At 38.6% G+C, this 288,358-nt stretch overlaps 18 protein-coding genes across 26 annotated transcripts in view; 14 read left to right on the forward strand and 4 right to left on the reverse strand.

Annotated features, from left to right (window-relative positions):
• Nucleotides 1–533: 533 nt before the first annotated feature.
• skib (v-ski avian sarcoma viral oncogene homolog b) lies at nt 534–48,597 on the forward strand. Its single transcript, XM_033966200.2, has 7 exons — nt 534–1,826; nt 43,148–43,261; nt 43,951–44,051; nt 44,133–44,380; nt 44,836–45,110; nt 45,495–45,725; nt 46,315–48,597. The coding sequence occupies exons 1-7, from the start codon at nt 933–935 to the stop codon at nt 46,567–46,569; spliced, it is 2,118 nt and encodes a 705-aa protein (XP_033822091.1). The 5' UTR covers nt 534–932; the 3' UTR covers nt 46,570–48,597.
• A 3,788-nt stretch (nt 48,598–52,385) lies between these two features.
• plch2b (phospholipase C, eta 2b) lies at nt 52,386–64,609 on the forward strand. The gene is made up of 20 exons (XM_033967265.2): nt 52,386–52,909; nt 54,227–54,373; nt 54,858–55,100; nt 55,562–55,692; nt 57,308–57,478; nt 57,555–57,648; nt 57,744–57,947; nt 59,061–59,181; nt 59,694–59,865; nt 60,457–60,570; nt 60,660–60,743; nt 60,962–61,059; nt 61,280–61,368; nt 61,446–61,631; nt 62,559–62,666; nt 62,754–62,878; nt 62,945–63,029; nt 63,107–63,253; nt 63,319–63,398; nt 63,546–64,609. The coding sequence occupies exons 1-20, from the start codon at nt 52,579–52,581 to the stop codon at nt 64,569–64,571; spliced, it is 3,756 nt and encodes a 1,251-aa protein (XP_033823156.2). The 5' UTR covers nt 52,386–52,578; the 3' UTR covers nt 64,572–64,609.
• Nucleotides 64,610–65,361: 752 nt separating this feature from the next.
• si:dkey-183j2.10 (probable glutamate receptor) lies at nt 65,362–71,346 on the reverse strand. The gene is made up of 10 exons (XM_033967378.2): nt 71,259–71,346; nt 71,090–71,163; nt 69,710–69,741; nt 69,447–69,626; nt 68,532–68,755; nt 68,346–68,440; nt 67,891–68,108; nt 67,192–67,411; nt 65,891–66,138; nt 65,362–65,480 (listed from the first exon to the last, which is right to left on the reverse strand). Exons 2-10 carry the CDS (start codon nt 71,148–71,150, stop codon nt 65,379–65,381), a joined length of 1,380 nt encoding a protein of 459 aa, XP_033823269.1. The 5' UTR covers nt 71,151–71,163; nt 71,259–71,346; the 3' UTR covers nt 65,362–65,378.
• Nucleotides 71,347–71,972: 626 nt separating this feature from the next.
• brpf3a (bromodomain and PHD finger containing, 3a) lies at nt 71,973–81,934 on the forward strand. 3 transcript variants are annotated; one of them, XM_033967375.2, is made up of 13 exons: nt 71,973–72,313; nt 73,220–74,708; nt 75,277–75,433; nt 75,957–76,088; nt 77,139–77,267; nt 77,364–77,676; nt 78,572–78,865; nt 79,231–79,752; nt 79,829–79,883; nt 79,966–80,048; nt 80,123–80,217; nt 80,338–80,492; nt 80,577–81,934. In XM_033967375.2, the coding sequence occupies exons 2-13, from the start codon at nt 73,285–73,287 to the stop codon at nt 80,758–80,760; spliced, it is 3,543 nt and encodes a 1,180-aa protein (XP_033823266.1). In that variant the 5' UTR covers nt 71,973–72,313; nt 73,220–73,284; the 3' UTR covers nt 80,761–81,934. The 3 variants fall into 3 exon arrangements, with proteins under 3 accessions (XP_033823266.1, XP_033823267.1, XP_033823268.1); XM_033967376.2 differs by having other exon boundaries at nt 71,985–72,313; nt 79,234–79,752; XM_033967377.2 differs by having other exon boundaries at nt 71,985–72,313; nt 77,394–77,676.
• Nucleotides 81,935–83,291: 1,357 nt separating this feature from the next.
• Nucleotides 83,292–88,502, reverse strand: mon1bb (MON1 secretory trafficking family member Bb). Its single transcript, XM_033966357.2, has 6 exons — nt 88,344–88,502; nt 87,710–87,796; nt 87,082–87,633; nt 85,704–86,496; nt 85,170–85,317; nt 83,292–84,356 (listed from the first exon to the last, which is right to left on the reverse strand). Exons 2-6 carry the CDS (start codon nt 87,777–87,779, stop codon nt 84,129–84,131), a joined length of 1,791 nt encoding a protein of 596 aa, XP_033822248.1. The 5' UTR covers nt 87,780–87,796; nt 88,344–88,502; the 3' UTR covers nt 83,292–84,128.
• A 409-nt stretch (nt 88,503–88,911) lies between these two features.
• Nucleotides 88,912–89,653, forward strand: tcta (T cell leukemia translocation altered). Its single transcript, XM_033967192.2, has 3 exons — nt 88,912–89,266; nt 89,387–89,438; nt 89,582–89,653. The coding sequence occupies exons 1-3, from the start codon at nt 89,056–89,058 to the stop codon at nt 89,622–89,624; spliced, it is 306 nt and encodes a 101-aa protein (XP_033823083.1). The 5' UTR covers nt 88,912–89,055; the 3' UTR covers nt 89,625–89,653.
• Nucleotides 89,654–89,978: 325 nt separating this feature from the next.
• Nucleotides 89,979–93,254, reverse strand: glyctk (glycerate kinase). Of its 4 annotated transcripts, none has more exons than XM_055221877.1 (6): nt 93,215–93,254; nt 92,931–92,990; nt 91,461–91,845; nt 91,242–91,393; nt 90,992–91,167; nt 89,979–90,921 (listed from the first exon to the last, which is right to left on the reverse strand). In XM_055221877.1, exons 3-6 carry the CDS (start codon nt 91,814–91,816, stop codon nt 90,034–90,036), a joined length of 1,572 nt encoding a protein of 523 aa, XP_055077852.1. In that variant the 5' UTR covers nt 91,817–91,845; nt 92,931–92,990; nt 93,215–93,254; the 3' UTR covers nt 89,979–90,033. The 4 variants fall into 4 exon arrangements, with proteins under 4 accessions (XP_055077852.1, XP_033823078.1, XP_055077854.1 ...); XM_033967187.2 differs by having other exon boundaries at nt 92,931–92,993; nt 93,215–93,237; XM_055221879.1 differs by lacking the exons at nt 92,931–92,990; nt 93,215–93,254 and having other exon boundaries at nt 91,461–91,587; nt 91,670–91,766.
• A 31-nt stretch (nt 93,255–93,285) lies between these two features.
• On the forward strand, nt 93,286–97,051 carry wdr82 (WD repeat domain 82). The gene is made up of 9 exons (XM_033967190.2): nt 93,286–93,670; nt 93,912–94,009; nt 94,537–94,603; nt 94,678–94,777; nt 94,917–95,033; nt 95,306–95,461; nt 95,541–95,610; nt 96,634–96,776; nt 96,864–97,051. Exons 1-9 carry the CDS (start codon nt 93,510–93,512, stop codon nt 96,891–96,893), a joined length of 942 nt encoding a protein of 313 aa, XP_033823081.1. The 5' UTR covers nt 93,286–93,509; the 3' UTR covers nt 96,894–97,051.
• Nucleotides 97,052–98,380: 1,329 nt separating this feature from the next.
• On the forward strand, nt 98,381–111,050 carry LOC117371488 (twinfilin-2). Of its 2 annotated transcripts, XM_033967188.2 has the most exons (9): nt 98,382–98,720; nt 102,994–103,172; nt 104,287–104,382; nt 105,792–105,896; nt 105,985–105,999; nt 106,767–106,889; nt 108,364–108,514; nt 108,606–108,727; nt 109,694–111,050. In XM_033967188.2, the coding sequence occupies exons 1-9, from the start codon at nt 98,624–98,626 to the stop codon at nt 109,859–109,861; spliced, it is 1,056 nt and encodes a 351-aa protein (XP_033823079.1). In that variant the 5' UTR covers nt 98,382–98,623; the 3' UTR covers nt 109,862–111,050. The 2 variants fall into 2 exon arrangements, with proteins under 2 accessions (XP_055077583.1, XP_033823079.1); XM_055221608.1 differs by lacking the exon at nt 105,985–105,999 and having other exon boundaries at nt 98,381–98,720.
• Nucleotides 111,051–116,383: 5,333 nt separating this feature from the next.
• On the forward strand, nt 116,384–118,070 carry LOC117371492 (cytokine-inducible SH2-containing protein-like). Its single transcript, XM_033967191.2, has 3 exons — nt 116,384–116,466; nt 116,886–117,049; nt 117,206–118,070. The coding sequence occupies exons 1-3, from the start codon at nt 116,447–116,449 to the stop codon at nt 117,688–117,690; spliced, it is 669 nt and encodes a 222-aa protein (XP_033823082.1). The 5' UTR covers nt 116,384–116,446; the 3' UTR covers nt 117,691–118,070.
• On the reverse strand, nt 117,780–128,701 carry hemk1 (HemK methyltransferase family member 1). Its single transcript, XM_033967189.2, has 11 exons — nt 128,431–128,701; nt 127,607–127,780; nt 126,643–126,734; nt 126,103–126,196; nt 125,205–125,321; nt 124,452–124,516; nt 124,310–124,359; nt 123,693–123,798; nt 121,216–121,311; nt 120,176–120,286; nt 117,780–118,943 (listed from the first exon to the last, which is right to left on the reverse strand). The coding sequence occupies exons 1-11, from the start codon at nt 128,491–128,493 to the stop codon at nt 118,886–118,888; spliced, it is 1,026 nt and encodes a 341-aa protein (XP_033823080.1). The 5' UTR covers nt 128,494–128,701; the 3' UTR covers nt 117,780–118,885.
• A 260-nt stretch (nt 128,702–128,961) lies between these two features.
• nprl2 (NPR2 like, GATOR1 complex subunit) lies at nt 128,962–135,992 on the forward strand. Its single transcript, XM_033967152.2, has 11 exons — nt 128,962–129,349; nt 131,102–131,193; nt 131,267–131,435; nt 131,924–132,032; nt 132,332–132,468; nt 132,563–132,660; nt 133,105–133,141; nt 133,470–133,563; nt 133,640–133,757; nt 134,683–134,825; nt 134,901–135,992. Exons 1-11 carry the CDS (start codon nt 129,272–129,274, stop codon nt 134,966–134,968), a joined length of 1,143 nt encoding a protein of 380 aa, XP_033823043.1. The 5' UTR covers nt 128,962–129,271; the 3' UTR covers nt 134,969–135,992.
• A 742-nt stretch (nt 135,993–136,734) lies between these two features.
• zmynd10 (zinc finger, MYND-type containing 10) lies at nt 136,735–141,909 on the forward strand. The gene is made up of 12 exons (XM_055222002.1): nt 136,735–136,823; nt 137,078–137,186; nt 137,250–137,366; nt 137,457–137,510; nt 137,591–137,743; nt 138,591–138,679; nt 138,791–138,885; nt 139,311–139,483; nt 140,803–140,928; nt 141,395–141,516; nt 141,614–141,739; nt 141,804–141,909. Exons 1-12 carry the CDS (start codon nt 136,735–136,737, stop codon nt 141,907–141,909), a joined length of 1,359 nt encoding a protein of 452 aa, XP_055077977.1.
• Nucleotides 141,910–142,488: 579 nt separating this feature from the next.
• LOC117370961 (ras association domain-containing protein 1-like) lies at nt 142,489–155,588 on the forward strand. 2 transcript variants are annotated; one of them, XM_033966516.2, is made up of 7 exons: nt 142,489–142,812; nt 143,648–143,995; nt 146,266–146,390; nt 152,353–152,457; nt 152,905–153,178; nt 153,270–153,385; nt 154,326–155,588. In XM_033966516.2, the coding sequence occupies exons 2-7, from the start codon at nt 143,677–143,679 to the stop codon at nt 154,470–154,472; spliced, it is 1,086 nt and encodes a 361-aa protein (XP_033822407.1). In that variant the 5' UTR covers nt 142,489–142,812; nt 143,648–143,676; the 3' UTR covers nt 154,473–155,588. The 2 variants fall into 2 exon arrangements, with proteins under 2 accessions (XP_033822407.1, XP_033822408.1); XM_033966517.2 differs by lacking the exons at nt 142,489–142,812; nt 143,648–143,995; nt 146,266–146,390 and adding an exon at nt 149,408–149,970.
• Nucleotides 155,589–156,185: 597 nt separating this feature from the next.
• tusc2a (tumor suppressor 2, mitochondrial calcium regulator a) lies at nt 156,186–159,435 on the forward strand. Of its 2 annotated transcripts, none has more exons than XM_033966465.2 (4): nt 156,186–156,265; nt 157,113–157,365; nt 157,911–158,031; nt 158,121–159,435. In XM_033966465.2, exons 2-4 carry the CDS (start codon nt 157,229–157,231, stop codon nt 158,184–158,186), a joined length of 324 nt encoding a protein of 107 aa, XP_033822356.1. In that variant the 5' UTR covers nt 156,186–156,265; nt 157,113–157,228; the 3' UTR covers nt 158,187–159,435. The 2 variants fall into 2 exon arrangements, with proteins under 2 accessions (XP_033822356.1, XP_033822357.1); XM_033966466.2 differs by having other exon boundaries at nt 156,188–156,265; nt 157,129–157,365.
• A 6,493-nt stretch (nt 159,436–165,928) lies between these two features.
• On the forward strand, nt 165,929–172,679 carry hyal2a (hyaluronidase 2a). Its single transcript, XM_033966705.2, has 4 exons — nt 165,929–166,210; nt 166,505–167,461; nt 169,754–169,843; nt 171,509–172,679. The coding sequence occupies exons 2-4, from the start codon at nt 166,535–166,537 to the stop codon at nt 171,899–171,901; spliced, it is 1,410 nt and encodes a 469-aa protein (XP_033822596.1). The 5' UTR covers nt 165,929–166,210; nt 166,505–166,534; the 3' UTR covers nt 171,902–172,679.
• Nucleotides 172,680–174,526: 1,847 nt separating this feature from the next.
• hyal1 (hyaluronidase 1) lies at nt 174,527–181,406 on the forward strand. Its single transcript, XM_033967052.2, has 5 exons — nt 174,527–174,595; nt 176,828–177,083; nt 177,413–178,061; nt 178,573–178,662; nt 179,837–181,406. Exons 2-5 carry the CDS (start codon nt 176,830–176,832, stop codon nt 180,155–180,157), a joined length of 1,314 nt encoding a protein of 437 aa, XP_033822943.1. The 5' UTR covers nt 174,527–174,595; nt 176,828–176,829; the 3' UTR covers nt 180,158–181,406.
• A 74,648-nt stretch (nt 181,407–256,054) lies between these two features.
• The window catches only part of cacna2d2a (calcium channel, voltage-dependent, alpha 2/delta subunit 2a), a 207,441-nt gene continuing 175,137 nt past the window's right edge, over nt 256,055–288,358 (forward strand). The window contains exons 1-2 of the mRNA XM_055221612.1: nt 256,055–256,450; nt 261,492–261,573. Coding sequence (XP_055077587.1) covers nt 256,335–256,450; nt 261,492–261,573 — 198 coding nt within the window. The 5' untranslated portion in view covers nt 256,055–256,334. The remainder of the gene's footprint in view (nt 256,451–261,491; nt 261,574–288,358) is intronic.

Consider the following 288,358-nt stretch of genomic DNA (forward strand, 5'->3'; position numbering starts at 1 on the left):
AACTTTACGCGCACTCGGTGAAGTTAGATTTCTTTCCTTCAGTTGACTTTGAATAACTCTGAGTTTGCCACAAACTCACATTATGATTAACAGTGAGTCAAATCTAATTATCATTGTCGGAGGTTGTTGGATTGAATTACAGCAGCATTAGATAGACTGATAACACGTTTATGTTGTATTTTTTTTTTTTTTCTGAATATGTTTAGTTAAATTACATAAATCATCTCGTTATGACCGAACATATCGTGACAGTATCTCGGTCATTGTCCTACGGTAAACGCTCAGAGTTTGGTTGTGGTTTAAACTTTTCTCGAAGTCTCGACTCGTGCTTAAACAACTTCTGGGAAGCCTGTACAAACGCAGAGAGTTGCTATTTTCTGTGTTTTAGTAGGCTAAGGCTAGTCTGTATTTTCTTTAGCTCCACCCTTCGCTCGCTTCGGATGGATTTAGCTTTTTTAATGTGCAGCTGCCATGGAGCAGAGGGAGGAGCAGCTCGCGCAGGGAAGAGCCAGCCCGGGGAGTCAGTCACATTCCTGGCTGGGATTCAATGACTGAACCAGACACAAACAAACAGGGAGAGAGAGAGGCTCACACACTGAGTGGGAGACAGACCGAGCCAGACGGCGCAGATAAGCCGTATTTCAGGCGCACTTTGGAGTGCGTAAAACCACACACAACCCGGTGATTGAGCTTTGGACAAGGCGACTTTGGGAACAGCAGTTGTCGACTTTATTTTCTTTCGCGAACAAGAACAGCTCTGACTCTGGGAGCCTTCCGTTTTCTGAATGGACGCGCTGGGAAGCTTCTCCAGTGACATGGAAATGTGCGTTATTGAGCGTGTGGCCGGATGCTGAGGACGACCGATCCGATCAGTCAATTTCAGCCTTCGTTTTGACTTTTCAACTCTAGTTCTTCGAGCTAGCGAAACAAACATGGAGGCCGCCAGCTTCCAGCCTCATCCCGGACTTCAACAAACTCTGCAGCAGTTCCACCTGAGCTCCATGCGCTCCTTGGGCGGACCGGCCGCCTTCTCTGCGCGCTGGAACCAGGACGCTCTCTACAAGAAAGACGGAAAACCCGCCGAACTGGTGCTCGCTCTGCCCGCGCAGACACCCCCGGTGATGTCCGGGCCACTTTTCATCCCGTCCGACCGCTCCACAGAGCGCTGCGAGACGGTGCTAGAGCGCGAGCCCATCTCGTGCTTTGTGGTCGGCGGAGAGAAGCGCCTGTGTCTCCCGCAGATCCTCAACAGCGTCCTGAGAGACTTCTCCCTGCAGCAAATCAACTCTGTGTGCGACGACCTGCACATCTACTGCTCCCGCTGCACCGCTGACCAACTGGAGATCCTCAAAGTGGTGGGCATCCTGCCCTTCTCCGCTCCGTCCTGCGGGCTCATCACGCAGACGGACGCGGAGCGCCTTTGCAACGCGCTCATCTACGGCGGCTCGTACCCGCCGCACTGCAACAAGGAGCTGGGCTCTCTAGAGCTGGAGCGGACCGAGAAGAGCTTCAAAGTGTACCACGAGTGTTTCGGCCGCTGCAAAGGACTTTTTGTACCGGAGCTGTACAGCGGGCCGAGCGCCGCCTGTATCCAGTGCTTGGACTGCAGACTCATGTTCCCGCCTCACAAGTTTGTGGTTCATAGCCACAAGCGGCTGGAGAACCGGACAGTGCACTGGGGCTTCGACTCGGCCAACTGGCGGGCCTATGTGCTCCTGGACCTGGACTACACCGACAAGGAGGAGAAGAGCCACCTGGAGCAGCTGCTCAAAGAGTTAAAGGGAAGATATGATCTGAGTGGCAAACTGTCCAATAAATCGTGCAGAGTAAGTGAGCTCTCTTAACCTGTATTACCTATCAGTCATTGTCTGTGAGCGCTGTTTGTTTGTGCTGTGGATATTTCACCAGCCCCGGGCTTCTGCTACAGGATCCACATTCATTATCTCTCATTTCAGTGCACTTCCCTCTCATTAGCCGCGCCACAGTCTGAGGGATGGAGTTTGTATGTCTTGCCAGTGTTTTTATTTACATTAGGCGCTCCCAGTGTCATAATGCTAATCATATGCCCTGGCTCTGCTCCTGTCACACTCTCACACTCACCCCATATCTGTCTATCCTCTCTGAGTTCCCATCAGCCCCTGCCCCCCGGGGTTACCCAAGGGCATCGGTCCCATGATAAATGAATCCTGATGATATGTTTTATTGGTGTGTGAGCATGGAGGGGGCAGGGACTCAAGGTGGGACTCTGGATAAGCTTTAATGAGGTTTGGGATATGGAAATAGATGTTGGGATGGGATGGGATGGGATGTGCGGTGGGACATGGAAACAAGGAATAACTATTTTGACTACTGCAATATACTTTGTGATATTTTACCACAGGCTACTACACAATCAGACATATCCTTAAAACATTCATCTGCTTTGATCTCCATATAGTCTAATAAGTAATTGCTACTTCTTAGTGCTGAGAGTATTAATTAAGAAAGATTAAACCAGCAATAAAACATTGGTATGAAGATTCAATTAATTGTTTAATAGTTACAGTCAGTATTTTGACTAATTATAGCTATAACCTGAACACTTTTTCCACTGGGACTCACTGGGTCATTGGTTCAGACAGTGCAAGACCATAACATCATTGCAGCGTATCAAATTACTCGTGATTCGAATGTTGCTCTAGTTGGTATTGCCATAACTTCTTGTTCCACTGTGCTGCTCTGGTTTGGTATGTGCAAATGAAATGTGGCTTGGGATGTTTGTGGGTTGTGATGCGTTGGCTGTGGGGGGTGTCAGCAGTCCCGGGACACTCAGTTGGGTCGGAGAGGTTTGGAAATGGACAAAGGGACAGAGGCGACGGTGGCTGTTCCTCCGTCACACAGCAGCTGGTGTGTGGGACTCTGCTAATGACTGGACAAGTCATCTGTGCTGGAGCAGTCTGGGCTGGTGACGTGAGAGAGGAGCGCTCCAACACAAGGAACCAAAACGCTCCGGATATGGGATAATAGGAAGTAGGGCTGCCAAAAAATTGATTCACAGATGCTATTCAATACTAAAGTTATTATCAAGACAAGATAATCATATGAAAACACTATTGGACTTTTTATATTTTTGTATGGTATTGCGCTATATCAGAACTAGTACCTGTCTACATAGTACTTCAACAGTTAATCAGAATAATTATAAATGTATTTTGATAATCGTAATCATTAACTGGACAGTATAGACTCTAAACAACATGCTATAGAACCTTTTTATCACTAATAAAATATCAAAAGTCCAATTTTGCTTTCGAAATGCCAAAAAAGAATAAACTATTTATGATTTTTCATCATTAATACACACACCAAAGTCGCCATATTCCAGCCTTTATTTGGTTAAAAATGTATTTAAAAATCTCAATGTACAATATGAATTCTTATTTGCCTCGTCAACTGATTGAAAAAATAATTGCTAATCAGTCGTTTGCTGCAGTCGAACATTCTATTGTTTCAAAAAGAGTGTTATTAAAGTCTACATCGGCTATCGGGCTTTTCCGTCTGTATCAAAATCAACACCAAGAGGCAGATATTGGGTATAATAAGGCTGTATTAGAAGAAACTATATGTACAATGTCATATTTTAGCATAAGTTGTATATTGGTAAACTGTATATACTACTATATACACACATACGAACAAAATCGAGCCCAAATGTTGAGTGAGAGAGTAAGAAAAGAGGAAGATGGAGATAAACATGGATACACAGGCAGCATTAGGAAAAGGAAGAGTGAAAGAAGGAATTTGAGATTAGATTATATGAAAGATAAGGAAGGAGGATTTAAACAGGGAGCAATGTGGAAGCAATATGATGGAGAGGTAAGAAAAAGAAATATATTAAGGTTAGGTAAGAAAGCATTGGAAAAAAATCAAGGTCAGTCCGAGAAGGAAGAATGTGAAGGTGGTGTGTAGGAGCGCTGAACAAGGGAACAATGAAAAAGTACAAAAGAAACAGGGAATTCTTGTAAAGAAAGCAAAGATATTAATCCAGATAAAAACAAAGATTATAAAAAAGGCAAAAAATGACAGGTGTATAATGTATGGGCGTAAAAACAGGAAGGACAAACAGGTCCTGAACTTCAGTTATACAGACAGATGAGGTGCAGCAGATCTATGTAGAAACGCCTTGAATTCTGATTTATATTCTTGCTTATGGATGGACTTATGATTTATCTCATATTTCCCTGAACCAAACACACCTGTAGCCAATTTCTGCAGCCAGGAGGTCTCCATGTATCACCAAAGTTATATATCTCCCATATACTTCATAGAGTCTGACAGTCCTCGGAGCGTTTGTAATCTTCACTGGGGCAGCCGGGAGGGGAGGGGCCAGTGCGTTGCTTGGTTCACTGTCAGTTGTGTCCCAGTTAGCAGACAGGCCATGGTCCTCTCTGGGGGATAGGCACACCAGCACACTCCCCCCATACATCAGGTTGACAGGGCAGGCTGCTCAAACGGCCTGGGACAGTACAGTGGTGGTGGTGGCTGGACCCTTGAAATGAAAACTCAATGTTATCAGCGTGCCTCAGCCTGGCAATGATGTCACTGTGTGTTGTTAATAAGAGACAGCACTGTCATCTGTCTAGACTCCTATCTCGCAATGGCACTGGACAGAAGGGGCAGAAATGTGCTTCGACGGGCATTATAATGGGCAGCTTGTCATTGATATATTGTGTCTTTGGGAGCTTTCAATTAGTTGAATTAATAATGCGGAAGAGAATTATTTCATTTAGCAACAAATTCTTTTAATCTGGTGTCAGTCTCAAGTCTTGTGGTAAGAAGTGAATATGTAAACAAATAAACAATTTTCTATTTAGTAAAAAAAACAAAAGCTTTGGCTAATCACATGCTTACTTACAAAATAATATGTTTTCCAGTTATGGGGGATCCTATTGGTTGTCAGTTTACACGACTTGACAACATAGAATTACTCCTGGGGAATAATTGTGACAATTGCTATTCCTGCACAAGTAAAACATATCTTTATACTCAGAGTTTTAGTTTATCAAAAAAAAAAAAAAAATAGATTTCAAGGTACTGAATACACAAATGCTTCAAGACAAAGTAGCACAATGTGAGCACAAAAGAACATGTTGCTAAGGTGACATGTTGATTTTGCAAACAAAAAATGATAAGATATGATTCTGATCTTGCACATGATAAATTCTAATGACATGAAGTTAGCTCTGAACTATAAATGGGTCAAATTGTGACTTTTGATGGTAAAGTGTTTCATATGGGCTAAACAATAAGGTGCAGGATGTTGTTGTGGGGGTTGGGTCCATGATGAAGGCAGGGGTGATGCCGCTTTTCTTCATCTTTGCTCTATCGTTTTTGTTGTTTAAAGTTTGAAAATGGTCAAAAGCTGGATTTAGTCTCAACATGGGAACTCTGTGAAGTATTGTGTCTGCTCCTCATCACGTCCAGGCGCTTGGTCATCCGGGCTTTATCCCAAATGTGCAGCCAGGGCAGATTGCAAGAAAGCAGGCTGCAGACTCTCATTCAGAAGATGCGTGGTCTGTGAGCCAGGCCTTGACACGTATTGTCAACGGGCCGCGACCTTTGACCCTCACCCAAAGACACTGACCCTCGCCTCCGCCCTCCCCCTTTTCACTGCGGCCAATTGCACACCCTGCTGTCCCGACTGACCACTCACCAGATGGCTGTCTGATAAAGGGATGCAGGGATATACACAGATAACAGACAAACCAGAAATGAGGTTGGATTAAAATGGAAGCAGTCTCTGGTCATGTCTGCACAAATGAAACTTGGGAATATTTACTTTTTTAAGTTATTGAGAGTAATTGCATTTTTTTTTACATAGTGACATGGTGGTTTTGTCTATTACTTGATTAGGGTTTTGGCCCAATTCAACATCACTGATTCACTGATTCTTTATAGTTTTTAAGTTCATAGTTAGGCTCATTCTGAATTTATATGCAGACACTTTATACTGTTCTTTAGAGTGTCTTGGAAGTCTACGACCAGCAGCCAATATGAGCATCCTTTACTGAAACGTGCAAACAACTATCACAAATAAAAATCTACCTGTATTAAAATGTCAAATTTACAACGGAAATTCCCATAGGCTACTTTTTCCGTTGCACAAAATACCCAACAAAGCGGATTGTACATTTGCAAAAGCATGTTTTTCTTTCCAATCCCAAGTCAAATAGTTGTTAGCATTAGCAGCAAAGCAGTGTGATCTATCATCTGACTGAGTGAGCACGGCGCAGGAGGACAGCCTGGACCCTCTTAATGGGATGGTTATTAAAGCCATTCAGCTGAAGCCAATTTATGCCATTTCTCGTCCCCATTGTTCTGTTCACTCTATGAAATTAGCCTCAAATCTGCAGCAGACCAATCAACTGTGTGCTCAAGAGTAGAAAGTGTTTAGTTACAACTGAACACAAAAATATGTCAAATGTTCCCTCTCCTGTGTGTCCTCATACAGTACTTAATAATAACAATTTGTATGTGGAAATGTCAGCACTGGACCATGAATAAACATATTTAGAAGCAGCTGTGTTTTTAAGTGGGGAGCTAGCCCTATATTCACTCCCCATTCCTCGGAATTAGACATTTCACAGTCAAAAAAAAACAACAACATTTACCCCAAACTACAATCTATTTCTGGGCATTTCAACTTGACCATTGCGCAAAAGGCGACTATAATCATCCAGTTATTATCACACAATCACGCTATAACCATCAGTGCCATCAGAATCAGAATGTTTCAGTGAATTTGAACTAAATTCACAGACCTAGAATGTGCTTTGCTGATTAGTTCCAACATAAAACAATAATAATAATAGGAAATATAAATTATGATAAAATTTAAAAAGCCATGCAAACACTTTGACTGAATATAAGTACCAAATATACAAGTCTACCATTCTAATATCGTAAATTTTATGCAAGTTCAAAGTAGAAAAACACCAATTTACAATAAAAACTGACATCTCAGTGCCATATTGCCCTCTTCCTTGTCTGTGCACGTATATTTGGGGCAGATATACAAGCGTGTTTGCATGTAAACAGCCCAGTGTAATGACTGCATCAGCTGCGTGGGCCAGATTAAAATGAGCTCACTGGCGGCTCATTTCCATCCCCATCTGTCTGCTGACCTCTGGGACGTCCCGGGAGCTGACAGGGCCACCTCTCCGGGCTGCACCACGGGGCCTGTCTGCTCAGCACTGACCCAGCCAACACTAGCCCAACCCACCCACATGTCTGCACAGAACACAGGAGTTCAATTCAACGCTTGCTGGGTTTTAAGTTCACTGCTTATGGGTTTTCAAGTTTTAACTCTTCAAATTGATAGATTATCTCTTTCACCATCCACAAACGCATCATGACCTACATACTGACTGCGTTTTGATTGAGCAAAACAGCAAAAGTACACGAATATGACATTGCTTCAGAGCTATGTAGAACTTATTCCAGCTTGTCGGCATAACATGCACGCAAAATATTTAGTTTGACACATAACTAGATGGATTTTATCTTTTTCGTGCTCAGTAAAATATCTTGTAGCATTGGTTGGTTCCTGTTTCTTATTTGGGACAGGAGTATTGAAAAAAATAACACTTTTTTGAATATGCAGAGATTTTACAACATAATTATGCCAATCGAACTAGATTATACAGACAATGTAGTACAAATATTTGACTGCCATAAGCCCTTAGCTTTTTGTCATATGCAACATTTTGAAGACTTTTCCCATTCAAATGATGTCATATTTTGTTTTAAATGTTTAATTACTACCGCAACGGCCGCATTTTTCATCATTCTGAAACCCATGGATATTAACATTATCGATATGGAACCTAAATATCATCAAGCTATTTCTGACAAATGAACTCAATCACAAAATGCTATTAGCTGATTTAATGCCCCTCTCCGAATCCTTTCCCCAAAATTGGCTCACGTCCCTCAGGAGAGTCATTGGTCAACCCTGCCCCCTAACCCCAGCAGTCAAGTCCCCCCTGACTGACCACCACCCCCCAAAAAGATGCAGCCACCTCCGGACAAAGCGAGGTCCAAATTATACCCAGGGTGGGAGGGGTCTGGCTTATAGTGTCAAGGCAAAAGGGGGTTGTCGAGATGTCCCATGGGTCCTCAGTCCTTACAGCGATGACCCCGTGTTAAAAGGGTGTCAGCTGGGTTTGTGTCGCGGGTGATGGGCGCTCGCGACCTGCCGCCTCTTTTGTTTGACGGAGGCTGTGAAGTGCGGCAAGTTTCTTTGTCTTTTTTGGGACTGTGCGTTGCCGAAATAAGTCCGTAACCTCCTGCCAATCCCGGGGCGCGATATCAGAGTGTGTGAGTTTGCCGTGTCATTGGTTTCCTGGTTGTAGGCCCAAAGACAGATTGGAGCCTGGAGTGGTGTCTGCATGTCTGATGGAGCCAGAGCTGGGCCTAAATTCAATAGACTTTATAGACAGACATAATGAGATAATATCATTGTGGATGTACCAAAGGACGTGGTTCAAATTAATGGTGTAGAGTTAATGTTTCTATTAAAGATAATGCTTCGTGAATTCACTGTGAGGAATTTTGAATATGTATGCTCATCAGTGTAGAGAATTCAATGTACAAAATCTGTAGTTTTATAATGTATGGACTCATAAAATTTAGCATTTAACAAAACTGCTCATTAGCTTTTGGAAGTTAAAAAAAATGTCAAAAAACGTCTCAGAATTTGTTCAGCGTGTTCGTAAATTTTAGGTTAGCATGATATCACACTTAAAATTATTATATTCTCAATAATGTGTTAGAGCGACGCCTGGAGTGAACTGTAGATGTGCGTAAATAAGAAGATAAGATATTAAACAGAAGTTATTTGGAATGGGTCTTATAAGTGTTCGGAAATTAGTCAATAGCCGCATTACATAAAACACTCCCTTTATGTATGATGACAAAATCTGATTAACCACCCATTGTCATTTCTAGGTTTTATTTCCTTCATACATCATTTTATCTGTAATTTATTCCTATTTTAGCCTGACCCTGGCTGACAAAGCGTTGTGTGATTTTTGGTCTTGTATAAGTCATAAGTGATAAGGCAGATTATGGGAGCTGATGGGAGGTGATGAGCGCTCTGGCGTTGTGGTCGGGGCAGGTCGGCTGTCGCTGGGTTGGCTTGTGTAGCAGCAGATGCCTTGTATTGGGTTAGTGCTATTCCACAATCATCATCAGTTCCTCCTCGATCACCTCCTCATTTGGGTCTCTGTGATTAAGAGTCAGGCCCATCTGGTTCACATGCAGCCACTGCATACAGGAAATCCTGGAGTCTGTATCCGCTGTGGGCAGAGAGGCCATAAGCTGCAGCAGCGCCGTAATCCTACACAAGAATGTAAAGAGACCATAGAAAAACAGTCTGTGTCTGTACCAACTGTTAAAATAGGACGCAAATACGCTTCTACGGCTGTGCAATGAACACAATTTGAGTCTAATTGTGTTTGAATCGTGTTTGAATTGCTTGCAGATCAGGATTTCAAAAAGTCTGTTGTTTGGAGGATACTAAGTAAGAATAATAAGAGTGTCTCTCATGTCTCTGTTCATAAACCTTATTATTAAAAGCAAATTAATTTGTTTATTTTCAACAAGACAAAATACATTTAAAAAATACTGAGCAATCAATTTGAAGAACAAAAACACAACATTATTTCTTTGGGCTCCATATTATCAAGCCCTATAGAATTTACAGCGAAATAAATACTGGATTTTCTTTGGACAAAAGGGAAGCAAACAATAGCCTAAAAAACATTGTGAAATAATGTTTTGCTGCTTTATAGAAATAGCATTTACCACCAAACAAGAAGATCTAAAATATAGTCACACAATCGGTCTGAGGCCTAAGCAGATACAGGTCTATGCTTTAAGTTATTCAAATGTACTCAGACGATTTCTCATTCTTCACAACAGTCGCTTGATTACACTATACTCCACACACTGCTACGACTTATAAAAAAGTACGTCCAAGACTAAAACTACTGTGCAACACTGTGTACCACTGTACATCTCAAAGATTTCAAAGCCCATTCAAAGGGCCTCCTCACAATTTATAACCAGTCCCTCTGGAATTTTCTAATTAGAGCATGAATAAGATATCTTAGGGGGAAATGTATTATATGAACAATGCAATCAAGCCAACAGTGTTTCTGGTGAGACCTCCATAGAAAAACAAAACAAGAACGCTGTAGTAATTAATCTGTCAAAAATACTCTGAGCTACTCTCAAAGATGGCTGACTCTCACTATGAAAAATAACGAGACATTGAAAGTCTAATTTAAGATTATTATTATTTTTGTAATGTAAATTTAACCAAATTCATCATCTTGAATAGATAGAACTGAATTGTTCCGCAGCTTCGAGTTTAAAACCTTTTAGTCACGTATATAAATGAATGCCGTTTGACAATACCAAACATATTGCACAAACTTGTCAACTTTAGAATTGTATTATTATTATTAATCGGTGTAATTTTTATCATTGTTCAGCTGTTGTTTTCTTTTGTCTTGTCTCTCTTTCTTCAGTATAGTACAGTAGGATATCTGTACAGACTTTTCTCTTATTATTGTACATGTTTAACCCTGTAGATTTAACAGTTTTATTAGTCAGTTCAATGTTTTTCTAGCAGGACTACAAGATATTTTGCAATCAAATCAAAACTGCAATTTGATTAGTTAAGCAATTCTGATTTTTCTGAAATGTTAAAGCTCCTGGGCATGTTGTGAACTTTGAACAGAATCCTACTATTAAACCATAAATCACTAATTGAATTGTAATCGCAACGACTGTCCGAAGATAATTTCACAAAATAGTTCAGCCCTACTTTCTCGCTTCATTTTTTTTTTTTTTACGGCATGAGATAATTTTAAAGTCTCTCGTCCTCTGCCTGGCGGTTCTTTGCAGCTGAACTGTTAGACCACATTGGCTCTGGTGCTAATGGTGCTCCAGCCACAGCATACAGTGCCCTGCTGGTGCCATATGACAGACCGGCATGCTGCTCTCGCCTCCAGTCCGCCCACGACCACCTCCGGAGCGATCAGGGGCACTAGCTAACACGCTAACGCCGCTAACGCCAAACACGCGTTTTCAGACTAAATCCGGGTCCAAGACAAATCCGTCGCCTCCTGTTATGATGAATTGCATTCCACAATTATAGATGCTTGTAAAAATGATTAGTTGAAATGAGATGAAAGGGGTGTAGTCCAGCCGTGGTCGAACTTTCACACCACCGTTAGAAGTATGCAGCATTCCAAGTAGCATCACAGCTTAAACTGCAGCTATAGGGCTAATCTACCAGGACAGTGTACACATCAAGACAGTACAAAGTAAAAATGGCAAAATAGTAACTAAAAACAACAATGGAAACATCGAATTGGCATTAAACAATCGAACCATGACTCTAAACTTGCAGTAGTTAAATCTTCTGTATTGTTTTTTGTCTCCAATACAATTTCAACTATCAGCAATTAGGAATTTTAGGTAGTAGCTTCTAATAAAGTTTATACAGAATAATTGAATTTATCTGTTGCGTTTTTCAAAGTCTCGTAGATCACAATCTTCACCAGTATCAGTAATACGTGTGAAAAAGAGGTTGCCAAGTGGCTGAACTGTAAAAAGAAGAAATGTTTTACGGATTTATGTGGCTGGCTTGGTCTTTGGGATATGCATAATTTATTTTGGGATTAGCACGGTTTAGATTAACTTTTTTGAATTCACTCGCCCGAGTTCATGAGACGGTGAAGAAGAGACAAGCTTCAAACGCAGAATTGACTTTTTGTCTCTGTCTTTTATTTAGTGGATGCGTGGGCAAGTGCCGCAACTACTGGAAATGAAATAAATACAAATATTTTTCATAGGTAAGAAAACTGTAAATGTTTGTAATGTTTGATGATTTTAAGAATTTAGATTTTCTTATAAATTTCCTCTTAATTTTTAGAAAAGTATGTGGATATAGACCATGAGTTAGGTCGGGGTTTCAGGATTTTTTGAGGTATGGCTGAAAAACTTCATTCACCAAATGAACGGATTATTACTTTGAGTCGAATCAACAACATAACGAGATATAATTTTCCGGCTTGCTGGATAGAGCATTTATCCATGAACTAGACAATTGTCCAACTTTCCGCCTTGTCTGGGCAGTAGATTTTAACCACTGAGAGCTTTGGGCGTCTTTTGTCGATGTTTTTTCAAGATGTTTGGGGTAGCGTGGGCAGGTACCTAAACATTTGGAGGCCACGCTGAAAAAGCCGGTCGGAGTGTGCGCCGAAACTCCAGGCTGTGATTGGAGGGCCGCGGTGGTTGCTAAGCAGAGCTCTTCTTCCTGTGCTAAATCAGAACTCTTGGTGGGCTCAAAGAAAACGCCAGAACAGACAGGCTTGACACACACATTTGTATGGGGCTCTCATGCAGTCCTTATCTATTCACTGGTGGCCATAGTCTCAGAGCTGCATGTTGTGGCGAGAGGAGCGGTTCTCAAACTGCGGTCCCAGAACTAGTTGTGATACGCACAGGCTTCTCACTGTAGGAACTGACTGTGCGGAGTTGGAAATCGGCAAGTATACCTTCGAATTAGTCTTGGCCGAGTATTTCCAGTTGTACTCCACCCTATTGTACTATTTTGTGATGGCAATAGTTCATAAACGAGTAAATGATTGATTGTGACGCGATCCCCGTCTTGAGCTTGCTTATATGAAATTCTGTTGCACAACTGTTGGTCCAGCTTTAGTTCTAACCAGGTCAGATCCTGTTGTGGATTTGGTGTGGTTTTCTATTAGTTTAGCCCTGTTTTCTCCAAATTTGTCTTAGTTTAGTCTCGCTTTAGTGCTGGTGCAATCTGCCTTCAACCATGTTATAGTTCTAGTCTCATCCTTAATTAGCAATGCATTTTTCTGTGTTAATCCCTCGCTTTAGGGTTACTCCTAATTTAGCCTCATTTTAGTCTGGCATATACCATTTTCAGACATATGAGCGTTTTTGCACACCACTCAACTCCACCACTTCTCTGTCATTTGTAACTCTCTTCACATCTTGCCCACTGCTATTATTCCACTTTTTGGCAAGCCCTTTCTAGCCCATAGTTAGTGATGGTACAGTATGCGCTGGCACACAGAAGCTCTCCTCCACTGAGATGTCCTAGAGCACTCCCCAGTCACGATGCAGTATACTTAGATCTCCACCTCCACTGTGAGCACACAGACTGGCCTACATACACCACACACTCCACTCTGCTGCCAGGGCTGCCAGGGCTCAGGCTCATTTAAACACATGAAGAACACTGGTAACAGGCCTTCAACAGACTATAATACACGCTGTCATCTGGAATATAGAAATTACTTTGAATTTTGTGTCTTTTTTAGTCTGAAAATGTCATTTAGCAATAGGAATATACTGTAAATGTATCTGTTTTTTTATCTATTGAGCTTTGATCTATTGACGGCTTTTCAAATATGAACATGACTGACAGTTTATCAATTTATAGCAGGTGTTTAATGATCTGGAATTTGGGGGAAAATCTTTAAGGTGCAAGAAGTAGGAGTCGTTTTTTGGGGAGTGGTTTTAGCAGAAGAAAATGCTTGTATAGCTTAAATAGCAAATAAAAAACTATAATTTCGAGTTGGAAATTTAACCATTGATTTATATGTATTTTTATTATACAATGCAGTTCACACATTAGTCTCTGAACTCAATGCAAACACACATCACTATTATACATTGCTAATCAAACTATACATTAAAGGCATAACTCAGTTGAATCAAGACTAATAGTGAAATTGCCTTGGCATCCAAACTAAATATTTAATTGTTTGTACTGAGCATCAAATGCACAAGAACCTTTTTTATTCCACTGTCGTCTAGTACAGCATAATACACTCTGAACCTGGTGAACTATAGAAATGCAGACCAAGTAACATTTAGGATTTTCTATAACTAAGTATTTTTTATGTTTTTGATTTTTGTCTCATATTTTGTGTGATAATCAAAATCTGTGCTCAAGAACAGTTTGTACATTTAGTAGCTCTTTCTTGAATTAAAAAAACAAACTCTATAATTGAAAATAAATCTGTATTTTTTTCATTTTGGACCCCATCTGGAGTGAATGCAATTTGCCAACACAATTTGAACTCACATGAGGCTGTAGATATTTTGTCAAGATGACCTAATACCTACCCCGTCTATCATCTTTTTATACTAGAGTGGGGCGCACATTTTGCTCCTATTTTTGTAACAATAATATTGCTATTATGTGCTGCTCCTGCTCTGATCTGATCTGGAATGGGACTTTTACATTTATACATGCAAGTAGCACAAAATCCATTTAGACCATCATTTCAGTTTATTCCGTGGATTTAAAAGAACATGTTTTGAAATCTTATTGCAGTACTAGTCTCCAAATTGAACTGAGTTGTTTATAAAATACTTTTTAAAAACACTATTTCTTTAGTAGAAAATCTCACACTTTCCAGTTATCAGTTTAAGCTTCTTTATTTTTTTTAGTGTGCAAGGGTCATAGCTTTGGGTTGTAGCCGAACAATTATTCTTATTGAAAAAAAATAGCCCAGTCCCCTCTTGTGCTCTCAGAGGGCTCTCTCGACATGGTTCCTTGCGGAGACAGAGCAATGCAGCATTGTCAGCGAGGCACCCGTATCAAATGGATTCAACACAGCTGTCCTCGCACACTGTCTATTGCAGCAAGTTATTTATTCAGAGTTACAGTCACTCCAGGAACTGTCATGGCCACTCTATGCATGCTGCACACAGCATCATCTGGGCAGGTTAGGGGCCCTCTCCCCCCTGGGCTTTGCTACGGTATAGATTATTTAGTCTAATTCAAAAGTTCGCTGTTGGAAATTGAGAAATTGTTGGCATATAGTTTGATTTTTCATTGTTTAATTGGACAGCTCTGCTAAAAATTCTAGTATTAACAGTATTTCAGTTCTTTTGTAAGTCCAATAAAGCTAAATTGAGCATGTAAAGATTCATACATAATCGAACCACTTCAACCTGTGTCTTAAAACAACAAGCAGTGTGTCTTTTTTGCGCATTTTTGGCAAATATTAGATAGGGAAATAGGGATAGGGATCCACAAACGGGAGAAATTTAACATGTGCGCTATCAAACTACATGTAAAAATGTTTTTGTTCACATTTAGGTCGACAAACAACCAAGAATTAGGGTCTAACCTTTGACCAAGAATACAAATGAACACCACATTATCACCAAAATCTAGTGAAGCTATGAAAACGCAATGGAAAAATTCATGTTAGAGGATGTAATAGTATCTTGAACATAGCCCACCACAGCACAGAGTGGTGGGTTTGCTCCCTGCCCCACCCTGCTCTTCATGCTACTCTCGCTGTATCTCTAGAACTGTCTGCACATTTGAAGATACTTGTCTCGATGGACCATAGTAAATTTATGCATTTTCCATACCATTGTGTCCCCTTGGCCCTTTATGCAGGTGTCTTATATTGACAAAGGTGAATCCTGCTATCCGCTTCCCTGGTAGCGTTGTGGAGCATCTGCCATTATTTGCAGCCAGTCAACAAGTGCAGACAGAGACAGCCATAGCTTGAAATAGAGCAGGCCCTCCATTTGTCCGATAATGAGCAGGCTATTATAAGTGCTCTTGTGTCTTCGGTATTGTATGGTGGCTGTCAGGTGAAGATTTCAGCTTGCACATCTTAAAAAACAGAAAGCTGCTTTGGAGATTATCATTAAAAACTGTGTTATCGCACCTTCTTGGCCACCCAAACCCCGTAATCTTCCACAAAGTTTTACTCAAAGGTCTTGACCTCTATGCGGTTGGGTCGTAGATGAGCAGTGACGCATAGCCTTATGACACTTACATGACAGCTTGTGTGGAGAATCTGTCCATAGCAGTAAACAAATACATATTTTAGGGACAATTGATTCACTCATAACCTTGTATTTGTCAAATGTGTGCAGAGAAAGATGGTAATGTGACTGGGCCATCTGTCCAAACCTGGATGTCCATTCAAACTGTTTTTTTTTTCTTTTCCACGCAAAAAAAAAAAGCTTAAGGCCTGTCATTCTTGTTAGATGTTCAACTGGCTGAGTTGTTGTAGTCATACTGTACATCTGAATACAAACAAACAGACTCTAGTGTTCAACCAATTAACAAACAGGACACAGTAGAAACATGCAAAAATAAATACAGAATGCATATATTGTTTGAGAGCACAGTTCTAGGCTCATAAGGCAAAATAAAGCATCATCTCACAATGGAACAGAATCTCCAAAGAAAAATGCATGTGGTCCCAACACAACTTGAAATATTCGGCATCTGCACAATGTTAGGTTTAAGTTTAATGCCAGTGGAACATTCCAGGCAAAGCAATAACATCTCCATGGAGACAAGAAAGTAGCATGTCCGCCAGCAACAAAAGTTTTGGCCTCAATGCAATCTCTCATTTATAGCCATTGCGGTTTTAGAATTGACTAAAATAACTCTTAATAAATATTTTTGGTGTAAAGAAAGCAATCACAAATCTAAATCTGCTCCAAAATTCAATTTAGGCCTTTAACTCTCCTCAGTGGCACACGCAAAATCTAAAACGCTTCGATTGTCTTTTCTTTGAAGGGACCTGACACCAGACCCGCTCCTTTAAGACAGTCAATGGGTCATGCACTGTCCCGGTTGCATCTGTCCCATGTGGAATGTATGAATTATTCCAGAGGTAATCGTGAGCCCATTGTAGGTGCACTCATCTTCACAAAGATGCTCATCGCTGCATGTCCATATTTAATTCAGGGCTTTCAGGGACCCCACTGTACACAGCCGTCCTGGGATAAAGAGCAGCTCCACAGAGATTAGCCGCTCTATCATCAACACAGCACTCTCATTTTTGGCTCTTTGTTGTGGCTGTGCCGGCTGGGCTGCATGAGGGACACATTTGGAGGAAGTGGCTTTGTGTGCATGGCAGGTGCAGTGGAATGACAGGGGGCATTCTGCGACGTACTGAGATCGCCTTTTTCTACAAAGATTCTGCAGACAAGAATTCAGCTTGGAGATCTTCGATGTATGGGCTGCACAAAATATGTACAAACGTTGCATTGCGACTGTACTCCTTTTGTGCAAGATGCTACTTATGGGCATGAGATGTTTTGTGAATGGTTTAGTTTCATTTAAAATAGGGGTTGCTTACTGTAAAAAGGGTCAATTACTGCATCATAACAAATAAGGCATTGCAGCTTCTTTCTAAGCATTGCGGTGATGGTTACAGTAGCTGGGTTTTGTCAAAGTTCAGCATGTAGAAATACTACTGTAATGTCTTTTCTTAGAAGTCCCAAGACTAACTTCCCATCTTAAGTAAAAAAATAAATCAAAAGTACTTATTTTAAACTGGTGGGCTGAAACCAAGAGGCCTATACAAAGGCGCAAAATCATATGTGGATTTGATGCAATCAAATCTTATGGGAAAATGTAGATCCCAAAAACAGACGGGTTGAGATAAATTTCTAACTCCAGTGTACAGCTGTACAATTGAAATCTTCCCTCTATTATTAGCAGCCTTTAACACAGTTTTGGACATTAGCCAAAAGCAGCAATGTAGCATCCCCACTGAATTAAACAGCAATACAATGGATGCTAGCTTTTACTATGTGGAATGAAACATCACATGCCGTATTTTCTTTGAGCAAATTCACCATCTCATATTTCATTACAGTATTTCATCACACCATGCAGCTCTGTTTTTAAGAATGCATTGCTTCATAGGTGACCCCAGTTTTATTTCTGCGCCAAATATCCTGAGTGAATTTGACACTACGTTAAGCAGCATGTTAGCTTGTTGCGCGCGGCTCTGTGGTGTTTTTCAGTATGGACGGCTGGACGTGCCACTGAGAAAGACCAGGATCCTCTCGAACCCTCAATCACAAGCCTCCTCCGGGGTTAGCAGTAAATTCTTCAGGCCAATGCTTTTCCCTCCTCTCTCCCACTTTTTCTTCTCGCTCAACATCTGGAGAACAGCGCTCGCACCCCTGTCATCTTTTTACTGCGTTGAGGTCATTTCCACCCGATCCCTAAGTGGAAACATATGAAGTAGAGGGTTTGGGTCTGTAATGGGGTGGGGCTGGCATGGACAGACTCCCAAACACATACACAACATTTTTTTAATACAGTTAATACTTGCCAAGTGAATGTTAAAAGCGTCATATGTCAAAATTAAAGTAGTTTTGGATGTTTTACCCAGATGTGTATGTCATGGCGTCATTCAAAAACAGTGGAATTTGAGATATTGGCTTATTGTAACTGAAGGTTTGAAATGCATGTTAGCGTTTTACGTTTGATTGTAATTTAAGCGGACAATTTCGGTAATGTACGGTATACACACATTGCATCAATTCCTTGCATCTGTTGGATAGTGGACTATAAAATGGATTCACAAAGGTTCTCCCCCAGTAACTTCATTCTGATACCCATGGATAGCAATGAGCATTTTCTTGTAAATCCTATTAGAATTTTTTTTTTTTTAAGCTCGTTTTTACTACAATTGTATCTTACCGTTTTTATTCATGTTCTGTACTGTTCTACAAGATAACAACTAATTCAATTTTGTGTATTCTCTGTTTTAGAAGTAGACATCTTGCAAAACCAGGCCTGAATTTACAGCGCTCTGAAATTGCAAAAAGGCGCGAGCATTGTTTGGCCTTACACAAGTGCGTAATGAAAACCAACTCTCGAAAGATGTGTTTTTTCCTTTCTGTCTTTCCAAGTTTATTTTTGCACTCCTTCACTCTTCTCGCTCTGCCCCTCGTAATCGCGTTAGTTGAAGTGGTAGACTCTGGCACATGTTGTGGATAAAAAGGGTGTGGCTTCAAATTAAACTGGGATTCTCCATTTGCAGTAATAATGTGGATTTCCTCAATTATGTGCAAGTCTTTCCAAACGCCTCGCACCAACCACGCACACCGTTCTGTTCTCGGCAAAACTTTAGCTTGTGTCATCGGCAAATAGTCAGCACTGCCATCTGACACACAACACTTGGTATCCTGACAATGAATTATTATTAGTTTGAATACATAAATATTTCCAATACTTTATATGGGCATTTCCACTCAAAGGGCCCACTTGAGTTTTATTAGACATGAGCACATTTTGGATGGCTTAAGTGGTTAAAGTTGTAATGTTCCTCTTTAACAACTCACAGCGCTGCCTGCTTATGTTTCAAGGAAAAAGAACATAGAGACCAATTCATCACGTTGAAAAATAACACATCAAACTAAATCTACAATACATTTCCACGTTTAATGAGTTATAGTTCTTGCTAGTTATCCCTTAATTAAATTACACATTGTTGGTGTTAGTCGTTAACAACATGAATCTGGGACAGTGGACAGTTAAGTACACACTAAAACGCATTGCCAATATTTATGTCAATAGCAAAGTTTTTTCCCTATTGGAGCTCTGGAAAAGTCATTTTTTATTATTGGTTCTTTCACAACATTGACTTTTGCATCTTACCATGATACGCTTCGTTAATTATGTTTACTTTGTTCAAATAATGTGCTCGTTGTACACAGGGATTTGCATTTTTATTTTGCTTAACGGTACAGTATGTAACTTTCTTGAGTTGGCACATCACCTGGAAGATTTCATACTTAAAACCACACTTTTATTCCGTACTGTGGAAGATCGTAGCCAAAGGAACAACATTTCAGTGGCGTGTCCATGAGGACCTCCTCCAGGCGAAGTAAGAGTCAGGTGTGTGGAGATGCAAGCCCGTCACAGTAAGGTTGCATGTTTTTCAGTACAATAAACACAACCAAATAGCATAAAACAAGCAACTTTAGCTAAAAGGTTACATACTGTGGTTTTAAGTTTTGCATGGTCTTCGTCAAACAAACATCTATTAAGTTGGACCTGTCCCAAAAACTGAGCTTGTCACATATTTTGACTGGATTAAAATTTTATCAAGGCAAAATAAAAAAAAAAAAACAATCAGTGACTGTCTATATCTTCCCAAAACATCACACTGCATTATATAATTTATCCATCCATACAAACTTTTCTTTTAGCTTTTTACAGTCTCCCAAAGTGTCTCCGAGCAAATTCCAGTGACACTGTGGTTTCCATTTTGTGGTAGACCGGTCTGCAGTGCTAAAAGGGGCGGGTGCTCTGGTGTACTGTCCGCATGTGCCTGGAACATACATACAGACACTATGCAAGTCTATATAGGGGGCAGCTGCATGGATTTTCACTGTCCAACTCTATCATAGCAGACTGCAGCAACTCGTTATTGAGGGCACCACACTCTATGTCCTCATTACCTCTGCAGTAAAGCTCCAGCTCTTTGTTCTCTCTCTCTCTGTCTCTCTCTCCGTCTCTTGGCTTGAAACTAGAGAATATCTGCAGAAGTGCTGATGCTGCAACTTAGCTCCGGCTGCCCACAACTTATGCTGCACAGGAGAAAACATTACACAGACAACCGCTAGCACTACCGCTACTACCACCCGCCAACCCCCCACCCGCCACTCTTTTAGCGCGCCCCTCTCATCGTCTACATATTTCCACAAAGGGGACGCTCCACTTTTGATTCATCATCATCTGGAGTACAGTACTTGGATGTGGCTTCGCTTTGGTGCACTTCCTACTATAGACTATTAGCTGCAGATGCTAGTTCTGGTAGTTCTGGGCTTAGGCAAGAGACGCTTTGTAATTGGCAAAACTTGCAAGGCTCAATAAAAACACAAATGCATGGCAATATCTTAGTTTTTAAAAGCATATTTAACGATTAGGCGACTGAATTACTACTCAGTGCCATTTGACAAAAATTAAGTTGGTCAGACGTGTAAGAAAAGTTGATATAGAAACTAATAACTATTGTTTTATCCTTTGACCCCAATTTGTTGAAAATAATGTAACTAAAAGCCAAACATAAAAACACACATGGCACCAGCTAAATTAATGCAAGTAACAGCAATTAAATGTAAACTCAACCTTGTATATCATGACAAAATGTGCAATTACTATTACAACTGCAATTTTTTAAAACTTATTTCCTATTTATTGCTATAATTTGCAGCTGTGACTTGTCCATCTAGGGCCACCATACATTTAATTTATTCCCACACCAGCTCCGGTGGCCATTACTACTTGTTACTAAGTCTGGATAAACATTCTAACTCTCTATTATGTGAACAGTGTTAGTATTGTTAGTGCGACGGCCTAATCACCACATGCCCCCACGGCCTGTACAGTCCACACAGGCATTAAACAGCAGCAGTGGCAGTGGCAGAACGGATCGGCTGGAGGGACAGTAAACTTTTATCACGCTAATAACCCGCTAGTCCCTGCTACCTAATGACTTAGACAGTCACACCAGAGGTTAGCTAGGGGTCAGGTTGAATTGCAGGACATAAATGGCAAGATCCTAGGCTGAAAGAACAAATAAAGGAAAGGAAAAAGGAAAAGGGGGGTCTGAGTATATAGAGGTGGTAGAAATTATTGTTATTGGGCGAGCATATAATCGCTTGAATTGATTTGCAGTAAAAGGAGACCATTGATTGGACTGCTCTTTTATAATGAGGCAGACTATGTGCATTTACCCCACGGTTCCCACAAGACTCCACGCGCAGCAGGACCCCAAAGGGCACAACTCCTACACACGCGACACAGACGTTAGCTAGTGCTCACTAGCTCTGTTTTCTAGATCAAAGATCTGTTAATTTGTGGTGAGGAGAAGGGTTTAACCAGCAAATAGGTGTAGTAGCATCGATACAGCGTGGTCATGTTCATAAATAAATTTAAGATTTCAGGATGTTGACGGTAATTTGAGATCATGTATAGTCATTTTTATGTACTGTGCTTTTGTATCAAAGTATAATTACTTGAGAAATACTACTTTTAACTTTAAGTAATACAAAATTTACCACGTAGACAAAAGCTAAAGTTATTTTGGTTACATTGGAGTCATTTGTTGAAGATGGAGCATGGGTCAGACAAAACAAAACAAAAGATATTTAGTGTTTATTTATTTATGTGAAAAGGGACATTGCACATTAATCAACATCAAACAACACAAATGTCCTAAAAGTGAATATAAGTAAAAATAGTGTCTCTTTAATGACATATTGAGGCATAAATAATTTGATATCCCAAGATATAGTGGACACAAAGTGTACCCAGAGTGGACTCAGGGCTTGTTTTGGGTGCTGCCTGAGCTGGGACAGTGTAGTGAACCGCAGACTGTGGTGGGACCAGGGACAGACGGCCATGTTTGTTTTTGCTTCTCTGTTTCTCAGGAGAAGTGCAAGCTCTGCCAAAGTCCTGCGCTCAGACCCAAAGCACGCAAATGAGAGCCCCAAATCCTCCCCTATTAAACAGTAATGTACCAGGGTGTAGCTGCTTCACAGGGTCTGCAGTGGAGAGATATACGCACAATATTAGGTACACTTGTTGTAAACCACAAGTTAAGCATCAGGATACATTGAATATGACAAGCTGAAGTTATAGCTAAACACAAGTAGGAAAACTGACAAACTTTTTTGACAGGGATTACCACAGCGGCTGGTGATCTGGCAGATTTTTTGCACTGCCACTCCCATAGAACAGTACTGAATTGTTTTTCTTAGTGTAGTCTCCATAGAGATAGACAAGTGTCTGTCAATCTGCCGTGTTCAAACTCACATCTTTCACTTTTTTTTATTCATTCAGATGCTCAATTTGAACTTAGGCAGGCCCTCTCTTAAACATAGCATTTAATTATTAGCCGCCTACATTTAGACTCATTGGAACAGGTGTAGGTAATAATATGACCTCTCTGTCCACACTGCTGTTTCCCCTCTCGTTTCCGTCTTGTAAAAGTGCTCTTTGGGAGATGAGATTGACTTTGATTGTCTTGGTGGCAGGATGTTTGCGCGTTTTGTTCCAGGACCCTTTTCATAAATAGCAGTTTTTATGTTTGCTGAGGTCAACTGGTTTTTACTAGACCAGAGAGGCAAGTCCAGAGGCCTACCCCGCCATCTGGCAGCCATAAAAAGGGGAAGCCGGAGCTCTTTAGTGGGGGTTTATTGGATGGTGGGGCGCGACGTTGAGAGACAGGGAGGTTGGTGGACTTTGCTTGCCCCCGTAGCTGAAATGCTTCCTCCGCTGTTCTGAATGACAGGTCAGAAGTTCATTGCCTTTTTTCATCCCGCATCTGCCTTGTAAGGTGAGGGAGGTGACGGCTAGTTCAGGCCACGGGGTCAAAGGAGAGGGCGAAGGCTGCTCTCACAAATGAAGATAAGGGTGTATAGATAGATACGACACAGTTAAGTTTACAATTGATTTACTGATTAGAGTTGAACTGTTCACACAAGACATTTTGAAGGTCAGGTGGAGTGGCTGGGGTAGGACTGGGATAAAGGGGTCCCAAAAATTTAGAAATGAAAGAAGCACTCAAATCACAGTATTGAGTAATATATGTACATATAATTAATAAATGCATTAATATTTAATCATTTTGAAGAACTATCAATAGAAACTATCGATAGACCTACACTTCAAAACATTTTAATGGAGCATAAGGACTAGATGTTGAGTGAATGCACAAGTGAGTGGATGAACTTAAAGTAGTTCAATAATTCAGATAATTATTCTACGACTACTACTACTACTACTACATTCAGTTGTGAAGGAAGTGTGCCACAAACCAAGCTGTACTGACCTTTAGCACTCAATGTAAAAAGACTATATGGCAGACAGCAGACTTCCCACCATTGATTTACTGATTAGATGAGTCTGTGGTGTCCCTGGAGCCGTTTTGAAGATCAGAGAGAGAGGGCCTTGCAGATGGTGCCGAGTTGTGGCTGTGTAAACACTTATGATTCAATGGCTTGGTGTTGTTTGGGTATGTGTCACCATCTCCAAGCTCCCCACTCACCGCACAGCAATGAGCATTAAGTTGTTTTTTGAGAGACCAGAAAACCAGTCCGTCTTTTGAGTCTTCGGGTGTCAGGAGGCTCCATTTTGTTTGTGAATCACATTTGCGTGGGAATAGCAGTGCCGCTAAGCCGTGAAAATACCGAATTCAGAGCACAGCGAAGCCATGAATGCACTCCGGAGAGTCAAAGATATGTTGAGTTGGATGTCTTTCCCAGCGTTCAGAGCCTGGCCTGTCCATCTGAAATTAGATGCTCAGCTTATAGGTTTTCCAGAATGGGGTTATCATCGTTGCAGAGGCCTGGGCTGCTCTGCTGACTCTGGCAGTGATACCTCCCATAGAGATTTCATCTTTTGTTATGCTGCAGACTTGATATCTTAACCCTTTAGATGCTGCTAGTTAGTATACAGCACTGTTTGTTTAGGATGGAAAATGTATGGAAAAAGATCAAATGAAAAATAATGTATACACGGGTGGATAAAATATTGAATTTAAATTGCTATGGTTATGAATAAATATGAATTGTTATAAATATTGGACTTACAACAAACAAAAGTCCAGCATGTTGCCCGTCTGCGACCCAAAGCAGTGGATACAGCCTCCGGCTCTCAAAAGACTAAATGGGTTGAGTTGTGACCTACATCCATGTATTATTCAGGGAAATGCTGAATGCTGAAACCCAAATAGTTGTATTAATTTTGAAATGGAAGGGATATTGTTAGAAATAATGCAAGCAAACCTAATAATTTAGTTTTCTTTTTTTATAACAAAAAAAAGCATTAATCCTTGTTGGGTTTTTGTTTGTTTTTCACACAAAATTGTATCAGCGCTAATAAAACGTTCTGCAACAAGACTATCATTATAATATAACATAGGTTGGTTGGATTTTTGGACGCTTCTTCAAACTCATGGGTTTCAAAGGGATAATTTTAAACATAATATTACTTATTTTAATGGGAAAAAGTCCTTAAAAATGGCACAGAAACTATGAATAAGCGCTGATCAGTGGAAGACTGCTTGAGTGCTCATTGACTTGCTTAAGTGTAGAAGCAGATATATTTGACTAATTGACTATAATACACCATAGAATCTATTAAAGACCATTTTACCCATAGTGGGGAATAATTAGCAGAATATTTGAGCTTTTCCTTTGCGCTGGATCAGTAGCCCCTCGCCACTCTGGCTGTGGCTGGTGTATGAAGGGAGGAAAAGTGCTGACAGCTGAAGAATGAGAGTGTGTTTGGCAGGCACGCCCTTGTAGGTTTCTGTGTCACTCAGCTCTATTAAATTTTTAATCGTTTCCTCGCTGTGGTATAGGGCTCGCCAGTCACACACACAGAGTCAGACCAGTTAACATGGCTTTTTACGCACATCCCAGCATCCATTTACCTCAGCCGCCGACGCCATTTTACACAACCTTTGACTTTTTACTGATGCAAATAAAGAAGATGTTAAACTAAAGTGACAGGGAGGAAGGCTATACCAGTTCAAAAGCAGTGACTGAACCAAGACTCAGCTCAAACTATACCAAGTTTAAACCTAATCTAAGCTATACAGAACCTAAACTTGAATTAAAGCCAAGATTAACCTACGCTAAATAACGACAAAACAAGTCCTAAACTTAGGGGTTGGTGAATGCATTAGTTGAGGTTGAAGTAGTAGTAGAGTAGTAGAGAGGTTGAAGTATCACATAAAGTGCAGACATATCACTTTACACTCCTAAGTTTATAACAAAATGAATCAGCTCTTGTTGTAGCATTTTGATACTGTATATTCAAATTTTGCTTATCGTTAAATATTTTGATCATCTTTTCACCTCTACCTAAACTTGAACTAAAACGGTAGCTTCAAAAAAGGCTAAACCATGAAAAGATCTCAACCAATATGCAGATTTATGGATATAAACTGAAAGCGCAGTTAACGAGCATTTCACTGGAGTTGAACTAGGTCCAAATCAGGCCTAAACCAAGACTATCCCAGATCTAAAGCAGGACCAACCCAGGCCAAGACCAAAGTAGTATATGAAAACCCAGTGCCATGTGTCTCTCTCACACTTGGGCAGACACCACAGTACAGGGTCAAGTTACACTCCAGGCCATTTCTAAAGCCAGCACAGTGGTGGCTCTGTTATTTCCAAGCCCTTATTATTAACTTCATATTGGAGCGCATCCAGAAATTATCATTACAATGCTTTTAAATACAGAACCCAAGCCAAGAGAGGTGATTGTACTTGACGAAGTTTAGTGAAAGCATCAAAGGCACCTTCAAAAGACAGCCGCAGTGAAAGAATCCAGCACCCAGATTCACTGAGAGCCTCTTGCATAGTTGGTCTTGTTCATCCACTTCCATACTGCACCAGGCCTTAAAGGGGCAGGACATGTTTTTCTCTAATACATAGGAGAGAATGCATATTGTAATGAATGATTAGTGAGGTGTTACATCATAAAGTTATATTGTTATAGTACATTTTGATGGTTGCGCTTGCACGCAATTGAAATTGTTATATTAAAACAGCGTATAACAGTATGTCGTCTTTAAAACTTGCACAAAAAGGACAAAAAAATCAAATACGGAAACCACTACTGTAGAACTGGCTTTATCCTCTTTAAAATGGATAAATGTGTCATTGGACTGACACAATATTTAAATTGTAATACACAAGTCTGGACCTGAACTCAGACCGATATATTTCGATATTTCTTTAAATCTCAAAATCTTGTATAAGCTAAAGATAAGATAATTTGGCCATTATAGCCTCAAGTTCAACTGATTGAAGAGTTAGTGTTTGGTGATTAGCCCTGACTTCAGATTCACTGCAGTGATTCAGGGGATAGAAATGTGGCGTGTGTCCCTTTAAGAGCGTTGGCCTGTCTGCAGAATGCATCAGTCCTGTGGAGCAGACACAGGCCAGCAGGAGGGGGAGGAGCCGGGCCCAGCAGAGGGAGGGTTGAGCACTGCAGGGAACAGCCGCAGTCTGGGCTTCCAGCCTCCTGGCTAGACTGCTGAAAGTTATTATTGAGTTCCTGTGTAGGGCCTCCCCTCCCTGTGGCAGCCTGTGCACTCACAGGCAGACAGCGCTGAGGGCGGAGAGGGGAGAGGCTGGCAGCACACGTGCCCCTGCGCCCTGACCTAGGACCTCAGCACAGCTGGATCATGGGATTCAGCATGTATTACAGTAGAATTATATATGAATGATGTGATTGCAGCACAGAAGTAAATTGAAAGTCATGACATATTGTGTTTCAATCAGCATTTTCTGTATTGATCTTATCTGGACTAGGTCAAGGTGTTTAGTTCAAGTCAAGTGCTAAATCTGTCGATGAAAGAATGAATGAAAAAATATTTAAAACGACAACTTACTTTTTTTTTTCTTTTTTCTAAATTATGCAACCATAGCAAAAAGAAATAAAATTTAATTGGTGAAATATCAAAACCTACAAATAATTAGAAAATAAATTTTGCAGCACAACATTTATCACTTCATCACTTGAACGTGTCTGTCCTGAACATCTCCAGTTTGCTTACAGTAGGACAGAACAGCTGAAGGCCCACACACATACTGTATGTTGCATGAAATATTACATAAAAGTCTGTCTCATGCAGCAGTGGTGGTGGAGTCCGCTGAAGCTAAAACCACCAGGGATTAGAGCAGCAGGCAGGCACAAGCCTAGGGAGGGAACTATGCAATTGTGACTTTCTGCCACTCGGCAAAATCCTCCAAACGTACAAAGTGTGGACCCAAAAGATAACCCTGTGTTTCTCAAACTGTGGTACTGGTGTTGTTACAAACGTTATTAGAGAGGTCCTTAAGTTTGGTTTGACCTTGGTTTTAAATGATATAGTTTGTGTTTAGTGTTGTTTTAGTCCTTCTGCCTGGTTATTTTAGTGGGTATACCTGGTTTTGTCCTTAGTCCTTCAGTTGATGACACTTTTTTTGATTTTGGTCAGGATTTTAATTCTTATCATAAAAACTATTACTACTTCTACTATAACAACATTTTTTTTTCCAAGAACATCATCATTTCTATAGGTTTTGAAATTGTTGCAGACTGTGCCACCCAAAGTTATCTGAAGGAGACTGCAGTTCCTCCTCCCACCTGTCCTTTGATCAGACTCATGGTTTGGCACGACAGCAGAGGATTTACAGTAGTTTACAGCTTTCTTCTCCGTGATCCGCCAATCTCCTTGTCTTGACTGGTTAAGACCATCGCTATAGGCTAATGCAGTGCAGGTCTGCTAAACTGTGACATTAAGCGCTGTGCACTAGAGTTAGCTTCAGGCCTGTTAGCTAAAGCGGCACCCTTTGAATTTTACAAGAATTTCACAAGAGCCTCCTCTGCAAACACACTACGAGCCCAAATATATTTCACTAGGCATTGTGCTGCTACTCAATCCAGTTCATGCAAGTCTAGCAATAACATCAATTGACTATAGATTTTTGTGGTTATTAGTTCTTAGATGGAAAGATAGGCCTCTTAAGATCCTATAGCCCTCATAAATATTATTTTGACACTGCGCTTTGAAAGTATGTTTAAAATACATCAGAATTAAAACTAGTTAAAACACTTAACTGTCTTCGGAAAAATTTCATGGTGGGCTATTGTATTACTCTTGCTAAGTCTGTTTTTACATATTTCTGTGACATCATGGTTGTAAATTTTTAAAGGGTACATTTTTGTTATACGATATCCTTCTATTTTTCTAACATGCAAAGTGTCACTGAACTACCATAATGTCTAAAAAAGATCTTTTAGTTACTTTTCTAAGGCTGACCACATTGTTGGAACCAGGGACCAAAGCATTACCAAAGTATTATGGCACCTCTTTCCTTCATTTGGTAATGGAAACTGCATTTTACTGCCCTAGCCCTCACTGTACCAGTCAGTCTAAGCAGATCTGCAAAGCAGCGGTTCAATAGTGAACTCTCCATGACTGCGACCGAACCACAGCCGCCACCTGAGGCCATTGTCCGTGCATACCTCCAGCCATACGTATGTCGCACATGTGCAATGATTACTCCATCTATGTGTCTCCCTGTATGATCATTACCATCACTTTTAACAGCTCTCCTGGACCAGTGCTTGGCGAAGGGGGAAAACCCTGGCAGAAAAAGCGCTATTTTGTGGATCTCTGTTTGTTGAGTCAGACCTTACTTGGGCTCCAGTGTTGTGCCGTTGCCATAGAGAAAAACATAGACTCTTGTGCAATAAAATCATCCAGGAAAAAAAGACATTTCCAAGAATTTTTCGGAGCCCAGAAACAGACGCCAAATTGCTGAATTCACGAGGTGCTGCAGTCCGCCCCTCACTGGCCTCCATTTTGGTATTTGGTTTTTATAGGAAGCTGCAAGACGCAAGCACTCTCACCTAATTACTTCTGAAGGCAGGGCCAGGACTGAACAAGGGGAAAATTAGGCAAACCAGGACTAAATCAGGACTGATTGCAGGACTGAAGCAACAATAAACTTGGACTAAACCATAAACCAGGACTCAACATGATCTTGTGAGTCTCATTCTTTTCACACCAAGTACCACCAAGTAAATAATTGGTTTTCCAAATACCAGATCTAAACCAGGATTTAACCAAGTCTGACTCACAATCAGCCCATGACTAAACTAGGCTTAGCTTAGTGCTATATAGGACTGTAGTTCTTGGGCCGGTCCAGATCAAGACAAAAGCCAAACAAAAAGAAACAGGAATATGCCAATTCTAAGCCTAGACTACACCAAGACTGCAATTTACTGTAGTCTGCCCCTCTCTGGCCTCCATTTAGTTTTTTATAGAAAGCTGTGGAGCCCTCTTGCCTAATTACTTGTGTAAGCAGATATGTTTTTGCTATGAACGGCGGAGGAACCAGAACCAGTGTTTAAGGCTGGAATGTGTGATCCTAGCAGCGGATGTTGTGGGTGTTTTATCCCCTATTTCCCTTACAGACAATTCCTCCAACAAGTGGGAACAAGTGAACCGCCATTTGATCTCTGTCAAATATTACTGTATACACTGGAGTGACTGTGCGGGCCCCCAGCTTCAGAACAGAAGGCACTTGCATGAGTGGAAAATGTCTGGGGGTTAAGAGTTAGAGCAATGGTGCTATTAGTTTTGGTAATGTTTGTAAATGCAGTCACAGTTATAGTTATTTGAAATCCTTAGTAGTTGGGGTAGTGGTGGAAGGACTGTACTTGTATGGAAGGTAACCCATCCTTCAATGCTGCTGTCAGGAGCAGTGGGCGACCACAGGGCCCAGGGACCCATCTCCAGATTTTGAACTAGGCTTGGTTAAGAGTACCTAGGGGGCCCGTTAACCTATTACACATGCTTTAGGCCCTTTATAGTACTTTGGTATTTTAGCAGTGATGCAGTAGTAGTCTAGAAGTTGCGCAAGTAAAAGTTGTAATGATATTTTAGTGGGACTTTAGTCAGGAGTTAATGCCGTTCCAACACTATAAATACAAACTTTTTTCATTACTGATATAAGATTTTTCAGACATTTACAAGAGTCTATTTCAAGTTGCAGTACGTCTGTTCAATGACCATTGAACTTCTTGAGTCATTTTTGAAAACCAGTTACTCTCTCCCATTTCTATTTTCACTGTTATGTTAAGGCTGCTTGTTTTATGTGAAGGTTTTCATTGCCACTCAACTCTCTAAATGTGGACATACTGAAGTCTTTAAAAAGTAACTTATATAACTGCAATTTCTGGTAAAGAAACCCAAACATCTGCATCTCAAAATAGTTCAGACATGGAGGTCCCAGTCATTCAGCTTGGCAAAAAAACAGATAAAGCATTTCCTGGTAGCGTATCTACTTTTATCCAATCCAAAGAGAGAACCCAATGTTAGCAAAAAGAGCTAGTTTGTTTCTATTGGTTTTGTAGTGCAAAAATAGAAACAGCTTCAACTGTTTCCTCATCCAAACTGTACGTAACCTTGGAACATAGACACAATTGGAAAGAAATACATTAGCCTGTTTAAGTTAAATAAAACAGTGTGTACTAGCAACCATTTTCTCCATAAATACCACAGTATTACAGACAAGTTGATATAAAAGTACTCAACAAAAATAAAACAATTTAAACTTGACTTAAGAATAAGTTTTATGGCCATTATTAATAAACAAAATTCACAAACTATTAACTAGCTTTGGTGTTACAGTCCAACATTAAACAAAGAAAAATAATATAAAGTATGATAATATATTAAATAAAAATAAGGTAATGCATAAAATAAAATATACTCCTACCTCCGTTAACTACCATTACTGCAATCACTGGCCCCAAATCTGTGATGATCTCAGCACCTTCTAAACATAACAATAAACTTTGAATCCATTTGAAAATTTGAAAGGTTCTTTTTAACAAAATCAATATGTATTAAAAATAGAAAAACACAAGCAGTTACTTTGCATTTACATCGATCACACAGTGTAGAGCAAGTTGCAATGTCCCTTAAGCAGGTTGTAACAGAAAGTCACTGAACTGCTTCCCTGGTGGTTGAAGTTCAAAGCTAATCAAAGTGAAAGTTGCAAATCTAAGGTCCACATTGAGCGCAGTATTTCATGTGTTAAATTGCCTCAGAGACAAGAGCGGCGCGGCACAGATTATCCCCTCTCCAACCTGCTGACCACGGAGGCAGCAGCGTCTCAACTGAATGGTGTCTATAAATTTCAACAGGATTTATTACTCCAGCATCAGCTAATTAGATCCCAGGTCGTTCTCAGGACTTGGGAAATACTGGTCAAGTGACATCACAGGGACTGGACTAGCAGTGAGAGCTGACCCCACCGTAACCCCAGGCTCTCACAGCTTTTATGGCCCCCAAGCCCTCTGCCACCCAAACCCCCTCACACCTCTTAACCTCAGCCATTCATCCCATTTCCATCTTTCCAAATAAACCTGCCACCTGCCCTGCCCCGACCAGGGCTGCCAAGGAGAGGGCACACGGTCATGGGGCTTAGCTGAGAGAAGTGACTGGTATATTTGCAACTAAGTTCATTGACATCCCACTAAACCGTAGGGGGATGGAGGCTGAGCTTTGTTTGTTTGAGAAACATCTCATTTCTAATGTTGGTCATTTTTTCATTTATTTTGAATGTGCTCATTTCAAATAATATGGCAAATATAATTTCAAGTAATCATATAATTGCTTTTGGTTCAGTTATTCAGTTGTAATACTATTAACTTTGTAAGCTCAAACAATCAATCCATCTACACTTAAAGAGGCACAACTGGCCATAAAACATATTTAACAGCACATAACCACATGACAAGTGTAAATGCATACGTTATTTTAATAGGTTTTCTTTATTTTGTCCAATGTTTTATACATTTTGCTTATAGTCACATTGAGCTCTGTCCAATCCTTCAGACATTGAAAGTCTAGACCCTGACTGCTGAGCCCATAGTAACTTGTTGCGATGACCCCCCCCCCCCACCACCACCACCATCCCCTCTCCCCTTTCAACTCCCCTTCCCCCTCTCTGCTTCCTCTATCTCTCTCCCCTCTCTCTGACCTGCTCCTGTCCTGTGGCTTACTAACCGTATCCTGCCCTTAGTGAGTGCGGTACCTGGTACAGCTACTGATATAATGGTCTGTGTATTTGGAGCTGTTACTGTTTGGGTTGCTCGGAGGTTATCCGGTGACATTTTAATCGTCTTTCTGCCTTCTTTGCCCTGGTATTAGTAATAATCTGTGGGATTAAAACCGGTCGGTCACATACTGCTCGGAGTGTCTTGTTGTAGCGGCAGCGGGGAGCGAGGCTAGCAGACAGAACAGCGACTAAAAGCTCACCACAGATGTACACATGTTGTTGAGACTAGCCAACCTCGGTAGTTTACATTTTCAGTATTATGCAGGAAGGAAAGAACTGGCCCCTAAATGAAATACACACAGATTTATTTGAAATTACACGACACCAATACAAAAACAAATGCTCTCTCAGTTTAAAAAAAGAAGTGAAACGGGCAAGAATGAAGAAAAAATGTTAAAAGTCAAGTTTTAAATATTATGTTAACCTTTTTCTTTTTAAATTAGAATAAATCGTGCCATCCTATTATTAGTGACTCAGAGGACTATACAACTAACATTCAATTAAGATTTAACAAAACATTTACGTTATTATAAAAGCAAATTAATCATACTGCATATAACAATTAGCAACAATTTCTTTTCTGTATTAAATTATTACCAGTTTCTAAACGTGGTATTATATTTACAGGGATTTTTTCACAGACCAGGATGTTACTTATACCTGCCAATTTTCTTCATCAGAAAATGTTAGTTACCATAAACAGACTAAGGCCCAGACTAAATCTTCAGTATTACAAGCAATCACTTCTCACCTTGTAAACGATGACACATAGCAAAGATAAGCGCTCAGACAGTTTAAACACTGAGTTGAAGAGAGTGGTGCATGGGGGTCAGAGCAATGCCAGGAGATTAAGCTTGCACGGCAGAAACGGGCCTGGCACTGCTGCACACAAAGATCAGGTTCTGTCAAGGCACACACGCAAAACATAGGCGGAAATACTGTGCAAAGTAAATTTAGAGCGGGAATATTAAGGATTTACTATTGTGTGGTCATGCAATGTGCAGGATTAAAGCAAGAAATTGAAATTTGGAATGAAAAAACTGCTGACTTCATGATTTGATACACAGTCATGTTATGTTTCTAGGTAAAATGCATTGACTTTAAATCATTTCCTGGAAACTGACCCTAACCTTAACCATAATTACTACTCTAAATTAACAAATATCTTAACTTGAATCTCAAGAAATGATCTACGAATGAACAATTAACCTTTTGGGGATCTGACAGTCAGTCCACACAGTATGCCTTCTATGACAGTGTACTTTTACTGCTCTGGGAGGGCATCAGAGGTTATACAAAATGTGTATCACTGCAGAAGAGGCAGTAGATTTGCTTTTGTGACCGATTGTGCCCACACATTAACTTAGGTAAAACATTTAATTGACTCTGCTTTGGTTTTTCTATCGACAGTTATAAATAAAAAAAAATTAAGTTAGATGACAACTCTGAACAGAAGTGCATCCACGCTTCAATCATTTTAACATTAGTTTGCTTTGCACCAGATTACGTGAAAGGGTAATCAAAAATACCTACTAAATGTTTTTCTTAGCTTTGCACAATGAGCCGTTTTGTTTTGGCCAACGCTAAAGGCTGTAGCAAAAATCTTTAGCAGCTCTTGTTTTATTCATTCCTCAAAGTTGTGTGAGAATGTCTCGAGTTCGAATTAATTTTTCCCTGTAAGCGCTAAATTAAATTTCACGATCCCGGGGTCAAGCAGAGTCTGTGTTTCCTCCGCTTCTCCTCCTCTTCTTCCTCATCCTGCCTTCTCTGCCTTGACCTTCCTCCCCTGCAGCTCTGTGCTCGGCTCCAGCTGCTGCGGTGGTACAACTGTGCTAAATGTGAACACAAGCAGAAGGCCATTGTGTGTCGCTTTGCAGATAAAACAGTGATCAAGCAGTTTCAATTGTCTTTAAAATACCAAAATAAGACTCTTAAGGTGTTTCAATTGTCTGTTCGGCTAAAAATGCAACAAGCTATATGCTAAAAACAAGCTACTCGAGCATGTCTCTTTCTTTCTTAAGATACGTAGCGGTGGGCGATTGATAAAAATGAATATCTTTTTTTTTGGCTTATCCCAGTGTTGATAGTCAGACGATATTATGGTAGTCCATCAAAGTAGTGTTAAAATGTGCCTTGGTTGAGGTTCAAGTACCAAAAAACTGCACTATATGTGTACTGTAAAGTTACTATTTTGAATATTAGACTGCAACTTTGATTTATTTTTATTTTATTGGTTTGCAGACTTTTAAAATATTCTTATTATAAACAGTATACTCTATTTTGCATACCTCTTAAGCAAATTGCGATATAACCAGTTTTTCCATATATCTCACACCTCTAAAGCCGCATTTCTACTGTAAGGTTACTCCAATAACTTTAATAAACTCTAATCGATAGTCTACTGCAGATAAGTCAGTTCAGTAGATATGGAAAGTCTGCAAAATAATTTCAAGTTACTTTTTAAATTTAGATGTTACATGCACTAATTGTAAGTAAAATATAGATTCACATTTTTTATTACTACTATTAAGGTTCATAACAATCACTCACACATAAATGCTTTTGAACTTTGAGGTTGTGGGTGACTGGGACTTATCACAGTTACAGTACTACGGCCCTTCAGTGGGGTACAGTACAGTCTACAGTGGGTTGAGGCGGGACAAGCTCTCCAGCACAAGTGTCGCTATGCCAGTCTATAAATACGACAGGGGCACCGAGCACGTTTCATATCCTAAGATAACTCAGACCATACCATACATGCCCTTTGTAATGACGACTAATCCGTGCTCCTATCTCTTACATGTCTTCTGGCTCAGGGTCGGAACAATGTGGAAGCTCTTTTTACATGAGATGAAGGAAGCTCTGATTTTGGACACCAGTGTCAACAGCCAGTGTGCTCTCTGTGAGAAAATCTGGCAAGCCTGTTGTTATGGTTGCTGTGTTTGGACCTGAAAAGGAATTCTTTTTTTTTTTTTTTTAAATGCAATAGTAACAGTAATCTTCGTCTTTGTTTGCTGCCACCGCTGAGATGCGTCGCTCACCCACATGCAGGTGTCCTCTGTGTATTCAAAAGATCATGATTAAGAAACATGGCATGAGAGAAAAGAATGATTAGGATTTGTCATAAGCTGTGTTTCTAAAAACTCCCACACTCTCACATATTAGAGCCAAAAACCGTACAACCTACAACTAATTCACCAATACACATTATAGCTAATATTTTTGTATTTAAACTAAATCTATGTTTACGTTAGCTAAGGTACAGCTACATGTGTTTATTTATTATATTTTTGACAAAACCAGACTAAAAAATGCCTTATATATGGCTATGAAGTGTTGATCACAAAAACAAAGAGAGAGATCAAACAAAGCATGAATATAATCAACGTTTTTTTAGAGTCTGGGCATTTTGCATTTGCCCATAACGTCATGTTGTGCATTACCAATCATCAAAATCCCCATCATAACTTCTGTTTAACATTTTTCATTTATTTTAACATTAAGGTTAGGGTTTTATTTGGTTCATAAAAAGGCAATTTCCAATCCTCTCCAAATGGCATGCAAACGCTTTATGTGTCAACCAACTAAAGCTGCCAGGAGTTTTTCCACCTTAGTAACGGCGGCTCAAGTTGAGTCCACCTTATGAAATCTCAATCCCAAAGACAATTAGGACAATCCAATAAGCTCCAGTGTAATACGCACCTTCTGCCCATGCCTGCCGCTCTCCGTGTACACCTACACCGCTGTGGCTAACTTGGGCTAAATAAACAGTAGATACTCCCCGACTAACAGGACAAGCGACTGGAGTAAACTGATATATTAAGTCTAGCATTAGACGAGAGGAAATTGGAGATTGAGTGGGACAAGTTTGGAGGGATATTCCAAGAGGGGACGAGTAATTTCCCTCCTCAGCTGTTATAAGAGGTGACCACAAGCCTTTATAAATGTCTAGAGAAGTTGATGTAGTGAGAATTGATAGCAAAGTGCAAAGATCGCGTTACAAAAACTAGGATGCCCCCACATCCAAATTTGGGATCCCAAGTAGTGACTGGTGCCAGCTGGCGTGCCCTTGAGTGAGACAGTGAGACAAAGTGCATGTCAATCTATGGATTACAAGCCGGGTTTAGGAAAAAAGGAGTTTGAAATCTGAAACTGTTGTCTTTTCTTTACTATCATGTCATATTGCATGTCAGTTGGCCCGAAGAGGAGGTTCATCTGGGGAAACAGTTCAGATGAGATGATGCCATGTTTTTTATTTGGAGATAATTTCATTTGATATATTTTTTTTTTACTGTAAAGCTGCAACAGATGGCAGCGGTTGTCATTTTAAGTCTTTATTGTTTGACAAAAGCTAGATATGGCTGTGTATCTGTATTATTTGATTCATCTGTATACATATATCAATAAATCACTTTTTTTTTTTTTTTGTAATATGCCAACAGATTTCTTTTGATTTCATGACTTTTTTTATTAGACAGGGCAGTAATCAACGTAAAATAGAGCTACAGAGAGACATTCAGCAGTTGGGAATCGATAACTGTCTCATCTTTGTGTTATTGTAAAAAAAAACCTTTCTAATTCTTATATTTTCATCCTGCAAGCCAGTGCACTCTCTTGCAATTTCCATGCCTGATGAATGAAGAGCGAGGGCATCTAGTTTACTACAGTCTCTGCCAAATTGATATGTAAATCGTAGCAAGCTGTGGTAGTTTTTTTGTTTTTGGAGCAATCAATGGATAGGAAACTTTCCCCAATTTTAAACCTGGATTAGTTTATACTTCTACCCACACCCTAACCCACACTTAAAAAAATATTAGTTAACATCAAAGCAGCTGGCAAATTAACAACAGTCTTTTAAAACAGGTTCTTTGTCTTTACTATGGCTGCCAAAAGTATGTCAGAGACTCAGCAGACCAGCCAAGTTCACCTGCAAACCTGTCATTAGTAATAATAGGTCTAAATGTGCCCAGCAAACATATAACCTAATAATATTAATAACACTTGATAGACAGCTGCATGTTTGTTGCCACTGTTACTATGGACCGTGCTACACAAATGAACAGCTCTGACGTCAAATTACAACATTGAAAGCATGTCTAAGGAGTTGAGTTTAAAGACATTTGGAAAAAGGCTTGGAAGAAGTACTTAATTTTCAGGATGCAAAGTACTAGTTTTGGTTTAGCATTGGTCTTGATATCCATATAATTATATCCACTTCGTCTTATTAAAAACAATATGGACTTCGAACACATCAAAGAACTTTTAAAACTTACCACTCGGTTCATAAAATAAACATTATTTAGTCTTGCTTTAAGAAGACAGTATAGTCCTGATTTACTTGCGCAAATTCAACCCCAGTCAATACAAAAATACTGCTCATTATGTTGCATTGAAATACCAGTCTGGTTATTATCACGCTCCAGTTAGCACAATATCGACAACTTATTCTTTCAAGCAGGTCAGGCTGTGTGCTACTGTGAATAAATATTGATATGTTTTTGATTTGCTTGGCACTTTTCTGTGATCTGCCGTGCCTGCGAACAGTTGTGGGTTTCTGTTATTACCATACCATTAATTTTTACAAAATAATGCAAGTCTATTCCTGCCTACGTTTGCTGTTAGGCCTTGTCTAGCCTACAGGTTTGCTTTGAAACACTCCCCTCATTACTGCGCCTCAAAGAACTATCATACAATGGCTGGGTTGAAAAGGGCAATGCCTGAATGGAAGGCCTTAAAGTAGGAGGTTGTACTTGGCCTTCGAGTATACATTCCTTCGGCTCACTGCTTCCTCTGTGGTCCCTGGCCCGTACCGCCTACCCCCCTCTCCCCTCCTCTCCAAGTCCTCTCCAAGTCCTCTCTCCACCCCCCCTCCCACTCACGACTCGCAGTTCCCACAGGGGACGGGGCCAAAGCAAGCAAACTCCTCTGAGGAAGTCTTGAAGGGAGAGAGAGAAAAGAGAGAAAGAGAGGAGGAAGAAGGCTGTGCTATTGCCAAATGTGGTAGCCGAAATGTACTCAAGTAAAAGTATTAGTACTTCGAAATAGCATTAATCAAGTAAGGAAGCAATTTGGTGGGAGAAAAAAATATGCTGTGTTTTAGTGTTCATGTACAAAACAATTTCCACATTTCTGGAATAGTTGTCAAAATTGTGTACAGATTTATGCATAAATCTCAAGTTACGTTTCTCTCAGCTTCATTCGGTATTGTAGATATATGTACTGTATATATCTATGTGACATATGTGAGTCTATCAAAAGCACTATCCAGCTTTGCCCATGCATATCCCAGTACAGTCGGACGTGCAGTTGGGCCTATTTGGAGAAGGGAGGGCCGGAGTGGTTAAGGGGGCTGGTGTTATGTCTCGCAGAGGCCTATGCTATGTCTATGAGGCTGCGACTCCCTCTGCTCTCCTGCCTATGAGGTCAGTGTCAGATTTAGCCAGCAGGTCCCTTGTGGTGTCTGCCTGGGAGTGTCTGTTTTTTTCTTGACTTGCTATTATGTCTAGCAAGCGTAGCCTTCCTGGAGCTCGCGAAAACCTCAGGGTAGAAATAGTCACCAGACAAGAACACATCCTCTATTGTTGAAAGGGCAAAACAACAGTAATTAAGGAGGCTGATTACTGGTTTAGTCATAGCGTAATGCAGAATTTATGTTGGTTAATGCGGGTTTGAACTTGGATTAGATAGTCATTACTCGTTTAGTTGGTTAGATCAGCTTATAAAGATATGGTTAACTCATAGTTTGCACTACATTTCTGGGTTAGTATTGTCTTAAAACTGGTTTAGTGCTGATTTAAACCTGGTATAATTTTAGTTTTCCTGATCTTAGACCTGGGTTAATATTCTTGTAAATCGTTTATCACTAATACAATTGCCACTAGATATATTTACATGGCCTTTAAAATCAGATAACTGGAGAACTGATTATTGGCACGATTACATCCAGATGACAAAATAGATAATACTTACCTATTGTAATCAGGTTACTCACATCAGATTGTAATATGTACATGTCCTATATGTATGCAATGTGTCCACTTTTAATCCTTAAATTCTGTGTTAGGCTTAATTTTAGTCCTGGTTTAGCCGAGCCTTCTCAGAGTGGTGAAAAACCTCAGGCTATAGAAATAGTCACCAGACAAGCACACATCACATCCTTATTGTTGCCTGGGAACACTACAGGCCGTAATTACAGCGTCTGATTACAACAGAAGCCAACCACAGTCCATAGCAGTCAGTCAGAGGGGTCAATGTCAGCAGGAGGAGGTTAAAAGACTTAACCTACAATAGTGAAACTCCCGCTGTGCCCCCTGTCTGCCGCAGCGCTGTAGTAATGCGGTTTCTGGTTAGACAGGTACAGGAGACATGAGAGGAGTGTCCAGACAAGTGTCACGGATACCTAAGCCTTCAGAAACTAGAGCCGCTAACACAATAGAGGCGGCTATCTGCACTTACATAATGGGTATTGTAGTCATGCAGTTGGGTGTAATATAGGCCAATAAAGTAGATCCGGAGAAGAACAAGGTGCACAAGCAGTTATTCCCATCCAAAACAAACATGATCAAAATGACTGTGAGGTGAATAATATTGTGAAATAATAATAATACTATTTACACAACTCATTAAAGTAGGATTGGTAGTCTTTGATGAATAAGTTATACAAATATTGCCCAATAATTGAGGTCTGTATATAGATCTGAAAACTTGTCTAAACTAGGAACACAGTAACCTTTGCGTGTTGCCTATTGCTTATCTGGCACTAATTGCAACATTTATTACCCAGTACATAATTATATATTATTTACATACTGAAATATGGCTATTGTTCTCCATCAGGGTACAGGTTGAATCAGCAGATATGCAGCACTCATATGTTGCCTGTCACTATAATCATTTTGGTCATGGCTGCCAAAAAATTAAATGACACGCAACATATGTGTCAAGATCAAAATGTTTTTACTTTTATATCATATTTTTTCATTATTAATCAGAAAAGTGACAGACCTTGTGTCCATCCAAAACCTGAATACATAGAGAAATGACAGTAAGAGTGTGATATTCTATGCGTGGATCCCAATTCAAATCAAAATGGGAGGAAAATCTTTCTTTTATTGCAACAAGAGAAAACGAAGATAGTTTAGGTCGTGGTTTCATTTTACCGTTTAGTTGACCGTACCCACTAGTCGTGCAGTGGAGGTATGTTGCCACCCTCGCACACGGTCCCACACACAAATGTCTCCTCCGCCCCCCTCCGTCCCACACGTGGTCCACACATATGCGGCGAGCGTCTGGCCTCTCAGCACAGCCGCGAGACGTGATTCATTACAGAGCAGTCTTTCTTCTCACTTTATACTAAATGAGCTCCGTCGTTAATTCCCATCTTGAGGTGATTACAGCAAGCGCTTATTAAGCAAAGGTGTAGCCAAAACTTGCACTTAAGTGAGAGTATCTTCAAAATAGCATGTATCGGTATAAAAATGTTGTTGTCAATCTCAAGTAAAGTAAAAATATGCAAGATCTGACAGACATGTCTATTCTAAACCACACAAAATGAGAACAAGAAAAATTATAAATGGACTTTCTATCAGCACAGAAATGTTTAAATCAGTCAAGCCAAGTATTAAGTAGTACTACCTAGTATTGCTACGTAAAATTACACACAAGTTCAAGTTAGCATGTTGGAATGGAGGAGCTCATTGTTGTGCAGTGCATTCAGGCAAATGTAGTAAATGTTAATACAATTTTACGACTACGGCCAAACCCAAGCGGAGCATTTTCCATTGAGCACTAAAGGTACAGTAGACACATAGTAATCATTTGAATTGTACACACAGACAGAGAGCAGATCTGGGAGTGTTTGCCATTTCCCAGAGGCGAAATGTCATAGTAGTGAGTAAGTGAGCGGCAGACAGGTCCGTGCCGGTCGGCGAGCTCTCCTAGGTAAACAATATCCTGTGTCTGACAAGTGCAAACCTGAGGGAGGGTTGAGGAGGTGAGCTGTCCTACCACACATGCACTTACCCATGGGACAAAGGTGTGTTTCAAAGGGATACCGCTGCTTTGAAAAAAAAATGTTGCAAGTTGACAAGACATGGGAAAGAAAGTGAAGGTGAAAAGTTTGCATTTAAAAGTTTTGTGTTGTTTTGTGTGTTTGTTTGTTTTTTTGCCAATCTTAATATTAAAGGCATAATATTTAAAAGCATTAAATCCCCATGAATGTGGTATGTGAGTGAGTGATTGGTCATGGCAGAAACTGGCAGCCTCACAAGCAACAGTCTACCCCGGGGCAGCTGTGGCCATAATAGTAGCTTGATATAATAGATTATGGAATGACCGAATAATGCTGTGCAAAATTGTAAATCAACATTCAGCACCTGTATATAACTAATGTATTATTATAATTAATTAAGTGTGTTTTTTCAAAATGCAGTAGTCTGCCATGAGTCTACATTTGAGTGCAATATTGAACAAAACAGTTAACATAAGCCAACAGAACCATGAACAACACAATGTCTTGAGAATCTCTTTGCCCGCTGTTCTGTTCTTTGCTCGCACACAGACAGTGGTATAATCCTTATGCTGTATCATCAGCAATGATAACAAGCCAGTGTACAACCAGCCAATGGAAGCAATAACTTTATCACCCTTTTTATAAGTATAAGACTGACCGAAGAAAAAATACACACAGAATTTAAAAAAAGAAAAGAAAATACAAATAAGTAAATGTAAAGGTGTAATCTTATACCAGTTAAAGATTAAAAAAAAAAGATTAAAGATGAAATAATCTCCCCTTAAGTGTTGTCCTCTAGCTTGTACTTTACCATAGCATTAACTACATGTAGCACTTGACATAGAAAATCTAACCTGCCTTTAAATATTTCACTACGGTGTATCGTGGATTAACATACTACTCTTTGAAGCACTTGTTCAGATCAAGTGTCTTGTCAGATCCGAGTGCTATATTACTTGACTACAATCTCCCTGTCTGTCTGGCCCTGTCTGTGCATTGCAATATTTCTGTGGTTGGGCCCAGTCGATGTGCTCCACCTGACGGCGCCTCCTCTGGCTGCCAGGGAGCAATGTAGCCCGCCTGGCTGCCATCCAGACCGGCTACAATGTCTGCTTAGCTCAAAGCCAGACTCAAAATGCACACACCACTCACATGTTAGCCTGGCTCAAAAATCTTACAAAGCTTACAAAGATAGCTGCCTTTTTTTTCTCCACCGCCTTTGTCTGCTCAACAGATACACTCACTTGCTTTCTGTTCATTGCACAAGCTAACAAGACAATTTATTTCACACAAATCACATAGTGCCCATTCAAGGGTAGGGGAATGAAAAGTCAGCATTGAATTTATACTACATAAAAACATCAGCCGACAAAACAATATGAAATCATTTAAATTTGAAGATAAAGTCAAACGTTTAGACACAAAATTACAAAAAGTATAAATGAACTGCACAACCTTACTCACATCATGACCAATGCATGATTAATACTACTGGAGGTATTTTAGTTTGGGCTCCTGAAATATCCACAGCGCCTCTCATCTCCTGTACGTGACATAACATCCTTATATCACTGGACCAATGATTAACCACCTATTTCTTTCTCTGATCCTCCACAGTCTCCCAGCCCCATCCCGGCAAAGAGGTCCAAACTCGACAAGTTACTCTCCTCTTCGGCTGAAAAAGACCGTAAACCCGAGTGGCTCCAGTCTCTGTCGAAGTCTGCTCATAAGGTTAGTTGTGAGTGCGGTGAAGATGTTGTCAGTGTGAAACAGGATTTGACTTTAAGCGTAAAGGTCAAAGGGGTGACGCAAAGGCTGCTGTCGTCTTGAATCATCACACTGGCGTCTCTGTGTGACCTCTGCTGCGGAAGTGCTCCTACAGTGCTGTTGTTATGGTCACTGTGCTTAATGTATGCATTATAACTACTGTTTTAGAAAGAATGGGGGTGTATTTATTGTAACATGAATGATCTGCAGTCACGTGGCATCATATGGCTTTATTATTAATGGTGTTGGTCAAAACTAAAGTGTAATTTTTAAATAATAGCAGTTTCTTGTGGTATTATAATAGATATGCTGTTGTAAAATTGTTTAGGGAAGGTCAAACTTTGTCCTATTTTTGTATTTTTTTCAGTACCAATACTTTTTAAACAGAGTATCTAGTTTCGATACTAGTTTTAAATCCCAAAATATGTCTTATCAGAATATAATTTGGTCTATAGCTGTTTGTAAAATGATAGAAAACTGGTATTTACTTATAGTTTGTTTTTGTTTATTTTACTTGAATTTATGTATAGATGCTTGTTCTACTCATAAGATGTACTGCTGTATGTGTGTGATTTATAACAGGCACGTTGTTAGCTTTTGGGTAATGCAGGTTTTGACATTGACATTGTTCTGTTGTTTTCTTTGCTCTGCAGGATCTTAAACAGGTCCAACTGAAACAGAGACCTTCTGCTTTCCGGCCCTGGTCTCCCAAAGCAGTGGAAAAAGAGAAACCACCCATTCAGAAAGAAGAGAAGTAAGTGAAGCAAAAACACATGCACTTTTACTTTGCAAACTGTTACAAATATTAACAGCAACTCACTTTGGTCTAATCTAGGCCCTACTCCAGAAATGAGGAGAACGGAGCAGTACCCAACATGGCTCCTATGGCCCCTCCAGTCCATCCCAGAGACAGCCATGCTCCAGGCAGGGGGCCCAATGCCATTTCCAAGCCCCCACACGAGCTGCAAAATGGGGATGCCAAACCCAAGCTCAAACCAGCACCAGCCTCCAGTTTGAATAACAACAACAGAGCAGAAGACATGGACACAGACGGAGAGATAGACGTGGACGACTGCAATGAGCGTGAGTACAGCAGCAGCCATTTTGAAAGAAATCTACATAGAACATGGAAAAGGTGCAGAGAAGCTTGTGGAAAAATGTTGGAAGAGCTGGAAAAATATGAGGCAGGGGGATTCCAGTACAACTGCACCATCAGCTGGTCAAAGCAGGAACTACAGGGGGTTTAGTATTGATTTCCATTCAAATTACACACAGTATTAACTGCAAATTTATTGTATGTTGTTTAACTCTTTAGTGTTGATAATACAATTTACTTAGTTCAGATATTTTAAATAAGAAAACAGACTAATCTCGCTGGCAAGTAAATATGTAATGTTGCCGCGATTGAAAACTATCAGCGAATAAAAAAAAAAAGTTATTATTTTATTTTTTGAGTTGGTTCTGACTTTTTTGATTTAGGATGCCATACAGTGGAGTGAAATGCACTAAATGAAAATATATTTTGCCTTCTTCTCTAGACCCAGTCACCTCTTCGTCTCTCCCCTCTCCTCCGTCGGCCTGCAGCAGTGTGTCCCAGACCATGACCCCCCAAACCACCCCTCGGTCCCAGGACGGTCCCGTGTGGTTACCGGGGAGCATCAGTCCGGAAATGGACAGTTTGAGACAGATGCTTTACGGAGGTCTGGAAACCAAAGAGTCCAGAGAAAAACTTCTCCAGGAGATTGTCCGAATGAGGGTGAAGCAGGAGGAGAAGCTAGCTGCCGCGGTGCAGGCAAAACGCAGCCTACAGCAGGTGTGGTACTGGATAATAGTAGTAATTTCAGCTAATAAAAAATATCCAGATATTTGATGGTGTTAGCTAAATATTAATAATAAAAAATAACTAACTTGATTGTTGAACGCACACATACAGCAGTCGCACAGTAATTTGAAAGTAAATATATAAGTACCTATGTTTTAAAATCACTTAGAAATTTCACATTGAACTTGAATTGAAATATATTGTTTTTTCAGCACTAATTTCATCACTTTAAAATGAGTTTGTTCCCCCTCTGGTTTACATGTGTTTTATTTAATTTGCTAAAAGAAGAAATCAAAGTTGTACCTACCTGTAAACAAAACACAACATTTTTACAAACTCTTTTTACAAACAGACTATGCTTCATGTCCATTACAGGAACTGGAGTTTGTGCGAGTGGCTAAAAAGGGTCGTCTTCGCGAGGCCATTGAAGCCAAGCGTAATCTGCGTAAAGAGATCGAGCGTCTGCGTGTGGACTGGGACAGAAAAATGAGAGAGGCGGAGGAGTCGTGTGGGCGCCTCAGACGAGAGCTGGAGCAGGAGAGGCAGCTCCGAGTGTGTGACAAAGGTTGCGAGGCCGAACGGATGAGGGTCAAGTACTCCACTCAGGTGAGAAAGAGAGAGGGAAATACTGTTTAACCAACTCTTTACTTGTCTCAACTCGGGCTGGGAGATATGGTAAAAAAATAAAATAAAAATATTACGTTACTTTCTCTTTGATTGATCACATTTGATTATTGATTATTATTTTTATATGGATTTGGAAACTAAACAGAAAGACTTAAATAAACCTTAGCCCAAACAAGAAATTAATGTTTCCCAGTATTTAACAAACACAAAAAAGTGTTTACTGACCTGTTGATTAATAATACAAAATAATACAACAGGTAAAAAAATATATAATTGCACAGCCCTAGTCTCAATTAACCCGCCATCGTTCAACAGGTCCAACCCAAAAATGCATTTTAATTTACTTTTTGACACACAAACATATTGAAATACATGTAATTCTTGCGTTGGTTTAAAAGTTCCTATTTCAAAGTGCTCATAGACTTGTTTAAAATGTGCACTGTAAAATTAAACTCAACATAAATGACAAATCTCATTCCAAAACTGGTCAGAAAAAAATGCAGTTTGATTTTTTTCCCCGCCACTACTACAATAACATCTCTTTTTATTCTTCCCTGTGGTGCTGTAGATCAAGGACCTGCATATGCAACTGCAACAGGCCGAAGCCGATCGCGAGCAGCTGAGGCAGGAGCTGCAGCAGGAGAGAGAGGCGCGTCAGAGTTTGGAGAGTGTGGTCAAAGAGCTACAGAGCCAACTCTCCCTGCAAATCAAAAACACCATCCACCACAACATCAACAACAACAATATCAACAACTGTTCCTCTCCAGATGCTAAAGAGGCCGCCAGGGAGGCTCAGAGCTCACAGAACACCTGCAAATCCTAATACTTCACAATCATTCATTTACAGACTCGAATCCAACGAGATTTACCAAGGACTGCGCTGCATCTTTCTCTGTAAGGAATAAAAGATCAGCTAAATAAATGCAACGTTTGGTAGAGAAGCAGACTGTCATATATAATATAAAATGATACAAATGGATATTATTATGACGCTATATAGGTTTTATAAACTGGAATGCATGATTTCTGAGCATGATGTTACTGAACTTTTTCACATCTAACTCCATTACAAAACCCTGTCCAAGGACTCTGTTTTATTATTTCGGTATAATATAAGCTATTTTTAAAAATGTGCAAATACAGCCACATAACACTACTTGAAAATGAAGGGAAGAAGAAACCAAGTCAACCATGATGAAATGTTTTTGGTGCCACAACAATGAACTGGTACACACCACTGGAAACCAGAGACACCAGTTTGCCACTATTTACTTTTAATAACCGCTTGCTTTTTATAATTGCGTTGAGGATGGACGTATTAAGAATTATCGCTTGCACCATTATTCCACAAAAGGCAAGAGAAGACATTCATATTGTATGCATGTATACCAGCTAGTACTTTTTGTATTGTATCAACCTGAAGTATTGGAGTTTGTAGTGGGCTGCGTTCAAGTCCACCACCGTTTTATGCTTTTAGGTATTTTAACGGAAGTGTTACTTTTTAATATTCTTCTTATGCAATTTTATTTTGTGGTTTGTTTCCCAGTTATTTGCAACCAAATGTTACATGTATGAATAGCAATTATTCCCACCCACAGATTTGTCAAGCCTTAGCCCGGTCAGCCATCCTAATAACGTTTATCAAATGGGTTAACTGTTGCTTGTATTTGATTGTTAGTTTCTTGAAGGCCATTAGCAAGATTTCTAGAGATTTGTTGACTTTTATAAACAATTAGATAGAGACATGTCAGGGCAAAGTAAGAGTGAAGAAAACAGTTTATGGATGAAGTTTACTAAAGATTGTGAGGATGTATCTTTGACCCTATTTCAGTTCACCTAAGGTCTAAAAGCACTTCACGGCCTATGCAAACATTTTGTATGCTCCCTTGACTTAGGCAGAGGGACAAAAAACGTGACTGGTGACTGGTACAATGACGATAAATGAATGTAATGTCCAACTAATTGGGGAAGATACAAGATGGCTGGCCAGACTACAGATGCCCTTAAAAAAGACAAAAAACAAAAATCTTTTGTTGCAATGTGGTACTTCTGATTTTGTAACGAGTATTGTAAGATAATTTATATACTATAATATAATTGCTGCCTATCAACAGAAAGCATTCATTTTTAGTCACTGGTTGTAGAGCTCTTAAATCAACAAATGCTGTTTATAAGAACAACATTTCTACATACTATATAAAAAATATGGATATATTTTTGTACTTAAAAAAGAAAAAGGAATTGCACTTTTTAACAAAAACAAAACCTTGCATAGCGCATTGTAAAACTGTTACATTTTCAAACCACACAGACTTTGAATTTGAACACACTTCCTCTCCTGTAAATACAATGTAAATAAGATTCTTGTCAATATGTTTGCTTGCTCCAAAACTGATTATTATTTTTCGCTTTTTACTTGAAACCAAAAAGAAGAGAGTATATTAGGATTTGCAATCACAGGGCATTCGGCAAAGTGGATGGTTGCTGAATGTGCAGAAGAGAAAAGAAATGTTACCACACCACCAATGTAATATTATACAATTCCCCTATTGGTTTATTTGAGAATATGTATGTATTATTTGCTGCGTATGGAGTATATCTGTAAGACCACAGACCAAAATCATTCAGAGGTGCACCCACGGCTGGTTTAGGTGCTGTCCTATTAACTTCTATGTCTTACCATTATAAAAAACCCTCATTCAGTATTTGTTGGGTACAGTGTAATAGCAATATTCATATTGATAGATGATGCTGTTGTAGTTTTGGTTTGGAAGTGGGATTTCACTTGACTCTTGTTTCAATGTTTTCTTTTACCTTCAGAAAACTTGTATACTGCCCATTAAAAGTTTATTCAATGCTACAGTGTTGTTTGACTCGGTCTTTTTGGTGTAACAAATCGAAATGCCAACTCTTTGCAACATTTTTTTCCCTCTCAGCTTTCAAGGACAACTCAACAAATTATTGAATGAAAGTAGTTCAAGTACAAATACTCCATCTCTAAAGACACAAGAAAGTTGAAGCAGTGTGAGCAGATCTACTACCCTCACTCTGGACTCTCTTTCTCCTTAAAGGGGGATACCAGTATTGGCTCTGTTGTACTACCAGTGTGTTATATTAATTAACCCTGAAGAAATAATCATAAATAATAAATAATCATCAATAAACATGCATGAAAGAAATAGTGAGTAAAATATCCAACATGACTGCCAGTTGAAAATAGTATCATTTACACCAAACTAGGGACAATATGAAAATTTAGACTCGTGACTAACGATATCATCACGATAATTTTTGCTGAAAATGAAATTAACAATGAATGATTAATAAATGTGTCAATTATATAAGCCTTGACTATAAAAAACACATTAACCAACCTGAGAAAGCCCCAGGAAAAGGATATGATAAAGGATATGCATCACAGCCATCAACTGTGCAAAATGCTATTTAGCTAGTGCTAACCTAGGGATAGCAAAGACGACACAAACATACCATTATTCATACAAATACAAACTAACACAAACTACCTTCCAAAGTTCATTTCACATGGTGTGTTACTTACGATGGATATTTTCGGCTCAAGTTTGTCAAACACTGCAGGAGGGTTTTCTCGTAAATGTGCGTGTAAGTTGCTCATGTTTGCTCTCAGAGCAGCAACTTTTTTTCCCTTGTTGGTCTTGTTTTTCAAAGCCATTATAATTCCACACATCAAACTTCAACTTCTTGAATGGAGGATATAAATGTGTGGCGTCATCCGGATCCAGATCCACTGCCCACGAGCCATGAGGGTGACTGACGGTGAAGAATCATCCCCAAATCAGAAAAGGCACAGAACCTAACAAGTTTCATTGCTACGATAGAGGACCCCCCTTGTACTGAAACTGGAAACATGAGGCAGTCTGGTGCCGTAAGGCGATTATAATCGTGTGCGATGATCATGATTATTAAAAAATGGCACAAACGATTAATTGCAAACCTTTTTGACCACGATACGCGATATTATCACATATCGTCCCATCCCTACAACAAACTATCTTCTGATCTTGGTATATCATTAAAGGCCGTAGACACATAGCTCTAGTGCCTATTACACAAAGAGTAAAATTAGCTTTGGTGCTAGAAAAGTGATTAAGTAACATAAACCAAAGAATAATTCATAAGAGGTTATTAGTAAACCATTCAAAGCAGTTTTATGACGCTCATAAAGTGACAGTTGATCAGGTTTATCGGGCCGACACCTTCGGGTGACACACACATAAATCTAACTAATTAGTGTCATCCTCTCCCTAAATATGCTTTACTGACAGCACAAAGTAAACACAGTGTAAATATAGACAGTAACAGTAGACCGCAGAGCTCAGTGACAAATGTGTGTGAAAACATTTTACTGCTAAGTTTTTAAACAGAAGCATTCTCATAATACTGACATGTGTGACAGAAAACTGACTTGTGTCATAAGGGCTAAACAAGACCTGAACCCAGCAAGCGCAAAAAAGGTGGCGCAGAAGGTTCAACATTCACCCCCCAACTAAATGACGACCAGTTCAAGCCTCCTCTAAGCACACATTATACACAACACATGGCACACTACAGTCACAAATGGAGACAGCTATTGCAAAAAGAAGAGCAACAAAATCTGTCAAATCAACCCAACCCTGTGACACAACCTCAGTTAACTTGTCTCACCCAGAGCAAACCCCTTAAACCATAGCACCTTATTACAATGTGCCCATTCAGTGCTGCAGCAGTTTGTCAACACCCCCTGGAGGTCCAATACTAACAAGACAATTTGATTAGGGTTGTTTATGTTTAAAAGAATATTGCAATAAACCACAAAACTTGTTACTTTATTTTTGGGAACATTTTGACAAGATTTGTCCATGCCATCTTATAAGATACAGTATATATGATCAAAGTTAAAATATCATGGTGCCTGGTGGTCTAGGGGAAGCTCATAATGTATATTTTATTTTTACAATGATAGATTATTATAGAAAGAAACAAATACAAAACCCATTCTGTTGGCATAATCTTAATTTTTTTTATTTTAATTAATGGTAAAATTATAAAAACAAGTTGTACACCAGGCCTATGTGTTAACCCAAAGCCAATGGTACTACACAAGACTGGACTAGTATAAATACACACTTCAAACAGAAGCAGTAGTACTTGTATGAGCACTGTAGTAATGTGAAATAATATTGTTTAATAAAGTAAATTTAAGCCTCCTGTGTTTAGAAAAATACTTAAGTAGCTTCTAGTTTCTGTTTTGACAACTCCGTTTCTGTATAACAGCTTGTAAAGTTCAGTCATTCCTCCTCCTGGACACGGCTGTTAGACTCTGACAGACGGGGAACATAGTTGTAAAGTTACATCATGGCGCATTCTGCCTCTGTGCACCTGGAAACGATGTTGTGACATTTTTGGCAACAATCCTAACCATAATCACAGTCTAATAGCACACCTGCTTTCCCCCTGAACCATTATTATCATTATTCCTCCACTCCTCGTAAATAACCAAAAATCCAACAGCCTAATCAGGAAACATGCTTCCCCTGTAGAGCAATAACTCGTTTAATATAATGTGACTTTTACATAGAAAAACATACTTACTGAAGGGGCTCGTAAGAAGTAACAAACTCACTTTTTTCAACTTCAAATCTTGGTACAGTCTTCAAAAAGTATGCAACCTTGACCTAACTATCCATGGTTATTATTTTTATTTCTTATAACAAAAAAAGGACTTTATTTTTTCTTTCAGTGCTGGGTGTGGTTGGGTTTATTTTCACATTTTATAACGTTTTGGTGTTGTGTAAGAATTATTACTCTTTCTGCAATGAGAAAACATGTCAAGGTAAATTAAGTGATGCAGAAATATCTCAATTGTTGAAATAGCTCACGACCACCTCTGGGAACAGCCTTGATTTGGTAAGATAATGGCAGCTTTGATGGTTATGTATTGGTTAAGTATTTCAGAAGAAGATATTTAATATTTTGGTGCATTTCATTTTTACTCAACCCTTTAAATCTGTTATTTATCTTTCTATTTGCCCTGACTTGTAGGTCTGAAGCACTTCCCATATTCAGGGTGGAACACTACTGGCTTGGCTGTGTTCTGCTTCCAATTTTTCCTAATAATAAATCAGTTTGAGACAGCCTGTAGTAAATATTTTATCACATTTGAAAAAATATAGTCCTATATGTGTAATATGGAAAACCCAATAGCATAAATTATAAAGCGCCTATATTGCACATCACAGCTTTCTTTCATTGGTATTCATGCACCCTGTCTTTGATTTTGTGTCATGCGCAGTAACCACCTCTAGAGGGCCTCACAGCACACAGTTGTGGTCATTAGGGTTGCAGCTACACCTTGTGCTCACAGAAAGTATTGTCAAGACTACCAGTACTACATATAGAAATAAGAAAATACACTGTTTATCAAAAAATAAATAAATAAATAAATAAATAAAATACTTTGCTTTCTTCTGTCTATTCTGTAAAAATAACCTGTTGTATATGATGTATTGTCTCCAGTCCCACTCCACTTCAGAGGCTTACAGGTTGCGTGTAAAATCCCTCCATGAAAGCAAGCCTCACCACAGGATTACTGCCTCAAAGAGACTTAAGGAATGACACATGTTGCACACTTACTACCTGCAAACGTCAGGATAAAATGGACAACACACTATATTTTGTGGGATTATTTTGAAATATGAAGTTGTAATGGACAAAAGAAGATGAAATGATGAGATTGCAGATGGATTTTCTAAACAAGGAAAACATAAGAGAGGGAAAAGGCGACTTAGTGAATGCTAGTAGTTGCTTTGCTTAAATGAACAACTTGGGAATGAGCGACGCAGCTGCAGCTATGGCTCCACTCTCTCCAGGCCTGAGTGGGAGCTCACAACCTCCAACATCTCCAAAGAAATCTCCAATTCAGTGTCTTGGATCTTTATCCCCGGGAATGCTGTCACCTGCTATGGTTAGAGCAAACTCCAGTGATGAAGCAAAGCCATCTTCAAGTGTTGTCAACTCACCCACTCATTCAATCATGAGCTCCCCAAAACTCTGGCATAAGAAGTCCATCTGCAGACTGGCAGAGGAGTTCTTCTGGATCGGAGGGAGTGTGGTGGCACAGCCTAAATGGAGACTGGGGCAGATAAGTGAGTGAAGTCATTTGATACATAAATGATACTGCATATTTACAGGTACCGGTGCGTGTGTTTGCATTTCCTTGTTTTTAAATATGCATTGTCCCTTTAATAAATCAATACAAATACACACATGAAGTACACAGGCTTATTGTTACTTACTTCAAAATATCTTCATATTATGATCTGAAAGAGTTATTCAAGTTGAAGTATCTGGAGGAATGAACACAGCTTATTACCAATTCATCAAAAAGATAAAGCAAATGTATAAAATATAATTCCATCCTACAAAGAATGTAGACATTTTGAAAATCTTCAGCACAGTGTAAACACAAGTATAGACTTTGGCTGCAACTAGTTTTTCAATTTGAGATTTATAATATTTACAAATAAAGTGTACTGATGAACATCGCAAATCCTTTATTCTTTTTGACATTTTGATTTACTAATGTTGCTGTCTTTGTATCAAAGGTCTTCTAGCATGTCTTATTATTTTAATAATTCAATAGGAAATTATTCCAATTAACTGTTGCAGCTCTAGTATCAACACAGATACAGAAACTCAAAATTGAATCTGATATTTAAATATCACACATAGAATTGTGTGCATCAATAAACATTTGGTAACTCCTAAAGGTACATGTTCCAAAAAGCACCTGTAACAGAGTAAATGTAACATGCTCGACATATTAGCTCTATAACAGTGTTTTGAAAACATTACGTTGCTGTGGAAGCCCTTGGCCCTGACACAAAGTGAAGCCAGCAGCAGATAATGGGCATATGGACAGCAGACAATCCCATGGGATTAGCCTCAATGATGTTCAGGGGTGCGTCACGTCCATCTTAGCTGTAGATTATAAACAAAGGTTAACTTCACACAGGAGACAAAACAAAATGTAGCAAATTCACAGTAAACCATTACATTTACAGTCTGAATATGCAGTTTAGTCAACACTCCAAATATTAGTTTGACTAGTATCGTACTGTTCAAGGTGATCTTTACTGTCAGGTCAGGACCTTAAACTCTAAATAATATTTTTCAAAATAACTGGTCTCTTAGATTTCATTCTCTTTTTTTTGGCATTTTTCTATTAATTCAATACAAAGTTTAACTCAGTTTCTGTTTCGAAATGTTACTTACCCTGAAACAGTGGCGAGTCTGTTGGGGGTTTTTGCCAATGATTTCATTTCAGGAGGATGATTTTGGTTAATAAATAACATTAGAATAATAATAACAATATAATATTTTTAGGCATTTGTTGATACTTGCTGTAAACTAAACTTTCATGAAAATCATAATGAAGTTGTTTTGTGTTTGTTTCTTTAAAGTTGAGAGATGTATGTGCACCATGCAGACAGGGACACAGATGAACAAACTGAAGGGGAAGAAGAAGGGGCTGGTTCGCTTCTTTTACCTGGACGAGCACAAGTCCTGTATCCGCTGGAGACCGTCACGGAAACAGGACAAAGCCAAGAGTGAGAGCCTGAATACAATCATGAATACAGTAATTCAGTATTTTTTATAATAAAGCAGTTGGTCCATAAAGTCTAAATGACATTATTTAACAGTGAGAAATCAACAACAGCACACACATGTAGTAGTTAAGTTTAGTTATATTAATTGGAATATCTGAAAGTGCATATTGAAAACAGTATGTCTTTTAGTCACAGCTTTTGGTAAAATGTAAAATTCACAGCTTTGAGCATCAGGTCTGTTCGCACTCACTGTATGAAATATTAATGACCTTGTCAACAGAGGACAAACTGCATCCTAGTTTACAAACATTTAGGGAATTTACTTGTGATTTTTAAAAATATTTTTTAATAAACAAGAAACATGTCCTAGCATGAGACATTTTTGTAGTTTTCTGTTGCATTTTCATTCATGAGCAGCTTTGAATCCAATAAGAAAGGTATATTTGCATGAAAACAGACTTCATTTACTGACATTCTGTTGCAGTAACTATTGACTCCATCCATGAAGTCCGTGAGGGGAAGAAGTCTGAGATGTTCCGCAGATACGCAGACAACCGCTTTGACCCCAACTGCTGTTTCAGTATTTACTTTGGGGCTCGGGTCAAGTCCTTGGACCTGGTGACCACTAATGCAGAACAGGCCCGGACCTGGATTCATGGACTCAAGTACCTCATGGCCGGGATCAGTGATGAGGACAGTCTGGCCCGCAGGCAGCGGACACGAGACCAATATCTTTTTATTAACTACTTGATAACAAACTGGACAATATCGTCTGAGTGCCATTGTCGCCATAAAGACTTTTGATGGTGCTTAGAAGTCTCATAACTGATATTTCTAGTCTTTAATTACAAGTTGACCAGGTTTTGTCCTAATTTATGTGGCCTGGGTGTGACCTGATTAAGGTTTAGAGTTTCCCATAGGTTTGGTGACTATGGTGGGATAAATATTCAGATTTTATTACAAGTTAATATAATAACTTCTATATGAGCTTAAAGTATCACTTGTATTAGTATTGTTCAGAGTGTTTTTAGACTCCATTGTCACCTCTGTTGATGGGAAACACTAGTCTGTTTACTGTTTAGTAATGATTTAGACTGATATTAAACACGTTTAATCAAATATTTTCTGTAGTGCTAAGTTCAGGTAAAGGAAATCTTCCCTTTATGGTTGAACCTTAACTCCAGCTCAAATGGCTGCAGCAGACTTTCTCAGAGGCCGATAAAAATGGTGATGGGACTCTGAGTATTGGAGAAGTTCACCAGCTGCTCCACAAACTCAATGTTAATCTACCAAGGCAGAAAGTCAAGGAGATGTTTCAGGTGAGGCGTCCTACACAGATAATACAGACCTTTAAGTATGCAGTAGATCATATGGTTTTAAAATCATCTGTCATGGTGGAGCTTTAGTTCAAACTGAGGTACAGACTGGATAATTTGACTGTAACTGACATGGCATTTTTTATGGATGAAAATCCAGATCTACTAAATTAAATTATAGATTTTTATCCTTGCAGCACACAACAGAAATATTAACTGTGTTGTTGTTATGTTGTTTGTGCTATTGCTGCAAGCCATCTACTTCTAACATTTGCGTTTGCTTTACATAACTTTTATAATAATATATCATTATGATTCAGTAGCCACCAGCACAACCCAATGCAATCTTTGAATACGTCTAGATAAATAGACCGGGCAGCAGTGTGGAGCCACACGTAGAAGACTAAATAAAGTAACACAATGTAACACACCTTAGAATGAGCGCGATGCCCCCACTGCCCACTACAATCTCAATAATTACTGTTATGACAGGAAGGGCACCCAGCTCAAAAATCTGCCAAGTCCCACTAGTTCACAAAATCACATGTTACCCGCCATTGGCACTATTTCACTCAAGAGAATGTAAATGTAGTAGCTCCCTGTAAAGCCAAGCAAAGCAAACAAAATAAAATTGCTACAGTAAGACAAAGTAAGAGGGAGAGCGAGCCAAATAACATTATGCAACACTGCAGATGATTTACTATGGCAACCCAAGTAGAGAGGAAAGAAGATTCTCATGGATGATACTAGTAATAAGGCCGCACATAGACACACATCCCCAGGACTAACGCTGGACAAAGCGCCAATGGACAAATATGCAGTGTGCAGTTTTTTGGCAGTGCAGCAGTAGAGTCCTGCAGGAGCGAGCAGCCCCCACTGAGCAGACCAGATGGCCTCAGTTTAAGCTGCAATAGTGCATTAGTTTGGTGTCTCCGTCCTCTCGTCCAAAATGTGGCTTTTGGGAGGGATCATGAAAAACACTTTGGCCGACCAGTTTTCACAATATGCTCCAAAAGTGAAAAACATATGTAGGATATTGTGTTCCAATGGAATGGAACAACGATATGAATATAAAGGGAGGCAAAGAATTCAGGGGAACTGGACATAAAAATAATACAAATGGCTTTGGCTTTACAAAGGACTAAGCCAGCACATTTAGTTGAGTTACTACCACTGCAACTGAGTAAATCTACTCCTCCATTAAGCGCATACTGTTATGACTGGGTGTGCTTTATTACATGCCAGGTTAACTGCTTAAGAAGTGGTTACATAAATGTACCCACATGTCTTTTATCTGTTTGTTTATACACACTGAACATGTACAATTTATTCACAGCCCTTAGATTTTTTTTTGTTGGATAAAATGGAGCTTCACTCTAGACTGAACCATAAATACAGACTCAATTTAGATTTGTACTGTAATGATTAATTTTTGCTCTAGTAAGTTTTAGGCTGACATAAACACAATAAAATATTTTCCGTAAAAAGTTAAATTATCACTGCAATGGAAATCTTACTTTTGTTGACCTAAAATACAAAATGTCAAATAAAATTTTTTTAAAAATTGATTTATTGTAGATACTGATATTTACTATACTGTACTACTCTCTTTTCACAGGAAGCAGATACAGATGAAAACCAGGGATCTCTGGGCTTTGAAGAGTTCTGTTCATTTTATAAAATGATTTCAACGAGACGAGATCTTTACCTCATCATGATCTCATACAGCAACCAGAAAGAAGTCATGGATTTACAGGATCTGGCACGCTTTTTGGAGGTTGAACAGAAGGTACGGTCATACTGTACATTTTGGTTTAAATAGGCCATTTTTGTGAAAATCATAAATAATTGCAATTTCTCTTTAGATGCGCGGTCTAGCAAGAGAACATCTCATCGACATTGTGCACAAATTTGAGCCTTGTCCTGAAAATCTGCAGCGTTTAGTCCTGGGTATTGATGGTAATTCTATATTATGATCCCTTTAAGAAATTGTAAGAAATTGTGAGCTTTTAAAATGTACTATTCTTCTACTATTTTTCTACTGTTTTTCTAAGGTTTTACAAACTACATGCGCAGTCCAGCAGGGGACATCTTTAACCCCGAGCACAATCAGGTGAACCAGGACATGAGCCAGCCTCTGAATAACTATTACATCGCCACATCTCACAACACGTACCTGACTGGAGACCAACTGTTGTCCCAGTCCAGAGTGGAGATGTACTCCTATGTGCTGCAGGACGGGTGCCGCTGTGTGGAGGGTGAGGCACAAGTTGTACAAGTCTGGGTTAGCTCTTTTAGACAGTATAGACATGCTAAAGAAATACAAGTAGATTTATACATTATCCAGAGGTGAATCACATGTAGATTGACTAATATGTTTGAGGATGCAGGTTTACCTATAGGAGCACTATGCAATTTTGCCTGGAATGTTTAATAGTGTGTTATTAACCTCATTTGCATGTAGACAAGCAGGAGACACCACCAAGTCAGATCTGTCTGTAAGGATTAAATTACAGTTTTTTCCAGACTATCTGTCGCTCCAAAGTATAAATCAGACCAGCGGAAAAATAATAAATGCATAATAATGACGAAAAAAATATATATAAGTCACATTTTTGGGGGAAAATCAAGAACAGATATTTTATCTTTAAAGGCAAATTATAATAATAACAATAAAATAGAGAACAACAGGCTGAATAGCAGTACAGCACGCTTACGTAACACATTTACAGGTATATTTATTCAGCTACATGAAGCATAGACAGAACTGAACATGTCTGGTATGTTTATGTAAGATATTAACAGTTAATCAGATAACAAAAGCATAAAAAACAAGCTAACAAGTTTACTCTGGATCTCACTCCCTTCTGCTTCCTTTTGGCTGTCATACTGGTACAAGTCTAGTGTGTCCTCGCGCTCCCTTCACTGTGACAATAACAAAGATGTGTAATTATATATTTTAATAATTTCACATATGAGTCACATCTGAGTATAAGTCGCACCCCCAGACAAACTATGAAGAAAAGTGCGACTTATAGACTGGAAAATATGGTAAACCAAATGGAAACTGTAATTTGGCTTGTTGGAAATACTCACAAAGACGTTAGTTAGAATGTCATGAGGTAAACAACTAATCTCATCTCATGGGATCTTATGTATAAAACTGCCGTCCTGACCCAGTGGTATAATCAGCCAGATGTAATTTTTGCTTTTGTTTACTAGGCAACATCCGGTCTGTCTTGAGTATTACTGCTCCTCTAAGATAGATCAGTTTTAATAGATCCAACATCTGTCAGAAATGTGTTAAATGCCAAAATTGTTCAGTCGTAGCTGGTGTAGTAACTTACTTTTTTGACTTCTTGTGCTGCCAGTGGACTGCTGGGATGGTCCTGATGGAGAGCCCATTATACACCATGGTTACACTCTGACATCCAAGATTCTCTTCAGAGATGTGATAGAAACAATCAATAAATATGCCTTCACTAAATCACCGTGAGTACATCAATATGTCTAAGACTCAAATTTGCAGTTTTAAGTTGAGCAGAACTTGTGAGAAAATCCCATAACATATTTTGGCATTGCCTCATCTTTCCAATAGTGCATTTATTTCCTTTTTTCGCACACATAAGGAATATATTAGTCATAGAATTTCAGCTGCCAAGAAAAAAACGGTTTATAATTTATAATGTTATGAGAATGTATTTTCTGGTATTAAGCATGTGGACCACGGGGGAGCATGTCTTATCACTCCAAAAGTACCACAATAATTGGTATATTCTTTGTTAATGTGAATGTGGTTTACATTTCTAGCTAAACTAAACTGTTTGAATCACAAATGAAGAGAGAATACTGTTGCTATACTTCCTTTCATAGTTATTTCAAACTCAATTAACTGCAAACAAAATAATAATGATAATTAAAAAAAACCTAAGTAGCTTATTCATCATATTAAACATTTTTACTTTTATTACCTTTACCTGACCTTTTCTCCTTCTCCTTCCCAGGTTCCCGGTGATCTTGTCCATAGAGAACCACTGCACTGTGCCTCAGCAGAAGAAAATGGCGGAGTATCTGAAAGAGGTGCTCCAGGAAAAACTGGACCTGTCCTGCATCAATGCTCCAGAGTTTAGGAAGCTACCGTCCCCCGAGCTGCTCAAAGGGAAAGTCCTCGTCAAGGTTTGAGTGATTGGGATTATTTCGAGTTTGTGACAGATGATATGACTTTCACCTTTAGTTTGCAATAGCCTGGTCAACAGATTGGTGGCATGATTAATACAAGTAGGGCCTAGGCTAAACCTTATCAATATTTAGATGAACCAGAAGTGCACACCAGAACAAATGAAATGCAAATAAAAGTACTTATAATTTACTAACATGCAAACTGCACAGTAGCTAGAGTATAACTTGAAGAGTAGATCCATTGACTAATATATTTGCAGATGAACTTTTCTTGTGCATGGTCGGCTACTCGCTTGTCTCATTGCTCTGCCTGCCCTGGAATGTTTTACAGTATGGCTTTACGCATATCTGTTTACATGGAGACAAGCAGGTGACCCCAGGCCAAGTTACAGGTCAGATCTGTGGGGAGAGTATGTCGTAGCTCACAGTAAGAGTACACGCTTAAAGCCATACTGTAGAACATTATACCAAAGAAATCATATATTCATAAAGACAAGCAGGTGGTGCAGCTTCCACCTGAAAAGTTGCATAGTACACCTTTAAAATTAGAGTATACAGGTCTAACTGCACCAACCATTTGTTTTTTAGGGTAAAAAGCTGCCGGCTAACCTTGACCCTAATGCAGAGGAGGGAGATGTGTCAGATGAAGACACTGAAAACGAGGACATTGAGGAGGAATCAGATGAAGACGACGATCCTCAGGTGAATCCTTTTATCACTTTATTTAATTTATTTAGAGTCGTGACACGATTGATGATGATTGAAATAATGGGGTGAATCTAATTTAACAGGACGGGAACAGTGCAGCGTCTGCCAACCAGCCCAAAAAGACAAAACGCTTTGGAAGGTCGATTATGAGGAGTTTCAAACGAAAGGTCATTTTAAATATTTCTTTTGTGTATATTACCTGTAGGCTTTCTATGCAGGTAACATGGCACATTTGGATTTGAATGAATGGTTTGTAGAATATATTCAGAAAGTGCCTTGTTGTGATTTGGCAGCACAGATCCCGCTTAAGGCCCACAGTAGCTGAGAGTAGGTCCATTATTCCTCTATCTGAATAACTGATGAGTATAATGGGTTTGTGTTTTAGAGAAAAAAGAGAGTGCGCCCCAAAAACAGATCGGTGTCAGATGGAGAGTCGGACTACGGCGGCAGCAGAGACAGAGCGCAGATCGTCTACCATCCAAAGTGAGTAAAGATCAAACTAATGACAAACACTCAGGAAAGAGGTGAATCTAGTGGAAAGATTTTCTGCATTTACATAAAAAAATAACAATAATGCAATAACTTTCATGATTTTGCTTATATATTTTGTAGGAGAATAGTGTATGTGTGTGTTTTCTGCCCACAATACAAAATGCATTACTTTCCTGCAATATCGTTTGTCATTTGCCATCTTTTCTTGCAGGAAAAGAAAAACTATGCGGCTGTCCCGAGCTCTGTCTGACCTGGTCAAATACACTAAATCAGTCCGAGTGCATGATATAGAAACACAAGGTAATTAAGTTTGTATCATTATTTTATACGCTTTATCACAATTGACTTTGAATCACACTTATTCATTTGTCCCTTAGCGTATACAAACAGTTGGCAGGTCTCTTCTCTGAATGAAACAGTTATGAACCAGATCTTGCAGCTAAAGCCCGGGGACTTAGTGCGTTTTAACCAGAGGCAGCTCCTCAGAGTCTACCCCTCCAACTACAGAGTGGACTCCAGCAACTTCAACCCTCAGCCGTACTGGAACACAGGCTGCCACATGGGTAAGGCGAACCAGACGACATTTTACCACTCAAAATATGCATTGTTTTTTGTTTTGTTTTTTTAAAGTATCACTATGGAACAATCCTAGTTTTTTTTTTTTTTTCACATTCTGAAACCCATTTATAGTAACGTACAAACTTCAACCACTATTGCGCTTATTAATTCCTGAAAACTATGTAGTAACTATGGATATGATTATTATTGTGTTGATTCAGTAGTTATTATATCAGTCTCCTCCTGGACAGTTGTTAATAGGACACTGAGCTGAATATTGATTTGAAACATAAATCGCAAATATCATAACACATGTCCCCGCTATATATAAGCCTGTCACGATAAATACTATATTGACTTATATAATAACTGGAACAATATATTTTGGTGTAATTTATTTATTTATTTATTTTTTGTAATAATGAGATTTGGGATATTTTAGTTTTAATACAATTGTGCTGTAAAGGGCTGAATAAGTGACTTCTATGGCTAATTTTTTACCAATAACTGTCCATTATATATTACAGCTTATGTCTTTTAATGTTACTGTCTATTAAAAATGGTTTACTGACATTATATTACATTATTATTATTATTATTATAGTGTCAATGTCTTAAAGTAGTTTCAATATTATCATCTATCGCAGTATACGTCTGTGCCCCTATGTCGTGCTTCAAAATTTGTTATCGTGACAGATCTAACTTTATAATTGTATATGTATAGGCTGTTCCAAATATGTCTTTTTTCAATCAAGGAGGCCCATATAAGTCTAAAATAACAGTGTTCAAAAGGATTCTAGGATCAGAACAAGCACGTGTGACAATAATATTTTTTTCTACATTAACTCCAGTCTCACAGTGTGTTGGTACAGACAATATAGTCAACCACACATTTCCTTTTTGATTTGTGAACTTGAATGTGAATCTTTCAGTTGCGATGAATTACCAGACTGATGGTCGAATGCTTGAACTGAACCGAGCCAAGTTTGCCACTAACGGGAACAGTGGATACGTTCTGAGGCCCAAGTGCTTAAATAAAGGTGTGTGTTTTGTAGTGTGTTATAACCACCTCATGTATCATATTGTATATCATGCTACATAGGGAATATTTGTTATTTTCTCTATAGGTGCCTTTAATCCCATGCTAGATGATCCTCTGCCAGGATACAGAAAAACCCAGTTAGTTCTGAAAATTATTAGTGGACAGCAACTTCCAAAACCAAAAGATTCGATGTTGGGAGACAGAGGAGAGGTAGGTTTTTATTATAATGTTTAAATACTCACTGAAATAAATCTTACATTTGTTTTTCCCCTATAGATTATTGATCCATTTGTCGAGGTGGAAATTATTGGTCTACCTATAGACTGTAAAAAGCAGCAAACAAGAGTAGTGGATGACAATGGTAAAGTATTAATACATCTGCAAAGTTCATAATATTTTGTCCAATTTATGTTATATGCTTAAAATTCTGTTATCCAGGCTTCAACCCAATGTGGGAGGAGACTCTTGTGTTCAACATTAAAATGCCTCAAATAGCACTGGTGCGTTTTGAAGTCTGGGACCATGATCCGATTGGACGGGACTTTATCGGGCAAAGGACTATAGCTTTAAGGAGCATGCTGCCAGGTACACAAACATCTTATTAACTGCAGTATTCATGTCATAGATTAACTGATTTTAATGTGAAACAGGTTATCGGCATGTGTACCTGGAAGGCATGGCGGAATCCTCCATCTTCGTTCATGTGGCCATCATTGACGCCACTGGAAAGGTAAGAAAATACTAAACTTTTTATGTATTTAATTAAGTGGGAGTACATCATTTAGATATTATTTAACCAAGTATTATTTTGTCTAACCAAATTCCCACCAACTGCCAACAATTTGTAGCATGTAACTGTAGGATTTTTATCTGACAGGCCAAATCCACCAACGCCGTTCAAGTGGCCAAGAAGCACATCCAGAAGGCAGCTCAGAAGCACTTAAAAGGACAACCACGGCAGGCGTCTTTGGACTTCTCCATCCAGTCTTCAGAAGATGGTCGTCCATTTTTTCGTAGAGATCTGGACTCGTTTTCTCAGGACAGTAAAAACGGGGATGTATTTCCCTTTGTCTCCGGCCCTACGGCTATGGCACCTATCCACAAGGGGGCGATGAGCGAGCCAGTGCGGCGCGCCAATAGAGTCAAAATCCAAGAGCCTCCCAAGAAACCGAAGAGGGGGATTTTGACACGAATGGCTTCTATTGAGTCTCCTCCTTTGACCCCTGCACCCTTCGTTTCACCGGTCAGTTTTGACATTGTGTCCCAAGATTATTCTGACAGCTCTGCGGCTGAGAGTAACAGCAACACTTTTGTGCAAGTAGAGCCAGAACCTGCGCCTCTCCCTGATTTCGTAGAAGAAGAAGAAATTCAAACTTGTGAATTTGTGCAACCTGAAATATTGGAAGATTCATCACAAGAACTTGAGGAAAACAATGAAACAGACGCGCAAACTGACACGGCCCCCGAGCGTCAGTCTCTCCCTCGTCACATTTCGCGACCTCTCATCCCGCCCCCATCTCCCCCCCGAATTCGTCGAATGTTAGAAACCCCAGTCACCCCAAGACCCTCCTCACCAATAAGGACCAAACACCGCTCGCAAAGCTGCCCATCAAAAAGGTTATCTTCCCAAACGCCAATGATAAACAGGAAGACTAGTTTCCAGAAAACACCAGAACGTTTTAGTAGTCAGGTGAGGCCAATCCCCAATGGAGTGTGTCTGTCTGAAAGTTCCTCCATTAGCAGTAGCAGCACGGACAGTCTGGAGTTTGTGGCTTCAAGTGTCCCAGTCGGAGCGGGACAAGATGACGGCACTTTGCAACGAGAAATGAAGGTACTTTTTGAGCAGAAGATGAGAGAAATTCGCTGCAAGTCACCTCTGATTTTTGAAGATGAGTCAGGATAGTTATAGGCAAATCATTTTTAAAGATGCTGCCAACTGAATTTTGGAGGATTTAGTTTGCATTTCTATTTGCAGACTAAACCCAGAACTAAACCTAGACTTTTTTTTTTTGTCCTGATTTGGTGGTCGGGGTCTAGTTAAGTTTAATTTAATCAAATATGACTGTTCAAATATGCACTGAGGACAAAGTCATAAAAAAATCCTGGTTTGAAATATTTAGGTTTTTATTATTATTATTATTATTATTATTATTATTATTATTATTATTATTATTATTATTATTATTATTATTATATTTGGTATTTCCCTCACTGATCAACAAAACAGGTATTGATTTAGTCCCAGTTAAGTCTCAGATTTGATGCGGTGGATGTCCAAGTGTGAACGCCGCCTTAATTATTACACGAAGACCAAAGCAAGTCTACGTTAGGACTCTACAGGGGTCAAACCAGGATCTAGAAGTGTGGATGCAGCCTCCATTTTGCAGTAGTACGTAAAGAATGAGATAGTATTAAGAGATTGTTTAAATAATACAGCCAGCAATGTGCTAGTGAAAAGATACATGGCACTTTTATTGACCTGCTACGTTGTTTACATGCATCACTGTTGTATACTTTGCTGAGAATGTTTACAGAAGCAAATTCATTTATGTCATTGCCAATTGTACATAAAATACCAGAGAATATGCACTACAAGTAGAAAATAATACAATGTAGTAATGAACTATTTTAAGCCGCACATGTAAATGTCTGTAAATATTTTGTTAGTAAAAAATTCCAGTCATGTTATAAAAAAAATTGCCATTGGATTTTATGGTTGGTCCTTCTTGTTATCACTTGTTTCCTGTGGTATCGCTTTGTGGGGCATGAAGCGCAGACTTAGCTGTTCAACCAGCACGGAGCAACAAGATTTCTATACGGGAAAGATATAAAATCATGTGAATTCCATCCTATTGAAATTTGTTTAGTTAGAACACGTTTAAGATTGGCATATTAAGACAAGATAATCCTTTATTGTCTCCCATGATTTATTGCATCTGTCTGCTTCATTGTGAAAATGTAAAGCATTCTGGGTTGGGAGGCTAGTTACTATTGCTGTATTTGTTAATAGTATCAGCATTTATAATAGTTTTGTTACACAGCTCATCAATTATCACTTTATGGATAATTATTAACACAAGAATAAGAAAGATAATTACCTTTTAATTCTTAACACTAATACTTGATACTGTAACATCCCTAACAAATGTGTTATGATAATATTTCCAAACTCAAAAATGGACTTTAAATGCATAATATGACAGTGTGTACTACATTCTGTACCTTCTGCTCTGATGCTCTGGTTCGGCTGTGTGCGGTGAGCTCCAGGAGGGCCAGCAGGAGCCCCAGTCCCAAGCCCAGAGACAGGAGCAGGAACAGCCCCCTGAGGCCCTGCAGAGGTCCCTGTGTGGTCCCGGTCTGGTCCTGGTCCAAGCAATGACTGGGCCACCACTTACTGCGCAGGTAAGCCAGCTCCCCCGCTTCACTCAGCTCCAGGATCGCCACGCTCAAGTTCTTTAAGAGAGGGAAGCCTGGAAAAGAGTTTAGTCACACTTTATAATAACTGCACCAATTTGCCTGAAGAAGCGTGAAGAAAAAAATTAATAAAGAGTTTATTAGTTAGTAAGTACTTAATTAAGGTTTTAGGAGTTACTGCTAAGCCTGAATCATTCTGCATAACTATTTGTTGTGAATCAAACATTTTTCATGCTTTATTAAGGCTAACTAGGCTAAGTGTTAGCAAGGGTTCATTACATTGTTATCACATCATTAAGCTGTGTCTATTTGGCTTGACCATTGGCTCCGTTAAAGATTTAGTTCCACAAAAGAAAATACTGATCCATACAGCAGTTTAGCAGTAAGGCAGTCAAACTGAAACTTGATTGTCCAATGGCCTTCTTACAGTGCTCCATCACTCTAGTTATTCAGTAGGGGAGATATTTTGTTTTAGAAATCACTAATATCTTTATCCTATAATCACTGTCACTGAATTAGCTAAACAAAAATCAAGATTTATAGATTATCAATGCCTAGAAATTGCTGGTCCCAGCATTTTAAAGTTGCCAAGTTGCTTTTTGTTTGCACATTTTCTATTAATCATGATCCTACAGTTTAATTTCCTGGTTGGAGATTCTAATCTAAAATTATTTGGCATTATGGTATAACAGCAGCACAATGCAAGAGACATTTCAGCTCAATATAAACCTCTTCTACTTTCACTGAAAATAGTTATTTTCCACAGCGGATCACAGCAGCACAAAACAGAACCTTCAGAGGGTCGACCCTGGATCCACCAGTTTGAAGGAGATGGAGCTACAGCCAGAGTGAAAATCTGGAGATTTCGCTTCAAACCGCGTCCCGTACCGTGCTGTATAGATACGGCGTACATATGTCATATAAATATGTATTTTTCTTTTATAAAGAAACATTTTATGGAACTAAATTATTCCCTGGTTGTAAGAAAGAAGGACTGGAGTGGGCAGAGTTGTGTTTTAGTTTTAATTTTTCCTCGAGTGACGCAGAAAAGAGGGAGGCCCTGTCTGTATGAATGGTCATGTATGTTAGCAGAGAAATGTATATACTACCAATCGGTGCTGCGAAACTGTATCCTCTCATCCCGATGACCTCATGACTCCGGACCAGTTCACAGTGATGAGCCGCAGCCATATCCAGAGACACGGACTCTCCGATGAAGGCGTAGTTTCCCTCTTTGGCTCTGCGCACCCCCTCATCCATCGAAGACACAAAACTCTTCCTCCTCTCCATGTGCTCATAGATCCTCCGATACACCATGTTATTGGAATTCTGCAACAAAAACAATGGATGCTTGAAAAATGAAATACAGTGATCAGACATTGCATTACATTCGTTCAGTAAATTTTAATTAAGGAGAAAATGCAGACAAGTGCAAATGTTTTTCTTATTGTAACAACCAAAGTACTAATCTCACATTACTGAAGTACAGGAACTAGGGCCTTTTGTGCAGTATTTCATATGATAATAGAGACTGGTATGTTTCTACGCTGTCCTGACTGCAAATCACCATGAGCTGCCTCGATGAATGAAAGGCGCTATACGAATGACCTTGCACATGCACTTGTTTATATCGTAAGTATGGCTACAAAAGGACGCAGTGACAGCACAAGTCATGGGAAATGAAAACCAGTCTGCATGGACATATCCACTGAAAAAGAATATACAGTAGATCAAAAAAAGAGGATATTTATGATGGCTCTGAGACAAATGCCAGAATACTTGGTGCTGTACTAAATATGTGAACTCACCTTGAAGAATGCAAGAGTAGAAGACCCCGCCAGGCACCCATACTCCATCTTTTCCTGATTGGCCAGATCGTCAAACCCTTTCACTGTTAAAGACGAGGATTGTGCAGCGTTTGAGGAGCTCAGGTTTGTAAAATAATGGGCCAAAAGGAACAGAGTGAATATCCACCAACAGGAACTGACCACACGACCAGAGAGAGACTTTGGATGAGGACCAGCCCCTATGTGACAAAAGAGACGCATCAAGTATATAGTTATAGTATGGCTAGTATGTTTTTAATTGATGACATAATATTTGAAACCTTTCACCATTAGTTCTGATATATTTTGTATGGGTGTATATGAGACAAATAACATAATGTCACTTTCCAGCTAATTTCATATGCAATTGGGGTTAAATAAATGTCTTTAAATTCTGCGACTAGTTTAAAGAAGAGATGTTACATGCTTTTTTGTACCTTGTAATGTCAAACCTCCAACTGTATACCACAAACTGTGCACAACACTGAACCTGTTCTGATCACTCTCAGGAGCCCATTCACATGGACTCAACCTGCAAATTACACCAATGTAATATTAGTACTGCAACAAGATATGAGGTTCTTTAAAAAGTCTAAGATGTCTGTAAGTAGTATGTTTCTGACCGTGCAATTAAAAACATGCAGGCTGCAGTTCCCAGATAAGCCACTAGTAGGCCGACCCAGGTCTGAGTGTTAAATGGGGCGAGGAAGGTGAACGATCCCTGGTTTTCCGAGCTGTCTCTGCGGAGAAGGATGCTGATTCCCGTCTGCATGAACGGTTTTGTCATCCCCACAGCCTTCTCTCGAGCTGCTGTCACAGTGAGAGGCGCTACGGCCAAGTCTGCCTCCTACAACAAAGAATAAAAGAAACATGATGAAAAATAATGCTCAGTTTTCATGTATTAATTCAAAAGATATAAAATTTTGTTCTAAATTGGTAATCGCTATGGCAACGGTCCTAATCTTCCATCATTCTGAAACCTATATGGATTGCACATTTTCATATTCAAAGTGCTTTACATTTCATTTATCATTCATTACCCATATATCATTCACCACATTTATAGGTGTGCGTCTTGCTCATGGACACAACAACAGTATATTCTAGTTGGAGCAGGGATCTAACCACTAATTTTTGGGTTTATGGGCGAGCGCTCAACCACTTTTGACACCATCCCATGCTTTATCAGTTTACTTTAGAGTGTTAATCGTTCTATCTGTGTTTATTTTTTATTTATTTTTTTATATAAATCAATACCACTACTAATCCCACCAGACGACTGTTTGCACATCAGTATACTGTGTTTGTTGTTGTTAATGTATGTGACACTTGGTTGCTATGCCGACAGGTTCATGTGAAGGTTGTATTGGTCAGTTACTGGTCGGTTTGGAGACTGGCTCTGATGAATTGAATCTACTGTTGTTTTGCTCTTGTTTTGGCCTGGGTTATGGCCTACAGTAGCCTTTGTGTTTAGAAAATAAACAACCAGAAGAAATTTGGCACGCTTCCTTACAACAGAGCGTTTTTAAAAGCCTCACCCCTTGGATGACCTCTCCGATCATCCCCTTCCAGCGCCCGCTCTCGTCCACTTTGCCGTACAAGCCGTCTTTCACCAGGTGCACTTTGTATCTGAATCCCACTTTTTTGGCCACTTCAAAAAGCAGGTCCATGCAGAAGCCTTCAAAATCTGAGCCTTTCGATATGGTGAACGGTTCTTGCTGTCAATAAAGAAAATCAAAGCAGAGCACATGTGTATGCTACGTGTTTTAATGCCAGTGTTACTTGTTTCATTATAATATACCTTTATTGTGGTGATTCTCAGCTCTGTTCCCACTGAAAGACAGAAAAAAGTATGTTAAAGGTGCATTATGGAACTTTGGTGTAGCCGCTTGTCACAGTAAAATCTATCTATCCCCATGGAGACAAGCAGGTGACATCTGGCCTAGTTACAGGCCAGATCTGTGGAGAGGTGGCCCCCGCGCTCACAAGAAAACACACTTTTCTGAGCAACAAACACACCTGTAATTAAATAAATGATGCAAGATATTCAAGTTTAATGCCATACAGTGGAACATTCCAGGCAGACAAGCAATCAGCAGATCATCTACTCAAAAAAGTGGAGCATCTGCCAACTGCAAGTAAGTGAATATGGCTCCTTTTTTCAGTTGGACCTTGAAAATGAGATACTACATCTGAAATGGAACTTATTAATAAATCACAATAAATAAAATAAAGTCATATTTGTTAACTTTAGTTATTGAGTAATTGCATTAAACCAACTGAAAAAGAAAAACACTTATCATATGTCACTGGACCACTTCATAAAAATTTGAGTATTTTGTCAACTCAAAGCCAAATCTCTATTCCTTGTACTAGTTATACTCACCAGTGGCCCAACTCTACCGACTCCTGATTTAACTTTTTCTCTATTATTTCAAACAGCTTGCGTCATGGCACATTTTCAAAGATACATTTTAATTCAAAGCTGTGCTACTGTGAGACGGGGCCAGTGAGAATCCAGCAAAAAAACATAATATGGTCCAAATCCGGGTCTGGATCTCCAGGGGTGAGTTTTGACAACCACCACATCCTCCTTTTCAAAAACCCTGCAACACTGGATCTTTGTTTGCTTTAAGACATGATTTATTACCATTTTGACTGGCTTATTTCCTATTTGGATTTGTAGGTTGGAAAGGAAGCAGCGCTAGCCTTTGATAATGAATAAATTTGACAGTTTTTTATTTGTGAGACTTGAAAAAAATTGATCAAATCCAGCAGTGAAAACCCAAGAAACTACTGCCTAAGTAAATGTTCAAGTACCAAGCCATATTGTTACGAAATATGAATGCTTGAGTAAGATTTTTATTTTTTTTCCGGACATATTACCTAACCAACAGTCTCCAGTCTGTTCTAAAGAAAACAAGACAACAGTCCTCTGTCACCACATAAGCAAATCAAAATATTACTTTATATATTATCTTTTACATGGGGAAAGATTCTCACAGAAAAAGAAAATATAAAACAGAAAAATTAAGAAGGAATTATTTACCTTAAAACCTATGAATGTAACCAACTCTGAACCTTTTTCTGAACTCGAGGTGTTGCTGAATTAAATTGCAATAGGCTTGTGGTACATTTTACAAACTGAACCAAAATAGTCCTATAGAAAAGAGCATCTTACCTGCGTGACATATTCTTGTGTCAAACATAAAGGCCAAAACAAGCACAACAAAGCTTAACATCCTGAACTGTATCCTGAAAAAAAAAAGAAAAACAATCTAGCTTTAGGTTACACTACTATTAAATTAGCTGAGTGGAGATACAAAGACTGTGACAAAAGTATGTAGGACCTGTGGTGTTGAGTCGTGCCAGTGGTGCTGAAGGTTCTGCTGGTTGAGTGGCTCTCAGCTGTGATCCAGAGACAGTTATGATCATTCAAATGTTCAGAGACACAACATGGGATTGTGGGAGGAGACAGGGGAGACATGTCTTTAGTGGGAGTGACCCCAAATTTCAGAGCTGGGAGAAAAAGAACATTTTCCAATATGAGGAAATGAGAGCCTAAGTTGCTATGATGGATATGCAAGATAAAAAGCCACAGTAGAGGTTTCATCATGAATCTGAAGAGCCTCCTGGGAGTCGCCTTTCTTATCCAAGTGCAAATTAACAATTTCATGATGATGACTGTCTACAAAAGCTAAAAAACTATTTGTGAAAAGCCAATCGCCAAGGTTAATTTGGCCTAAAACGTCTAAAAACAAATAGGCTTTTGGCCAATAAAGCCAAATATAACAGGCTATTTTACCCTATTACACTGACACGCCTGATAATCTGTGTGTTTATAAGCCTGTCTGTTTAAAGTGGCCTAAAGCAGGTGCACAGGTGAATATGCACGAGGCACTGGCGCGCTTTTGGCCCACTTGTTTATCTCTCACGCTTTGGCAGCAGCGCAGAGCCTCTGGTTTAATGCACAGACTCGGGTTTGAGCTCTGACCAATCAAAGATCGGTGCGCGTTGTGCGCGAGGTAAAGTGACGGCCTATGACTGGCTGTGTGCTTTTTTCCAAAGGGGCGTATTTTCAAGCCATCTTGACTGAATATTTAGCCTCATCCAGGGCGCATTAATTTTATATCTTCGTGATTTCAACATTTTTGTAATAATAACCGATACTGTTGTGAAGGTCCATCCCTGAGCCATGGACCCGTGCGCAGCTGTCGTGTCTCACTGCGCTCTGGGCGGAAAACTGCAGGGCTGAAGATGACACTGTCGCTCCTGAATTACCGGCTAGCTAAGCTAACATGAGCATGTCCGCCTCGGCTGAGGTCTGCTGTGGTCTGTCAGCGGCTCTCATTTAGCCTGCTGCTTATTGTACGTGACACCTCTCCGCGGGGGAGCGCCGCACGAGGTAATGTCTCTGGTGTTTTCACCGTTTGTGTCGGTCGCAGATATTCAGTGGTTTTGTTACACGACTTCTGTGTCCTATCCGACCGAAACCTTATCACATCAGCAGCTTCTGCAGCCTCTGAATTTGAGCCAAAGCCGAGGCGTTGCGCACTGTAATGTCGAGCTCGTGTTTTTGCGTGCAGTGCATTTAGACACGCAGGACCAGCGCAGACCGTGCGGCCGTGCACTGACGGCTGCTGCCGTGCATAATTGGGATCCTAATCAACGTGCAATACAAATGTTGTCTCCGCTGTTCTTCGCATAAAATGGCTGACAGATGTTAGATACTCGGGTTGGTATTTAGCGCAGCGCAACCAAACTATGTCGAGCAATGTAGAAAAAAATCGATGGAGACACTTTCTGATTGGACCGTCCTGTTACGGGCTCTGATTTAGACCAATGGTGTAACAACACAGGAACAAGGCTGTAACTCACGGCTTGTGCAAAGAGTACTTGAGGTAACATCATTTGTTTTTAGTTCAACAGTGTGACTGTTCCATACTTCAGTCAACACACTGACAAAATGAACAAGTCTACTGAAAAACTCATAAACACTGTTGTATTTTATACAGGGCCACACAGGAACTGAATACATCTGGGGTTATTTATTTTATAATGACAACATGACAATATAACATAGATTTAAATAATGGTTTTGCATTAGTACTCTAAATTATCCAAAATTGGATTAAAAAATCCATTTGTAATATGATACAAAATATTTTTTAAACCTAGGCTACCTCTACAAGGTCACACAATACGTGTGTAAGCCACAAAACATCTTCAATGTGTTAAAAGTGAAGTAAACATTAGTTATTATCATTCATCTGACGTTGACCTAATAATTTACTTGTGTTCTGTTTTGAAGGAATCTGGTGTATGTCCCACACATACACGGAGGCGGGAATGTGAGACGCCCACAGGAGCGCCATCATGGGCCGGGGTCGAGGTCGCGGCAGAGGTCGAGGCCGGGGCAGCTCTGGCACCCAAAGACCGGCCTCCCCTTACAAACTGCAGCTCTCTCCGTCCCGAGAGACACTCACCTACGCACAGGCTCAGAAGATCGTGGAAGTCGACCTGGAGGGAAGAATCCACCGCATCAACATATCTGACCTGCTCCCCATTATAACAGACGATGAGATGACAGCACAGGATATTATAGAGTGCAACAGTAACAAGGAAAACAGTGAGGAAAAGACCCAAAGCAGAACGAGGTCTAGTCGAAAAGTCGCGAATAACAAAAACAAAAAGAGCGGGAAGAATCAACAACGGTCACATCAGCAGAGTGGAAACACAAACTCCACACAGCACCATTCGCCTTTGCCTGAACCGAAATTTCGCTTGTTGAAATCAGTGAGCCTGTCCGAAGCACCATCTCTGCCATCGGCTTATTATCGCTTCATAGACAAAACAGGGGAGGAACAGGACAATGTAGCAGAGTACGATATGGATGAAGAGGATTTAGCCTGGTTAGAAATGGTTAACCAAAAACGAGTACGGGACGGTGTAGCCTCAGTACCTCCGGACACTTTCGAACTCCTTATTGATCGATTGGAAAGGGAGTCCATATTAGAATCCCGCAGTCAAGCTTTGGCCCAGTGTGCTGTCGACGAGGATGCCTTTTGCTGTGTTTGCCTGGATGACGAATGCCTAAATAGCAACGTCATTTTGTTTTGCGATATCTGTAATTTAGCTGTTCATCAGGAGTGCTATGGCGTACCCTATGTCCCAGAGGGTCAGTGGTTATGTCGCTGCTGCTTGCAATCCCCCTCCCGTCCTGTAGACTGCGTCCTCTGTCCCAATCGAGGAGGTGCCTTCAAGCAAACAAGTGATGGCCGCTGGGCTCATGTAGTTTGTGCCATATGGATACCAGAAGTCTGCTTTGCAAATACTGTGTTTTTGGAGCCAGTTGAAGGGATAAAGAACATTCCCCCTGCCCGATGGAAGCTAACGTGCTATCTCTGTAAGCAGAAGGGTAGGGGCGCGTCAATACAGTGCCACAAAGCTAACTGCTATAGAGCTTTCCACGTAACATGCGCTCAGAAAGCCGGTTTATTCATGAAGATAGATCCAGTCAGAGAAACAGGGGTAAACGGAACAACTTTCTCAGTAAAAAAGACTGCGTTCTGTGAGCACCATTCTCCGGTTGGGGAGAGGCGGGATGGGTCAGGAGATGAGTCTGTCGAGGGCAGGCTGGTGGGAGGGCGGGGCAACCGGGGTCAAAGGTCGTACACCCAGAGCCCGCCTTCGCCACAAAATAAAAAAGGTACGAAAGGGCAGAAGAAGAAGGGGACCAGAGGAGGGTCGCGGCGGTCCAATGTGCCTCTGCTGCTCGTGCCTCAGATACCTTCTCACAGGTAAAAAATTAAAGAAAGGTTTATTATTATTATTATTACCATTGTCATTTTCTATAATATGATGCCTCAATAGAATCTGCATTTCTGTATCAGTTAAATAAAAAATTCATAGGAAAATCCACAGGCTGTATATTGCATTTATATCGTAGCGTCCATTAGTCCATTAGTCCATTACATTTTATCCGACCACACCACAAATTCATATTGACAGTAAGGGTGGGCGATATGACAAAAGTAAAACATATAGCATAATTTACATAATTTTATCACATTTCATGCACATTTAGTATTGTTATATTGCTTTTAATAGATAACTAAATCCATCTGCTGCTTCTGAAAGTTCACGTTTCACTGTGATTGGTTAAACAGGTTGTCACTCAGCACCTGACAGAGGCTGGCCTAATTATCAATAAACATTTTCCTTGACTCAATTTCAGTTAAAACCCTAGGCCCTGAAAATGTTGTACAGTAATTCAATCTAAAACCCAGTATGTCATATTGTGGTACGCATTATATGGCAGCCAAACTAACTTATTAACCATAACCCATTGCTCTTTACATTTTACAGGCTGAATAAAATCTGCACAGGAGTAAACGTCCAGAGGAAAAACCAGTTCATGCAGAGACTTCATAACTACTGGTTACTGAAACGACAGTCTAGAAATGGGATGCCTTTAATACGACGCCTACACTCCCATATGCAAACCCACAAAACCACTGAGCAGGTAACCCTTTATGAGCCTAAGCATGATAAATCTACATGTTTAGAAATTAGCTGCAATGTCTCAGCCAATGTAATTATGGGAGATTTGCAGTTTTTTACAGAAATAACCAAACGTAAGATCCACAAATTCAACCTTATCATCACATGTTGGCGAAATGTTATGGCTTCAAGTCCTTTCAAATGACAACAATCATGTCTTTGGGGTTGAATAATAGAACTACTTTCTGAAGCTATAAAAAAAAATCCCCTTTGCTTACTTATTCTGAAAAATATGACACTGAACCATCTTTTGTTTTATGTGGATAGGCCTGGTAATTACAGAGATATTAACCATAAACCAGGATAACAAATCTGCAATGTGACAGTTAAAAAGCTAATTCTACTATAAAACTCTGACCTATCCTTCAGCTCAATTTTAAACCATAGGGATTTTAGAAAGCAACCTATTAAAAAGCTTTCTAGCGGCAATGAAAAACATCAGTTCCCTCTTAATGTTTTGAGTGTCTGTGGTTTATGTCTAACAGAAGGAGCCTGATGAGAAGCTGTGCGCGGCAAGGGAGGAGCTGAGATACTGGCAGAAACTGAGGCAGGACCTGGAGAGAGCCCGGCTTCTGATCGAGCTCATCCGAAAGAGAGAGAGGCTAAAGAGGGAACAGGTGGGTGAATGCTCGGGATGTCAAAAGTATTGAGAAATCAGATACTAATCGATATTAAAACTGGTATATATCTAACCATTCCTGAATAGCTTTAGACTGATCTTGACCTATCAGTAGACGAGTATAAACCCATGGACCACTATTGAGAATAAGTGGACTGATGGATTACACAGATGTAAGGCCACATGGTAATATAAAAGAAGGTACTATGATTTAATGCTGAAAATGACATTCTATTGTCTAAAGAAAGTGTTTTTTATTATCATCATGGTATCGGAATTGGTATTGAGTATCGAGTCTATTCCTCAACATTGAAATCAAGTTTGAAATTTTAGTATCGTGACAACATTAGTGCGTGCAACACTCAAAATCATTCTCTCTAACAGAATTACTAGGGATGCAACAATGAGGCCTGTCGCGATAACACATTTTGAAGTGCCGTATATTGCTACAGAAATATATTACAATAAACTATAATATTGAAAGTACTTTATGCCACAGACATAGTGATCCTAATAACACATAATCTTAGTAAACCCATTTCTTATTGTATATCATTAAAAAACATGATCTGCAGAATTATACACTTTGATTGTAGCCTTTTAGTCATCAACTTATGTGAATCTTATCATACAATAAAAAAAGAAGAGTTACACAAAACATTGTTCCAGGTATAATGTATTGAATGATAAACCAATATAATGATTATTGTGACAGACCTAGACACAACAGTCGATGTGATATTGAATAGTTCAACACAGGCCTCAGAGTGCAGTACTCGTGTGCATCAATAAACACTCCACTTCAATGTGTTAAGCATTACAGATACAGGAAGAAATTTTATTTTATCAAATGTTATCGCTATTGTTAATTAACATAAAAATAATAGAGAAATGTTATGATTAGACTTATTGTAATTATAATGTGTTTTGGGTTGTGGTGTGTTTTAATTGTGGTCTGTCTTTTAACTAACTGCTCTACAAAGAAGTTCAGAACATAGAAGAAATAAATTATATAAACATTATAATATATTTCTTTAATTCTCCATAGATGAAAATCCAACAGGCTGCTCTTGAGCTAAAGCTAACTCCAGCATTGGTGCTCCTTCGAACAACTTTGGACCAACTACAGGAGAAGGACACAAGTAAAATATTCTCACAACCCGTCAATCTTTCAGAGGTTGGTTAAGACATTTTCTATACATGCCTATCTATATTTTAGAAATACTTTGGCTACTTAACGATAAGCTAAGATAATTTTCTATGATTAATTGAGGTCCCAGATTACTTGGAGTTTGTTTCCCAGCCCATGGATTTAGCCACAATGAGATCCAAGCTAGAGGCCCACGGCTACACGACCATCTCAGAACTGCAGAAGGACTTTGAACTCATGATCGCCAACTGCCTCAAGTACAACTCTAAAGACACCATGTTTCATAAGACGGCGTTACAGATGAAAGACGTAGGGGGCGCTATCTTCAGACAAGCCCAAAGACAGTTCCAGAGCATTGGATTGGACCCCAGCACTGGGATGCATCTACCAGAAGAAACCAACAAACATGGCTTCTACAACTGCACATGGGATGATGGTAAGAGTTCACATCATCCCATTTTAAAATTATTAAAATGTTTTGTTCACATCAAAAACACCTGTCAATTACTCTTAATTTTTGTGATTATTTTTGCTGTTGTGTTTGAAATAGGACTGTAATGGTTTAGTAAATAAATCGGCCAATGGTGTTTCAGTCAACCAGATTTTTTTTGTCAACTAATGACTTTATTAGGATAATAAGGATTTAACAGCTGGAATGAGAAACTATGGAGTGAGTTAGCTGAAGATTTGTGAGCGAGTGCACAGTTCCATCTGCCTTTTAACTTATGAAAATGCTGTTTACTAAAACTTCTTTATACACTTTGCTTGTATTAATTCTTTGTAAATGCAGTGTTTGCATGAGATAGTAATAATTTTTTTACCGGCTCCACGACACGTCCTCTTTTAGATATGTTAAGATAAGATAGACCTTTGCAAGAGAAAACAAATATTTGAATAAAACACACACCAACACGTTTTGGCCCAGTGTAACAAGGAAGTCAGTTTTTGTCATTGAGAATAATGTGTAGCAGAATTTTGTGTGTTAAATATTTCCAAAAGCCAGAGCTGTTTTCCCATGCAAAGAACCACCCTATCTCCCATTGAGCACCTGTTTTCCATGGACACATGCAGCACTCTGTATCCTTTTTATTCTTCATAAAACAGACCTTGCTTTGTTTCACGCCGATTAGTACCGATTAGTACCGATTAGTGCTAAGAGCCAGTACTATCAGCAAGTTAGTTTTTCCCAACCCATTGTCTTGCATTGGTTTGATTGATACAGTGTTATTTTTAAGCATTTGTCCCTTTGTACTATTAAAAGAGAACCAGTAACATAGAGTCTTGTACATTTTCATCAGAGAGTGAATGCTAATCTGTTTCTGTTGGTTTAGTTGACTCGTTGCTGGATCCAGAGAACAGACTGCACCTAACGACAGAGGAGCAACTGAAAGCTTTACTGGATAAATTAGACATGGTAACGTCGATGAAAACCAGCGGCGGTCGAACCAAACGTATTCGGTTACTGCGCAGAGAGATCAACTCGCTCAGACAGAAGATGAGCCACCAGCACGCAGTCAACGGGAACGACAAAAAAGAGGAAGACGGCGAGGAGGAGGAGCAAGTGAAGGAACGAGGAAGGAGGAAGAAGAAGGAACGAACTGAGGAGAAGGATATTACAAACACAGGTAATTTATATTAGTTAGATCACAGATATATTGTAGTTGTATATAGTTGTTTTATGTACATACATTGATCTGAATTTGTCAAAGAGTTTTTTTTTTCAGTTAAATTAATTCATTTGGTTGGAAATTCTGATTACAGTAACTGAAGTTTGTATTAACACTGGTTAGAGGTGGGAGATACATTGAAAATGGAAATGAAAAATGCCCCCTATAGGTATTAAATATTATTGGCCTATAGAATTTTGTGATGTAATTTTAAGCCCAGCAATATGTCCAAGGCATTTAGCAGTGTGTAAAAATATGTGCAAAAAATAAAAAGTCTTTTCCTGCTAAATAATTTTGTACTTTTTGTTTTGTCTTCTGTGTAGTAGATGACGTCCCTCCAGTACTTGAACTCACTTGCCCTGTGTCATCCCCTCTACCCGGAGATGCCCCTCTTGAGCCCCCTGACCTCAGCATCGTTTCTGGGGGTCGGAGGTCACCTGGCCGCTCCTACAAACGGCAGAGATCGTCCCGTAGTGGCAGCAAGAGTCAAGGAGAGGATGAGGCAGAGGTAGCCGAAACGCGATCGTCCCAACAAGAGGCAGAGCATGAAGCCACGCCCCTGGGTACCCCTCCATCTCTGCCTGTGGTCGGAGTAGGGCGGCGAACATCTGTGCTCTTTAAAAAGGCCAAAAATGGAGTGCGAATGGTGAAAAACAAGAAAGAATGTGAGGCCAAAACAAATGGACTAGATAGTGCTCCTGTCAGCCCCAAGTCTCCAGGTGTGACCAACGTGATCTTACCCCCTACCCCATCCCCCACTCCACCCTCTCCATCACACCACCTGAGGTCGAGAGCACAGAGCTTGTACAATGAAGCAGAAAAACCTCCAATACTCAATAAAGAAGGTGTGAGAATAAATCACTTAACACATAATATTGGTCAGCTATCGTCTTTGAGTAATTCTACTGATGTTTTTATTAGATCTGACCAATGGGAAGCACACCTTGACTGATGCTGAAGATGATGAAGAGCAAGAGTGAGTTTTTTCTGAAAAACTGATGTTTATTCTATAATTGTAAGTAAGCATTTACATGAACTCTTATCTGTGGATGTTGCAGCTGCAGTCCTCCTCCAAAACGCAGTCGGGGAAAGCCAGCTCTGGCTAAAGTTCCTGAGAGTGAAAATGGAGAGATCTCTACTAGTAGGTATCATACTATTTAGTATGTATTTAAAAGGACAAACATTTGAACATTTGCCACATTGTCACTTTCACAGGCAGTTCTTCACTGTCAGAGGACACTTATACGGAGCTGACACCTCTGGACTTAGTTTGGGCCAAAACCAGAGGGTATCCTTCATATCCAGCAATGGTGAGAACTGGCTTGATATGGGCTGTACATTTTGCATGTGTTGCAGTTGACATGAAGGAAAAAGAGTGTTGTGGCCTTTTTCTCAGGGCAGTAATTCACTGACATGAGTTTTTGTTGCAGATTGTTGACCCAGACATGCCCCAGGAAGGGCTGCTCCACAATGGGATCCCTATTCCCGTGCCTCCTGTGGAGGTGCTCAAACTTGGAGAGGGCCGAGAGACGGAAGGAGAGGAAAGGCTCTTCCTGGTGCTGTTCTTTGACGCCAAAAGGACGTGGTGAGTTCAGACAGACAGACTTAATCAGGCTGAAACATTGCATCATGGCGGCCCTTTGTCTAAAAGCTTCATGGTGATTTTCAGGCAGTGGCTCCCGCGAAACAAGCTGGTCCCACTCGGGGCGGACGGCACACTGGACAAACTGAGATTAATGGAGGGAAAGAAGCCCAGTGTTCGTAAATCTGTCCACACAGCCTACGACCGCGCCATGAAGCATCTGAACCACGTGAGAGAAAATCTCAACTTCACTCCCTCCAATTTTATATGACTTCAGTTTGTATCAGACTCTTGGGGAATTTTTCCAAATGGTGATTATGAAATATAACTTTTGATGGTTTTATATAGAAAAGGATTGCCTTATTTGAGAAGATTTTATTGAATTGAAGCTTGATGACATTGTCATGAAATGATTTGTCCATTGTGTTATGTCCCACATGTCTTAATACCACTGTTTTAGTGTTTGTTTTTTTAGGCACGGGAGGGTTGACTGTAAATATCTAAATGTCATTGTCTGAATCCAAATGTATTTATATTGTGTTGGCCATTGAACTGTCTCCTTGTGTCAAGGAATGCATCGGGACATGTCATTCATGAATGCATGTCATATCTGGACAGTGTAAGATTTTTGGCTCTTAATATTTATTATAGTCAAACAAAAAGCCACTGATGACTGTGACTTGTCTTAATGTTATCCTCCTATTCTATGGCTTTCTACAAATATTTTTCCAAGTATTTTAGAGAATTTTCAACAGTCATAAATCAGATGATCTACTTTTGAAGACTAAAATATCTCATTGCTTTTGGCTACATATCAGTCCAGGTATGACATGGAGAAGGTCTGTATTGTTTTTCCATATTGTGAAACTGTATCCTAGACTCTTGGTGCAGCTACAGTTTGTGGTTAGTGTGATGTTAAGCCACTAGAAAAACGCTTATTACTTTGTTTCTGTCTCTCACTGAAAACAGTTTGTGCAAATTTGAGAAGAAGCACAATCTGTTAAAACTGTATTCTCTAGGGCCATATCCGAGTGGCAGTGACGTGTTTATATAATATACATAAATGTAAAAAGTCAATGTAGTAAAAGGTGCATGTGTATAGTTTTGTAAATATGTAAATGTATGTTTTTATCCACCTATGAAATAATTTAAGGAATGCAAATCAAATTTAGATTTTAATTTATGATTTGTGGCAGTTAAAGAGTGTTATTTAAAAGATATTGAGAAGATTTATGTACAACACTAAAGTAGACCTTTGTAATAGTGGAGCTGTACACATCATTATGTGAGATCAGACTGGAGCACTGCAGGCCAAAGTGACCAAACTCACAACTGTATTGACTTGTTTTTGGGTGTTTTAAGGAGATTTTGATCTTGCCATAAGTAAATCAAGATCTATAAATCGACCAAGGAGATTTTTCTCCCAAAGAATAAATTCTGTTTGAACCTGAAGTGTGTGTTCTGTTCAGTACTCAAGTAAAAGTGCAATTACATAGGTAACCCACATATTCTTTGCTCGTGCTCTTATGTATGCTTTTATAGGTTTAGAATGGAGCAGAGACACTGCTGAGACAGCCGTGCACGGGAACAATTGAGAGGGATGTGGCTGTGGACCCAACCCGCAGACCTCTACCAGGAGAACCCTCATGTGCCTTACTTCCATCCACATGTCCCTAAACGTAAACAAAAAGCATTCATGCCAAAACACCATTAAAGACCATTGTTTCCTGCTCATTGTTTTCAACATAACATTATGAAAGTTAAAGTTGTTTTGTGGTTGGTTTACACTACAGACAAGCCCAAACCCTTTTCCTAACCTTAACCATTACAGATTTGTGTCACAGGGCCAACGGCAACACATGGTAGGCAAAAACACGTTCAAAACCTGTTTTAAACCAGTGGTGCCATTTGTTGCTTTCAGCACTGATGACCTGATGACCCTGGCATTGTTCCAGTCCATGATTTGGTTTTGTCTCTTGCAATTGTCAGATTTGACTGATTTCAGGTTTTCCTGCTCTGCTTGCTCTTTTATTGCCTTTATTTGTCTGTAGGCCGTTGCTTTTTTCACTCTTTTTGAAGAGAATAAGAGTGTGAAAAAGAAATGGCCACTGCTGGATCAGAGAGGCCATTGAGACTCAAAAACAAAGAGCATAAATCGTGACAAGGGAGTGTACACCTTATCACACAGGGGATGCAGTCCTAGAGAAGTCGTCATAGTATGGTGCATAAGCTTCCCCTACTGTGTGGCAAAACAAAGTAAAGCCTACAAGACATGTCACTACACCATCATGTGACGCTTCTGAGGAAGGCTACAGGAAGTAGGAGAAACATGTAAAGCAGGTAAACAAATGCTCCTGTCTTACAAAAAGAATCAGTAATTCTAAGTTTAAAAACACTGAAGACAGAATGAAGCTTTACCAAAGAATTGGGAGTTGAGCTGTACAGAGTAACTTCTCTGTTTTTAAATGTAACTAATTACACATCAATTAGTACAGGTTTAAAAAAAAACCTACCCAATTACAATAATGTGAGTATTTGTAATTAGTTATTTTCCACCCCTTGTTTTGTTTATAATAACCCTATTGCAAAGTCTAACTTGTATTTTAGTTTGTGGTTATTCATCTAAATCAACAAGCAGAAAGTACTGATCTTATGGAAGATAAAAGTCTACTTCTTACTGTGGCATAGGATTTCAAACCAGATCTACAACAAAAACATGCCCAGTCATGAAAGTCTGGCTGGGTGGTGCTTGTTCACAAGCAAAAACAAAAATAAAATGACAGATTATTCAGGAGGACAAATGAGGATTTCTGCAACAAGGATTTTTTTTATTCATACTTTAGACATATCCTTAATACTTAAGTTTCTTCATATCAGATCTTATAGACAATCTTTGCAAAACTAGTTTCCAAAAGCTATGACTTTATATGCTACAAGTCATATGACAATTGTACTTTGTATTTGCTCTATGAAGTGATATTACTTTACTTTGACAAAAACATTGACCACATGTAGCCGACTTGATTTTCTCCCATTTTTAACCCACTTTGTGAACCCACCCAGTCTATCCAGGATGTGAACTCTGAGAATAAGCGATGAGCAAACCATGTTGTTCAAATATTGAGCAATTGAATGTAAGCACATGACACATGCCTGCTCTGGCACTTCCAGTTGTTTTCCCGGATATGCCAAACGAAGAAACACTTTATAAAGTCCTGGGGCACTAGTAGCTTGTCCACAGATTCCAAATAATGGACAAAAGACAGGGATAATGGACAACAGTGGTTCTGCCTCATCTAAACTTATTTTTTATAGTTTTTTCACAAAGAAACAATGAATTGCATCAAAAGTCCTAAATCTTTTTATACATTCATCATTTGTAAGAAAATGTCTAGTTGCAGTATTAAAACATTATAAAAAGCTTTAAATATTATTGTGATGTCTCTACCACAATTCAATTTAAAACAAACTATTTACTTGCAGTTCTACTTTTGCCTGACCATTTTAAATTGAAAGCCATGATAGTTTAGCATGCCTTCAAATTACATTACAACACTAGATACTTTGTTTCTTAAATAGTTAAAATTAGTGTTGGATTGCTGTCATCTGCAAAGTCCACTGGGCATCAAAATAAGACTTTCATAGGAGAGATAGGAAGCCATTGTCTGTGGAGTCTTGCTGGTCTGATTTGCTGCTTCGAGAGCTCTTGCTAGGGTTGGGAGTGGTTGAGTATTTTGGGGGGTACCGAATGAAGAGGCGGTCCTCCTCTTTTTTGATCCACCGTAAAAGTTTAGTGATTGCAGTAATGGCACAGGCCTTGGTCACCAGAGGACTGAAGCAGGTATACAGCTCAAATTTACTTGTGACCTAAAGAAGAAAAAGAAAAGGTATTATTTGTATTATTTGAAGAACACACAAAACCAGGCATTTACTGGCAAGGCAATACAAAACTTTCACAGGTTAAGATATATCTTTTTAGAGTAATTGGAGCTTGCCTAAAAAGTAATTAATGCCCCTAAAATCAAACTGACACATTTTCATTAATATATAGGAGCTTCATTATTCCTTGTTCCTAATTTAGTTAATTGTTTTAGTACTATTAATATATGGTAGAAAATATGACACCTAAATAGATCAAGGTTTAGAAACTATTTACAGTTGAACTTATTTTAGTCACTTTAATTTTCCAACATATTAAAGCTGAAGTACCTATTTTTTTCTTATAAATGTATAAATTCCTCCAGAAGTGTATTGTAAAAGCAGAACTTTATGCTAAAAAGTTGACAAGTAGATGCGATCTTCATCTAATTTTAAATCATTTCATTTATTGTAACTTGAGCCAGGGGATGAGAGCTGAGCTGACCAAGGGTGGTTCAACCTGCTTCACTTTTCTGTCTGAAAAAGCTGTTCTAAAACTATGCTAACAGTCATATTTAGCCAAGAGTTTTGCGAGAGCTAGGGACTAGTTTGATTTAAATACATACTAAATTCATCCCAACTTGAGCCTCTTTTAGAGCTTATAAAATGGCTTATAAAACTGAATACTTAAATAATCACAGAACTACATGGAGTTTTTTCATAAAAATTGAAGTGAACTGCCACATCTTAAAATACTAGTGCCATTCCTGGTCTTCAGCCAACAAGAACCTCATTCAGATCAGTTCAGGGGAGACTGCATACCCAGGCGAGCATGGTCTCCTTCTCTGCCACATGGTAAATGAGTTTGAGGGGTCTTGAGGTGCTATGGATGCGGCTGTGCATGTATCGGTAAAGGTCTAGCAGCCTAGTCTTCTCCTCTTCACTGCTGTATGGGGCCTCCATCTCTGGGCTGAAACAAACAAGAGAAGCAGGATTAAAAACATAAGTCAACTCTGAAGTCATTTTGAACAACTACTTCAGTAACTTGTTTTTCAGCACTAGTTAGGATAAACTTAACTTGAGTTCTTATCTCATTCCCAAATTTTTGTCTGACCCAAAAAAGAAAAACAAAACTGATGTACATTTTTCATGCTGGGGTTTCTGTTTAGTGGAAGGAAAGGACCTGACAGCTGGTGATGGCCCAGTGAAGATAAAATTACATTAGAAGTGTTTGGAAGGGCTTGGAAGTTACATAGATTTAAAGATTCCAGATTTAACAATACACACTAAATCTGACATTTTGGATATGTTACTGCATTTTTGCCATCTGCAGTAAAAGTACAAACATAAACTTACCTGGTGAACTGAGAGAGCTGGCGGTAGTTGTCTGGCACGTCAAAGGGCTTGTACATGAAGTGTCTGAGGTCTGAAACTCCCACCTGGCTCACGCTGTAGGACTGTGCTTTGTCTATGAGGCTCAGTGAGTTCTGAGCCGTCATGGCCTCCTCGATCTTCCTCTTACACTCTGCTACAGCATAGAAAGCTTCCTTGTCTGTCGAGAGCAGCAATAGGCAAACAGTGCATTCGGGAGGGTCCAGGTAGGAAATATATGCATAAAAATAACAGTCAGGGTTAAATAATGGGAGGCAGATTGGAGTCCATATTTCTCCAGCCTGGAAAGCAGAAGATGCCCCAATTAGATTTAACAAAAGGTGGACATCAGCTGGCTCTAGTCTGGCATCTTCAATCACAGTTTTTTCTTGGACAATAGTTAGCAACTGGTTCTTTGCGATGAGAATGGAGAAGACGAGGTTAGATGTGATAGCTTTCTGCAAGATCTGGCTTAAGGAGTCCCTGAGAGAGGCAGCGAGGGGCAAACAGTGCACCGCTCCAAGCAAAAAACTGGGGTCCGAGTCCACTAAATTGAGAAGACCGTCCAGGATCTTCTCAGAACCAGCCAAGAGTCTCCGGAGGTCGTAGTTCTTCTTGTGCTCAAAAATGCGTGAGATGCTGGCCTGGGTGAGCATGCTGATGATCTGATAGTAGACGTACATGAGTTCCCCGCGAAGCTGTTGTTCAGACTGACGAGTGCAAGAAACACAGACGAGAACTAATGGACCCTTTTGCAGGAATACCACAGTGTGCTCATCTGAAATGGCCAAAAACAAACATAATGGGTTAAATGTGATGCATTATTCACACAGTAGATGTTTATTTTTTAAATAGGTATAGATTATATTATGTGTTTTATAGACCTATATAATAAAAGACTGGAAATATTGAAAAGTGAGATGAACAACCGTACTAGTGGTAATTCAAATACAGGGTAATTTGATAGGAGGAAAAATATGTTTTATTTATTGACAGGAATCCCTTTTAACAATCTAATCCAAGAAACTCCAGATTATTGTAGTAGAGTAAGTAATAAACCTAAATACTTAGGTGGTTATAATAAACATACAAAGTGGATTATTTAACCAATGTCATGGCTTAGAATCCATTTTTTTAATTCCACCCAAAGAAAAGTAGATCTGTTCTTAATGCCAGGTTTCAAGAACATCATCACAACTCAAATAAACAAATAAACATGCGTGAGGAAGCAATTATGCTTTCATACATTTCTGTAAATATTTTTCAGTCATGAAAAATTATCACGAATAAATCAGAAATGCAAGGCTATCTTTTACACAGTATTACTAAGATGAATAATTAGTATGCAGCACGAGGCTCTTACCTGAATAGACAGAGCGAATGATGTTGTCACTGGTTTGCACAAAAGACACCAAGGCCATCATGACTCCCATTGTGGACGAGAGCGCCTCTTCACTTCCATACCGAGAGTAGATTGGTTTCCCCGCCTCGCTCAACACAAAAACATGCTTCCTGTGCTGTCTCCAGCTCTCTGCAGTCACGTCCTCTTCTCTGTGAGACATATAGGCTGGCATGTCCTGGGTCCCTGCTTCCAAAAGGGGAGACGATCGACCTTTCACCCCTAAACCCTGCTCTTCAAGCTTCGCCTTGGCCAGCATCGTGACAACAAATTCCCCAGAGTCGCTTTGGCTATTGTCCGTAGCAGCATCCTCAGTGTTTGATATGCTATCAGTTTCTGTATTCGTTACCTGGTCTGAGCTTGGTTTTGCTTCAGTTTGAGGCTCTTCTGTTGTAATACTTGATGTGTCTGAATCCACAGCACCCTCCATGTTGAGCCCATTGCTGTCTCTTTTCTCCACTGGCTCAGGAAACATGTGATTTCCCAAAAGGGATAGGGATGTTGCCAAGTTTTGAGCTAAAAATGAAGAAAATTGAATTACAAAAGGGAAAAAAACAGGCATGTGAATTAAATTAAAGGGATATGAATCTACCTGAGTCACTTGCAGAAGGCTGCACATTGATGGTTAAGCCCTCTTCTTCTTGGTGACTGTCTCCCTCCATGCTACCATCCCAGTCACCTTAATAAACAAAACAATAAAACACCACTTTACAATGTTAAAATAAAGGAAAAAAAAAGTATTTTAGTAGTTGTGGATTCAAACCCTAAGTCAATACGGATTTAACTTTAAGTAATGAATAGCAGCACTTATACTGGGCCAGTGGTAAGATCACATGATGAGGGGAAAACTGGTTTCCAAAGGACAATAACCCCGATATCAAACGAACTAAGGAATTTTAAACACGTCAGCAGCATAACAGCAGACAGGTTAAAAGCATTAGACAAGGGGAGAGGATGGTAGTTATAGTTGTTGGATAAGCACGCATGACTAATTAGTTTGCTGTGTTGAGATGCTAAAGCCAAATCACGATTATTCATTTTTAGATTTAGACAACATCACTTAATACATGGTCAAAAATGGAGATACTACTTGCAAATGTTGTTAATCGAGTTGTTAGCACAGTCTGCTAGCGAGCGTAACGCATACAGATCAATTTCACGGCCCGAACTGAATAGTGAAGGAGCCATTTGAGATAAATATAAACATAATATGGGATTAAACTTACGCTTCTTCTGTCGTCGAAAGGTTGGAGGGGGGGGACTCAATATTCTGTATTCATTTGCAGCTTTGTAGAGAGCAAAATCCAAGACGAGAAGAATGTAAAACAGAAAACAAATTTTGCCTGACCGCAACAGCAGCGGCAGCAGACATCCGGAATCTCTGATGACACAGTGGATCAGCCAATCAGAATCGCTGACGATCTCATTAAGTCCCGCCCCCAAAGGTCTACTAACCAAAACATTTACCCTTGCACATTTTACACTAAAATTATAATGTTAATAAAACATGTGAGGCAGATATGCATTGCATTGGTTTATAACTATACCAATAGTATCTTAATATATACAAATAAAATTATATTTTGTTGTAATATAAATAAAACGTGTCTTCTTATTAGGAAAATTTAAATGATTACATATTTAGTATAATTTATTAAAGAAAATGATTGACCAATAGCCAATCTTTTAATCTTTAGTGAAAAAGAAAACAAGAATGCGAACAAAAATTTAAAAATATATTTTTTTTTAAGAAAAAAGGGGACACGGACGTAGTTTTTAATTGTTGACGTCATATCCGGCTTCCTGATCCGCGACCGTGCGTAAAACATCCATGGCCAAAACACAGCAGAGATGATGGATAAACTCCGTGAAATGCCATCGCTACCGTCTCTAACATAGATCAGACTGCAAGATTAGGGCTAAAAACGTAAACCAGCTATGGACGATACGTGGGATTTTGAGTTTCTGTCGCGAATAGCAGACAGCTGTTTATCCTTTCTCTCTGAGTTTGTGGAGGACTGGCTTGCTAACGACATGCGAGTATCTATATTTAAAATTCTTCTTAGCTGGCTAATATTTAGCCTGATTGCTATCCATTTTGCTTGGAAAGTATACGGGAATACAGTAAACGACATGTATTACCGACAGGGTAAGTTTGTGTCTTGTTTCAGACTATAGTACTACGAAAGCTAGCTGATTATGAATGTTGTGCTTTCTGTGTAACTGCAGTAGACTATATTTATTGACGTGTAATATGCTCACTCAACAGGAACCGGCCAGAATGGAGGTACACCTGACACAGCCTCTCACCTGGGTGGATGGTAGGTGTCTGAATAGTCTATTGTTTGTTTCATAAAAAGCCAGTATTGTGCTTGTAGTGCACAAAACAGTTACATAAGGGGTGAAAGGACTGCATTTGTTTTTATGTAATATCTAAATTTATGCTCACCATTTCATCTTTTAGGGACAGTGCTGCTGGGGATACACCGAAAGATCATCGGGATTAAGAGGACAATAAATTAAACTTGTTGTTTATTAGGCAACCATTGTCATCGATTCCGAGGCTGATGAAGCATACAATTCCAAATGGACTTTGATTTTTTTATGCAGGAATATAATTTCTGTACATTCCAAACTGGACAAATCTGGATCTGTAAAGCTTGTTGGAAAACATTACAAAAATGTTCAAATAAAAGTTATTGTATTATAAATTCTGTTCATTACGATGATTAGGATTTTATTTTTGTCAAAATACATTGCATACAAAAATACAGCATGTCTCCAATATGCAACATCTCATAATATATACAATTCTGACATAATTGTATCAGTGTTTATTTTACATTGAATATGAATGTTACACATCATAGGCTGTGATTCCAATACAGTATAGTGAGTTGAAATGTCAGTTGTTTATTAAATGTTAATAGGAGGTGATGGAATAAGTAGCACATGTACATCCATTACATTGGTACAAGTTAGACCTGGCACTAGTAAGCGCTGTCCAGATGACAGTTTAGAGAAGAAAGTGAAAGAATCATTGTTGTCAAGGAAGCCGTTTATGTCCAGCCCCTGTGTTGTAGCCTCTTCACATAAACCTGCATCAGTTACTGCTCCTGCTGCTTCTGTTGGTCCATCCTGTCCATCAGTCCCACCACTCAAAAATACCGGGCCTTTTGGTGGGAGATCCATGCCTTGTAACTCCACTGCCACTCGCAATGCCAACTCCTGGTTACGCCCTCCTTTTCCTTTGCCTTTTAGTTCTACTGTGGGTTCACCTCCAGCTAAAAGACACGTGGCCCCCCATCCTTCTGATCTACTCTCATCCAAAACCTTCATCGTACGACATAAATCCCAGGTCTCAACTCCAACATCAGGGCCTAGTCGTAGCAATTCTGCAGCTATCTCTGGAGGAGGCTCTTTTTGCGAGCAAGCAAACTGAGCTAGCAGACCGTAAAGACGAGAGACAAGTTTCACATCCCCACTCACTCCTAGAAACAGGACAACAGGGCGAAATCCTAACTCTCTAGCCCGCCGCCCAGCCGAGGTGAGGGCGATGCTGTTTGAACCAATCACAGCATTGATAACACATGCTTCTTGTGCACCTTCTAATTGTTTCTTATCCCATCTAGGGCCCGGTTTCCCAAGAACCTCCTTTACTGAGACTGGTACAGAGTCTAACAAATTATAACGTTCAAGAACTGACAAGACTTCTTCGTGCCATATTTCTGTCTGAACTGTTGGGCCACTGGCTATCAAATCTAGCGGATCACCAATTACATCAGATAATATAAGAGCCACCACCTGCATAGAGAATAACTCATCAGTTTGGTACACAAAAGCTATGTATTTAGATTATATTTTTAATTGTTACCTGGGCTGGGTGAGCAAAATGAGCAAGTCCTCCGCCTTTTAAAAGAGAAAGGGCCCGCCGCACAGTGTTCAGTTCTTGTATAGTGGCTCCAGCGCCTGCCAGTCTTCGAGTAACGTCCAGTTTCTCTTGCAAGGAAATTGGCGGAACGGGTGAAGGCAAAAGAGCAGAACCGCCGCCTATGTAGTGATGATATTGACAAGTATAATTTTGACATTAAAATGGTAGTAGGTATATAAGAATTTAAGAATACCTGATATAAGTACGAGCAGCAGGTCCTTCTCTGTTAGTCCCGAAGCAAGTTCCTTGATCTTTTCAGCAGCTTTTTGGGCATCCCCATCTGGCAAATTGTGTTTGGCTCCTTCAATGATTTCAATACTACTGTTTTCTTTTAATAATAGATGGCTGTTACAGGAGAAAGAACATTTAATATAGTATGCACGGATTAAAAAAAAAGTATTAATGGACTTACTTTTTCCCATGTTGTCGTAGACTCTCCTGGATGCCATGAGGTACACTTATGACTCCTTTGACTAAATGATCAGACAAAATCCTCTCTGCCTCAGCAGCCATTCCCAACACAGCTTTTCCAAAACCAACTAAGTGCAGATTATTTTTCAGTCTTAGTTTGTGTCCATCAATAGTAATTACATCTTCTTCACGCTCTATACTCTGGCGCACCACAGTGTCTGGTTGCACAGCCCTCACAGCTGTTGCAAACACCTCTCGTGCTCTAGAGTCCAGTGACATTTTAGAGAATAGAGGTTTTCTCCTTTCAACAAGAGCAAGTAGTGGCTTTGGCCGGAAAAAAGACAGAACACGCGCCATCAGAGTTACTAAGTCTGAGCTGGAACTGCCTAGGAAAATTAAGACAATACAATTATAACAATATATTAACTGATTTCACTTTTGTTGTCAATGTATTCAATTTATATTTTGAAATAAAGAAAAAACTACAAACATATAATTGTTTAAATGTTAATGAAATATTTCAAGTAACAAATACACATTCAAAGACCATTTCAAAATTGCACAACCTTACACCAAAGTGAAGTCTTTTTCAATGGGATTCAATATTATGTAAATAGAAGATTTACAGTGTGCATATACAGCCAGTTCTACAGCCTACCTGCGAAGACTGAAAAAAGAAAATGGAAACTAACACTGTGTCCAGCACCACAGCAGTGAGGGCAAAAATCTGACCAGAGATTCACTAGAGCTGTGTACGGTGTGTGTAATCATTGACTCAGATAGGCTAAAGGACTAGAGGTAGGTTTGTGCAATATAAAGTGCAATGTACACTGCCTGGCCAAAAAAAAGTTGCCACCAAAAAAAAAGGTCACACCCTCTAATATTTGGTCGGACAGCCTTTAGCTTTGATTACGGCACACATTCTCTGTGGTATTGTTTCAATTTCACTTCTGCAATATCACAAGATTTATTTCCATCCAGTGCTGCATTAATTTTTCACCAAGATGTTGCATTGATGCTGGTCGAGTCTGACGCTGCACAAAGCTTCTCCAGCACATCCCAAAGATTCTCAATGGGGTTAAGGTCTGAACTCTGTGGTGGACAATCAATGTGTGAAAATGACGTCTCATGCTCCTGAACCACTCTGTCACAATTTGAGCCCGATGAATCCTGGCATTATCATCTTGGAATATGCCAACAGGGAAGAAAAAAATCCATTGATGGAATAACCTGGTCATTCAGTATATTCAGGCGTCTGCTGACCTCAGGTGGCGACTTTTTTTGGCCAGGCACTGTACATGAATGTTTCGCGTTTGCACATAACACATCGCAATTAATAGTATCAAATCTATCAAGTAGGTTAATTATTAAGTTGGTCTGATACAGATAGATCTTGTTATGTTATATCAAATGTGTTATACAACAAATAATACTTTCGGGTCGAGTTTTGTTAAGACAAACATAGACCTACCTGTAAACCCAAAAGCACCATTCGTGACTTCTTCACTTCTTCTTTACACATGATCCGGGTCTGCTGGGGTAAAACACAGATCAACAAAATACTAAAACACACACAATAAAGAAAGTTCTATGTTTCAAAATAGACAAAACACTTTATTGAATATTGCCATCGAACTTGGTTAGTAGAAACATTACTCGGGTTTTTCCTATACCAGAATTGTAGAAGACAAATTCAATTCTGTATGTGCTGTTCTAAAAATAAATCTCGTATTCAGAAGTGAAATGAATCCTTACTTCTTGCGCTCGTGACTTCCATGTAAACAAACCAAGTCTCGCGATATATCTCCAGCTCTCACGTTGTTTGGGAGCGACGTAGACGCGCGTCGCCTCTTGGTGGAGAAGGCGGTACTTTCTCGAAAAACCGTGGACAAGAAGTAGTAAAAGCGGGGTTTTCAGTGTTTTTTAAGTTATAAGTCGGACAAACTACCGTTATTCATAATCTTAGTTCACATATCACGACATAAAAACCTTAATTACCCTCCATAAACGCGTTTTATTAGCATTTGCCTCAGCTACAACAGAGGCCAACATGAAGCTGACGGACAATGTGCTGCGGAGTTTCAGGGTTGCTAAAGTGTTCCGAGAAAACTCAGACAAAATTAACTGTTTTGATTTTAGTTCAAACGGTGAAACTATTATATCCAGTAGCGACGATGATTCTCTAGTGCTGTACGACTGCCAAGAGGGAAAGTAAGACTTGCCTTTGACCTTTTCTCCTTTTGATTATATTATTAGCTTGTGGATGCTAACTAGCTAGGCCGTGCTAACTGCGTATGTCTACCAGGAATGAATGAAATGCTATCGGATCTTTATGTTTTGCCTTAATTTTACCTTCTATAAGCATGTTTTCAGACCACTGAGCGGCCCTGTGAGTTGAAATCCTAATTTGTCTCCTCTCTTTTGTTTTCCCATGCAATCTCCATAATGGCAGACCCAAGAGGACACTTTACAGTAAAAAATACGGGGTTGATCTCATCAGGTACACCCATGCAGCTAACACAGTGGTCTACAGCTCTAACAAAATTGATGGTGAGTTTATTTTTTTAATTTCTGTTTTTAAAAACTATTACTTGGTTCTGTTTTGATTAGAGGGTGTGGTCGTGGACAATATAGCCTATGTACCATGGGTTTGCCACTCCTTAAAGGTGTAAAGTCCACTAACATCTTAAACAATGCCACGTTCTCCTCTGTCGAAAGCTTCAAAATGAGGCCATTCTCAAAATCTGGAGACTCATTGTGTTTTATAGTGTGCTGGATACGTTTGTGTGCCTTTTGTGGTCTATCGATTTGTGCTGCTACAATGTGGAAGACCTTTTTATTCCACTGATTATGAACTTGCACTGAAGAGCTCTCTTTGGGCTGAGGTAGTTGTTTGTACAGTTTGGTGGGTCTGTGATTCTGCCCCATACAGGAGCTAACTGTACAAGTGACTGCCTTGCTCACGGATGAGTGCAATCGTCTAACTGTTTCATCTATGTTAAAAATGTAATAAAGTATTTTTGTGCTTCATAATTGTGTATAATGAGTGAGTTACATTTTGATTTGTTTTTTTGAAGATACAATCCGATACCTGTCGCTTCATGATAACAAATACATAAGATATTTTCCTGGGCATAATAAAAGGTGAGGATTGTTTCAAACTTTATATTAAAGCTGTTTTTGACATTGCATTTGCTGACACATTTTCTTATTTCTAGAGTAACGTCCTTGTCCATGTCTCCTGTGGATGACACGTTTATATCCGGTTCATTAGATAAAACTATTAGACTATGGGATCTGCGATCACCAAATTGTCAAGTAAGCAATTTTATTATAATTTAATGGATCATATTTCTTGTGATAAAGCAAACTAATTCATTGCAATGAAATCTGTATCAATAATTTGGATACAGGTGACACACTAACTCCTTGACCATATTTGCATTTCTTTTCTTAGGGCTTGATGCATCTACAGGGCAAGCCGGTCTGTTCCTTTGACCCAGAGGGCCTAATTTTTGCAGCAGGAATAAATTCAGAAATGGTGAAACTTTATGACCTTCGCTCATTTGACAAGGTACATTTTTCACTTTTCAGATGTTTGTTAAAAATCATAGTAATCATTGTAACTATATTCAACTCAACCAGCGGTCAAATATGTTACCAATTAGTTATTATTGTAACTTGAGCAGTATCCCTGTGCCTTTAAGAATATCAGGCTGTGAGACTGACCCTGGTTCAGTCAGTTTCTGATTGTAAATTGCCCCAGAATGTATTTTGCAACACAGATATTGCTTAATACACGATTTCTCAATGTGTGTAAGCTACATTCTGCATTATTTGTTTCAGGGTCCATTTGCTACTTTTAAACTTCAATATGAGCGAACATGTGAGTGGACCGGACTTAAGTTCAGTAATGATGGGAAACTAATTCTTCTCTCCACAAACGGAGGAGCCCTGCGCATCCTTGATGCTTTCAAGGGCGCTGTACTACATTCATTTGGGGTAAGGAGATTTTTTTTTTGTGTGCTTTCATTACACAGGCATCCAAGTTTATTTGTGTCTTTTATATATCTACCTGTAGGGCTACAACAATGGTAAAGGTGTAACACTGGAAGCATCCTTCACTCCGGATTCACAGTTTGTTATGATAGGTAAGTGGACACTGCTTTGTGCTTGTTATAGAGTCTTGTCTATGAAGAAATCTAGACAAATGCACATTTAGGCCTGTCACAATAAATACTAATACTAATTGGAGAGTTCAATCTATGGTAGATGGAACAGTTATTTTTGGGAGTCAGTATTTATTGTGGGAGCTTTTTCAGAATCAGTTTTATTGCCATTGTCAGTGACAAAATTCAAACTGGGAACATGCTTCAGTGTTATGGTGCGGTATTAGAATGATGAAAGAATAATAATATAAACTATGATAAAATAAAAAATAAGGTCATGCATTAAAGTGAGGTACTAGTGGGAAAATTTTAGTTATTTTCCTGTACTGTAAGATTTGAGCTGTGGAAGGTTGAGTTATGAACTTCTATGACTCATAGATACAAATTATCTAAGCATTCTGTAACTTAATTTATTGCAGGTTTTTTTTATTTTTTTATTAATATTGCACATTTGGATTTTATTTTTGGATAATTCAATTGGTTTTGTTTCAATATTATCATTTATATCTTCTGTATTTACTTAAGCAATATATTCTACTTCAAATTTGTTATCGTGGCAGGCGTATGCACTGCAGCCTTAAAACATGCTCTCCCTGATTGGTCAAACTGTAACGTCAGCTTTATGAACTAAAACCAAAAGTAAACATACATGTTATTGTGCATTTATTTTCGTTTTTTAAAATTCTAATTATGAATAAATCATGAATACAAGTAGAAGAATACAAGTAGAATCTATACTGTTTATTTTATATTTTATGTATATTTTGATGTTGACATTATGCTCAGAAATGGGGCTCAAATCAAAGGTGTTACTGTATATGGTACAATACTTAACATCCATACTTGAATCTATTGCATCAAGTAGATTTGATTTCAGAGTGATTGTTTGAATAAGATCAGGTATGGGAAACACTGGAAATTGAACACAAGCAATAATGCTGATTATTTGTAAGAAAGTGTTTTATAATGTCCAGTTGATTGAAATATATGTTTTGTTTTTTCAAGGTTCAGAGGATGGAAAGATCCATGTGTGGAACGCAGAGAGTGGGATGAAGGTGGCTCTTTTAGACGGGAAGCATACGGGACCCATCACCTGTTTGCAGTTCAACCCAAAGTTCATGACGTTTGCAAGCGCCTGCTCCAACATGGTGAGAATTAGAAACATGCAGGATAGTGAGTTTTATCATACACTAAACATGGGTAGATAATAATTTTAATATTTGTTTTATTTCTAGGCATTTTGGCTCCCAACCATTGATGACTAAGGACTGAGATGTTCATAAAGGCCTGATATGACCGAGTGTGACCAGAAGGAGGCAGTGTGGCAAATGTTTAATTATGTAAATATGTTAGTTCAAAATACTTTTTCATGTTGGTTGTTTTTTATATTTTTATTTAACATTAAATGTCTTTGTAAATAGTTGGGCATTTTGTGTCTCTTTTTATATACAGTAGTTATATTCTTAATATAGTATCACCTAATTGCCTCTACCTTTGTGAGGCCAGGCTTTATTTACAGCCTTGGGTTCCAGCTTTGAAATTTATCTGCACAAGTTGCAAAATATAGGTTATGAAAATGTTTGAGTTGACATTAGGTACTGTAATTAATCCTCTCAAAAACAAGTTACACAATGAGTTGAAATAGCGAGAAACTACAAGGGACAGGATACGCTGACAATTGTCTTTAGATTAATATAAATTAAAAATGTTTGAATTTAAAAATTCCAGTGATGTCTTTGTATGGTACTTTTGACCCATTTAGTTGCTATTTTGGCCTTCAGTTCCTGTACATGTGACAAGTGTGTGTAAACACTTTGACCTTGAAGTTGTTGTGAGGAGGATTTATCTTTTTAGTGACCACACGTGAGCCGGATGATTGAGTGTTGTCTATAAATATTTTGTTGCATTAGTTAGTGATAATCAGGGGAAACAATCTGAGCAGTTGAGCACTAGTTGTAGCAGTGAGATAAATTTGTATTGATGAGGAGTCATTTTTAAATCATAGGTTATACTGGGTTGAGGTTGCTACATATGGCATAAAATGATGATATATTATTTTTAGTGACACCGAAGTCATCATCTTAGATGTTGGCTATAAAAAATAGCCTTGTGTTATCGGGAGAGTTTTCCTACTGAGTCACAGGGAAATAGACAAAATGAAAATGGTTACATACCATAAAGTAAATTACAAAGTTAGTTCACTCAAAACACATTTCTTGGTGTCAATACATAAATTACATATTTTCTAATATACCTATTATATAGGCCTATACCAATTGAATGTCAAAGTTAACTTTAAACCTTTTTAACCTTGTTTATAGATGTCAAAAGGGATAATTGGAAAATGGAAAAACAAATTCAACCACTGACGTCTTTGGCAATAGGGCCTACATAACTGTTTATTTTGGTCAAGAGTGATTTCCAAACAGTCCTTCTGATGATGAAAAGTCTTAATGGATGTACCAAAAACCAATGTGAAGTCTATATTATTACTGTTATAGATGATACTAAAATCACAATGAAATAATCCAGACAAAATCAAACCATGAACTCCTTTCTGGGGACAATATAGAGCACCTGACATTGTTACATTGCTCCTTTTGAAGCCTGTCCCCTCCTCTTCTCGTGCATGGGACCTGTTGTTATGGGATGGGGGGTTGTGGGGGGTTGTGGGGGGTTTACAGCCCCCGTACCCATGGCTGGACAGTCAGAGAGGGCTAATTTTGGTGGAGGTGATCAAGTTGCCTCTCAGGGCATATGATCCTGTCCCAGTTACTTGCATGATGTCCCTTCTGGAAGTGTCATACAGTTCTAGAGAGAGCAAGCAGACTGAACAACCTACTTCCTCCTAGCCACAACTTTACAGTTTAAGATTTTAACTTTCTATTTGGGACTTTACTGTTGATTTTTTGTTTGGATTAGATATTGCGATTATTTTTCTTTCATATTTTTGTATTAGTTGTTTTGTGGGGGAGGAACGAACCACAGTCCCACCATGTTCCTTGCGCTGGTGGTGACGCCAGAACTGAGGGAGTTCCTGGCCCGGGCTAGAGGGGGAGCAGTGCGCCTCATCAAAGTCTGCATCCAGGATGGTGAGTCAGAGCCAGAACATAAATGTTGGATTTATGTGCTTTTCGGGGACATTCATTTCCTAGAGAGTGATCCTAACCTTAATCATAGTCCTATTTGCCTAACCCAACCTATGCCCAAACTTAAATGATGTTGTTGATCTAATATTAAAGTATTTGTGTCATTGGGGACCTAATTTAGGCCCTCATGATGTGAGTGTGTACAGAGTTTAGTCCCCACAATGTGATAAATAAAAGGAGAAATGTCTGTGTTGCAATTCACAGCTGTGTTCACACTTGTCCTTGGTTTGTCTCAGTTTAGTCTGGGTCTAGCGCTGGTTTTGTCCTGATCTAGTGCCAGTTTGTGGTTTGTGTGCAAGTGTGAACGCACCCTTTTCAACACATTCAAAGTGACGTTAAATACAAGTCATCTACCACAAGAGATCCCAAATCTTTCAGACAGGGACCCAACCCTTAACTCACAATACAAAAAAAAATAAGGTTGATCGCTGCAGAACATTGGGATGGTTAAAATCTTAACACGTTTCTATATAATGTGATCAAAATTAATGTTTAAGCTTGAGATAAGTGTACAACCCCAGATAACTCAGCCTGGTTTGGTATATGACTAAAAGACACATTACAAAATAAACCCAGAACTAAACAAAGATTAACAACTTAAAGGTACAAAACTAAAGCACTAAACTGGCTCTAATTTCAACTTGATCAGACCCACTTAAGTCATTGTACGTCATTTTAAGTATTGGAAGAGATCACAGTTGAGCGCTAGTGCAATCACGATGAATGAATTGTTTAAAATAAATATAAACAGAAATCATATTGTGTGCACTGAGTTTTCCAAAAGAGGTTGCGTGAAACAGGACAGTTGATATCAAACCAATGCCAAAATCTTAGACAAAACACTGCACTTTCACAGAGAGATTAATTGCCGTGATGACTGCTTTAGTACCAGGTCAATTACCGTATGACCTCTTTGTTAGTCACAGTCAGATACACCTCGAGCGTAGTTGTTTATTAGCTTGAGTTGAGAATCTTCGAGGAAATCAAGGTAGAGTGAGATGTGTGTCACTGCTCCTAGAAGCGGTCAGTAAGCCAGTGTCACTTTTTTAGAGAGATGACTGATGCTTCAATGGTTGTTTACATCCGGCTATGGGACTCTGACCTGATCCATATGAGTCACTATATGATTAACGACTTAACCTTTCCGGTCAGTACATAGTGAGGGCATCTGCTCTCATCGTGTTAAATATTCAAGCTGGAATTTCGATGGATGTTATGCCAGGCGTGCTGGGACAGAGCCGGACTGTCCCATAGCGGTAGAGGCGCAGGCTTTGATGATGGTGACATGTGACGTGACAAGATTGAGGGCTGCTTTTCAGTGTCAAGATGAAACGTGAACCAGTGTTGATTTCATCACCGCAGTGGTCTCTCAGTTTACTGTCTCTATCTTCTCAGAGTATTGTGGGCCTGTCCCAGCGGTCTGCAGAACTTTAACAAGCCAAGCCGGAAAATGGAGAGATGGCTTTATAAATACTGCTATAATGTACATGTATAGGGTCAGGACCTCAAAGTGAAGAATGTTGTTGAATGAGGTGGAACACAGAGGGACAGACTCGGGCAATTTAAGTTCATAGATAATAACTGGGTTCATATGTATTTAAGGCTTTATCATACATTAACACAGAGATTGGAATAGCAAAAGGTCTCTATATATAACAACCCAAAAAGCCAGTACACACAAAGAGTTTTGATTTCATTACAAGAAAAAATATGATCATGTTTTCTTTGCAAATCTCATTTCTCAGTTTGACATTTTCTAAATAAGTGGGGTCTGAATGACAGTGCAGGACAACCAAAAGAGAGTTAATACTGCTCTTAATTAACTCAAGTTTAAAGACTGGACTTGGTAAAGGCCAAAATAAACTATATAAACTAGGTCGTAACCAAGACTAGACCTATAGGTAAATCAGGTCAAAAGATTATATCAGGTTAAAGAACAACGAAGTGGTTGAATCCAAAGATAAACCAGGTCTAAACCAGGTCTAAACCGGGTCTAAACCAGGTCTAAATCAGGTCTAAACCGGGTCTAAACCAGGTCTAAACCAGGTCTAAACCGGGTCTAAACCAGGTCTAAATCAGGTCTAAACCAGGTCTAAATCAGGTCTAAACCAGGTCTAAACCAGGTCTAAACCAGGTCTAAACCAGGTCTAAATCAGGTCTAAACCGGGTCTAAACCGGGTCTAAACCAGGTCTAAACCAGGTCTATACCAGAGTTAAAATGAGACTAAACCAGGACTAAGAAGTGATTAAACCAAGAACGAAAAATATGTTAAACAAAACTAAACCAGGACTAAAATGTTTGTAACCCGGTATAAACCAAGACTACACCAGGTTCCTACCAGGTTAGAACAGGAAAAACAAGACTAAAGGTCTAAATCAGGTTCAAATCTGGCCCAAACCAGGTGTAAGCTCAGATGGGTGGCCAATATTTGATGCAGTTATAGCTATTAGGAACAAAACTTGAACTGCAATAAACAGCTTATTGGCACCTATTCTTAAAACAACATTAACTTAACATTAAGAACTGACAATAACCACTTGATTCAAACACAGAGGGTCATAACTTGTATTGAAAAGAATAGCCAGTGGAAAATATGGCATGAGTGAGCTGGTAGAGGAGGAATGTGTCAGAGCCCAGAATAGCAGCAGCCCCGAGAGGTACTGGGAAATCCCCCGGCCCTACAAGGACACTGGGGGCTTTGTGCAATATTTGTCCAAAAACATGTCCGCGTAATTATGTTGATGTTTCCATTTTCCCATAAGTCCAAGATTATTTTTCTGGTAAGGTTAAACCACTCTTTAGGAAAATGAGAGGCAGCAAACACAGGAGTGATGATGTAAAGGCGGCACTGCTAATTTTATGAGAAACAAAAATTAAATCAAATAAACACCGTGCTGTTTACCCATTAATAAAATATGACAGAATATCTATTTTTTATTTTGGCAAGAAAATATATCTCGAATTATTTAGTTAACTATGTAATTTATGATATAAGAATTCTGCTGTTCTATGCACATATTTATTTTATTATCAGAATACAAATACTACAATAAGGTTATAGAATCAAATATCAGTTTTTTTTGCTTCAGGGGTTTCAAGCTACAGCAACTGTCCTCTATGGTCGTAGCAATTAAACAATTTAAATCAAAATATTATGTCTTTTGAATGGGGAAAGGTCCTCTAGGTCCTTCAAATCAGGAAGGAATTGTTTGTCTCATGAATAAGAACTTAATATATACTCAGTGATCATTTTACATTAATCTTAGTACTAAAAAGCTAATCAAATTTAAGCTATATATTTTGTATTTGTAATGTCATGTTATGTGTAAAGCAAACATTTTTATATTAACTGCTTTTGAGTTTCTTTTTCTTTAAAAAACTACTGTAAACAAGTATTGCACAAGCTTAACTTAACTATTATGAATTTTAGTTAGTCCTCTCCTGAAGTGTTAAATTAGGTCACACTTGTATTGAGAGTATCACCGTGTTGTCCCTGTGCAGTTTACAATGACACATAAACCCCGAGCTCCAGCTGAGAGGCTGAATCTGCTGTACAGGCAGTACTTATGTAGGACACTCATATTTGCCCAGAGCCTGCAAAGGGTATTTAGCACTTAGGTTTATATGGAGTATAGTCGATAGCATTGTACAATATGTGAAAATGCAATATTTAAACTAAAATGCTTAGTCAAATGTGTCAAAATCAATCAATCTTACCCAATACAAGTCACAACCTATTTTCATGATTTTGTTAGGCACCATTTTGAGGACTTATTACCATTAAAGATTTGCTATTTTGCTTAATTTCTTGTCACTGTGAAACCCATGGATAAGCATAATAAATTATTCACTGCAAATGTTAAAATTCACACAATCTGACTATAAACTTGGCCTCTCATTCACTCAAACTCTACATATAAGAAGAAGACAAAATACGTTTTCTAAGCATAATATCTCACCCTCTAATTAATTATCCTCGGCATCATCACCATTGTCCAGACCCCATAGAAAGACATCTCCTAATGTCATCTAACCTATCCATGGACTATTGCAATGGGTCTGAATGTCAATATGCTGTTCACTAAAGCGTTTTTCACATTCTCTTCTGCTGTCTCCCATAAAAATGTCCCATAAAAGCAAATTATATTACATCGCTTTTCTCTTCTGATGAAATTCTGTTGTACTTGATGCTGATTTGGTCCTGTCTGATTTCAGAGCAGCTTGTCCTGGGGGCTTACAGAGAGCCAGAGCAGAGCTGGGACCAGGACTATGACCACTTCCTGCTCCCCCTCCTTGACAACCAAGAACCCAGCTACTTCCTGTATCGCCTTGACTCCCAAAATGCACTGGGCTACGAGTGGATCTTTATCTCCTGGTCCCCGGATCAATCTCCAGTATGACTCAAAGGATAATAGTTCAGCAACATTACATTAATTACACTCTGCTTAATGCAATTCAAATATAACGCCATGTATAAGGCAGATTCCTTACAATCAGGAAACAGAAATGAAATATTCCATGAAAAATTAAAATTACTTTTCCTTAACAGTTTGGGTAAACAAAATAAATAAATTGCAAAACTCACCAATTATGTTATTATCTGTTTCAACAATTACACAGTGAGAGCTCTATTAAAAATTATTACTATTATTATTATCTCATTAAAAATAATTTGTCCCACTAGGCAAGAGATCAAATAATAAGCAGAAATAAAATAAATAAATTGTACCATGGCCAGTATAATTTCAAATCTGCTGTGTAATGAAAACACTGGCTGCAGTTAAATGTACAGTCAAAATCAGATTATTTACAGATTTCTGGAGATATAAGGTTCTAAAAAAAAAAAAATGGAAACCGCAAAGTCATCTAATTTCTTTCTGATCCCTGTCCCTCTGATTACTCACATCAGATTTTGCAATTTGCATCTGAAACATAGTCACTGTTTAGGCTACATTTCTCTTTCTTCTCTGAATATTAAACCTTGCTTCACTCTATTTGGTCCTGTATTATGGGATGACTAACTATGTTTACATTCACACGAAAACCCTGATCATTATCTGATTTCTGGTAATTAAAATGATTCCGATGTGAGTAATCTGATCTCTTTTTGAATGTCCACACCTGTGCAGGTTTTCACTTGGAAAATTATGTAAATAAAAAAGGGCTAATGTCACAAAGTTAAAAATGAAGGAGACTGAAAGAGTCATTTAAACAGCATACAATCGTTACTCATTTGTGCATATAAACACACAAAAATCAGAGCTAATTATTGGGTTATCTGATTATTATAGTGTAGTGTCTTATAGAGTATTTTTTACCGGCCATGTAAGTGTGCCCCATGTTAGAGAAACATCTTTCAGGGTGTGTTTTCTATATTTATAGTATCAGTATCAGTAGTATCAGCTACTTCGAATTTCAGTTCAATTCATTCTTTTCATGTTCTCCTCATTATTAGCTGCCAGAGTCTGTGCAGTTTCCACAACACAGTTCTTGCTCTGGTGTTTACAGGTCAAACAGAAGATGCTCTACGCTGCCACCCGTGCCACCGTCAAGAAGGAGTTTGGTGGAGGCCACGTGAAATACGAGCTTTTTGGTACAGCCGAGGTACAAGCACTTTCACACGTACTTTTACACCTGTTCATGATAAATCAGGACTAAACTAAACCAGAGCTAAACCAGGACTAAATCAGGACCAAACCAGCACAAAACCTGGATTAAACTAGGACTGAACCAGGATTTAAACTAGGACTAAATCAGGACCAAACCACCACTAACCCAGAACTAAACCAGGACTAAAACAGAACCAAATGAGCACTTAACCTGAACTAAACCAGAGCTAAACAAGGACTAAACCAGCACTAAACCAGGCCTAAACCAGAGCTAAACACGGACTAAAGAAGGATTAAACAAGGACTAAACCAGAGCTAAACTAGGACTAAACCAGCACTAAACCAGGACTAAACCAGAGCTAAACAACAGAGACTAAAGCAGGACTAAACCAAAACCAACCCAGCACTAAACCAGGGCTAAACCAGGGCTAAACCAGAGCTAAACAAGGACTAAACCAGCACTAAACCAGAGCTAAACAAGGACTAAAGCAGGATTAAACCAGGACTAAACCAGAGCTAAACAGAGACTAAAGCAGGACTAAACCAAAACCAAACCAGCACTAAACCAGGGCTAAACCAGGGTTAAATCAGTACCAAACCAGCACTAAACCTGAACTAAACCAGAGCTAAACAAGGAATAAACCAGGGCTAAACCAGGGCTAAACCAGGGCTAAACCAGAAGTAAACTAGGAATCAAGAGAAATAGACTAAGTGCCTCCATTAATCAACTAAATGTGGAAATGACATGGCACTGGCAAAAGCTCAGGATCTTGCGTAAGAACAACTATGCATGCGAAGAAGCACCAATAAACAGGATCCTCATAATTGAAAAGGCAGATTTAACTGTTCAGTCACTCCCAAAACTCCAGCTAACATTTCACACCTCAGCCACTGTGATGTTATACACATCAACCCTTTGATAGATATATATAGATAAAAAAAAACATAATAAAGTAATTATTTTCAAAAAATCATAGATTAAGACACCACTGAATGTTTGACAGAAACACTAGATAAAGCCCCCGCCTAAACTAGGTCTAACCAGTATAGACTATAAGACTATAGACCAGTAATATAGGACTAAACCAGGACTAAACCAGAGCCCAAACCAACACAAACCAAACAATACTGGTCTAAACCAGGAAAGTAAGGCCTAAACTAATGAGAACTTGAACCAACACAACTCACATCAGGCCAGTTTACAAAACTCCTCCAGTAGTAAGAATGACAGTATTTTTCAGCACCCTGCATTCTATAAAACACCTGAATAAAAGCTGGAGACAAGCAAGTGGCAGAACCCAAAACCAGGTCTAAACCAGGTCTAAAATGGGTATCAACACAAAGTACTTTAGTTAACCCATGCTTATGCTTGTATAAAGGTGCTCTTGTTTTTCTCACTTTCAGGAGGATGTGTGCTTGCTCGGATACCAGCACCATGTGATGTCATGCTCTGGTCCTGCTCCTCTCACCGTGGCCGAACAGGAACTGCAGAGGATCAAAATCACAGAGGTCAGGGGTCATGGCTGCTTTAAGCCTTTGCCCATAGTTACTGTACTGCTCATCCAGTTTAATCTCTTATGTGTTTTGTATTTTTCAGGGCAGAGTTAAACAGGTATGTTGAGCTAAGAGCGTCTTTATTCTTGTATTTTCAGTTATTACTGTTTGGGCTTGAGTGTGACTTGAGCCTCTCCGAGCAACTACAGGTCTACGTAAAAATGAGAAATTGTGTAGTTAAACACATATTTTGAGCAGATGCAATGCGTGCAGACCAACCAAACCAACCAAAACCGCTTTTGAAATAGTTCAGTCAGTTCAAATAGTTCAGCTTTATTCAAGCAGAAGTAAACAGTAAAGACACTCACTCAAAATGAATGAGCCTATTTATGAGCCTATTTAAATATATTATGTCACTTTGTCCAACACATTAGTAAAATGTCAATGAACATTTCAAATATATCATCTTAAAATCTAAATTATTATTTAGTTTAATCTAAACATAAAATTGTGTTTTTTCAATAGAATATACAGAATCAGAATATACAGTATAAACATAAATGTATAAAAAGCACAATATTTAAAAAGTAGTATAACTAAAATATGATTCATTTACATGCATCATCTTCCAATGGTGTAAAGTTATGGATTGTTTTGCTCCAGAGTAATTTTTCCACGAATGTTGTTAACATGTTATATTTTGCTTTCATGTTAAAACTTTCCTGACCTTTACACTTTGCTGTGTTGCGTTTGGTCACATATGTGTGTGGTGTACTTTTATGTTGCATGTACAAACTTCTACTCCATTTGGACATTGTGTTCTTGAATTCAATGAAATGTCCAGTCCACTCTGAATGCTCTGTGTCTCCTTACTGCCCTCTGTAGGTGAAAGCAGAGATCAGCATGGACATAAAGCAAACACTTCAGGGCTTGGCTTTTCCTCTGCAGGAGTCTGCAAAGAGGGCACTGCACCTTCTGTCACTAAAACGTGTGAATTACATACAGCTGGTGAGTCTGCTATTGTTCAGCTTCCTGGAACATTTGGTCTTTCCAAGTAGTATTTATCAGGAAGTTAATCTGCACTAATCCAAATGCCAAATCTAAATCAAGGGATAAAATAACGATTAACCTAGAAAAATGTCTTAAAAGAAATGACAAGAGTGGTGAAATTGACCTAATCCAGATCTAACATGAACAAATACAAAAAACATCTTATTTTTACAAATACATGAGATTTAGCCCTTGTCTGTTGGATCACATCACATTTCTCTAGTTCACCAATGCTTCTTTCAAAATTCCTAAATCATTCCAAAATGTCATATAAATACTAATGAAAAATGTGATACTCAGCACCAATTGACGTCAGCATGATATCAACACAAAATAACAGTTTATAACACTACCATGTGTTACACTAGTTACACTGAATATTCAAAAACTACAAGAATGGTCTAATCTTGTCCTATTGATCTGATTTTCGGTATCAATACTTGTTCAAATGACTAGACTCGATACTAGTCTTAATTTAGTATTGATTTGTATCTGTATTTGTATATTTTTATACCAGTCTACACAAAAAATATGTGGTTTTCTAAGATATTCCCTGAATCTGTGGTTTAGTAATGATGTGGCCTTTGTTCCACCCTCTCAAACTCTAAAATCTGCTTCTAAGAAAATGTTGCTCTCTTATCCAGTTCATGTACTGAGAATGTGGTTTCAGCATTTCATATTATTCACCCATTAAACAGGAGGTTGGTGTATACTGCCCTTGGGCAAAACACAACACCTGCTCTGTCTCCTGTACTTATGACTAAATGTGTGAGGGAGTGCACTCAACACACTGTGGGGATTGAAGTTCCCTTTGCTATTAGATAAATAGCATGACCTAAAGTTAAATTATGATAAACTTTAGATTGAAGGTGCTCTATGGAATTTTTCTGGGAGAGAGTCTGCCATGGAGATGTTATTGCTTCGCCTTGAATTTTTCACAGTATGGCTTTCAACTCATCGGTTTTGTGTTTTTATTGCAAAAAAAAAAACCTAGATTGAAAGGTGCAGGTCTGGCCTCTCCACAGTTCTGACCTGTAACTTGGCCTTGTGGTGCCAGATGCAGGTGTATGCCAAATAACATCCCCATGGAGACGAACAGGTAGCTGGCCCTCCACGTGAAAGGTTATATAGTGGATCTTTCACGTTAGGATACAGGTTAAGAAATAGTGCAAATAGTACTTATGGTTATGACAACAATGTAAGTCCTAAAGTCCTTAAGATGTGAATGTAAGTCTATGCAAATATCCACAGCCTGAAAACTCAATGAATGCGTTTATGTGAATATGTGAGACAATAGATGGAAATTACCCGCAGCAATCCAGCGTGTTTACTTTGCCTTTTCAATTCTTCAATTCTGTTAACTTGTCAGGGATTCGAGGAATGTGATCTCTGTTTTTCTAGGAATTAATATTGGGGTTTTTTTCCACTCCAGCGGTTGGACATAGAGAAGGAGACAATCGAACTGGTGCACTCCAATCCAACAGAAATCCGAGACCTGCCCCGAAGAGTTCCTAAAGACACTCCCAGATATCACTTCTTCCTTTACAAACACTGCCACGAAGGAGACCAACTAGAGTCCATCGGTACGTAGGCAAACCTATTCCATGAATTACGGATTAAACAAATCATACAATGAGAGGCCTCTGTTAACAGTTCATATCCTCTTTCCTGCAGTGTTTATTTACTCAATGCCCGGGTACAGCTGCAGCATCAAAGAGCGCATGCTGTATTCAAGCTGCAAAAGCCGGCTACTGGAAGATGTGGAGAAAGACTATCATTTGGAAATAGCAAAAAAGGTATAAAAATATACTTAAAGAAACAGTGAAATTTGTACCTGTTGTATTCTCACTTTTCACCACTAGATGCTGTCTACGTTATTCTGTCTGATCGTGTGCCAGATTCACCATCTGCCCTTTACTGGTGAAAAAATAAATAAATTACTGATAGTAGCTTTAAGTCAATAATAATGCAATGTGGGTAGAAGACAGTGTAGAACTTCAATAGCAGCAATGTAACTTGTAATTATCAAACAACTTGCAAAAGTATTATTTTCTTGAGATTAATGTTTCTTCTGCTCATTGCAATAAAGTCTCAACCACAAGACTTTGTACTAAACTAAACTTCAACCATATCTACAAGTAATATTTAGGGACCATAAGTATAGCAAAATAACGACGAGAAGGGCATTAGAATAGAACAGTAGTAGTTTGGTGTTTGCGTTTTGTTTTTGTTTTCCACCATCTTGTTGCACCAATTGGCACTAGTCTGAACAGAACAAGCACTAAATATGAGACTACAGTATTATACTTGTTATCTTTGTCTTATTACCTATAATGTTTTCTTTACTTTTTCTAGCCAAACCATAATTCACTTCTCCCTGTTGCAGTACTGGTTCAAACCTCAACTATATTTACTAGTACTACATATGCCAGATTGGGAACCATATGCCAGATTAACAATAGCGAATAACTTTAACTTTTCCATAACCTTCCATAACCTTTTCTTCAGTTGCATTAAAGTGTGATAACTACTGATTCAACCCAATACGAGTTTGTGTAAAAAGCCTCAACTAAATCAACTAGTGCTACAATGTTTGTGGACTATAGGTGTACTTGAAAAACAACATGAGTATGATCAATCAAATATGAACAATGTGAAACTAAATCCTCACACATATTACCTTTGCCTTAACCTTTTTCTTGACAAACCACATTTCACGTCTTCCTGTTGTTGAGTCACACTGTGCCTGTTTGAACTTGCAGCTGGAGATCGATGATGGTGATGAGCTGACAGAGGAGTTCCTGTACGACGAGGTCCATCCAAAACAGCACGCCCATAAACAGGCCTTCGCCAAACCGCGAGGTCCTGCGGGCAAACGGGGCCATAAACGCCTCATCAGGGGGACGGGAGATACTATTCAGAACAGTTAGAGGCAGAATGAACCTGCTCAGATGGGCTGTGTTCATGTCACAGACGAGGAGTGTGTAAAAATCCCTAATGGTGTAGAAATGTGAATACCACTTTATAATAACACCTGAATTAGCCCGAATGAAGCACGAACATAGACTTAATAATTCATGATGAACAAATACTCTATTGAGAATGATTCATGCTTAGTAACTAGTTAATTAAGGGGTTAAGGTTTTAAAAAAGTCTGAAAGTACCAGATTTCTTCCTGTATTTGAGGAAAATGTGTCTTGCTCCAGTACAGATATCGCGGATAAGCAGCTCTTGAGGTCAAAATAAGGCTGCTGCTGCTCGCTGTCTGCATCTAATTATAAAATATTTCATTGTCCAATAATAAGGAATAAGGAATTTGCATGCTAGTTGTTGTTAGCTCTCAGTATAAGTCCACTCTGTTCTCTGAAAGTTGTGAAAAGCTCTTATAAACTCATCGCGGTGAGTAATTTGGATGCTCAGATTGCGTAAGGTAAGTGAGAAATAACTTCTGCAAACTGTTTAAAATCAACTAGTTCTGTTTTTAACATTTAAAAAAAATATCTGTAGTATCAGGTACAGTGCCTTTAATAAATGCATGATTCATAAATGAAGTCTTTGTTCATGCTTTATCCTGGTTATTCAAAGTTCAAAGGAGACTTTGAACTTTGTGCCAGTTTTAAGTTTTGCCAATAAGCCTCTCTGTTGAAAAAATAAGCATAAATCAGATCAAAACATCCTATTATTGATAGCAGTTTATTTATTTACAAAACTGTAACTGTCCTCACCTCATCTCTATTGAAAACTATGGGCTCTTTAGAAAACTGTCACATGAACACAGCCTGTTAGTCTCTTGGCCCAGCGCTAACCCCAAACCTTGAGTTGATTTGATTTCCTCGTTGTACAGACCACAGCAAAGACTTGAAATATGGCATAATGTTATTGTTCAATTACTGTCATCTTTTTTCTGTTATCTCAAATCATAGTGCTTCATTTCATCTAATGTTTTCATCTAAGAATATGACAGAGTGTGAAAAAGCTGCTGTTTTATTCATGTGTTTGCACTGACTTGTTGCAAAGACAATTGTATTCATTTCATGTTTTGAGTCAAAGTTTTTTATTAATATTTGTAAAAAACTGAAAAATGAAATGACAAATAAACTTATTTTTACTGTGGTATTACAGTGTTTGTCGCTTGTTTTTAAATGACAATAAAAATCTAACAAAATATTATCATTTGTAAATGTGATAAGATTAAAGCCCCGTCCACTTTGGTCTTTGCCTTTTTCTTTGTGGTGGTTAAATGAAAATCCCTTTCATTTCAATTGAGAATTTGGGAAAAGCTTTGCCACTAAAATATGATATAAAGTAGGTTCATTTCTGTAAAATGCTTATGTGCAACAAGTCAACACTGCACTGATTCTCTGGGAGGCTTTAAATGGGCAGCCCCTTTGCAAAATAACTCAGCTTGAATATTCACTACGGCGCCCACGGCAACGGCCAGAATAACGTGAATACAACCTTCTCGAAGGAGATGTTATTGTTTTGCCAGGAATGTAACATGCATTAAACCTCTCTATCTTCATGGACACAACAAGGTGACATCATCAAGCCAAGTTACAGGTCAGATCTGTGGAGAGAAGAGCACAATCAGTAACAATAAATACTAAATAAATATATTTTGTAATGCCATATGGTGCAACACTCCAGGTAAAGAAATAATATCTCCATGGAGAAAAGCAAGTGACAGACCCCCCACAAATAGGGAAAGTTACACAGTACACCTTTAAATGTTGTTCAAAGTATAATCACCTCAAGTGAGATGTTATCTTGTTATTGTTTTATTATTGTTCCTATTGTTCTTAGACATGATTGTATAATTAATATGATAAATATGTAACATGTCTCAGTTCAGACATATGAACAACAGGTTAGAAAATAGTTTAGATCATTTTTTAAAGTAAAAGAAAAATTAAATCTGTCAAATGTTCAGTTCAGAAGAAGCAGCAAAATGTCTCTCCAAAAACTTTTTGTTCATTTTTAACAGGTTTGAATTTTTCTTTACTCTGGATCATACCTGAACGACTGAGGGATTACACACACACACACACACACCCCCGTGCACACACACACACACACACCCACACACACACACACACACACAATGAACAATATTTAAGTTACATGGAGATAATTAGAGTAAGAAGTAAGATTATTTTCAAAGAGAATAATGAATGCATCCTATATAATTTTTATATAATACATTTTGTACATCTCACAGTGTCACTACTATAATTGGATCTCATGTTCCAGCCAGTCTTATTCCTTTTGTGAAATTCCTAGAGAGTTCACAAAGTCTAAAAGACAATGCATTCATTCATTCAGTTGGTTCGCTGAGTGTGTGGAACCACCCACACTGAAATAACTCACAATGGACTTGTTAATAGACAACTTGACATTTTATGAGTTTGCAAATCATTACTTGAGTGAGTAACCTAAGTGTCATCTATCTTGGTCAATCTAACCTAAATCATTCTGAAAACATAAAGTAATAAGATTGAGGAATTTCAATCGAATGAGTTTCCTAGATGAGGATTTAGTTTCTAGGAAGATTCTGCGAAAGCGTCAATGCAATGAACAGAACATCAGGGGTCAAGGAAGCGGCGCCAACACCACTCCTGCTATCACAAGTATTTATTCAATTACTACCTCTATATCAAGTACTGCTAATGCTACTTAAATCAGATTTGTGAGTTCAATCATGAGTTTATAGGATTAGAAGCAGCATTGTTTAATCAGGGGTTGAAGTCTAATCAAATTGACACAGATGCCAAAGATAAACTTCATTTATAAAGCAACCGACTTTCTGCAACCATAAACATAATTTCAAGTTTGATTACCAAAATTACCACAGTTATTAATGGATTTTGTTTCATCTTTATATTTACAGACAAATTAGGGATTTTTGCTAGTTCAAAAGATACCATTTTTATTAATAGTAAATTACTAGAGCAACAGCCCCTTTGGATTACAACTGCTTCTACTGCTACCATACAAAAACTCTATATATTTATACTAATTTTATTTTACTACAAATTACAGATTTTGGGTGAATATAGAAAGAAAAGGCATGTGTAGTAATAAATCGTATATTGTATTGTTGTGACACTGGTACTACTAATCTATAACTGCTACAACATACTGAAATTGAAATAATTCTATATAGTACTACAGATCTACATAATGAGTTTACACTTGCAAAGAAAGCTATAATAAGGTTAATCCAAGTTATTCTTTAGTTTTCTGTGTGCAATCTTCCCCAAATCATGTGAGTATATGCAGCTGTTTTCTAGGTAATCCCTCAAAATCCCACCAAGTTTGAACTACACCACGGGTGAGATACTGGAAAAGTCAAATCGTTCATAGTAGTCAACTTGATGTACTTTTACTGTGTTTCATTCTTGGTAGACGCTCACTCTTCTTTGTACTCAGGTCATAAGAAGAAGAAAAAAAAACAGGATAAACTATACACGCCCAACAAAAGCCACAGTCTGGAAAACATATTTAACATTCATATCCTGAAGAAAATCATGTGAATGTATTTATTTAGCCACTTTAAGATGGTGTCAAATATTGTAGTTACATTATAGAGCATAGTTGGACTGAACAATATGATCAAAATCGAAATTGCAATTTGAATAAGTGTAAGTATCAAAGCACAAAGGATGCAATTATTTAAATAACAGAATGTTCTTTGCACACAACAAACTGCTAAATCGGTTTAAACATAAAATTGCAAACACTATAAACCTCTACAAACATGCTCTGAAATGCATGGGCTTCTTACATTAGTTTAGAAGTTCATATTTCATATTTCAAAATGTTAATGCTACTGTTTAGATTGTGCACTTTGAACTTAATTCAGAATTTAAAACATATTTCTAATCACTATCGTAATACTATTAAATAAATCACAATTTTACTACCTTTAACCAAAATTGTTCCTACTGTATAGTTAAAAACACTCATGGATTTCTTACTTAATACTTAGACTTAATAACAACTCCTATTACTCTCGCAGCTTTTGGGCTACTGCTGCATTTCTGCACAAAATAGTTCTGATTGTTACAACCACTGCTGCTTGTGATGTCTACGTTTACTTGCCATGTCTCACAAAAGGTTTTCTTGACCCTTCTGCTGTTAAAGTTCTGACTCAAAATTTGGCAAAAGCAAATATTTAAAAACCAATAGAGAGCATTTTCATGAAAAATATTTTGCTTTGGAGTGCAAATGCATCCTCCGTACTTTCACGCCTGCCAGTTTTAATCTACTCAGCTAAATGAAAACACTAGATAATTGTGGGTGTAAACTTTTCCTCCACTGAAATACATTGGTTCATCAACAACATTCAGGCTAGATAAAGTCCACAAGACTTCTTAGAAAAGAAGCTGATTGAGGGATTTCTAGGAAAAACATGGAGACTGAGCTAGTTGGGATCAGCGTGCTCTCGTGAATATGGTCATGAAACGTACGGCATGACTCAGTTTGTGTAAAAGTGGGTTAAGTCTTTTATCTTCTCTTATAGTTTAAGTATTGCTTAAAGGAAGTTGGACAAAAAAACTTCTTCCTTGTAATCAGTTTACAGTCTTGCATATGGTCCCATGATGTGAACATTTTGTAATTCACTAATCCCCTGCTGTATTACTCCCTGTGTTTATTGTATTTAAGCGATCACAAGTGCTTTTATTGCAATACCTTTTCTTGAGAAAATTTTACTGCTGCTTACATTGAATTTTCCATTAAAATACCTTAAAATATGTATTTAAAAAACATCCTACTACCATCCTAGTATCGCCTTTGCCTTTATTATGCATACTCCACACTTGCCCAATATAGGCCAAACATTATTGCCGTACAAAATGAGCTTAGGTATTATGGTGCTATAAAATGAGGGACTGCCTAACAATAAATCACTGAATAAAAAAAATAGCTTGTTAAAATTGTAGGAAAAGTTATTGCACAGGCTTCAATTATAATAGGTCAAGTAAAGAATGCAAAAAAAAAAGCCTAGGGCCCCTCAGAAGACAAAAACAAACCCAGCCTGACTTCTCAGTGGTATTCAAAACCAGACCTATAGGCTATAAATAGGACATTAATATGGTACACTGAAAACTGTTGCAGCTTAATCTTATTACATAAGACACTCAATAAGCCAAGAATAGTATTCAAATGCCTTTATACAGCGCATGTGGTTAAGATTGTTTTCTAGACTATTTGTTTATTATTAGGCTTTAAAAACAGGAAAGAATAAGTAGATGAATAGCCAAGTGAAACCTCATAACCGCGCCATGAGTAAGATATAATAAACTCTAAGGCCTAATAATTATCTCTCCAGTTTGGTAAGCATTTATGCCTACTAGAAACTAGTGATCCGTCTCCTCTCTATATCCTACTTTGCACTCTAGGTAAGATTGAGAGATAGTAGGCAAAGTGTTTCATTTTCAAAGCGCAGTGATTGAAGTTTATCAGCAAATCAGTTTTACAATGAGCAAGAGTATGCGACCGGAGATTATTTCAATAACAAACAGCATAGTAATCTCAGCGTTTGAAAAGCACGCTTTTCTGTTAGACTGTCACAATAACAAGTTGTTTTCTGAAGTATAATTATAATACTCCGGGAAAAACTCTCGCCGCGTGTCCATCCACCGCTAGAATCGAGGGAAATCTGCTTCACTGGAAAGAGCCATGTGCATTCCTATTATCTTTAATGTCGAGGCGGTGAGTTCCCAGAATGAAGGCTGTGTCACGGCTGCGCAGCGGTGGGCGGAGTCAACGCGACCGTGGTTCCTGGAAAGCGGATAGAGAGAAGCAGACGCAGCGCGATTCCAGGGAGCGCGCGGCACTTCGGCGGAACAGACGGAGAGCGGCCGCCGGGTAGTAACAGCACCAACGGGGGCGAAATACTCACAAACACACCGTAACATTCACACAGACACCGGGGCAAAAGACACCACAAACGCAGCGCTCCCAAGAGGCATTTATAGTTGTTAAAATATTGCCAGAACCGCACATTGAGCGAAGCGCGAGCGGAAAAGCGGCGCGCGCTGAAAGCTCATTGGTGGTTTGACGGTGCCGCGGTGACGTCAGGCCCTCAGCGCTGGAGGAGTTCTCAGAATAGACTTCTAGGAAATGGTAAATGTTAAAAGCTGAGTCTATACACAGCGTCCTTCACACATTTGGAGCTTATTCCCGTGACAAGACACTCCAAGCCGCGGCCACGGACGCACAAACGATAAGGTTGAATTATTTCGCTGAATGTTTGTTAAGCTTAAAAGCCGTACTCCGTGTTCTTTATATTGGAGAGGAGAACGCTCACGGACCTGTTTATTTCCGCGTCCCGAGACCTATAGAGCAACTCCTATGAACGCACAGCGATCCACTTCATTTTTACACACATTATTTTAAAAGAAGAAACATTTTCGATATTTCTGTACTTTTTTTTTTTTTTTTCCCCCCACAAGAGGAAACATTACAGAAAGGATTCAAGCCAAGTAGGACTCTAAGGATAACGCCATAGTATGATTCTTTGTGTGCCTGGGTAAGTCCACTTCTTTTGTTACATTTGCTTTGTGTACTTTTCTATAAAGCCAGACCATGATATTCAAAAGGAACTCAGTATATGCCTATGTATAATGAGCATTTAATCCCAAATAGTACAGGCACTTATGGGTGTAACCTTGATCACTGACAAACTCCTAATTATAAAATTAATTGCCAAGGAAACACCAATGATTATCCAGTTCCTCATTTTATATAAATAGTACAACAGTGGACACTGTAAACATTGACATTTCTTATCCTGGTTCAATGAGTTCAAACACTAGATGGCCTTATTTGTGAATGAGAAAAAAACACCCCCCCCCCCCCCCCCCCCCCAAATTGGATTTACATGGATCTTCCGAGGTATCAAAATGTCTCTATACTTCTTGTTAAGGTCTTATATGTTTTGTGTCGTAGCCCTCGAGCTCTCCTGCCTGCTACTGCATCTCCTGAGGGTCTGCTGGGCATGCGGACAGAGAATGTACAATCGAACTCTTGCCTCCAAAATACCCCTCTTTTCTGGGACCCTGCGAAAGACCTGCAGACAATCGCCAGTAACTTCTGCTATCTAGAAAATTCAGGTACTTTTACAACACTGCCCCACTGATAGGCACTTCTAGAGATGTGTTCATTGTTTGTGTTAAAGGGGAATTCTGATTAATCATTAATTGTAGTAATTTAGTAGTTGAGCTTGGCCAGTAGTCTGTGTCCATCTAACGGAGTGTATGTTTTTACAGGATGGTACTGGGGTGCGGTAACAGCAGCACAGGCACACGCAGCACTACAGGAGGCCTCAGAAGGAGCATTTTTGATTCGGGACAGCGCTCACCCCATGTACATGCTTACACTATCAGTCCGGACAGTGCGGGGTCCTACCAGTATACGAATCCAATACAAAGGATCACGATTTCTCCTGGACTCTAGCTCACCGGCTCGCCCTAGTCTCTCCACGTTCCCAAATATTCCCAGTTTGGTACAACACTACATGGGACCAGAAAAGCACGATGAGGAGAAGAAAGAGGAGGACAATACGAATTCAAAGAGCATTCAAGACTCTTCAATTGTATTAAAACTGAAACGTGCAGTGTACAAACCTCAAGGACTACCATCACTGCAGCACCTAACACGTTTGGTCATAAACAGGCACACGGACTGCCCCGAATCGCTACCACTCCCCGGGCCCCTTCTGCGCTACGTACAGGACTATCCTTTCAAGGTATGAGAAATGCCCCCCACTCTGCATTCAAGTACTTAAATCTCAGCCACTTTCAAAGCAAACTGTGATAATGGGGATTTTATTGTTCTTGTTAATAATAATAAAGATACTGCAGCATTTGACATCACAGTACTGGACACAGGGTCCCCTTATTTATGTGAAGCACTCTTAAACAGAAACTACTCACCCCCTCAGTACTGTAAAGTAATTATTTGTGAGACTTTGAATACATCTTGTTTTATGGATGTGGAAAATGCCTGCTTTACAAACATCAAACCAACAAACTCACTGAGATGTCCTTTTTGACATTTTTTTTCTTGGTAAATATTTGATTTTTCTACTTTTTACATGTGTACATTTTATATTAAAATAATTCATTGAGTCCATTGTTGTGGCCAGTCTTTCCTTTTTCATTGGAAATCTTGTGTGTACATAACAGCATAACGCAATGCTTAGTGAGAAGTCCAGTGAAGCATTGGAATTAGTTTGATCTTGTGACTTTGTGCTAGGATGCAAATGCAGAAGTTACATTTCTTGGTAAAACTGCACTGTTAGAAGGAAAATTCAGTTTGGAAATACCTTATGCTTCTGAGTAAAGCTGTAATATCTTACAATTATTCATACCTTGTCAAATAATATACATGCTTTGTTAAAATTTCTGTATTTTTAATTTCTTCTACGCAAAGAAAGCAGGCAGGTGAATTTTGATGATTATGTAAATGATTATGTAAATGCTCCTAAAAAAAAGTGTTTTTATTTAACACTTTTATGCTATTAGGGAAACTGGATACAGATTTTGGTAGTTTTGCTTGCTAATATGAATTACTTGTATGTAAGTCAGCGAGGGGACAAGCAGAGGGGTGGATCGCGGTCTCCATTGGATTCACAGAACTGGTGAATGGTTCCTGGGAGGAGGGTGAGATTCGGAGAGCGCAGGCTTCTAAGAAAAGCCCTGATAATTACCTTCAGCTTTGAGCCTGTGTCTGAGCCATCCTGCACACGCTTTCATTTGCAACCACAGTACACAGATATTTCCAGATTAAACTGTTTTCAAATCACAATAATAATTTAATCTCACAAACAGGGAAATGCGTGGTGATCAGATGCAGTGAAAGTGCATGTGTGTGGTGGGGGAAGGAGAGTTTAAAGCTGAGACGACCTGGGCTAAAGCCAACGTAATAGGATCTTCAGTTACTCAGTCTCAATCTTGCTTGTGGGTCTTGTTTGTCTCCTGTTTCTGAAGGATGCAAAATCTAGCTCTACAAAATGAAATGAAAAAAACAATAATTAAAATAGGCAGTTTGTGATGCGGCAAGTTGAAAACAGCTGTTATGACAATTGCATCATGATGAATTTGATATTACAGAGCCAAATAGTGGTAAGAGTGTACAGTGTTGCTAAATGAATAATGGTGAAATCCTGGTTAAATCCTGGTTAAATCCTGGTTTAGTCCTGGATTAGCCCTGGTGTAGTCCTGGTTTAGTACTATATTGGTTCTGGTTTAGTTCTGGATTAATCCTCCTCTGGTCTAAAGGTTAAGCCCTAATTTCGTAACGCTGTAATTTAAAGTTGTGCACATTATTGTTATGTTTAAACAACAAATATCACCAGATTTTAAAATTGCATAGTGCTCAGAAGTGTAATCATTGGATCAAAAAGGGTAAGTAATTAAGTCCTGGCTTAAGCCTAGTTTATTGGAAATGGAAATTTAAACATTTTCCAAGAAGGCAAAAAGTTTTAACATGTAACAAGGTAGTTCTGGTTTAGATCCAGTTATTATTCATGGGTTTCAGCTTCATGATCTATGCAACATGTTGAGGACTTTTTCCATTCAAAAGTTTTAATATTTAGTTTTAAATTTTTAATCACTACGGTAACTGTCCAAATTTTCCATTGCTCTGAAACCCATGGATAGTCCTAGTTTAGACCTATGGCTAATTCTGAAAAAGTCCTGGTTAAGGTTTAGTTTATTCAAAATGGAAAAGCAAAATGTTTTCAGAGGTGGCAAGAAGGTGAGTTTTAAAATATTGTTTTAATAAGACACCATGAAGCCATTTGTTAGTTCTGGTTAGGGGTTGGCAATATTAGCAAAAACTAATATCCTGATGAGCATAATAATATAATAATGATATTCAAATGATATTATGCCAATCCATAAATGTGTTAAAACATGTCTTTAGTCTCAGCTCAGTTTAAAGTTACAAAGTTTCTCTTATTGCAAACTTAAACTTAAAACGATATACTTAATATTCAAAGTGTGCATATATTTTCAAAACAACATTAGTATTATCTAATTTTGATAATCTTCCCACCTGTAGTTCTGGTTTAGACCTAGTTTAGTCATATTTTTAATTCTGTTGTAGACCTGAGTTTACCTGTTTTAACATAAGATGGTGCATAAAACTGTTACTTACTACAATTACTTGATGTGTGTGACAAATTTAAAATAGTACAGTTACATCATGACATTAACATTTGTGAGAGTACAAACCTGTTGTTGAAATCTTGTTTAGTCTCGACATAACAAAGCGCCTGAAGGTGAGACTCCACCCACTGTTGGATAAGAGGAGGTTGTCTTGGATCCACCTCCAAATACACACGGCTGTAGGTGACAAGAAACATAAAATGCATCAGCGATATCAGTGTCAAAGCTACAGCATCTCCTGGGTTTTATCAAAGAGTCAATACTGTTAAGATGAAATGCCAAGATATACCAGGGTAGGGCTGAATGAACCATTTGGGAAAAAATATCTAATTGAGATTGTGATTAGATTTGCGATTTATGTAATAAATGATTCTGTTCAAGGTTCACATTTAAACGCGCTCCGAAAAAGTGACAAAAAGATTGAAATATGAACTGACAAACTAATAACAATCATATTTCAAATGTTTGTTGAGATCTAAACTACAGGGTTAGCAGTTTTTAAGAAGAATCAGACAGGATATTTTTTGTTTTTATTTTTGGGACTTCAAAAATTGCAGCCTTTGCCTTGAAGTTTTGATTATCACGCAATGAATGAAAATGACGTCCTAGTGCAGAATTATCACTTACATTGTACTTAATAAATAATAATAATAATAATAATAATACAAAATTAAAAGTATATTTTAACATGGGAATTTTTTGATATAATGATACTGGGATGGAGCAATAGGCTATGCTGAAGTAAAACATTCAAATGTAGAAATGTAGGAAGGGAATTTTGTATTGGTTTAAAGTGAAAGATTTTACCATTATCCAGGCTTTATATCTGCATTGGTTTAGTCCTTGGATAGTGAAGATTTTGGTGACCTTTAAAGACAGTTCCTGGAAAGCCAAATAATTTCTGAGGCAGAGCATTATGTAAAGGTCAAATAATTGGAACTAGAGCAAAAAAAAAAACTTAAAAAGCAACTTAATGCATGTTTGCCAGTACACGCTGTTCTTGTGAAGAGGCGATTACAAATTAAACCCAGGTGGGACTGTTGGTGTGCGCTTGTTACGTGTTTAGGGGCAGCTGGGGGAGTGATTTTTCTTTCTTTTTTTCTTACCCGTGGTTTAGGAGAATCTGTGAAGCTAAAATCAAGACTTGTTTGATCACTGTGAGTCCGTCTGCTCCTCCGTCTAAAGCAGCAGGGTCCTCGAAACTAATGCATTCACACAAGACATGAATAACAGCCTGGAAACATGATACACACATGTGCGCACTGTGTACATTTAAATTTAACATGGACACACTCCCTAAGTACACCATGTTACTGCCAAGTTACCTAGTGTACTTTTCTAAAATCGGGCAGGAAAATATGTGATTAAAATCAATTTACTCATTAAATAATATAAAACAAAATCTTCTATCTTTTGCATGGTGAAAAGTACTCAAAATGAATGGACTTTTGCTAATTTAAAAGATATAATATTTTGTTTTGTTTAATTATTAATTGCTACGGCAACAGACCTAGTTTTCCTGCAACTCTGAAACTCATGAATAGTTTTTTACTCAATGATAATCGTATGATATCAAAGTATCTTATTGACTTACTTAATTCTTACTATAAGTATTACCTTTTAACAATAGTTACTGAGGAAGTGAGCTAATATATTGTAAAGTCATTTTACTTGTGGATCAGTTACTTTTAGAGCCCAATACTGTACTCACACACTTCGAGTTTGATCCTGGTTTAGTACTGATGTGGTTAGGTCCTGTCCTAGTCTTGGTTTAGTTCTGGTCTAGTCCAGGTTTTGTTTAGAGTTAGTTGAAATTATGATGTGGTGTATGAATACAACATGATATAAAGACAGTGAAAAAAAATGTGAAAAATGAAAACTTCTATTAGAGCTATAAAAACTAAATAGAGAACAGCATGTCACAACAAAATACTGACACTGTATGGAATCTAGTGTTGAGACTCCTAAATATCTGTATATAACAGATAGCCTGACCAATATAAATGTGTATTTCCTTTTCAATGTAGCTTTTTATGTAAGCCTTTTCAATGTAAAAAGACGGACCAAGAAAACATTGAGGGAACATAATAATGAAGCTCAGATACTTTTTCAAGGTCCTCATACAAAATATTTTACCATTTATATGAATAATATGCTTTTTATGTATCAATCTCAAAGTGACTGCATTTCAGACATAAAGATGTGGTTGGGGCAGAATTTCCTTCACTTAAATGAGGATAAAACAGAATACATTTTTTTTTTGGTTTAGATTTTGGTCAGTTAAAGTAAAAAAATCATCTGTAAGGAACTTCAGGTCATTTTTGACAACAATTTTAGATTTGATAAACAGATTGATAGTGTGGTGAGATCAAGTTTTATTAATTGCGTTTTTATTGAAAGTCCTGAAATCACACTGACCTTGAAAAGACTGGTCACGCTTTTATCAGTTCAAGAATAGATTACTTTAATGCACGTTACGTCGGTGTCTCCCAGTTTGCCCTCAGTCACCTCCAACTCGTGCAGAATGCTGGAGCTCGCTTTTTAACCCACACACCCAGACGTCAGCACATCACCTCAGCCCTTTTATCAGTCCATTAGCTTACAGTTTCTTTTGGAATTGATTTTAAAATTGTGTTTTTAAAGCTCTTAATGGCCTTCCTCCTCCTTATTTGACTGAACAGCTGTCTGTTCTAAACTCAAACAGGGCCTTAAGGTCAACCAACCAACTTCTGCTGGAAGTTCCCAGAGCCAGCCTCAAACACTGGGGTGAGTGGGCTTTCTCTATTGCCGGCCTAAGACTCTGGAACAAACTTCCCCCTGATATGCCACTATCACAGACTTTGGCCTATTTAAGCCCACGCTCAAAACGTATCTGTTCAGACTGGCTTTTAATACTCAGTAATGCAGTGACACTTTGCAGTTGTTAAAATGTTTCATGTTTTTATACTGTTGGTTTTATTGGAAAGCATTTTGGTCACCTTGAGTGTTGTAAAGTGCTCTATAAATCTATAAACTGAGTGATTGGTTGATTGATTATTGGCTGAATTAATTTTCTAAATGTTTCCTGAAAAATACAATTTATAATCACAAAGAAATACATATTTTAACTTAAAAGGCATAACATAATATTTTGGAAAGAATAATTTGTCTTTGCCAATCTACTGTCTATTCTTCAAAAAGTTTAAGAAGCGTTTGAAGATGCATGTGCTATATAACGTTTCTGCTGGTCTCCTAAAAATATCACCATGGGGATGAGAAGGTGCCGGATCGCACACCTGAAAAGTTATGTAGTGCTCCTTTAAATACAAAACAACACACTGCTACTACTACTACTACTGTCATATCAAGTTTTGTTTTAACTTTTTTACAATTGTACCGTTTGCATTCATTTCTACCTTTATAATCACCACTGCAATTGTATATCTTCTAGTTAAAACTTTTGACCACATTGATAAAATAATTTTAAGTATTTTAAGTATCATTTTCTCAAAGCAAGCACACATAAACCAACCAAAGTAACTTGATAGTAACAGGTTTAAAGTAATGTTACATTCCATAGACAATAGACCTGGAAATGGCTCACCTTAGTACTTCAGGCTGGAGTGACAACATGTCTTCTGTATACAGGTACGGAGGGTTACTGACCACAGCTGAAACTCCACTACAACTGTTCAATATGGTCTCTGCATCTGATGATAAAATACATACAACAATATTTACACTGTTTTTATACAGTTGGACACATTTGAACACTTAAAATCTACTCTTACTGTTCACACACTCACACATTCAGTATATGCAGTGGTGTTGTCATAATACTAAAATTTGGACAAATAATCTTATATAGCTCTAGACTATTCAAAAATATTCAGGAAAAGTATTTGCGTGCTTTCTTCCTGTATTAATGCTTGAAATGAGTATGTAGTTTCAGTGCTGGTTGTAGTATAAATTTGTAATTGTATAGATTTTTTTGACAATCATAGTATGTCACAGGTAAAGCATCTTGCCCAATAACACAAAGGCACAATACACTAGTGTAAATGAATATATAACCACCAAAGTTTTGCACCTTTACAATGCACTTTGCACATTTGGAAATATTATAACAGTAAAAATATATATAATGACTTTTTTATGAAGTTTGCAGTGTACAACCATACACTGCATAAAACTGCATAAAATTTTTTTGGTTATTGTTACCTTTTAAAATATCCAAATGATAAAGTTGTAACCTGTCTTCAACTCCCAAACTGTAAAATAAAGACAATATGCAAATAACTTAAAATACATCATTTTCTAAAACCTAAGATACAATATTTTAAATATATATATTTTAATGTACCTTAGAGCGTTTTCTTTGGTTAAATGTACTGCATCCTCACTTTGGTCCAAGGCCACTGCTCTGAGCTACAAACAGTTTTAACATATGTAGAAAATATAAAAGGCAATCTAAAAAAATATAATGAAGCTGTAGTAAATACAATACATTGTACACCAATGTAAAGATTAAAGGTGAATATAGTTGGACGTGTAGTTATTTGAGCATGTAATAGTAAAAAATAGTAATATATGTAGAAGTTGTTCAAAATATTTCATAAACATTACTATTCTGTTTTCAGAGCTTTTAACCATGTTATAGACTCCTCTACCCTCTCAAAGTTGTATTTGGAGTAATTCATGCATGCTTGAGCAATCTTTAATCACTTATTTTCAAGACGCCATATTGACAATCAACCGCATTTTCACAGTTGAGCTGAACTATGAGGAAACAAATGGACATTTATCAAATCCACAGGAGAGCACTTAGAAACTTAAGTGCACTGACCTATGGGAGTGACTCATTCTTTTATAAAGCCTGGTTTTTCATATATGCACGAACATCCTTATACTAACATATATATATATATATATATATATATATATATATATATATATATATATATATATATATATATATATATATATATATATATATATATATATATATATATATATATATATATATATATATATATATATATATATATATATACCTTCAATGTTCTTGAAATATTTAAGTTTACAAAGAAATGCCGTTTATAAATCTTTCTCTCACCTGTGGAAAACTCTTTAATAGGCTTAAAGAGATTGCACCAGAGCCACAGCCCACTTCTAAGATGCTCAAGCTCCCACTTTCCTTCTGGAGGTCTGAGAGAACAATGTCAACTAACTCCTGCAAAAAACACAAACAGAATAAGTGTCAGATCAGATACAGAGAACCTATATTTATCAGAGAATTTGTGGGTTTCAGATGACACAACATCACACATCACATCACAACATTCTATAGACCAATGTAATCTAATACAAAGGGAGGCAGCTAAAATTAATATTTTTAAAATGTTGATGTTTGTCAAGCATCTATCAGATCAAGTAGATATTTCACTTTTGGGTGTATCAACTATAGGCTTTAAATCTCATGCAGAGGTATTTTGTTTGGGCCAACCAGCTGCCTAAAGAATATGCTAAAAACATTATTTGAACGATTTAGTTCGAGGACAGTACTGTCCAAAGCATAACTCAACTGCTCTTTTCCAGTTTGTAGTAAAACAAGTTTGTAGATGATGTTACAGATTATATCATTTGTGAAAAATAATACAAATTGGTCCTTAAATTTCAGTCCAAAAATTTTGGCAGATCATATCATCCATGGGAATTCTCTGGATACATAATTGGTATCTGCCAGAACATAAACCACATTGGTTGATCTAATAAAAATAATCCAAAATATGCAATATAAATCAAATAATTAAATTCATACTTTGAATATAATAAAGATACAAGATTGAACAGAATAATAAGCACAAACTAAAATACAGCCTAAAAAAAAACTATACTACAAAGATCTGTACAATAAGCGGTGCTTGTGTGTGATTGATGGTTTTGTTCCTGTCAGGTGAGCGGTTATGAGCGTGTGAAGCTTATTACACATAAACAAGGTGGTCAAAACTCACCTCAGTTTCAGGTCTGGGTATAAATACAGGTGGTCTCATCTTCAGAGTGAGGTCTCTAAAGTCCCATTCCTCTATCACGTACTGCACCGGCATCCTACACAACACAAAGTTAAACACAGAAAAGAAAACAGATTCACTTTTTAAAGGAAAAAAGCTGCATTGTGTAACTTTTCTGATGGGTCTTACACTACCTACCCTTCTCCATGGAAATTGTTGAATTGTTATTGTTTTTCTTTGGAATGTTCCACAGAATAAAGAACTATTTATTGCATGCATTACAGTTCAGGTGTTTTACTGGTAAAAAGTGAAAAACATGCATCCCTATTTTGACCGCAGTTGTCTCCACAGATCTGACCTTTAACTTGGCCTGGTGGAGTCATTTTCTTGTTTCAGAATAACATGACCAGAAATGTTTAATAATTGTTACTTGAATGATTACTGTATCACCCACACATTATACATATATATTATACACATAGATTATACCACCAAAGGCTAATTATGAAATATTGGTCATCAAATTTCATATAAATAAATTACCTCTTAAGCCGTTTGGCACAGAGCTTCCATATCTGTAGTGTCTTTTCAGGGCACAGAGGCTCGGACAGCGTCTCGGCTTTGACACTTTCAAACTAGGATCAATGAATCATATAAAAATGACATTAGGGAGCAACATATTGTACTACAGACACATATGTGAGCATGTACTCTCTATTTATGAGTTCACTAAATAAGTAACATTATTGTGGTTTGTAAGTGCATGTTTAAATGGCCAGCAGATGTCTTCACTCTCCACCATATTGATTCATACTGTAAAAGTATGAATGTGGACGTATCGAACTGAGGATGTCACAACGTAGAACTTAGAAGGCCACATGGAAGAGTAACTGCTGATTGTACATTTTTCACTAAAATGGAGCCTAAATTGAAATCATACAATCATACATATACAAACTGACAACAGATGCACCAATCTAGCTACCAAAATCAAAATTTTATGTAACTGCTCAGCAATAATTTCAACCACTACAGGAGCAAAGATCTTGAAATGAGGTAAAATAAGATAGTCTTTATTTGACCCACAATGGGGAAATTATTAATATTTCCTTAAAAAGATTTAAAATATGACAAAACTGATCTAAATTTGTAAAAAAAATATATATATAGATATTTTAAGTGAAACTGTTATTTATTCTTTTTAAAACTACAGAAACGGTTTGTATAAATAGCAGTCCAAACAATCTGGGACTGGGCCAACCAACAAATAGTCTTATTACATAAATAAATAGGGCTAACCAGTATATCAGTCCATATCCTGGAAGAGATGCCACACCAGCAAATCTATCTGGATCATCACTAATACCAATATTCAATATTGGCATTCATGAATGTTGGATTTTTTAATTGAAAAATATTTATTAAAAAAAGGTTTGTAAATAAAACAATGTAACAAAACCTTAACTGTGCTGTAATCTGTGTGTATACAGTAAATGGTGGTACTTACTGTCTTGGCCCCAAGCACATGGGCGGTTATGTAGCGACTCGACAGGTCCGGTTCACTCACACCTTTCTCCTGGAAAAGTTGACTCCAGGAATGTGCTGCCTGCAGAGCTGTTATTCTCTGCACAGGAAGAGCCAGACCACTGCAGCCACGCACAGCATACACCACCCAGATCAACTGTAATGATTTATTAAGGGATGACAGAGTCTATTTCATCTTATGCAATGTGTATGTATTAATTTATTATTTTTATAATAACAATAATAATAATAATAATAATAATAATAATAATAATAATAATAATAATAATGATAGTTGCTGTTGTTGTTGTTATTATTATTATTATTATTACTTATTGACAGATAACATTCAAACTAACCTGACCTACAGCATGGAAACAAAAACAGAACCATTGGTCATTCCAAGAAAACCATAAAGTACACGGTATTGAGGTCGGAAAAAGTTATCTTATCGGCTCAAATTAGTATGTGTGTAGGGAACAGTAGCCAATGGGAGCAGAAGAATCATGGCCACATTGAATATATAGTCTACAACAAAACTACCAAAATAATATCCTGGGCACTTTTTCTTTGTACTAGTGGGAAATATTTGGTTCATTTTATGTACCATGATGAGATCTGAGCTGTAGAAGGTTGAATTATGAACTCCTTTTGCTTCATTATAGATACAGTCTAACTAATAGAAGTAGGGTACAATAACACAACATAAGGTTATTAGGGACCTTGCAGCAACACTCAGATAAGCTAATAAATTGGCAAATGTTGCTGTTTAATTAGCTTTAAATTAAATAAATTCACGTATATTACCTGTGATTTATTATTCATGCATCCCATAAACGAGAACACTTCATTGAGGGCTCTCCTCCACATGGTAGGCTAATATTTCTGAGATAGCGTTAAAACTAAACAGTCCGCATTCATTTCAGTTTTACTTTTGAATTACGTGATAGTTACAATCTTTCTCCTCTTCGGATAGAGATTTGTATTTCACCAGAAATTCATATTTTTAAGTATTTTGTAGGCTCAAGTTCATATCACGGAACTTGCATGTCCTCCCTCCCTCTCTGGTGTTTTTGTCACGTGACCTAGTCCGCATGCGCAATCGGTCGCAAAGGAAACGGTGCTGCTGTTAAAAGCATAGGAAATTTCTTATCTAAAAACAATAATACAATGATTACAAAATGTAACTGTATATTGATTAAAAAAATAGTACATAGATAGTTAAATATTTAGTAACTATTTTGATAAATGGAAAACAACATAGGCGACTGAGATTTTGTATTTTTTCAGCAACCCTTACGACCGCATGTGTCTATCCTTTACAACAAACACTAAACGCATCGTTGTTGTTCATCTTTGGTGGTGCATGTTTTGAGGAGTTGTTGTGAAGTTTTCTACAACGGAAAGAGACGGACAGTATAAATAGTCGCACCCTTGTCGAGTATATTTTCTACTAATTTTAAATTTTTAGCACGGCATAAAGCTTTCAGATTCTTGCAATAGATCCAGATCTATTAGGCGACTTTAGCTAGCTTCCTGTTTAGCTGTAAATTCTGAGACCTGAAAGTGATGGTCATGTCATGCATTTTGACTGCACTCAGCTGCTTTTTATAAATCCTTGTTTTAGATTTTTGATTCACCGGTGATAATGGGGCTGAATACTCGCATAGAGTGCATATTCTTTAGTGAATTTCACCCAACACTGGGACCAAAGATCACTTATCAGGTAAGTTAAGATTATGTGGTTATGTTAATAAGTAAAATCATAGAATAAATCATTATTCTACACGTCATCCTTATATGATTTTAATCATACATCCAGCTATTTGTCAGCAAGTGTTTTCCCACTTCTCAGTAGTTAATGAATATAATGAATAGTTAATATTTATTGAGAACATGCATTCACTCCCACCATCCTACCAAAGGATTACAGTATATGCAAATCAAATCAATATAAATAATAATAATAGTGGTAAAAAGTTAGAGGCATTACTGCTACTTGGATGTATAAAGATTGTGCAAAATTGTCCTTTTGGCCTTCATCAGGGCAAACTCCAGATGGCTGTCCCAGAGCAGATTTAAAGCCATAGGTGCAGGTCACATGATTAAAGTGGGCTGGACACAGTCACCTGCTGCATGATGGAACATGTAGGATGAATCAAGTTTAGGTCAGTTCTTAACATGACATTTAAATCATACATACATACATACATACATACATACATACATACATACATACATACATACATACATACATACATACATACATACATACATGTTCATATTAGTGTAAATAAACAAGTACAGAATAGAAAAAAATACAAAGTGCTAGGGATGTATAATTTTCTAGGGGACAAATCTTAGAAAACATTTATGAAAATATGGTATGTAAATAAAGTAGACATTTCATTTTTAATTATTTACATAAATTTAAAGCATGTAGTTTTAGAAGAAGGGGAGGTAATCTAACTCTTCATTAAGGCCTTGAGTATAGGGCCGGTAAGACTGTCTCTAAAGAAGTTTTTTTTTTCGGTTGTTTCTTGAATATGTTCTATCCCACATATTTTTAGGCTTGTACAACTGCCATGGTTGGCTTCTTTATAGTGCATGGCCATGGGATACAGCGGGTTATAGGTCCTTAGAGCTTGTTTGTGTTCAGCTAATCTGTTTTTTACTTTGCGTTTTGTTCGGCCCACATAAAAACGACCACATGGACATTCAAGTTGGTATAGCACATAAGTGGTAATGATTTTTCTGATATTAAAACTCTGACCTGATGTAATGTCCATGAAAGAATTAGTCTGCTGTACATATTCACAATAGGTACAGTTACCACATCTGTAGCAGGCAGCCTTAGTGTCCAGGCATGTCTTTTGTTTCAGTGGAGGGAAATGGCTGTTGACCAATTTGTTGCCAAATTAAATATTTATAAAGGCACTGATGGAGATTTACACTGTACAATTTTCAAAAAATTAACTGCATCATTAACTGCAACACCAACTTATTTGGTATACTGACTTGACTGTCCATTTGTTCATTTTTATGTGGAACATTATACATCTCTAGTACTTTTTTTTTCCTATAGTTGTTATATATGACTTAAATGCCATATTAGTTCATATTACTGGACTAAACTTGACTGATCCTACATGTTCCATCATGCACCAGGTGACTGTGTCCAGCCCACTTTAATCATGTGACCTACACCTATGACTTTAAATCTGCTCTGGGACAGCCATCTGGAGTTTGCTCTGATGAAGGCCAAAGGGCTGAAACACGTTGGCATGATTTTAATAATAACAGTAGTTCTATTATTGTATCTTTCTGGTACATATTACATGTACATACATTTGATAAAGAAAATTGTAATAATTATCATGTCACTACAGTTTACTTGATGTATTTTTCATACTCCATTTTTGTTTTGTTTTTATTTTTATTTTCACCATTAATTTGTTGTTTTTATGCTTTTTCTCAGGTTCCAGAGGAGTACATTTCTCGTGAACTGTTTGACACAGTCCAGGTTTACATTATCACCAAACCAGAGCTGCAAAACAAACTAATAACAGTGTATGTGATCTGAACATTTATGCATTATTTTAAATTGATTACAACAACATTCAATGTATATGTTTTGTTACAGTACTGCAATGGGGAAGAAGCTGATTGGATGTCCTGTGTGCATTGAGCATAAAAAGTATAGCAGAAATGCTCTCCTGTTTAATCTTGGCCTCGTTTGTGACGCTCAGACCAACACATGTCCACTAGAGCCTATTGTTAAGAAACTGTCTGGCTACCTCACTACACTTGAGGTAACATATTATCTATTATCTATTATTTCAAGAATACATATATACATACATATATATATATATATACACATATATACATACATATATATATACATATATACATACATATATACATACATATTTATATATACATATATGTATGTATGTATATTAAAACTGCGTAACGCTCGGCTCCAAATTGTTTAATGTGCCTATACCAGGCCTACAAACTGGAACCTGTGAGTCTGAAAAGTCCTTCCAGTCTCTGTAAATGTGTCAACTATCAGTTATTTCAGTGTTTTAAATTCAGCTAGTCTTTACATTCTACTCACAGCAGTTGTGCATTTGTTTGTGCATTGCTGTGGTGATGTCATGGTGATGGCTGCAGAGCACTGATATATGTGATTTAACTGTTGCTGTAACACTTGTGCTTTATGCACTATTAACAGTGAGCCATAGGAATTCTCACTGATCGTAGTATCAAAAATAATTTCTTGTCTCTCTTGCAGCTTGAAAGTGGCTTTATATCTAATGAAGAAAGCAAACAGAAATTATTGCCCATTATGTCTACTTTGTTAGAAGAACTGAATGCTACGGGTGCCTGCACACTCCCTATTGGTAAAGTATATTATTAATTCAAAGTAATTTAAAAATCTATTCACGATTTGCTAAATAGTCACTAGCATATCCTATTTCCCTTATCCTCTGGTAATGCTCTAGTAAAAACTTTATGACCACAGTTACTTTTGTATGCTACAGTATTATTCAAGCAATAGAAATGCATCTTTGGCATCACAAGAAAATAATCTAAATTTGATTTACATAATGCGAACCAAAGTTATATCATTTTACTTGTACATCGTTTCTGACCACATTAGAGCATTTGTACAAATTGCTGTTATATGTTGTATTTCTAGACACATCCAATACTATACATCTGAAAGAAATTCAGCCAAGGAAAGATCCAGCCATAGTCCAAGAATATGATGTCCCTGTTTTCAGTCAGTGCAAGGACCACTTCATCAAATCTCAATGGGACCTCACCACTCAACAGGTGAGGCCATATTCAGTGTACTTAGTGTTTATACTGTAGAACATATTGTATCACATAAAAAGCTGCAATTGTGTGTCTGTGTTTTTTTCTTTAGATCTTGCCCTATATTGATGGATTCAGACACATTCAAAAAATCTCAGCAGAGGCAGATGTGGAGCTCAATCTTGTTCGAATTGCTGTGCAGAATCTACTGTAAGTTTGTTAAAGATACACTGTGTAACTTTTCTGGAGGAGGGTTTGCCACTTGCTTCTCCCAAAGGAGATGTTATTGCTTTGTCTGGAATGTTGTACAGTATTCCATTAAATTTGTGTGTCTCCTTGGAAGCAAGGAGATGACAACACTAAGTGACTATCAGATCTGTGAAGAGGCGACACCACTCACACTAAAACTGTTTTTGAAGGTATTTGTGAGCAATTAAATGACGGTAATTGAATAAATGCAGCATAGATAAGTTTAATGCCATACTGTGTGACATTCCAGGCCAGGCATCCCCATGGAGACAAGCAGGTGACGGACCCTCCCTAGAAATGTTACATAGTGTACCTTTAAGCATACATAGATAATATGTTTTTTTATTTTGTATTATGTTTTTTGGGCACAGATGATGTTCTAATGTAATGCATCTTTTCTTATAGGTATTATGATATTGTGACCCTGGTATCAATATTTCAGGTAACACAACACATTTGTTAAAACAGGGGTTGGCGAACGTTTTACTGTATCGGCCTGAATACAAAGGAATAACCCAAATCTAAATCCAAGATTAAAACCTGGATTTTTGTGTATAACTGGATATTAATGAGCAGGATCAAAACAATGATTTAACATTATTCTTATTTAATATTGCTTATTTGTACTGTTAAAAAGAGTCAGGTCACTGCATACTACCTTTGCACCTGATAGACATATCACATTTGACAATTGGCTCTGCACAACAGAAAATTATTTATGTTAGTACCTTTCGTTTATATGTGCATCTATTGTCCTATGTCCACAACAGTACAGCAACGTCTACTGCACTACTCCAAAAGTACAAAGCCTTATGGATGACAAGTCTATCCAGGAGGAGTGCCTCAATTATGTCACTAAAGCGGGTAAATGCAGTTCATTCTCATTTTGGCCTTGAGTTTTGATGTACTTTTCCATTAGTCACTGTTGTTTTGATTTCAGGTCAGAAGCAAGCGAGCCTCAGAGATGTTTTCCAGCTCTACTGTGGTCTGAGTCCAGGAACTACGGTCCGCGACCTTTGTTCTCGATACTCACTACAACTTCAAAGAGTGGACGAGAGGTTAGTATTCACTGGACTAAAGTGTTCTGACTTAAGTGCTCTATACATAGGTTGATATGAAAAAGGTAACTAAATAACTTAGTTTTTTTTTTAAGTGCAACATGTAACTTTTCAGGGCCACTTGCTTTTCATCATGCAGATAATATGGCTTTGCCTGGAAATGTTCTACAGTATCAAGCTTATCTACGTCTATGGAGATATGTAGGTTGGCCAACAGGCCAATTTACAAATCATATCTGTAAGGAGGAGAGCCCACTCACCATATGAACTAAAGTATGAACTACCGTAATTGAATAAACATTGTAGGCTAAGAAATAATATTTCCAATATATATCTGCCTTGTAGCATTGCTCTTTATAGCTACAACTTCTAAAGTAGTGTAACTCGGTGTCTTTTTTTTTGTCTGAGCCAAATGTAACCATAAGAAACAAAAAAAGATCATGTTCTAATTGTGTGCAACGTTGTGGGTAATTTTATCTTGTGAGAGCTTGTGGCATGAGATCTTGTCCCATTCCTAATGTCAACTCGAAACTTTTAACCTGCTGTAAAAGATGCACTTGATCAGAACCAACACTACAAGTAAAATATGGACCAAAACAGATGTAAACAGGACAAAAGCAGCCAACCAGAATTTACCCATAAATAAATAATATTTAACTCATAATGCACAAAAGTAAGCCTAAACATGTTGAGACCAAATCAAAAGCAGATCTAAATCTGGTCTAAATCAGTTTTTATCCAACAGGAAAAATGTGTCAAATTAAATACCTGAACAAAATAGATCTTCAATTTCCTTTCAGTGGAAATGAAAGACATCTGCCTTCTAGACTTAACAATTCCTGAAAAACCTACTTAACTATTTCTAGAAAGTCAAACTGTTTAAACTTTTATGATCCACATCTGGCTCACATCTGGTGCGTTTCAGGAAGCTGATCCAGTTCGGTCTCATGAAATGTCTAATACGGAGGCTGCAGAAGTATCCCGTCAAGGTTATCCGCGATGAGAAAAGCAGGCCTCCTCGTCTCTTCACCGGTTGCCATAGTTACGATGAGATCTGTTGCAAAACGGGTAAATTTGTAAAGCTCTTTGGTTGGGTAACAATTGTATATGGACAAAACACTTATGTCTCCCTCCATTTCACAGGAATAAGTTACCAGGAATTGGATGAACGCTTGGAAAATGACCCTAACATTGTTGTGTGCTGGAAGTAATTTGAAAACGCAATGAAAAAGTTTGATTCATTTACCTATGGACAATGGAAGTGAATATACATGGAAAAACAACATGGACGACTTTTCATTACAACTTATACAACTAACAGCTTTAACATTATGACTAAGGGACAGGGAAGACATTACCACAGCTTTTCATCATGATGCGGACAATAAGTAAACATTAAAAGCTGACAATGTGAAGTAGGGATGGGCGATATGCCAAAAAAAATTTAAAAAAATGGGATATAACTGTTTCAAGTTTTCACTGAGCTACATCACAATTAATCTAAAATAAACTTTGTATCATTTTTATTGCGTTGACTAACTAAAGTCATCTGCTTCTGAAAGTTCACAGGTCTTTGCACTTGGTTTTATCCAGTTGTTGCTCACTCAGAGTATTGCTAAAGGTGAGAAAAAGTGTAGCATTCTCTCAGGAATTAAATCACAATTTGATTTTCATCACCATATCACCCAAACTTAATGTGCAGCTACAAAAATGGGCAAGTGTAAGTAGTAAAAAGGTACGAGTAAAGTAAAAGGTGATGACTATATAACAAGTTCAGAGCATCTCCAAAACTCCAGCTCTTGTTCGGGGTTTCCAGTCTATCCTATCTGTCAACAATACTAATTCAAACCAGAAATGTGAAAGTGATGTGTGTGTGTGTGTGTGTGTGTATAATGCAATCCCTGGTGATATAAACCCCTTAACCCCTGACAAATTTCACTGTGACAATCCTTTCCTTTCTTGACTGCAACGTGTGTCTGAAAATGGCAAGTGTGGTGATCTTTACAAACATCTAATCAGAGTGGTTATCTAACGAAATGATGTAACTTTTTGGGGGTAATTGAGGTGGCGCATTTGAGGATGCAGTAAAAAAAACAATACCTTGATAAAGAGACTATATTCCCTGTTTTCCTTGAAGCATTGTGTATTTATTGTGTTTGTTTTTGCATAGCACATACACTGAAATGTCTATTACCAATCCATGGAAAAACAAAATACATCAAATCTGTGTTTTGTAAAGAAAGTGTGGATCTAATTCTTTGAAGCGTTCGGTGTCACTGTGATAGACAATGGGGGGGGGGGGGGCCTCTTTATGTACTGACTTACAGCCTATAGCTAATAAAAATCATGCTTTTACAATTATTACATAACCATGGAGGCTTTTTACACTTATACTGACATCTAGGTAATTGAAAAAGTGGCCAATTTGCCATTAAAAAACATATCTGGTTGATGACTTCTGTAGAAAGAAACAAAAATACTGATATCACATGTAAAGCCAATATCAATTTAGGATTTTTAACCCACCTTGCAAGAATGGGCTCGTTGCAAATGCATGCTACACTCAGCTTGGTAGAAATAGATGTTTAGTAAGCAAAACAACAGCAAAAAAACAACAACCCAAAAAGTACACCTTCAAAATTGGAACTGAAAAAACTAGACTAAAAGACGAAAATAATAACACTGAAATACAACATGTTCGGTTCAAAGAGGCTTAAGTACATTGTTCCATTATGTACACATTTTTGGGGGTTTGGGGCTTTGCTTGTATGCGCAGTTGCTGCCCCACACTGGTCAAACACAGGTACTGCAGTTGTGTACTGTCGCCATGGTAACAGGAGCAGGACGGCGCCATGGTAACGGATAGAACTACGGCTAAACTAGAACACGGCTAACGCTAACTTTAATAGAGCAAAATTAGCTTCATTTTCTTTTTACTGTTCAAATACTATTTCGTTTTGTTGCGTCTTAAAACAAAATGGACACGAGTGTTATTTTACCAGTGGAAGCAGAGGGTTTTATTCAGAGTTTGACGACTTTTAGCCTAAAAGACGTGGGTTCTGCTGGGTAAGAGACATAACTTTATTGTTTACTAGCTAGAAAAATACATGGGGCTACACTGTATTTTTGTGAAGTAACATTACTCTGGATTTGTAAATGTTTTTCAGTGATATATGATTTAAAAGTGTGGGGGAAATAGGTTAATTTGGTCAACTTTGGGATACAGTTCATCTCAGTTCTGTTACCTTGTTATATTATTTTGATTATAATTTGCAGATTTGTATTCTGGTATTTCATGCTCTCTTCTCTGATGTTTGCAGGTGGTTCAAACAGCATGAGTATATTGAGAAACTGAACATGCAGGCCATCGTAAGTGCTACTGCCATGCACGATGAATTTGTGAAAGAGCTTCTGGTGTCCCTTAGAAAGGTAATGGCAACTATACTATACTATTGCATTGTAGGACAGTTGTTAGAGCACTTTTCTTTCTAGATTCCAGTCCTCGTTCATGAGATGATTCTGATTGAGGTCTGGAAACACAAGGTTTTCCCTATTTTATGTCAACTTCAAGACTTCAAGCCCCAAAACACATTTCAGCTTTACATAGTGGTAAGAAAGTAGTTAATCGAATCAAACATTTGCTATGAAAACTGGTTTTACGTCCAATGCCCTGCTGATCTTATTCTTTAACATTTTTAGATTCGTCATGAGGCCACCATCATAAACCTACTTGAAACGATAATGTTCCATAAGGTTTGGCCATTGTATAAAAAAAAAAAACCCAAAACACTCAGATAGTAAATGCATATCTAACATTCTGCCTTTGTATGTAGGACTCATGTGAAGCAGCTGACGACTCTGTTTTGGACCTAGTGGATTACTGCCATCGTAAACTCACTCTGCTCGTCAGTAAAGTGACCAGGGAGGGGGACGCGATGCACGAACAACTCAGCAATGTGAATACAGTTGACGCTTCCTCTCTAGAGGTATGACATTATATGAATTTGTATTATTTATTTTAGGAGTATATAAAGAGGTTATTTCCAAACCCACAACAAACTTTCACTTTTTCACATTAAAGCACTTTTAAACCCACAGGTCAGTTAATATGTACTCCCAAACCCATTGAATGGCAAGTTTATTTGTACAGCACAATTCATACACAAAGTTATTAAGTGTTTTACAGAATAAGAAAGACATTAAAATCACAATACAACAAATCAAGACATAAATAATCACAAATAATCATCATAAAATTAACATTAAAGGAGAAAAGTGCAGAATAAAAGCCTTTCAGTCATGCACAGCACACACAAAGTGGCCATAACTGTAAGTAAGATTATCGTTCCTTACACGTGCTCTCATGTGGGGTCCACCACCTGCTTGTCTCCATGGAGATGGCGTTGCTTTGCCTGGAATATATGGTATTAAACAAATCCATCTCCATGGAAACATTCTCAGGTCAAGTAACAGTTCAGATATGTGGAGAGAAATCATAATGTAATTGAATAAATACAAGATAAATACATTTAATGCCATACTGTGGAACATTCTAGGCAAAACATCTGGCAACAAGCAGGTAGCAGATGCTCATAAGAAATGTTGTGTTGTGCACCTTTAATAAGTCAAATAAGAAACTTACAGATGTTTATTACTGGAAAAAAATATTATAAGCCATTCCTTAAACAGTGACTATAAAACCGTAACTACTCATTCCCATAATTTAGGACAGCATTAAACCAGACTGTTCTGCTTACCGAAAACACAGTATTCATGAAATACAATATAGTCACATAGAGATGGATAAAACCATTATGTACTTTCTCTCGGCAGGAGTTACAAAATCAAAATGTTGCTCTGGAGTTGGACATTTCACTAAAGGCTCTCTCAGTCCTGCGTTACATCACTGATCACACAGACAGGTGCGCAAATCCATTGTTATATCATTGGTTGTATAACGTCTTACATGCAGTACAGGAAAATGAGAAAAAGCCTTTAATTGAACAGTTTTTTCCCCTCTTTTCTTTCTGCAGTATTAGTGTTATTAACCGGTTGCTCTGCACCCACAACATCCCCTGTGTCTTGGTTCAGCTAATCAACTGCTGTCCTTGGAGCCGTTGTAAAGCAGGTATATCACAAAAAAAACTCCAATTCTGTGCCTTTTTGAAAATCTGTGTAGCTTAGACTGGTTATATATATTCTTAACTTTAGTTATGTTAAAATGTCAGATGCAGGGTAAGGTCCAATGTTAAGCTTTTTGAGAATCTGTTTTTTTAAAAAGATACTAGGCACTTTCAACTGACTAGATTAATCTATTATCTTAACAATTATGAACCACTTTTTGATGATAACTCATACTTTATTTTCTGGAAGAGAAGATTTTGAACTTTGTGCTACTGTTTGTACGTGTATACTACAGGATTAAACCATGAAAAATAATTTTAGTCACTTGAACAACAAGTTCTAACATTGATTTCTGATGTGGCCTTAATCAATGGTAGAACAACATTATATGAACATAACTATCGCTATTTGCTGTGTCTCTTGCTGCAGGTCAGGTTGAAAAGTACATGAATGGCAAATGGCAGAAGGTTCCGGATGAGGATCGGTTGAAGATCACTAAACTGGATGCCCAGGCCTGGATCGCCTTGTACAATCTTCTCCTCAATGAAAACTGCCAACAGAAATATGATTTCAACAACTACAACAAAAACCAGCTTCTGAAGGTTTGTCAAAATCAAACCAAAAGAGTCAAAGAGCCACTGCAGCAATGTCTGTGATCGTTTCTGTGGTAGACCAGACTATTAACTTTAATATTTGATTTGGTATTGAAAAGATTTTAGAGTTACATTTGCCCTTGACAAATGAAATCCAAAGACTCTTCACAGAGAGCCTGACCCCTATTGACTCAAGTTTGATTTTCCGAATTCAGAGTTCATAAATGAAAGCCGAAAGTCTTTCACTGTAAATAATGTATAGAGTCTTTAGAAGAACACACCGTGAATCATGAAATAAAACCTGCTCCCTATCTGTAAAAAAATGGATACAATACTGATAAAACTGTGCAAATGGGAGGCGTTTTCAAATCAAACTGACCACGTTTTTACTGTTTGAATAAGTGGATATGTGGCTAAAACAAAAGCATTAAAGCTGCTTTACCCAACGTTTCCTTTTTCAGCAGTAGTGTCGAAATCAGACCACTGTGTGATGTCCACATGTAACTGTAAAACTTTCTATCATTTACAAACTCATAAAAAGAGTTGTGTTATGTTTGATGCTTTGGCTGTGTGTTTACCCTGCTTATTGTCTGAAAAAGTCTCTTTAAACTTATACATGTGAATACAACAATGTGCCAAAGGGTTTGTGAAAGCTATGAACTATTAACTACTTTACCTACTTCCTCTTTCCACGGTTTGGTAATCAGCTTTAACCATCACATTAATTATTATATATTTGAATTCTGTTTTCTAATTTATACACGATTAGCCAAAGCAACACACGCTTTAATCTTATAGTTTGTTTACAGCTGCTACTATATATAATAGATCGCTCCGACCAGCAGGTGTGTTGCATGCCTTCCTCCATTTGAACAGAAGCTTGTATTTACACTGGGCAGTTGCTCAGGAAGTGTTTCAGTACCAGATCTTTGTCCTATAGGAGCAAATCAGATCCTCTCACTTTGTTATGACAGGGAATCAGCCACAGGTTGTTTTGAAAGAGACGTTTCCTTCAATTATCCCGTGCTTTCTCGTCCTGTTCCTGTGTCTTTGATTATACAACCAGGTCTACCAACTGCCCTATTCTGTTCATATGCAGAGGTGAGAAAACTAGCCTAAAATTGTAGTAACAATCATATACTTTCAAAATAAATCCTCTATCTTGTGTAAACTTAAGTGGGAGGAGAAACCAAAACTTTAGAGTACTGTTACACTGTCAAATATAATACGTATGTTGGTCTAAAAGTATGAGGTCTGCTGAATAAATATGTGCAGTCGGGAAACTCTGTGTTGTTTGGTGAATTTAATCATGTTTATTTGTTTTCCAGTTGAGGAGTTTCCTGACTGAAGTTGTGATTGACCAGCTCCCTGCCCTGGTGGATCTGCACAGGTTTTTGGCTCATCTCGCTGTCACTGACCCCGCCCCTCCAAAAAAGGGACTCATACTGGAGCAGGTGACACAATAATAATCATTAGTCTTGTGTAGTGCTATTCTGACTTATCTATTCACCCTGATAAAACCTAGTGTTGTTACAAATCATGATGAAATTTCAAACTCCATTTTGAGGAAATCTCATAAATTCTTCCTTAATTTGTTTTATAGGTTTCTGCATTTTATCATGTGGTTTTATACTGGTTCTCATATTCACGTTCCTGTTTCATGCCATGTCTTTTTCCCATTCAAAAGATACAATATTTAGTTTTAAATTGTAAATTGCTATGACGACCGTCCTAATTTTTCATCATTCTGAAACCCATGGATGTATAGATAATACAAAAACTATTCAGACACGATCCAACTTTGTCTAATTTTTTGTATTTGCGTATACATTTTTTGACAATCCTACAACAGAACCTCTGACTCCCACCAATCCCTATACTCTATACATATTTCTATTCTAATTGTTTCATCATTAACAGATACCATTCATGTGGAACCATATTGTGACTGAGAACAAGGGGAAATACAAAGCAATCGCCAAGTATCAAGTAAAAGAAACCTTTAATCCTTCAGACAGTGACCTGAGGCAACAGGCTCAGAGGTAATGTTAAAAATGTATGCTATTTCAGTCATTTGATAAAACATACAGTACCTTTCCTTCCCCTGTACTTGATAAGTCTTTGTTTGCTCTGAAATAGTTTGGCTCAGACATACAACCTGGAGGTGATGGAACATTTACTACCAGAGAAACCCAAGTGTGGATCCTGCGGAAGAGAAGCTACGAAAAGATGCTCCCGGTGTCAAGGAGAGTGGTACTGCAACAGGTGAGCGCAACGGTACATAACAAGCAAAGGAAATGGAATTAAAATGTTGGTTTTTTTTATACAGGGAGTGTCAAGTGAAGCATTGGCCCAAGCACAAGAAAAGCTGCCAGCTGATTGTTGAGAGCACTGAGAAAATTCAAAAGGACTTGCTAAAAGACTGGACCAATTGAGAACCTCTTAAAGGTCCCATATTACACTTTTGTCAGATCTATGTAAAAATGTTGTTTCCTCGTCACAAACAGACCTGGAGTTGTGTTTTATTTGATTCACACAAGTTTAACGCACAAACCTGCACATTTAGGCTGTGTATTTCTCTCAAACTGTAAACAATGTGTTCTACTTTGTAATATGTCAATACAGGAAGTGCGTGTTTTAAACTCCATACACCTTCACTAGAATCATTTCAGCCCTGTATATTACAATCTCCAGTTCACTAAAGGTAAAAGATGTAGCTTGCCTGGTCTTGGCCTTGTCACCTGCTCGTTCCCATGGAGATGAACATGTTTAATGCCATACTGTGAACACTTCAGGCAGAGCACTTCTTTCCTGGATAAGCTGATCAATTGTTGTTATTCTATGGAAGTTTTTGACTGAGTTTTAGATGTGTTCATTGTAAGCTGAAGCTGTGTGAGTTTGGATACAGGTTGTATAGAGTTTCTTATTGTGTGTGTGTGTGGTTTTTGGGGGTGGGGGCCTCACGCCTCCTCAGCTGCTCCAGGCTGAAGACAGCGTCCCTCCGTGTGAGAAGCAGAGTACTCCGGATGTCAGAAGCCTCATCTGATCACACTCCACTTTTATCATGATCCGCTTCCTCCTCTAACCAAAAATACGGCAAAATTACGCACTACTCCAGCCTTGATCATGATTATATTGAAAATCTGAGCGTGTGTTTGTACTTTGGTTGACTTTTTGTTACTTTTTGCTGACTTTGAAGTTGCCCAATCTCCAAAGATGTAACGGTGGAGCTTCACTGTATCCACCGCGATCTGCATGGACTGGAAACAAGCAATCTTTTTCAGATGGAAGATTTGCCGTGTTTTAGCTGATAACGGGATACTTTCATCTCTCTTTTGGTAAGCATGTTTGTACTTTTCAACTTTTAAGTTTTTCCTCTAAAAGTGAACTTTCCCCGTTGCTTGGAGACCGTGCGTAAAAGGCTGACGTCTCCATTGCGCGTCCGACACAAGCTCCATTGTAAAAAAGCCACGCGTACAGCTTCTTTTTAAATGCAAAACACTATCTACCAAAGGTTTTGTTGGAAAAAAGTAAACGGGGCATGCAAAACGGGTTTGTATAACAGTTATATAATCAGGGTTCTGTCATCCCCGGGTCTGTACGTAGGATATAAATCAAAGTTGTCAAGAAATGTATTAGGCACACTGTGTTCTTGTGTGTTTGGAAGTGAGCTGTCTGGTTTTATAGTAAACATCTTATAAATGGAAGATGACACTCATAATGCAACACACAAGTCTCACAATATCCTATTAGGCTGCCAGCAGAAAGAAAGTAGGTTTCTTTTTAGCATCATATAAAGCTATAGGCCTGCTCCTGTTTAGCTACAATACACCTTTTGAATCCAGTATGGTAGAAATGTTTTGTCCCAGTTGCTTCATCCACTTGCACAACAAAGATGCACGTCTATAATTCATAATAATGTTCTAATATTGTGCACAACCACTGTACATCTTTGCAGACCACTACTCTCTACAATACTCAATGCTACACTGCTATACCATGCTGGCAGAAGAAATACACTGTCAACCTTTTGGCTAGTTGGTATAAATCTGTACCAACTTAGCTGCTATACTGCCACCCTCAGACCATTTTGTTAATAAACCAACTTACCTGACTATCCAAGAGAATGCACAGGTATCCCTACTCACCTTAATATTACCCCTGTCATTTTAGAGAATGGCTGACCGTCCAGTCCTCTGACCATGTCCGTGAGCGAGTTGATTGAGCTCAGAGACCTGGTACCGACCCGGGATGGCATTGAGCTGACGGGGTCCCGCTCCCCGTGCTCCCCTCCACGCCTGGAGAGGACCAATGCTTTGAGGATCAGTGCGGGGAAAGTACCAGAGCTGCTGAGTCGGGTGGGCATCATCAGGGTCCTGAGCAGCCGCAGCGACCCCCAGCCACCCGAGGAGAGGGGGGAGGGCCACAACTTTCAACCATGCAGCCATACTCAGCCCACCTGGTGTGACCTGTGCGGAGACTTCATCTGGGGACTGTACAAGCAGAGTCTGCGCTGTGTTAGTGAGTAGAACTGATTAAAGACGCACTATAGAACTTTTGTGATAGGGAGGAGGCTACTTGCTTTTGTTGATGTTGTATCTTGTACTCATACTTGTACTAATACGCAATATGTAGTATGTTCTCATTTTGTCTGGAGGGAGTTTCCACATAACAAACTGCTTGGTGCTCCAGACCAAGATGATGGATTCAAATGTGGAGATTGACACTTGTTCTTCTGTCAAATCCATAAAATAAAGTAAAAAGTATCAGTTTAGAAAATGTGTAACATGTATGTGCACTTGACATGTTCTCAAAAGCATAGTTATCATTGTATTAACCAGACAGTGAGTGCAAGTGTTTTTTGTTTTGTTTTTTTTATTACCAGGAATCTATACACAATATACAAGTGAAACACACTTTTGCCACACCATAGCTTTAAACTTTGGTGTGGGAAAGTTTGGTTCATTATAATTTTGCACATTTCATATAAAAAATCTAACACAAAGTGGTTTACAGTCATTAAAAAACAATCCCACATTTCTTTCCGCCCGACCACCCTACCCCCACAACCGCCCAATCCCACACAAACAACCAAACAACCCACACACAGACTGTCACATGCACAGCACACACACTCACATGCTAACATGCTACAATACATGAGGCTGTTACAGACGAACCAGTTGAGTTAGCACGATCAGAGGAGCCATCGACACAGAGATCCTAAAGTGATAGTTCAAGCTAAAAGTACGCCTAAAATAAGTCAATATAATAAATTATATACAATAAACATAATTACATTGTTCTTCAAAGTGAAATCCAAAGTGTTTAAAATAAGTTAATAATTAAGTTAAGATCAACATATTCTGCTTTTTAAAATAGTTTTTGTTTGGTAATTAGATAAACATTTGGAAGCCACTCAGGTCTGGTCATAATCAATTTACAAATCACATTCACACTGTAAAACACCTTGGAAATGCAAAAAAAAAAAAGAAAATCTAAATCAAAAGTGTCATCCTCCTGGGACCTGGTGTCACATATGTGGACAACACATTTTGGGTTGTCTCGGCCACAATGCAAATTTTTAACACCAGCATACAAGAACAGCAACAATGTAAAAATGTTCAATCATTATTCAAATGTTTTATCAAAAATGATTAAAACGTAGAACGAATGTCCTCATATGTGGACAGAAACTACATAATGTAAAAAGATCATTCTTTGTTTTTATACTCATCAGGTCCAATCAGCCCAAATAACAAAGAGAAATTAATAAGGCCATGCAAGAGCTCGGGTCTCATTCTCAAAATAAAAAACATTAAAAACAGTTCAAATGAATTATTTTTCTATGCATTACGAGGCAGTAATAATGTATTTCTTGTGGAGCGCGGAAGTTTTGCTAACTCTTATGTTTTGTCTCTTGTGGTTGAATCATAAGCGTCATTGAACGTACCGACCTTGAACTTCCTTTGCATCAACCCAAAACCACTATAAGTGAGAAATCTCCAAGCAAATATGCAGTGCAAAACCACTGTGTAAAGTGTAGACCTACTCAAAATGTATGTACAGTCTAAATGAGAGGTTATCCATAGTGTAAAATAGGGAAGTACACTACAGAGATAACAGTATGTTTTGCCATTGCGATAACAGTATTATGAATGTGTACACTTCAACATATACAGTGATTTCAGTACACCACTTATCCCCATTGGTCGGATTAAGTTTAGGCTTCTTCACATTGAGGATTTTTATGACCTCTTTAAATGCTTGTTTTTGAGGATGGAAGGAAGTAAACATAACATAACTCAACACAAAAACTAAATAGACCAGAGAAGAATACATGTCATAAAAACATTACTGGATTTGAGAAGATTATTGGCTACAGTGGTATTTTAAGTGGTATTTTCACTTGAGTGCAGTGACCCTGGTTGAACAGAAGAGGACATCATGTACATAGAGCACATTTTAAAGGTTTTAAAGGTGTACTTTGTATTGCTTTGCCTGAAATATGGATCACAGGTAGAATAGTTATTGCTGGGGTAATAACTATATGGAATCCAGAATAAATAAACAAAGAAATGTTGAACAGTACGACATTAATTCAGGCATAGGTGTTTGTAAATTACTTTGAAAAACCTGGATTCTTGGTGTAAATGGGGTCACCTTTCCACAGTTCTAACCTGTAACTTGGCCTGGTGGTGTTACATGCTTGATAGATACAATCAACGCCATAATGTAACTTTTAACACGTTTTTTTTTTTTTTTTTTTGCCTCGTCTTTCTTTCCTACAGATTGTAAATTCACTTGCCACTACCGCTGCCAGCCCCTCATTCAGCTGGACTGCATCTGGGACCAGGGCACTCTCTCTGAAAACACACACGTCGTCGAGCACACAATAGAGACTGACACAAATGTGGTAAGGACCTTCCTCTATGTGTCTATTCTGTTGTTCTTTTATTTACATTAGCAACTGTTTGGATGACTGGGTAACATGTGTTTGGTCAGCTGCACTTTATAAAATATGTTAAGGTATGTGGAGAAATGGGGAACCCTTTTAGCCACACCTAGTTCCACTTTTGTAAACTGCAGCTGCTTCATGAAAACAGCTATGAAACAAAACTGGATCATAAACTGGAGCTATAAATGGAGGAGATAGAGTATAGACTTGTTCTTTCCTGACGCTAGGTTGACATATGTTTCATTTGCACTGGAACTGGAATTTATTTTAAGATGCACTGTGTAACTTTCTGGGTGGAGGGTCTGTCACCTGCTTGTTTCCATGGAGATGTTACTTATTTGCCTAAAAGAGTAACCATGGACTCAAGTAGGTAACACCAGCAGACCAGTTTAAAGTTATGATATGTGTGCAGAGGTGGGCACACGGTAGCAATGAATGATTTTAATTTTTTTTTTTTTTTTTTTTTTTTAAGTAATAAAGTTATTTCATTTAATGCCATACTGTGGAGCATTCCAGTCAAAGCTAAAACATCCCCATCTGAACAAACACGTTATGGACTCACAAAAGTTACATAGTGCACCTTAATTATGTGATTGGTAAATTATATACATTTGTTTTCCTAAATACAGCAGAAGGTGACACTGAGGCCACATTTGTTTTGATAGGGGAAAGTACATTGGCTGCATTGACCTTATCTTCTACTTCATGAATCAGTCAAACAGTAAAAGTATAGCTGTTATATTGGCACAATGGATAGTGTAACATTGAGGTAAACTGCTATCTTCTATTATAATTTGAAAGTAACATATAGTCCAGCCAAAGCTTTTTTTATTATGATGACATTGATGATATTGAGTCTTTATCATCTGCTTCATGGACTTAAAGAGGAAGTCCATGCCCGACCTATTTTTCCTCAGTCCTTTGCGGTTATGACTGTGTATCATCATGTAAACACGTTATCATCAGCCTTGAATAGGACATACCAACCTCTTAAACCGCTTTATATCACGAGAATAAGATAAAGCCACTGTCACGGTAACATTTAACCACAAAGAAAACCCCAAGGTCTCAATCACGTAACAGCTGAAAAGATGTAGAAAAGACAATCTATTCTAGACATATTCTTTGTATTTCAAGTTCTCATTCAAAGCGCATCCAAAAGAGGCGATATTATGGTTTTTAAAGGACATTTGTCTATTGAATAAGCTTTACAAAAATAAAATAATGATGCTAATGTGGTTGCTTCTGTGGAAACGATGACGTAAATATAGACACTGGCCATGTTTAAATGCACACCAAAATCTCATTATAATCTGATTTCTAGACCTTTAAGATGATCTAAATGACATGCAAACTGCAAATTCTTATGTGAGTATTCAGAGGGAAAGAAATTAGATTAACTTCCTGTTTACATGTGATTTTAATAGGTTTATAACTCCAAAAAGCTGACAATAATTTGATTTTGAGTGCACCACAGCCAATGTTAAATTTGACTATAATTGCTAAACAGGATTACAAAGTTGAGGTTTGTTTATTTACAATACAAGTAAAAATGGTTTAGTTTCACTTTTTTTTTTTTTTAAATAAATACCGGTACTTGTCTGTTGCTACATTCTTTGGAGCCGCGTCCCCTTGACTTATAGCATAGCCACACCTTCTGTCTCTTTGGTGCTAAAACTGTCTCCAAACATGACCTCCAGACTTCAAGTGTTTGTGTGAAAAGGAGAGTCCAAAGAAAGCCTTCTGCGGGGAGGCCTCCTGACATCCTGTGAAGCACGTGTCAAAATGGCTTACAGTCTGTGATGGTGGACAGGAAGGGAGGGAGGGATGGAGGGATGGAGGGATGGGGGGGCAGTTTAGGGGTTGTTTTAGACTTAGACAAACTTGTATTGTATTGATCCACAAGAGAACATTCTTGAACACAGTGGCTCACACATTACAGTCTAATAAAGAGCAAAAATGTAATGGTAATGAAATTTAAAATAATTAGATTAAATTAACTAAATAATTGCAAAAATATGTGTCAATAAGGTTCAAATATACAGATTTTGCATAAGCGCAACAAAATATAGCCAGTATTAAATATATCTAGGCTCTACAAGACGCAAAGAGACACAGTGTGCAGATGAAATGGTGACTTGGCTTTGAAGATTTTTTATAGGCATAGTCCAAAATGGAAAATGTTCACTCATGGCAATGCTAAAAAGGAATAATCATATTAATAAGGAGAAACTGTGTTGGTAAATTACGGGATTGATTAAGTTTAACATAGAAAAGCATGAAAATCCATCTCAATATCAATAAGATTTGTATATGAGTACCACATATCGGTAGCCAACGTGGAGTTAGAAAAAGAGGTAATAGATAACTTTTTCCATCAAGAAGGAACATTTTGTATTTATTTTAGTATCTATCTTGCAAAGCGTTGATTTATTCAAAGAATCAGCCAAAACAGAAAGTGAAACAGATGAAACCAAATGACTTTATAATATTCAAACAGAAGTCTCAGAAAATGAGATCATGTGGTGACTCTCAAATTATATATTTTTTTAAAGTCTAAGGGGAAGTTTGAAAATTGTTTCGATGAGACCTTTACATCATGATACTGACAGGTGAAACATACAACTGCAAAATGCCTATACTTTTGTAATGGATGTTTTCAAACTTTTGTGCTCCTTTGTTGTTCTTTGGCTGTTGCAGATTTATTCTAAACTGACTGTGTGTTTTAGTCTTGCCTTAGATCTTGAGGTCTGGCAAACGGGGAGTTAAATCCTTATCTATTCTTTGCACTACAGCCTTGAGAAACAGTTTACCCTCACGTGCTGTTTATGGCTCGTATGTGTAACCAATCTGCCTTCATCATCTGATCGACTGTACAACACATGTGAGGAGGGGTCCCTGCATCTATAATAGCACCATGGGAGCGCAGTAGGGGGCTGCAAAGAGGGGGCAGACGGAAGTGAAGTCATTGGTATTTCCGTTTGGCGTCCAATGGCGACCGGTTATGCTGGTTTTGTGTATTTTCTAAAGTTCCAACTCAACGGTCTGGGTGGAGCTTGGGAGATGCGAGGGAAGCCGTGGCTCTGAAGGGCGGGGGTCGGGTGACATCCTGTTTCACACAGTTTGTATAGTCAGTTGAAACGTGGCCGGTGAGAAAAAAACAAGATTGCGTGTGTTTAGCCGCCGCTTTTGATTAAGTTTTATTGCGAGACATTGTTGCCAAGTGCGCGTTTTGATCAGCCACACCTGGTTTAGTTCATTTCCGAGTGAGTAGCACGTGTATTTATCTCGTTTTAGCACAGATCAGCAAGAGAAGGTTTGGTTTCAGACTTTTTGACTAGTAATACGCTTAAATATTAGGGAAAAGATGGCAAAAAGTGAGGATAAAACCCCTTCTTTCGAGATGACTTGGGGAAGCTCCACCAGCAGCGGTTATTGCAGCGACGAAGAGTCCGACTCGGAGTTCGAGCAATACTTTACCGCCCGGACATCTTTCTTCCCCAAAACCAAGAAACCCGAAAATGTCGTTGTAAAGAAGGTGAGAAGCAATATCAAATAAGACTGTGCAAAATGTTTTAAAAGCAAATCCAAAATAACGGGAAGTGTAAGAAGGAACTAGAATGGTTGCGCGGTACCGCCAGCTTTTACGCATGGCGAAATCAGGGCGTATTTCTTTACAAAACCCCAAACTGACAAAAATCTATATTAAATAAAAAAGGTAGGGGGTAAAAAGTCTTTATATATAGGCCAAATCTGTAATATTGTACTACAGCGTAATGGGATGTTATGTTTTGGTTGCGTATTGCCACCATCTTTACGCACAGATTAAAGACTTGTCTATATAGGGCTTATTTGCTTTACGCCCAATTTACTCACGTGGTACAATGGTATGTGCTCAAGGGGGTACCAAACTGGTTGTCAGAGCTTAGTTTTGTTGGTTTAAGGCATTAATCTAGGCCTAAAGAGGAAGTTTGCAAACACGAGGATCATTTCTGTCTGTGGAGTTGTTCTTCCAGATATAGGGTTAGGGTAAAACAAATAAACTTGTTTTAGTTAATGACTGATGTTAAATAAGATTACTAACTACTGTGTTAAGATGGAAGGATCAATAATTGTGTGAAACGATATTTAAAATGCAGAGGAGTGCACCCAAAATAACCTCATGGTGTGAACATCCCTATTATGATTTTAGATGACGTAGGCTCCCATCTCAAGTTTCATTCTTTACACCCACTAATGTTTCCCTCGTCTGGGAGCCTTTGCATCAAATGAGTCATGGGATTTGAGCAATTTCTTCAGAACTAATTACTGTATTTCCCCTGTAGGTGTTGTCCTGCTTGTGCAATATCAAAACAGTTGCGGTCGTCTCAAACGTTTTGGAGACATGGCACACCCTCGTGAACATGCTAAGGCACAGATGGCATTTATGTTAATTGCCAAACCTAAAAAGCTCAGGCCTATTGATTTATTTGACTTGCCTGATAGGGGCGCTTAAAACAATCTGCAGCTTTGCATTTTAGCTCTCAACTCCCGATACTGCTGATGACCCAGATGGCATTTATAGTTTTGAATCCCATCTCCCTCTTAGGGCCATCACAGAAAATTATCTTCTTCGCATCCAATTTGTATCATGAATTGGCACAAGATTTACACCAGATGCCCGACCAGATTATAATCTTTTTTTATTCATCCAGGCTTGGGACTTGCACTTAAATGTACACTTTGTCTTTGACTTCCTGACTGCTAGTGGCAGAAATTGGTTACTTTATTCCCATCTAGTAATGGCTCCAAATTCTCTTAATAGTATTTTCTGAAAATGTCAGTAGTTTTCAATAACTAAAACCAGATTCCCTTCAAAATTCAACCTTCCTCATTTATACAGGCTTATGCAACTTGTCATAGGTTGCGGTTAGCGTCATGAAATTCTGTGGCTACTTTATTTTTGTTCCAACTAAACTTTGTAGTATAAGAGGAATGCCATTGGTGAGTACATACAGGAAAAGCCTAATTGGCGTAACGGTCCTACAGATGCTGCAGGCCAAATGTGCATGACTGAAGTGTGACTGGGCAGCTGACTGCACAGGATGTCTGTATGCAACAAGGGAGGGCATTGTCTACCCACCACTTGTGTGAGCCAGTGAAGAGGGAGGCTATTTTTACATGAATACAGAGTTGGGGAATGCAGCGTTGCGACGTTGGTTTGGGCTGGTATAAACAGCTGCAAGTTTTCAGTGTCCCTCTGTCTCTCTAGCTCTCTCTTTCCCTCCCTCCCTCCCTTTTTTCACCCTCTCTCCTTTCCTCCCTCTTTAGAGTGAGGGATAAGGGCAGGGGATAAGGGAGAGCTGACATCATTGTTTAGGCCTGCGCAACACTCACAGGAAGTTAGATGGCTGATGCAACAAGTCCTTAAAAAGTCCCTTAGCATAACATTTGTAAGACCAAAAGTAAAAGTAAAGAAGTCCAAAGATTATTATTATTATTTTTTTTTAGATCTCCACTCTTAAAGTTACACGTTACATTGGAGATATTCAGTGTTTTGCAACTTCCTGTTTATTAGCAGCATTTTGAGGACATTTCACCTTTCAAAACATAGCTCATTTATTGAATGGTTAATTACAAGACAATGTTGTTGTTTTTTTTTTTTTTTATCACTCTGCAACCCATGGATAGGTACAAAATGTCACAATCTTAAATTAAGTAAATTATAAGTTATGACAAAAGGCTTGACAGACCTAATAGCTCTCACTATTTAGACTATTAATTGTGCATTTGAAATCTTTTGGCCAAACAAGTGAAACCTTTGGCTCATTTTATCAAACAACTTCATTCTAATATCTTATTCCGTCTTCTCTGGTCAGTGTGGAGAGTGAAACAACACTGACCTCTGGTGGTTTAAACATGAAACTTCTTTCTTTTACAGGATGAACAAACTGAATGGGCAAAGCAGGAGTTGACGACTCCAGACATTCAGCAAAAAGTGAAGGAATACAACGCACAGATCAACAGCAATTTATTCATGAATGTGGTGAGTCTTGAACTACATTACACAATTTCCATTTTGTTCTAATGGTATGTAACGTATGTAATTTATTTAAAATTTCACAGACATGACCCATCTCTGCCCCCAGATATGGGTTAAACAAAGCAAATGCTCAACTCAAATTGCTTTTATTGATAACAAATGAAATACTGATTTATTCTTTCTTTTAAAAAAACACTGGATATGATGGCCAAGTTGTAGTAATTTTCATTTGGCATTTTAGTTCTGAAGACAGATTATCCAATCAGAAAATAGTCCTTTTTTAAATTTGTATTTATAATACAATTTTGTTTAGAATATGTACAAGAAATTGTACATATTCTAAATTGTACATAAAAACACTAATCTTAATAATCTTTTATTTTGTTTAACTTTTGTGTTTATTGTGAAATTTGCTTCATTCTTTAATCTTGTCTTTTATTTTATTTTCAGAATAAGGATGGCTCTTATACGGGTTTCATAAAAGTGCAGTTCAAATTGGCGCGTCCTGTTTCAGTTCCTCCTCCAAAGAAAGAGACTGGGAGGAAGTCGGCAGGGGTGAAGCGCCGCACCTCTTTTTATCTGCCCAAAGACGCCTCCAAGCACCTGCACATCAGTTCCCGCACCACGGCCCGCGAGGTCATCGAGGCCCTGCTCAAGAAGTTTACCGTGGTCGACAATCCAGGGAAGTTTGCTCTGTTTGAGCGAAGTGAACGCCATGATCAAGGTATTTGAATTTGCACTATTAGTCAGGCTTTCAAATGATATCTATATGAAGGTAAATGTTTATATTAATTATGTTTTTGTTATTCCTATAGTTTATCTCCGTAAGCTGTCTGATGATGAGCGACCTCTGCGCTTGCGCCTTGGTGCTGGACCCAATGAAAAGCTGCTGAGTTTTGTCTTGAAGGAAAATGAAACTGGAGAAGTCAATGTAAGCGCCTTAGTGTTTAAATAGAACCAAATTACATTACAGTTTCTGCCTGTTTGTTGTTATAGACTTTATGAAATTGAGAAAAATAATTTATTTAGTTAGCTCATATTACCATTACTTCGCTGTTTAAGGTCTGACTGAGTGTAGGGTCAGACCACCCGCCTTGCAGTGGAAATGCATCGACAGCATTTATCCACATTTGGTCTGTCTGTGTAAGCATCTGAGCAGCACTAGAATAAACTGATGGCTATTTTCATCTGAAAATGATTTGATGCCGTTGACAAATGGTTTAGACCACCCACTGAAAAAATATGACCCAATCAGTTATCCTAACCTATTTATAAAAAATATTATGAAGCCTATTCATGAGTTTCAGATGACATCACAACATTCAGGTCAATACTATTAATACAAATGGGGAACAGCTAAATTAATATAGTTAAATTCACCCTCTAGAATCTGAAACCCACCAATACAAAACCCTTAAGATCAGAATGACAAGTTTTCAAATATGTATATAATGTACATCATCCAGAACAGTTTAAGATGGTAACGGCTCACGTCTGATCCAAGAGGGTTCAACTAGTCCAAAAAACCCCCAAAAATCTGGTTTAATCAAAAATGCAAGTGTTGCTCATTTCTCTGTTTGGATGCATTTATTTGATCAGGAGCAAAAAACTTTAGCCTCATAAAAACAAAAAAGTGTCAGGTTTTAGCAAAAATACTAGTTTCCACCTGCAGTCCTTGGACAGGATGATGTCTCAAATTGCATTCGCATTATAAAACTGTATAAAACTGTAAGCTGATTGAGCAGTTCATTCAATAACACAATCCGTCATACATCTCATTTAAAACATTCCCACTTAAAGTAACAGTATAGTATTCTCATCATAACCAAATCTAACCTCTCCCTTTGCCCCCCCCCCCCCCCCTCTCTCAGTGGCACGCCTTCTCGATGCCAGAGCTGAAGAACTTCCTGCGTATTCTTCAGCGCGAGGAAGAGGAGCACGTGAAGCAGATCGTGCAGCGTTACGCACTGGCCCGCACACGGATGCAGGAGGCTCTGTCCGGCTCGACTCCAGGCTGAGACCAACGCTCCTCGCCGGGATTTTGGACATGCTCCGTTGGTCTGGACCACCCCCAGTACCTCGTGGCTACATCTAAAGATCCCAGAGAAACCAAGTCTGAACGCCTCTTCGGTGACTGAGCGAGTGAGCGAGTCAGAGAGCGAGAGAGAGAGCGAGACAGGGCAGGCGCGAACTGTGCGAGTGTCGTGAAGTGCCTTTCACCTGGAGAGTCTGAAGTGCCTGAATGAGTTGTGAACAGATGAGGACTGGCAGATGAGCTAATGCTGGATGTAGTAGTGTCTTTAAATATATCAAATTTATATTATATAGTATAGTAAAAGCCCTATTTATGTCAGAAATCACCTGCTGAACAAATAAGAAAAATATGCAAGTATGAGCAGGTCAGGAACTTTTCTAGTGGAGTCTGCTACTTACTTGTCTCCATGCCATGATCTTATAGCTTTACCTGGAGTGTTTCACAGTATGGCATTAAAACTGGATCTACAAGATATTTCTCAAAATTTTAAGCTTTATAAATGCAAATGGTTGGTTTAATGCGCTACTGTGGAACATTCCAGGCGAAACGATAACATCTTCATGTAGACACATAGGTGACAGACTCTCCTCCAGAAAAGTTACCTTGTGCACTTTTAACTTTTGTCACTTTTAAAGGTCAACCCAGAGTTTTACCATTTTAACCACCACTTTAGTGAAATGTTACTGTTAATAAAAGGCACACTTAAAATCCCCAGCATTTATTTGTTCTCTATCACTGCCATGTCCTCTCTATACCCCCGATGGGTTCAACTCAATGGTTTTATTTTTTTATTATTTTTTATTTTTCAACAGTTGATTTGGAAGAACGACTGTGTGGACATATGTACGCTGTTATGCATGTTTGAGAGTAATGTTACACCCTGGTTTGACTGGACCTTCTTGAATGACTACGTTGACTTGTTTCAACCTTTCATTGTCCTTTGTCAGTACTGTCTTTATACTGTTCTTTAACAAAATGTCTCACTTTTTCAGTTTCTTATGTAAAATCTCTCTATGCACATATTTACATGTTTAAGCTAAATCCACAAACTGTGCCAATGTCTTTTACAATCAGTAAAGGATTATTTACATTCTCTCAAGATTTTGTATTATTGTACCTTATTTAAATGTAGTACTTAACAGCACTTAACAAAATACATTACTGTATATCGATTTAAAGTCAGTATTTAGAAGAGAAAAAAAACATGTTGAGGCCTACACAGTGCAGTTTTTCTATGCAGCCTACGCAAACACAACATTTAAAAAAATACAAAAGGTGTGATGAAACAAAAAAACTGCTTAAAGCTGCACTATGTAACGTTTCTGGTGGGGGAATATCCCGCCTGCTTGTCTCCTTGGTGATGCTATTGCTTTGCCAAGAGTGCTGCACAGTATGGCATCAAACATATCCATCTTTATGGGTACAAGCATGTTACAAGTCAGATCTGTGGTGAGGCAAGTAACATGTAAGAATGCATGTTTTTCAATATATGTTTGAGCAATAAACACCTAATTTAAAAAAAAAAAAAAATGAAAGCAGAAAAGTTACAGGGTGCCACTTTAAAATAACTTTTTCCACGTTTCTAAATCTTGGTTTAACCTCATCTTATTCTAACCAGGAAGATTATTATTAGACTATTATGTCATGACGTTCTTGTAGGTGCCTGTCTCTTTAAGACGTGCCGCCCAATCAGCTGACCACAGGAAGCAAAACAGCTAACAGGCTAACAGCGGTACGACCGTGTGCGGAACATGCACTTATAACAGGGTTTTAAAGGTATGCCATTAAAATCACTTCTGAGGCTGGAACATAAGTATTGTTTATGAAAGATTAGGACTGTAATATACAAAGAATAACTCTGTAAAACAAGCGCTTTTACTCATTAATCGTTGCAGCTGTTGCACACCTGCGTCACAAGATCAGCATCGTTAGCTAGTTTTTAGCCCTTTAGCAATGCAGTGTGTAGCAGTCAAGTATTAATAACACAACTGTCACAACAAGAACTGTAAAACAATATCCACAAGAAGTAGTGTGGCGCAAAAAGTTATTTATAGCAACGCAATCTTGTTCTGTAGGTACTGTAACAAGGTAAAGCATTGACACATTATGTTAAATAGTTATAGTAAAAACTTAACACTATTATGATCATCTTTAGTGTTTGATAATATAGGTCACAAGATGTCTGAATAAGTCCTAGATCTGGCTCTATCACAATCTGTTCCTAAACGAAATCTCTTTGTTATCAAACTAAATCATATTAGGGCTTGGTGATATGCCTTTTTTCCTCTGTTGAACATTTTTAACAGATATAAATGACTGTCAAAATGAATTTCAACTTTTCATTGATAATCATTTCATTAACAACTTTCAATCAGTGCTATTTACTACAAAAAATAGTTGATCGTCTTCCTCCAAAGTCTGAACTTAAAAAAAACACTTGCTTTTACTGACAGAGCATTGGCTGTAAACCTCACTATCAAAAGACAAAAATTCTATTTAATAAAATAACTGAATCTCACTTAATATTGGATTAATTGCACGGCCCTACTCCATCTTAGTGTGTGTGTGTCTATTCAGTAACTGACAAACAATCAATGAATTCTTTTTTTGCATTGTACTGTAGTTTCTTCTCTCTACAGGTTCAGGCGGCTGCTGTAAAAACTTCAGACCGTTCATAGGAGACTGTCCAGACCCCTTTTGCTGGATGTTAGCTATGTCTTATCAGTGACTTTGAGGAGGATGGGAGGAAGCGGGTCCAAGTCGAAGGGGGCGAGCTCTGGTCCTGGAGCAGACACGACCTCTGTGGGGAGTGAGCAGTCTGTGGCACGACTCAAAGAAGCACGAAACGCAACACCTTTTGTCTTTACCAGAAGGAGGTAAATAATACATGCTTACTATACTACACACTACACTACAGGTTACAACTGGAGCACGGTTGCCAATGTATGAGTTTTCCTAGCCAAAGATATTATGTTTAGTTTCTCAATTGTTCAACGCTATCATTCGGAGACCCATCAGTTCGAAATTTTAGGAATTAGCATTTCATTTTGGTAGTAGTACTAATGACTAATCTGATGACCTGAGTAGTTTTTACAATTGTATTATGTTGTACTTTTTTCTCTCCACATGCAATGACAATAATGCATGAATTATTTAATTTGTTTCATTCATTCCAAATAAGGTTTGAACTGACAAAACAAAAATGTAATTGTGAAACCTTTTGGCACATATATAGCGTTTCCTAATTTAATAAAATCCCAAACAAATCAGTTTTAAAAGATTATAATAAGCATCACTGTGATAAAAATTACAGAAATCAGTTTATTTTCTTTAATATTTAAATTTACTGAGATGCTACATAACAGTTTAGCTAAACCTAAAACAAGACTTGTAATTACTCTTAATACAATTTCTTTCCTAGCTCCTTGTACTTTGACGAAGATGGTGACCTCGCTCATGAATTTTATGAAGAAACTGTTGTGACCAAAAACGGTAGAAAAAAGTCCAAGTTGAAAAGAATACAGAAAAACCTAATACCCCAGGTGAGTTACAGAACAGGGCCACCTTTTATGGTAGTTGTTTATGCTATGTTATTTCTTAAATTTCCTGTTTATTTTTGTGTCTCTTGCAGGGCATAATAAAATTGGACATTCCCTGTATCCATGTAGACTTTCCCATCATTCTTTGTGAAGGCTGAACAATAGCAAAGGATTAAGGATTTATGTGGGACCCTCCTGCACAGCTTTGCTCAACCCTGTGACTAGATCTGAGCAAGGACTCAACAGTGCTACAAGTTATACATGGATTTTGTTATTAGCAGGACTACATAAATTATATCGTCTTACTTTTTATTTATTAAAACAAAGTAGATGCTGTCTTCCCTCTCAAAATGTTGTGCACACGGGTTTACATTGATAGAGAATCCTGACAGGTAAAATGAAAAACAATATCTTCATTATGGCATTTCTTAGTGGACATTATGTGGAGAGTTTGTGGTCAAAGTTAATACATTGGCAAGTGTAAAAATTGGAAGGATTAAACTGGAACTAAAGAAGAAAATCCCCCAAATTGTTGTTGTGGGGTGGTCCAGATCTGCAGTGGTCAGTATCAAAACAGGGTAAAAAGCTCCTGTGGTCAGTTGGTGGTGCGTACAGGTCGTCCTCTTAACCATCTGAGTTTACAACAACGTCATTTTGGCTGGCCAGGAAAATAGTTACAAATCTTAAAGGTGCCCTATGTAACTTTTCTTCTGTGGTGTCTGTCACCCGCTTGTCTTCATGAAGATGTTACTGCTTATACTGAAAAGTTCCACAGCATGGCATTAAACGTGTCTATCGTGCCTTTGTTCATTTACAGTGTTTTATATTAGGTGTTTTATTGTTCAAAAATACCCAAATCAAAAGTACCTGCTCACCTTGCTTGTCACTATGGAGATAGGCAAGTTTAAAGCCATACAGTGGAACATTCCAAGAGGACAGATACACTATTTTGGTTTCTCAATACGGTGATAAGGGTTTTAATAGAAAATGATGAAGCAAACCACATTTCATCTGTTTGAAGAAAACACCTGTGATGGTCTTCCTTTGTGAAACCTTTGTGAGGTTTTCTTGTACCAGTGTCACTGTCGTGTACTGAAGGGTCAGACCCGCACTAGTGAACATAGTGTACAGTAATTATAAAGTTTTTATTCTGAATACTTGAATAAATGGTTTGCTGAGCCGCTCACTGCACAGTGCCTCATTTTTGTTGGTGAAAAGTAAGTTCACGTCTTTAAGTGGTAGTTTGGAGATTGTGTTAAGTATAAGCTTGTCGTTATGACCAAATTCTGCGCTATATTTAGCTGTTTATGGCTTTTTTCTTAAGTTGTTCTTTTCTAAATCAGTGAAGTGAAGCCAGAACACAGTGTGTATGTAAACATGTTTTAAGAAATTCATTCCCAATATCTGGATCCAACTCCAAAACTGTGTGTTTCTGAACATTTTGGGCCCAGAATGAACAAACTTTACACTAATTTAACTAAAGAGATATATTCTGGGATTTTTTGAGTCATGAAACATGAAAGAAATGATTAAACGAATGGTAAAAAAAAAAAAAGTACAATATCCAACTTTTAATTACATATGTTAATTTACATGCACACACGTTCACTTAAAACATTATTAGCACATCGGCTGGCTTAAATTAACACTGTGTAGATAAGGCCTGTTAGAAATTTGCCTGGAATATTCCACAGTATGGCATTAAACTTCCTACCTCCATGGAGAAAAGTAGCAAGTGGTGCCTCTAGGGCAAATTACAGGCTAGATCTGTGGAGAGACGACCCACTCACAGTAAGAATGCCCCCTAGGCCTCATGACAAATGCTATATCAACTTCAGTGTATGAAACAATGTATTTTTGTGAGTCAGTATTTATCGTGTGTACATTTTCTTTGCACTTGTAGGATAGTGGGGTTTTTTTTGTTTGTTTGTTGTTTTTTTTTGCTATTTGATAAGACTTAAGGCATAAAAGTTTGAATAACTTCTGTGACTCATTATAAATGCAACTAAGTACATTTAACACATTTAATTTTGCTATTTGTTTATTGCAGCTCATGATTTTGTAACAATATTGTACACGTAGAACAGTTTTTGTGGTTTAAATCTGCTCTTTGGTTATGATGTCAGTGGCATAAATTAGTTTATTGTTTATCTATATTTACTTAAGCGATATATCAAACTTCAAAATTTGTAATCGTGACAGGCCAGAAATGTTACCCCTTATAACAAGATACATATTAAAACCCACTCTACAATGCTAATGATTTACTGTGTTGACCTCACAATGAAATAAGGCCAAACCAGGGCAGGGTGACGTTTTTTTTTCCTGACATTTTGAAATATGGCCCTCATCCGCTGCTCTTTCTGAAGCTCTAATTAAAAGTGACTTTGGGGGGTAGGATGTGTGCGCTGCAGCTGCTTATTGAGATTTGAATGGTTACTTCATGTTCATATTTGAATGTGTGTATGGGGGCAGTATGGGCCGAGTTTCCTCTTTGGGACCGCTCCTCTCTGTAATTGTGTGGAATGTGGTCGAGTGTGCGTTCGAGAGCCAGAGGTCACCCACTTTGATGTATTTCCTCTTCTCTGGGTCTTTGAAGTTATGACTGAAAAAAAGTGCATGTGACCGGGAGGATGCAGCTTTCTCATACCGTGTATCATTCAAGTGCCATTAACAGTTTATAATTTAATACGTTGGCAGTTTGAAAACATCACGATGGACCAATAAGTTGTTTTCATGTGATAACGTTCTGTAACCTTCATGTTTTAAAACAGTTGGAGGGCAGGTCATAATTCAGTGGTGGAATTTGCTGTTTAACCGTCAGACCACAGATCTGTCGACCTGGTTTGTGGTTACTGTCTATAATTACTGGGCCTATACACGTGAAACAAAAACTGGCACAAAGTTCAGCGTTTTCTCTGTTAGCAGAAATGAGCAAAAGGAGTACTGTAGTTTGTAAACCATAAGATTAATGTGGCATATTTGTGGAGCCAAAACCTGACAAATAATGATAAGGTTCAACATGTGGGGATCATAAATGTGTTTCTTTTCTTTCAAAAAATAGTAAATCTCCCATAGCGTTATAAAGGCCCCTGCTCTCCATCTGAAATGATTTGATATAATACATTTTACTTGAAAAACACTGCTACTATAACAAAGTACTATGCAGCTCAGCAGTGACCGCCCACCCCACGCTTCAGGAACTACACTTCCCATTCTATTTTCTCATAGACTTTCCAACAAAACATAAATAAATGAATAAAAGTTCGAAAGCTTGCACCACAAGACCTATCATTTTTATTTAAAATCTGACATTTCGCAGAATCTTGCATTTTAAAGAGCCTTTTTTGGACTTAAAACATCTGCCTTATGGATATTAGTTACAATGTAGCTGCTTAGCCTCTGCGATGTTTTTGAACTCTTAATATTTGATTTTTTTTTTTTAAAGTCTGTGGTAAAAATGAATGAAAAATCACTGTTAAGCTCCATGACAGTATGTTTTTTAAGTTCAGGAATGTTTGAAGGTTTAAAAGGTTATGCAGTACTTTTTTACTGTAGTGTAAATAAAAAATGGTCTTTGTACCACTAGTGCCTGATAAGATGAAGTAATGAGGCGAGGAAGGACATCTGACATAAAACAGAACACATGAATTGGCCTGTGTTGTTGATTAGTTACAGTGTGGTACATTTACACATTTTGATTATAAATACAGAGTAAAGAATGTGTGGTTGTGTTGCCATGTTACCTCTGTACTTTCATCAACATTAAGACAGACAGGAGCGTTTATTGCTGGTCATAAACTGTGACACAGAGACAACAGACAAGAATGAGCACAGTCTGTTTGGTTTTATGGTCAGTGTCTGTCAGGAGCTCTGATAATGACGCTGTTTAGGGTTTTTAAAGAGGTGTATATTGTACCATAATAGTCAAAGAGCTTATCTCAATCAATATAAGGCTGAAAAGAAGTCGTTTTGAAACCAGGACTAAGTATGAGATGGAAACATGTCAGATTAAAGTTTAAAATTGTACCCCTAAAAATAAACTAATAATAATAATGACACCTTTGTACCTAGGTATATTATATATGTATATTATTGTAGTTAATTCAAGTGGGAGCAGTACAAACTCGTTAACATTACCAGCAGAATGAAAACACAAACAATAGCACGAAATGTTGTTGGTTGAAAAATGTATCAGTGGCTTCTGTTTCTTTTTGTAGAATATGAATCTGAATACAAGAGTGTCCAGGGACGTGGAAATTTGCCTTTGGGGTTCACCAAACAGTTATAAACATTCATAACCATTCATAATGTACGGTATAATTTTTTATAATTATAATTGTGCTTAATGGCTTCCATTTGGGAAGAGTTTCCACTGAATAAGACTTGGGGCTTCAAAAAGTACAGCATTTAAAGAAATCTTCAGAAGAAAAGGCTATTTATACAGATTTGTGGAAAAAAAATCTATAAACCAACAGGGTTATATAACTCTTCAGCAGTACAGGATTGTTTGGGACATTAATTGACAGTACGATTACATGACAGGGATCCAGGCCACACTTTTAAAAGTTCAAATTTTTAGTTTAACAAGAAGAGATGAAATAAAACAAGCATTTTTGACTCTAATGTTCATCGAAGGATCTTGTGCCCGAAGCAGAGGGTGTGTGTCGCATTTCCTCTGCCATTGTTGCTGCTTCCTGACAGTGTCCAACTCCTGCTGAGGTAATACTTTCGAGTTTATAGGTCAAGGGTCAAACAGGACGTCGACCCCGGTGGAACTTCAGGCCAAGGCTTTGTTCTTCTCCTCTCACCTCTTTTTCTGTAGGTCTTTTGGTTTCCTCTAAAACACACAGAACCCACGTTGAAGAGGTGCATAGACGCAGACGGGATGGTGAGTCAGCGAGACTGGCACATTGAGTTTCCAGAAACAGGAAAATGCAGTTTCCAGGTCCTCGCCCTCTGTCATGTGCAAAAAGCCAAAATGTGCTTATACTTTTTGCCTGGATCCTTTGACGTACAGAGTGACAAGTTCAGTTTGGTTCAGTGTGTGAATAGGACGCAGTGTGATGCATGAAAAGTAACTACACATTTAATGGTTACACTTTAGCTACAACTAAACCTTGAAAAAAATCGCATTAATATCCTAACTCCTATAGTTACTGAGCCTGAAACATTGTTAATAAACTTTCAATTAACTGATTTGTTATGAATGAATTATTGCTTGTGCTTTATTAAAAGTCCTATATTACGCACAATTAACTCTTGTGAGCTTTAAATCATGTTATAATGTTGAGCTGGAGTTGTGTTTTGTTTCATTCACACATGTTTGAGTAACTTTTATTATTAGTCTGTCCACATCTCCAAAGCTCAAAATGCTCTGTTCCACCCTGTGATGTCATAAAGTGGTCGTTGTCAAGTTAACGGCTACTTTTACTTTGTTGTTTAGTACAAATCGTCAATTCCAGGGCTGAAATGATCCAAATGATTCTAGTGAACGTGTATGGAATTTAACAAAGACAATGGAGCACTTCCTGTATTACCACATGACATCACAAGGTGGAACATCATTCAGGACAGATCAGGAAATAGTGTAATATGAGACCTTTAAGACTAATTAGGGGGAGTTATTTTAAAGTTGAACCAATTCCCGTCCGTTTTGGTCATTTTAGGATGACTCAAACTTCAGGCAGACTTTAAGTGACAAGCAAAAAAAAAACATATACATACTTTATAAGATGAAACTCATGATTTTGTAAATACCTTTTGCTTTACGTTGTTGATGTGTGATATTGTGCGAATGTGTGTGGGTCAGAGCATGGACAGTGTGAATTGCTCTTATTGTTGACTGAATGTAATTGCATTGTATAATCTATTTCAGTAAATCAGGGAGTGCAGATAGAAACTTGTTATTTTGCTATAATCTGGTGCGGAACATCCCTGTTTTTTAGGAGCTTAATGTCTCTGTACACTGTCCCTTCAAATAAAGAATAAACCAAACTAAATGAACTAGAAATGCTCACTTATATACTACAAGAACATTTTTACTGGCAAATACAGTATCGCGAAAAGTATTCCTAGGAGGGATGATATCACACATACTGATATAAAGATAAATACTGTAAATGTCACTGCGCTCTCTACCATATCAATTACTTCTCCTTCTTAGGGCTGCTTCTAGTGCACACTCGCCCAGTACAGTACATACCAGAAGTACTGATACTTTGTGCATGGACTGTACTTGGAAACGGGACTGAATTTCTCCCCGTGGTTGTCATCGGGGTTCGGTATAAGTGACATGTGCATACCAGATGCTCAGTGCCCAACGCTCATATCTCGAGTGTTTGCTGTTGTGAGGAACAGATGTGGAAAAAGTCATTTAAATAGCAACACATCAATGGAGAAATGCCCTATAAATAAACAGTTAAAGTTTAATCAGGTTTAATTAATGCTGGTAAGAGTGACAATAAAAAAACTTCTTAGAGTGTAATAAAGAGGAATGGTTGTTTCTGATACTACTGCAGGGCTGTTACTTTGTACCACTGTTGGCAGGTAACAGCAAGTCTGATCTGGACACAGGAATGCAAACATTTTTTCTCATGGTTGTGGTAACTGATCTAATTAATAACGCCAATTCAAAAGCTATTCACTTTTTAAGCAGAAGTTATTTTATTAAGATCATGATTATAAAGCTGTCAAATTGTACATCGAGCCTATTGAAAAAAAACAAAAAAACAATACTATTCAGAAGGATAATGGCAAATAGTAAGTGGTAAATCACATCCTGATTATTATTGTACAGTAATTTAGAGCAGGGTTTCCCACAGTGAGACAAAGATATGATAATTCTACTGTTTTGTATGTTCCGGGCATGTCCCACCGGAAGAAGATCCTGGGGAAGACCCAGGACACACTGGAGGGACTATGTCTCTCAGCTGGACTGGGAACGCCTTAGGGTCCCTCCGGAGGAGATGGAGGACATGTCTGGGGTGAGGGAAGTCTGGGAGTCCCTGCTTAGACTGCTTCCCCCGTGACCCGGCCCCGGATAAGCGGAAGAAAATGGATGGATGTTTTGTATTTTTCAATTGAACAGTAGTTGATAGTGAAAACAGGTCAATTAACACAATGGACTACTCAAACTATTACACTTTCTGTCTATACAACCTCTTATGTGTCTGTTGTGGTGTTATGTTTGCCCATCAGTTCAAACTTTTATTTATCCAAAGGGAGACAACTCAAGTCAGAGCCCAGTTTAAAAGTTCTGGTACTTTAAATTTATAACAATCCTCTGTATTTTTTCGATAAGTGGAGGCCTGGATTGGTTGGTTGCATGTTTTTTCTGGGGTTAACAGCTAAAGATACAAATAATTCTTACTGTTTCAAGTTAGATTGTAGCACAGGAGCTGTATCAATTTTATATTAACCAGAATCCCAAACCAAATGAATCCAGGCTGCACTATCAGTAACAAGAATGTATGTCACCCTTTATCAGGAAACTGCTTCTTTTTTTTATTTCTCTTGATAAATAACCTTATAGTTTATTAATCTGTGAAACAAAATCAATCAAAACTAGGTCTACTACTAAATAAAATGTCATTAAAAGTGCTCAAAGTCATTTTAATCCTTACAGATCCATGTATACTTTATACTTTGCTCTGCTTGTTGCTGTTTGACCTTCTGGCCCAGTTCAGTGAAATCTTACGCGTGGAGGTGGAGGAGCCTCTTGAAGTTGTTTATTTAGCCTCAAACCACAAAACCCTTGAACCTTTTCCGTAATATGTCTAATAACACGCACAGAGGACACTTAAAGAGCAGTGAATACCGCACATGGGACCTTCTGGAGTGGTTGGGATGTCCGGTTCTCTGACCACTCCCCCCCGCGCTCCTTGCCCCAAATGGAACATCCTGGAGCGGTTTGGCACAGACGGAGGAGGCGCGTTCAGCTGACATCCTCGCAGGGGGTAACTTCACTTCTCTTCCCCCGGACTTGAGCAGACTTTTATGGGCAAGGATCAGCTTCACCCGCCGCCGCACATTTCCTTCCTTGTCACTTAATTCCTTCTCCTAAAATGCACGGCTCCGCTGCAAGTTTTTCCAAGTTTACTTTGAGTCAACAGGACTTGGAGTGAGTAGCAGCGTGGCTTCTGTTTTTTGGGAATGCGTCCTCTCCGATCTGCCAGGAAAGGTAAGTTATTTTTTCCAACTCGAGGAATGAATTAAATGTTGCGCTAACTTTCCAAATAACGCTATAAGTTGAAGAAAATGTTACCTTTAGACTGTATTTAGTGCGCAAAAACCCTTAAAAAGTTGACTTAATTGACTTTTATTGCGCGCTCTAAGCAGCACAAGACAATTTACCCATTATATGAAATTGTGTGTACCCTTTATGCAGCCTTTCATACAACATACTATTTTTCCTGTTAAATGAATGCCCATGCAGTGCCTAATTACTAAATAGCAGTGTTTATGTGAATTGCAGAGCAGAGTGGGACAGCTCACCTCCAGAGACATGTACTGGACATTTATGGACTGGAAAATACTGATGACCATTGTTCTTCTATGGGACCAGCTTCAGGCTTTGGAGCTACGTCCTACAAGATGGCCACTGTATTCCCAAAAGCCCCTGGTACTGGCCTGGAACGCCCCAACTGAGGACTGCTTCCCCCGTCATGGAGTGCGATTTGAGTTGGGCTTGTTCCAAATTGTTGCTTCACCCAATGAAGCTTTTTTCAGACAAAACCTTACCATCTTCTATAAGGAAAGACTAGGTCTTTACCCTTATTTTGAAGAGGACAAAACACCAGTGAATGGGGGGTTGCCTCAGGTGGCTAGTCTCAGTCAACACCTGGAGAAGATGCCAGAGGTGGTGAAAAAGTACATTCGGGAGCCACAAGCTAAAGGACTGGCTGTTATTGACTGGGAAGAATGGCGTCCGCTTTGGATCAGAAATTGGGACGCTAAAGACATTTACCGCAAACATTCACGGGAGTTAGTAAGACAGAAATACCCAACATGGCCAGATGAGCAGGTGTACAAAGTTGCACAGCAGGAATTTGAGTTATCAGCTAAGAAATTCATGTTAGAGACTTTAAAATTAGCCAAACACTTGAGACCAAATCAACTATGGGGCTTTTATCTATTCCCAGACTGCTACAATCACGATTATAGGAGGACTTTGGAGAATTACACTGGTCGCTGTCCGGATGTAGAAGTGGCCAGAAACGAGCAGTTGAAGTGGTTATGGGAGGAGAGTACTGCGCTGTTTCCTTCTATCTACATGGGCAAAGTACTGAACTCTTCACGCTCCGGGCAGCAGTTTGTGAGGAACAGGGTGAAGGAAGGAATGCGCCTTGCTTCGTCTGGAGAGGGGCTAGCCAGACCTGTTTTTGTGTACACCAGGCCCACCTATACCAACTCACTGGAGCCACTGACAGAGGTGATGCTCACTTAGATGAAGCAGAGGTGCATTTTTATAGGTGATAAATGTATCTTTTTTAGTGGGGGGTTTGTTGCCTGTTCATCTCCGTGGAAGTTTTATTGCACCCCCATTAAACTTGTGTATCTCAATGTAGCCGAGCAGGTGACACCACTGGGACAAGTTACAGGTCAGACTTGGAAAATGGGAGATATTGAGCAATAAAACAGCTGTAATTGGAAAAAAAAGGTAGATAAGTTAAATGTCATACTGTTAAAGCAATAGCATCTCCATGGAGACGAGCAGATGCCAGATGACCCTCCAGGAAAGTGACATAGTGTGCCTTCTGGAGTTTTCATTAAGAGCCAAGAAGTTTAGTACCTCAAAAGGTTGTACTGAATAACACAGATGATTCTAGTTCGTTACTCAACAAACTCCAAATGCATTAGACTGGGAGTGTTAATGGTGATATGGTGATAAGGTAATGGGGCTTTTTGGCAGCGATAACAAGAAAAGGCAGAGAGTAATCAGATGTCATGAACTGGAGGGGGTATCAAATGTAAAAGCTGCCATACCATTCAATACTGCTTTAGTCCATACCTCACAAACTTATTGCACAGACAGAAGTTAGATTTTCTGTCCAGTTTTTCCAGATGTGAGGTAAAGAACATTATGTTACACTCTCAGATGAGGAGTACGAGCCAATATCCTGGATTAGGCCTGAGTGATTTTGTCTGAAAATAACATTGTCAATTTTTCTCAAGAAGTTCGATTTTTGATTTGATTTATGATTTTTTTTTCCCACTCTCCACTAAAAATATTCTTTCAGACTATAGAAAGGTCTAGTGTAAAAGCATCATTATATTGAGAAGTGATCGTATTTATCCCACTGGACATTGGGGAAACTCTATTTCTGTTTTTTGAATGAAAATACACAAACTTTCCAAATCTGACGTAGCTGATTTCAAACAGCCAGCGGTGGCCTGTTTCCTCTTTTGCTTTTCAGTCCTCCGTGGGACAGAAAATACACACAGGAACAGCACATCACTTCTAAAACTTTGCTCCCCGTGACTGCAGTGAGTAGAAAGTGGGGAAATAAAATCAGTTTTCTTCCAAACATTTATTTGAACTTAAAATTTGACTGAATAGATTTTTACCCAGTCCTACTCTGTATATAAATCTCAAATGTTGAACCAGATTGAAAAAAGTTTTATATTTAAACACATAACTTATTCAATTTGGATATGACAGCTCCTAATGTATATTTCAAACATTGGTTTTGCATTATATTGTACTGTGACCTTTCACCAGGTTCTCAAATGTCAACTCCCTGAACTGAGGTGACACAACCTTAAATGGCACTTTTTGACAGTTAACAAAACACCCACAATCTTTACACATTGTTTTGCTAATCATGAACTTCGCTCCATCAGCAGTAGCACTTTCTGCCTGATGTGATGTTTTTGGCTCCTTCCTTATCGGCAGCTGCAGTACTTCCTGTCCAAAAACTGCACGGCCCGTCTAATATCAGTAATTTGTGTGTGAAATGAGCGGCAGGATGGGAGTGGGCCCGGATCAAAATGTCACCAACACCCGGTTCACTGTTCTCCTATGGGACAATAAACTGATAAGAATTACTCAGCCTGACAGAGCACAGTGGCACACCTTTGTAAACTCAGAGAGGGGGAGGTACTGAATGTGTCACTGTTTAACTGTTCAGCTGAAGAAAATTCACTTAACGTTTACTTTTATTGGTACTTTTCAGATACTTTTTACAGGTAAAGGAGTAGTTATGCTGGTGCTGGTGACTCTTGGACCTTTAGATGTGTGTTCTTTGCTTCTTTACTTTAGTCTATACACTTGTCACTGTAAATAAAGGGGATTTTATTGTCCTATGTAGGGCTGGGTACGGTTTAAAGGTTACCGTACCAATAAAAAGGTAAGAAACTACTGGTCCCAAGCACAATCGAACGTTGCCAGGCGGCGTGATCCCATATGAGGGATTTGGGAAATGCCATTGCTTTGAGGGGAACAGTTTTGCCCTGAAAGCAATGGCATTAAATGGATTTTATGAACGCTAGAATAAATTTTGTCAGTGTAGATACTTATTAACACATGAAAAGATACCAAAATAGTTCACTTAAGTTGTGTATAACTGGAGGTAATCGTAGTCATAGTCATAGTAGCTGAGTAGTGGAAGCACTTTTACTTATATTCAATGTGGGGTACCTCTTTAACCCCTGGCTCTGCTCCAAACGTTCTAACTGTGCCCACTGTATGACCTGATTAAAATTGCTGTGTTGTCTTTTCCAGATTGACCTGGTGTACACCATTGGGGAGAGTGTGGCTTTAGGAGCGGCTGGTATTATCCTGTGGGGGGATGTGGCCTATGCAAGCAGCAAAGTAAGCCCCAACACAAACCATAAATTAACCACTGCATGAAAGAGCCCAAATCTGTAACGACATGTTGTAAATTTTATTTTATTTGGCCGTGCTCTGAGCGTCAGTCATGTGCAGTCATTTGAGAGCAGACAGTGTTTCCTCAGGGTAGTCACAAGTCCTACGAAGTTATGCATTTGTCAGACGTTTCAGCTGTTTGTTGAACTATATAAAGAGAAGAATGTCTAGTGATGGATGTTGGACATAAATCAGCACGTGGACTTTTGTTATTATTGGACCCGCAAGAAAAGACGTACGATTTATTTTCCCTGTGATTTTTGATTTACTGAACTGTTGCAATAACATTTTATAATCTTGTTTACTTTTCCTTCTGGGGTTACCACATCAAATCATCTGTCTCCCAGTGAACAAAATGAACTTGTTAATAACCACAGTGATCCTCTTGACCCAACCTTCACATTTCTCAATTTTTCTAGGCTTTGACTTAATTAAAAAATAAAATACCTTCCCCCTCCCAACAGACTTATACATTACATTGGTTATGTTACATTTAACCTCTCTAGTAAGCCACCATCTGTTTGTTCCACAGTATGGCATTATATATATATTTATTTATATATATATATTTTTTTTTTCTAACAGGTGTTTTTATTGTTCAAAAGTATCTTGAAAAACTTGTATTCTTACTATGAGTGGGCTTGCCTCTCCACAGATCTGACCCGTAACTTGACCTAGTGGCTCACCTGGTTGTCTCCATGGCAATAGATATGTTTTATGCCACATTGCAGAACATTCATGGCAAGGCAGTTACAAACAGAAGAGAAGCAGCTGTTTTATCCTCCCACAAAAGTTCCATTATACAGCTTTAAGAGAGTGAGTGTATTTTAGGTAAAGGAAGAAAACTTTCTGTTCCATTGCCACTTGTTTCCCAACCATGACAGAGGGAGACTGTTCAGTTTGGCCCCAACTCGTTTCTGTCTTTCACAACATTACAATGCTATTTCTTTCTACCAGGTCTCAACCTTATAAAAATGTTTTGTAACAAGATGCACACACTATTAAAATGTACTGTAAGGGGGTGGGTAGAATTTTACTTTATGACTAGAATATAGTGTGGTCCTGCTACTAGAGTGGTCAAAAGTATCAAGAACCAGATACTAATTCATATTAAAACTAGTATCAAAACTAGATACTCATCTGAACAAGTATCAATACTAAAAAGTCACATTCACAGGACAGAAATGAGCCTTTTCTGAACAGCTTTAAAAGGATACACTCATGGAACCTGCCTGAACGACTGAGTGATTACACACGTCAGGCTGCATGGTAATATAAAAGAAACACCTCCACTTGTAATGAGTATCAAGTCTATTCTTTACTATCGAAATGTTAAGTTTTAAATTTTATTGCCATGACAACACTACCTGCTACTGCCATTTTTATATCTTGAAATTTCAGAGGGGCTGTTATACGGTAAGCCCTGCTCTTTGGTTTGATGTAGGATTTTATTTAAGGGTTTGCATTGGCCCCATGACAGAGACGTATTTGGACAGTGTTTCTTTATGCTTCACTCCCTTTAAAACTATGCTGGTAGTTTGTGTATGTAGCCGCCTGGGCTCTTTAACCTGCAAACATGACCGATGGCGTTTAATTATTTTTTCTTTCCAGACAAGCTGTTCGGAGCTTAAGGCCTATCTCCAGGATCCACTGAGTAAATACTTGCTGAATGTTACCACGGCAGCTGAGCTCTGCAGCCAGACCCTCTGTGGCTCTCATGGCCGATGCCTAAGACGAAACCCGGACAGCGATGTTTACCTGCACCTCAATCCCGCCACTCATGCCATCACGAAACAAAATGGCCGACTGGCAGTGACCGGAGCGCTGGACGAAGCAGAGAAGATGAGGTTTGAGATGGATTTTCAGTGCCAGTGCTACAGCGGGTACTCGGGAGAGACTTGCAAGCAGCAGGACCCCCAGCTCTCAAGAGGAAATGCAAATGTGGCCAAAGCTTCAATTTTGCAATGTGTTTTCTTCTTAGTAATTTTTCCAATTCTCTTCTAATACTTTTCTTCTTGGGAGCTGTTATCACTGCTGTTTGCACTGAGGAGGTGACGATTTGTCTGCCCCGTAGTGCAAACAGCATAATTTATATACAATGCAAAAAGGAATATCTAGACTCACTGATTAAATTTGAACTCAGTCAATCTGGATTTTAGTACTTTTGACTCGGTATATATGTGTGTGGTCCGTATTACATTTGTTAAGTGACATTTCTGATTTTTAAACATTAATAAATACAAAAATCTGCTTGAGATTAAGAGCACTTTTTTCCCCTCTCAGCCAAATAAGTTGCCTTGAAAAAATAAGCCTTGTTTTCAAACATGTTGAATATTCTCAAGATCCATCAAGTTTAAAATCAGTTTTCAAACCCACATCCATTAAGATTTTGGATTTGAGTTAATTTCTTCCAGTTAAGGCTGAGATTGTTGAAAAGCTTTGCTCCAAAAAGCCAGACTTCTTTTTTGCCAGAACATTTTTTTCAGAACACTATTTAGTAATTTGCATATTGATTTGGTGTGATTATGTTTTATGCCAGATGCCCTACCTTTATATCATTTCAATGTGCTTGGGAGTGATTCTGCTTCTTTAGCTGTTTTTCTATGGTTGTTGTAGCAAACCATTTTTCCTGTGCAGGGATTTTAAACTGAATTGACACCAGGTTTTATGCCAGATGCCCTCCCTAACTTGCCAATAAAGAACAAAAAGTACCCACATTTGTAGATAGGTGTATGTGGCAGTCTTCTTTTAGCTTTCCTGTCAGGTTACCACAACAAACCATTAGCCACCATTTGTTCAGTAATTTGCATAAAATTACTCCAGATGCCCTTCATGGCTCCATCTTTTTAGACTCTGAGCTGCCACAGAAATTACACCAAAGAGTACACTGTTTTGAGATGCCTTCATTCTGTTACTTTTTCACCATTGCTGTATAAGGAAGGATTTTATTAGATGAATTTTTAAAAACTGTGGAGGTCTTTGTAAATGTTCTTTGTACAAATCCCTTTTAAACCTTGAGGGGCCTTGCTGGAAATGAGTGTTTACATTTTATTCTGGACTTCCTGTCAGTCACTGTTTCCAAAAGTGTCAAATTCCACTTTTATTATATTAGGAACGATTTCAAATGGGATGTGATGTATTTGTGTGAGTCTGCAAGTGTGTCAAAGGTAAAAATGGTGCACTTAAATCAAAACACGTTATAGTTACAGTGCCTCATAGTATATAATGAAGACATGAGCGGTATTATTTATTTTGAATGTAATATTAGACGTTCTTAATGTTTTGAAATCATGACTACTATTTGCCTTTGAGCATGGTGTATTTTACAAACTGAATCATTTGAAAGTGATTTTTACTGATTTTTGACTTGCACCAAAGAAATAAACGTATTTGTACAGAGTTTGTTTTGCCTATGAAATGGCATGTGGAGCTGTGTGAATTGTGAAGGAGCTGTGGCTTGAAAGTGAATTCAATATGACCAGAAATGGAGGTTTCTATTATATCTGTGTTATTTTTTTTTTACTATAGCCAACCATTATAGACATTAGAGACTGGGCTTTAAGTACTTGGCTGGTGAACTTTGACTTAAATTCACTCTCACGTTAATTCCTTTTGTAAAAGTTTGTGTTTTAAGAGCAGCAGTAGCTCTAGTACTACATAGTCTACTGCAGTGGTCAGGGTTTCCAAAGTTTAGGGTTAAGGTTACCAAACATTTTCTCTCAGTAAACCCTAATTGACACGCTGGCAACCCCTTTACCACCTGATAAACTACAGCTACCGTCTTAAAAAAGAAAAGTATAATTGTTCCATGTTTAATAAAGGTGTCACTGAACATTTTTCATTATAAAATACCCAATACAAGCAATTACCATGGCATATAATTCAGGCTTTTTCATTTGGCTCTTCATTTATGTAATATCTTATTGTAGTAATGACCACTGGGTGTCGCTGTTCTACTGACAGTTTATGTTACAGCAAGTACTTTAATGTCAGCAGCACAGAAGTCTCAGGTGGGACTGGATGGATAGGTAAGGCGCAGGAGGTTTTACGCATTAGTTGGACAGGCCTATAATTCACATTTCAGAACTACAGGGGTCATTTCCGTTCCATATGCTGCCCTGGTATGGGTCAGACTACAACAAAAAGTGTTCTGTAGGCCGTGCGCATATTTTAGCTTTATAGGAGTCAAATACATCATTGTGCGCATTTTGGAGGCGCAAAGTCCATGCGTCCTCGGGGGAGAGATGGTTTTCGGCTACAGTCAGCGCTCTGCCCCCTCCTCATGTAATTGTAGGGTGCCTTTAAACCAAGAGCTATTTTTACAGCTTTAACTACTGTTGAATGAAGCGCAGATTTCATTGTGGCAGAGCAGAGCGACATTATACGGAGCGAGGCTGTGGAGATTACGCACACCACAGTCCTGAGAGGTATTTGGCTAAATTGCATAGATCCATTTACACTGTGTGCATTTAGACATATATAAGTTTAACACTGCTGTAACTTTAAACAAGGATTCTTACGAGATATTCCTGTCTCTCTTCTGATTGGTTGCTTAAATCATTTCCCTTGATTCTCGTTTCTGATTGGCTGTAGCCTTTTCCGTACACATTTCTTCCCCTTTTTTCATTCAGATCATGAGACTGCGCGCAACACAGACCACAAACTATAGACCCCAGTCCCCATATAGTAATTAAGAAGGTAAGTACTAAGAAAAAGTGTAATTAACTTGTTATACATGACATTGGATGGATAAATTGTAGTTGTTTAGGAAGATTACAATTTGTGACCTACTTATTATGCAGTTAGTCTATGTGCATGTAAACATAACCAAAACCAATACTACTAATATTTAAATGCAAATGTTATTCATTATTAATGTTTTGTTAGAGTATATATGCCATAATGTAGGCTAATAATAAAATAGGTCTTGAGTTGCACTGAGCTAAAAAGTTAGTCAGGTTCCTCTTTTTGTTTTGGAGTTGCTCAACTATATTTTTGTACATTCTGTGCTACTTTTACTGCAGTTTATGAGCTGGACCTATACCAATGTACCATGTTTGTCTTGTTTTTATAGCCAGCAGTCAATGTGTCGATATATGTCAGTATTTAAAATTGCACCAAAAGACGTGTCAATGGTTGCTAAGCTCTGAAATAATTGTGAAACCTGATAACAAAATGTGATAGTTGTGTAAACCCAGGTACTGAAGCATACAGGTCTTATATTTTCATATTAACACATTAGTCTGTTTAAGACGACACATCTGATGCACTGAGGACCAACTGGGAATAACATGCACGACGAGTACGCAGAGACTGGAGCAGCTTAGAAAAGATATCTGAAATTTAAGTAAACTGTTATAATTGTTCAGCGACAGTCAGGTAGAAACTCTCTGAATGTGAGATGTCCACTATTTTTTGCAAAGGAAGTGTGGGGTTTATTGAATTTTAATCAAACCGAGAGCCAGTCATTTAAAACAGTCGATGATCAACTTGGGGTTTTTTTATCAAGATGTCTACAACCTATCATCTGTCTGTAAAAGTAAGTAGTTCATGACCCTTAAAAGTAAATTTAAAGCAATTTTTTATTTGTATAATTGTAGCATTCTGGTTTAAGGAAACATGCTGAATTTCTTCTGATTGTTTATTTTCTGAACACAGGGGCTACTGTAGGCTGTAACCCAGGCCAAAACAAGAGCAAAACAACAGCAGGTTCAACTCACTAAAGCCAGTCTCTAAAAACAGACCATTAAACATCTAAATAATAACCTTGTTTTTATTCTATTGTATTTTATTTTCTACAGGTTGAGATTTTACACCTGTCCCGGGACTACGGATGAAAAATAGCCCTCGGGCTAATTCTGGCATATTTACATGCAAATGTTTATTAATGTGCATTGTCCCTGAAATAAATAAATAAATAAACGATGAATAGCACCTTCACAGCAACTCGTCGGCATAGCAACCGAGCAGTAACATTAACAACACACAAACAGTTAAAAGAACAACAAAAGGTGTCAACTCTGAACTAAACACACAATATGAGATTGTGATTGCCCAGAAAGCAACCTTAGTGGTTTTGATGAGGAACAGAGAACAGTCATATTCAACAAACTATTTTAAAATGAAGGAACAAGAGTGGGGGAACAGCGAGTGAACACCTGTGTGATTCTGTCTCTCACATTTGGACATTTTTAGAAATCACACATTTTTTCCATTTCCTCTTAAAGGTACACTACATAATTTTTTTACCCCAGAACTGAGACGATTTGTCCAGTGCAGACCGAGTGCATTTATTACCAACACCAAAGAAGAATATTAACAAAAATGACAGCAAAATATAAAACCAGCATGGCATTAACAGCCTGTACCTTCCTGAGCAGACTGAGATTAGCTCCTTTTATAGAGCCCCTCCTTTAATTGGTGCCTCCCACACTCCAGCAGAGAATTATATTGTTAAAAGTTATATTCAGCAAAACAGTGTTAATCTTTATTTAATCAAACCTGTTAAAAAATAGAGCTCTATATTAATTTTTCAGTGTTAACCATAGCAAACAAAGTAGATACAAAAAGCTAAAATATTTGGACACCCCTCTCCTCCACACACACTTGTCTTCTTCAGGAGCTCACTGGGGACTCTTTACAGGTCACTTTAACTGCAAAACCATTTCAATGAACTAATACACATTTTAAACTTTTATGTGTATTGTCATTTTTAACTGTTCAATCTAAGTTTCTGTCTATATAATGGACTAGCTACATTGCACAGATCATTACAATATGATAAAAGACTCAAATTCAGTATCAGCAAGAAGTCAGTGGGTTTGACAGGCCGATGTACGGGTTACGTATAATAAATAAATACAGATCATGTTATTAACCAAATATCAATCGTAGTTTAATTGCATGTACCGTTTTTCTTTGTTTTTACAGGCATGAGTTGCTTGTGGCCTATCATTTTGCCGGTCCTGCATTTGACCCAGTTGTGTTCAGCGCTGCAGTCAGTCTCCTCTAGTTTCACCCAGGTGCCCTTCCTCACTGTGTGGAACGCCCCCACTGCCAACTGCCTGTCCCTGTATGGCATTGACCTCGACCTGGGCATGTTCGACATCGTCCACAACCAAAACCAGACCTTCATCGGAGACAATATCACCATTTTCTATGCTGAGAAACTTGGCCTGTATCCTAGGTAACGATTTAAGCAATTATTGATTAATCTATATATGTGAAATGCTGATTGTTCTGAAGAAAAAAACACACGATTGAAAGCAATAAATGAAAACAGTTGATTGAATTATTGAAGGGTAAGCCAGTCTCCATGGTGATGTCATTGCTTTGCCTGGAAAGTTCCACAGTAGGGAATTAGACTTATCTATCTCCATTGAGAAAAGCAGATGGCCTTATCAGGTCAAATTACAGGTTAGATTTATGGAAAGGCAAGCCTGCTCACAGCAATATTACATTTTTTAAGGTATTCTAAACACCTCTAATTGAATAAATGGACATTCTCAATCCCAGGTATGGCAACCAGGGGGCGCCAATCAATGGAGGTGTGCCACAAAACTCAAGCCTGGAGGAACATCTCAGAGCTGCTTCTGATGACATAAGACTTTACATTCCCACCCGAGACTTCCAAGGCCTGGCTGTTGTCGACTGGGAAAGCTGGCGTCCCGTTTGGGAGAGGAACTGGGACACCAAACAGATCTACTGGGAAGGATCTAAGGCCCTGGTTTGGTCCAAGCATCCAGACTGGAGCCCTGAACAAGTCGAAACTGCAGCCAGGATGGAGTTTGAGAAAGCAGGTCGGCAGTTCATGGAGGAAACACTAATATTAGGCCGAGACGAGAAACCAAATGGTCTATGGGGATTTTATGGATTTCCAAATTGCTATAACTATTACAAAAGCACCAACTACACCGGAGAGTGCCCAACGATAGAGAGGAAGAGGAACGATGAGTTGTTTTGGCTGTGGAATGTGTCCTCTGCCTTGTATCCAGACATCTACCTCAGTTTGCCTCTCAGAGATTTGGATGAAGAGGTGTATTTGTACTGTCACTATCGCATCCTGGAGGCTATGAGGGCAGCGTCCCAGGCCACCCCCCAAAACCCTCCTGTTTTCCCCTACGCACGCATTGTCTACACCTACTCACTCGACTTTCTCTCACAGGTCAGCAGTTATATTTATTTTCTGTGTTAATCTTCCCAATATATTGCAAATTTATCAGCATCTGTGTCATAAATCATGATTTTTTTTATAATAATCTTGGTCTTCATTCATTCATTTAAACCTTTTGGTGGTTAAAGTTGCACTGCGTAACTTTTTCATGGACTGCCTGCCATCTGCTTGTCTCCATAGCGATGTTAGTTTTTTGCTTGTATGGCATTAAATCTATCTGTCTTTCATTTCATTAATGTAAGTTAGATATTGCTTAAAAATACCTTTACAAACTTGTATTCTTACGTGAGTGGGGTCACCTCTCCACAGATGTGACCTATAACTTCCCTAGTGGCATCAAGACAAGCAGGTGGCGAACCCTCCACCAGAAAAGTTGCATAGTGCAGCTTTAAACAATAGCAATGAGGGCCTGTTATTAATTAAATCGCATAGGAATTCTCTATGTAGTTTATAAAGCCATTTTCAGATGAAGTAAGAATGTTACGTAATGTTTCTTTCCTAGGAACATCTAGTCTACACCATCGGGGAAAGTGCTGCTTTAGGATCGGCTGGTGTCGTTCTGTGGGGAGATAACATGTTCTCCAAATCTCAGGTAAAACTGCTGAAGGAGATTTTGGTTATAGGCTGGATTATCTGAATTCTTTATATCAGTGGGTTTCATTGCCGTTGCCGTAGTGATCAACAATTTAAGACAAAATTTTATATCTTTTGAATAGGAAAGAGTCTCCAAAATGTTGCACATAACAGGAAGCTGAAATCCATTAATGCAAAATACTATAAGTCTAGAATTAAGGTAATAAAATCATATTCAAACTAATTCAAACTAATACTAATTTCAGTGGTCTATAGGAAAATGCCTCTTCTGAAATATGGTGTTAGATCGACTTGAGAGCAGTGTTAGCACTTTTCAAACTAAAAGCTCACTCATCAGCACATTCATAGAAAAGCTGAATCCATATTGGTACTTGGTAACTGTGCGAAATGGGTTTTTTCAAAATTCTGACTTTGCTGAGAACTTAAATGTTTGGTGCTATGTGAGTTTATAATTATCAGCTGAACAGAGCAGGAAGTCATCACTGATAAATGCTGATTAAGTGGAAGAGTGTGGTCATATATGTGCAACTACAATCAATAACACATTTTATGAATAGTAAACCAGGAAAAGCAACGAAGATCACTCAGCACATTTTAGTTTTTAAAATGTTATCACTGTGGAGAGCAGTTTTATTACAGTGTAGCTACATTTACTGTGGGGTCTTTCTGGCTTCCTCCTTGTGTCCAAAGACAGAAGGGTGAGATTAGATTTCTGGGTAACTGGGATGGGCTCTGGTCATTTGCGTGTTGGAATAGCATTAAGTAAAATAAGATCAATAAATGAACGAGTCTTATAACTGAAATGCCCTTTACACGACACTGTAATTTCAGCGGTTTCTCTAAATCTGGTATGAGTATAAATAATACCATGACAGACCAGAAGAATTGGAAAAAATAAATACATTATTAGCAAATGTGTGTGATTCATACGTTCACATATGCTGCTACAGTCTTATCTCTTCGTGGGTGTGCCTCTCCACATACATGACTTGTAACTTAGCCTGCTGGTGTCACTTGCTCGTCTCCGTGGACATAGATAACTTTAAAGCCATACTGTCGAACCTTTGAGCAAAATGCGCAAAGAAGTACAAGGTGTAAATAGTTAAAATGATACAGTGTGATGTCAAAGTATTAGTAACACGACTCTTTATTCACGTCTGTTCCTGTTGTAGGCCACTTGTGACGCCGTCAAATCCTACATAGACGAGACACTGGGTCCATATCTGGTGAATGTGACGTCCGCCGCAGCCCTGTGCAGTCAGACGCTCTGCTCGTCCCACGGCAGGTGTCAGAGGCGCAACGCAAACTCTGGGGTTTACCTTCACCTGGACCCCTCTGTGTGGAAGATACACTCCCACAAAAAGCCCACAGGAAGGAGGGACTACAAGGTCCTGGGACAGCTTAGGCAGAGAGACGTAGCACTAATGAAGGCAAAGTTTACATGTAACTGTTACCCCGGCTGGAGCGGGGACAGGTGCTCCAAACATGTGTAGGAATAGAGTTTTTACATTACAGACACTTGAAAAAGGAAAAAGCACAATGTGTTATGTTTTAAATGTTTTTAATTTTTTAACAGTTTTTAATGTTTGGTCAGTGTTGGTTTATGTTATGAATCAAAACCATAATGAATGTAATGACTTGTATTAAATTGAGATTTAAGGCGCGTTCATAATCACAACATCACATTTTTTACTAAAGTGGGACTAAACCAGGAACTGGACCATGACTAGACCATGACTAGACTGAGACCAAACCAAATATACAGTAGCACTTAAACTGGGCCCAAAGCAGGATCAATGTAGTCTTCCAAAGCAGTCTATAGTTGACCCGTAGTTAAGTACTTTGCCATTTCAAAGTTTTCTAAAGCAGAATAAGTCTAACCAGATCAGGCTTAATTATTCATTTAACTTTGGGAATAATATACTACACTATTTACAGCTGTACATGTGGAGACTGTCAGATTTACTTCAGCATTTTTCCGTTCATCAGATATTTTTGCATAAATTGGCCCTACCTCCTGAGCATGGATCATTTAATCATTCCAAGATAGATTGGTCAACATTAAGTTTGTATCATTTTCAAATTTAAAAAAGCTTTTCTGCAGTATGTTTTCATGTTCATCTCTATTTAACCTTTCTTTACTCTGTATACTTATGACCAGCAGGTAGAGCTGTAGGACAACTGTTATTAAAGCTTCAACCTGATGCCAAGGTCAGACTTCACCAAACCGTTACACATCCACATACTGTCAAATATAACATTTTTACCATAGTCACAGTTTGGCCCATATACCTGTTCACATATAGAGTGTATGATGCATTATAATGTGTGAATGCCATACCAAACGCAGGCTGAGGTGACCTTGATTGATTCGCCTTGTGTAATGTTTTCTTATCTGATGTTCTGAACCACGGTTGCAGTTATTTGTAATTTTGCTGCTCGTGTCCTCCGAGTCTGGGGCGACTGGAGCGGCAGACTCCCAGAAGGCTTTGCTCTTCCACCTTCGTACCTTTATCATTACAGACCTCAGGATTGAGAGGAAGACCCGAGGAGATTGGTTTTGTGTTGTTAGAGGTGTGGAGAATTACGGTTATCCTGTGTTTTTGAATCATCAAGTTATTTTCTGACACTGTAACTTTTTCCACTAAGAAACGGGTGCACATTATGACAGATTATGATTTTAATGATGGAACTGTGCTGTACGGGCTACTGATTGTAAATACATAATGATGCAGTGATGCTAAAAAATAAAAAAAAAAGAAATAAAAAATTAAGAAATGGAAAATATTTGTCCAATGGTTGAAATAAACTGCAAGAGTGAGAGAGAGAGAGTGTCATGTGGGATATTGATTGACAGCTGCCAGTGGACTGTAATGTCTGTCTTCGCCATGAGAGGTCTGGGAGAGGAGCGCTGTGGAGGCTGCAGAGACATAATGGAAACATGCACATGCTCAGATAAGATATTCTATGTTTTTCACCTCAAAATGTTATTTAGTAAGTAGTAACCTATTGTATTTGTAAGTAAAAGTAAAGTAGGAATAGATGATCCAACCATAAACAGTGAGTTAAAAAGATTGATTTGTTGTTTCAAATGCAAGTTTTCTACTGAGGGTACACCACATGCTTGTCTCCATGGATATGTTTTTGCTTTATCTCATATGTTCCACAATATAGCGTTAAACTATTTCCATGGAGATAAGCGAGTGACGTGATTAGGCCAACTAACCGGCATTTTATCTGTGCAGAGGGCTGACACTTGTACTTGAATGAGTGCAAGATAGACACAGTTAAAGACATTGTGTGGAACCTTCAGGCAAAGAAACAACTCCATGGCGACAAGTAGGTGACAGACCCAGCCGAGTTACACGTCAGAAAGATTTTAGCTTTAGTTTCAAGTCACTGCCAAGCCATTAACCTCCTGAGACCCGAGCTCTTGCAGGACTTTATTTGCAAAAACTATTAAGTGCTTGAACACAGACATTTTGTGTATAAAACAAAATGAGAAAAAATAAAAAAAAATAAAATAAAAAAATAAATAAATAGTAATAAATACATTAATTAAAATACAATAAAAATACCCAAAATAAATAAACAAATAAATAAATAAAAGAAAAAAAAGAAAAGAAAAAATAAAAGAAAAAATAAATATTCTAAACTCTTAGAAATATTCAAAATTGAACATGTTCTTGTTGTTGTTAAAAATTTGCACTGTGGCCTAAACAGTCCAAAATGTGTTGTCCACAGATGAGGACACCGGGTCTCAGGAGGTTAAAACACCTGTAATGAGATGTGTTCTGGGGATGTTTTATATTTGTACAAGTCAGAATCGGCAGCCAAGTCAATAAAATCTAAATCTAATCTAATCTAGATACATTATAGGAACCTCCCAGGCAAAGCATTAACATCTCCATAGAGACAAGCAGATGGTGGACCTTCCAATAGAAAAGTTACATAGTGCACCTTTAATAAAACTGCAATGGTGTCCACTGTATTTGTGCCATCATTGTTCCGGTGTATGCGTCTCATCCTCCTCCTCGGTCACGTCTGCCCTCACCTCTCACAGTTTGGTCTGAGATTTTCCTGCTTTAATAACGCTTTTGTCACGCTGCGCCTGTGTCCTTCAGACCAGTCAACCCGGCTTTGTCCTTTACTCCTCTGACTCTTCTCCCAGATCTGATGTTGCTTTTGTTTACATTATTTATGCAGCTTTCGTCTCTGCCGGAGCCATGCTGGTATCCATGTATTTGAGCAAAAAATGTTTTTCCCCAGTACAGATATATTGTTTAAGCAGCTCTTAAGGTTAAAATAAGTGCACTGTGTACTGTCTGTATCTAATTATGAAGCGTTTTATTCCCTCAGCATCAGTAAGTTCAGCTCTGGTCTCTGGAAAGTTGTGAAAACGCTTATAAATTTGTAATCGCTGTGAATAATTAGGATGCTCGGAATGCAAATATGTTAAGTGAGGAGTAAGACAAATCAGGTATCTTACATTATTTTATCATTTCCTCATGTTTTATTCACACATGTTAAACACACAAACCCTGCATATTTAGTCTGAGTTCTTCTCTCAAACTGCAAACACTCTGTTCCACCTTGTGATGTCATGTGGTGATACAGGAAGTGCTCCACTGTGTTTTTAAACTCCATACACCTTCACTAGAATCATTTGGATGATTTCAGCCCTGGAATCTCTACTGAACAAAAGGTAAAATGTTGTTGTTAACATGAAAACTACCACTACATGACATCACAAAGTGGAACAGAGCATTTTGAGCTTTTGAGATATACACAGACTAATAATAAAGCTACTCAAACATGTGTGAATGAAAGAAAACACAACTCCAAGTATGTTTTTGAGCATTATAACATGACTTAAAGCTCACAAGAATCAATTTTGTTTAATATAGGACCTCTAATGAAGCAAGATTAGTTTATAAATGTCGTAGAACGGCTGCGACAATCATCCCTACCATAGCTGTCTTCATATGCATTTGAACAGCGTTTCACACAAGCTAGAGCTGAAAAGCCCAGTCAAAAGTGGTCCCAGAATTGCTCTTTGTGGAAGTAAAAAAACATGAGTGCAGGGAATGGGAGCACAGCATGAAAAGGCAAAGTGCGGTGAGGTCAGCGTGTCCTGTTTTTGAACAAACTCATCTCTACACTGAAGGCTGAGGCGCTGTAATGGCTGCTAACGTAACTCAATATTCCACAGAACATGGTGTGTCTTCAACTAGGCTTTTCTATTGTCAAATGAATACAGGGAGATCTTCTTGCTTTTTGTTGTTGGTACTGTACTTGACAAGAGAAATGAACGATTTCGAGAATACGGAAATGGCTGATTACCATCACAAACATACAATAAGTTACTGTAAAACATGTTCACAGTATGCTTCTGGAGGCTGTTGCTTGGAAAGTACTGTAAAAATATAAACGTTATGGCAAAGCGATGTGAGTTGGCTCATTTGTTTTCCTATTTCCTCTATAATCTGTATTGTCAATAACGTCTACTAAAATAATGCGACAAAATTGTGTCTGCGTTTATTTCCCATTTGTGTGAAGGATGACTGAAATGTTATATATCGCTGAGAAACAGACAGGGACAATATTGTTTTCATATGTATTAAACAGTGTGGCGTATATGATTTGCCTTTGAGTTTAGAGGCGATGGGATTCAGGCCGTCTCTCTGCTGTAAAATCAATGCACATTTCATTAAGACTCATTTACATAAAAATCTAAAACTTGATTATTTTTACTGTCAGAGTTGCGGTCATATTGCTGTACTGGATAAATTGTCAAAGTGCACCACACGTTAAAAATAAATAACACACTTGAGACCAGACCACAGCAGCAAAAGCCCGCCGTATGACCATGAAGCTGTTCTTAAAGGTGCACTATGGAACTTTTCTGGTGTTTACGAGCACCTGCTTGTCTCTTTGGAATAAAAATGGCAAATGGTCACATTTATATAACACTTTTCTACCTTTCAAAGCACTTTACAATGAGAAACCACTCACATATTCACACACCAGTGCACACAGACACTTGGGATGAGGTGGCTAAGTGTCTTGCCCAAGGACACAACGACAGCATTCATCTGTGGGAGCTGGAATCGCACCATCTGACTGCTGTTTTAAGTTTTATGTCAAGAGTGGGTTATGTCAAGAGTTATGTCAGTATGGCGTTCAGTTTATTCGTCTTACAGTTATTTGATTACTGAGGTTTTTATGACGCAAAAATGCAGTGAAAAACGTGCGTGATGTGAGTGGAGTCACCTTTCCACAGATCTGAACACCACCTGCCCGTTTTCCATGTTTAATTTCATACTGTGGAACGTTCAAAACAAGAACATCTTTGCGCAGACAGGCAAGTGTTGGACCCTCAACCAGTGGAGTTACACAGCACACCTATAAGAGAAAGAAGGAATAGACCCAAACAGACCAAATCTAACATGTAGTACTTGTTTATATCTGTGTCTTGGGGGATTATTATTGGTTATTGCAGTTGAAGATTTGCTGCGTGCTGCGTTGCTCCTGATGAGACGTGACCTGACACACTGTCGCATGTGACTTATCCCACACTGACCATCACTACCCCCCCAACCCCAATCTCCGGTCCATCCCCTGTCCCCCAGCATACAGCAGCGCCATTTAAGAGCATTCATGCACTTTATACTCGGGCCAAACGCTGTCAGAGTCATACAAAAAGAGCGTGAGAGTGGCCAATAGCCATTCAGGTGGAAAATTGCACTACCCAATCAATTACAGATAGAGAATCTTTCTTTAAAAATCACATTGTAGCTTCTTCTCATGAGCTCTGACAAACAGTGGGCTGCTTACTAATGATTGTTGTCATGTTGAGGCTCATAAAATTTAATTGAACAGTGCTTTAAAGGGCACGTATTTATGACAGAGGGCACTGACGGGGAATAAATAAGCCGTTAATAAGAAAATAACATTGTGGATTGCAATTATTTCAAATGTGAGTTTTTTCCCCCTCTCTGCAAGAATATAATCTGTTTCAGCATTTTCTCCGATTTGGTTTCATAGGATTTGATTGTGGCTCATTTGAATAAACGTTTTGCTGTGTATTAGTCGGGGTAATGAAGTGGATCTCAATGGGAAAAGTCTTTTGTGTGAGGGCAGGATGCAAAGGCTCGGAGCAGAGGCACAGTGGTCACTCCAAACACAGAAACACATCTGATCAAAGCTAAAAAAAAAAAGGTGTTTTTGACAAAGTTTGAAGTAAAAATAAGAGACAGAGGCAGGATATTGGTTCAGACTGCGGACTGAATTGGTTTCTTACATAAATACACAAAATAAGAGAAGCGTTACAATGCAAAGCTCACAAACAGCAGGAGAATTTCTGAATGGAATCAAAAATCAAGACGCAACACTGTGCAGGTGAATACAAGGCTGCAGTACAGTTATGTGCAAAATGTGGCTATGGTTACTACAAGATATGGACAGGATAAAGTTGTCAGGAGACCCAGGGGCGGGGTGAAGACATGGACAGCCCAGAAATCAGATATACTTAATAAATATGAGGAATTTGGCTTGATGAATATGACCTTTTTTACCAGTTATATGCTCCTTTAGTCCAAATCAGAGCTATTACTGATGAGTGCAGCAGTATTAACGTAATTGTCATATTTATAGGAAACATATAGGCGTGTCTCTGCTTCTGTATCTTTTATGGGCCTTCAGTGTCCAAATTCAAAGCGGTTTACATCAAGAAACAACAGCCCCACACATTTAGGCCAGTTAAGTGCTTTAGTAACTTCACTAATGCTAGAAGCTGGATTCAAAGTGCTGACCTTTTGCATCAGTTATTGAACACTTCATCATTTGAGCCACAGTTATACTTTGGGGTACGTGCTCAGCTCTCCTTTTTCCACATGATAATATTTTTCTTTTGTTTTTTATATGAAGCAAGTGGAGAAATACCAGTTTTCTGTTGTGACCAAATGATAGTGTTTACCGGCTATTCGGATATTACTGTTTTTTACAATAAATAACATTAAAATCCTTCATCACATCTTGAATGCTCAGTACAACCTTCCCGCTTGACCCTCAAATATCAAACCCGAGCGTTACTTAATAGGATTCATGATTTCTATCCAACTATCTCAATCTGCTTCCTCTTAGTTTGATTTACCCACTCTTTATTTCATAACCTTTTAACACAGCCCACCCGGACCCTTCCGTATACTCGCAAATACACTCTGTTGTGACTGTGTACAGAGCCAGCGCGGGCTTTTATGAATCGAGGATTAGTCCGAGGGAATCAGGGATCGGTGGCTCTCAAGAGAAATGCCACGGTGGCTCGTAACCTTTACTGGAGCATGTTATCTGCAGTGATGGTGCGGCCGAACGGGACGGGGAGCCGCGCCGATGCGATTGGATTTGAAAGGCCCCCCTCCCATCTTCGGTGGCGCCCACTGGGGTCCGTGCAGCCAGGGCTCAGAGGCAACACACAAACACGCAGAGTTTTTTGGGGTGTTTACAGTCTGGAGACCGTCTGATGTTGTCCTGCCGCATCTGCGTTGGCCTGGCCTGAATTAGTCAACGGTGGCGAGGAGGGAGGAGGCGTGACAATGGGATATTATGAGAACGGGAGTACATATAAGGAAAGAAACGTCTCTTCCTCTTCATCATAACTAGTAAACCAGCGCTCAAGGGGACGGGCTGCAGCAGTAGTTTGTCTGTTGAGCCCTTGCAAACTTTTGTTGTGTCCTTGAGCAAGACACTTCAGCCTCGTCTTTATTACTGTGAGTGATTGGTGGCCAGAGTCGTAACCTTGGTAAGTAAGTAAGTAATACACCAAACTTTAAAGCAACCTTGAGTTTATGACAAGTGCATTTTTATTCATTTTGTTTCAAGGTTGCACTTCCTCCTAGTTTTGATATGAAGCATTTAAAAATTTGCACATTATAGTTGCATTGATTAATTAAAAACATCCAAGTCCGAACTTTTTAGTAGTTGTGTTATTTGCATTTATAGACATAAGCTTTAGTAATAGTTTAAAAGTCCTGTATTGCCATGTTATAATGCTGTTACCTCAACAAAAACACACCCGAAGTTGTGTTTTGTTTAATTCGCACATGTTTGAGTGATACTTTCTACATCTCCAAGGCTCAAAATACTCTGTTCCACCTTGTGATGTCATGATGTGGTAGTTTTCAAGTTAACAGCTCCCTTTAAATTGGCAGTTCCAGGGCTTAAATCATCCAACTGTAAATAAAGTATATGGAGTTTAAAAACACAGAGGAGCACTTCCTGTATTACCACATGACATCACAAGGTGGAACAGAGTGTTTTCGGTTTGAGAAAAGAGAGAGAAAGTTGTGTGTTAGACTTGTGCATGAAACAAAACACAACTCCGGGTATGTAGATCACAAAATAGCATAATACAGGCTCTTTAAGGTAATTTAAACCTAATACGTTAACAATGTATTAGGTTTACGTTAATTGTGCATGATAAAATTGAAATTGTGACTTAAATGACTGAGAAAAATAATGGCACAGATGCTACACTCTCCTGCTGACCCTGCTCTAAATGTATTGCAAGTTGCCTGGTTGTATATATGATTCATATCTGTTGAATGTGCTGACATGTGAATCTGTCAGAGAGGTTTAAAGTGACTGTTTGTGCTCTGGACCCGGCCTTGATGTCAGGACAGACACAAACAGACAAATGGAGCACGTTACATAAAGAACAATCATGGACCGCGCTGTGATGTGCCCTCTTTAATAAACAGGTGCTCAAAACTCAAGGCTTATGCAATATTGATACTTTGCAGTAATATCACGCTGGGGAAGTTCTGCATGCATGTCTGTGGAGGAACATTAGCAGTTACCATGGTGACACCATGTGCACATTAGCAAACAAAGCTAAAAAAAAAGTTTGAAGATGGTCTGAAGACTCGTTAAAAATACAAAATGGTTTTAAACAGCACATTTTCAGAAAGCTGTGATCAATGTGAGTGTTCATGGTCCTGTTTAGACGTCAGCTCATCTTTGCAGTATTCAGTTCTTTATGATCAGATGGTGTTAAAACAGCTCAGATTATAGTTTAATTTAAGTAACAGAGCTTCAGACAGAGCAGAGCCTCCAGTTATCTGATCCACTGATATCACTGCTGTGTTTAGTGTGAAAAAAACATTTCCCTCACTCAGTGTCAATACAGATTCTTGGTCAACCAAGTGAAAATAACATTTTTATACTTTAAAAATGTTACCTAAAGTAAGTTGACTTATAATACATTTAGTCCCCAATTCAAAAGAGTTTTAGCAATATTGTTTATGGCTCACAGTAACATGTATTTTAAACACAAAAACATGAGGAAATGCATCTGTTTCTGTGAATTACATGAAGTCAGAGGGAAGATCCATCATTTTTTATTCATCCCATTTTACCAGAACAGACCCTCACCTCGGGAAAGAGGAGTTTTTGGGACATTTCGGTTGACAGTTCCTAAAATATTTGTTTTATTACTTAAACTAATAATTAAAACTGTTAACAAAATCTAAATCAAATTGAAAACAGATGTTTCCTTACTCCATTACCAAAAAGTGCCCCACTTTACCTGAATTAAACTTATTTGATTTTTAAAAGAGTCCTTGTCTGGTATTAACCTCTGTGGCAAAGTTGACCTTTGACCCGTTAATCTCACCCTAATTTTGTTTATATTCACACATTTGTTCATTTCCTATAATCTCTCAATATTTAACTAAACACTAAACATAACTATCCCGGGTATGTTTTGTTTAGTCGTTTAGTTAAGGTCAACTTTTAACTTAAACACCTCACTTACACCGTAAAGATATTTCATTTAGTTAAATGGATTCAGTTCAGTTATATTCAGATACATATGAATATATGTATGTACATATGAATCTCCACATGGGCCAGACAAAAGCCTGGGGTGTGGTCATGGGCCGGACCACATGGAGGGGAGAACATGGTTAAGTTTTATTTATTTATTTATTTATTTATTTTGTTTCAGTGTCTTTGTGTATTTAGCTTCAGTTTTGGGTTAAAGGCCCTCATAAGTGTGCAGTTGATTATGAGATCCTGTTAAAGTTATACCTACAGCACCTGTAAAGTATATGGTATATACTGTACCTGGGGAGAGGTGCTTCCTGTTTAGGAGAGTATTTAACAGGTGCAAGTCAGTGTTTCAGGGAGAACATCAGTGTATCCTGCACGTGGGTTTTTCCTCAATTTCTTAAGTTCTGTTGCTTAAGTTGAGCACAGTTAATTTTTGTAAATGTGCTATTATTATTATTTATTATTTTTTGTGGCTTACCAGGGTGACTGCAAATTGTAAATTTTGTCAACTGGGAATTTTCTGAGTCTCCTGCTTTTGACCACATCAAGCTGCTTCCCCACAACCTCCTTATATCAAAGATGTTTACAGGTGGATTGTAAATGTTGCACATTGTAATAATTCTTCAACAACACAACTGAATCATGTGGTTCATTTGAGTTCACGGCATTGTCTTTCTAATTGAGCACTTTTTCCTCACAGCAGGGGGCAACAGTGAACAGCTTGGGGCGAGGTCACACAATAGTCTGTGATTTCTGACATTTGTGATTATAGCCCACAATATGTCTGATGTGAAATAAGCACCAAAAAATAAACTCTTTAAATTCTCGTGTTAGAGAGAAAGATTAATGTGGTTCAAGTGGTAGCACTTATAAGCTGTAGAATTTATAAAATTTGACGTTTCAAAAGGAGTATCCTTAGTCTAAATATTTAAATATGTTCATGATAAATAGACACCTGACAGCCTTTCTTGTAATTATATATATTTTTACCTTGGTTCTTTTATTTTAAATCTGTTTTACTTAGCTTCAGCTTTCAAACTCCTTTTTTATCGCTGTAATAATGTAACTGTTAACTAAAACGTCTCCATGGAGACGAGCAGGTGGAGGCCCACCCACAGGTCAGGCCCACTCACAGTGAGGACACATGTTTGACAGAGCAACAAACCCCAAAATTTAAAAAGGAAATGTGTGTGTATTTTGTGTGTGTATCTTGAGGTATTTCACAGCAGTCCAGTTTGGATATGCATCTGTTTCCACGGTGACTGGCATTTAAAGGGCCGGTGCTGCTTATTGACTGCTTGCTCTGAGCAGTGTCCACCTGCACTTGAACTGTGTCCGGTTTGAGCAGAGACACTGTGATTTCTCTGTCCACACCTCTCCACACGGAGCCCACTTTAGTGAAAAGTCAACACTACTGGACACCCACTAAAGAAAAGGCTGGTTTTCAAGCGCACACAAATGCAAAAAAAATGACATATTGTTTGACGGGACAAGGGCGTTTTTGTGCTGTTGGTTCAAAATACCATCAACAATTTCTACATTAGTCCACACTGTCAAATTGTATTTTAGCTTGTGCAGGTGTATTGGCCAGTAGAGCAGTATCAGTTCCAACTGTAGACTGTATATATATAAATGGAAATAGCTCACCTGCTAACCTGCTGGGCACGCTTTCATCGACTCTGGCTCCAGTTCATTTTCTATTGACAAACTGTCGCCTCTCTCTCTGTAACTGCTGCTGTCAGGCTCATCATTTGGGTCTTAAAATGGTCATATGCTCTCAGCAAGGAAAGATGAGTTTATTTGTATAGCACAATTTGTACACAAAGTAATTCAAAGTGCTTTACAGAATAAGAAAGACATTACATGCTCCAAATGATCCTGGTATTTTTATTTCTCTATTGTGTCTGTAAATCAAGATATGAACATCAATAACAGACAAATCAGGCGGCTTCTTTCCCTGAGGTCACTCCTGCTAGCATTAGCCACAGGTGTTGCCAAGCGCCCATTCCTGCCTGGATTGGCTCTTTGGAACTTGGCTCCAAATGGGCCCCTATAATTGCTCTGGCCTCGATGAGCTTCATTTGACTGGAGCCGAACGCTGTGGGTGACATTATACTCCCTTAGTCCACTTCTTTATACAGTCTATAATTCCAACCAGTGCTTCATGATAAGATTTAAAGCTACACTATGTAACATTTCTGGTACAACATCTGCTTGTGTCCATAGTGATGCTATTTCTTTGCCTGGAATGTTCCACAGTATTTCATTAAACTTATATACTTTGCATTAATCAATTCAATTACAAATGTTTTTCAATCAATCAATCAATAAATCAACATTTATTTATAGAGCACTTTACAACACTCAAGGTGACCAAAGTGCTTTAAAGTAAAATCAAATTAAAACAAGTTAAAATCATACTAAAACAGTAAAAATAGGAGAATAAAATACATTAATACAACAAATTATAAATAATGATAATGTGTCACAACATTACTAAGTGTTTTACTGCTAAAAAACCTTGATATACCTGTTTTTCAAGGCTCGCCTGTTCACAGATCTTGCCTGAAGTTTACTGAAGATATAGTAAAATGATCACATATGTATCAGTTTCAATAAACCAATGAATAGATGATCTTAACCAAAAGAGCATGTGTTATATCCCCCAAAGACCTTTGTATATTTAAGAGATAAGACAGATTTATTCTCCCGGTCTGGGCACACTGTTCTTTAACAACGACCCTGAGACTTGGAATTGCTATTTATTTTTGTCTTTGGAAGAAATAAAGTTTTAAAATACACAGCTGCCATTTAAGCTACGACATCATTTTATATTGGGCATAATTCACTGTAATATATGTATGGCATAATTTTAGAGGAAACAAGATGGAAGTTATAATGAAGAAAAATTAATGCTGAGTGTTGGAGCATAAAAATGAACTTACCTGGAGGGCCTTTTAGTGAAAAAGTTCAACTGCTTTTTCTGTATTTTAATCAGGCTTTCAAAAGCACAATTTAATAAGAACACTCTCTTCCCTTTGTTCCTCTTACAGTCACAACCGGAGATTCACTTAAGAAAATGTCTTACAAAACATCAAGAAGTCACAACTGTGGAACACTAGATATCACCAGACGAGCCTGTCAAAACATTATGTTTAGACAGATATAGAGCGTCAAGGTTTAAGCGAGGAGGAAAAAGGACAAAACAACTCTTGATACTGTATACTGTCCTCAAAATAGAAATTAGTTTGTCATGCTTTTGATTAAAAAAAAAATAGATTAGTAAACATTAGTAGTAGAAGTAGTATTAGTATTATTATTATTAGTAGTAGTAATAGTAGTAGTAATAGTAGTAGAAGTATTATTATTATTAGCAGTAGTAGTAGTAGTAGAAGTAGTATTAGTTAGGCCCGAGCCTGGGACAACGTCCCGGCGAGGGACTCATTAAAACCGCGTCCGGAGAATGGGAAATGGCAAAAATCAAGTAGTAAACACGCCCCGACATGGCAGTGAGTGGTGTCAAAAATTAGAAATCAATGAGCTCTAATTGTCACCAAAGACCCCGAGAAAAAATAACTAAAGACGACTCGATAGCGCCACCTCAAACTTTCATTTTCATGGGGCCAATAGCAGCCTGACTCGGAAAAAAGTCAACGTAAAAATCCGAAACTCAAAAATTATATTATGGCCCCGCCCTAAAATGTACAAAAGTCAGCCATATTGGATCAAACTTGGGAATGACAAAAGTGCACACCCTCACATTCAGGACATTTTCTCACACAGTTTTCATCACAAACACTTCAAATTTGGTCAAATCCCACTAAACCCATGTGTGATTAAAGATTATCAATTACATTTTGATTATGACTTTCGGTGTGGTCATGGCGAATTTTCAACAAAATCGTAAATTTTGGAATATTTAAAAAAAATATTTCTCTTTCACACAGTTTTTGTTGGGAAAAAGCAAATAGAGCATTTATGCTCATTTCTGAGCTAAACACGATGATATGCAAATCAAGGCACTCTCTCACAAAATGGCTCTCAAGCGCTCTCTTCAAATTTCATTTTCAAAAATTCATAGGAGACAATCGATTTGTCGTGGACTTGTGAAAAAATTCACAGGGGCCTTATTTGTGATGGGGCAGAATGTGAGAAAGTCACATGACTGTAGCTGTTATGGTTTAGGAGAAAAATAATGGGTGGAAAAAAAGATTTAATTATTATTATTATTATATTTTGAGGCCTTTTTTGACCCCCTGAACGTTAATGAAAAGTCAATTTTATTGGACCCAAAATTCAAGTTTGGCGAAAAATGTATTATTTTGATGGTCAAAAAAATGACTCTTTCAAAATGACTCAATAGCGCCACCTCAAAAGTCAAAATACATTACGGCAATGAGAGACCTTTTTCATCATAGACAAATGAAATTTTGTACAAACACAGAACATGTCAAGACAAGTTAAAAATTATATTATGACCCCACCCTAAACCCTACAGGAAGTCGGCCATTGTGGGCGGGGTTGGGTTATTCTTAATCTTATTAGTACAATTTGTGGCCAACTCTACCCAATTTGCACAGACATCAAGTGACAGCAACATTTGACTCACAGTTAGCTAATAACTACTAGCGTTAAACAGAATATAATATAATATAATAATAATTCATATTTTGTATATAAATTAAATGCCTAAATGTAAGTAAAGTATAGTAAAAAGTAAAGTGGCCAACATGTAAACAAAGATGGCGTTTTGTATGTACTTGCACTTAACTCAAACATGCTGTGCCCTGTAAACCGGCATTAATATACATTTTGGTAACACTGTTGATCTGAACCTAATGATATACAATTTACATAGAGACAATCCATTGCTCCACAGCGCCCTCTAGAAATTGTGAATGGGATCCAAAAAATTTGACATTGTCAAAAACATTTGAAATTTGGCATGTACATCCAGATTCCCATACTGAACAAAAAAAAAAAAAGAGAACATAGCTCCATTTAAAAGTGCGTTGCCATGGCAACATCTAACATTTCTCATTGAAATACATGGGTTTTTTGTTAACTGGGATGAAAAAAATGACTTTGTCATAGACTATTGAAATTTGCTACACATGAAAATGTCTGAATGAATGGAGTAGTATTACTCAGTCGCTGATTTTGAGGGGAGGGGCAATGTAAGCGGGAATGAGAGGCAAGAACTCCATGGTGGCATGTACCTCACGGTCGCAAGGGGTGGCGAGGGCCTTTATCACTGCTTGCAGTTTTAATAGTATTATTATTATCATTAGTAGTAGTAGTAGTAGTAGTACATAGCTGCTACAACTATAACAAACTCTACAAACCATAAACGTCAATGTGCCATATGTATTTTGACATGTAGATGGTCCACCATCTGCTGGTTTCCATGGAGATATCATTGAGTTACCTGCAATGTTCCACAATATGTCATTTAATCATCTATGTATCTCTAAGGACACACGCCAACTTACATATCAGATCTGTTGCAAGACAAACCCGCTCACTGTAAGAATGCATGTTTTTCGAGGTATTGGATGACCATAATGCCATACTGAGGAACATTCCAGTCATAGCGTAATATCCACATGGAAACAAGCGGTTTGCAGACTCCCCTAGAAAAGTTACATTTTGCACATTTAAAGGGCCCATATTGCGCCATTTTTTTCATTTATATTATAATGTTTCCTCATCAACACATGTTTAACACAAACGCTGCATATTTAGATCGAACTGAAAACACTCTGTTCCACCTTGTGATGTCATGTGGTAATACAGGAAGTGCTCCACTGTGTTTTTAAACTCCATACACCTTCACTAGAATCATTTGGATGATTTCAGCCCTGGAATCTCTACTGAACAAAACTGCCATTTTTGCCTTGTTCGTAAAATTGTAAATAATAATGTCAAATGATGCTAAGCAATTCAATCGGCAAAGAAGGCTGTTCAAATATTCGGTTTAACAATATAATAAGAAAAACAAAGAAAAAACTACACCACTACTACTGCTACTACTACTACTACAAATTAGTTCTACAGTACTACTACTACAGTAAAGGCACTGCACATAAATGAAAACTTGTGTAGTACATTTATCAGAACCAGTGTATCTTTGTTTCTTAATCTGTTGAAAGAGATGTGCGCCTGTTGTGGAGATGATTACTTGTTTTGTCCTCATTAAGTTGTTTTTGTGCTTCTCACACCATCTGTTGTCTTCGCTCCTGAAACGCTCAAGGTAAAATATTACTCTTCCTCTTACACTAATTTACGATCCCATCCCATTATTTTGCTCGGATGGTGCTTCATTTCTTTATAATCATCAACAGTGACATATCACACAGTCTGGAGAAGTCGCTGGGGCTTTTGTACAGACATTTGCAATAGTAGGAGGGTGACAATTGCCATCCACATTGATCTTATATGCATTAATTTATATTTGGTGCTGCCTGGTCACACCGCAGGGAGCCACTATCTATATAAATGTGTTATTCAGTTACTCCAGTGAATTGTCGCCCACACGAGAAGCGCCGCTGCCAACTCTACAACTCCCTCTATAAGCCCCGCTCCTAATTTAGAGACGCCTTTTCCACATCAAGAACCAAGCTCTGACTCAAAGAGAGAGGAGGAGAAGGAGAGAGAGGGGGGGAGAGAGGGAGAGGGGGAGAGAGGGAGAGGGAGAGGGAGAGAGAAGGGGGGGGGGGAGAGGGAGAGGGGGAGAGAGGGGGAGGGAGGGGAAGAGAGAGGGAGAGGGGGAGAGAGGGAGAGGGAGAGAGACGGGGGGGAGAGAGAGAGAGGGGGGGAGAGGGAGGGGGAGAGAGAGAGAAGGGGGGAGAGAGGGAGAGAGAGAGAAGGGGGGAGGGAGAGAGAGAGAGTGAGAGAGGCCGAGAGAGGGGGAGAGAAAGAGAAGGGGGGAAGAGAGAGGGAGAGGGGGAGAGAGGGAGAAGGGGGGAAGAGAGAGAGAGAGGGAGAGAGGCCGAGAGCGGGGGAGAGGGAGACAGAGAGAGGCAGAGAGAGGAAGAGGGGGAGGGACAGAGAGAGGGGGAAGGAGAAGGAAGGGTCAAAGATGGTAGAGAGAGGGGGGAGAGGCAAGAGAGAAAGAGTGGGAGAGAGATGGGAGGGTAGGAGAAGTTAGAGAGTGGGGGGAGAGGGAGAGGAAGAGAGAGAGGTAGAGGGAGGTAGAGAGAAAGAGAGGCAGAGAGAGGGGGAGAGGGAGGGTGAGGGAGAGAGAGCGAGAGACAGGGAGAGAGAAGGAAAGGTAGGAGAATGTAAAGAGAGGGAGGGGAAGAGAGCGAGAGGCAGAGAGAGGGAGAGGGGGGGAGAGAAAGAGAGAGAGAGGAAGCAAAAGAGAGAGAGAGAGACAGAAGGAAGGGTTGAAGTAGGTAGAGAGAGGGGGAGAGACAGGGGGTGTAAGGAGAGGGTGAGAGGGAAAGAAAGGAAGAGAGAAGGGTAGAAGAAGATAGAGATAGGGGAGAGAGGGGGGAAGTGCGAGAGAGAGAAAGAGAGGCAGAGAGAAGGAAGGGTCGAAGAAGGTAGAGAGATGGGGAGAGACAGGGGTGTAGATAGAGGGAGAGAGGGAAAGAGAGGAAGAGAGAAGAGAAGGAAGGGTAGAAGAAGGTAGAGACGGGGGTATAGAGAAGGGGAGAGAGGGAAGAGAGGGGATGACAGAAAGAGAGGGCGAGAGAGAGAAGGGAGGATTTATTTTCTTCTCAAAGCAGTATTTTCAACAACTTGTTTCCTCTCAACTCCCACAACAACATGGCAAAAAATGTGCTTTTGTTTCATTGAAGGTAAAAATGAATCAACTTACAGCTTGTCTGATTTGTTCGTCTGAACTGGAGGGAGATATGACATCAAGGATAAGAATAAGAGAACATGACTGACTGGGAGGGAAAAAACCCCTTATAGAGACACTGGGGAGAATGAGAAGGGGTGGAGAGGCTGAGGTGGCTGATGGTTCTGCTGCTGCTGAAAATGGCAGTGATCGTTGCATACTTTTACTACTTACATATTAATTATCAGTGTTCATGCAGTTCAAATTCAACAGCAAGTAGCTTTAAAGAGTGTAATTAAGTTAAGTAAAAATAATGCTGCTGTGTATTTTATTGGAAGTGAGGAAGTGCTCTGTTAACATGCTAGTTGTTGTTAGTTGACATTACAGTGAAGCTTAGAAAAAAAGTCCACTCTGGTCTCTGAAAGTTGTGCAAAGTGCTTAGAAAGTACTTGTGAAGAATAATTAGGATGCTAGGAGTGTGTTAAAGTGAGGAATGGCTCTGAACTGCTGCAAACCGTTGAATTGATGAACTAGTTCTGTTTTTCACATTCGTAAGTAAAAAATCAGGTGCGATGCCCATGTTATAAGGTCGTTTCCTCATCGCAAACAGACCTGGAGTTGTGTTTTGTTTCATTCACACATGTTTAACACACAAACCCTGCAGATTTAGGCTGAGTTCTTCTCTTAACGGGAAAACACCTTGTGATGTCATCATGTGTCAATACAGGAAGTGCTTCCAGTGTGTTTTTAAACTACACACTCCTTCACTACAATCATTTGGATCATTTCAGCCCTGGAATTGTCAATCTTTACTGAACAAAAAGGTAAAAGGAGGTGTTAACTTGAAAACTACCACTTCATGACATCACAAGGTGGAACAGAGCATAAGTAAAAGTTGATTATGTCTGTGAGTGCCTATATCAGGGAGCAAAACGGCATGTTCTTTCTATGGTTTTATATAGTCAGAGTAGATGTGTGCCACTGATTTGAGGAGTCGTTTGTCAGATACAATCATTGGGATCTGTGTATTTCTGACGTGTTGGTAAAGGTTACTCGTCCGCCATTTTGTCAGGTGAAGAATAGGCCCCTGTCAGATGTATAGGAGCGATACCAGACAGACAGACAGACAGACAGACAGACAGACAGGTGGACTGGGCGAAAGTAGGACATGAACAAAACAGTCAGAAAGATCTCAAAACTTTGAAGCCCATATACTTAAAATCTGATCATACGTCCAAAAATATATAGTTTAAAGTCTAAGTCTTCTGTGATAAATGTATAAATTTGTTGTTTCTGGAGCAATTTTGATTGACGCGACAAACTCAGGGAACAGACAACTCAAATCCATTTTTTTCTTTTTTTTTTTTTGATGCAGTTTTCAACAGACAACATACTTCAAACCATTTTTTATTTTTTTTTGTATTTATTTTATTTATTTCGAGCACAAGTACATCTAAAGCACATCTCACGAATCTGTTTTCGTACAAGCTCGAAAAGGAGTGGGAAGAAGAAAACTTATCAAGTCCCACGCTTATCTTCCATCAGGACACAAATCAAGCGCTTTGTTTATACTTTTTGATCATGAGCTTTAAAAACGGTCCTAGTGCAAATATAATATATTTCCATCACTCTGAGATCCAAAAAGTACAAGTCTGCAGATAATTTTTCCCAACAAACATTTGCCTTTTAAGTCTTTTTGCCCCTTTTTTGAGGTGTGTCACGTCCAGAATGAATGAACTCCTGGAGATTCAGTGTTGAAGTATTGGAGAAGTGTGAATTCTGAATCCCAGGCAAATAAATCTGCGAATTATTTTGTTTTCAATTGGCAATCGCTATGACAACAGTCTTAGTTTCTCATTATTCTAAAACCCATGGATTAAATGTAAATATATCATGAGTGCGATTGATATAAAAAATGTACCTAAAGCGTTATTTTTTTCTTATACACTGCCCACAATATCCCAACTTTTTCAGGATTTGTACTTTCAAGGTCAAAATGAAAAGCTGGAGAAGTTCCCAGTGTCTGGTGTGGGTGCCGGTGTGCTGTGTGATTGGGCGGTAGACAGCGTGTAAGTGTCTCATCCATAGAAGTCCCAGGAGCTGCTGTGATTGGCTGTGCACCGCGACACTGTCCACAATCGATTAGGGTGCGCTCGACTCCCGCTAACAGCTTTTCACCACCGCCACTGTGGCTTTGATACCACCAGACTCCGGCCCTTAACCCACACTGCTGTCTACTATACCTCTCCATGGTTTCTTATGGGGAGCTGCTGTTGTGCTAAAGAAAAAACAAGGTTATACTGAAAATGTGATTCTTTTATGGACTGGTGACAAAGTTAAGACATGAATCAATCTGTATGCAGGTCTGGTGTGTACCCAGGTGACTTAAATGTGCACTGTGCTGCTTTTCCGATGGGAGGTTTTGCAAATTAGCTCGCCTCCATGGATGCTTTTGCTTTGCCTGGAATGTTTCACACTATGGCATTCACACCACACACAAAACCAGGTGTAGATGTTGAAGGAAACCGCTTGCAGACCTGTGAAATATAGTTTGAAAACAAAAAAATCATCCCAGGTTTTAAAGTCAATGACAATTTGTCCTAGACATTTTTAACCGAATATTTTCCCCTGCACATCTCCACAGTATCTCTCCACTTTAAAGCCACTCTGTAGTCACTTGCAGCATCTCTCGTTCCCTCCTCTGTCCTCAGGGAAGGCACCAAAGAAACTCCCAGATCAAAGTCCGATGTTCTTCATGTTGAGAGAAAGTTTCTAAACGTTAAGGGTTTCATACATAATAATGAGTGTAAAAGGTGTGCGCTTCTGTCACTTTAACTGCAGATGAGGTCTATGATGACGCCCTGTATTTAAATTAGCATTCCAGCGTGTCTTTAAAGAACTTTTTTAAATCTCAGCGCTACCACTGGAGAGGCAGGAGAGGCATGACAGTCTTACAATTAATCTGTAAAATGCTAATTTTATTTTGAGGCAGATATCCAAATGATGATGTAATCTTTTCAAAATGAGGAACTACAAGTATATCTAAATTAACTAAACGTTTGACGTAACTCGTCTGAAATGCTTTAAGAGACTGTTCCACTGTGAGACGCCCCATCTGGTCTCAGAAGCTAAAAGGGGTTTGGCCTGTAAAAGTTTTGGACGGAGGCTACTGGGAATATCAGGTGCCACAGTGGGGCAGCAGTGTCTCTTATCATGATTACTGGGCAATGCTGTTGTTGTGCTCTTGGGCAAAACACTTCACCCCTCTTTATATGGTGGAGGGGCTGATGATACAGATTGGCAGCCTTGCTTCTGTCAGTCCGACCCAGGGTAGCTGTGAGTACAATAGCAGCTAATCACCATGAGTGTGGTGTGAAAAATCCACAGAATTGTAAAGTGACTTTGAGCGTCTGGAAAGGTGTTAAAGACTTGGCCAGTAATATGATATTATATAGACGTCAAGCTCAACTTTACAGCTTTTCAAAAATATCTTTTAATGGCTGTATGTTGCTAGGCCACAAAAAGTTCAGGCAAGGCAAGTTTATTTACATGGCACAATTCGTGTACAGAGTAATTCAAAGTGTTTTACAGAATATGAAAGACATTAAATTCACAATGCAACAAATCAAAACATAAATACACAAATAATCATCATGAAATTAACATTAAAGCCTGGATTTTAACATTTTCAAAGCAGAGGCCTGTCTCACATCTTCAGGAAGACTGTTCCAGGTTTTGGCTGCTGAAAACTGACATGCTGATTCTCCATGTTTAGTCCTGACTCTGGGCACCAGCAGGACGCCTGTCCCTGAAGTCCTCAGAGTGTGAGAATGTTCATATGACACTAACATGTGGGAGTTACATTTATTTTATTCATGTCAGTTGTCAAGTGTGCTACTAAACAAATAGTAAAAACATAACCACAGTTGCTATTATCTTGTAATTTACCTATTTATTTTGATTGTAAAAATGCATAGATATTTACCATATGAATCCCTCTGATACTCACACTGCCATCTCACATTGCATATTTATTTACAAAAGTCTAAATTGCACCAAACAAATGTGCCTGTGTAATCCCTCAGTTGTCAATGATCCACAGCAAAAGAAAAATGTAATTCTGTGAAGTTGACAGAATTGACTTTTTCTTTTCAAAACTAATAATTGCATCTGTGGCCTTGTATTTCTGGGGCTATACTTACAGTCCGGTGTGTCTAATTGAATTTGACAACAAGATAAATAGCACACGAGGAAATAACCGCCTCGGCTCCTCCTGTTTTAATTCAGTAATTACTCTGTCTCTGCCTTTTTGTTTCCACAGCGCCGTTTCTCCACCTCCCACACACAAGAAAAGAGCAGTTTCTGAGTTTTTGTATAGCTGCTGAAGAAATGCATTTCACACTAAAATGGTGCCGAACCAAAGCGGAGCATTTGCAGGTCTCTCACCTATACAGGCAGAGAGGAGCGGGAGATTGTATTGAGTGTGTTTTCTTCATGGTTTTGATTGTGAAAAACCACTGAAGCGTCCGCGCAGAATTACAAAGAGACGCACTTACAGAGGACAGAGGAGGGCACAGGTCTTTTCTTCTTATTCCATTCCCGTCAATGGAGTCTTGGGCTTTTAACCTCACACTTACATCACCAATATGTATGAAAACTACCATTTCTGAATAACATGTGTGATGTGAAGCCATAATATTTGCAACTTTGTAAATGTGTAGAATGGTCCACGGCCAAAAACGTACCTTTATGAAAATATAAATGCTATAACTTTTGTTTGCTATTCTTGGAGAGCCATGTTTTCAAAGTGTTTCATCCTGTATGTGCTCATCTTATGTGGACAGAAGAGATGGGCAGACCTGTTTGTCTATGTCTCATCTTGGTAGATCTCAGAAGTTCAAGCAGACCTGTTAAGCAAATTCAACTTTTTAGACTTTTTAACTGTTATAGTTGTTTCCCCTCAACATTTACTCATCTGACATTGTATCTGGAGTGATTTGTGCATATTTGAGCAATCTTTAATTGCTTATTTTCAAGATGCCATATTGCTGATCAATCCTTGTTTTCAGTGCCACCGACATATGGCCACTCCTCTCTACTTACTTCTTTCTCCAGTTTTACGTTCTTAATAGGTGATAGCACTGCGTAGTCATTTTGGTACAAAGGAGAAAAAAAAATCCGCTGCTATCCTGCTATCCATTGGAGGTGCAGATTCTTTGTTATGATGAGGTTTACAGTGATGTCCCATTGGGCACCACAGTTTTTTAATACAGAACCCAGCTGACTCATTTATTTTGTTAAGTCATTTTAGATGAATACTGTGATTTAAAATGTGCAAATTATAACATGATTATAACATAATATTATGGCTACAGAGCAGACACAAGCACAATAGGTCTTCTTTAATAAAGGCTGAGGCTGTTTAGTTCTTGGATGGGAGACCTCTGGGAACACCAAGGTGCCACAGTTAGTTGAGTATGTAGATAATCTACAATTTTTGGATCCTCCCATCATTGACCATCATTATCTGTGATCCAGATGTGAGTTGATGTGAGTCTAGTTACCTGTGCATCTCCCTCAATTTGGATTGGAGTGATTGACAGGTGGATTAGCCAATCAGGGACATGCATGGTCTGCACGTATAAAAACAAATATGGCTGCTTACGAGGAGAGACAAAAGGACAAAAACATCACAAGGGACTGAAAAATACTGAGGATTTCTGAGGTGAGAGAAATATGTAATTTTGTTTGTGAAAGATAAGTGACCAGTGAGCTCATTCGTTTCACATGCTTCACTGAAAAAAACAAATTGCACATGTTTGGTTCTGTCTTGAGACCGGAAAGAGGGAGTGGGGAATGGACTGATCTCTGTATAAAAAAAATACAAAGATATAATTTCAGATTTATCAGGCAACTCACTGTAGACATCTAAAGTAGACATCTAACTCATTTGAATACTTCTCTTTTCCTGGGCTAACGTTTTCCCTGCAGGGCATTGTGAGGACAGCAGGTCGGTCATAGCTCAGTGATCCGAGGAGAGCCGGATGGGATCAAACGCCCCCTTGAGGCTGATCATTTATTACAGGATTAATCAATTAAACGTCTAGTTGAACATTTTTATCTCGACCCTGAATAAGTCATCGCTCTGCCTTTATCTCGTTTTGTTGGCTCATTGTGATTCTGTGTTTGCCAAAAGGCCGTCTCTGCTGCCAAAGCTACAGCACGTTCACTCTCACGCACAGGTGGAGTCTGGATCACATTTATGGACTAGTTCAGGTCACTTCTTTGTTCACCTATGTTAATGTTGGGTGTTAGATGACATCATAGGCCAACAATATACAGTATAATATGTTTAATATTCACCTGCTTATCCCGATGGAGATGTTATTTAATGTCCCACAGTATGCCATTAAACTGATAAATCAAGTATTTATTCAATTATAGTGATAGATCGATGTATCAGTTGGTCGATAAAGCTTAATCTGAGCATTTTAGTCCAAAGATGGTACCGCAAAACACATCTCTTAACCAGTTTGTAGTAAGATCGTGGATGAGTTTGTACTAAAGTCAAATGAAATAAACAAAATCATCGCTACAGATCGTCAGAAAAATATCGGCCGAGCTCATCGACCATTGGTTTCTTTGGATTGTAAATAATCGGCTATGAAAAACCCATATTAGTCGATCTCTATTCGATTACAAGTGTTTTTATTGCCCCAAAATATCTTGAAAAACATGCATAAAGGGGTTGCTTATCCACGGATCTGACTTGTAACTTGGCACGTCGGCAGTAACATCTCCACATCAGACCAACCAAAGAAAGTTACTGCTGTTTTGTGCAGAAATGATAATGTGGTTTAAAGTCCAAAAGTAATATATCTCATTTAAACGCATTAATGCACCTCACATATTCTCCGGTTAACTGCTCAAACAGTCTGACTCATTTACAAAAGGAAAGCGCTCTCCACTTAACTGTTGCCCGCGGCGACACAGAAACTTATAGCTGCCAACTTCATCCTGCTCTACCTCATGACGTTCAAAGGAATTCCTCTAATCACAGGTTTATCTGAAACTGCTGGAGTTTTATAGGACAAATGCCAAAAGCCATTCTGTGTCTCTAAAGTCTAAATGTAGTATTAAAGTAGAGTAAGTGGTCAACTTTAGAAAAGAGCAGATACTAGGGTTGTCAAAAGTGTGTCATAAGTCTATCGAAAATCAAATACCACCAAGTACTAATCAATACTAAAACTTGAAACTAGAAATTCATTTGAACAAAATTATTCTTTCTAAAGAATCTTGAGCTCTATCAAAACTAGTATAAGATTGCATGGTAACATAAAGAAAGTACTATTATTGTTTTTGTTAAAAAGAAGACAAAAAAAGGATTTCTTTTACCATCACTGGTGCTGAATCATATCATATCAGCACTATTCCTAAAAATTTTACCATGTTATAATGTTGTTACTTCCTCAAAAACACACCTTCAGTTGTGTTTTATTTTGTTCACACATGTTTTAGTAACACTTTATTATTAGTCTGTCCACATCTCTAAAGCTCAAAATGCTCTGTTCCACCTTGTGATGTCATGAAGTGGTAGTTTTCATGTTAACAGCTACTTTTACCTTTAGTTCAGAGCTGAAATCATCCAAATGATTCTAGTGAAGGTGTATGGAGTTTAAAAACACAGTGGAGCACTTCCTGTATTACCACGTGACATCACAAGGTGGAACATGCTGTTTTCAGTCTGAGAAAAGTCTCATTCTGCAAGTTTGTGTGTTAAACATGTGTGAATGAATCAAAACAAAACTCCAGGCATGTTTTTGATAAGGAAACATTATAACATAGATCACAAAATCACATGATATGGGTCCTTTAATATATATTTTTTTAAAAGTTTGTATTATGACTCCAGCAGATACAAGATGATCATGTCGGTCGGTTAAACACTTTATAATAAAATGTCAGTGTTCTACTTTTTAATGTTGTTTTTACTATTTTTTACTCAGTCTAGAAACTATATAATAATGGTACATGAGTTAATGCATTTCAGGCAAAACAAATTTAACTTTATTACATGAAAAAATAGATATAGAGCTCTTTAAAGTGTGCTGTGTACCAGGTGATGAAGCTCTCAGGTTTTAAAGCAGAACTATTATGCAAAATTGGCTTTTTAAAACTTTTAACCATGTTACAGTTGTTTTCTCTTCTCATTTACCTTTTTGAAAGTGTATTTAACATGATTATTTACTTACTTCGTTCTCCAGTATCAAGGATTTGGCAGCATCACATAGTCATTTTGGAATAAATTTTAAAAAATAATAAAAAATCAGCTACTCGTAATTGTGATTTGCAGCTATCCAACTGCGTGGCTTTTTGTTGTGAACTCAGTGGACTAGTTTCTTTTCTCAAGTTGTTTTAAATCAATATTGTGTCATAGATTATAACTATGTAGCAGACACAACCACAATATGTCTTCTTTAAGCAATGCAGCACCATCCCCATGTTACAAACCCCATGGCCTTCTGGGAGCTGTAGTTTTTATCTCGTGACAAATTGCTCTGGATGGCAAGTGTCACATGTAATACCAATGTAATATAAGGATGTTTTGAACTGACCTGGGGCTTTACTGTATGTCACCATGTTTGTTTCATACGGCTCATCACTGCTCCACACTGCCCCCTCTTCGCTCCCCTCCCTCGCCTCCGTAATCACACCTGGCTGCATGTCGCGGCGGCCCGCTCTAATTGGCCCGTCAGTCGGAGTGCCTGGACGCGGAGGGGAGGGGCCGCCCTTTGTGAGGCTGCCATGGCGACTGGGCCATTTAATGAGAAGGAGCACGCTGTGACTAATGACATCCCTGAGCCCATCGGATATACCGCAAACGACAATTTAGTGCATCACTCAAAAGCGCGCACAACAACATACAAACTCACCTCAACCAGTCAGAGCTCACTGAATACAGGACAGCTCCTCTTTGCTTTTGTCATCATGAATCAATACCAGACAAGTGGACTACTGCCAAGGCTATCAAGCGCGTTAGCATTAATAGCATAAGCTAAACGTAGCCGCTAATGTAATGCGTAGTTATTAAGTGCAGCTAAGTTACACATGGGTCATTGCGTAAAAGACTCTAATGGGGGACATAAGGCATGCATATCTTCCTTAATAGCGGAATAGATTTAGTGCAAACCGTGATAACCGGGGACCAGACTCACAGGTGACAGAAAAGAAGACATTTACTCCATCATCTCCCGCCATCATCCTGTTTATTGGACCATTAGTGGCCAACTGACAGCGTAAAATGTGTGGAGATCTGTCAAGTATATCACGCGGCGAGATGGAGGCCAGACGCTATATTTCAAGCGGCTCCATGGAAACAAAGGACAAGTCTGAGACAACAGCCATTTGAAAGGTTTAAGGTTACAGCGCAATCAAGTTTACAAGGAGAGCGATCTACAGGCACAAGAGCTGCTTCACGGGCGAGTAGGGAGCAATTTCCGCAGGCGGTCTTTCAAAATCAACGCTAAAATGCAAAAGGGGAGGCAGGAGATTAAGATGGCCGCCTGTAATATGTAATGCACTGTATGTTTTTTTGGTTGCTAATTCATTACTGCTCTCACTGTCAATCACTCCAAAAGTAAGTGTCCAGTTTTGGATCGCTCTGACCCCTTACTGCACTATGTAACTACCAGCTATTTTCTTTGCCTGGAATGTTCCACCATAAGACATGAAAATATATTGCATGTACTTAATCAAAGGTGTTTATAGCTAAAAACATACCTTGAAAACATGCATTCTTACTGTAAGGGGTGGGCTGACATAAAGACCTAAGCTTGCATCACATGCTTGTTTCCATGGTGATTGATTAGTCCGGTCACAATTAAAAAAAATCTGAAGTATGATACATCACTTCAGAAAAAAATATATGATGAATACTGAAACTAATTTATGCTACTGACACACCAACCCTAAAGTAGAATTATCCCCAAAAAACTACTAAAATGGTTAAAAAACAACGCCTTAGTACTTAGTTTGTATCTATAATCAGTCATGGAGCTTATTCATTCAACACTCTAAAGCTCTAATCTAATCAGAGAATAGGAAAAACAACAAAATTCCCCACTAGTATTAAGAAAAAGTCCCCACGATAAACACTGACCTCCAAAAGTGTTCGTTCCATCTATAATATATTAAACAATAAGTGAATATAGTAATTATCATGACTATCAGGCCTATGATCGATAAGTTTAATGCCATACTGTGGAACCTTCCAAGTAAAGCAATAACAGATTTAGCATTTGACGATGTTTTCCGTTTATTAATGAACTTTTCCCTATACCTGCCGGGTGCTTATGCTGTGATGTGTGGCGTGAGATATTGAGAGTTTATATATTCACATGTTATTTAAAAGCTTAAGAATGTTTTTGGCTTTCCGTGGTGATTATGTTGATACATGCTGTACTTCTGGGTGGTTCTGGGGTAGTTTTAAAACTCTGAACATTTATCATATCTTGAGAGAGGCACAAGGAGGTTCAATCATTTCGTCTCTGGATTCGTACATGCATTCACACTTCCTGTTTTAGTAATGGTAAATAGTCACATTTTTATTTAGCGCTTTTCCACGTTCAAGTCACTCAAAGCGCTTTACATCAAGGAACCACTCGCCCATTCACACACACATTCATACACCAGTGTACAGAGACACTGGGGGTGAGGTGCTCAAGTGTCTTGCTCAAGGACACAACAATAGCATTTGTCTGTGGAAGCTGGAATCACTCAACCAATGAAGTTTATGTCGAGAGCGGAATTCGAACGGATCAGTGGACGAGCGCTCTACTGTTGCTCCTGTACTGGTTTGTTGTCCTGATGTTGACTTTGTTTAGTCTTATTCTAGTCCTGGTTCTGGTTCTAGACCTGGTTTAGTCCTGGTCTAGTCCAAAATTAGTTCTGTTTTAGTCCCAGTTTTGATAAGGTACATGCACGTGTGAATGCAGACTAACTTTACATTGCTGACCTGATTAGCAGCTTCACCCTTGATCTATTAGCATTCATAATGACTGCGGTGTCATCTAACTCTAATTAATGTGAAATCCGTGCAGCTATCCCCCCGTAATCAACATGGATAACATTTTGCTACAGTGTCCTCTTGTCGTCTCATCTCCTGAATATTAATACGGTTTTGCACGAGGCTGCTCCAGACCAGTTTTGGCTGCAGTGTTGAACAGATTGGTAAACCACTCAGCTTTGCCTTTCACTGCCTTTGTTTTTCTCAGAGCCTCTTCAGTTCGCGTAGCTCTGTGTCGCTAACAGCTCACAGTTGTCAACAAAAAGCTGTTATTTGCATGAAACAACAGCCTCGCGACAAGCTCGGATCTCGTCACAAACAAACAGATGAACGCTGTGTCTAATATGTTTTCTATTGCGATGTATAAAGTGGTTTGAAGAACATATGACAAAGATGGAAGACATGTTGTCATTTTACCAGATAGTTGTTGTTTTTTTATTCTCTTTTTCAACACAAGCAGAAGAAGAAATATTACAGATCATATGCTTGTTTGTTTTGTCTATAGTCAAGACTTTACCTATCCGGACATGTTAACATACGAGGCAAATATGAAATGACTGTGTATAGACCATTTAGACTAGACAGCAATGAAAATATATAAGCCACAGTGAAATTGAATTAGCATCAAAAGTACACTACAAGTTAAAAGTTTGGACGCACCTTCTCATTCAGTGTCTTTTTCTTTATTTTTACTACTTTCTACATTTATACACAGACATCAAATATATATGTATAGTTAAAATCTAAATTATTATTATCTTATTACAGAAACACATATTTTATCCCAATAAAAGGAAATAGTGCATGCAACCTCTGTGTACTGGACTATGGGGATGTGGTACATGCAGACTCCAGCCTCTGCTTTGAAACTGATCCAATACTTCACTCTGCCCTTCGTTTTACAGGTGATAGATTTGATTTGAAACCCATCACTGTTTCTCTACGAAAACGTGGGTTGGCCATCAGTGTCGATTAGAAGAGAACAGCACTGAATGAAATGTATCTATAAGGGACGACTTCAAAAACTGCCAGAATACCTCACCTGTTTGTTAATCATTGACACTGGAACATTTAACACCAGATCACATGACTGCATAAGGCTAAGGAATAGCAGCACCAGAACTGAGACGGGAAAGAGGCTTTTAGCTGATTTTGCTTCTCAAAAATGGAATACACTCACTCCAGTGTCAAGTCAAAGCAAAACTGGATACTTTGGTGACACCATCGCAATTTAATAATCTGGTAACACATTTTTATACACACACCTGCTCCTGTTTTTAAAGTTTCATATGGACTTGTATATGTGTTCAATTTTTTGTTTGTTGTTTTTTTTTCTGCTTGGGCTTTCATTGGTTCCCTTGTATAAATAAAGATAAATAAAATATGCAGCAAGACATATGGAGTTATGTAAGAAAGAAAAACATGTTAAATAACTCTACTAATTTTTAAAAATATATTTTATATTAAAATCTTTGAAGTTTTACTTGGTTGAAAAATATTTAGTAAAGTTATTTAACTTTTTTTTCTTTGTTACATAATTCATTATATCTTGCTTCATATATTTGATGTCTTCCATAAATATCTAAAATGTAGGAAAAAAAAGAAAAAAAAACATTGAATGAGAGGCTGCAGCCAAACTTTGACTGGTAGTGTAAATACCCACCACCTGAAAAGTTACATCTATTTTTCACTAAAAATACATTGAAAAACATAGATTTTATATTGTGGGAGTTAAGTTTACCTCTCCATAGATATGACCTGTAACTTGGCCTGGTGGCATCACCTGCTCATCTCCATGGAAACAGACCAGTTTAATACTACACATTACAATAACATAAAGACAAACGGGTGGTGGAGCCTCCATCCAAAAAGTTACATAGCACATTTGAAGGCTCTATACTTTTCTGTTGTAATCCACCACATGCTCTTCTGATGATGCTTTGAATGTTCCGCAGTATTTTATTAACCATATTTTGCATTTAATAAATCACAATTTATTGCATAAATCATGTACTGTGAGGTGTAGGCTCGCCTCTCCACACATTTGACCTGTAACTTGGCCTGGAGATGTCCCCTGCTTCTCTCCATGACGACACCTGAAAAGTTGCACAGTTTACTTTTGAATATAATTAGTATAGATGTTGAAAGTGAAAATAGGTTTGTCATATTTGACTTGCAGCTGTTTCACATCCTCTGTCTGTCTTTCACATTATTGCATCTCACCGTGATTAGGCCCGATATCTCTGAAGGGCATCAGGAATGATTACAGCCCACCAACCTCTTTGAATCAATAATGACACCATGATGACCAGCAGTCGCTTAATGGGGTGTGGAGACAGCCTTATGTATAAAATCCCAATTGTTACTTGTCCAAATGGTGCATACATCACATGGAAGTATTGAAGTCTGCCTTGTGTCTTTTTCTGAGAGCGTCCGGCGTGACCCTTGTGGAAATGCACATAAGCGAATAAGCAGAATCAATCACACAGACAGGATTTGGCCATTACAGTCCAAATGAGCCCAGCGCACTCAAGCCTGTGGGCGGGCCACGATTTAACAACTTAACAACATGCTGATGACAGGAGTCTGCAGTTATCTGAACAATCCCCCATATGTGAACACTATACAAGCACTTTAGGTAATGTATTCTCATGGTTATGTTTGTGTTGAGTCTTATAGAGGCTGACAATAAGAAGAAACAATAGTGATGATTCATTCTGATAATGCAATATGGATGGTATTAAAGGCCCATTTACTGAAAGCACAGACTAAAGGTATAGTTTTTACACTGTATTGTTTGTACAATGTTTGGCGAGTCTGCCATCATACAAATCATTTATGCAACGCAACATTGAAGGTGCTGTGCTTGATTTTTTTACACAGTGAAAAACAGAACAATTTTATTGTAAACAATTTGCAGAGCAAAGCTGGGGCAGACTGGTGGAAGCAAGGCTACGTATCTGCGCCATCAGCCCCTTCAACAATCACTAACTCTCACACACATATCACTTTCATACTAGGCAATGCGGGTGTCTTGCCTAAGGACACAACAACAGTTTTGTCACTGGTGCTTCACTGTGGCACCTGGTATTCCAACCCGTCTTCCATCTACGTACGAACCAGGCCCAGCCCTGCTCAGCTTCTGAGACCTGAGGAGCTCTGGCTTTGACAAGCCGGTATGACCACAAAGCACAACTTTCAGACACCAGAGCAGAGGTTTGGCAAGGTAATGCTAACAAACGTTAGCATACTAACCGTGCACTTCCTGATTCTTGGAGGACACTTTATTTACAGATGCAGACAGCACACAACTGTCTCATGCTTACCCAAAGAGAGCTGTTTTTTACAGTATATCTGTGCTAGGACAAACCAATTTTGCTCAACTACATGGGAAAAGTGGGTATAGCCACTCTAAGATGCATTGCATGAAATGACTGTGTTTTCCAATTCAATTCAACTGTATTTGCATAGTACACTTTTATAAACAATCCAAAAGTGCTGCTCATAGCATTACAAAAAGTACTCTATTGCACTGCATAGATTTACATGAAGTTCAAAGCGTTTTGTTTTGGTACAGTATAAGCTTGGATGGTCTGAAATCTTCTTACCTCCATGAAGATTATATTTCTAACCTAGAATGTTCCACATTATGGCATAAAATAATATATCCATGAGACAATCAGGTTACACAAGAAAACACAAAACAAATACTTACTATTCAACTTCCTATAGCATAACATTATTTGCAAAGAACACTTTCCCAAATAATGTGTCATGACTGTCGCATGGGCATTTTTAAATGTTTGAACTGAGGATCATAATTCAGACTAAGACACATTAAATAAGAGGCCTGTTGATATTCTATTGCAATATAGACATTTCCTTTGGTCCTGCGAACGTGAACTTATGTCTTGTTTGTTGCCACAGTTTCCCCCAAAACTTTGCCTCATATCTCCTCTTATAAAGTCAGTTTGTGAATAAGTCCAGACTACATTGTTAAAGCAGCACACCCTCACCTGGCTCTCGTGGCTAACCATGTGTACGCTTTGGTTTGTGGCAGGGCTGATGGGACATGTGACCTCTTGAAGGAGAAATTTATTGGTATGGATTTTGTGTGCTGCGGCTGGTGCATTGAATCAGTGTGACCAAGCAGGCGGGCCGAGGGAAATGGGCCTGCTCTCCGAGTGAATTATACGCAGTCACACACTCAATTTAGCCCTGCAAACCTAGTTATAGAGCCAACAGGAGCGGCCACCGAAAACATGCTGGGGGCTCGCATGTGCCGTGAGAAGTGCCTAAATAAATACACGCGCCATATTAGTTAACAGGATTAAAAACATTAAGTGAAGCCAAAATGAAATCATCTTCTCATTTGCGCTGTAAATTGATACAACCTTTAAAGCAAATGGAATAAAATTGTGGAAGAAGATTTGTGTAAGTGGTTATCAGTGATTAAAAGCAGCAGTTAAATAGGCAGAAAGTGATCATATGTAGCACTAATGTTGTTTTGTACTGTGAATAGTTATAGTTAGACATTTCTTATTTTATTTATTAGTAAAGGTACAGCACATATTAAAAGAGACAGGGAAAAGAGCAGCAGCAATCACACAAAAGCAAATATAACACACCAGCACACACACTATACACACACAATACACTCACTATACGCAAACAACATGAACACACACTTTATGCATAATGAAATATACAAAAGAATCATTACAAAGCGGTTGATGTATCTCATAATAATATATTTGGGGTTGGTTAAAGGCGCACTAAGTTACTTTTCTTTTTTGGAATGTTCACCTGTATCTGTCCTGTATTTACTCCATTGTAAATATCAAAAATGAATACCTGGATAAACATGTGTTCTCGTGGTGAATAGGGTGGACTATTCACAGATCTGACTTGCAACTGGGGCTGCGTCATAGGGTTGTCTTGTTAAGTTTAAGGTCATACTGTTGAGAATTTCAGACAGGTAAAGCAATCCTCCATCAAAAATGTTACAACGTGCACCTTTAAAATCTGACTTTGTGCTTGATTTTTGCATACTTTACATCAGGCATGGCCAAACTGTGGCTCGTGGGCCAAATGCAGCCCTCAGACCAATTTTTCTTGGCCCTCAAGCTTTCAGGTGCATTGGCCCATATTACCTTAAACTTTAACAAGCCCATATCAAATATTTAATGTGTCCTACTGACGATATGCGCATGAATAAAGGTCCAGTGGTTCAGTCTAACTTGTAATAATAATGCAGATTTGAGGTATTCACTGCATTGGCGAGGAGTCTATGGCCCTAAATCGGCCCTCAGTTTTGTCTGTATTTTTCTATGCTTTACATTAATGCATTTAACATGGAATACTACTGTAGTTTTTGTATACGTAGAAATATTGTAGCACTTCTTTTCCTGCTTAACGAGTGGAAGGATTTCAGAGTTTCACCCAGTCACACGTTTCCTCTTTGAACACCGTCATGAAGCCTGTGCAAATGTGAATGAGTGAGTGGTGTTATGCGAGCTCCACCAGCCCCTCAGCTCTCTGCTCATACAAACCCGTGATGCAGACACAGAGAGGAGCGTGCAGGCAGATTGGTGGCTGGTGAAGAGGGTGATCAGGCACGTTCTGGCTAGCGGTTTAAGTAACACAATCTGGTGTGTAATTTCAAACAGCTGTCTGCGCCGCCACAGGCCACGCGGAGGGGCGGAGGGCCAGAAACACCTTGATGATTCAGAGGCGGCAAAATGTAGATGAATATTTTATATGGAGCAGCATTAAGGGCTTTTCAGCGCTCTCATTCAGATCAAACGCAACAGGCTGGCGCTGCTCCTGTGCTCCTGTGCTGTGGCCTGTAACATCATCGCTTACAGTGACGCCACCAGGGTTTGGGTTACACACACTCAAAACTATCTGAGGGTCACCATCAAAATGAGATCTTCTCCTATAACCAGCGCTCATTTAAATATACAGTGACCTTATGTAAGAACGGGGCGACAGCGTCAGAGCGGTCGTCGTATAAATGCTGGTTTGATTCCAGCTCCAACCAGTGGATACAGCTGTTGGCAAGACACTTTTTCAGTACGCCCGGCAGCTGTGGGTAGAAGTACAATTCATAGTTCATGGTCCACTGTAGTGTTTGTCCATCCCGCCAGTTCTTACGAATGAAGTGACACCCCAGCAGAGGACACTTCTCTACTTATAAAGGTACATGTGTCTAATGCTAACTGTAATATCCTCTGTATCAGTGTTGAAGGATGGGTCAATGGATAATCTTCACCCTGAACCTATTAAATAAAAACATAAATAAAAAATGTAATGTAAGAGCTTGTCCTCAACATGCAAGTATCTATTAATATGATGCTGTAATTAGAATATAATAGAATACTTCTGAAATTGTGTTGACGTTATTTAAACATGTTCTGCGTAATAAGTATGTATTTTTATATATTATGCTGAAGACCTTCCCGGATAAAGTTTTAATATGGGATCTTCACCCATAATTTTCTGTCTGGCAAAAACCCCACAGAGATATAATTGGAGCAGAAGAGGCCATGATTACTGCTCTACTGACTGGAACAGGCACCATTGTGCACAGAACCAATTCAAAAACTAGAAATTATTAAGCATTATTAAACCTTGTAGAAATCTCATTAAATTAACAAAACATTTATTATTTAAAAGATTACAATTGTGAATAGTGCCCAAAGCCGCTGCAGGTATAACATGATGACTTTGCTTGTTGCTTTGTTCTACTTTTTGTAATCCCAAGATAAAGACCAAAACAACATTAGATAGTATTAGGTAAACATTAAATCCGACAAACCAAATTCACTTTTCCCTCTAATTCCTTGCTTGATGTGTTTAATCCCTTGCACAATCACCAGTATCAGTTAAACAGATCCCCAGGTGACACCCATTGATTTCTGCTGTGTACATTTTTAACAAATCATCGCTGTCCACTGAGAAATCGGCCAGCGTTAATTTAATGCTTACTTTTAACTAAGGTTTCGGCATTAGTCAATACAATGCAATTACACGCAGGATATGATGGCCAATGATAATCCCCGGGAGCTGTCTTGTAAAATCAATCAGGACAGTGGAGACAATACTTGTGCAATGACGAGTGAACAGTGCGTTTTAGCAGCGGAGAGGGAAGCTTTTGATAGATGGACCTATTGTCTGAGGAAGGCAGGGAACAGATTGTGATTAATTTTCAAACGCAGAGCCATTTGCCGGAAGTATAATATAAAAAAGTCTATCTTCTGTTCACTAATGGCGAGCGCAAGAGAGTGTGCACCTGAATATTATAGTCCTTTCATTCTGATCACACTGAAACGAGCACTTCTCATGCAAATCATTAAGTCACTCTCACATCATCTTATCGTGTTCCCCTTATAATGATGTAGAAGAGCTAGCATTAAGTAAGGATAAGATTTGTTTAATAATAAAGGGCAAAATTATCAGGTAATTTTGAAATAGAAATTGTCACTTTAATGCTGGTTTATATGAGGAAAGTTTTGTTTCATTTTTTATTTGATGTTGTACTCTGGTACGGCAGACTATAGTTTCACATAATAAATATCAATAATAATATAGAGCACTTGTAAAGTAACTTTCTGGAGGTGGCACGTCACCTGCAGGATCCAATGGTAACAGAACTTTAAAGCCACAATTTAAAACATTCACCATGGCAAGACGAGGCACGTTTACGTGTATAGCACAATTCATACACAATTTATACACAAAGTAATTTAAAGCAGTTTACAGAATAAGAAAGACGTTAAAATCACAATACAACAATAAAAACACAAATAATCACAAATCATCATTATAAAATTAACATTAAAATAGAAGAGTGCAGACTAAAAATTAGGCCATGGAGAGACTTGTGCATAAGCAGTGATGCTTTAAAGTCTCTGAGCCATGGAGATCGATATGTTTAATGCCATACTGTAGAATATTATAGCTAAAGGAACAACATATCCATGGAAACAAGCAGGAGCAGGCCCTCCTATATATATATATATATATATATATATATATATATATATATATATATATATATATATATATATATATATATATATATATATATATATATATATATATATATATATATATATATATATATATATATATATATATATATATATATATATATATATATATATATATATATATATATATGTGTGTGTAGATAGACAGATATATAAAACACCCCCATTATATATGAGGTGTAATTATATTTTTTTAAAAAACAGCAAGAAGATTGCGCTAGACCAGATCCGCTTGTAAACAAATGTGTGTTTGTGTAAGACTTATTAAACTGAGTAAGAGGCATATGAGCAATGACATAATCTCAACAGGTTTGGTGTATTGTATATCTTATTCCACGCCGCCCACTTTTACCTCTAAATACTCCTAAACCGCACTTTCTTTGAGGTGGCTCTGGTTAAGCAGAAATCCCTTTCATTGCAATGGAGAATATGAGAAAAGTTTTGCCACTAAAATATGATATAATATATACCAACTCCCTGGGAGGCTTTAAAACGGCTCTGTAATCCATAAAGAACTTATTTACTGTCAAGATCAGCAGCCCCATGCAAAATAATACAACCTCAATGACGATGGCGGCGCCCACTGAAACTTCTGCAGCTAAGGTGAATATCATGTAGTAGAAATATATACCTGTTCCTAACGCAGGAGCAACCTTAGGGAAAGAAGGAGCCCGATTTTTCTGTTATTAATTTTAATTTCTTGATTTACAGACAAAATAGCAAAATTAAAATACCAGTATCACGTAAAGCAGGTTAATACGAACATGTTAAGAGCTAAATGATGAGCCGGACCCAAAGTCGATGGTGTTGAAAGTGCGCCCATGCTCACGTCATATGTGGCACGCAGCAGCCAGCAGGTTAGCTATGTCCATTTACATATTTATTTATACATTCACATACATGTACAGTTTATGCTGAACATCCTCTCCTTCAAAACCCTCATTCATTTCTCCACATTTTCACGAGATTCCAGACATCACGGAAAACCCACAGGTTCTGTTTTCACATCCCAACGTTTTTCAGTCGGTGTTAAATGCAGCTTGTTTTTCCTTCAAAGGAAGCATTAGTCAAACAAACAAAGACACCAACATTTAAATCCACAGCTCCTCACTGCCAGGTTAGTAATTGCTCTTTTTATGGTGGTAATTATTTTCTCCAAGGTGCGCGCTGCTGCACACTTCAATTATACCCATACTTCTGTCTGCATGTGGGGAGGGGAGGGGCTTAGGGGGAGGACATATTCAGGGAAATGGCGATGTTTAGTGCGGGGGTGTAGGTATATGAGCGGAGGAAGAGAAGACAGAAAAAATGTAGATTGATGCATGTTTTATAACCAAACAACAAAACCAGACAAATCCGACTGTGATGTGCTGTGTGGGGATCAGTGTTTTGGCTCAGATGCTTTTATCGAAGTAACCGGGACTTGCTAAAAGGCATTGTACCGAAAATCCAATATGTATAATAGTGAAATGGAAAATGTAGACCACACACAAAAATAATAGTGTGTTCGACTTTTCTGCGTGTTATTTTATGAAAAAGCAAAACAGCCCCGGTAAATAAAGCATTTATAGATTATGAAAATGACTCGGTCCATCTGACTGAAGCAACAGTGCAGCAGCCGTATAGAATAGAAACTTTATGTTTTATTGTTTAGCGTACTACGGCTGAGTTTGACAAAAGCCAAACGTCAATGATTCAATGCAATTCAATTTTATTTGTGTAGCACATTTAAAAACCACTTCAGCTGCCCAAAGTGCTTCACATAAAAAGTCAACAGAGAAAAAAACCCAAATTCAGATAATACAAAACATAGAGAAAGAACAATAAAACGCCAAGATATCCTGTCTAGCTGGCCTGATCCAACACTCAGGCTTTTCAAATGGGTGAAAATGTAATTCTGAACCTGATAGGCCACTTATACAGCAGAAGATTCAAGTAAATAGTACTTCAAATTACTCAGGGGTTCCACCAGGGGAGCTAGAGGACGTGTCTGGGGTGAGAGAAGTCTGGACGTCCCTGTTTAGGCTACTGCCTGGATAAACATTTACATAACACCATAATTGAATATATTGCATAATATATTACACATGAATGATTTAAAATGAGCATCATAAGCTACGTTTAACCAACACTTTGTCTTCTAAATTGTCAGCAAATATCAAAACTGTTGCTGAAGAAGTGGCAATCCAGAAACATTGAACATCTGTTTAGAAAGAGAGAAAATACAATGATTAGAATTGTGCATTAGCAACCACTGAACTACCATACATACAATATTAATGCTCTGTGGGAGGTCATTTTTATGATAAATGACACTTCAAACAAAACAAGCTTGAATTTACTATCTCAATTCTTCCATAAAAGCAAGAAGCAAAGAAGTGAATAAAATTAATGTTCCTTTGGTTAATGTCAGATTCCTATTAAAACAACAGGCGAACCTCCCATTATAAACTCAATATATGATCTCAATGAGGGTGAATGGGGGTTCAAGTGCTGTATTCCTGTGGTGGTCAATAGAAATATTAACATTACTGACCCAAGACTGCAGCGTTAATGTGGAAGAGAATCGATACTGTGAAGATGAAATAAGCCGTTGAGGAGCACTATAATAAAACGCATACTAATCGAAAGTCCATCCTTTGAAGAGCGACACTTTAAAGCGTAAAACTGTAGACATGTGCGGTTTGGAAACACAAAGAGTGGACATTTTAGGCTTATTCATACATCATTATTTCTTCTATTGTTGTATTGTTATGGTCTTTACAATTGCAATCTATTTTTTACTTAACATTTCTACCTTAAAGGCGTTTATTCATTGTCTTGAATTGAATGAATATCAAAAGTGAGACTGGCAAGGCACATTTTTTTTGCATTGCACAAGGTAATTCAAAGTGTTTTACAGAATAAGAAGAACATTCAAATCACAATAAAACAAATTAAAACATAAAAAATCATCATAATGAGTGTTCTGGATGTACTGCAGCTGTGTTAAGGCTCGTTTGGACAGGCCAGTGAGCAGGACGTTACAGTCGTCTAACCTACTGGAGACAAACGCATGGATAAGTCTCTCTAAGTCTGGTTTTGACAGTTTACCTTTGATTTCTGCAATATTTTAACATGGTAAAAAGCTCCAGATGTTATTGATTTGATGTGGCTGTTAAAGTTCAAGTCTGAGTCTCTAATTACCCCTAGATTTATAGCCTGATTTGAAGGTTTTAGAGAGAGAGAGACCAGAGGTGACAGGCGACATGTTCTCTGTGATTCTGGACCAAAGACTGTGACTTCAGCTGGAGAAAGTTGTTTTGCATCTGTAGATCTGTTGAATGCAGTGGCAGAGTGATACTCGTACATTTTGCGATAACAAAGAGGGCGTGTGTCTCTTCTCCCAAGCATGAACTCCCAATAATAATGTTTTGTACACTTAAATTCTTTGTAGATATTTAATATTTGTGTGACTGACCATTGTTAAACTGCTGCTATCTATTCTGTTTTGGCTTCTTTTTATGAAGGTGACAGTAGCTCAGTTCTTGGTGTTTCAAATCCCGCTTCGTGCATGAACATCATTGATAGAGATCCCTGGATCCATAGGTTGGTGGTGTGATCCCTTTACTGTAGATGTGTCCTTGAGCAAGACACTTAAGTCCGCCTTGCTCCTAATGTCTGCCTACACTGCTGTATTAATGTTTGTGTGTAAATAGGTGAGTGGTTCCTTTATGTCAAGAGCTGTGAGTGCTTTGAAAGTGAAAGTGCTGAATAAATCTGTCCATTATATTTAACATTTTCCCTTATGGGTTTTCGTGTCTGTGGTGCAAAGAAAGTTATCTGCCGCAAAGTCTTTAGTATGCTCTTAAGACTTGTCAACCCCTAAGGCTGTCAATTAGGCTACAATAAAATTCTGTAACTGTATACACACAAACATGCACACACACGCGCACAGACAAAACAAGTATTTATAATATTTGTACCCAGCAGGATCAAAGTGGTTATGTTGCAATCCACAAGCTTACATAATTTCATCAACACTTGCCTTATACCCGCCGGTGGCCATACCCGGCTGTAGCATGCAGAAATGCTAATGCTACACAGGTGTAATCTCCATTATCATTACTGCTATCGTTATCGCTCTGACATTTGCTAATTAACTCTAATCAGGAATTGCAGCAGTGGGAATGTTACTTTAGCAGATATTTCATCATGATCTAAAGCGATGAGCCTGTTCATTTTCTTAAAACTCATGTGCGAGTGAGGAATCGTCAGAGCTGTTAGCACTCTGTAGGGAGCATATTAGCACAGAGATAGAGCTAAAGCTTTGAAAATATATTTGTACAAGGGCTGAATACTAAATGAAGAGTGAAATATGCAACAGGTATACATATCTCAGTTGTGTACTTGTATGTCTCTGTATTTAAGACCAGGCTTAAAACCTTCCTCTTCGGTATAGCGTATGACCAGGTTACTTAGTGAGGGAGTTAGGGTTATTAAAACCCGGGATAAGATAAGCTGCAGTAGGAGTAACTAGCTGGGGGAAGTATGGCAACCTGAGCACTATCCTCTGCTTTACCCTATTTTCTCATCAGCAATGCTATTCACATGTTGTCCCCTGTCCCACTCCCCCTGTGGAGTGTAACTCTTTCAGATGCCCCCGATGATAGTTGGACCTCCTCCTTGCCTGGCTCTCCTCCTCCTCGCCCGGCTCTCCTCCTCCTCGTCTGGTCTTCCTCCCCCTCGCCTGGCCGATTTCTTATGTTGTCTGATTTTTCCTGTTGTGTCTGATTTTCCTGTTGTGTCTGATTTTCCTGTTGTGTCTGATTCTTCCTGTTGTTTTGTTTTTTGTGTCTTGGCGGCACGGTGACTGAGTGCCATCACTCATGTCTCACAGCAAGAAGGTTGGTTCGATCCCCGGGTCACCAGGCCTTTCTGTGTGGAGTTTTTCATGTTTCTCCCCGTGTCTGGATGGGTTTCCTCCGGGTACTCCGGTTTCCCCCATCAACCAAAACATGAACGCCCTTCGAGACAACTGTTGTTGTGATTTTGGGCGTTACAAAAATAAATGAATTGAAAATTGAATTGAATGTTGAATGTTTACAGTGTCCATGGTGTTACAGTCTGGCTCAGTGTAATAGTTATTGTTGCACTCTTGATTACGTTACAATTTACTTTCAATTCTGCAAGTCACTACATGAACAATTTAGGGGCTCTAATTAGCAAGTAGTGCGTCCCTATCTACTCGGGGCAGCCCCAGTTTTGAGCCCTGTGTTCCCTGTCCCCACGCATCTATCGAAAACCATTGATTTGACCCAGGTGTCCCTATTTTTGACCAATTTAATGCCTCCCAAGAGTGAAGGGGATGTATGTTGTCATGTGTTTAGTTAAAAAAACAGAAAACGTGCTTGAAAATGACCATAATAAGATAAAAAAAATGCACTCTGCTGCACTGACCCTCAGATTATGACAGACACAAGTGAAACTGACTCTTTTCACAGTTTTATTTATACTAAATATCCCAAATGGGTGTGTCCCAGTAAAATCCAAAGAGCACGTACTATACTTGGATGTATATAAATGTGTATTTTTACTTTGGTTTAGGCTTTGTCTAAGTTTAGTTGCCTCTGTGGGTGAAGTGTCTTGCCCGGAGACACAATAGCAGTTCACACAAACATTGAATCCACTCTATTTTACATATTTTTAATTACACTTCCTAATTTGTTTTTTTAAATGACTTTGTTTGCACATAACATCTTCACCACGGTTGCCCTTTTCGCTGATGAAGAGGTGCTTGATGCTCAACAGATGACACTCAAATTGTGACCACACTTTCTGCTCTGCACTTGAGCTCAGACAAGGACAAGAGGACCTCCCCCCTCCCTAGCCGCTTCCCCCTCTCCTCCCGCTCCTCTCCCTCCTCCCCCTCCTCCCTCTCCTCCCTCTCCTCCCCTCCGGCCCCTCCCTTGCTGTAAAAGAGCAGTTCTGTGCCCATCCACTGCTCCTGGCCAAATGTCTTGTGTCAGCTCAGAAAGCATCATCATCATGGAGCTTAGTTTAGACTGGCCTCCACTGGGAGCTAATACACGGGCTTACACACAACAGGCGTAATGAGATTTTACACTTCACTGCAGGTAGAGGTCGCTAGAGAGTACCAGGCACAAAGAAGATTTAAGTGTGTCATCTGGAGACCCCACTAATCTCAATTACACCAGCACTCGGCGAAATGTAAATAAAGAAGCTTGTAGCATTGGCGGTTTTGCAGGTATTCTATTGTTTTTATTTTAAAGGGCCTATTTTATGATGTGTTATAATGTTTTGTTTCATTCACACATGTTTAACACACAAACCCTGCATATTTAGGCTGAGTTCTTCTCTCAAATCCACCTTGTGATGTCATGTGGTAATACAGGAAGTGCTCCACTGTGTTTTTAAAATCCAGACATCGTCACTAGAGTCATTTGGATCATTTCAGCCCTGGAAATGCCAATCTCTACTGAAAAAGAGATTTTTGAGCAGCTGAGATGTGATTCCAAGCCCCACAGGTGTACTGTTATTGTGTCCTTGGGCAAGACACTTAACCCACCTTACCTCCAGAGCTATAATAGTGTGATCATAAAGATAAACGCTGGTTGTTAACTTGAAAACTACAGCAACATGACATCAAAAGGTGGAACAGAGCATTTTGAGCTGTGGAGATGTAACACACTAATACTAAAGTGTTACTCAAACATGTGTGAATGAAACAAAACACAACATCATAACATGGTTTAAAACTCACAATAGTCAATTTTGTCTAACATAGAACCTTTAAAAGACCTGGTTCTCAGATTGTGTTATTTTAAAGGGTCATGAAGAAATTTAGTAGTAATAATGAAGATGTGAAGTTAAGTCAGTGAGCTTGCATATGCCCACAACTCTACCACTGAGGCACAAAACATTGCCTTGTATTATTTTATTGTATTTTTTTTTAAATTGTATTTTACTTTAATGAAAATCTGTATTAAAGATCTGTAATTGTAAAGGAAGCGATTGCAGACCAGATAGAGAGTTGAAAGAAGTTTTATCTCATGAGATGAATGAAAAGCACAGACAGCAGGCACATGTGTGTGTGAGTGTGTGTTTCATTAGGGCACTATCTATAGAAGGCTGGTCCTATAAGGACTTAAACTAAGTTTACACACTGTCCCTACAAGGTCATACATGGATACACCGTTAGCCGTTTACAGGAAGGTAGAACATGTCACTAAAAGATGCTTGCAGTCACTGAAAAGATGTAATACAAGACCTGCTGTCAACTGAAAGATGAATATCCATGTCATGTAACCGCAGTAGCAGGTTTCACTGTAAACATCTTAAAATAAGCATGTTCTTACTGAAAAACAAGTACAACACACAGTATTTAACACAAGGTTTAAGAGTAAAAGTAATAAAAAATCATACTTTCAGTATCTGTATTAAAGTTAATTGTCTCATAGCAAAATAATCTAGATACACCCTCTTTGCAAACACATTAACCACTCTGCCAATGTCCAGTCAACTATATCTCAAGTCTGTTCTACTGCGAAAATGTCCAAACATGTTTAATCTCAGAAGCTAAGCAGAACTGGTCCTGGTTAGAACTTGAGTAGAAATAGTTGAGAATACGAGGTACCGCAGTGGGGTGGCAATGCCTCTAATGCATACTTTTATTGTGTCTTTGGGCAAGACACTTCAGCTATCTCGCCTCTAGTATTGAAGTACAGTCACTCTTTAAATGAGACTGTGTTTGTGAGAGTGATCATGGGACAAGTGGTGGAAATTGGCCCTTTGCTGCAAACTGCTGTGTTTACAGTAAGTTCATCATGTATCCACATATAACCCTAACCCCCAACCCCTAATCCTAACTCCAACCCTAACCCCAAACTCTAACCCCTAACCCTTAACCCCTAACCCATAACCTTTCAATAATCTCTCAAATGTACACTCCACATATTTGCATGCATCGCTTGTGTTTGGGCCCATATATATTTGCAGCTTCAGTCTGTTCCCTCTTTGTGAAACAGTCCAAGGCTCCAGTGACTGCGAGAATTTAACAGCACACTGATGAGGTCACCGAGGGGGGCGGCGGGTTAATTAGGAGGCGCTTCACAAGTCTCAGGTTGAAGCATGATTACAAATCCCGCAAATGTTAAGAGTGAAATTGGATAAATATAGCTGGAATTTGGAGCAGGGCTGAACGGAGAGGATGTTCCCAGGAGATGGTATCAGTGAGAATGAGGTTATGATAGTGGGGCTGATACGGAGGAGAGGACAGATATCCGCCTCCTCCTCCTCTGTCCCGCACACTCTCTACATTGATAAGATGCCCCATGGACGTCGCTGCCGCTGCTGTCGCCCCATCTGACAAACTCAACGAGGAAATAACCAGTTTAATTCACACGTGTCAGAGCAGCTACTAGTGCAGATCGTTTTCAAAAGCAAGAGCGTATTATATAGTATGTTTTCTTTTTCTTTCTTTCTTGTTCAGCATCATTTTGACATCTGACAGGAGTATTGTTAAAGTCTGTCCATTTACATTTCTTTGGTTATAAGTGTTGAGGTTTCATGAGTATGTACTTAACTTTCATATAAGAAAACCACTATCAGTGCATTGCAGTGTTTGTCCTCTCTGGGCACCTGTAGAATATAAACCTTAGAACGCCTCTTCTCTTTGCTAGTTTAAATGTGCACTATGTTTCCTGGTAGAGGCTAAATGCTAATTGCTTGGAATGTTTCATTGTATTATTGAACATACGTCGTGGTTACAAGCAGGCGGCACCCCCAGACCAAGTTACAGCTCAGATCTATGGAGAGGCGACAACGTTCACTGTAAGAAAGCATGTTTTTAAAGGATTTTGCTCACCTGTAGTTGCATAAATGAAAGCTTGATGTGTTATTGCAGTGGAACATTACAGACACAGCAGTATTATCTCCATGGAAACAACAAGGAAAGGCAGGTTTATTTGTACAGCACAACTCGTACACAAAGTAATTCAAAGTGCTTTACAGAATAAGAAATACTTTAAAATCACAATACAAACAAATCATCATAATATTAACATTAAAAGGGAAGAGTGCAAAATAAAAACCTGTCCGTCGTATGCACAGCTAAACAGAACCGTTTTGAGCCTGGATTTAAACATTGTCAAAGTAGAGGCCTGTCTCACATCTTCAGGTTCCAGGTTTTAGTTGCGTAAAACTAAAATGCTGATTCCTCATGTTTAGTCCTGACTCTGGGACCAGCAGGAGGCCAGTTTCTGAAGTCTACAGAGTGCGAGCAGGTGCCGAATCTTACACCAGAAAAGTTACATAGCGCGCTCTTAATTCAACTACTACATGTCAGTTTTAGAAGCTACTATTGTGTATTTTCATATGATTTGACCATATGAGACAAAGCCAAAACTGAAAAATGAGAACTGTATCATCCAACCCGCAGCAATCAAAATCCAACATTAACATTACCGTGCAGCAGATGTCTGTATTTTGTTTGCCGCTAATCATCGATAATCCGTGAGTCAAGCGCTAGAAAAACAACATGATTTATGCCTCAAAATAACAACAAGAAAATCGTTCTCCAAACCCAAACATTTGCACATTTCCACTACGACATCACAATACACCTCAAGTACACACAGAACCGCATTCGCCTTCGCCAGGATTAAAACTGCGTGTATTCCCAACGCAGTCTCCTCTACTGGAGCTCGGCATCTTAAAAGACACAAATGACCGCGCTACAACACCATTGCTGCTCTATTGTGCTCATAATTGTAATCCCTTGGACCGATGAAAGGGGCCAAGTATGCTGGTTAATTAAAACCGCAATCAAAATTTACCCCCTTAAACTGGCTGCAAAAAGGGACCTCATTCAATTAAATCACACATCGCTTCCCCTATTCAATAACGCGCAAACAAACGAGTGGGTTGCTACGAAATCCACACACAAGCTTGTTTACCGCCACTACAGCTGGGATTTCTGGGTAATTTGGTATAAACATTGGCGAGGGCATAGCTCCAGAGGTTGTGGTCTATGGAGAAAGAGGGGGATTACATACTAGACTTGCTTTGGCCTTTGTTGGCTTCTGACATTGTACCTGAGTATTTAATTAACTTAGAAAATCTCTTGGTGTGTTTGGTCAGTGTACAAGGGATCGGAAGGAGATATAAGGAGAGTGGACGGAGATAGGGGCAAAAGCTGACTGCGCTTTGAGCTTATCTGTTGGTGTTACAAGAAAGAGCATGATCCAGGAGTGATAGAGAGGCCTGGTCATGGTGTTGGGCACGGCACAGTTAGACGCTTGTGAATTCATTTGTTGGTTGCATAGCATAGCGTCACTAGCAAAGCAATAGTTAACATAAGTTTAAAGAAGACCTGTTGTGTTTGTGTCTGCTATATAGCCATAGTTTCTGGAAATTTCAAGTTACAACATTCATCTAAAATTACTTAATAAAAAAAAAAGAAAAGAGGAGTAATAATTTCCCTGTTAGAAAACCGCGGTGCCCAACGGAGCTGACGTCACCGTAAAAATAATCACAACAAAGAGCCGGCTCCTCTGATTGCTGCTGCAGGTTATAGACATAATCAAATAGTCAAATAGTTCATGTGGAAAGTAATCACGAGTAGCCCTCAGATACAGAGTCACTACAGGTTTAATACAGGGTTACTACAGGTTTACTACAGAGTTACTACAGGGTTACTACAGGTTTAATACAGAGTTACTACAGGTTTAATACAGGGTTACTACAGGTTTAATACAGGGTTACTACAGGTTTAATACAGGGTTACTACAGGTTTAGTACAGGGTTACTACAGGTTTAATACAGAGTTACTACAGGTTTAATACAGGTTTACTACAGGTTTAATACAGAGTTACTACAGGTTTAGTACAGGGTTACTACAGGTTTAATACAGAGTTACTACAGGTTTAATACAGGTTTACTACAGGTTTAATACAGAGTTACTACAGGTTTAATACAGGGTTACTACAAGGTTTCTACAGGGTTACTACAGGGTTACTACAGGTTTAATACAGAGTTACTACAGGTTTAATACAGGGTTACTACAAGGTTTCTACAGGGTTACTACAGGGTTACTACAGGTTTAATACAGGGTTACTACAGGTTTAGTACAGGGTTACTACAGGGTTACTACAGGTTTAATACAGGGTTACTACAGGTTTAATACAGAGTTACTACAGGTTTAATACAGGGTTACTACAGGTTTAATACAGGGTTACTACAGGTTTAATACAGGGTTACTACAGGTTTAGTACAGGGTTACTACAGGTTTAATACAGAGTTACTACAGGTTTAATACAGGTTTACTACAGGTTTAATACAGAGTTACTACAGGTTTAGTACAGGGTTACTACAGGTTTAATACAGAGTTACTACAGGTTTAATACAGGTTTACTACAGGTTTAATACAGAGTTACTACAGGTTTAATACAGGGTTACTACAAGGTTTCTACAGGGTTACTACAGGGTTACTACAGGTTTAATACAGAGTTACTACAGGTTTAATACAGGGTTACTACAAGGTTTCTACAGGGTTACTACAGGGTTACTACAGGTTTAATACAGGGTTACTACAGGTTTAGTACAGGGTTACTACAGGGTTACTACAGGTTTAATACAGGGTTACTACAGGTTTAGTACAGGGTTACTACAGGTTTAATACAGAGTTACTACAGGTTTAATACAGAGTTACTACAGGTTTAATACAGAGTTACTACAGGTTTAATACAGGTTTAATACAGGGTTACTACAGGGTTACTACAGGTTTAATACAGGGTTACTACAGAGTTACTACAGGGTTACTACAGGTTTAATACAGGGTTAGCTGGAGAACTTCCTTTTAAACCTTGAGTTAACCTTGCTTTGAGTCTCCCACAAACATCAAAATAAAAGTGTGAGTTAGATTAATCCCTTTTACCTGCTGAGTTTCAGACATGCCAAACCTTAAAATGGAACCATCTTCCCTGGAGCTATATTTGGAAACTCACTTTGGCCTTTCTTTTCAGCCTGAATCTGTCTAGTACCTGATAACAGATAATACAGACCATAATGCATTTCAAAAAACACTTTTCTTTGTGCTTTCTGATTGGTCTAAAACAATGTCCTTCGTATAATCTAAGTGCCACTATTAAGGACATTTACATAAAATCAGAATAATCAAATAATCCAAAAATTAGATATGTTTTTGTGTGTGTGAGTGTGTTTACATGCACACAAACTTTTTTTTTGTTTTTATTTTTGTTTGTTTTTATTTTTTTATTGATATAGCACATTTTAAACGTCAGCTGACCAAAGTATTTCACATAAAAGTAAAAAAACAAACAAACAAACACACAAAGTAGAGTAAATGTTGTATCTGATGAATTTTACAATTACTTTTTAAATAACTTCTCAACATTTTTGTCTTTGCCACATTCATTTTATTTGTTTTTTTTTTATTTTCTGCATTATTTTCCTTATTAAAACCTGCACAGATGTGAACTATTAGAAATAAACCAGTTTACTCACATCAGATTTAATTGTTTACATAATGACCAGATTGTTGGTGTTGTAAACAGAACAATTGAGAATTATAACATTTGAACAACCAAGTCAACACGGTAATGATCACGCTACAAATAGTGATAGGACTTTCGGCTCTTTTAGGGGATCCGAATCTTTTGGATTAGTTCATTTCAAAGAGCCGTTCAAAAGACTGTCTCTTTTAATGTGTATTTATAAGACAATGTGGGAACTCATTTTATCTACAAACTAATCACAGAGAGAGACTACCAGGGCTCAGATGGTTCAAACTGAGAGTGTGAGTGTGTTTACTCTGTGGAAATATGCAGACTCTAAATCAAATGTGCACTACAATGATAATAATAATGAAAAAAACCAGCTGTTATTATGATACCAAATATGTTTTCTGTGCACAAAGGTTCAGCGTTAAAAATATATAAAAATGAGAAAGAAAAAGATTTGGTTCTTTTAAAAAAAATTGAGCCGGTTCCAACCATTCACGTTTAAAAGATCCAACTCTTGCCATGTCTCAGTTCAACGGTTGCACACTTTGAAGTACTGTTTGAAGGACAGACGAAGGTTGCTCCTTGTGTGGCCTCCATCGACCGCAAAGGCCGTGCTGACATGGGACAGGCCTACACCACGGAGCGTACATCAACCACTGTCTGTGCGCTTACTTTATGTCACCTAGCAACCATGACGAAATGTTTAAAATGGATTCTGAAATTCTAATTACAGTTTTACTTTTAATTATTTATCATTTAATAGAAGAAGAGTCAAGGCATCAAACAACGTTAAATATCGCAAATAGGAAAGTATAACGTTATAGGTGATTTCTTCCCAATTGTAGCTGGTATTACATAACTTTAAGAAAATATACCTTGTTTCTCCTGTAGAAGAAGTCACACACAGGCCACACACGGCCAATCTCCATGGAAACGCTGGAAACGCAGGGCACATTTCTCAGCCGAAATGTGCAACCATCAAATAGAGACATTCTGTCCTCCCACCTGGGCGTCGGCTTACCTGGTCTGGCACTGGCAGACCTGGATCCAGTTTCCCTCTTTACCTGCAGTATAAGAAGTCTATTTTTTTCATCCACCACTCTCCAGTTTGTTGTCGATACTAGTCCAGTTGGTAGATGCGTTTTGCTTCACGAGACAAGTTAACCATTACTGCAATTGTTTTGCTCCGTGTCCAGGTGCTTTTGTCATTATTTTTGGAAGCTACCGGCCTACCGTCGAACCTGCCTACCTGCCTGCTCTTACCACATTTACCCAACAATAAAGAGTTGAACTACTTCCCAGTTGTGTGCTGCTTTTGGGTCCTAAGTAAAACCGTGACAGACTCATCCACAAATGTCACATCACTATACGACATCCCCATTTCCATTTTTCCAGCAGACAGACCAATCCAGAGTTGTAACCGCACATACTGGTCTGACCACATGCAGACAGGTAAATCACATCCAGTGCTCCTGGGTGCTGTTTTAATGCGAGCCAGCCAATCAAGAGATAATTGCTTTGAAATTAAGTCGCTTTCAAATACTAATTAACTGATGAAAGAAAAAACTCAATAAGTCATTAACAGAAACTTCAAAGAAAACGTGGAGCAAAATGAGCCTCTCCAAACGTTCTGCTGTTTTTGAGCCAAGCCCCAGGAAAATGTGTTTGATTGTTTGAAAGTGAAAGTATAAATTGGATCAACGTTAAGTTAAATTATGCAAAATTAAAATCACATAACAAGGTATTCCTTTGTTTTGCCAGAAAAGGTTTCAAGGATTTCCACTGATAAGAAAAGGGATTGGGATGCCTAAAAAAAAAAAAAAAAAAAAAAAAAAAAACAGTTTATGTTGGAGAGAATTTGTATTGGAGCAGGTACGAAGTAGAAAAAGTACCTGGTGGCCATCTTCTGATTTATATTGTTAATAAAAAGACAAAAAGGCAACACTTGCTTATAGTATACAATAGAAAATATGCTATTTCTGTCACAAACCAACCATATGCCTACTGACATATACAACAAGAGTGAAGTTATTTATCATTAACTTATTTGTGTGTTAAACTTGTATGAATGAAAGAAAACACAACTCCAGGTCTGTTTGTGATGAGGAAACATTATAACAGATTAGAAAATACTGTAATATGGCCTCATCTGCGTGGGATCCAGAATACACACTTCTCCAATAATACTTTACAAAGACGGGAGTATGGTCACCAGTAAATCTCCCAGAGTTCAGATGGACATGATTGACAGGTACATTGGCTAATCAGGGACACGCATGGTCCATTTCAAAACAAATATGGCAGCTTACACGGAAAAAAAAAAGAAAAAAAAAAAAATCACAAGGGCCTGATCATGTTTGTCAATGATAAAAGACAAATGAACTCCTTTGTTTCACATGCTTCGCTGAAAAAAAACAAAACTAATCCATTTGCATGTTTAGGTTTATGAGTGGTGACCAGACTGATATCTTTATATCATCAAAGAATGGACTGGAGCAGGAATCAAACCAGCAACCCTGGCATCTTAACCAGCATAACCTCCTGTGTGTGTGAGAGTTCCACCTTGATCCTTTCCCCCATTCAGTTTGTGCATTTTGACTTTAAACTACAAATACATAATGATACATTTGCTATATTTTTGTCGCCTGACAAATCCAGAATGATCTCTCTGTATTTTTATAAAGATTGATGAGTCAGTTCCCCACGAGTTGCATATCAAGGCCGGTCAAACGTGATCGTACAGTCAGATCTGTTTTTTCAGTGACACAAGTGAAACGAAGGAGCTCAATGGTCACCTGTGATTTACAAATAAAATCAAATGAATCGTTTGGTGCTTCACTCATTGATTCTGCAGAAATTTGCGACGTTTTTTTTTTTTTTTTTTTTTCCTTTTTTATTATTTCAAATATGACGGAGCGTGCTTGTCCCTAATTGGTTAATCCACCTGTCAGTCATGCCCATTTGAAAACGGTGACCACACTCATATTTTCATAAAGTATTGAAGAAGTGTGCAAATATCAATGCAGTATCGTGTGGCAGTTTTTAAAATGCCTTGTGTTTGGTGAGCTTTAGATGACAGAGTTTTAATGCAAACTGATAACTCTTTTTCTTCATTCTTTATTTTCATATCAGCGGGTGGGGATGTGTCTAATTTTAAAAGCACTTACTTTTGATTATTTTTTGCAGCTCAAAGATAAGCTCACACAGTTCTTTCAAATGTGTGTGTAATTTCAATATCATGTGGAGAGAATTATTCTGTAGATGCAGCAGTGTTGTGATGTGAGAGCAGACTCGAGCAAAGCAAGGGCACAGAGAAGTGACAACAGTAAGATAAATGCATTTGTATTTAAACTGCGCGGGGTGTCAGCAAAAAGGGAGAGAGAAAAAACTTGTCAAAACAAATGGTGAAATATCGTCTTGCTAAAGGCGGAGATGTAAACAGCAGCTTCCGTTGTATTTATGTGCGTTCATGTTTGGGATGACCTCCGTATCCTGTCCTCCTCTGCGCTGGGATTAACCTGCAGACGGAGGTCAAAGGTCAACAGAAAGTGAGTCCCCCGCTGCTCCGGCTCAGACACTTGATATGAAACTGTAATGCGCTTATGTTATATGGGAATAAATCTCCTCTCTCCAAAGCTGATTTTATAAAGAAAAACTCTTCACTTTTTACTCTTGGCCGTATTACACCTCACTACATGGTCCGACTGCAGCCTTTGTACACACATATACTGCACAGTGTACTCATTGTACTGGACAAACTGTGTATTGATTATTTAACAAGTTGAGAACCACAAAACAATTGTCTTTTCGGGTGGATACGGCGCCTAGTTGATGATTTTAAGTGCGACAGAAGCTCAGTTGATCCAAAGGTCAGTGATTTAAATCCCACTCTCAAAATATACATCAGATCCACCGACCCATGTGATTCCAGCGTCCACAGATAAACGCTGTCATTGTGTCCTTGGGCAAAACACTTAACCCGCCTTGCCCCTAGTGTCTGTGCATACTGTATGAATATTTTTCCAATTATTTACTTAATTTACGGCATATAAACCCTATAAATTGGCCTGGTGCCGTGCAAAGCTCCATAGACAAGTTATGCCATACTGTGGAACATTCCAGTCAAAGCAATGACGTTTCCATGGAGAGAAAAGAAAAGTTTCATTGTGCACTTTTCCTATAACCCCTGTGCTTAGGTCAGTTTCCTTCATAAATCAATTCTACAAGTGTAGCTTTCCCTGTATCAAGCTTTATTTGAGTCCATTCATTTAATATGGAAATAACATTTGCCACTTGCTGGAAAGAGTATTCAGCCACCAAAGAGTTTATGAAGAACTTTTTTCAAACGTCTGGTGATCATTTGAGGGAAAGAGAGAAAGAGAGAGAGAAAGAGAGAGAGAGAGCATGAGAGGGAGGGCTCTACTTTTGGCTTAAGCTTCAGAGAGGGGCAGCGCTGGTTTTATGAGGGTAATTGATGCTTTGCTGCCGGAGAAGAGGGCAAAGCAGGCATGAAATTGTGCCGGGTTCAGATCTGTATCCAGTGGTATAGTGGACCGGGGCAGACCCAGGGGCCGGCTGCGGATTAGGCCCCTGCTCCATACAGACATACAGTTAAGAGCCAATTTTATTCTTTCCCAAAAGCAATCAGTGAGAAAACTTGTATCTAGTTCCGCGAGGGTACGAAGCAGCGATTAAGATGGTCATAAAATCATCATAGCGCAAGAGAATGTGGAAAATCAAATGTTTGGGAACTTTATTTATAAGTGCATCTCGCAAGTTGGAAAGAACAGGATAGTACAATGTGAAGAGAGCGATGTGGAGAGGGTTGTCTGGTCATTTTACACCTGAGTGCTCACTGATCTCTCATTGTGAACAGGTTTACACTCTGAGCCCTTAGTGCCATAGGGCCAATTCCTCTTGAGTATCCCCTGTTTGCTGCTGGTACATTGTTTTGTATCTGTAGGAGTGAAGGGGCTGCGCTGTTTACACTCACGGTTCCCACGCTTTTCAGGCCGGGACCCCTGCTGCAACCATGTCAAATGTGTCAATATGTATCCATGTTGTTTGTATGGAGAGTTTATTGGACCAAATTTGATTGAGTACACTGTAATGCAATGTAATCATATAACTGAATAAATGTAGTGTCGTAGTTTTATCATAATATATCTACAAATATCTCGTAACGCCGTTTGTTTTGTTTAAAGGGCTCGTATTAAGTTGTTTTCTGATCTATGTTATACTGTTGTTTCCTCATCAAAAATAAACCTGGAGTTGTGTTTTGTTTCATTCACACATGTTTAACACACAAACCTTGCATATTTAGGCTTTAAAGTTCTTCTCTCAAACAGAAAACACTCTGTTGCACCTTGTGATGTCATCATGTGGTAATACAGGAAGTGCTTCTATGTGTTGTTTTTTTTTAACTCCAGACACCTTCACTAGAATCATTTGGATAATTTCAGTCCTGTCTCTATTGAACAAAAGGTAAAAAGTACCACTTCATGACATCACCAGTTGAAACAGAGCATTTTGTGCTTTGGAGATGTACCCAGACTAATAATAAAGGATTACTCAAACATGTGTGCATGAAACAAAACAATGTTCTAAGTCAATTGTGCAGAATATAGGACCTTTAATTCGAAGCAGTCTCCATTATATCTAAACACATCAGTAAAAATGTTTATTCACACCATCTTTATTCTTGAAAATGTATGACTAGACAGGACATGCCTTTAATAATACTGTGTAATCCAATTCAACTTCACCATGACACAGTAGTTTCCAATATCAGCAGTAAATAAAGTGTTTTGTCCAGTCATTTTACACCTGAGTGCTTGTCTGATCTCCCATTGTAACAGTTGTATAGGGTCATCCTTCTCTTCTCTTTGTCTCCCCTTCTATCGCTGCAGTGTTTTTTGTACTGAAGCGGGCTCGGCTCATCTGGATTCCTCTCCTGTCCCTCCGTGAATAAGAAGAGGGAATTGGCTGTCAATCTCTAATTAATAAACTCTGGCCCCTCCCCTCTTTGCACAGCAAGCTGGCTGATCAATAATCATTGTGCACTTGCCTTAGACGTGGGCCGTTCGGATTTATCTGCTAATATCCCGAGTGAGGCGGGAGGTGAAGCAGAGATGACAGTAGACTCAGAGCCTATTACGGCCTTTATTTACTGTTTTAAATTCAGCCTTCGTCCCTGCCACTGTCTCGGGAGTAACACCAAATTCACTTCTTCTTTTGGGGCGCAGGACAAGTCAAGGGCACGGAGATGGAAAACGGTGAGTCTAGAAAACCAAGATGTGGACGTTTCTATTTGGTTGGTTGTTTAGCATATAGTCTACAAACACAGGCCTGGAAATATAGACGATAAACGATAATACTGAAACGAATTTATGCCAGAGAAACAATAACCCAAGAGCAAATTTCAACCACAATAACTACTTTAAATCTACAATCATGAGCTGCAATATATAAACAGCAGAATGAAACACTTTAGTGATGAGTTTGCGTCTGTAATGAGTCAAAGAAGTGATTAATTGAACCTTCTACGACTCAAATCTTATTATATAACCAAAAAATAATTAACGATTTCTCAGTACTGCAAAGAAAAAGTGCACACGATAAATACTGTCCTCCAAAAATTCTTGTTCCTCCTGTCATATATTGAACGAAATCGATATAGTAATTATTCTGACAGGCCTATACGAACACGTTGAGGGAAATATTGAGCAATATATACTACTTAAAGGGGCACTTTGTAACTTTTCTGGTGCAGGGTCCCCAACATTCTTGTCTCCTTAAAGATGTTGTTGCTATGGCTTGAAAGTTCCACCGTATGGGACCAAAATTATTTATTCACAGGTGTTTTCATTGCTCACAAATGTCATAAAAAGCTTGCATCCCTCCACAGATCTGACTTGTCACCATGAATTAAGAGACGTTTCATGCTATACATAGGTTTCAGGATGATGAGAGGACCGTTGCCATAGTGATTCATTATTTAAAACAAAATATTCAATCTTTTGAATGGGAAAAAGTGCTCAGAATGTTGCATATCCCAGGAAGCAGATAGTGTATATCCTCCATAAGAAAAGTTACATATTGCACCTTTAAAGTCTAATTTTAATGAATGAAGTTAGAGCCATAACATTTGTCTTATAGGTAAATTATCATAACACCTAATTAGATTCCTTGGCAAAATGTCACTACTTAAAATACACTTGTTTATTTACATATCATGTTTATGTCGAGGTGGGTGATACAAATGAGTTCAGTGACATTTATAAATAACTGATCAACTTTCATTTACATTCAAGAAAGTCTCCTAACTTGTTCTTTGTCCGAGCTAAACCAGCTTTGCCTCCAATTTATCAGCCTAAATGTTATCATGGCTGCCGTTTGTTTCTGCGGATCAATGCGGGCCAGAGTGACACCTCATTTCCAAACCTGCTGCTTAATTTCGGGACCACATCCTGTCATAAATCCTGCTGTTTGTCTTTGGTGTTATCGCAGCGCAGTCAGCAGTAGTCTGTCTCCACATGCTCTCATCCATCTACCCGTCGCACAGCCCCACCGAGATTTCCGTTATTCACAATGATCTACGGTCAAAGAATCAAATAAATACAGTCCAAATGGTAGCAAATGGTGTGTGTGGAGAGAGTTTGGGACATATATAAAAGATATAACGTGAATAAAAGGGGTTATATTCAAAATAGAGCTACTTTTTGGTGGTGCTGCTGGTCTTGTATGGCATTATATATGTGCATGGCGGCTGAGTGGTGAGTACAGCAAAAACGCTCTGGATTTGATTTCCAGGTCACCCAGGTATTTCTGTGCAGAGTTTGCATGCTCTTGTTCTTCTACAGTATGGCTTTATGTTTAAGATTATTTTATTTTATTTATTCAAGTATTTTTTATTTAGAAATTGTAGCTTTAAGATCGGTGTTCAATGATTTCTTTGTGAATAACTCTTTCTGACCATGTTATCAGAGGTTATAATACTCCCTACAATGGAAAAATGATCACACTTAATAATGTAAACAAATTATTAGCTCAACATTTTTCATTCTCATTTTGAATATTTCTAATAAAACAACCCAATATAATAAATACTAGAATGCTGGAACGCTCCTGCTCCATGTGAGGGTGGAACATCATCACATTCAGGGATCCAAAAACAAGCAATTTACCAGAAATGTCATTCTGAATGCATTGTGATGCTGTGCGCTGGTGAGACTGAGTAGGTGGGCTGAGAAATGGAATAAGCTAATATTGATCAACAGTGCACAAAACAGTAATATCACATTTGGAAGATACAGGAGCAGCAGTCTCTGTGTCTGACACATTTGTGGGAAAACAGCCCAGACCTGTGGCTCAGGAGGAGGCTGGCTACACAAACCAAACACACTGAAACACACACTGCTGCGAGGAACAAAGACGGTGTTTGCTAATGCATTATGGTGCCATGGCTCTTCAATACACAAACATGTATCAGTGCAACATGCTGTTTATCTGGCTGCTATGAAAACACAGTCTTTACAGGGCAAAGTAAACATTACAATAGATGAACTAATAAACCATTGTGACATTACTGCATCATATAGTACAGGCTTAAAACAGGCTGGAACCAGAGCTGCAGAACCTGTCAGAACATATTCATATGTGTTGATTTAAGGTGTACAAATCTGCAATCTGAGGTCACTCTCACTGAAACACTGATGGATGAAGTACTGAGTTTTGTTAGTTAGGTGAAAGTACAGATACAGAGGTAAAACATTACTCAAGTAAAAGTATCACATGAAAAAAATCTACTTAAGTAAAAGTATTTAAGTACCTGTTTCAAAATGTACTTTAAGAGTTAACAGTAAAAGTATTTCACACAAGTGTTAAATGTAGTGATGTAGATTTAAAAATTATACATATTTTGGTCAACAGTAGCATTGCAAAGTTTGTGTATTTATTTTTGTTTACTCAAAGTTGAAGCTTGAACTCGAAAACTTTAGTCAGGATGTCACCACAAACATGGTAAAAATAAACTCTCAACTCATAAAGTACTTTTTACTTTTCAGTCCAGTTAAAAAATGTATTGCAGTAGTACAGATACCAGCTACAGATACCAGCTCTCAAATGTAGTGAAGTAAAAGTAAAAAGTATCCACTGTAAAATTGATTTAAGTAAAGTTCAGATACCTAGCAATTATACTTACCTACAGACTTTACTACTTGTACTTCGTAGGAAGTACAAGTAGTAAAGGAAAAGGTGGACCAGTCAAACCAATACTGCATACTCTTTGGGGAAACTATACACTGCTCTAATTCCAATAAAATAGATCTCTTCTCTAAATCGTACGTTGTTGCTTGTTGCATAAAACAAAACATGTTGTTCCAAAGACCTCAGACTTTATCCAGCTGATGAAATAGTTTTTGAAAAGGTTTTGATGTGAAATGTAAAAAGCTGCTTGTGCTTACAGCCCATGTCAGTGCAGTGTGCTTTAGCTGCCTCGGGAGCCACAGACTGTGGCTGATAAAGACTGCCACAATCGTTGTGTTCAGTGGAGTCGAACAGAATTATCACCATAGGATTTACATTCAACTGCACCTTTGTTTATACCACCAGCCCATTTCCTCACATATTCGTCGTCCTGCAGAGCGATGTTGTTAGTCCGTCCTGTCGAGCGATGTTATCTATGGTGATAAGTTGGGGATGATTACACCGGCCGGTCGCCAATAGCAACAATGTCAGCAGCAGATTCACATGGTAAAAGGAGATTGAAGTCTCAAGGGGAATGACATGACTGTGGACAGCACAGTTAAGTCAGAGTTAGGCTTTCAAAAATCCAAATCCAAAAATGCCAGGGTAGTTTCATTCTCGTAACATGCTGACTTCAAAAGCACAAGAGGGTTCAGTATATAACAGTATGAACCAAAACAAAACACTCGAGCAAATCCTGCAGCATTGTGTACTTCAGATCAAACCTACAGCTCAAGATCTGGAGATGCAAGTTTACACAGCAAGAAGGTTCTGGGTTCGACTCTCTGGGCCTTTCTGTGTGGGGTTTGCATGTTTCTCCCTCCTTCAGTTTCCCTCATCAACCTGAAACATGCACTGATTTTTACTGTCTTAAAACAAAACCAGTTCATTTCAAACAGCTTGAACGGATCCAAAGATATTCCTCACATTTTCTTATTGTGTGATTTTCCTCACATTTTTCTAATAGAAATTTTGCTCAAATACATGCAGAAAAAAATAATTGGTGACAGGCCTTTTAAATCTTAGGTAGTCCTGACCAAGCCTAGCTCAATATATGGAAATGTCACCCACAAAGAACAATGTATTATACTTAACTTCACAATACATATAACACTTATTTGCCTATTAGAGAGAAAAAAAACATGATGATCTCTTTTTGAATAGGGGTTGCAATAATGAATAAGCTGCACGGTAAGTTGCTGCATTTTTATGTTGAGTGCTCTTTCTGTCACAGCCTAATAAATCAGTTTGATCCACTGCTGGCAGTATATCTCCAACACTGAACTTTCAGCTACCAAAATAGAGCACTTACCAAAATACACATGGTGAAAAAGGTGCATTTAATAACACATTTCTGCAATTATAGCCTATCACATGAAGAGAGTAGAAAACGTGAATATGCAGCCACCTCTCTCTCACACACACGGCTCCATTAATCTGCTTTTTGATCCAGGTCTTAATCTGCTGTCTGTATTTCCACTGGCAGGACCCGCCTCCAGCTTAAGCTAACAAAGAGGTTAGCTCTGCGAGAGGCTCAAACTGGCAGCGCACATCATGGCAGAAACACTATGTGGCCGGCATATGTCTTGTAAAATGTACAGATTGCTAGTGTTTTAGTGACACATCTTAAGTTTTGAAATGCCTAAAACAAAAAGTGGTATTTATGTTAACTTCATGGCATTGTAAAAGTCCTTAAAGGTGCTATATGACACAAAACTGACTCTTGTGAGCTTTAAACCATGTTATACTGTTGTTACCTCCTCAAAAACATGTTCTGAGTCGTGTTTTGTTTCATTCACGCATGTTTCTGACTCTTTATTATTAGTCTGTCTACATTTATTTACACTTATACACTTATTGCTAACCCTGGAGTGTTCCATAGTAGGTATTATACTTATTTTGCTATTTTTTATTTCTATTAAAAGTGCTTTTATTGTCTGAAAATAGCTTGAAAAACCCATTCTTTGGGAGTGGGATCACTTGTTCCCAATCTGACCTGTAACATCCTCAACCTGACCTAAAACATGACCAGTTGACATCACCTGCTTATCTACTTTTGGGGATTAATCAGTTTGATGCCACGCTTTGGAACTTTCCAGGCAAGCAACAGCATCACCATGGAAACAAGCTGGTCACAGATGCTCCACCAATTAGATATGTCACTTTTAAATAAGATGTTATTGGGGAACATTTTGTGTAATTTTAAAAGTAAAATTGTAAGTATAAATACAAATTGGTAAGGTTAACCTCACTAACCTCAAAATCTTCAAGTGGATTCATTCAGGAATCTTTACTCAAATTGGCAATGATTTCAAGAGATAGATGTTTCGTTTAAAACATTATCTCACATGACGACTTGGGCTGACTGGCCGTGCTGCTTTGGAGTCCTTGTTTGGTCAATCACATTTTGCTGTTAATCCAGATTGTAAAACCCTGTTGATTTGCTAATAAGCGTGGAGGGATACGAGGCGTGCGTGATGTGCTGAGGACATTAGATTCGTTGAGATAAGCCTCTTAATGCTGCTCATGCTGTAAATGCACACAAGTGAACAGAGTGAACAACATGTGGAGAGATCACATGTACAAAACCTTTAAATGAGAGTCACTTTTAAACATGTTACAATGTTTTTCCCTCATCATTAATCCAATTGAAGGTGATTTTGAGTGATTCATGTTTAAGTAATCTTTGTTGCCCTTTATTAGTGCTCTAACCCTAATCCTAAACCCTAACCCCTAATGTATAGAATATATAAACATGCAATTCATCTACGTCATATGTTAAAACTAAATACCAGAAACATATATTATATGTTTGAATTGATCTTTATCAGTTAGTACGGTCTTAAACCGTGTTGGTCAAAAACAGACTAAAATAAAAGTATGTATTTTGTCATTTTGATTGTGTTTATTGCACTAAAATACCACAGGCACTGTAACTCTGACCTATAATAATCCACAGTATGGCATAAAATGTATTTATTTCTATGGAGATTGTTACTAAGTATAACTTTAACTTTGTTTGTTTCCATGGAATCATGCAGGTGCCATGCCACTTTCAAAAAATTGCATTCTTTACCTTTAACAGAGATGGCCAGACTTCTCAGAGGGTTGGCAGATCAATCTGCAGCAATGCTGTTGTGTCTTTGGGCAAAGCACTTCACCCAACTTCCCCATGTGTGACTGAGGAATGAAAGAATATGCAGGTTCAAAATCATATTAAAAGTTATAAATTATCAAAAAAAACAAAAACATAAAAAAACAGCTTAACAAGATCTAAACCAGGAATAAACCAGGAATAAACCAGGAATAAACCAGAAATAAACCAGGAATAAACCAGAAATAAACCAGGAATAAACCAGGAATAAAGCAGGTCTGAACCAGGAATAAACCAGGAATAAACCAGGTCTGAACCAGGAATAAACCAGGTCTGAACCAGGAATAAACCAGGAATAAACCAGGTCTGAACCAGGACTAAACTAGGGCTAAATCACATCTAAACCAGTACTAAACCAGGTCTAAACCAGGACTAAACCAGGTCTAAACAATATATCGCACATTTCCCATCACAGCCATAACCCTGTACTACAGCCACTAGAGGTCTCACTCCATGTGTGCAGTGAGCCACAGCCTGCAGTCACATGCAGAGTGCACATGGTGTGTTTAATATGACCAGGCGCTTCTTTTATCCACAGTGAAGCCCACTCCTCTGAGAGCGACCAGCATCTGCCCCTCTCTCTGTCTGCACAGCACATTTATGGGAACACAGCCCAGACCTGTGGCTCAGGAGGAGGCAGGCTGCACAAACCAAAGACACGGTAAACAGATAGACACGGTGATATGGCATGAATACAACCAAAGCATCATTCTGGCTACAGCTTTGAATATGTACTAAATGTGATATGTCCCTTCATTATTCATCTGGGTTGGTATGAATAAAATGCTTGCATGTTTCAGTGAGCTATAGCATATGTACCAGTCAAATGTAAAAGGTCATGTGGGATTATTGAAGCACTGCCAACTTAAAGGTTATCCATATTAAAAACCCATCAAGGTGTTGTCAGTGGTTCACTAGGTAACTCTGCATTCAGTTAAACATGCAAATAGACAGTTTGAATGGATTCTTCTCCTTAAAGCCTGCTCATGGGTTTAAACTTCATGTTTATAGGTGATATTTTGAGGATGTTTGACCATTCAAGATATAATATTTTATTTTCAATCAGGCTCAAACCCATAAAATTTTTTGACATTGGCCATTGCCAGTGTACAGAGGAGTTCATAGTAATAAAAGCCTTGTTTTCATTGATTAGCTGTTAGGTGGGTGTTTAAAACCTGCCATTAAAATTGAATTAATATTGACATGTATGAATGTTTGATATATGCCATTTTTAGCCATGGAATATGTCATTTATCTTTATTTATACAGGGAGAGCTTGATACTCTCTTTTTCGTGGGCGCTCTGCTTAAAATGCAGAAAAAATAGGAACAAAAAACAAACAAAACAAAAAAATAACTATATAGGTCCATTTAAAACATTAAAAACAGGTGCAGGTGTGAGTATAAATGTGTATCACCAGATTATTAAAGTGCATTAGTGGCACCAATGTAACCGGTTTTGCATGTCCTTGAAATATGTTCTATTGGTGGGAAGCAAAGTTCTAGTGCAGACAGTTTTCAGTCTTGGACATTAATGAGATCTTGTATTAAAAGTTTCCCTGTCAAAGTTCAACAAGCAAGTGAGATACTGAGTCAATCTATCGACATAGTCCTTTATAAATCCATTTTATACAGTGTTGTTCTCTTCTGACGGACAGCCATTTGCCAACCTACTTTTTCATAGAGTGAACAGTGATGGATTTAAATTCATCACCTTTATGATACAAAGGCCTGAGTAAAAGAGTGTATCTAAAGGTTTCAAAGTAGAGGCTGGAGTCTGCATGTGTGTAATATCTCCATAATCCAGTAGAGCAGGGGTGTCAAACACATTTTCACCAAGGGCCACATCAGCAAAGTGGCTGCGCTCAAAGGGCCAGATGTAAAATAAATCTAAGTACTTTTTTAACTTTTTAATTAACTGTTTCTGTATTTATTACCTATTCAAGTTACAAATATTGCATATGAATTTGCTTAGATGTAAAAATATGGCTGTGTAACTGTGTATCTCCTGAAAAAAATAACATTTTAAGACCATCATACCTTTAATTTACCCTGGTGAGGGCCACATAAAATGATGCGGAGGGGCACATTTTGCCCGCGGGCCTTGAGTTTGACACATGTGCATTAGAGAAAGAAATGTTGCTTGAATAATGTATTTTCTGTAATTCCATGATAAGCTTATTTGTCTTGTGCTTTTAAACATTTCAACAGAAAACAGTTGCACTCGAGGATAATCATGTGTTTTCTGTTTAGCATCACGGTCAACAATATACAGCACTAAACTCTAACGCTGTTGTAAAGTTTGCTGGTTTAGATAACAAGTACTCTGAACAACAACGGTATAAAACTTCACGGTAGTAACTAAGTACACCAGAGTGAATGCCTTTCTGGCCTTTCTGAGTTTGAAAATATGACAGCTCCAGTCTTCAGTGTTGTGTGTCAGAGCGAGTGAGTAGTTTGTGTTATCTAATGCTCCATAAGCCCTTATCACCAGTTTAATGCCAATTAAGATGCTCTTTAGTGACGACAGGGCGGGTGCAGACAGGACCACCCGCCTGCCTTATCCACACTGGGAATATGCCACAGGCTTCAACACTCTGTGGAACATAGACTCATACAGAAGTGGATATAATGTTGTACAAATGCTCTAATTGTTCTGTAGGGTATAGGTTTTGTTGTTTCTTTTGTATTTTACTTGTAATTTTAAGCTCTAATAATAATAGCCTCAATATTATTTTATTAGTCTACAACAAATGACATTTTTCTATCCCACTATGACTTTGCAGGGGGCGCTGGAGAGCAACTTTTAATGATATAAATTTAATTCACACATCAGTATGTCCAGGTCAAAATACACAAACTCTACACTGGGTCTGTCAAAATCCAACAATGTTTGCAAAAGTTACAGGGATTTTTATGCTTCCAAAATGGCCGCTTCATTAAGATCTTGTTATGACCACACCCTGAAACTTATGTAAATTATTATAAAAACTTTTGATCCCAGATATGTCCTGATGACGCCGCCTCAGTTTGGAGTCCGTCATATTAAAATGCTGGGATAAGTAAAAAAGTAAGTGAAAGTCGAAGGTCGAAGTTTTGGACGCTTGCATGTTTTAATTCAAAATGGCCGCCTTTACTTCATGTTACTTCTCAAAGATGCTGTACAAAGAGCGATGAAAACAAGTACAAATTTTACTCAACGAACACGTGTCTGCTCAAAATACTAGAATGAAATAACACAAGTTTTATTTGATATTCTGTTATGATGACTGGATGACAATTAAGTGAACTAAAAAATGAACAGGGTTTATTAAAAAAAAAGAAAAGACAAAGGCTGCGCGCTGGGGACTGGGTAGGAGGTTGAGGACGTCTGAAGGAAACATGAAAAAAAGTAATTTGGAAAATGCAATGAGACTAACTATACCAAACAGTTACATTACCACAATGGATAAACTGACAATCTGGCAACGTGTGGAAAAGCGAGTCCTTGTAGTGCAGAGGTGTAGCTTGATGGGGAAATGGGCTGCAGGTGATTAGTGGGTGGAACCATTGGTGAAGGCGGTGCCAGACTCTCCGCCCAGGCGTACAGGGACACACAAGGGAGGGGGGAGACAGCATAGGAGAACACATGGAAAACAGAAATACTGGTTTATTCATTGCTAGTGGTATTTGAAACCCTCTCACGTTAGATTTGCTTGTAAAAGTGTTTGATCACATTTTGATTTAGCTCTTTAAAGGAGCAGCTGGTCAGAGGTGGATGTAATATCTCAATGACAATAATAATGACAGTGAATAGTATATTTTATTTGGTATGTTTGTAGTATTTGTGCTACCTGAACTTATTGAAGTATTTTAGCAATTTACCAGCATGTAATTTTGACACTCAAATGTAAATTCATCCGGGACAGTTACTTGACTTTTATCTCAGTTTAAAACAATCGTCTTCCCATTTCTCATTTTGTAGAACAGTGTGATTCCCTGACCGAGCTTTTACTTTTTGCTCAAAGGTGAAAATGCCGAAGCTGGAACTGGAAGATGAGATGAAATCACGGCAAAGGGCTCGGATCACATGGTCCACCGAAAGAGCAGGACACACAGAGGTCACACTGTCTCTGAGTGAGAACACAAGGAGGCTGAGGATGTTACGTCTGTATGAGAAGAACCACAAATATCTGCGATTAGAAATGAATACGTGTTAGTACGTAATCTATGGTACTGTGTGATTGCACAAATTACGGTTAAAGGTTTTTTGATTGAACCACAACACACATATTCCACAATGGACTCTACAAAGTTTATTACTATAATCCATCCTTAGGGGCGGGGCTGTCAGCACGGCCCGGCAGCACAGCACTTTGTTGTTAGAGTTTTATTGCTATCGCTAACAAAAGCCACAAACTAGGAAAAGGGCATGCAGACATCAGCTCTGAACATCAGCGGATTTATCTCTTTTTAGCCGTTTTAGATCAATATTGCAATTTAAAATGTCCCAAAAAATAAATACATAATGATCCTCGTGTATCATAGACTATAACTAAAGCGTGACCATATGGAGATCTGCTAAACTTTTGCGAACACTGCGAGGTCAGGGTGAACAGCACGTGTGAATTATAATGAGGCAGAGGCAACATTGACAGATCTGCAATATACAGTACACAAGGCAGGCAAAGCAGATGGTCCAGGAGCGGGATACAGGCGGAGGTCCATGGGCGGAGACATCGGACTACAGCATCTCAACAGCAGCCTCTCAGAATGTGTCAGGATAAAGAAGTGGTGGTGTAGGCTGCTTTTAGTCGTATGCACAGCTAAACAGAACCATTTTGAGCCTGGATTTAAACATTGTCAAAGTAGAGGCCTGTCTCTTTTTCACGTTTTGGCTGCATAAAACTGCAACGCCGATTCCCCATGTTCATAATTATAATATCATAATAATCAGACAATATAATGCACATATTTTACGTCAAGACCATGTAAATCTATTCAGGAAATGTTCTACTTTGTCCCATCTGTATTTGTGTGTATTTCCTGCCGCATTGCTTTGAAGAACTTAACCTGATTTCTGTCGTAAACGCAGTGTTCAACAACTGCATTATTATCATTACAAATGTGGCCCGCAGCTCTGGGTCAGATCTGGGTCATGTCACATCCTGAACTGAATGACTAATTTGCTTTTGCTTGTTCACTTATGAGCACAATGCTGCAGATTTGAACGTTTTTTTTGACCTGACGGTTAAAGCTAAAAGAAGAAATAAACAATAACCAACAGATGTAAACTCGTCATTTTCCTTTCTCCCTCTCTTTACCCCATCAGCTCTCTCCCTCCTGTCGTCTCTCCATCCTCTTTCATTGCTTTTTGTCTCTTCTGTGTGCCTGTCCTTTGGTAAATTTGCTTTTTTTATTTTGTTTGTTATCTTGGAATTAGATTTTTACTTGTCTTAAAATAAAATGAACAGAATAAGTACAATCAGGTTCAGGTAACTTTATTTATATCTGCAGGTAGAACTGGTTTGGATGGAGTTGGCTTCCATATATACACTGTAAACACTAATAGTATTCCTTACAAGAAAAAAAGTCATTAAAATTGCTGTTTACTGAATATCGTGGACTAATATGGTGATTTTTGAACGAGTTAAGATTAGACGACTCAACTCATGTTACTCACAAAGTTTAAGTATTACTACGACTTTCATTCAGATAGTGATATTACTTGTTTAAATCATAGACTGTGTGGAACTGTCAGCTGTGTTTAGTAAAATATTTGAATTTAAGAACATCAGAGGTGAGGGTAGACACATATAAACAGTATGTGCTCTTATTTCACTGATAAGGTCTCATAAGGTTTCACAGACTGTGCTTTTTATTGTCTTGAGTGTTTTTATTGTCTTGAGTGTTTTTATTGTCTTCACACTGTTTTCTTCTTAGGTCTTTGCAGCATTGCTCATGTGAGATGCTTCACTGGGAAAACATGGAGGAAGACTCAAACAGAGAGTGCATCAAGATGATTTAAAGGTATGTTTTAGCCTTATTAAGTATTTATGGACACTTTCAGGTGCATAGATGTTTGGAGTGTTTTTGGGTTGGAAACTGGAGGCCTGCCAGAAAAATAAATGTGTTTAATACAGTTTGAATATTACTTTGCCTGGCCTCTGTTCATTATTCCCAGGCCTATGTAAAAGGTGGAAACAACACTGTTGACGATAAACTGATGCCAGTTTAAAATATGTTGTGTATATTTTTTTTTGCAGACACAGACTGAATCCATGAGTGCAGGTTCACAGGTCGACCTGAAGAGATTAGGTCATACCTCCACATGGACGATATGTGAACGCTGTGAGGACAAATGTGTATGTACTAAATGTGTACTAAATGTACACATTTAGTACACATTTAGGAACGTTTGGTATGGATGGTGTTTCAAATGTCTGCTGTATGTCCTTGCTTCTCTTTGTGTTATCCTTTCAATGATAATTGTACAAAAAAGTATTTTCTCGTAAGTCAGAACTATAATCTGGACCTTAAACATAGAACTTTTATGTTGCCGACTGCACAAATGTCACTGTGTTTTGATTCGTCTGCTGTTGATTTCACTGTTAAAGGCATTTCATTTTCAGTGCTGCTCCATCTTAATCGGTCAAATCAGTCATTTGTGAGTTTAAGATTTGTGGTTTGTGTCTCCTTACTATGAAAAAAAATATCTCAGTACTTAAAGGGTTTAAGTTATCAGTACTAATATAGCATTATTTTACAATACTAACATTGACAGAGTAACTTAAATACAGGTAGAGATACTTACTTAGTTATTTTAAGTACCATTACAAATGTTTTAAGTGCAATCATTGCTAATTTAAAATAACCTCATTCAGTGTCTACAGATTATTAATGTTACTTAATCTATTGTTACTGTTACTAATGTAAATTAGGGTAATCTGTTTCCTGAGTTTTTTGAGCTTTCAGGGTTTACAGTGTACATACGTCACACAAATAACAAATATAGACCTAAAATCAATAGGAAATATTAAAGTGACTCACGGTGCTGATCAAAACATGATAAACAATAAAAACAGTGTCACATACACAACAATGCAGGTGCAGTTTGCAGCTTATTTAACAAACAGCTGCTGGAATAAAGCTGTTTTTAAAGCGCTTACTTTTGCATCTTTAGACCCAGTACCTTTGCCCAGAGGGAAGAAGCTGAAAGTCACTGTACAAAGTTCAGACAAGGCTTCAGTGAGGTAATTATACCTGTACTACTGGCAAACCTTATCCCAAGACTATGATTTGTGTCAGATGCCCTTTCAACTTAGCACTTATTCACTCTTTCCTGTGTGTGTGGCAGTGACGTCTCTTTCGTCTCCTCTGTTTCACAGCCAATCTCCTCTCAATCGGTGCTCTGATGTACGCGTGAGGGAGGATTTCCTCAAGACCAAAGAGGCCATTACCCAGGGGCCATTAGGCCTCTAGTAGAGCATGTCAATGACTGCTCTGTTTTTACATACCCACTGTTAACTGTGGGAGGAGCAGCGGCTTTAACACTCCCCAGGGCTGTGCCGATTCAACACTCAAAATCTTCTCTTCGCAGCCTTATTATTATTATCATTATAACACGAGGATATAGCATCAGTAATATCTTATACAGTGTTGTGTAAGCTTTTGTGCAGTTAATTTTTTTTCTTTCTTCTAGACGGAGAGCGAGGGGAGTGAGTCACTGCCATCAAGATGAAACGCTCTGACATTTGAGCACTGATGTCCCAGGATGCATTGCGAGCGAGCAGTTGTCGGGTCTGTAATACTGTATTTTCATAGTAGTACAGAGGCTGGGAAAGGCTCGTGCTTTTAGTTTCATGTGCAGTCGTGAGGTAATGTGGTAATTGATATCGACTGTTAAAAGGACGATCTGTGAATCATTTTGTGAGTCATGTTTTTATTTCATTCTGGTATATTTTGTCCCCACCGTTTTCAGTGCTCAAATTGCTTTACGCAGCGAACCATTTTTGCCCACTTCTGCTGTTTTGTATACTCGAGCCTCATCAGAGCTATTTGACATGTTTTCCATACATATTTCATTTGATCTTTGTTTAACCAGGACACTCCCACTGAGATTTGGAGTAGTTATTTATAGACTCTACACAATGCACAAGCCCAAGCAGAATTGTCGTTTCAGACGCCTGTAGCACCGCGTAATTAATATGTTTTTAACTGAGATCAAGATTCAGTCTTAACTACAGTATTGACATGTGTTTTGGAGCAGAAATCAGTTTTTGGAGGAATAAATGTGATTTTTTTTTTTTTTACTTTTAGATGACAATTATTAAAAGTCTGTCCTGTTTATGTTTTGGAAATGAATACTCGAAATGAATGTTGAAAAAGTACTTGTTTTTAATAAGACAAACTGCAAAATGCAAACAATTTTTACAGTAGGAATAAACTGGTTCCTTTTGCATTTCACCTGGTCACAAATCCATATTAAAACAGAAGAGTGCAGAATAAAAACCTTTCAGTCATATGCACAGCTGAACAGAACCGTTTTGAACCTGGATTTAAACATTCTGTGCTGACATCACGAATGCACTAAACAGGTAAAAACATCTCACTAATTGTTTGGTCCATCCACAGTCAGAGCATCTCGTGTGTGCGCTTTGCTCTGTACAAATATGGAAATAGACAACCATGACTGAGAAGCCAACAAGGACCTCGACAATGATAACCTTGATTAGCGCAGTCAGAACTCATCTTTGTCAAGCCCGGCAGGCATCTTGAGTTCTTCAGTGTCGCGGAGGAGAAAGGCCCCTTGACAAACGCGTCTTAAATGACTGACAGTGGATCATGCACAGAGTATACAAGGAGCTCTCCACAGTAAAGAAGGAGCCCGGAGAGAGGGCCGGGACTAGCTCAAGGGCAGCTGGTTCAATCATCGCCGTGGAAACGTGACATAACACTTCAATAATCAGGAGTATGAAAATCTGCGATCAAGTACGCTGCATTATCGACTGACTTCGAGGGATAGTGCAGTTTTTCATAAGTACTGTGTAAAGTAACGGCCTCACAGATAATTAATAAGAAAGAACTTTGCACACTCCCTCTATAGAAAACACTAGAACACTTAAAGTTGCTGCACCCAAATTTTATTCCATTTGGTTTATTCTATTATGGTTGAAATGAGACTACTATGTGCTGTCTGCATCTATAACCTGTATTGTGTTAGCATGCTAGTTGATATTAGCTTTACCATGACTGCAAACACAGAAAAGTGCTTATAAAATTATTTACAGCACCTTTAATTCAGTCAACATTTAAATTGCCTTTCTTAAAATTATTTCTTACATTGTGAATTTGGGTTGACAAATAATAATTATAATATATATATAATAATAAAATTTACTTAACACTACTTAACTTGCTGCTTAAACGTCCTATATCACATAAAACTGACTCTTGAGAGCTTTAAGCCATGTTAGAATGTTGTTACATCCTCAAAAAAATACCCGGAGTCCAATTCAATTTATTTTTGTGAAGCTCAAAATCAAAACAGCAGTTTTAGAGCTGAACATGAGAATTAATTTAACCAACAGAAAGTTAGAAAATCAACAGTGAAACAAACAAGTAAATTAATCAACAGAAAACAAGCAAATGGATAATTGTCCCAAAACGTCTCCTGTCTTTACACCCTCCTTCTCGACAAGGAAAAACTCAAAAAAGCCAGTGATAAAAAAGCGAAACCTTGAGGAGAACCACAGGAGAGATGCACCCCCATGGACGGACAGCTGCAGATGTGTCCAGGACTAATGTGCATCTCTTTGCAGATAGAATTCAAGTCTGTAGAGCCAGAGCCCACTCAACTAAGAGACAGAAAAGGGCTTATCCACAGTAGGGCAGGGGTCATCCTAGCCAGGTATTGGGTCATCCAGCCGAGTGGGGGAAGGGGAGGATCCAGGTCCACAGAACAGGATCAGGGCATAGCAAGGGCATATAGGGTCCAATCATCACCGGGCAGTCAGCGGCCAGGCATTTGAAACACTTGCACTCCCCCAGAGCGGAGTGGGACAGGGAACAACATGTGAACAATGAATGAGCTACAGGTGAACTGAATAGTGAATGTTGTTGACAGGGAAAATAGGAGGAAAGAGAGGAAAGTGCTCAGGTTACCATACTTCCCCCAACATAGGTGCTCCTAAGGCAGCTTAACTAAAACTGTGGGTTTTATTTCTGCTCCTAACTGGCCTGGCCATGAGCTAATTGAAAGAGGAATGTCACTGAAATGTTTGAGTAATCCTTTATTATTAGTCTGTCTGCATCTCCAGAGCTTAAAATGCTCTGTTCCACTTTATGATGTCATGTAGTGGAAGCTCTTTTTACCTTTAGTTCAGTAGATATTGAGAAGAACTCTGTTTAAATTTGCAGGGTTTCTGTGCTAAATGTGTGTGAATGAAACAAAACACAACTCCAGGTCTGTTTTTGATGAGGAAACAACATTATATTAACCTAGATCAGAAAACAGCCTAATATGAGCCCTTTAAAAGTGATTTACTGACTGACACATAATATAACATTCACAACTGTTTTTCTCGGTACTTCTGCGTTTCATTTGCAGAAATGCATCTACTAAGTACACCTAACATCAAATCCTGTTTTATTTAGCAACAGTGAATTCGTCCAGCCAGATTTGCCACATAGAATCCCATCTGACAATCCATCTGGCTTTTACATTATCAGCCTAACCAACAGACTTAAAGCGGCTGTATACGGCTCCGCTTCCCACACACTGAAGGAGCGCTTTTTTCAAGAGAGATTGACCTGCCAATCTGTTATCGATTTAGGAGCGACCAATGCAAGGAGCCCCACTGTCTACTACCCTAGCTGCATTCACTGTCTGCTTACCAGGACCCCCACCCACCCTTATGTACCCACCCACACACCCATTCACAGGCAGACCCAATAGAAGAGCTCGCATTAATCACCTCTTGTTTCTGCTGTCTCGGGCCATAGGAAAAATCGCTAGTTTGCACCCCACACACAAAGTCTCCCATGTAGCTTATCTCCCCTCTCTCCACCTTATACATCTTTCTCTCTCTGAAAACCACCTCCAGTGTCACTGTATGCGGGCTGTTGCTGTCAGCTGCCACGTCGGACGGTAAAATTGAGGATTTAGATTCAGAAAAACCCACAGTAAGCACAAGGTGGGATGATGCTGATGGTTTGATAACCTTGAGGAAAGTATCATGGTGGCCACAGCCGTAAATGCCTTAAAATGGAAACTATATGATTTATATAGTGTGGATTATAGGAAAAATATTACGCTTTTGATACTTGTAGGGGTATTTAGATGTTAAGATGTTCAAAGAGATTTTAAGCACTGCACTCACATTGTTCATAAACGATGATTGACAGTTACAGGAAACCAATCAAAACTGTGTAACTAACCTAGCCGCCCCCCTCCGTCTGCCGTTCCTTCCATTGCCAGGATCGGCCGGGCTTCACTCCATTGATCCGTGTGTTTTCACTGAGCACGTCTCTTTGCCGGCATCATCGATCCATTCAAATAAAGAGTGGATCCTCTATAAGCGTATACAGCCAGTGCTCAATGTGCTCCCAGACTGCAGGGTGTAAAACGCCAGTTATCGGCCGCTTACCCATCAGCCCCGGCAACTCCCACTGAGATCAAATCATATTTAAGCAATTAGCGTAATAAAGGAAAGGGTTGTACATTTCGAGATGCATGAAGAGCTTGAATAGAGAGCATCTGCCCCCTGCTTTGGTGTAATTTCAGTCCAATTTTGTAAGCTAGGTGAGACCAGAAAATGTTACTCTTATCTTCACAAACGCGGTAGTATTAGTAATATTGGTTCGTGTTTTCATGCATCATTATGTAAAGTGTCATATACAAACAAGGCACCATTTGTAAGTGGAGTGGAATCAGCATTTGGACAGTTCCTTGGTGCTGAAATAAAGGATCTTCTTTCAATGTCAACTGGGAAACACTGTGCTAAATTGTAGTAGAGGCTAAGCTGTCGCCTCTCCAGAGATCTAACCTGTACAACGAGAAGACAACATGAAACCCTCTTCTAAGCCTCACTCTCCGTTGTTTTGGTCGGTGATGAAATGGGCTATTCCCTCAAAGTATTTCCTCTTGAAGGTCTCAGAGCATTTCCTCTTCTGCCACATTTGCTGCCACATTTGCTGTAAGAAGCCACATATGGTGTAAAAAGCCTGTAGCATCTCAAAAGGTCCATAGCTAGCTCCTTCGCTTGCCTCTTGCATAGTCTCCATGGATACGGGAATAATCCAGGCAAATCAATAACAACCATGGAGACAAGCAGGTGGCAGATCCTCCAAAAGAAATATTACAAAGTGCATCTTTAATATAACCCCAATTAGCTTTTTTTTCTTTTTTTTTTTTTATTTAGAGCAATGATTCTCACCAAGTTTGCATAGACCATAACTTATTACATATTCATAAGAAAACAGTGACTAAAAATAGTGACCAAAGCTGGAATGAACCATAAAGCAGCACATAGATTTAACTACTTTCAAAACCCAAACATAGATTAAGACTAAATTATAAATAAATCTCTTAATAACCCACTAAATGACACTAAAACGTAACAGTAGCACCGTTTGCTGGATGCGAATCAACAGAAATGCTCACCTCTCCTTCTGTGCATCTGTGTGCCATTGTTAGCATCCTGATAGGACGTGAGGTACAGTAAATTATTAGGTATACATAGCCATCAATTAAAGTATTGTTTTCTCTGTATAAACCCAAATAAATCACTGCAGGGCTGTCTACCGTTTCTATGGCTTACATTTGTCACAGAGTCAGTCGATATGTCTCCAAAATTGGTTGCTGTGGGGGAAGCTGTGTTGTTTTGTCATTTCCTACATTATGAACTAGAGATATTTGTCCTGGGGAGTGATGCATGATGACTATGTACATAAGCAGAGCACGCTGTTGTGGTTTTCTCCTCCACTCCATCAGGTGGTTCCCAGGTTCCTGTGGAGGTTTTTTGCCCCGCGGTGAGTCCTTTTCTACCAAAACATCACCCCCCTTCCTTGTCAGCAAACAGGGCCAAAGCTCGCCTCTGTCTCCTGCTGGGGCTGTGTATGCAAACACCTGCCTCTGCCTCGCTGACTGACCCAGACAAGGACGGCGTCTGGTCTGTGTAGGGATTCATGTGATCTGTACAGGGACGAAAATAATAAATCTACACATATGGCTTTAACATTGCATTCTTTGGGCTAATTAAAACTAAAGTAAGAGGGAATAGAAACATGAAATTCAGACAAGCGTGATGCACAAGTCGTGTCTGGTCGTCTATGCAAATGGGTTGTCTTGTATTTGGTTGGGGAAAGGTGTTGTTAATGGTCGCATTTTTATATAATGCTTTTACACCTTCAAGGGTCTTAAAGCGCGTTACATCAAGGAACCACTCACCCATTCACATACGCATTTATACACCAGTGTGCACAGACAATGGGAACAAGGTGGGCTAATTGTCTTGCCCAAGGACACAACGTATTCATTTGTGAGAGCTAGAATTGCACCAATAATCTGTGGCTCATTGGAAAACACTCCTCTACCAATGATATTTATGTCAATAGCGGGATTCAGACTGTCAACCTTCGGATCAGTAGACAAACACTCAACTGAGCTACTGTCGACCATAAGATTAGCAACATTAGATCAACTTTATTGTCACTGTGCCATTCCGCAAAGCATCTGCAATAAAACTAGATCAATATATACATGTCACATATCAAATATATACTATGTAACACATGCTATGCACATGTGAACTAGTGCTATCCACATATACAGTTCTAATATCGTGTGCAAAGTAAAGCGCAAGTTCAAGGATGTGGCAGTCCTGGGGAAAAAGAAAAAACATACGTAATGTGAGGTGAAAAATTAATCATCTTTAATTGGAAAATAATAGATGTAGATATGGCTATAACATTGTGTCCTGAGTCTAAAGAGAAATAAACAGGAATCGAGCAACAGGCAATCAGCAGAAGAAATCATAATTCTGAACCAAAGGTAAGGCACGTTACAGTGTTTAGCAAATATATACAAACCTTTCATTCATTCACACACACATAAATGACGAAAATGACCAAAAATTACACTTTTTTCATGAAGAAAATGTAAACAGATCAGAAATGTAAAAAAAAATAAAAATAAAATAAAAAATAAAAAATGTAAGCAGATGTGAATGTTGATCTAAAATAAATGAATATACATAAAAACATTTTCATTTAAAGTCACATTATTCTGCCTCGATGCATGTACAGCCTGAGTCTTTCTGTTCAGTTCTCATCTGGAGTTTGTTGAGGCCTCAGAAGGATCAGTCGGCCCGATGCGCGCCCCCATCCGTCGCACCAGAGTAAGCTTGTGATGGACCACCACTGGTTCTCACAGCTTTGTCTGTTGCCATAGAGAGACGAGATAAATACAGGAAGTGTATCATCTGGACCTCCCAAAATAAAAGCGCAGCCTAAAATGGTCAAATAACCTTCATTGGAAACGCGAATCTCCGAAATTTGAGGCTTGATTACACAAAAGGTTTCTATTTTTACGCATAGATTTTACGAATTTAGGCTAAAGATGATTTCAGGAGACTTGGCACTTTGACAAACCTACATTTGTTTTATTTTGAAAGCCACACCTGGAAGTGGCTGCCCTCACCTTGTCTAGCTTTATTATATATGGTTGTTACATTGAGGAGAGAGTGGGAGAAAAGGGGCAAATGTGCGCTGTGGCGGAGAAGGAAGGAGGACAACGAGTGCGCAAATACGTGTCCAGACAGAGCACCGTCCCAGGACTGATCTCTCGTGTCTTCGCCCTCCAGCCGTGAGCCTGTCTCGGGGTGAAGAGTCCATCAGCATCCGCCAGGCAGCCGTTACCTTCATCACACACTTTCTACGGAGCTCGGTTATTCTTAGCTCAGCTGCGCGAGAGTCTGTCCTTCCGGTCCTCCTCTTGTTTATCCCAGTTTCTTGAATATTTAATGGAAAATGGCGATCTGCGCGCAGTCGTATGGTATTTTCTGCCTCTTTACTATCCAAACTGTACTTGTCCTATACGTCTCTACGCCGACCACCGGGACCCACCTCTTCCCCCAGCACTACACGTAAGTACCCGATACGCGCTTTTCGGGAGGGGGGGAACAAGCGGGTAAAGCAGAGCCCGGGAACTAGGACAGGTGGCCCCGTGGAGCCTGCCCGAGCATCGTAGTGCGCCTCGCTGCGAAGGGGGGCTCCTATCCTGATGTAACACACACGTTGCCCTTGTCTGTGTGTCGACCTTTTGAATCGTTTTGTGTTTATTTTGGTGCGTAATTCATTTTGACAGTAAAACAGTGCGTAACGCGAACGCACAGGTGCCGCCGGTGAATCGCCTGAATCTACTGAGGCTCTTTTACTGAGAGAACCTGGGGCGAAATGAAGCGATGATTAGGGATGTGTCGCTTTGCTGCCTCCGTTTAGAGAATACTCTTTCCCATTGTGACGGATGAAGAGTTTACAATAGCGCGGTGGATTTTACGCACAGTGTCAACATAGTTTATCCAGTAGTAGTAGTAATATTATATTGAGATGTAGGCTACTGTCTGTCTTTATCAGAACCAAAACGAAGTGAATACAGGTTTTGCCACTGATTTGGGACATAGTAAAGGGATAGTTTTGTTTGTAAATAAAACAAAAATACAAGTAATGCCTGAAGACGCACGCCAACAAAGTATAGTGCGTAGTTTTTGGCACACACCTGTTAACCTTTTCAGTGTTTTACAACTAACAGCACTGGCTAAAGACACATATTTGGAGTATTCTTTAGAGGTTGTTGCAGCAGCAGTGAGGCAGCTTATAGATCCATGTGTGATTATGGGCGTTTTGAAGATGAGTGTGTGGTGTGTGTGGTGTGGTGTGTGGTGATGCGCGCTCATATAGCCCTCACTGGAGCTCGCGCTGTTGGTTAGTTGAATGAAAAGGATCCAACGAGTCTGATTCACGTGTGCTTTACGTGAGAAGGCTCCAGGCTTGGTCCAGATGCCCAAGGTGACTTTCAAAAACAACTGCCTATTCACCAGCCTCATTAACCTCGCACTGTACCATTGATTTTATTATTAAGCCAATGAGGAACAGTTTTGAGATGTAGTGGAGCATTGGAATAGCTTGACAACGTGATAAATTTTGGATGTGGGTTAGAAAACTGTGCAAGAATAAGTCAGTAATGAGCCATTTGTATAACTTAGGCTATAATACTACGGTAAAACAGATTAGACTACACATGGTTGTATACTTCTCTGCTCTTTTTAGGTGTAACTGTTGATTCAAATCTTTACCTTGACTCTCTGACCTCTCATTATAAATTCTCTCACTGTATTGTTTTAATTTTCATTTCAAGTTTTCAACCCTTGCTTAAACTACCAGCCTAATACAACACTTCTTTTATCACCAAATGACATAAGTAAAATTATATTCACTTAATAAACAAACATATGTAGAGCCTGAATTGTCAGTTCTGCATTGCGTTATCCGTGAATTGATTTGTAACTTGCTTTTACTACTACATAGATTCAGTTTTACCATAGTATCAATATTTACCATATGTAATCACCTGACCTAGCATGGCTGTTTATTACAGTCTTTGCTGGGCCTGCCTTTTCTATCGATTATATTGCATAATTAATCATTGTAACCAATATTTTACACGACTTAGAATTCCCCTCACTGTTACCATCGCGTCTCTGGTTATAAACTTGCTTTCATATTATATGGAGGTGACCTTTTCTGCGTCTTCTCCTCGGTAAAACTGGAGGACTTGCGTTTGCTTTATATCTCATCCCCATAACTGTTGATTTCACATGTTGCCTCTGCTTCTCGTCCACGTGATTATAGGGTTTGCTGTCACTCCTTCAGCACATTTGTACAATTTAATAAATCTTTCTTGTCTCCGTAGTGAATCTGACATTTAAAGATGGCATTTGTCTTTGTCATCGTATTAAAAGACGTATCGGGCTGCTGGCATGCTGCTGCTGATGCCTTTGATTAGATATCTGTCAGCTAGAAAGGTTGGCACAGATTCACTTAATATTGCCTCACAACAAACACATTATCATCACCGATATAACGTTTGCACTGTTTTCCACACAACTCTGTCGCAACATTTTAAGTGTTAGAAATATCAAAGCCAGCAAGATGTGTACTCCTGGTTTTACTCTGGTTTATTCCTGCTTTAGGCTTGTTTAACAGTTTCACAAATGTAACTTTACAAATGCTGGCTTTTGTGTCTAGAGATCGACTGATATGAGTTTTTTCATGGCCGATTCCGATACCAATTGTTTAGAATCCGGGGCAACTGATAAGCGATTTTGATTATTATTATGTAATTAAAATGTTATTACAAACTCACCCACAGCCCCTCTTTAGCACAAACCTTTAAGAGAGCTGTAGTCAGGTGCAGTTATCTTTTTGCGCTGATGTGTTCAAATGAAGCTTTGGGTGTATTCTTTAGGCAGCAGGTCGGCCAAAACAAAGTATTGACCTTTGCTGGAGAAGTGCAAATATTGATATCGATATATTGATCTCTAGTTGTGTCCCTATTAAACTTTCTCTACCCACAAGTTACAGGTATTTTCAGTCAATGCAGTGGGATCTTTCAGAGAGATGAATGAGAATTTGAGTTCATTGTGATGTTTCTCAAACTGTGATGAAAGTACAAGTACCAGCGAGCGGTTTGGTCCTTTTCTCGTAGCGTCTTGGACCATCTCTCTTAAACGTAGCCGTAGTTTAGCCTTGGTGTTGGCCTTGTTTAAGTCTGGTGAGATCGTAGTAAGATAACATATTTCACAGTTAAAACAGTTGTCTGGTTTACGACTGGTTAGCGCTGGAGAGTATGGCAAAAAAATTAAAAAAATGCCCATCCCTATGACTGGCTTAATGCTGATTATGTTCCACTGATTCAGTCCTGGTTTAGATCTGATTTTCACCATACATAAACCCCTTAACGTGCAGGTGGGCGATATGAAAAAAGCAAAACAAAAATGTCCTTGAGTTTTATACTGTCTTCAAGAGTAACTACAACTGTCTTCTTCTTCAAATAGTTTACACTACGCTTTGATTGGATAGTTTGCACTACGCTATCAGCCTGTCACTCACTCAGAGCTTGACAGGGGTTGACGAATTGGAGGAGAGTGTTGGGACAAGTGTCAGTGTTTGATATATATGCAATATCTAGAAAATAGAATATCACCACAGACATTAGACAGCAATTTGTCATTTTGACCATCCCTACCTTAATGCTTTTTCTCCATTAAAACATCCGTAAAATAGTCCTTGAGAAAGTACTTTAAAACTTTTGCAGTCCAATACATTAAGCCATTTGTTGCTGTCTGAGTGATCCTCCAGTGATGCGCGGGGCAGTTTGATCTCTTAATACCAAAGTTGGCTTGTTCTTACAGGGTCTGGCTCTCGCTTAGGGTGCACTTCTGTCAGGCCTCACTAGTTTTACGGCCCAGGCTCGGATCCCAGCCAACATGGAGGATACGCTTGTTCATGCCACTCCAGTCCAGTCATCAAAGATATATACTTCATATTGTTAAGTGGAAGTGATGTTGAAAGAAAGTGGGATGAAGAATATAGACTTAAAAGCGGTTTAAGCAAAGTTCCTCAAGGACACAGCACGCACCTTACTACCAGCTTGGAATTTTAAAGGTGCAATGGTAAACTTTTCAAATGAGATTCTGACACCTGCTTCTGAGTATGGCATTGCCTTGAATGTTCCGCAGTATGCCTTTAATGTTATCTACCTTGACATTCTACATTACCCTTTCCTCCTGCATTTATTCAGCAACAGGTGTTTTCATTGCTGATCAATACAGTGAAAAACATGCATTATTACTCCAAGCGAGGTCAACTTTCCACAGATCTGACTTGTAACTTGGCCTGTTAGCTTTACCTGCTTGTCTCCACGGATATAGACAAGTTTAAGGCCATGATATGAGACAGTCTAGTCACAGAAATAACATATCCATGGATGCAAGTTACATATAAGTTGCATTTTTTACAGATTATATGTTGTCGTTTGCTTGAATTTAACTAACCAAGAGACTGCGCAGATCAACACAGACAGAAGAAAAGTGCTCTTCTGATGTTCTATTTATATTAAGCAATGCTAATGCTATGCTAAACCAATTATCTTGATCTGTTATATTTTTGTCTGAGTTCAAACCGAGCAACATCCATCATGTCATCATCATCACCATGACAACGAGACAGTCAATTCACTCTGCACTGACCTGACCTCCACTTAACTTCATTCAGTCATGGGTTTCAGATTTCACCAGTGTTCATCGTCAGTAATATTTTGCTAGCCTCATTTTTTTTTTGGCCGTGTTCAGTAGTAGTAGTAGTAGTAGTAGTAGTGAATATTTAACTGTGATTGTCCTGACAAGCTTTGTGATGAGATTTGCAGTTTATGTTTTAATAAAATGATTTTGGTCAATGTTCAATGTTAATGCGTTCAGAAGAATTTGCCAAAAAAAAAAAAATTAAATATGAACTGACAAACTAATACAAGAATCGCATTTCAGAACATGTTTGTACAGATCTAAACTACAGGGCTTGCAGTTTCTATGCAGAAAACACAGGATATTTTTGTTGTTTGTGGAGGAAATTATGCTACTTCAAAAACTGCAGCTTAGCGATTTGCTCATTGCTCGCATTCAAATTATGATTTCGATTCAGTTGTGATTAATCTTGACCCTTGTTTTATCTGACTAATCATGTTCCGTTTCATGTTTCATGTTAGATTATAAGGATTTATGTGGGACAACAGCCACAAGGAGAAGTTAGTGAGTGAGTGAGTGAGCCGAAGATTTGGCTAAGCATTAAACTCATGATTCACAAGTTTAATTTGTATTTATTTAAATTGTGCCCTAGTCCATTTTTCCTGTATAAATAGTGTTTTTACATGATCTCCTGTCTTGAATGCAGTTTCGATCAGATAGATAGGGATATGCAATAGTTGTGAGAGACTTTGCAACGCCCACTTTTAGTCAACTAATCGCTAAACCAAGAATTTTTTAAGCCGACTACAGCCCTGAAATATGCCATGACAGTTTTTGCTGTAAAATGCAGTTAAAACGCTAACCCTCTTCTTACTTTGTTCCTCAGAATGATCCACTGGGCCGGGCGAATTGAGAAGGAGCTGGAGAAGGTGCTGCAGCACGTCACCGGGACACAGCAGATGAGATCGGTGAGTTCAGCCGGTCATGTGACCCGCCACTTTGAAATCCATTATTTATCAGCACATTTCACGAGGGAAGGTTACACAACATAAGGCTGCATGAGGGTGCACTTTAGAGCATGAATAATAACAAAACTAGCATAAGACGTTAGCTTCAGAGCCATACTACCGGAAGTGATGTATTGTGTCAGCGCTAATGTAATTCTATAAGAGCAACAGACGTGCCTTTGTGGCTTTTCTTTTGACCGGGACTTACACCAACACATAGGGATGGGAGTTATATAAAAAAAAAAATTATAGATTTTTTACAGTATCGCCGGCCCTACTGACAACTTTGGTTCTGTACATTTCTAGTTTTATTCAAGTTTTATCTTAAAGTTCAATCTCATGTCGTTGAAATTCTGTAGTTAATCTGCGTTCACAGGATGTTTTATTGACCATATTTATCAGTTTATGTTTTATATTGCACTAGTTGCGCTGCTTTCTCTTTGTGCCTTGTTGTTTTCATCATACCCTTGTAACACCAGTTAATGTATTTCTGGATCTATGGAGTGCTGAGTGTACAAACCTAGAATAGCAACACAACACATCCAGGACCAGGGCTGCACAATGAATAATCCTGACTCTATTAAAATATTCCTTGAGTATTTTAATAACTGTTCATCATTATCTGGACTTGTGACCTGATTCCGCCGTGTCCACTTTTGCCATAAATGCAACTAAACTGCACTTCCTTTGTGGTGGCACTTCTGGTTAAGTGGAAATCCCAGTCATTTCAATGGAGAATTTGGGAAAAGTTTTGCTGCTAAAATATGATCCATCCATTTTCTTCTGCTTATCTGGGACCGGGTTGTGGGGCAGAAGTCTAAGCAGTGACTCCCAGACCCCCCTCACCCCAGACCCTCCTCCAGCTCCTCTGGTGGGACCCCAAGGCGTTCAAAGGCCAGCTGAGAAACATAGTCCCTCCAGCGTGTCTTGGGTCTTCCCTGGGGCCTCCTCCCGGTGGCACATGCCCGGAGGCGTTCAGGAGGCATCCTAAACAGATACACAAGCCACCTCAGCTGGCTCCTCTCGACGTGGAGGAGCTGTGGCTCTACTCCAATGTCCTCCCGTGTGACTGAGCTTCTCACCCTGGGAGCGCCCAGCCACCCTGTGTAGGAAACCCATTTAGGTCTTGTCCTTTCGGTCATTACCCAGAGCTCATGACCATAGGTGAGGGTAGGAACGTAGATTGACAAGTAAATCGAGAGCTTTGCCTTTCGGCTCAGCTCCTTTTTAACCACAACAGACCGATACAGTGACCGCATCACTGCAGACGCTGCACAGATCCGCCTGTCAATCTCACGCTCCATCCTTCCTTCACTCGTGAACAAGACCCCGAGATACTTGAACTCCTCCACTTGAGGCAGAGACTCTCCACCCACCTGGAGAGGGCAGGCCACCTTTTGCCAACCTCTGATTTGGAGGAGCTGATTCTCATGCCAGCCGCTTCACACTCGGCTGCAAACCGCCCCAGTGCCTGCTGCAGGTCCTGGCCCTCAGGACAACATCATCTGCAAACAGCAGAGATGAGATCCTGAAATATGATATAAAGTATATTTGTTTAAAATGTTCAATGTTTATGTGTGGCAACAAGTCAACAGTGCATCGATTTTTTGAGAAGGTTTAAAACAGCTCTGTAGTCTATATAGAGCTTATTTGCTGTCAAGAGCCCCATGCAAAATAATACAACCTGAATGACAATGGAGGCGCCCACTGCTTGGGGGTATTCCATTACGGGTACCACAATATACCGGTATATATATTTTTTTTTCGATTGTCAGCTTATATATACACCTTTTATCTGGTTAAAAAATCCCAGTGTACATTAGAAATAATAGTTTGACAAGTCAACTAATTGACCAAAACAATGAAATACTTCTGTCAGCTTCTACAACAATTGTTTGTTGTGCAGCCCTATCCAGAAATATACAAATCCTATATCCACACTCTTTTTATACATCTTGTGAACCCATTTTTTTCATTTGTATGTCTATTTTGAGCTGTTTTGTGGGTGCTCTTTGGAAACATTGCTGATTAGGTATAGCCTGTGCTGGAAATGTTACTGCTATTACAATCAGTAAGTCGGTGTTGACAATTTCAACATCTCATTTTGGACTCTCTTATTTTTGATTACTTAAATTGTGAAAACCTGTTCCATGTCTCTTTCTATATTTACTCAGTATCATATGGCCGACCAGCTGCCACAGTCATGACGTGATTGACACTGTATTAGATTATGTTGGCTGCACCACATGCTTCCCCATTCTTCTGGGTCCTTAAATCTCCCACTGATAAATGCTCATGATTAAGACTGAGAAACAAAAAACACAGAAATCAGTTTGATACGAGCACCTGGATTAGACTGGTAGCTGAACAATGCCTCTTCTGTTACACGTGCTGGGTTAACCCTTAGTTCGAACTGTGAAACTAAAATAATTCTTAAATTCAGTAATAGATTATTTATTAACAAAATTACATGTATTTCTTGCACAATTATAAACTCTAATTTGATAGGCCAACTGTAGTTTTAACACAGAACATTACGCTGGGACTCCCTAATGGTTTTCTAAAGCTCTTTCGTATGTGACTTTTTGTTGCTCTGCTGACAAGTTGATGCAAAGGTTCTGATCGTCAGTTACTGGTCTGACTGGCTCTAGTTGAGGTACAGTCTTGTGGTGTTTTAACGCTGTATAGTTGTTTCAGTGGAGAGGGCCGGTTGTGCGCTAGTGACACTTATGGATCCCAGAGAGGAGCAATCGGTCGACAGGAATTGAGCAGGTGCAAAGGTTAATGATGAAATATGCCCAGGAAAAAACACGTTGAATGATTATAGCATAATTGTAGATTTAGCGATACAGTACATCGATCCCATTGCAGATTATAGTATTTTTGTAGCCATCTGAACATTATGTGCCTATAAAGTACTACATGTGTAATCTAAAATTAGATACATACAGTTTAGTCATATGTATAACACTGGATCATGTTACTAATTCAATTTCAACAACCAAAAACTCAAGCAGTGTATTTCTATGAATACTAGTACTAATACTATTTCAGTTTTAGCAGTTTGCAGTTGTCCAAGCAATTTCTCACTTACCTTATGCATTCCGAGCGTTCTATTTATTCCCTGCAATTTATAAGAGCTTTTCCCAACTCTCACAGCACACTTCCTGATTCTCGGACAATAAATGGTTTCTAATTAGCGTACAGTGGTTTCATTTTGCCCCCAAATGCTGCTTTTACAATATATATCTGTGCAAAGGCAAAGCAAATTTTGCACAATAACATGGAAAAAATTTGGTACTGCCACTTTAAGATCTTCTAACAGTCCTACAGCAAATAGGAAATACTCAAAATTCAAAAAGTTACCGTCCTTTTTAAATACTATTAAGTCCATTACTTGCACTCTAAAAAGCCCACACCTGTCCTCTGCACTTCTGAGCCCTGTCCCGCCCCTGTCTGTCTCTGTCTGCGGTCCTGCCTGTGGTCTGTATGTTTGTTTGTCCTGTTCGCAGACAGCCACAGGGACATTTGTCACAGCCCAAACTCGAGGTGTCCCGGGTGTGCTAAATGGCCCAGCATGTCGACAAAAGCTATTTTCTAAGTGGTTGCCTTTCTCTTTACGTGCGTGTGATCAAAATCGTCCCAGGGCTACGCCGACTGGTAACAAGGCTACCTCCTCCTGTGTGCTGTCCCTTTTCATGCATAGTTTATTTTCATCCACCAAACATGTAAAATGGGTGCACATTATTTTTTATTTTACTTTGTTTTACATGAAAATACATTAAAGATGCACTATTTAAGTTTTCTAGTAAAGCATCTTCCACCTGTTTGTCGCAATGGACGAGCCTTGAATGTTCCACTGTATGGCATTATACATAACTGTCTCCATGATTACTAGCCGGTGGCGCACGCAGGCCAAGTTACACTTCAGATCTGCTTAAAATACCTTGACAAAAATGTCCGTCAAGGTATTTTAAGCAATAAAACCTGCAACTGAATTGAAGATACAGTTGAAACCAGCAGTTCACATATATTATATAAAAAGACATCTACGCTCATGAAAAAATGTCTAAAAAAAATCCATATCTCATTATTCTGGCATTTAGCAAATAGAAATAATTTTGATAATCCTAATTTACCTAAAACAGGAAAGTGTAGTCCGATTTCATGTCAGACAGTGAAAAAAAAAAAAAAGTGTTGCATCTTTTTATATAGTCTATGTAAAGTTCTGATTTCAGCTGTACATGAGTAATGCCATACTGTGGAACATCACAGGCATAGCCAAAAATATCTCCATGGACAGAAGTTGCAGACCTTCCAACAGAAAAGTTACATAGTCAAATCATTATAAAAACAATCTCCCATCTTGACATAGTTTTTATGACAACTGTCAACCGCATTAACAGTATTGAACACATTTCAAACAGTATCGTATCACTTCTGTGGCGTTGTCTCCATGTCCTTATGTACCACAACCTCAAAATGTAATTGACTTTTGACAGACTCACTTTTGCAGTTTACAACCTTGAGACTTATACACTGTGCTTGTTTGTGGTAAATAACTTGGCTCCCCAGAAGAGCACTTCACTTGGTGACACCAAGCCTATATTTTGTTTTTTCGAGTGCGACAGTTTTCAATCCATTAGACGCCACTACACAAGAATTTGACAGGATACTTTTATACTGTATCTAGCTTTTTGAAATGGGAAAATAGTTGGTGAGTTTGTTACTTTTAAGGGTCACACTTTGTCCTGGTTTGATCCTGGTTTGAGTCCATTTCAGTCCTTTATGTAGATGTAGTTTGGCCCTGTTCTAGTCCTGGGTTAACTCTGATCAAGTCCAGGTTTAGTTAGTTTTAGTTCAGTTTCAGTTTTTCTGTAATGTGTTAACAGTGTACCAGTGAAAATATATTTAACGATTTTCAGTGTTTTTAGATGTAACTGTACACATGTTCTAGTATTTGTTGATAATTTTAAATGGAGAGCAGGGGCCTGTATATATGAGATTTACTGTTTTTGAAAGACATATCCAAATATGTGGTCTGCAAATGTTGATTTGTTTGGCACTGGCCCTGCAAACTTGCCATATCAAGATTATGTGTTAAAGTCCATTCAACTGACAACATTACAGTTTGAATAACAGCGCCACTTTCTGGATCTATACTGTGAAGAAAGATTTTTGTGTATTTATACTGTTGCTGTTTATATTCTGCTTATTTATGCCTGGCTCAGGTGCACAACCAAAAGGGGACTTAATTTGCACAAAGGCTAAACAATAATACTTTTTACACAGGTCCTATTATGACTAACTTATATATGGAACAATTTGAACAAGAGGCAATGACCTCATTTCCAGGCCACACATTGGTATAGATACATGGATGACAACTGGACTAATCCAAATTCAAGATCTGGGACCCTTTACTGCACATATTAATGATGTGGAGCCAAACTTCAAGTTCACAAAGACCATAGAGAGCTTTTACCAAGGAGAACTATAGGAGAGGACTGGCGACTCCAGGTAGAAATCTACAGGAAACCCACACACACTGACCAATACCTGCTGTTTGATTCACACCATCCACTGCAGCACAAACTCAGAGTGATCCATATTCTACAACACAAGTGTTGCCCACAAACACAGAGGGAAAAGTGAAGGAGGAACATCATGTGGAGAAAGTCTTCTCTGCTGGTGGATATTCAACATGGGCCTTCAATAGATCTAAGAGAGATAAAAAAAACTAGGACAACAGGGAATCTGAACCTAGAAGGAAAGACATAAATATTCCTTACACAGCGAGTGTGTCTGAAAAACTCCAGAGAATTTTCAGACAGTTTGAGATTCCAGACTATTTCAAAACTACAAACACTTTAAGACAGAAACTGGTTCACCCAAAGGACAAAATTCTAAGCCATAAACAAAGTAATATGGTCTACTCCATTCACTGTAGTGAAAAGTGCAGTGAGTGTTACACTGGAAAAACTAAACAGCCACTTCATAAGTGAATGTAACAACACTGTTGTGAGAGCTCCTCTGGACCCCAGTCAGCTGTACATCTGCATCTCAAAGACATTAACCACTAACTCCTTTGAAGATAGTGAGGTTCATATCTGAGCCAGAGAAAATAAATAGTTTGAGATGGGAGTTAACGAAGCAGTTTTCATTAGACAATCCTTCCTTAAACAGGAATGGGAGCCTTAAACATAATCTCTCACAGATCTATGATTCCTTCCTCAGGCCCAAAGCAAAAAAAGAAACAAAAGAGAAAAATAGGAGGGAAATTTAAAGGTTGAATGGGGTGAAACTGGAGACAATAGCTGTTTACAGTTTCAGTGTGGTTACCCTCTCCCTTCAGATAAGACAGTGTCCACCAGCAATCTGACCAGAACTGAAGAAGTGGCTTGGATGAGCAGTTATGGGCAGATTCGTCTTTTACTTTTTACAAAAACAATTCATTGTGCAAAAAGGAAACAGGCATGATACAGCCAGCAGCAGTGAAGCAGGGCAAGACATGGCAGCCCCGGCAGGAGCACGGAGGCTCTTATAGCCCTGTGTCACCTGTGGGTGGAGCAGCAGCAGTGCAAGTGGGCAGACCTGCAGAAGGGAAGAGAGAAAGGCAACAGGGCCTGTACGGGCCTGGCCCATAACAATACCGACAAAGACATTTAAGTTTGTGCTAGTTTTTGTTTCCAGTGGCCCAGTGATTACAAAGACATTAACCACACATGACAGTTACAGATTCTGACCTACCCTCCAGCTGCCCATTCTATTCATTCCCTGCAATTAGTTTATAAGAGCTTTTTACAACTCTCAGAGGCCAGAGAGGATGCCATCATGGTTAAGCTACAAACAACTATATGCAAACAGCATACTTCCTGATTCTCGGACAATAAACGCTTTATAATTAGCACTTAGACGGAATTCTAACGTAGAACCTGTCCTCCAGCTTAATTTAAAACAATAGGGATTTGTGGAATGTTGTGACGTTATGTGAACTTAACCTATACATTCTATTCAATGCATAATTTAGTGACAGCAGTGACCGACATCTGCTGGTTGACCAGTGTGTTGGCGTAAGAATTTGATCAGTTTTAATATTTCAGTCCAGTGCACATGACTGCTCCAAACCCTTTACTCCACATGCACTCATCCCGCCCCACCTCTGCTCCCTCTGCGCCCTGTACTCCTGCTGCTGTCTTTACCTTATTACCGGAAACTTGAGAACCACTTCCAGCCAAGTGCACTAGAGTAAAACAGAATAAAACAAAATAGGTCACTTAAGAGGGGTGTGGTGGTCTGTCTAATGAGGAGTATAGTGGAGATGAAACTTTGCACTCTTATTAACTATTTATTTTGATGGTACAAAGACTTTACATAAACTTTGCATATATTGTGTAGTTAGGATAGTGCAGTGTGTTGTGTTATTATACATATATATTTTTTTTATTTATTTATTTTTATGTATTATTATTTATTTTTATGTATTATTATTATTGTTATTATTATTATTATTATTATTTTACTAATATTTTATTTTGTGAGTCCATTAGAATGACAATATAAAGTATCTAATTTATTTATTTATATTTCCCAAAATCTAATTTATCTAAATCTAAGCAGTTTATGGGTTTCAGCTTCCTGTTTTTTTCCAATTTCTCATTTTACATTGTTAATCACTATGGTAACGGTTCAAATTTTTCATCATTCTGAAACCTATAGGTAGATAAACTTAATTCCACGTGAAACATTCCAGGAAAAAAAAAACAACGATAATATCTCCATGGAAACAAGCAGGTAGCAGGACCCCCTACCAAGAAAATGACATAGTGCACCTTAAATCAGAACAAAATAAGACTTAAATCAGGAATGATGGAACTAAACCAGGACCAAACCAGCTGTAAACTGATAAAAGTTGCGATCAAACTAGGATTAATTTTGAACTAAACTAATCAACACCTCTAAGGACTACCCACTGTCCACTCCCATAAACTGAACTGTATCCCTCCAGTGGTCCCCGCCCCACAGTTTGAGCCCCCTGATGTAGAGAAAGTCTGTGTTTCCCTGCAGTTTGTCATTTCTGCCCTTCAGCCTGTGTCTGTTTGCAGTGTGGTCAGCAGCAGCACATCTGTCAAGCCGCTTACACCACGCTGGCTCTGGTTTATCTCACCCTCACACACCCGAGCTCCTGCCTCCACCTACCTGTGTGTGTGTGTGTGTGTGCTATACAAATACTGCTTTACTTTATCAATGTGTTATCAAATAGACACGATACTACGTAATGAAGATGCTGTCCAAATCTATAAATATGTTTGTGGATATCATTACAAAGAAATTTCAAAATGCTGGTGATAGGAATGAAAGGAAAATAAACAGCTGGGTGTGGTCATTTATTTGCGTCAAATTTAAGGACAGACGGAGGGACAAGCAACATTCCCAACTTTTTTTCTTTGTCTTCGATGGTGATAGACTTCAGAACCAAACCAGATCTTATTTAGAGCTATGAAATCCCATCGTTGACCCCAGAGTTTTAGAACCACAGGAATCTAGCATCTTTTTTTTAAACTTTGCACACAGCGATTCAACCTTTATACATGTTACAGAAGCCTATAACCTCCAGAACGTGATTGCGCTAACATCTTCTGTCCTTCTCTGTCTCGCCGTAATGTATGTCTTGGCCTCCACAATGTGATATCTTCTTAAGTGCACTGCTGGATTTAGTCACTGTTGCTGACCACAGGGAAATTTCAGTAAGATGCCAAAACACTCAAATGGCCAGCGCGTTTTAGCCCCTCCCCTCTGTGTTTCTATCACTGACGCAATGCCCTTGTCTCACGTTGATGATGTAAGAGCTGATCGCCACATTTCTTCTATCTTGATGTAATAAAGGACGACAGTTACAGGAAGAGCCCCTCCCCCTTCACCATCACACGCTGTTACCTTTAAAGGAGACAGAGGAGGCACCACATCTCTGGGACCGTACACAACTCGGGCTGGTCAGAGCTCTGCGTCTACTCCAGTTACTCTGAGGGGATAGGGAAATACAGTTCAAAAGTCAATAATTTCTATATTAAAAGGACAGTTTTTTCCAGTCTTTTTCGTAATTGATTCCAGGTTATTGGTGCACAATACTGAAATGCTACTTTATGGTACAGAAAGTTGCACAGAGATATGAAGAGAGCGGACACAGATATAACACATATTCGATTGTAATAAAGTGATATTTTGTGTTTAGTTCAGAGTTGACACCTTTTGTTGTTCTTGTAACTGCTTATGTGTTGTTAATGTAACTGCTTTTCCGACAAGTTCATGTGAAGGTGCTATTCTTCAGTTACTGGTCTGTTTTGGAGACTGGCTCTAGTGAGTTGAATTGTGAATCTATTGTCTTTCTTTCTTTATTTATTCTTTATTTGTCAGGGACCATGTACAAATTAATTAATCTAACAAAAGAAAAGATGATTTGTACCAGATTTAGCTACTGTTTCTTTCCATGTTTGGTCCCTAGGCGGGTGAACACACATTAAAATACACATTTCATTACAATTACATTATAAAACTAATAGTTCATCACTGACATTAGCAGGAAAATACAATAAAATGTCCCCATGTCCAATACAGTATGTTTCCTACAGTCCAAATACATCTAAAAAATCTATTAAGTGCAGGTTTTTACAGTAAGACAGAACAATACAAATGAATTAGACTGGTGTGGACACGTTTATCTAAAATGTACTTTTTCAAATTTCTAGTCAAATTATTAAAATCTATGGTCAATTTCAGCCTGTCTGGAGCCGATTCCACTGTCTGATAATTTGAAATGAAAAGGCGACTGAGCAAAGGCCGAGGATCTGTTTGGAACTGTGCAATTTCAATGGGTCGGGTAGTTTGTCCTGAAGAAAGTTTAATACATTTTGTCAACGTAGGTGGACCGGCATTATGAATCATTTTGAATACATTTCTTAGATTTGAATACAAAATTAAATTGTCGTAACTGAACATTTTATATTTACTTAGATTACAGTAGTGATAACGAAGGGTTTTTTTACTGCCTGATTGTAGATGGATCTGAGAGGTGATCTGTGTGGCATCACGGCATTGAAATATGTGAGAGCGCCCTCTACTGTCAAGCTGTTCCTCATGTGTCTTATGGAAGAGATGTTGTATCAGATTGAGTTCCGTACTTGTATTTATATGCTGTTGTTTTGCTCTTGTTTTGACGTGGGTTACGACCAATGTTCCCTATAATTTTTCACGAGTCTGAGCAAACACACAAACTCCCTGAGCGTCCCAAGGACCAGTGTGAGCGACATCAGACGTGCGCACTGTGGTCCTGCTGCATCGCATCCATCCAAGTTAAATGGTTTATTAAAAAAAACAGTTTACCGCATTTATATTTCTGTTATGAGACTTTTAATTAAGTGCTTTAGCCACATACAATGAAAATGACAAAAATCTTGCTCATGACCTGTGTAGTATGTTAATGCTATTGGAAATATAAATATTTAATTTTAACTATGGCAAAACATGAGCTTCCAACCAAACCAAGACAACTGTAAACTCCAATGTTGAAAACACATTTAACATGTATATGATAAAGTTCTGACTTGTATTGAGTATAAGCCATTGTGTGAAGCTTTTGCTGTGACTGAGTGAGATTGTCCTACTGTGTCTGGGAGACAGTCCGGTAACTCTTTTTCAGTATATGACACGATCATTTGATTTTTACAACTATAAACTAGTGACAGTCAATGACCAACACACACTGAGAGGAATCTGTATCTGCACACCCAGCTGCTCCATTACTGTACATTTACATAACATATCAAAACACAATATATAATGTGTATTTGTATATAAAATATATTCAAAACAAGTGGTATGGGTCAAAATAAATATATATTTACAAACCACACACTGCAAACAGTGAACAAACACACACTGGAAACTAAAAACACACTGTACATGTGACAGTGTGACAGTCATTCTGTGACAGAGGTTGGACGATCGAGTCCTGTTCGGACCAATTTCTGTCATTGTGTCCTTAGGCAAGACAGTTCACCAAGTGGTGTGTGCGTGATGATTGGTGGTGGTCGGGGGCGCAGATTGGCTTTAGCTAATGCTAATGATTACACATGATACACATTTGACCCACAATTAAGTCAATAGCAGAATAAACCACACTTACCGATCAGGAACAGCATCCAGTCCATGAGCACATCAGGTCCTCTACTCCTGAGTCCATCATGATCTTCACTCGGTTCCACGAACCGCTCCGGGTCCGAGATGCCTCTAGTTTAACTTGTACAAACATCCACAGTGTCCTCGGTCGCGTCCTTCCTTTGTTTTGTCCGTTTCGTTATGTTTAAAACGCAAAACTGCTACAAAACGGTGCGTAAAGTTACGCAATTACTCGCGCGGATCTTTGCCTGAGGGCGGGCCGTCGGAACGTTCAGGGATTAAACACTTAGCATCATTAGCATCATTAGCATCATTAGCATCATTAGCATCATTAGCATCATTAGCGAGTCTTCACTCCACATCGGCTAAAACTCTGATAGCGGCGCATGAGGAGTCTGTCAATGACGTGGATAAACTGCGCAGATACGTCTGTGAATCACATAATTGTCTGGAGCAGCTCGTCCCCGGTCACACTCACACTGAAAAATAGCGCAGAATGAATTGTTGTGTGTTTATTTTATTTTCAACTCCGGTTCGATTTTTTTGTGCGCAGCGCAGATTTTCTGTGCGCGGAGACCGTGTCAGCAGTGCGCACGCGCGCAGTTTAGAGGGAACAGTGGCTACGACCAACAGCAGCCATTGTGTTCAGAAAATAAACAACCAGAATAAATTTGCCTTGTTTCCTCACACTGAAACTCTACAATATTGATGATGGAGTTTTTGGTAACTTACAAATCTATTATGTTGTTTTTAATATTTTAAGTGCGGTACGGTGTAACCCAGTAGAGAATGCACTCATTTTTATTTTGAAAACTTTTATTTTGGTAAGAGGAAGTGTGATCCTCTCACTTGCCTTAATGACTTCCTGTTTACTCAGTCACGTTGGGTGATAATGACCTTCTTATTTGTCGAAAGTAGTTAAGTCCCACCTCCTTCAGATGTGAAGTTAGGTTTTTCGTTCTTTTACACTTTGGACACACACGAGAAAGGCTGGTTGACGAACTGTTTAAATTGCTAAGCTAACACATTGTTGGTGAGTGCACGTTGAATTATTTTGATGTAAATATTGTAAAAAATTAGAATTCTAATTGGGAAATTGTTTATACTGTTTTAAGTTGATTCCCTGAGTGAACCAGAGCGGCCCTGACAGTGTGCATGTCGGTGAGTGAACATATGCTCATTACAAGCTAACGTGATGCTAACGCTAATCGCTAATGCTAATCGCTAATGCTAATCGCGAGTGGTAAACTACTGCTTAAGGTCAATATGAAACGTATGTGTGCTTGTTTTACGGTATTTTAAAGCAAAAGTAAAAGTTAACAAATGGCACTGTACTTTTCTTTAATTTTGCACTATTTCAGGGTGAAATGTGATGTTTTTTTATGTTAAATGTACATATAGATGCGTTATGCAAAAGCATGTAACGTAATGTAATGCTAAACCAGATAAGGTTTACTAATTCAATTGGATAAAAATGTTAATCACAAGTCACATGGTTAGTGAGTTAAGATTAAAGGATCGATTCAATTTGTTATTATTGCATTTGTAAAAAACAATTTCATGTGTAACAATGATATTTTGAGTTTAAAACATGCATGTATGTTACTGATATTGTAAATTGTACAATGGGAATACAATACTTGATACTTTGTAGTAGTAGCTATAGCTTTGTTTCTTTTTTCTCTCAAAGATTAGAGAATGGAAATGGACTTTTAACTAGCTGTATACATTATTGTTATGCAGGCTAGGTTTTGTATGGTTGGAGATGATTCAGAAAACTCTCAGAGGAGATGGCGAGCCTGTCCCAGAACCCTGAACTGTCAATGGAGAATGGCAACTTTCTTTATTCTTCTTGTTGATTATCACGTGGTAACAACTCAAACTTACCACAACGAGGAACTTTCCTTTTTGGACAATTGACTGTGACTGAATGACTGAAATACCACTGAGCTCAGTAGGACTTGTTTTTCTGATTTATATTGTACACAAGTAAATGTAACAATTGGCGGCTGTTAGTTTAACCATTTTAATTCATTTTTTTTTTTTTCCCAAATTAACTAAATCTTCATTGCTCATTTCTGTCTCCTGCCATTTCATTTACACTCACTCTAGTCTTATTTTTATTGTAGCCCTTACGAACCTAGCGCTTGGTCCAATCTGTTAGATTATCTTAATATATTTGTCTTGAGTCGGGGGTTACAACAGTTTCATAAATGTGATGACATATTACACATATGAGAGACTTGACATTTATTAGCGTAAGTTGTCATTCTCTGGCAACTATTTATTTAATGTTGACAAATGATGTAGACCAAGAAACTTAATAATACACTTCTGACATTGAAATAGCCTAAACTTTACAGGAGCGTCTTGTCATCAGCACTGAGGATAATCATTGGCTATTTCTACCAGACACTTTGCTGTGCTGCTGTTCTCCTCCTCTGTCAGCCGCCTGCTTGGTGTTTAATTTAATGAATAGATAATTGCTATTTTAGAATTACAGTAGCAGCATGTCTTACTAATGTGTTGCTGATGTAACGGATAAATTTAGCACAAATAATGACGGGCCATTTAGAAAGTAGAATCGTTTTGTGAACAGGATGTACTCAGTGGAGAGTTCAAGATTGGATCACAGAGATAAAGCGTGAGGTCAGATGTCCAACCGGGGACCTTCTCGTTGTAGGGTAAATACTCACAGACTTGGATAGCGTTGTTTAATTCTGCATTTAGACTGTGGCTTCATAGGCGCCTGGTTTACGTGCAAAGAGAAAAACATGAAAAAAATGCTACAAAGTGGTAACTAGTAGTACAAATATTTGCTGTAGTATGTTATATAGTAAAAGAAACATCTAATTTGTCAACTGGACAAAAAGTTGTATCATTTTATATGTAACAAATGTGTGTGTGAAAAAGTCATCATATCATACACTATTTGTTGCTATTGTGTATTTGTATGGCCTCCGTAGGGGCATGTCGTTCCTTTACACCACAGCTCTGCGTGCGTATATAAACAAGTGCAGCTGTACACCAGAGACACGTAAAGAAGCAGAGTGCAGTGCATTATGGGAACGAGCCCGGTCAGCACCATTTCTGTCACCTCTCACAGTAGTCACTCCCATGGGCTAACGAGTACACACAACAACAACATAAAGGCTTGTTGTTTTTTTTATTGGCTCATTGGGCTAATCAGATGCTGAAAACAAGCTTCACACTTCATTAAGTCATTTTTTAGATTATTTTTCATAGATGGATAATAGTAAACTGAAAAATATTATGCTATTCCTTTCTTGTACTGTTTCAAAACAAGCTGGTGCATCCTACCAACTTTTTACAAGCTGAATGTCAGATATTGTGAGATGTGCTAATGAGTTTCCAAATACTTCTAAATGACAGATGTTTTCTTTATGCTACTACACACATACAGTTGGTTCAATATCAGTCTACGTGCAGTGTTTTGGGTTAGAACAGATAAGGCTTCAAACGCGAAGTGGCTTTTCTTCATTTGAACTGGGAGGCAGCTGACAGGATCAATAATGCAGTGTTTAAAGAGCTGTGCTACATGTGCTCTCTTTGTGCGGGCCAGCCTTTGTCTCAGGCCACGGAGGCTCTACATCACTGAGGAAAAGTACAAGACCAGGGCAGACTGGGGTTTAAGGTCTGAACACTATTGTCAGAGCTAAAGTACTACTTTTATGGAGAGACTCTGGGGCACTTCAGACTGACTTATGTACTTAGACATGTGTTTTACCAACTGAAATGTCCGTAGAGTACAGTCCTGTTTATTTCTCAGTGTAACTTACTGGTGTTTTTTAAATGTCACTGTGGGTAGCACTGGTTTATATAAGGGCCTAATGTAGATAAGACTTGGTCCCTTTCTTGTTCTGGTTAAGTCTGGGTCTTATTCCAGGCTTAGTCTCAGTTTAGTCCCAATTTTGATGTGATTGTACTCTAAATTTGTGAGGGACCCAATGATACCCAGCTCTAGTATAAAGTGACAATTTCACTGTACATGTGTTATTATTGACGCATATTAAAATGGCATTTCTTTGTAGCTGTATGATAATAATTTAGCAACTTGACAAATTCACAAAGTATGCATGACCAGATAACTTGGTAAATAAAAGAAATATGTTACTATAAACCAGATCATGCATGAGAGTATTGCTCTATGAAATACCTAGTCTGTTGCAGTACTGGATGTTGTAATGCGCTATGTCAATGAGCCTTTGCCAAGAAACATATGTGAACTATATTTGTTGCATCCTGAATACTGCATGTGGTCTTAAGGTCCAAAGAACTACACATATATCATGTTTACTGTGTACCAATATTTATACTGTATGCATCCCCAGTATCCATACAGTGGCATCCTGGGAGAAAAGACAGCCTTGCTCTTGCCTAAAGCTAAACAATATAGCATTATGTGTTAAAATAGGATTAGGAGGTTTGTCGTCACTCTCGCCCGGTCACAAAGATGCTGTATTTTGCCTACGCTGCACATGCATTCTGCCGATCCCTGTGTCTACACTGCTTTTTGTCGAGTGTGTGTTCACATGTGTGTAATTCTGACTCCTTCTTCTGTGTTTGATGTCTTTGAGCGCGCACACGACCTGTCTCTGGTGCTATCGGCGCTGACAGGAGGAGAGACGAGGTACTGCGGCTGAGTGGGTTGCTGTGGTAATGTAGAGTGGCACCATGCCCTAGAAAATTCAGGTGTGAAGCACTCTATTCATTCCTCCACTCTGGGTCCCTCCTCTGTGTGAAGAGACTGTTTACACTGTTTTACCTTCTCTCAACAAAGTATGATGGCTTTTATATGGTTTACCCATCTGGTACCTTCATTAGAAGCCGTGCAAATGGGTAAGGATTGGAATAACTTCTGGGTTGTTGGCAATTCAATCCCAGCCCAGACCAGTGCTTACTGTTCTGCCATAACCCATTATGGACAGTGAATGGATCATGCATAACATTGTTAAAGGGGCTACCTGATTTTTTATAATATTTTATTCTCCACACACCAGGAATTTGACCACTGTGCTGTTAGCATGCTCGTTGTTGAAAGCCATCACTGCAAAACTCTGATTTGGCCTCTGAAAGTTTTGAAAACACTTATAAAGCTAAACTTACCCTGCATTTTAAATCTCATATGTTGGTACTGTATGGAGCGATGGTCACATACGCTGACCTGTTCACACTGTACGAGGAACATGACCCAGAGGAGGGCTGTGTGCAGGGCTATCTTTTTATACTTGTCGAGCATGAAAAGAGCCCTGTTACTAACGTGTCCATAGGAATACGTTAGTAAACTGTTGACCCTGCTAATTTTAGCACTGTTTTGGTTAATGTTCAAGGCTTTTTTCACCAAGTTTTCTGGTTCTCGCGCGTGCAGTGATTTGTTCAGAGCACATGTTAGGCGTGCTTGCAATGTCCCAGCTGAGCTCACTCGCTCCAGCCCACCAGAGCTGTGTTTACGCCTGCCTGCAGCTGTATTTTGCCGTTTGTTTGACAAATATCAGACATGTGTGATATCCCTGTGACCGCACGATCAGTAGTCATGCGTTCATTGTCAGCAGATAAAGCTTTTGTGATCTGATCTGACAATCTTCACTCAAAATGGTGAAGATATTTGTTGATGCTGGTTAAAAATAATACATCACAGTAGGTTGTACATTAGACTGCGTGTTAGCAGGTGGTCAGAATGATATGGTTAATTGGTATCGCGTGTACATGTTAAAGTCTTTTTCGGATTTCCGCTCTCCCCCACCTGCTCCACCTGGATTGATTGGACTCAGTTGTGAGTAACCTTAATTGGCTTTCCTCTCTGGTGGTTAGCTTTGTGGAAGTCCTGGAAAGTGGTTTAGATTTTGTTCTCCTTTTTATCTTGTGGGCACTGTAAGTTCTCTCCAGTGATTTCTGAGAGGGGTTTCAGAAGTACTACCTACATCTTTTTAATTCTGCAAATCGCTGCTCACTCCACTTCCTATTCTTTGTTCCTTTTTGAGTGTGAAATCTTGAAAAGAGGATCCTCCCCTCATCCCCCGCGTTGGATTGACTCATATCTCCCTCTGGCCCACTTCCCAGGGCTTCATTTGTTTGATGGAATTTGCTCAGATCCACTACAATTGCTGCATTTAACATATAGACAGTGGAAAAAGAGCCGACACGTGCTCGGTAATGCATCTCTACAGAGTTACCTTTTAGTGCCCACACAAACACTCCTATTACGAGCTTTGCAATTAAATAGAAATACGCACAGGGACTAGTGTTGCCAGTTAGAAAAATTCACCATTTGAAATTAATTTAAATATTGGCGTTATGATGACTTTTTTTCCTTGTGGGGTTTGTAACAGCGCTCAAGCCTGAAGTGATTTGCACATTTGCATGATTTGTGGCAGTTCTTTCTGACGCAGGCTTGGGACTGGCAAAATATGATTAAAAGAGACCATCTGCTTTTCATTGATATTACAGATTTTTAAAGAGCAAATCTCACAAGAACCAGATAAATAAAAGTACAAATCTGACTAACTTCACACTGCTAATTACGAGCTATAACTCTTAAGCTGGAACTATAATTGTTGATACTATTTGAATAATGTTGTTTATGCCACCTGGAAAGAATGCTCTAATTTTCAACTGCCAGCTACAGATCATTATTCATGATTATTAAGAGGGGCAAAATTGTGTGGTTAAATAATTAAGAAGAATCAAACCTTCTTAGAGCTAAACCTGTTGGGAACCATTACTCCATCTATTTGACTGCGCACATGATTACACTGGAAATAAGACAAAAGCATGAATTAATTACTACTAAACATATTTTTTAAATCTCCAGAATTTTACCAAAAAAGTTTGCAGTAATCATGGAATATTTAAACTGTAATCAGTGTTTTTTGTTGTTGTTTTTTTAATGTTTTTTTTATCAGTAGAGGTAATACATGACAGTTATCCTCCAAAAATTCTATTCTATGGATTGTTTTTGCCCCATAGTCTCAGGATAAATCTGTGTGATGCATTGACGTTATTTACGCTACACTACGCTACTCTAAATATCATTTCTAAAATTATACACAGAAAGTAATAACCATCTAACTAGCAACTTCAGTCGTTAATAACATCTCCTTACTGTACATAGAAGGCGCTGAAATGAGCTTAAATGCTCGAGTTGAAAGCGACACGTTTGGTTTTATTGCAGCGACAGGAGAGTTTCATGGACATTGTGAGGGAGAGCGAGCCGTGTGTTTGTGGCCGGGGGGCGACTCAGTGTCCTGGGTGAGGATGAGGATGGCACGTCAGGGCGAGACGAATAAACCACAAAAGGCAGTGGGATTATTCACTGTTCTGTCAGGAAGTGGTGCCCCTGTCCGCTCTGTTACACTGTGAGATATGAGCTCTGGGCTTATAAGACTCAGAGGACTGGAGAGGTGCTGCTGAGGTACAGAGTGACTACATCTGCAGTGTGAGTGTGTGGTATTATAGCAATAAAACAATAGAACGCTAATACTTTTAACAGTTGGGTATGTTATGGGATATTGTGTTACACTTTGTCTTAGTGTCCTCACAATACTAAAATGTCATAGTTAATTTTAATAAGATTCAAGCTATACAATGCTAGTTTTATAATAATAATAATATAAAACACAATTTAAAGATAATGGTGTAATTTCAATACAATTATATTAGTAGTTTCTTTAATTTTACGATGTGATCTGACAATTGTTCTAATATACAGATCAACCATTATAAAACCAGCCAGGAAAGGCCAAATAATTAACTATCTTTAGGATTTTAGTAGCTGAATTTTTATTTTACTTAGGCCTGTCACGACATTTACTATAATGGCTTATAGTTCAATATAAGAAAGTTGGAATGGAAGTTTGGGGTCAGTGTTTATCGTGCGTACATTTTCTTTGCCCTACTGAGGAATATTTGGTTATTTTTGACTATATGATAAGATTTAAGCTGTAAAAGGTTGAATTCGGATGCAAAGTACTAAAGTGTTTCATTCTGCTGTTTATTAATTGCAAGTTGCAAGTTTTTGTGATTTAAATCTGCTCTTGGGTTATTGTGTCAGTGGCATAAATTTGTTTCAATATTATCATTTATCGTCTATATCACATGTGTCAAACTAATGTGGCCCTCCACGGCATTTTATGTGGCCTGCGAAAGGGAAAAATAAAAAGGTATGACTGTCTTATAATATCAGTTTATCAGGAGACACACAGTTACACTGACATTTTTTCATATCTATGCAAATTCATATGCAATATTTGTAACTTGAATATGCAATAAATACAGAAATGGTTAATTAACAAGGTTAAAACAGTTACATTTATTTTACATTACATTTGGTTTCATTTAGTTACATTTATACTGTCTCACATTTACATCTGACCCTGAGAGCAACCATTTTGCTGATGTGGCCCTCAATGAAAATGAGTCTGACACCCCTGGTCTATATTTACTTCAGCAATATACGGCACTTCAAAATATGTTATCGTGACAGACTTATTTAAAGGTTGTCTAGCTTACTTCACTATCTTCTCAGAAGGTTGACTGTTTGCTTTGGGTTACCAGGTTCTACAGCTAAAACCAACTTGTGTTTGCATCCTTATGACCGCTAATACATCACAAGGAGGATTCAGATCCACCAGAAGCAGCGATACCTCCTCCTCCTCACTGCTCCTTACACCTCCTTGGTCCATATTTTTGACCTTGTGACGTAACTCTGAAAGGTTAAGGACTGGGAGAAGGAAGTGAATCCATGTGCGTGCTACATGTAAGACTAGGAAGTAAATTTCCTATTACACAAATCTTTACCTTTCCTATCGGCCCTACACCCACATATAAGCAGAGTTTTTATCACACATGCCCCTGCTCCTGTGTATCCTTATGCATATTCCTGTCCAGTGTCATACAGCGATGGTTTGAACCTTGGGACCACCAGCTCATTTCACAGCAATGCCACATCAAAGCTCCTCGTGCCGCGGTCTTCTTGGCACGCCACTCGCAATTTCACATCTCCCCCATGCTCTTGCTGCACCCAACTTGGCCCATTCATATTAAAATGTCCGGACCCACTTTTGCAATGCATCCAAATCGCCATGCTTCGGTTTTCCGCAAAGATAAAACTTCAAAGCACATGGGATATATATATATATTCAGGAAAAAATGAAAAAGATTGTTGCAGGTAGCGAGAAGTTAAAACCAAGGTTAAGGAGAGCAATATGTTTTTCTTACTTACGCCTTTCGCTTTACCTGTCTTAAAAGCTGAAATAGTTCATTTTAAACGACTCGCAGTGGCCTAAAGTTATTCCTCACTTTCTGAATGCATTCCGAGCATCCTAATTATTCACTGTCATGAGTTTATAAGCGATTTTCCCAGGTTTCAGAGGCCAGATATGAGTTTTACTGTCACTGTGAAACTAATAACAACTAGCATGCTAACTACACTTCCTGATTCCTTAACAATAATAATTTTTAATCAGATGCAGACCGTGCGTACCAGACTTATTTTGATCTCAAGAGGTGCTTATACAATATATCTGGAAAAAAATGGCACTGGCCCTTTTAAAATGAGTTGTGTTTTTATTACAACCCTCTCGCAAAAGTTAGTTTTTAGTTTTTTTTTTTCAAACTTGATTGACATAAGGCGCCGTGCTTATTCCCGGAGTGTCCAAAGTGCATTTTACCTGCTCCTCCAATCTCCAGCTCTGATTGTTTGTCTGTAGAACAAACATTATTGTGATTGCGTTATACCTCTTTCTTACATTTTCAACCTCATCTCGGGAGCCATTTTAATTTTTTAATATCATATGTATTGATTCGGCCTGTTTCAATTTCCCTCTGTGAAAGCGATATTGTAAATGAACGAGCTGGAATGGTGAGGATGGAAATGGCGATGCAGACTATCAGAGTAATTGAGTGTATGCTGATTAGTGTTGTGCAATGGCTTGGGTTGCGGTGATATAGACGTTTGTGTTTATTGGATGCGGATGTGATGGTGCTTCTGTAAAACACATTATTATTACATTTTATCTATTTGTTTAACTTTTCATTCAAATTTTGTTTACTTCACCTGATGTCGCCTATAATATGATTGGTAATTTCTCCTATGCTGCTGCTATAGAGCCAGTTTAGCAAGTAAATAGAGCCAATCTAGTTTACCCTTTGCTTGTTTATAGTAACTCAAGTAGCACCTTTTGTAACATTTATTCATCAAAATAAAAAAAAAACAAACACTGCTCCAAACCGATGTTTTTACTAACAACAAACTGGCTGCGTCCCACTTGATTAAAATACCCCAAGCATATTATTTACAATTTAAAATGATTGGATCTCGATTGATTAAAATTTGTGCAATTGCCCAGCCCTTGTTAAAAGCCATATAAACTTACCGACTAACTTGCGTATTACCAACTGCACGGAAACTTTATTCACATTCATTTGAATATTTATAGACAATATATTTTCGTGTAATGTTAAGATGCATTGTGGGACATCTTCACTGAGTCTGCATGTGTATGTGTGGGTGTATACACTAATGCAGATGACCTGATTGGCCACCGAAGCAGGAAACAGCATTTAGTCTTTAATGAGCAGGATAAATACTTACCCTAGACTGTTTATCCAGATCATTATGGTTTAAGGAGACTGCATTATCTCTGCTTCTGTGTCTCTGCAGCCAAAGGAAATCATGTTCTAACTCTCTTCCCACACTTACCGCTCTACAAAGTGTTGCTTCATTATTGGCTTGACTTGGTCTAACCCCAAATTGTAATTGTTAGAATGAGAGCTGTGCATTTTCACTTTAATTTTTTTTCCCCTAACGTTGATCGATCTCAAATTTCCATTTTACAGTTCCTCAGAAAAGAATAAAACAACATGATATCACTTTTGAGATATGGTTCATGACGTTTGCCAGACTTGTCTTTGTTCAAGTGGCATTAACAAACAAAATGATTGCTTAAAAAAAAACAAAAAAACACTCTTTTACTGCCTCAAGATTATCTGATCGACCATCTAACTGCAAACAAGGCAAAGCAAGTTTATTTGTACAGCACAATTTGTACACAAAGTCATTCAAAGTGCTTTACAGAATAAGAAAGACATTAAACTCACAATACAAACAAATCAAAACAAAATAATCATCATAAAATTAGCATTAAAAGAGAAGAGTGCAGAATAAAAAGCTTTCAGTCATCTGCACAGCTAAACAGAAGTAAATATAGATGATAAAAACTAATATTGAAACCCAAGAGCTGATTTAAACCACAAAACTATTCTAAATCTACAATGTTGTTAAAAAAAAAAATCATGATCTGCAGTAAATAAACAGCAGAATGAAACACTTTAGGACAGTTTGCATCTGTAACGAGTCATAGCAGTTATTAGTTCAACCTTTTATGGCTTAAATCTTCATCTTCAATCTATCATATAGCCAAAAATAACCAAAGATTTCCCAGTAGTGCAATGAAATATTGTCCAAAAATATAAGCAATATAAGTCCAAAAGCTATCATATATTGAACAATAAGTCGTTATAGTGATTCCTCGAGCTAAAGTTGATTTAGCATAGTTTCAAATTGGTTATTTATGAACATTTTACTTATTTATTGAGGGATTGATTTGATGTTTTATGCATTGTTACTTGAGTGATGAAGGTCAGTACGACAATGAGCCAAAATAGCGCAGTGTTTCCATTCAAGTCGATATGTCCTGGGTCTCATAGCAGGACGAAACTCAACTATGCAATAAACAAAACAAATATTAGTTTAAATGTATAATAATTAAAAATGCTATCCTCTCACTAACTTGTAGACTGCTTTCTAACATCACTCGTATAAATGTTTTAATTCTCTGGACATTTAATAACTGCCTTTGTGTGTTATCTGAGACAGTGCTGCAGATAGGCTTCCTCGTGGAGAGCTTGTTTAAATGTGTTCAGTCCAATCTCACTGAAGAGGCTGGTACGATAACCGCCAGAGCCTATAGTGTGTGTGTGTGTGTGTGCCTCTGCTTTAGTGTTTGTGTAGCTTTGGAGATCTCAGCGTGGATGTTTAAGGCAGTGAGTTTTGGCTGTGCAAATGCTGATGGGCAGGATTTTCCCTTGATAACGCCTGGTTTGTTTTGTTTTGTTTTTCCTGGACTGGTGATGTCTCTGGTTTTGTTGCTCTAAATTGTCTTTCATGGTTTTTTTTTTTTTTTTTTTTTTCAGTTTGAGAAACATGTCAGGTGTTGTGGAGTTTTGTAGCGGGTTTCTGGTGGATTGTGTCAGGTTAACAAAGACGAGCTTTTCACAACGGTGGCAGCAGTAGAGCACATGAAAGTGAACAATCACATCGACCTCTCAAAGCACCAGTATGCAACTTTTTAGCCCAAAAATCCGTCTTGCATCTCCACAAACCTGGCTCATATTTGGCATGGCTACAATCTTCTGCAGCATAGCATAAATTATGGTTTTAACGCCCTATTTCCATGTGGCTGGTATTAGTTTTATAGACTTTATATTACATTTTGTTGCTATTTAGTATTATAGCACTGCTGTCTGTATTAGGTGAAGGTCCGGCTGGTGTTATGTGGCTGTGTCTGTCATGGAAGGGGGTCAAACCTACTCCTACTCTTCCTCAGTGGAGAATAGTAGGCATTAATCTGGCCCAGCTGGACTTGGGCAAATTAATGATCATTTACTCTGACGACATAATCAGACTGCATGCTCTCCTGCCGGCATAAACTGCTTCTTTTGTTCCACAGATCTCAGCCTCTCTCTCCATCTTTCTTCGTCAACGTATTGTTCATTTCCTTCAGACCCTTTTCTCCCCTCTCTAGGTTGCTCTGTTATCGGTCATTAAGTGCCACATTTCCATGGAAACAGCCAGTTCAGATGAAATTGGCCCATTGTGAAAGCTCCTCAGTATTATTCATTTGTCTTGCTGTGGTATATGTGTTCTCAAATGGATCCTTTTAGTATTACTCATCAAACACGCTAGTCTAGAGACAATAGGTGTAGGCGTTTTAGAAAATTTGTAGATGGATTTGAGAATAATTTTAATACAATTCGCACCGCCGGGAATACCCCAGTGGAAAGCGTTGTTGTGTCCTTAGGCAAGACTCTTCACCCACGATAAGGAATGAAGGGTGGAAAATATAAGCCAGTTAACCTAAAAAACACACCCTCTTTCTTTCAACAGAGAGGCTAACCACTCTGCCATGAACTGTATTTAAATTTTTCAGTGTTCTGGGAATAGCAAAAGAAACATTTTAATTCTTTCAACTGGACTAAAATGTTTTCAGTGAAGACGTTTTGCTGCTCATCCAAGCAGCTTCTTCAGTTCTGGGAATAGTCAGTGTTAAATTATCAAATGAATACAGTTAACTACTATCATTTTCTCTTCAAGGAGCATAAATAAACCTTAACTTTGACTCTTACAACAGATCACCCCATGCACAGAAAACTACAGCCAAACAACCAAACACTTTTAGGGAAAATATCTTAATTGTGATTTTCTGACAAGCATTGCAATTGCATTTAGATTTATGATTTTATGGTTAGCAGGATTCTGTACAAAGTTCAGAGAAACAACAGAAACGTGCCCAGAGGAACTGACAAAAACACTGCAATATGAACTGACAAACTAATCCAAGAATCATTTCAGATCGTGTTGGGATCTAAACTACAGGGTTAGCATTTTTTGGAAAACAAGACTGAATTTGCAATTTGCTAACTGCAGCCTTTGTGATTTGCTAACTGCGTACATTTAAATTCGGATTCGATTGCTATTAATCTTGCGGCTCTATTCTGCTTGACACATATTGGATACATTGGGGTAGTTTTATGGGCATAGCCTCGTCCACTCTTCCTCCTGTCCACTATATGCTGCAGGCAGGTCCTCTATCACCGCTTGCAGCCACAGTTGATACTCTCTTTTCCTTTTCCTGCTCTGTTAAGGCAGGTGCCCCCTGTCGGCACCTGACACAGAAAGTGGGGCTTGCTTCTATGCATTTAGGCTCAGGTGGATGTAATGACTTTGCATGGTGCCAGTGGACAGCCTGTTACTTTCGGACAGTGGAGCCCTGACCATCACCAGAGGCAAACCCAAGGGAGCAGCTTCATCTGTCAGGTTAAAATGAGTTCCCGAGTCACTCAAAATCCGGCTATAGCTTATCACCGAGCTACACTGTTAAAATATTCAGCCCAGGAGGGTGGAAATGTAATCTGTACTGTGGCTCCAAAATTGTCTTTAGATTTTTTTCTTTCTTGCTCTTGGCCATGAGCAAAAATAGGTATGGTTTCTGACAGACTGAGTTTTGTTGCTTAGTAGACCAAATTGCACCTTAAATGCTAAAAAGTAGTCAGGTTTTGCTCTGTGCTGTATCACTGCGCGTCACATGTAGTTTTATTAGATGCTTTAAAGGGGACATAATGTGGAAAAATGACTTATATGAACTTTTAAACCATGTTATACAGCAACATTCTGTTTTTGATTGATTCGTGCACCTTCCAGTAATCCTGTACTGTCCTGCATTTGAGGCTTGAGTGCTTGGAAAATTACTGTTATCACCTACTCCCATCTCCATCCCCTTCTCTGTACCTACTTGCTATTATTCAGAAAAGCAAACAAAGTGTGGCGTCACCCATAGCGTTTTGGCTCCAGTTATAGGAAGTTCCATATCATAGCAACCAAAGAGCCAATTAGGAGAAAGACCATTGACGGTAACGCCCCTTCTCGCCCACACTGATGGTTTAGCAGGGAATGGGCAACGCTGTCAATAAACCTGTTCCTGACGTGACCTCGGAGAAGGAAGATAGTCTAAGGTCTAAGGTTATCCATGTAGGGTTAAAAAATGACATGTAGCCATTTTTCAGTTTTTTAATGTTATGCACAATTATCATCTAACTTTACAATTAATACTGACTCTTTGGTACACCTGCAGGATAGGCCTAATTATCAAAGCATGAAATTAACGTATGAACACATTAAATGTTGCCATAAAAACGATACAAACACTTTGAAGCCTATCTGTGTTGCTTACAAAGAGTGGCCTTGAATGCGACGTGTGGAGGTGACTTGAACATTACAGGCAGATAGCGTGAAAGAGCCTTTAGTTTCTAGCACAGATGACCTGGGAACAGTGTCATCCTCAGTGAGAATCTACAAACCAAAAATAATGCAATTGGGCACTGATTATTTAAGAGCATAATGAAGTGAAAACAACAACAGCTATCCGGCTTTCGAATCGTCCAAAGGGGGCTCCAAATGTATCAGTGCTTGTAGACAATTTAGCTCTTTAGGTCTCACTGTAATGCACTGTGTAACAACCTCTAAAACGTGCACTCAATCAAGCAAAGCATATTTAATGTTACTTAAATTAAATAAATAAATGAAATAAATCTAAACCATGCAAATAATCAACATGGAATTTATCTACAGCAGCACATTTGCAAAATAAAACTGGTAAGAAATGGATTTAAGGAGCTCTATCTTAGTAAAATGTTTGTATAGAAAGGGCTGTTCCCACTTCCACATAGATCAGATCAAAACTACAGGACTAAACCCGGGCAACCACAAGACCAA

This window comes from Periophthalmus magnuspinnatus, chromosome 5, assembly GCF_009829125.3.
Source record: "Periophthalmus magnuspinnatus isolate fPerMag1 chromosome 5, fPerMag1.2.pri, whole genome shotgun sequence".
In the NCBI taxonomy this organism is placed as follows: domain Eukaryota; kingdom Metazoa; phylum Chordata; class Actinopteri; order Gobiiformes; family Gobiidae; genus Periophthalmus; species Periophthalmus magnuspinnatus.

Bases quoted from the DNA above. Each gene is read 5' to 3' on its own strand.
- skib (XM_033966200.2), top strand. From the start codon at position 933: ATGGAGGCCGCCAGCTTCCAGCCTCATCCCGGACTTCAACAAACTCTG. The intron at 44,381-44,835 runs GTGAGTACAGCA...CTTCTTCTCTAG, and splicing joins CGTGGACGACTGCAATGAGC to ACCCAGTCACCTCTTCGTCT. The intron at 45,111-45,494 runs GTGTGGTACTGG...TGTCCATTACAG, and splicing joins CAAAACGCAGCCTACAGCAG to GAACTGGAGTTTGTGCGAGT.
- brpf3a (XM_033967375.2), top strand. From the start codon at position 73,285: ATGGGCCGGGGTCGAGGTCGCGGCAGAGGTCGAGGCCGGGGCAGCTCT. The intron at 78,866-79,230 runs GTAATTTATATT...TCTTCTGTGTAG, and splicing joins GAAGGATATTACAAACACAG to TAGATGACGTCCCTCCAGTA. The intron at 79,753-79,828 runs GTGTGAGAATAA...TGTTTTTATTAG, and splicing joins TCCAATACTCAATAAAGAAG to ATCTGACCAATGGGAAGCAC.
- tusc2a (XM_033966465.2), top strand. From the start codon at position 157,229: ATGGGAGGAAGCGGGTCCAAGTCGAAGGGGGCGAGCTCTGGTCCTGGA. The intron at 157,366-157,910 runs GTAAATAATACA...TTTCTTTCCTAG, and splicing joins TTTGTCTTTACCAGAAGGAG to CTCCTTGTACTTTGACGAAG. The intron at 158,032-158,120 runs GTGAGTTACAGA...TGTCTCTTGCAG, and splicing joins AGAAAAACCTAATACCCCAG to GGCATAATAAAATTGGACAT.
- nprl2 (XM_033967152.2), top strand. From the start codon at position 129,272: ATGGGGCTGAATACTCGCATAGAGTGCATATTCTTTAGTGAATTTCAC. The intron at 131,194-131,266 runs GTATGTGATCTG...GTTTTGTTACAG, and splicing joins CAAAACAAACTAATAACAGT to TACTGCAATGGGGAAGAAGC. The intron at 132,033-132,331 runs GTAAAGTATATT...TTGTATTTCTAG, and splicing joins TGCCTGCACACTCCCTATTG to ACACATCCAATACTATACAT.
- LOC117370961 (XM_033966516.2), top strand. From the start codon at position 143,677: ATGTCCGTGAGCGAGTTGATTGAGCTCAGAGACCTGGTACCGACCCGG. The intron at 143,996-146,265 runs GTGAGTAGAACT...TCTTTCCTACAG, and splicing joins GCAGAGTCTGCGCTGTGTTA to ATTGTAAATTCACTTGCCAC. The intron at 153,179-153,269 runs GTATTTGAATTT...TTATTCCTATAG, and splicing joins AAGTGAACGCCATGATCAAG to TTTATCTCCGTAAGCTGTCT.
- tcta (XM_033967192.2), top strand. From the start codon at position 89,056: ATGGACGATACGTGGGATTTTGAGTTTCTGTCGCGAATAGCAGACAGC. The intron at 89,267-89,386 runs GTAAGTTTGTGT...CTCACTCAACAG, and splicing joins CGACATGTATTACCGACAGG to GAACCGGCCAGAATGGAGGT. The intron at 89,439-89,581 runs GTAGGTGTCTGA...TTCATCTTTTAG, and splicing joins GCCTCTCACCTGGGTGGATG to GGACAGTGCTGCTGGGGATA.
- si:dkey-183j2.10 (XM_033967378.2), bottom strand. From the start codon at position 71,150: ATGTTAAGCTTTGTTGTGCTTGTTTTGGCCTTTATGTTTGACACAAGA. The intron at 68,441-68,531 runs GTCAGAAACATA...TGTAATTTGCAG, and splicing joins TGCATGTTTTTAATTGCACG to GTTGAGTCCATGTGAATGGG. The intron at 65,481-65,890 runs GTACAGAATGTA...TTTCCCGTATAG, and splicing joins CCAGAGCATCAGAGCAGAAG to AAATCTTGTTGCTCCGTGCT.
- plch2b (XM_033967265.2), top strand. From the start codon at position 52,579: ATGAACAACTTGGGAATGAGCGACGCAGCTGCAGCTATGGCTCCACTC. The intron at 57,479-57,554 runs GTACGGTCATAC...ATTTCTCTTTAG, and splicing joins TTTTGGAGGTTGAACAGAAG to ATGCGCGGTCTAGCAAGAGA. The intron at 63,030-63,106 runs GTAAAGTATTAA...TCTGTTATCCAG, and splicing joins AAGAGTAGTGGATGACAATG to GCTTCAACCCAATGTGGGAG.
- LOC117371488 (XM_033967188.2), top strand. From the start codon at position 98,624: ATGTTCCTTGCGCTGGTGGTGACGCCAGAACTGAGGGAGTTCCTGGCC. The intron at 108,515-108,605 runs GTACGTAGGCAA...TCTTTCCTGCAG, and splicing joins AGACCAACTAGAGTCCATCG to TGTTTATTTACTCAATGCCC. The intron at 108,728-109,693 runs GTATAAAAATAT...TTGAACTTGCAG, and splicing joins ATTTGGAAATAGCAAAAAAG to CTGGAGATCGATGATGGTGA.
- glyctk (XM_055221877.1), bottom strand. From the start codon at position 91,816: ATGGCGCGTGTTCTGTCTTTTTTCCGGCCAAAGCCACTACTTGCTCTT. The intron at 91,168-91,241 runs GTATTCTTAAAT...ATCACTACATAG, and splicing joins GCTGCTCGTACTTATATCAG to GCGGCGGTTCTGCTCTTTTG. The intron at 90,922-90,991 runs GTAACAATTAAA...TTCTCTATGCAG, and splicing joins ATTTTGCTCACCCAGCCCAG to GTGGTGGCTCTTATATTATC.
- zmynd10 (XM_055222002.1), top strand. From the start codon at position 136,735: ATGGACACGAGTGTTATTTTACCAGTGGAAGCAGAGGGTTTTATTCAG. The intron at 139,484-140,802 runs GTTTGTCAAAAT...TTTGTTTTCCAG, and splicing joins ACAAAAACCAGCTTCTGAAG to TTGAGGAGTTTCCTGACTGA. The intron at 141,517-141,613 runs GTAATGTTAAAA...GCTCTGAAATAG, and splicing joins CTGAGGCAACAGGCTCAGAG to TTTGGCTCAGACATACAACC.
- hyal2a (XM_033966705.2), top strand. From the start codon at position 166,535: ATGTACTGGACATTTATGGACTGGAAAATACTGATGACCATTGTTCTT. The intron at 167,462-169,753 runs GTGATGCTCACT...TGTCTTTTCCAG, and splicing joins CACTGGAGCCACTGACAGAG to ATTGACCTGGTGTACACCAT. The intron at 169,844-171,508 runs GTAAGCCCCAAC...TTTTCTTTCCAG, and splicing joins TGGCCTATGCAAGCAGCAAA to ACAAGCTGTTCGGAGCTTAA.
- mon1bb (XM_033966357.2), bottom strand. From the start codon at position 87,779: ATGGAGGGAGACAGTCACCAAGAAGAAGAGGGCTTAACCATCAATGTG. The intron at 86,497-87,081 runs GTAAGAGCCTCG...TGGCCATTTCAG, and splicing joins CATTCGCTCTGTCTATTCAG to ATGAGCACACTGTGGTATTC. The intron at 84,357-85,169 runs GTATGCAGTCTC...TTTCTTCTTTAG, and splicing joins AGGAGACCATGCTCGCCTGG to GTCACAAGTAAATTTGAGCT.
- hyal1 (XM_033967052.2), top strand. From the start codon at position 176,830: ATGAGTTGCTTGTGGCCTATCATTTTGCCGGTCCTGCATTTGACCCAG. The intron at 177,084-177,412 runs GTAACGATTTAA...TCTCAATCCCAG, and splicing joins AAACTTGGCCTGTATCCTAG to GTATGGCAACCAGGGGGCGC. The intron at 178,663-179,836 runs GTAAAACTGCTG...TTCCTGTTGTAG, and splicing joins ACATGTTCTCCAAATCTCAG to GCCACTTGTGACGCCGTCAA.
- hemk1 (XM_033967189.2), bottom strand. From the start codon at position 128,493: ATGTGGAGGAGAGCCCTCAATGAAGTGTTCTCGTTTATGGGATGCATG. The intron at 126,197-126,642 runs GTAATTTATTTA...TGTGTTGTGTAG, and splicing joins TGTGCCAAACGGCTTAAGAG to GATGCCGGTGCAGTACGTGA. The intron at 121,312-123,692 runs GTGAGCCATTTC...TGAATGCATTAG, and splicing joins CTCCAGCCTGAAGTACTAAG to TTTCGAGGACCCTGCTGCTT.
- wdr82 (XM_033967190.2), top strand. From the start codon at position 93,510: ATGAAGCTGACGGACAATGTGCTGCGGAGTTTCAGGGTTGCTAAAGTG. The intron at 94,604-94,677 runs GTGAGGATTGTT...TCTTATTTCTAG, and splicing joins TTTCCTGGGCATAATAAAAG to AGTAACGTCCTTGTCCATGT. The intron at 94,778-94,916 runs GTAAGCAATTTT...TTCTTTTCTTAG, and splicing joins TGCGATCACCAAATTGTCAA to GGCTTGATGCATCTACAGGG.
- LOC117371492 (XM_033967191.2), top strand. From the start codon at position 116,447: ATGATTCTTTGTGTGCCTGG. The intron at 116,467-116,885 runs GTAAGTCCACTT...TTTGTGTCGTAG, and splicing joins ATGATTCTTTGTGTGCCTGG to CCCTCGAGCTCTCCTGCCTG. The intron at 117,050-117,205 runs GTACTTTTACAA...ATGTTTTTACAG, and splicing joins CTGCTATCTAGAAAATTCAG to GATGGTACTGGGGTGCGGTA.